General features: G+C 43.8%; 1 protein-coding gene and 2 long non-coding RNA genes across 4 annotated transcripts; 1 reads left to right on the forward strand and 2 right to left on the reverse strand.

Annotated features, from left to right (window-relative positions):
• Window positions 1-14,103: 14,103 nt before the first annotated feature.
• CACNG7 (calcium voltage-gated channel auxiliary subunit gamma 7) lies at window positions 14,104-159,395 on the reverse strand. 2 transcript variants are annotated; one of them, XM_069200666.1, is made up of 7 exons: window positions 159,259-159,395; window positions 148,155-148,374; window positions 83,225-83,468; window positions 77,814-77,900; window positions 75,179-75,319; window positions 44,982-45,127; window positions 14,104-24,943 (listed from the first exon to the last, which is right to left on the reverse strand). In XM_069200666.1, exons 3-7 carry the CDS (start codon window positions 83,418-83,420, stop codon window positions 24,686-24,688), a joined length of 828 nt encoding a protein of 275 aa, XP_069056767.1. In that variant the 5' UTR covers window positions 83,421-83,468; window positions 148,155-148,374; window positions 159,259-159,395; the 3' UTR covers window positions 14,104-24,685. The 2 variants fall into 2 exon arrangements, with proteins under 2 accessions (XP_069056767.1, XP_069056766.1); XM_069200665.1 differs by lacking the exon at window positions 148,155-148,374.
• Window positions 159,396-194,293: 34,898 nt separating this feature from the next.
• LOC138247390 (uncharacterized) lies at window positions 194,294-202,798 on the reverse strand. The gene is made up of 3 exons (XR_011194482.1): window positions 202,669-202,798; window positions 196,565-196,647; window positions 194,294-196,397 (listed from the first exon to the last, which is right to left on the reverse strand). It is a non-coding gene; the product is annotated as an uncharacterized lncRNA (long non-coding RNA).
• Window positions 202,799-202,930: 132 nt separating this feature from the next.
• On the forward strand, window positions 202,931-266,112 carry LOC138247392 (uncharacterized). Its single transcript, XR_011194483.1, has 3 exons — window positions 202,931-203,160; window positions 264,155-264,253; window positions 265,504-266,112. It is a non-coding gene; the product is annotated as an uncharacterized lncRNA (long non-coding RNA).
• Window positions 266,113-285,391: the final 19,279 nt, after the last annotated feature.

Raw genomic sequence — 285,391 nt, forward strand, 5'->3', positions numbered from 1 at the left:
ATGGTTGACAAATATAAAAAAAGAATTAAATCTTCCGATTTGCATCAAATTTGGCACAAAAGTTCATGTCCACACATCAGTGCATGTCATGCACATACTGACATTGGAACTAGACTGCGACATCATAAATATAAATCCAAAATGGCTACCAAACTCATGTAGAAAACTTTCAAATTCACATGTGTTATAAATTAGGTGTAAATATTCATACTTATTGGCATGTATCAACATTTGTTAATATGTATTATATATTAATATGTACCTTCCTTTTGTTTTCAGCTCTCAGTTCTGTAATGGCTGAAAATGAGTAGCATGTCGAAACAATACTTTATTGCAACACCGACAACCAGTGGTCAAGCTGTCCAGCATGATGATGTGGTTGCAAAAAATGTGTCCATCTGTGTTCTTTTTCAGGAAAGCACTTCAGAAAGACTTATTAGCCCAGAAAATGCTACATGCAAATGATATAAGTCTGGATACACTGTTTTACACTATAACCTGAAGAAATTTAAAGAATTTTAATGTGTACCTATGAATTTCTAACTAGTACGGCATAATGGTGGTTTTGGTATTGAGTAGACATTAATGACTAACAATATGGTGTGGCATAAATCGTGTTTTAACAAGGGCAACAATCTAAAGCTGCAATGTGATCAGAAAAGAAAATAGTGATGCAGATCTATATGGTATTCCAGTACAAACTGTTCTGAATAAAATTCATGGAAGAAAAGCATGGTTTTTTTGCAACATATCAGATACATTTGTAATTCATAAAGTGAAACAAATGATATGCGGCTAATGTTTGTCAGTGTGCTGAGTTAGTTCAAGATACAGCACTGATTGCAAAATTGGCTATGGGTGACATGCATGCACAGGATGCTGAATATCATTATCAATGTGTAGTTTGGACTCTATAACAGAGCATGCAGTGTACGAAAGAATAAAAACAGATCATCTAATGAGATCTCGATAGAAGGAATAGCTCTAGCTGAACTTGTATCTTATCTGAAAGATTCGTGAGTGGGAGATGTTAAAATAATTTTCACACTCTGTGACTTGGTAAACCTTTACACAAGCAGACTAAAGCAGCTCCATTCCACTTCAGGTAAGGTTAACTTGACAAGACTAAAAGAGAGAATTCCCCAGAAATTCAAGAGGTTTTAAGGCATGCAATAAAAGAAGGGATGCCCAGTTAGCTTTAGTAGATGATGTAGGGTCCGCATTAGTATTTGCCTATGACAAGTCAGATTCTGACACCGTAAATATTGCTAATATAGCAAACGTTGTTAGAAAGGACATGATGCAGAAATCTGGAAACTTCAAAGGAACATTTGGGGATGAAACCGATCCATTCAGGAATGCCTTCTTGTCCTTATTAAAATGTTACTTGATGGATCTGACATAAGAGATCAGTATTCCTGCGAAACAGCCACTACCAATATAGTGTTGTCTATTTCCACATTGCTGATGTTTAATATTGCAAAGAATTCTAGAGCAGACTCTTGTTCAGTTCTTAAACATAACAGCAATAAAGAAACTCCTCCCTCCATCTACATTGCTCCTTTCTATCCACAGTCAAATGACAAATCTAGAAAAAATCTAGACAAGCTTTATAAACTAGGTATTTGTATTTCATATGATAGTGTTTTGCAAATATCTGCTGACTGTGGCCACCAAAACTGAAGTTGCAAGTACTCACCAATGGAAATATTGATAACATAGACCACTACCCAAGTTCCATGACAGCTAAAGACTCCTTCCATGGATCAACAATAACTCATACAACAGCCAGAATGAGAGCTAGATTGAACTGATGATGGTATTGTGGTAATAAATCCTAACATGGTAAAGTCAGACAGATTTCCAATCTTCCAGTACTATATACAAATATCGAACAAGCTTCAATGAACAATACAGAGTATCATGTTCCATTACTGTATGTAGTAGTTGATCTCCAAAGTGATATAATTAGTGCTGCTAATACCTATGAATATAAATGGCTTGAAAGAGTGATGTGCAATATTGAGAGTGGAAATATTTATTTTGATGAAAGCATATCTCGGGTGGTATATTATGCATCATTGCTACCACCTATCAATAAACCACTGTCAACTATTGCACTGTTGCCACTGTTCACAGAAAGTGCTAATTTTAAATCCATGGTCTTGCAATGCATGAAAGTCATTAAAGAGTCTGTTCATTATCTCAATTCAGACAAACACCTTTTATTTCAATGGACCAACCTATCTTTGCCCTAGCAAAACAAATTTAATGGGATGTACTGCCTCTATAGGGTGAAGATAAATATGTTGTGATGATGGAGGGACTTCATATCTAAATGGCTTTTTTAAAGTACTTGAGAGACTGGCTTTGCAACAGTGGATGGACAAGTATGTTAATACGAGTTGACATCACTACCATGGGAAACACTGATGGTATACTGAAGGTTTCCCACCTAACCTTTACATGTCATGCTCATCAAATTACTGTTGCTGTTCTGTACATATATCAGAGAAAGGCTTATCAAAGTTGTCTTGAACCTAGACAATCCTATGAAGAAATAAAGGAGTTTCCTAACTGGATTAAGTGGAAATGGAATGACCACCAACACTTCCGATTTTGGGCAATTGCTATTGATGGAGAATTGGGCCACTGTCTTAAAATATGTCATCCGATGGACCTTTTTGGGTCGACTCAAGAGTTGTAGGGAGTTAGCATTGGTCAAACAATTTCCAATTAACAGGTTACATATTTGGCTACACAATGAGAACCATGAATCTGGAACAAGGTTGAGAGTTTTATTACAAGTTAGCAGTCAGGTTAATATAAATCAATCTCAAAAACATGCTGTAAAGGTACAAAATTACAACAGGATGACCAAATCTCCTGAAGAACGTTTGGCACATCAGCATAAAGCAAACCAAATGTTCAGTTAAAGCAAAACAGAAAATTAGGAATAAGATTTGGTGTTCAATGAACAGTCTTCGATTCTCTCTCCTAAACATGAGTAATATCTAAGGTCATCCAGCATAGGACTTCCATTTTTCAAAATTCTCGAGGCTAGGGAAAAATCTTAAGAAGTCAGGGAAATGCAAAAAAAGGAAGGTGTCAGTGTTTCAGAAGCTTGGTCAAGAGGCTTCTTGGAATCAGAAAAATAAGTGTCAGCCTAAGCCACACTCAAAAGGCGACAGAATGAAGGGAAAAGAATAGAGGTCTGTACCTCTCAAAGTCTGAAGGAAATCCGCTAACAACCTGTGTGAGCACTAGGTAATATCAGACAATTCCTTCTAAACAACACCCCTTATTCACAACATAAGGGGCTCCATTGTCCTTTCCATTTTCGCTTTGTAAGCTGCAACAACGTGGATTCTCCCAAAGCAGTCCTGAGAATTATACCATCCTTGAACACCTGCTGCATTGCTGAACAGGGTCTGTCAGTTCACAGTCTGTTTCTCCATTTTCTTCCATCAAGGTCCTTTTCTCAGGCTTTCTATTGCTGAGGCAGAGTTTCATCTATTCCTAAACTAACATTTCATGGGAACATTCCTGCAAAGACATGCAAGAAGAAATAGGAAAACAGCATTTCATGTTGAAAGAAATGAAGGCCTAGCCAGGTCAAGTTTATACATATAATCCAATGGTGCACATTTTAATGTGTGTCATTTGTGCACATGAAACTTCAAAATAAAAGGAGAATGTCAGTACATACGTTTAAATTAGATTCATACCACAGTTTTAGTAAATATTATGCAATTGTAATTTCAGGAGTATAAATGCAACTAGGAACTACGTTAAAATTCAAATGTGAAAACATTAGTGCACATTTACATGGATTCTTCAAAATTCTGATGTTAATATATTTCACAAATGTGAGGATGGTTTTATTCCATCTCTAAAGAGTACATTTTATTTAGTAAGGTTAAGGCACACAGAATATATACATTTTTACCTCTAAAGAGAATGCACTTATTATGGGGTTCAAGTGCAGCACTTTACATTAATAACATTAGAACACACAGAGTATGTAGTTCTAAGTGCACATATATATATTGCGTCTTGTGACGTGTAAGGATGAAGAGAAATTTACTCTGCTTCACTATGAATCTGAAGATACATGCTCATGAATTTGTTCGTTCAATTAGAGGGATTACCTTTCATTTGTATGTACAAGTACTTGATCAGATGGTTCCATGGATGTTTGCTCCAAATTATTTATTTTCCTGGTAGGTCGACCGAGTTCTGTTCACTATAGAAATGTTGCTAGATTCCTTGCACTAAAGTATATCCTCACTTGTCCATTGCATGAAATAAACAGTGCTCACCATTTCATGCTTGCAAGTGGCAATAGAACTATTGAAAACATCCCACCCACAGAAGACACTCTTCTTCAACTTGTTAAATAAACTTCCTACCAAGGGGACTATGTTTGGGGCAGATATTAGTGCCCATTTAAGAACTGACAACTTTAAATGATTGGGGCTGGAAGCAGATTGATGGAGTAATAGTACCACACTGGGCAGCTATTCCAGAGGCATCTAAGGCATGCAAATAACTTATTTGTTGTGGGTGCCAAAAGACATGCAGAAATCAATGCAAATTCTCAAAGGTGAGGCTCCTGTGCACAACCTTTGCTTTTGCAGTGGAAACTGTCATCAAGATTAAGACAGTATACAAATTTGAATCATCATTGTTTCATATTATAGAAATGTTATCAGGGATTAATATAGTCTTGTATTATTTGATTACAATGGAAACATTATCCACATGCTCAAAGTATATGTTGTAAGGATACAAATGATGCAAATTATAAGTTTACTTTTGCTCCAGTGTGTGCTACTTATTCCTGGCGTCCTTATTGGCGGCCATTTTGGATTTATTTTTATGAGTTCACAGTCTACATCCAATGTGCGCATGTGCATGACATCCAGTGACGTGTACACATTATCTTTTCTTTGTGACAAATTTGATGCAAATCGGAAGATTTAAAATGATTTATTGATATTTGTTAACCATCTTGGATTTCAATGAGATTACATGATGTCACAGGTAAAATCCACTTGGGGTCTTGCTCTTATATGATTACTATTTCAAAGACGAATGTCTGTACCAACATTCAGCTTTCAATCACAAGGTGAACGATTTTCATTAGAAAACAGGCTTATTAGCTGTACTATTCGGGAGATGGGCTATATGTAAAGTTTTCACCACAGTATGACGGCTGCAGGTAGTGTGGTATTTAGCACAATCAGACCTTGATTAATTTATGTGAAGTGTTGTTTTTGACAAGTGTTGCATAGAGCATACACTGTTGTTGTAGATACTTTTCACTACTCTGTGGTGTATTTGTCATGGGAATTTCACTGTCCACAAATAGCATGGTATAAACACTCTCCATAGAATAAACACTGTTTATAGTATCCACCTTTCTGCTGATATCAACTTAATTTCTCAATTTAGGTTCGGCGACTGGGAGGCGTTTGATACAGATCAAAGCTTTCTGCAGTAGGATATAGAATGAAGCACGCATACAAAGAGGCTGTACAGAGGACATAGAAAGAGGCTGTACAGAGGCTGTGCAGGTGTTACGTCTCACCTGGGGAGCCGTGCGGTTTTGAGGCATTCCCAGGTCTATCAGTAATGGTAAATCTGTTGATGCTCCAATATGTATTGGTGGATGACTGCACACACCAACGCTGTACCCATGGAACGCCTTCACATGGCAGAGTAATGCAATTCAGTGATTTGTGCTGCATTGCGTTACTCTGGATTTATTAAGCCAAGCAAGGCCAGGTAAACTGGCCTTGCCTGACTTGATAAATCTAACTTGAGTTGTGTCGCTTTTGCACCATGTTGCGTGGTGCAAGAGTGACACAACTCTTTGATAAATATGCCCTATATTATCAAGAGACTCCAGGGACTATGTCACAGTGACACATAAAAACTCAGTCTCACACAAAAAGGTACACATGGAAGCATACACATAGCATTAAACACACACGTCCAAAGAGGCAGAATCAGAAACAACTACTCAGTCACACACATAAGTATATAGCAGAGGGACACACGTGCATACTTATACTCGCACATCCAACTGCAGAAGCACAAACACACCAATCAGCAAACCCAGGTAAACTAAACACACACACAAAAACAGATACAAAGGCATACAAATGCACTGTCATGAAAACACCAGTATAATTAAGCACACAGACATTAAGTGACACAGGGCTATGTAGATACAGATCTACACAGGCTTGTAAGAACACATAAAGACTTGGCGCTCTCACACCCCACCTCCAGCAGCACTGGTTCTGTGGTGCAGGCACACAAGTGGCTGATCAGGCATTAAGGTAGAGGTGCTAAGGCTGAGTATGGGGTGAGTTTTGGCAAGACCCAAATCAGCCAGTACCTGGACTATCACATTTGCTGCCATGTTGTTGATAGCTTGCACCAGTGCAGCAGATACTGATTGAGCAGAACTGATTAACTAGTTCTCACCCAAACTGCCAGCCAACTAAAATGCATTTCACACTTTGGTTTGCCAGTACTATAATGACAGAAGCCAAACAAATAGGTGTACTAGCTTTCCAGTCCCTCACAACAAAGCAGTAATCAGTGAGTCAGATTCCCCCATCTTGCAGTACTCCGGAACTGGCCATAACTGGCCATAACTTTGGCTTCTTCAAGTCTACAGCACCCAAAAAAAGACAAGTGGCAAGCATGAAAAAGATGGCAAGTGCAGCCTCCCACTCTGGCGGGGAGTGACACATTTTCCCTTCCAATAGTCATCTTGAGTTTCCTTCATCATGCTTTTCAGTTAGCGATACTGTGTAGCAGTTCCTAGTGAAACTATAGAATTACTAGCTCAGTGATAATATTATTCCTGATACCTTGATAGTAAAAATTATTTGAAATTATTAGATCTACACCGCAAGGAAAAACTGACTTTTTAAAGGGCAGACACACAAAATCGAACCATTCATATTAACCATTAGTATTAGGAGTGGAGCTATTACATCCTCTGAAGAGCTATATGAAATAATAGTCCCACTCCCAATCTAAATAGACAGACTGGTGGACACTGAACTTTACCAAGTCAAGAATGTGTTTTATCTTTTGTAAAATGTTACTCTGTGGACATCTCTTGAACTTAAATCACTTCCCCAGTGGTGATGGATTATTGTCACTTTAAAAGCCCTTTGACCTTGCTCTTTATTGTTGAAATCTAAAGAACATAGGGGCATATTTACAAGAAAGTGGCGCAACAGCTCTGATGTGCCACTTTTCTTGAGTCACCCTGGGCCCACTAACATCACCATGGTAGTACTGTATTTACTATACAGTGCACCATGTGACACGTTAGGACAATAGCGTCAAACTTTTTGACACTATTGTGGTGCTTTCCGGGACTAGCGTAAAAAATGTTGCTGCTAATCCATCAAAGGTCAGGGAAGGCCATAGGGTATAATGGCAGTGTCACTTTAATGCCTGCCCTGAGCAGGAGTTAAAAATTATGGAACAAATGGCACAGTAAAATCTTGTATATTTCACTGCGCCATTTTTTGGGGTCTTCCCTGTGTGGGAACGACCCACTTGCATTCATAATGCCTGGCACAGGTATAATGGGTGCATGGGGTTACAAAGTGGCACAATGCATGCAGATGGGGGCCTCTTTAATACCCCCTTAGCGTAAAACAAATGATGCTACTGTGGCTCAAGATGGCACAAGGGGGTTGTAAATATGCCCCCTAGTTTGATATGATTGAATGTTTAAACTTTGTATTAGCTCTTCCTTTCTTAGAAGTGCCACTAAAGTTCTTTTGGGTCAAAAACAAGTTTAAACGATTGTGATGACTAGTGCATCCTGTACATTCAGCCTCATACTGGCACAGATAGACTGAGATGTTGATTTATAGCAGAGGTGTCTTACGTTTATATTTCTATACAAATGACACGCGCACATGAAAAAAGATTACGTAAACTAACTGAAATCAGAACCAGCACTTTCTATAGTGTATGGGCAGGAAGAAAGAAAGGCAAAAATAACCCAAATGATTCCAGGGCCCCAAATATTTGACGAGGTTATTCAAAAGTAGGAAACACAACTACTGCTGGAAAAAAGATCCAAGAAGAAGAATAACGCGTTTTGCTTTGGTGCAACACTTCCAGTGAAGTCAGAGAGCCCAAAGGAGCTAACTGCTAAGATGATTTTGATCATTTTTAAATACTTGGGCACATTTTTCTACAGGTATCTGAAGTAATATTGATCCATCACTTGCTTTAACCAATTATCATGTTGTTAATGACTACCATGGGATACCCTAACTTTGGTTTGGAACAGAAGTCTAGAAGTAATTCTGCTTTGTGTGGTGCATGCTTATTTAGTCAACTTTTAAGAACCTTTGCCATCAATTTACAGACCCCACACGGCAAACTATGAATACCAAAGCATCCTTGAGTCATGGTGCAAGGGTGCCTGCGTTGGCGCTAGGCAGCTGATTGAGCACCGGCACGGGGGTAAACACAGGGATGCTCTGTATGCTTGAAAATACTCTGCATTCCTGCATTTTGGAAATGACGGAGCTCGGCACTGCAATATTGCTTATGTTTGTTTTGCTGCACCTTCATGCTCGAGAGAGGGAAGCGCAAAGCATTATTGCCCAGTACTGCAGCTGACCAGATGAATATTATATGACCTGGATAATCTTTATTTTGAGAGACTTGTAGCCAACTAAATGCAGACTCTGTGAAACAAAGCAACAGGGGAGAAGTAATAAACAGTGCTCTATGGGAAAGAATTATAGACACCACTTCAGTGCTACATATACCTAATACAGAAGAACCTGAGTGTCAAACACGAAGGAAAACTTTGTGGGTACTGAACAGAGCTAATGCCGTGTTGGGAGCATAGCAGGCAGGAAAAAGAGGACTTCTCTGTAAATAAACATACCAGAAGGTTTGCAAATAGGAAGGACATTGACTGGTCAGTATAATAGAAGCTATGATGCCATGCATGCAAAAATTGGGTAAGAAGCTTACGGTGGTGCACCATGAGGGACCTCATCAAACAGTCAGTCAAACCGATATGAAGACAGCATACAAGTAATTAGGGAATAAAAATAGAAGAGGGACGAAAGATAATCAGGGCCTGATTAATACTTTTTTAGCGCTGCATTTGTGTCATTTTTTTATGCAAAAGCGGTGCAAATTTACAAAATATAATTTAATTTTGTAAGTTTGCGCTGCTTTTGTGTAAAAAAAATTACACAAATGTGGCACTAAAAAACTATAAATCAGGCCCTAAGTTGCTAGCATATTATAGTTAAGCAGTGGCCATACTGGAGGCAGCTGGTGATGAAGTGAAAGGTATAATAAGTGAAGAGGATGTAAAGAATACAATTTCCAAAACAGACCAATTGACAGAAAATCTGTTATCAGTTTAGTAATGTAGAAAAAATTATATTAAACAGAAACGCAGTATGCAAAAGATAACTACTAACAGTTAAATTGAACAGAAATATAATATGCAAAAAAAGGGAAATTTCCTAATATTCACATGGATCTTGCAGGTTAGTTTAATATGTCATGTATCACTGGTGCATGACCAGATTAGTTGGACAGAAGTAAAATATGCTAAAAACTGTTTTCTAATTTGCAAAAAATGACATTTTCTAGTATTTACATGGGTCTTGCAAGTAAAGAACCACAAGCCTAGTAGTCCATGTACCACCGGTGCTTAGTTAAACTAGTAGAGATTTTACATGTACACAGCATAACTAGCTGGGGAAAGTGCTCGCACTGAGACATGCATACGAGTAAACAGTATATAATTCCCTAAAGTGTTAAATGTTAACCAAAATTAGATCTCTTTTCAAGACTAAGGGCTAGATGTATCAAGCAAGTTTGCATTTACAAAACGATGCGAATTGAAAAATTCATTCGTTTGCGAATGCAAAAATGCCTTTTAAGATGTATGAAAGGCATTCGCTGTGCAATTTTAAGGAATCGCTAAAATAGCGATTCCTTAAAATTGCGACCCCATTTAGAGAATCAATAGGAAATCACAAATAGGGAATTCCTATTTGCGATTTACAAAGCACATGTATCAAGCATTTCCTAAGTGCGAATTGGGCATTTAGGAAATGCAATAACCTCCAAATCCAATTTGGTGGTAAGCATGTGCAAATTTTACAAATGCATTTTTAAAAATGACATGTAGCGCACACATGCGCCTGGGGCATGTGTGTGCTTCACATGTCCACAAATATTTTTTTGGGGTTCATCAGAGGGGGCCTTTGGCCCCATCACCCTGGGGTTTGCATTACCTAATTTGCGAATTCCTAACTGGAATTTGCTAATTGGGAAATGCAAAACCATTCGCACCTATGGGCCTATGGAGACGCATTCTCTAATTGCGATTCGGTAATAGCAATTGCGAATTTTAAGAAATCGCTATTACCGAATCGCAAATTTCGTACATCCCATTTTGCATTTCTTAAATAGCTATTTATTAAAATTCGCTATTTAAGAAATGCAAAACAGATCATTGATACATCTGGCCCATAGAGAGGTACACAGCATTGCAGATATAATGTATCAGTCTTACAGGAAATTCATATGAGAGAAGTCCAATCCTCGAGTTGGTTGAGGCCACTGTGGAGGCTGTATGTTTTACAGATGCTCTTCATTTACTCTTTGTTAAGAATTGCTGCGAGGTCACCTCCATGTTCTGGCATGTTTACAATATAAATTTCCTGCCTTTGAAAGTCATTTATGCTGTGGCTCAATGTTTTGAAATGTTTCACCAAAGGTGCGTGTGCCACTTTGCATCCCAGTTGACTTCTCTGGTGGTATATTCTAATTCTCACTTTCTGTGTTGTTTGCCCACTTAAACAAGGACAGAGGGGCAGAAAACCGAGTAGATTACATTTGCAGTGTTACAATTGGTGAAGTGTGGAAGAATCGTTTTACATTTTTATATGCAAATTCCTTTGTCTCAATTGTGAACTCACACACACACTTCAATTACTGCATTTTCTGTGGCCCAACAAAGGGGTCATACCCCACATCTCATGTAAAGTGTGAGTTGTGCTGGAATAGGGTAGACATGCTCTCACTAGATGGTTTTTGATGTTCTTATTTTTGCGGAATCCAAAAATGGGATGTTCGATGGTTAAATCACCTGCATTAAGATTATTCCAGTAGTGTAAAATGGCTTTTTTAACTTGGTTACAAATGGATGAAAATGTAGTCACACACACCATCTTGCCTGAATCGTCTCTTACTCTATGGATCAATAATGACTCCCTTGGGTTATACTATGATCTCCTAATGGATCTAGTAATCAGTTTGCATACCCTCTAGCTAGCAATTTTAGGGCATATTTATACTCCCTATGCGACGAATTTGCATCCTTTTTTTATGCAAATCCGGCGCAAAACTAACTCCATATTTATATTTTGACGTTAGGCCCATCTAACGTTAAACTATTGGCGTTTGCACCATTTTTCAGATTCGTGAACCTACCTTGCGTCAATGAGATGCAAGGTAGGTGTTCCCATCTACAAAATGGTGCTAACCCCGTAGCCCCATATTTATCCCCCATGCTAAAATGACGCACCGGTGGTAAGAGGGGCTAAATAACGATGCAAAGCCTGCTCTGCATCATTATTTAACGTTGGGTCAGACCAGGCGTTAGGGGACCTGTGGACCCATTTCCATGATTGAATACCATGGAATGGGTCCACAGGTACCCTCCTCAAGCCCCAGGAACACTGCCACCCACACCAGAGGGACACTGGAGGATGGGGGGACCCCATCCCAGGTAAGTGAGGTAAGTATAGGTAAGTGATTTTATAAAGTGCCATTGGGAGCCCAACTTGGGGCCCCCTGCATGTCACAGGGTGCAATGGCCATGCCCAGGGGGCCCTTGTCCCCTGTTCTGGCCATTGGGATGGTGGGCATGACTCCTGTCTTTCGTAAGACAGGAGTCATGTGGTATGGATGGTTTTGCATCAGAAAATGATGCTAGTCTGGTTAGAGGCATTTTTTTTGCCTCTAACCAGCCTATCGTATTTTTTTTTTTGCAAAACCCCCTTATCCCGTACTGCCACCCCCACTCGGTTAACGTCATTTGTTTTTTTACACTAGCCCACCCTTTGTGCCGGATTGCGCCATTCCATAAATTTGGAACCCGGCTGGCGTCCTGGAATGGAATGCAAACCGGCACTATACTGTTTGATGCAAAACTGCGTGAACACAGTATTCCGTCAAAAAGTATAAATATGGACCTTAGTTTTTAGCGTTTCTGCTTCCCTGACGAAATCTTGTTTGAAAAAACAGTTTCTTCTAATCCTGAGAAATTGGGAGTATGGAAGGGAGTCACAAAGTGTCCTAGGATGGAGACTGGAGTAGGCTAGAAGAGGGTTCCTTTCTGTCAGCCTCAGGTATAGTGTTGTGTATAATGTACCATTGTGTGTTCATCATTAAGTCTAGGAAAGGGATCTCCTCTCTGCTGTATTAAAAAGTGAATTTGAGGCCTTGACAATTACTGTTAAGCCAGGCCACAAATGGGGAGAGTGCAGCAGTACTCCCTCTCCAGATAAGGAAAATGTTGTCAATATATCTCTTCCAGGTTACTATATTGTGAAATGTATGAGTGTCTGCCAGAATGGTAGCAGTCTCCAAATTTTTCCATGAACAGTAAGCAAAGCTAGGGGCATAAACTGCGCCCATAGATGTTGCCTATGATCTGCTGGTAGAAAAGGCCATTGAATTGGAAGACATTGCTTGTGAGGGTCAAATGCAGAAGCTCAAGAATGATATCAGTAGGAACTGTGTGAGGCTGTGTACTCTTCTCAAGGGTTTGACGAATTACCTCTATCCCCTCTGCCTGAGGGATACTCATAATAGGGATTCTGTGTCCAATGTCCAGATAAGGCATGTAGTACAATCAAAAGTCATGTTTTCAGTTTGGTTTATCAAGTGCATGTGTCCCTAACATAACATTGTGTAGTAGGCACAAAGTCCTAGATGAAGAAAATCAATATATCGTCCGATGGGCTCCAAATTAGAATCGCACCTGGAGATGATTGGTCTTCTTGGTGGAGTTGTTGAATTTTGATGTATTTTAAGCAATGTATAACTTTTAGGTGTACTGGTTCTTTTGTGTAAAAAAAATAGGTGCTCATTCTTACTAATGAAGAATGTAGATACAGCTTATTTCTGCCCTTTACCGGTGGTGCAGGGTGGCGCCGAAAGGCACTTTCTGCACTGCCCTGGGCCACAGGCCTTGTAAATTAGGCCCTTTATCTTTATGTTTTCATTGCCAGTCAGACTACCTATTAAACTTTGTTTAGCTGCCTAAAACGTGATCAGCTAAATGAAACCCATCTCAGACCTCAGAACATGAGGACACTGTCAGGGGCTCAATCTAAGGATGTAAGATGCTGATAGATGCAATATAACAATATTCGTTGTCCTGGTCTTTTAAAGGTTAAACCTAGTCATGATGTTCAGTGTATGCAGAATGTTGCTTCTTATTTGATTATAGGTAACTGATATACTTAACCTCGCTCATGTTGATATGATTTTGGGTAACACCAGCATAGAAGTTCTGACTGAGATAGAGAGCCATCCAAAGATAGACACTAGGCATTTGAGAGAATGATGTGCATTGTACCCATCAGTTTCCGGTATGTAGGTGGCACAGAATTCTAAGCAGTATTGTTAAGTGTAAAGCCATTTCTCAGTAGGGCGAAATGGAGGAGGATGCCTTCTTGTATTGTTCTGTGTTGGAGTCAAGATATTAGTAACATACTCTGTTTTCATTTATGGTTTTCTGCACAAAAACGGTATTTCTTATGAGCTCTGCCTGCATTTTCTGACGGAAATCAATCTCATTTATGGCTTGCTGCACAAGAGACAATCACCATAGTAAATGTATGCTATGGTCTTGCACATGGAAAGGTATGATAGAGAAGTGTGTTTGCCATATGTATTGCCCCATCAGGATTTGCATCCCTTACCATAAACCTGTACATAGCTTGAATAAAAAGGTAAACTCAAAATGTCTCCAAAACAGGAAGAGCAGGCTTCTTTGAAATAAAGTTTATTGAAGATATTTATTTTTTATTTACATATAGTACAGAGTAAATAAGAGAGGCGATTAAACTAATCCAGAAAAAACAATATTTGCTGGATGCTTTGTCTCTTCATAAGATCATTTTAATGACTAATATAATACAGTATTTTATTATTTCTTGTCCTATAATTAAACTAACAGAAAGCCCATATGAATTCAGTAGGATTTCCTACCCACTGCCCCTCCCCATTACCCTGCGTTCCTGGGCTGAATCAGGGCTCGTTCAGTAGGTTGGCCCATCTATATGGGCATTCACAGATCACTCAAAGCAGCACTTGAGGATGTGAGTAATGTTTGCCTAGTTTGTAGTTCAAGTAGAATGGGGGATTCTGATGGCTCAGCTGCCAGAGGAGAGAGCCAAGGTAAAGCACAATAGTCTCTGATATTAGGAGAACTCTCAAATTATATTTAATTGATTTTATATAGAATCCGTATCTGAAGCCAAAGAAAGAGGCATGAAATAGGCAGAGATGTATCCTGAGGGAGGAGAGTGAAAATACAAAGATCGAGATTTCTATGTCATTCGTGGGAGTCATTCTTTGACTCAGTAGCAAGGGAATTTCCTGTTGTCGTCGGGGCAAGATGATTTACAGAACTGTGGTCTGTGAAATGACGAGAATGAAATGAAAAGGCAAAGGTACATATGATTCTCCTCATAGAGCAACAAAGGACATTCCTGTTGATCTTAGTGGTAAGGAAACTGCATATATCCTACTAAGTATTCAGGGCGTTTGGGCACCTTTCCTTATACACCAGTGTTGGTGGTTGACTTCATATAGGGGGCACTGTAAGATATTATGGTAGACTTCTAGACAGAATGGCAATTTTATCAGTTGAGCTCCGTTTGTCAGGGTTCAGATTCCACGGTCTATTGCTCAGTAGTACCAAATTTCACAAAATGCAGTACACGAAGGTAAAATTACCAGCTGCAAATAAGAGGATATTGGCTATCACTCACTAAATAAAAGAGTAACTTTTCAAATGTTGACACCTAGCAGGCAAAGGGGCTTGTGGGAAGTCAACAATCTAAATTAAAACCTCAAACAATGGGTATTTCATGTCACAGTCTTTTTAAAGGAAGCAGATGTCAGGACAAACCACCATATGATGTCACTGCCCATCAGAGAAGAACCCTATTTCACAAGATCCTTGAAAATGTTTTCTCTAACACACAAATTGCAAACCTTTACAAACTTTACAAGACTGTATTAAGATGTCACATGTTTTTAAAGGTGGGTTGGCTAACCTAAAAATCACGAGCTCTTCTAACAAGTGAATTCCTGTGAAAGGCTTTTAAGGTTGTGACAGATTTAGCAAAATCCTAGATGTGCCTGACGTTTACATGACAAGTTGTGTCTTTACTGGCCTTTCATAGCTGCAAGCCCAAAAGGAAAAATCTCTGTTGATATGCCAGCCCCATTCATTTTCTCTTTAATTTTTCTAATTCAAATTCCAGCAAAATTTTCATTCAACCATAAAATGACAGCCATAAGGCACTCCAGAACCGAGTATCCCTGAGGATTATTAAATGTCTCAGGTGGGCAGGTAGGCTTGTGATTTAAACTTCCTTTGAACAATTCTCATCTCTAGAAATTTTCGAAATAATTTACTGATTCCGAAGGCCAGATATTTTGTGATATGTACATAACACAATTCCTGTACCTAATTTGAGAGCAGATCTACAGCAGAAGACACACTGTCATCTGTAACATGTAATAAGCAAATTGAGAAAATTGTTCTCATAACCTGCAAAAACATCTCAAGAGTTTGGTGATCAACCTTTGAATTTACTATATAGTACTCAATTATTAGCGATCAACAACCAAAATATGATTGAGTCGTAGTGGCATGGTCAAATATGATATTTGTCAACCATTACCTCTCGGAATCAATTTCAGATAAATTCATTCTGTGCTAATTATCTATTACTTTGCAGACCAAGAGCCTCATCTACAAGGCCTGTGGCGTAGGGCGGTGCATCAAGTGCCTTGCTGTGCCGCTTTGCACCACCTGGAAAGGGCAGAAATGTGCAGTGTCTACAAGATATGGCGCATTTCTGTCCTCTCCCCCTGCCATGGTGCACAATGGGTTACCATGTGCCAATGCAGGCACCCATGCACCATGGTTCAAGGATGCCTGCGTAGTGGGGATGATTGTTTTTGTGCAGAAAGGGAGACCTCCCTGCACAAAAACAATCATAAGAGGAAATTTCTCCCCATTGCATCACTCTTACACAACCCCTGAGGTGGCTTAGGAATCTGACACATTCCCAGACTTGTAAACCTGAGAATGCGTCAAATTCCTTTAGTTTCCATGGGTCTTGTGTATGAACACCCCAAGCAACACCCATGGAACTCCCCTTTCACGCAGTGTTATGCGTGAATATTTACAAGGCCATAAAAAGCCATAAGGGTGGCTTTGCGTGGCCTTGTAAATATGGCCTGGCACAATGTGCTACTGGAGCGTAAAAAAAAATGATGCTCCAGTGATGCAGTGTGCCGCTAGGGCCTAGTAAATGAGGCCCCAAGTACCTGGACCTAATAGATTTCTAACACTTCATAATCCTTTCATTAATCCTTTAGCACAATATGCATATTTGAACTTCCTTGGTCTAAAGTGCATGGGTGGATATCCAACAGTCTCACTACATTGTCTAGGCAATAAATAAAGTTTTCAAAGGGAGAAAGCGAGAGAATACGCAAGTAAATATGTCTCCTGTTTTCATAATAGCATTTAGTGATCGCCGGAAACCTTCTGTTCTGTGGTTTGCTAGGCAAGTTAAATTTAAATACAATTTGTTTCAGTGAATTTCTGACCAAAATATGCAAGTCAACACATTTATCCCATTTCTGGCTAAACAAAATTACCAGAGAAAATGTCGGTAATGAATCAGAAAAAAAAAAGAAAAACGAACTCGCCATTTCAACAATGAATTACAACTGGAAAAGAAAAAAATAAATTTGCCACAAATAAACACACTGCCTAGTGTACTGACAAGAATCAGAATGCTACAAAAACACATTTCCAATGTGAAAAATAATCCGCTCCCCAAAAATAATGTATCCAAATTTTAGCAAATGGCTTTTCAAAAAGTCTAAAACAGGTGAATAAGTTTAGGAATTTTTAGACAATTCGCTATTGGCAGGCAATAAAACAAAGTATTTGCCATAATCATGTCCCCAGAATTCTTTGATAGCATCAAAACAGCAACATAGTCGCCCTTTATGTGTTCTAAATATTACTGTTGCATGCAGATGTCTCGCTCGTACGCCTTTAAATAACTCTTTTAAGTGCATTTATCACAGTGAAAATAAGTGCGGGATCTCTATTGTACTAGGTCATAAATTGTGCAAATTCAGCCAACAGAAATGGCAGCCCAAAAACCTTTCGACTGTGGTGTTGTTTTACCTCTGGAGTACCGGTACAACTGCTTTGCTGTCACGGCTAAACAACAGGACATATTGTCACCTGAATAAGAAGATACATATGTACCACTTTTCAGGCCTTTGCTTTATATGTGTATTGCTTAGCATGGCAAATTAAGGTATGTAATCCAGCTCAGTTTTACATATTTTATACGTTGTCTTGTCAGTCTTCAGTTGGTGGAGCAGTAACAATCATATGTAGCATATTTGTAAATTCCATTAGGCACATTTAAAAATCCCACTGCAGTTCTCCCTTAAAATATACAAATATTTCCTAATGGTAAGGAGTTGACCAAAACAAATGTCTTTTCGTGGTGTGCGTGGAAAGGGAAACACTCTCTTCACCTTAGACATTACTGCAAATTATCCAAGGTGAAAGAGCCAGGAAACACCACTGTGCCTCAAATCACAAAGTTTAAGATGACTGCAATATGCATAGTCTGCATAGATTCTGATCAGCTTCTGATCAGCTCCCGTTTGTGAACGGCTTTATCTCCAAAGTGAGAAGTCGTTTTAAGTCTTTGTTTTATCTGTTCAATCAGAGGGGAACTAATCTATCAGGAAATTGGATGCTTTCTCACTAGGTCGGTGTTTCTGAAAGACCACTAGGCCTTGGAAGAGCAAGACCCTTAGCATTATCCCAGTGTACTGGGCTTGCACTCATTTAGAGGGAGGATGCATCTGACAACCTGGCACAGTGGAAGCTACACCACGAAATTTGCCATACCTTGTGCCTACTCAGAAAGAGTTAGGAGCAACTGCCTTAGAAATCTTCCCTCCACTGTAAGAGACCATTTCCATTCCTTCTATTGCAGTGCAAACATTAAACATTCAGAGATAGGAACACATTTCTTCCTATTTTTATATGACAGCAGGAAGGACATCAACTTGCTGGAGTTGGCCATTCCACTAGACCTTTCCATTCCAGTGTCTCATCCTCATGTCAATTTGGATTCTTTAACTCAGATTGCAATAGGTGGTAGGATTACTAGTAATGCTCTAATTCATGAAGTATGACAGGTTAATTGAGTGAAGCCTATGCAAAACACTTTCTGTTGACGTTTGGCAAAGTGGATCCCTCCATTAACAGGTCCATTCATTCACAAAAAAATAAAGATGGAAATATGCCACCAGTTAGAGAGTGAGAGGGTTTCTGACATTTACAGATGGAGTTGAATGTATGCCTGGTAGTGTTGAAAGGGCTATTTTTAATTTGTCTGGCCCCACTCTCCTTTACTCTTTGTCAGGGATCTTCTTCAGCTACCAGCACCCCTCACTCCGCACTCTGTTGCACCATTCTGAAACAGTCAGCAATATCTTAAAACAATGGGATTCTTTGTATATTTTTTTTTCATTTTCCTTCTACGTTGATTCCAGTGAACCTCAAGCAAGCTTCTCAACTGGTCTTAATGGATTACATTCCAGAATACTTTATAATGTTGTGTGCCACATCTATACTTACTGTAAAAACTGGGACAGGCCAATTGCTGGCTTAATATTGCTAATATTTTACAGTTCTGTATATTTGAGGCAAGCATACCCTCCTCCCACCCCAACAATTTCACAATCTTTACGCGTCTTTACTGAACTGAACATTCTCATGTACCTAGCTGACACCAGCCAACTCAAGTAAACACCTGTCTCAAACTATCTATCACAGTCCTATATATACCCCATCTGGACTCTCAGCCCAGTGTGCATCTACAAACATTCCTGCATCATTAGTATATTTAATATTATTACTATATAAATAAAATAATTGTCTTCTTGGGCGATTAAATTCAGGTCTGTTAGCAGTTCCTATCATGTATGCAGCATGGCAATCCACTTAAGGTGCTACAGGTCTCTATGACCTAATACTATGAATTCTAAGACTTGATTCTACCTCTTCTTCTAAAGAAAAAGGGTGTTAGTTGTGCTTTTTGATCAGTCATAATGTATTGGACATTTTCCATCTATGAATGGAGGTACTTGCTTCTCCAAGGTCCCTTCTTGTTCCTCTAAATGCTTTTGGCTGTCAGACCCATGAAATTAGGAAACAGAACCCACTCCGACCATTGGCATTCATCAATGTTCTTTCATTGGGTAGAAAGATGATTTTGCTCTGTGGTGGGCTGCAGCATACAGTGATTACCCAAGCAAACAGTGCTCTGATCAGGTTCTGGAAACCACACCTGAGGGAGGTGTACGAGAAACTTAGGGGATGAGAAATCTGGGTGTTGATCAAACTAGAGTGCTGTCTTTGGCACTTTTAAGAAGAACATAGAACTTGTCTGCTTCTTGATGCTTTGACTTCGCCCTGTCTCATATGATGGTAACAAAATGTTTTAGGTTCCCATATTGTTAGTACTGAGCTCCCCAGAACTTTGGAATCCCCAGCAACTGATGAGCACCAGAGAGAGGACATGAAAGAGTTCAGCTGCCTGAGGAGAGGCTCCATGATTGACTTCGGCTCACTGGTCCTGAAGGCTCAGTCTGCTGTTGATGAGGTGTGATAACATCATGATGGATTCACAAATATGGATATCGGTGCAAAAGGCATTCAAAAATATGGAGCTGGTTCAAGACATGCCATGTGGTTGGGTAAATGTTTGTGTGTATGTTTAACATGCTTAAAGGGTAATGGGTCAGCAGTTCATGAACCCTCAACTTCTTATTTGACATGCCATTTCTAAAGTAAACAACTTCTCCACTCTTATTGGTTGTTCCAAGGCATTTATGTTGCTTGTTCCCTTTTGGAGCTATTCATTTGTTGTTTCAACGTTTTGGAGGTTATGGATATTCATGCCAGACAAATTATTCTTTTGACTTCAATCTTCCTTTCAACACTCTGTACTGTGCTTCTGGTACTTGCAATCTGAATGTAGTCCACCAAAATTACTATGATTAATGGTGCTGTTTGAGGTAGAAAGCCCTACCCGTACAGCTCTGTCTTGAAACATCCAATAGCACTGAACGGTGATTCTTCATGAAGTGACTAAATGTAGAGTACTTTGTGGATCAAGGTTTCTCACGTTACTGGCACATAGCATGCCACAAAAATAAATGAAGTCTTTCTTCACCTGGTCATGCACTTTCATGATCTTTGGGAGATCAGTCTTTTAGCAGCAGTCCTCATACCCTTTCAGAAAAACACAAGCATGGACCAAGATTTAACTTGCCAGTATTCAAGATAACAGGAGCGTTTCAGGTTTTAAAAAGTAGCCTAGAAATATTAAGATTTCAGCTTCTTTTCCAAAAGACAATACAACTACACCTAACATAAATCCGCAGAGTCTCTTTCAGATGGTCACGCCAGGATGCAATCAGAAAATAGTGTAACACTGTCTTTTTCTTGGCTTGCATGCCAATTTTGGAAAGTCACTTTAGGCCTTTTGAAGGAGAAAGCTTTCATCATTTTGTTAATGCCACAGGCAATGAGGTATCCTCTGTACCTCTCCTTTTCAGCTTTAGTGGAAGCAGCTCGATATACCTTATATAGATAGAAAGGCTGACATTTGCTGTAAGTACCAACAGAAATGTTGAGAAACAGGTAAAAACTAAAAGAAAAACATCTAGAGCTAACTTGATATTTCTATGAAAACACACCTGTTCTTGCTACATTTGACATGGTCTAGGAATATTTTGGAAGGTCATGTCTCTGGAATTAAATCAGTTGTCATGCTAGTTCTTCATGAAAATTCAAGGGCATATCTCATTGACCTTCATGGCCAAAAATACAGCTGAAGATATTTCTCCATTGTTTATCGTCAGTTATGAGGAATGTTAGAGATTGAGCATAGAGGAAGGTGAATAGGAATTGTGCCTATGTATGGGGGAGGAAGTAGATTTTAATGAAATGCTGACATTTTGCAGGTGTGACCAATAAGGCCTCAACACTTACTCAATACTGGGAGAAATCAGAGTTAAGAGTGTGGCATGGCATGAGCAGTTATCTAAGGCATGGTAGTATTAAAAGAATGTAGGTGTTACAAATCCAAGTGGAACTAATATTCACAAGTGCCCAGAATTAACACTGAAATGTTCCTCGTCACATGAACCATTCCACAACTTACAGCCTAAGGAATCCAACCTTCAAACGTGCTTGTGAGTGGTCGATTTGTGCCTAAATCTTAGCATCGTCAGCACACCAGCCAAACTATTCATGGGATCACCAGATGGAAATCAGAAATGTTCTTTCTGATATAATTGTATGGTGGGGCTTTTTTAGGATTGTGGTCAAGATGTTTGTTATGCTTTCTGTGCCGAGAGTTTCTGATGCTTGGGTCATAAAGGGTCTGGTACTATTGGTGTGATTGGTTAGGATGCTGAACAAGCATACAATTACAAGACATACCACTGGAAGAGGACTGGAGAGATGGTGCCCTGGCACTGATTGTATGTCACAATATTGAGTAACACAATATCAATCTGCAACAGTATTGCTAAGTTATACTTAGGGGAAGCTTAACTATTTCCAATTTCACCTCTTTATATCTTGAAGGTACATTCAGAACTCCACATGTGCATAGCTTGAAGACATATGCGTCTTCAAGGTATGTAGAGGTTGATTTATGAATACGCCATCTATATTTGTGTAGGTATATGCACCTTGACTATATAGTGGTAATTAATATCTACACTTGATAATATTGCAGGTTGGTATTCTGCACTGGGTACTGTGTAGAAGAGCATGACACCAGAATTAATTTCTGTTGCCCCAGGAGAACAGTTCAAAATACAAATGGACTACTTAGCTGTCCTTCGAGACATACAAGTTATTCATCAGACCTCCACCTCTCTCAGGGAGTTCAGGCTCTGGATTTCTACTGGATCCTTTTAAAGGTGAAAAGATGGTAGCCTATTAGATGATATTAGGGTTATCTATTGCAACATCAGTGGGACAATGCACTTTCTAGCATTGTCTTCTTTGTCTTTAGGTAGCCCCCCAACATCAACAGAGCAACCCATCCTCATCAACCACTTATAGACATCTCTATTTTCATCACACAAGGCCACCAATGGGTGTCATGTGAGTGCATGTATTGGGATCAATATTTTCTGTGCTTGGGTCTAAGTGAAAATATCACCACGTTTAATTTGCAAAATTAGGAAGCAATGGCACCAATTGGGATTAATGTTTTCTATGGAGAAATAGAGAGGTACTAGTTTGCATCTTTGATTAGTATGTTGAGGCTGTATTAGTCATCATTGCGTGATGTTTTTGTGTGTTCTAATTTATGAAGAATTTGGCCAATGATTATTCAGAAACATAATCATTGAGGGACTATCCTCCAGTTCACCTTAGTATTTCATATCTGAATACATCTACTACAGACTAGAGTCAGCTATGAATACGTGAGCATAGGCTCAGACACATCAGACTAAATGCTACAGAGCTCATTGTAACAATAAACCCTGGTGTTTTCCATCACACAACCAAGTGCAACCAGGGTTTCTAGTGAATCAGGTTGTAGGATTGTGGAACTGCCTTCCATAAACCTTCCAGTCTCTCGCTTGATTAGTATTTACTTAAAAGGGTGCAATGTTACAGAGCTACTACATGTGGGGAACCTGCTCTTCTTGACCAGGAAACCCTTAGTTGCACATTACAATGGATTTGTACAGTGAGTTAAGAAGAACGAATAGGAGAATATCAATTTTCCTAGAATTTTTAGTATTTCAGCTCTTTGATTCATGACAAGGAGTTACATGTGTATTGCAATGTGGCACCACTTTCACAGATCTACACTCAGCTGGGTGTCCACAATATGGCCTTACGTGTTCTCTCTTATTCTCTCTGTGTCAGGGCAGTCCTTAAGATGGCCTTATTAGTTTGAATAATATTGAAAATGAATACCTATGCAGACTGGTTTTGCTTCGAAATCTGAAGTTTCTGCAATGATTCAATAAGTTTGGAAGACCAGCAGGGCTGAGGCACACTCAGCTGTATGCCAAGCATTGCATGATCTGTGGTTCACACTTCTGAATGGCAACTGATCTTACTGAGACACTGGTCTGTCTGGGAATCCCCAATATATTTTTAAGCCAATTAAGTTCCAGTGTAGAAAGGAAAGATTGGAAAGGCAATTAAGGATATTTTGTTGTTCAGAATGCATGACTTCTTGGCTTGATCTTCTGAGAAGCACTCCATCATTAGCATGTTGGCAATTGACTTTTTTGTTGAACATGACATTCCAGTTTCAAACTCAAGCCTATGAGATGTGTGTGGATTAATTTTCCTTTTCAATTAAAGGAAGCATAAATTCTGTGGGTGAAAAAAATGTCTCCACTTCTTCTACAGGAAAAAAAAGAAGAAAACGCAGTATGTGCACAACACTGGAGGAGGTGCTTTCCCACACTCATAGATCGGGCATCTGGCATGATATGTTACGCCTTAGCTTCTGAAAGCAAGTGCAGTCACCAGCACAAGAGGATACGATCCATAAAATGCAAAGAGAAGTGAGATAGTAAGGGATGTGACAGTGTAACAATAGCAGTGTAACAATAAGAGAGTGAACACAAGAGAGAACGAGTTAGAGAGCAATGATGCATGAAAGAGACCTGGGAGGACAGGGGGGAGTAGGAGAGTAAAGAAGACACAAACAGAGTGGAGTTGAAACCAGGACAGTGAGACCAAGAGGAGAACGAGAGGTCAGGAATGTAAAAGAGGCACTAGGAGGGTTTCGGAGAATCCTGGAGGGCAGGGGAGAAATAAAATGACAGTGAACATGCTAATAGACTATTGGATCAACCAGGAGGTCAGAAGTGAATCAAACAAGGTAGGTGTGATTTTGAATGTACAGAAGATCACAGGAAGCAGGAAAGACAATTCATATTTAGAGTAGACATCAGTAGTCTTCAGAGACACAATCAACAGAAAACAAACGAAAGAGTGAGTGAGCAGAGGAAAACCAGCACCAAAAAATGAGGCAGGCAGAGGAACATAAAGATGATGAAGTTGGAGGCAGAGAATCAGAAGAGTGCTGAAGCATTCCAAATGTTGGGCTGTGAGTTCTTTGTGCATTAGCTCCAGGAACCTGCCTAGGTGGTTCTAGACTTTTAATGGAACAGTCATTAGCGCAGTTGTCTAGCCTTGGTTTTCAATCCTCCAGCTTGCTGTCTGATTAGCTTGCGCTTAGCAGGGAGAAGTGGACATGTGTATGTGATCTGGATACTTGATAGCTGGTGGATAGTTCTGGGTCATCTGGATGGACACATCACTGGAGATATCTGAGGGGCTGCGACCACGGTGCCAGACCTCAGGGTGGAGGAACTGACCAGAGTAGTCGGAGCAGTCACTTAGCCGCGGTCTGTAAAATGCCGGGTGCGGACGATACATCTCCTCCTCAGCATATCGCTTAGTAAAGAGGTACACTGACATCACTCCAGCGCCCTGAATGGATGAATAGATGGATGAGAAAAGAAAAAAAGGAAACATTGTTTTTTAGTAGAAAACAACTCGGTTTACATTTTTTAAAGTGGTACGTTTCATATAAGGGAACAGAACACTGACCGTAAATCATAATGATTGTAATTATTAGATAGTATGGAGCCACCGCTTCACATTTCAGATGCCACGGTGATCTTAATCTCAAACTAAAGATTTAGAGGTGCCAATAACTTTGCTTAGTTTTGCTCACTTAGCATGAAGTTCAACACTTCACTAGTTATATTCACTCTCGCGCATACACAGTAAATTTAATGTGTAATTATATTTAAAAAAATGAATCCGTGCATAATCTTATGTGACTGCACATGAACAGCACATGGGTATTAACGATCAGAATACAACGGGTTCAAAAGCACACTTTTTCTGCATTTTGAGTGCCCACCAAGCCAGACTCTAAGCTGAAAATGGAGACACACTCCCTGGGAGAGGGCAGTGTGATAAGGGTCACTCTGAGCTCTAATGGTAACGTTGAGTGTAAGTCTCAGGTCCGAGATACTGCGTTTGAGGAGGTGAACTTTAAGTGGCGGAGATGGGGTCTTTGTTATACCTGCAGTTAGCAGCCAGTCCAACAAATTCTACAAAGTATAACACAGCTACCATCACTCTACCAAACCTAAAGCACAACAAAAAGTTCACTTTAAAATAGCCAAATGGAAATCACTCTAATGCCTCAAGTACTTACACATTTGCGTATATGTCTAAAATAGCTTTCTAATATTACTATTACTATTAGAAATAATGATAATAGTCATTCCTTGCCACTATCGGCATCCTCATCGTCACATTATACTAACAGTAGTTTCAAAAACAGTAATAGTAAGATATTGACAAATAGATGAAATTATACCACCCTAAGAAGAGGAAAATACACATAATAATAACAATAATAATAATAATAATAATAATAATAACAATAATCACAATAATGTTTATTGAATAATAATAATGATATACTTTCCAGATACAAAAATGCAATAATAGAAGCATACTGTGGTAGTATTAGTTAAACATAATAATAACAATAAAATGCGAATGTTGTCTGGAGAACCTTCACAAACATAACTAAGTAATTACTGATAGCAAGGGGAATGGATGTGGTGTGTGTTTTCAGCAAACTTCAGTACATAAAAAAAATGTTTTGTGGGAAAAACTGTTTAAGACAAAAATATGATTCCTCTATTAAAATATATAAATGAAGGAAATTACAACGTAAACATATACGCTGGATCTTAACTCGACCCTAAAGCACTAGTCCTGTCCCTACATATGCCATGTCGTTTTAATCCTAGAATTTTTATAATGTGCTGCAGCCCCTGCGGGGGCAGTGGAGGGACATTCCCCAGGGACACATTCAGTATAACGCTGATGGATACCAGTGAGAAATAGGAGTCTCCAGGGGGCCCCATCACATTCAGCGTGGGAGGCAACATTTTGTATTATACCACTTCGCATCTGCATTGCCACATGTATCTAGGCTGCCTTTGTCTGTGGAACAGCAAAGCCTGGGGCGGCTTGAGATCAAATCCTAAGTAGTGTTGCAGCAGGGTGGGACTTCCACAGTTCAGATTGTTAGTGCAAACTCAAGTACAAGCTGTACTCAAGAGGATGGACCTTTAGTCCCAGACTGAGGGTTAATTTTGAATTTACAAACCATGAATGTTCTATTACCAGATTAGCAAAGTTACAAACTTCAACCATTAGAGCTTAAATGGCGAGCAGATGAATGTTTCCATTATTATATAATATGAACAAATTCCAAATTTAGCAAATACAAGGCAAAATACTAAGAATCGTCATAGAGCAAAATAGAGCCCATTGAGTTTCTCTTGAAGGGAAGATGACCTCATATGCTAACCTACACAAAATTGGGAATATTCATGAGCAAAGTCAGCATGAGGTGTCAGCAAGCGTAGCCTTTTGAAAGGCAGAATCAAATAAAGATTTAGGGATAGCCCGCCCGCCGTTTTACAAGTGTCAAAGGATATAATGGTCGTAATCAGGCCCTTAGTCAGATAAGTGAGAAGGATTTGCTCATGAGTCTAACTCATTGAGCCTGACCGGAGGAGTCTTTAGTCTCACCAGAGTGGAAAGGGGCATCTGAAACTAACAAGCTCAGTAAAGCGCAATTAAATCATACAATTGTTTCCAGTGAAGGACAACTCCCTATGGTTCCCCTGAAGAGAACCACCAGAATCGAACATTTCGCAAAAAGGCATTTTCAGTATTATTCCCAGAAATTGCACAAATGAAGTGTTCTACTGCATGACCTTCAAGAGAAAACTCATAGCAGGATGACACACTGTGGTCAGCCTATCCTCAGCCCAGGTGAACTGAATCATTATTCAATTCTCCATGAAACACATACAGATAAACAATTCTCCTGGAAACCAAAACATTTGTTACATTCTAATTAAGGTGAACTACTGCAGCTTGGCTTCTGAAACCAACGAAAGAGAAAAATGCACAGCAGCCAATAGACAGTTCATCTTAGTGTATATTATTCAAACTGAGGCCTACATTATCTTTGGTGAACTTTAATGTGAAAATCGCACTTTATGATAAATGCAAGTGTGCAAGGGTGTATGACTTGCTAAGAATGCTGTTACCCATATTTTTCTGGTTGTCATGTGGCACATGTCTTTAATTGGCAGTAAGACTCAGTGCATCATGTGTAAAGCAATAAGTGTTGGGCCCAAAGTTTCTCTCAGAAGCCCACAGCCTGTGCTGGTGAATGGCAGGATTGCAGAATACCAAGGCTATATGGGCCTGATTCGCACTTCAGGACTCTTTTTTTTCCAACTCCATAGATTTCCTGTTTTTCCATTACTTTATGTATTTATCTTCCTCCTCCTTTCCTCCTTTTGTGTTTTATCTTGCTTTGGTTCAAAGTCTGAGGAGGAAAACTAAATATCTGACTCCAAGACTAAGTGCCGGTGTGACCCACCTGCTCGCACCGGATAGAATTAAGCACTGGTGGCACTATAAAGCCACAAAAACTTGTACACATCAAATAAAGTTTGAAAGGCCAGTGAAATTATCCTACCTCTTTCTATGCAGCAGATTCAGCAACTATTAGTTGGTACGCTAAACCCTGTAGGTAGGGCCTTAATAGACCTGTGGACACTTCTGAAGGTTAGAGCAGCTCTTCAGCACTGGTCCAAAGGGAAGAGTTGGCAGTCTTCTAACAAGGCTCAAATCTGCAAGATTATTGATGCAGAACATAGATAATTGTACTTGGGACTTGGGTGATTGTGAAATGGGTGATGAGGAAAGGCCCACTACAAATACGAGAGGAGGAGAGTGTTATAAATGACAGGGATGACATGGACTTGGATTATGATGATGATAATGTCAGAAAACTGGAACAGGGAGAAATTGCTGAAGGACAAGAAGTGCTGTTGAGCAACTCTCATAGGATTAAGAAGTGGTGGGTTGACTTACAGGTCGGTGGTCTGACCTGAGTCCATGGAAAAACTGCATTTCAAGCAGACATGAGACATGACAACAAGATCAGGAGTTGCCAGAAGAATGGCAGAGTACTTGGGACAAAGTATAGAAGCATGGTTTGGGCTGTTGAGAGTGTGCGAGGAAAGAGTTCAATGGCGGCAAGCAAGTCTATAGTAGTGGGCGATAAGTGACACAGTAAGGTAGATGTGGAAACCAAGAATCAAAGTCTGTGACTACGGGATTGCAGGCAATCATGAAGATAAGGAAAATAAAAAAATGGAGGTAAGTGAGAGTGTGCTGGGCTCATAATAATAAGCAGTACAAGAGTCTGAAAAAAGCAATTGAAAAGAAAGATAACAAGCATTTTCAATGCAACGGATCTCGCAACGGGTGTTCGAGTTAGAGCTATTAGCGTTGTAAAGCAAAAAAACAAAAACAGCGCGGTCGCGCTATGTAAAATGCAGTGCGATCCCGGTGTGTGGAAAATAAACAGATAAAGTAGTCCGGACTCCAGGCTGAAAACATCGAGCCTCGTATGTTTCTGGTACTTTACCGGTGCTGCGTAGGTGGGCTAAACACCAGAAAAGGCATGACATATGCATGCCTTTCACAAATAAAAGCAAGCAGATTTTAAAAGGCAAGCCCACAAACCAATGAAAGTGACTGACGTGGCATGGGCGTGGTTTCAAGCCCAAAGAGAGATAACAGAATGGATGGAGCACTTTCTGCTCGCCCATAAAAACGAAGACCAGAGCTACTGTTTGCTGGGGATGACAGAATAAGGGGGTCATTCCGGAGGGCAGCGGAAGCACCGCCAACAGGCTGGTGGTGCTTCCTGGGCCGCGGTCAGAAAAGGGGAACCGGCGGTTTCCCGCCGGTTTTCCCCTGGCCCAGGGAATCCTCCATGGCGGCGCTGCTTGCAGCGCCGCCACGGGGATTCCGACCCCCTTCCCGCCAGCCTGTTTCTGGCGGTTGTCACCGCCAGAACCAGGATGGCGGGAAGGGGTGTCGTGGGGCCCCTGCACTGCCCATGCCACTGGCATGGGCAGTGCAGGGGCCCCCTCACAGGGCCCCATACAGATTTTCACTGTCTGCTTAGCAGACAGTGAAAATCGCGACGGGTGCCACTGCACCCGTCGCACCCCTGCAACTCCGCCGGCTCCATTGGGAGCCGGCTTCCTCGTTGCAGGGGCTTTCCCGCTAGGCCGGCGGGCGGCCTTTTGGCGGTCGCCCGCCGGCCCAGCGGGAAAGTTGGAATGGCCGCCGCGGTCTTTTGACCGCGGGGCGGTCATTCGGCGGTAACCGCATGGCGGGCGGCGACCGCCGCCCGCCGCGGTCAGAATGACCGCCTAAGTCTTTTAAAAAAAAAAAAAGTTGAACAACCAGGTTGAAATTGCTACAAAACACAACCTACAGCTATGATTCGCTTGTTGAACTCAGGCAACTAAGATCATGAGCAGGTTATCTCCCCCACTAACGACCTGCTTCTAAAGTAGTGCTCGAAAGTGGTTTTATGACACATAGGATCAAATGTTCAGTGCCCAAAATGTTAACACCATATTGCATTTCGGGAGCTGTAGTCAGGTGGAACGTTGTGCCCTCGGTGACATGTCGCAATCTGGCGGCACTGCTGTGGCTGAGTTCACATTCAAACTACTGACCCCTGAGAGATGTGAAAAGGCCATTCAAGTTTGTTCTTTTCTTCGCAGTCTGCCGCTTGTTATTTTGCGTGCCTCACAAACACCTCAGGACATCATTAGAAAGGTAGCTTTTCAGGCATCAAATCTAGTTTAAAACTACGAGTGGATGAGCAACTCACATGAGATGAGGCACCTCGCCCTTCTCACCTCCCACCTACACATATAATTGATTCTGATTTTTCAATGAAAAACACATATGATATCACACAGATTTTAAACATTTAGAAAATTACATGCAGTTTTTAAAATTGAACATTTCTTGCATTTGAAAAAATTCCATTTTTTTGTATCTCTTAACAGGGCCAAAATTTCTGCAATTGACATAAGTGAACAAATCGCGGGCTCCGATTAAAGTCTTAATTAACTGATTGTAATCGCCGAATACGTAGTTGCAGAATGAACAGTGAAAGGGCACCTGCATTAAAACTATAATCATGGAAGCAGCCCAGCCAGTAAACGCTTTCTTTAGTACAATATGCCAATGTGCACACAAAGAATGTGCTCCCATGGGTATAAACTTAAAAAAATGGAGACGGGGCAAGTTGTTGGAGTAGAGTCAGGTCACTATCATCAAATCGGAGGCGTACGAGGAAAGCCGAGGAACTGCAGTAAGGATGCACAATTTGCCTTTTTTCAACAAAATTTAATACACAATTCCTGGATTTCGGCTTATTTTTTAAGGATCTGTGCTGCCTCGTATATTTGTGCTGCAGAGTTCGATCATTAACAGGCAGCGGCATAGTTAGGTCTCCTGCACATCTTTGTCTACTCACCAGTACTGCCCCAGATGAGATTTATAGCTCTGCCCCTTTCTACCCTACAAACCCTTGTAAACCGAAGTCATGCTTTCTCAATCAGCATAGCCAGCGCTATCGACAGAGGTCTGTTTTAGCATTTATAACTAAAAGATTCACCCAGCTCAGGCCTGCTCCTGCTCCTGGAGCCAGGTCGTGCAGGGGGGAAACCTGCCGAGCCTCCCGCGATTAGATTACTTACTCCATGCTTACTGAAACATTTTTGGCCAACGACGATTTGGAAAAGCAGTGTCTCGTTAAGCAGACCCAGCTTCCTGTCAAGACTATGGCACAGAGAATGCTCGTGAACAAAGCACTCCGGCTTGGAAAATAGAAATGAACAAAAAGTTAAAATATTATGCAAAGCGCTCGACTTCTGCCAAGCGAGATCGTGCTGCGAAAACAGAGAAAAAGTAGTACATGAACTGGACAGAAAACAGCGAGCCTCGCATCTTTTCTGTACTTGGTCGATGCGCTCGAGGAGGGCTAACCACCGGAAAAGGCATGACGTATGCATGCCTTCTGCTAATGAAATCAAGCAGATTCTAACAGGCAAGCCCACGAACCAATGAAAGACAATGACGTGAGGTAGACGGGGCTCTGAGCCCTTTTTAATTCCTAAAGTGTCTCACTAGCGAAACGCATGCGCAAGCGCATGCGACGCAGGCTCGACCCTAAAAAAGGAGCTGTAAAAAAAGTGAGGAAATGGTGTCAGTACATGGGCACCACTTTGCCTTTGAGAACTCATCTATATGCAATGACAAAGGAAAACATGTGGAGTGGGGAATTTATGAATGATTATAAGCTACTACGTAGGCAGGTGCAGGGGAAAGGTTTAAGGAAAGACAAAGGTGCCCCGTAACGTTGAAACTTGGACTCCCACCGTCTTAATTTATGCTAGCATATACTGCCACTATGTGGCCATTTTTAAAGATATGATTACCATTAGAAAGGCAATGATGGGTGTCAGCAGGTTAGCTTGACTATAATGGAGGAGTATAGTGAGGAGTTTAGAGTAAAGGAGGCATCTAATGCAGAAATGTAATGGAGGCGATAGATAGTAAATTTTGGCTACAGTAAATAGATCCAACTAGATCTGCTACCACTATACCTACAGTCAGTGGATTGCTGATCTATTAATTGCATTTCTGGGGCATTGCAGTCATTTTGGGGTCATTGGGACAGACAAGAAGTTTTGGGAGGAGTTTTTTAAGGTTTCACAAGGGGATTCCTTTTCAGAAAATGGTATAAGACTGAATATGAATGTTCAAAATGTGAAGAGAAATATGAAAGGAGGTACATCCTTACCCATGCTTTGGACAAGTGGCAGCAGTGAGTCAAAGGCAGCACTAGAGAGAAAGTAGTCAGAAGCAGTTAGGGCACATACAGCATTTAAAATCCATTGTTTGTCACAATAGTTTGACTTTTATCTTGATAGGAAAGTGATGAATATTATGGAGCAGGAATTCAGGGGAATTTTATGCTGGGATACCCGGACTCAAATGTGAGGAAATGGGAAAAGAATTAACATTGGCCGTCATTACCTTGTGTGGCTCAAAAAAACTGGCAAAAAGTAGTAGGGGAGGAGTGGATCGCATTGGCCTTTTGAGATTGTCCCTCACCAGATTTAATAATATATCATTCAGGCATGGTTCCATAAGAAGGCAGTGGGAGAATACAGAGTGATACACCATTAATCCTGGTCAGAAGGTCAATCAGTGAATGACTCCATTGCTAAGGAAAACAATTCAGTTCACTAGGCTACCACTGAGGATGCATTAGGGCAATTAAGGAATGCGGGACTGGGCAAAACTAACTTGTTGTGTGTTAAGTCTGATTTTAGGATGCTTCTGGCATAGCCAATTAATTTTCACTGCTGCGTTTGGAATATTCAGGTGTTATTTATTCTGATATATGTTTGCCAATAGTATGTGCTATGTCCTCTTCACTATTTCAGTTCAGTATGGCCTTTTCTTTATTCACAAAAGACCATGGAGTTACACATTCTGTGGATTATTCTCTGAATGTTGGACTACAAGGACCTTTTGGCACCGAGAAGATGGAAAGGCCAAGCACAGTTTTAGGATTTTTGGGGTCTGAGTTTGATACGAATAACATGGCGGTCATATTGCAAGCCAACAAAGCAGAGGAGCTGTTAAAATAATAGATGAGGCACTTGAGGTCACAAAGATTGAGCTAAGGAAGGTACAGGCTCTCTTGAGCCATTTGAATTTCACTTGCTGCATGCGGTTAAGACAGGTAGCTATTTTGCAGGCAGTTAGGTTTTGTGATGTCTGCTGCTTTGTTGCCACATCACATAGTAAGGTTCATGGCAGAAGTCCCAGAAGATCTGAAGGTGTGGGAGGCTTTTTGAATTATGTTAATTGTGTGATTGCGTGGGCCCCTGATGACAAAATGCTTTAGCAGGTGTAGTAATTTTCTAATGGTCCTGATAATGGTTTTGGGATGGTAGGTGAAGTTCTGACAAATGACCTAAATGATATATGAGGGAACAGAGGAGTGTTACATTTTTTTGATGTTCTTTTCTCTTTCCTGAACCCTTATACTAAGGGGAAATCAACTGATAGTCAAACATGTTACCTTCAAGATGGATAATGAGACTGTAGTGGATGAATATTAGGAAAGTAAGGTATTAGAAGATGAGAAATTGGTTGGTAATGTTTATCCCAGGAAAACTGAATTCAAATACTATGCTAATAGTCAAACGTGCCAGGTGTGAAAAATAATATTGCAACTGCTTTTACTCATTCATAATGGCTGAATTTCCATAGGTTGGCACTGGGTGTGAACACGGATGGAAAGATGCCCATGGAGCTTTGGGTGCTAGGGACCTGAGGATTCAGGAGCTTTGTAGAGCTTCCTGACTGTGTCAAAAAGAAATAGTTACACTTGAGGTAGTTCTTGGGTAGAGGGGCTGAAGTAGGAGTGACTTCTTTGTCAAAGTTAAGAAAAAGTTGTGAAGGTGTGGAACGTTTTATTATGGTTTTGATATATGCCAATTTGCCTGCAGTGATCATCATAGGTATGTTAGCGATTACTGTCCCATATGGGAATATTGTTTTGCAGTGTGAGCCGTGTGAGAGGGAGAAGACCAAGAGAATTTTGATAGGTTGGTCAAAAGAAAGGAGAGTTGTGCGTGGATCACGGTACCCTATGGATGATATGTGGAGGAGTATTGTTGTGTTAGAAGCTATTAGCTATTCACATTTTGAGATTCTGTTGTTTCATTCATTCATGGTTTGGATATTGTTTAAGGTTTTTAGTTTTTATGAGTTATGGGTTTGGGAAGAAGGCAAAGTGTGATTTGGCTATAGGTAAAAAAAACTTTAGAGTTGATTTGTGTTAGGTTAAGACATTCAAACAATGCTCAGCTAGATAGGGTTACTCGTTCGTTTACAGTAAGTACTCCCCCCGCCCAGCCCTTCGCCCTGCCCCGCGCTACTCACCTCTTCTCCTGCTTCCCTCTTCATCTTTGATCTTCCTCTTTGCTCTCCATCTGTATTCTTCATCTGTGTTCTTCTTTCTTCCCTGCACCCCGTCCTGCGTTTTCTTTCTTCTGTCTTCATCTGTGTTCTTCTTCTGTGCTCGTCTTTCTTCCCTGCACCCCGTCCTGCGTGTTCTCTCTTCTTCTTTGTCCTTCTTCTGTGATCTTCATCTGTATTCTTCATCTGTGTTCTTCTTCTGTGCTCTCCTTCTGTGTATTTCATCTGTGTTTCTTCCCTCTCTTCTGCACCGCGACCTGCGTGTGCTTTCTTCTGTCTTCATCTGCATTCTTCTTCTTTGTACTTCATCTGTGTTTCTTCCTTCTCTTCTGCACCGCGACCTGCGTGTGCTTTCTTCTTCTTTGTCCTTCTTCTGTGTTCTTCATCTGTATTCTTCTTCTGTGTTCTTCTTTACCTTCTCCTTGGCTCTTCTCTCTTCTGCTCCTCGCTCCTCTTCTTCTTCACCTACTTCTGGGCTCTTCTCTCTTCTGTTCTTCTGCTCCTCTTCTTCTTTACCTTCTTCTTGGCTCTTCTCTCTTCTGTTCTTCTGCTCCTCGCTCCCCTTCTTCTTTACCTTCTTCCTGGCTCTTCTCTCCTCTCTCTTCTGCTCTTCTGCTCCTGACTCCTCTCTCTGACCTTCCTCACTCCCCTCCACCTCTGTAACCCCCCCTCCCCTATCTTCCTATCTTTTCTTCCTAACTCCCCGCCACCTTTAAACTCCCCCTCCCCTACATTTTCTCCCCTCTACCTGACCCCCCCACCCTCCGCTTTCCCGCCGCCACCACCTGCTCGCCCCGCCCCCCTGCTCCCATTCGTCGCCCCACTCCCACCCCCCATCCCCAGGTGACCCCTCCTCCCCCCCTCCTCCCTCTTATGGCAGCCGCTGCGCGACAGAGTTAGCGACCCTTGACTTAAGGGTAGGTCGCTCCCCCTGCCGCTGCAGCTCCACCAGCCCAGGCTCCTGAACCCTACAAGCAAGTCCTGCGAAACCACAGTAAGTACTCCCCCCGCCCAGCCCCTCACCCTGCCCCGCACTACTCACCTCTTCTCCTGCTTCCCTCTTCATCTTTGATCTTCCTCTTTGCTCTCCATCTGTATTCTTCATCTGTGTTCTTCTTTCTTCCCTGCACCCCGTCCTGCGTGTTCTTTCTTCTGTCTTCATCTGTGTTCTTCTTCTGTGCTCGTCTTTCTTCCCTGCACCCCGTCCTGCGTGTTCTCTCTTCTTCTTTATCCTTCTTCTGTGATCTTCATCTGTATTCTTCATCTGTGTTCTTCTTCTTTGCTCTCCTTCTGTGTATTTCATCTGTGTTTCTTCCCTCTCTTCTGCACCGCGACCTGCGTGTGCTTTCTTCTGTCTTCATCTGCATTCTTCTTCTTTGTACTTCATCTGTGTTTCTTTCTTCTCTTCTGCACCGCGACCTGCGTGTGCTTTCTTCTTCTTTGTCCTTCTTCTGTGTTCTTCATCTGTATTCTTCTTCTGTGTTCTTCTTTACCTTCTCCTTGGCTCTTCTCTCTTCTGCTCCTCGCTCCTCTTCTTCTTCACCTACTTCTGGGCTCTTCTCTCTTCTGTTCTTCTGCTCCTCTTCTTCTTTACCTTCTTCTTGGCTCTTCTCTCTTCTGTTCTTCTGCTCCTCGCTCCCCTTCTTCTTTACCTTCTTCCTGGCTCTTCTCTCCTCTCTCTTCTGCTCTTCTGCTCCTGACTCCTCTCTCTGACCTTCCTCACTCCCCTCCACCTCTGTAACCCCCTCCCCTATCTTCCTATCTTTTCTTCCTAACTCCCTGCCACCTTTAAACCCCCCCTCCCCTATCTTTTCTCCCCTCTACCTGACCCCCCCACCCTCCGCTTTCCTGCCGCCACCACCTGCTCGCCCCAGCCCCCCCTGCTCCCATTTGTCTCCCCACTCCCGCCCCCAGCTGACCCCTCCTCCCTCTTATGGCGGCCGCGCGCAGCGGGCGCGCGCTGACGCGCCTTAGCCCGTCTGCGCCCGTCCGCGCCTGGACCGCGCCAAGCACCACGACCCCTGGCCACCAGCACTCCCAAACCCTATGACCCCGTCACCCTCCACGCCCTCAACCCGGGGCGCTCCAGCACCTGCTTCCAAGCCAACCCGAAACTCACCCACGGACCCTTCGTATGTCACACCTGGAAACTCACCTTCCACCGCGAAAACACCACGCCCGCCAGCCCATGCGCCATCAACCACCTCAAATGCATCCTGATCAATGCACGCTGCGTGCACAAGCACGCCGTTGAACTATGGGACCTCCTGGACTCCACCGCACAGGATGTCGCCTTCATCACTGAGACCTGGATGAACGCCTCCTCGGCCCCCGACATCGCCATAGCCATCCCCGACGGCTACAAGATTTCAAGGAGAGACCGCACCAACCAAGTAGGTGGAGGAATTGCCATCGTCTTCAAGGACTCCATCAACGTCACCACCTCCACCGAAGACACCCCCCTCGCCGCCAAACACCTGCACTTCCAGATCCACACCGACCCCAGGACCACACTCAGAGGAACTCTCATCCACCAACCCCCTGGACCACGCGCCTTCTTCAGCGACTCCATCACTGACTTCATCTCCCCGCACGCCCTTGCCTCGCCGGACTACATCCTCCTCGGTGACCTCAACTTCCACCTGGAACAGAACAATGACCCCAAGACCACCGCCCTGCTCAACAACCTCGCCAACCTCGGCCTCAAGCAACTGGTGAACACCCCCACCCACATCGCCGGACACACACTAGACCCCATCTTCTCCGCCAGCAACCACATATCCTTCAGCCACTCCTCAGCTATACACTGGACCGACCACAGATGTGTCCACTTCACCTTCCGACGCGAGACTCGCCACCTCCGCACACAACCCATCCCACGTCAACAGTGGAACAAAATCCCTGAGGAACAGCTTCTCTCCACTCTCAACGACAACCAACCCACCTTCTCCTCCGACCCCAACGACGCAGCCCTCAGCCTCACGAATTGGATCACCAACTGTGCAGACAACCTCGCTCCCCTCAGACGCCTCCCAAGACAGACCAACACCAAAAAACCTCTCTGGTTCACCGACACCCTTAAGGAATCAAAGAAAACCTGCCGTATCCTCGAGAAAGCCTGGCGCAAGGACCACACTGCAGACAACATGACTGCCCTCTAGAACGCTACCCGCGAACACCACCAACTGATCCGCGCCGCCAAAAGAAATTTCTTCACAGAAAGACTGGACAAAAACAGCCACAACAGCAGAGAACTCTTCAACATTGTCAAAGAGCTCTACAACCCTAACGCCAATGCCAACGCCATCACGCCCTCACAAGACCTCTGCAACTCCCTCGCCACCTTCTTCCATCGTAAGATCACCGACCTACACAACAGCTTCGGACACCAGACCCAGCCAACCACCACAGAACCTACAACCTCAGCCATCACCCTCAACGCCTGGACTCACATCAACACGGAAGAGACCAAAGCCACCATGAACTCCATCCACTCCAGTGCCCCCTCGGACCCCTGCCCACACTTCATCTTCAACAAAGCCGACAACATCATCGCCCCGCACCTCAAGACCATCATCAACAGCTCGTTTTCGTCTGCTACCTTCCCTGAGAGCTGGAAACACGCTGAAGTCAACACCCTACTGAAAAACCTACGGCGGACCCAAGCGACCTGAAGAACTTCCGCCCCATCTAGCTCCTCCCATTCCCCGCCAAAGTCATAGAGAAGACCGTCAACAAGCAACTTACCAACTTCCTTGAAGACAACAGCCTACTCGACCCCTCTCAGTCCGGATTCCGAGCCAATCACAGCACAGAAACCGCCCTCATCTCAGTCACAGACGACATCAGAACCCTGATGGACAACGGAGAAACAGTCGCCCTCATCCTCCTCGACCTCTTGGCTGCCTTCGACACCGTCTGCCACCGAACCCTAATATCCCACCTCCGCTCCACCCGGATCCAAGGACAGGCCCTGGACTGGATCACCTCCTTCCTCTCCAACCGCTCCCAAAGAGTCTACCTCCCACCTTTTCGCTCAGACCCCACCGAGATCATCTGCGGCGTCCCACAAGGCTCCTCGCTCAGCCCGACACTCTTCAATGTCTACATGAGCCCCCTCGCCGACATCATGGGCAAGCACAGCATCATCATCACCTCCTACGCTGACGACACTCAACTGATACTTTCCCTCACCAAGGACCCCACCAGCGCCAAGACCAACCTGCAAGATGGAATGAAAGACGTTGCAGATTGGATGAAACTCAGCCGTCTGAAACTGAACTCAGACAAAACAGAAGTCCTCATCCTCGGAAACACCCCGACCGCCTGGGATGACTCCTGGTGGCCCATGGCCCTTGGCACTGCACCGACCCCCTCAGACCACGCACGCAACCTCGGTTTCATCTTGGACCCACTTCTCACCATGACCAAACAAGTCAACGCTGTATCATCCTCCTGCTTCCTCACCCTCCGCATGCTCCGAAAGATCTTCCGTTGGATCCCCGCCAACACCAGAAAGACCGTGACCCACGCCCTCGTCACGAACCGCCTGGACTACGGCAACACACTATATGCAGGAACCACCGCTAAACTCCAGAAACGTCTGCAACGAATTCAAAACGCCTCCGCCCGCCTCATCCTCAACATACCCCGCAACTGCCACATCTCCGCCCACCTGAGACACCTGCACTGGCTTCCCGTCAACAAGAGGATCACCTTCCGACTCCTCACCCACGCACACAAAGCCCTCCACAACAAGGGACCCGAACTCCTCAACCGCCGCCTCAGCTTCTACACTCCCACCCGTCCTCTTCGCTCCACCAACCTCGCTCTCGCCGCCGTCCCTCGCATCCGCCACACCACGGCGGGTGTGAGGTCCTTCTCCTACCTGGCGGCCAAGACATGGAACTCCCTCCCCACCATCCTCAGGACCACCCAGGACCACTCCGCTTTCCGGAGACTACTCAAGACCTGGCTCTTCGAGCAGCAGTAACCCCTTCCCCCTAGCGCCTTGAGACCCGCACGGGTGAGTAGCGCGCTTAATAAATATTTATGTAATGTAATGTGTTTAAATGTTTAGCTGATGATTTACTGTGTCCAGGGAAGGTATGGAGAATATTTTTGCAGCATTGGGAAGCTTTTCAGGGTAAGGGTTTTCGTCACATGGATGCGCATATTATTACAGCCTATTCCCAGCATATTGCCTATTCGGTTCAGATCATTTTGAGCACAGCACTGGGACAGTTAGGAGGTCTGGCAAAGCTGTTGGTACTCACTCCTTTGGAATATGGGCTGCAACAGAGGCCAAAAGGTTTGTTTATTCTGAGGGCGAGATAAGAAGCTTTGGTCATTTCTTGCGGTTGTTACACTAGACATAAAGTGTTCCTTTAAATAATAAGTTAATTGTGTTGTTGTTTCTGCTATTGTTAGGATATGTTACAACCATCGTCATACAGAACAGCAGAACGGATTGTGGACCTCTTGTTTATTCATGGGCTGTCAAGCAAGTGGATCAAGACAGTTCAGAATACTTCTAGGATTGGATGGTTGTCCTATTTCAGTTCAGTGGAGAGAGGTGAAGCCAATTGTTAAGTATAATAGCAGGGTTGTTTCTTAGCAGAGGGGTTCCTGACCCACTAGTTGCTCACCTAGGGCAAAGCAAACATGTGCAGTTACCACAAATATTACTGTTATGTGGACAGAGCTGGTTCAAAGGAGGGTGTAGAAAGGTCGAGCAAGCCGAGCGCAGTTGACAGAGCTCACAAAATATTAATATAGAAACGCAAGGCTTCTGTGTGTTGAACAGAATTGGTAGCATATGCACACGTTTATAGGGAAGATCACTTCTTATACGAGCCCAACAGGGTTCATTAGCCACTAATAGAAAACGAATATTATTTGCTGGAGTTGCAGGAGGAAATATCCAAGAAATTAGGAGAACGACTGTGAGGTTATTTGGAGACCATGTAACACATTTATTTTCTATTGATTACAGTAAGATCTTCAGGGGACAGCGAAATACATTTTCCTAATTTTCCTGGTTGGTAGCAGGAGGCTTTCCCTTAATTTGATGGCAGGGTTAGATTATTACTGAGTGGACGAATGCAGCTCTGGTAGGAGAAGGGGCATGGTGATTGGCGGACTGACAAGAAGGTTGGCAGGAAGGAAGTTTTTTAGGGGCAAGGATGGTGGGTGGGTAAAAGGCCGTGAGCTTCAGAGGACAGGAGGGTGGGTGGGGGTGAAGAGTTTCACATTGGGCTTTACTTGAACTGGGGGGTGTCTTTTGGTTTTCATGGTGATTTAGGTAAGTGAATGCTAAGTTCTGTGTTTTGTATTTGTGGGATGGGATGTTCACTTGTATGCTTGCATAAGCGGACTTGTCCTATTAAAGTGCCCTTTTACAGTCAGTCAATGGTGCTTTGGCAATTCCTGCAGTGTCACCTAAATGGAAAAAGGAAGATATAAACATGGCAGGAAGGAAAGAGATGTAGATGAGAAGAAGAAATGGGAAAACGTCATAAAAAAAGAGCTACGAAAGAGAAAAGAAAGAAAGTAGAGAGACAAGAAACAAGTGAAAAACAAATGAAAACTGAAGAAAATGAAAAAGAAATGAAAGGAGAGACAAGGGGCTGAATGTCACTGCACAAATTAAGGCAGAAAGGATCAAAAAAAGGAAAGGGAAAATACTGAAAGGAAACCACATATAAAAATAGACTCCAAGAAGGGGGTGCTTTGGTAATAAATAGGGCTGTTAGACAGCAATGAATGTTTAAAAACGAGGGTGAGACCAAGACATTTAGAGAGAAAACATATAAAGAAATAATAATAAAAGAAAAAGTATGAATGATAAGACCTGATTTATAGAGTAAAACATTTAAAACAGATTAAAAAAGAATGTTTGAAGCTCGCTGAGAGGAAACTATGGGGCTTATTTACAAGCCTCTTGTGTCACTGCTGCATCATGTTTTATTTTTTATGATATGAGTGCAGACCCATATCTACGAGGCCACGCAACGCTACTTTGCATACTTTTTCATGGCCTTGTAGATATGACGTAAGGCAATGCACAAGTCACTGCATTGCCTTACACTGCGTCAGGGGGGCATTCTATGGGCGTTGCGGTGGGTTTTTCCATGCAACACCCATGGGTTTTGACGCATTCACAGATTTATAAGGATCTGTAAACCTGGGAATATGTCAAAACTGTACACGTCCTCAGGTGAGGCGTAACAAGGAGAAATATCTTTATTTTTCCTTGTTTTTGCAGCACATAGAAAAAGAAAACCCCTCCATGGATTGTTTTTGTGCAGGAAGGGCCCCTTCCTGCACAAAAGCAATCCTGCCAGCAACGCAGACACCCTTTCACCATGGTGCAAGGATGCCTGCCTTGATGCTAAGCAGCAAATTGTGCGCCAGCCCAGACTCAAAGGACAGGAATGCACTGTTTCTCATAAATATGGTGCATTTCTGCTCTTTTGAAAAGGCGTAGGGCAGAGCAGCAAAGAGTTGCAACGCTGCTCTATGCCAATTCATTGTAAATATGCCCCAACGAATTTTAGACAAAAAGAAAAAAAAAGTTAACAATATGTGCATAAAGAGGAAATACCAGGAAGAAATAAAACACAATCAAAAGAATAAATGACACAGAATACTGCTATAATATATGTGATAAAGTACCCCCTGTTGTACATTATAAAAATATTGCAAGGCACCAAGGAGTTCCGTAATCATATAGAGAAACGAGGGCAATGGCCTAATTCCTATATAAGGTCATTAAGGAACTCCAAGAAGACTTTGCAATATCCTGATAATGTACAGGATGGGGTACTTTATTCCATATATCACACAATTTTTCTGTGTCCACCCATGAGATAAAAAATGACTGTGCAATGATGTAGAGTACTTTTGAGATGTAAAGTAGTCCATAATACCTTACTTTTCAAGCACTGAATAGGAGATGAAATGACACATCAAATAGCCAAGGACTTGAGATGAGAGAGTAATACTCCATTGGGCAAAGCAAAAGTCCACTCTGTGTGCATTTAATGAATGTGTAACAATAGATCTTACATACAGCTGTACTGTCAAGCCAGTTTGTAGTGGTTCTGCCACTCACGAATGGGATCCTTTAGAGCCCTGGACACTTGAGAAGAGGGTGAGGCGATGTCAGTCATCCTTGCTAGGGCCCTTTAGTCTTTTTAGTCTTTTTCTAGACGTGTTTGCGGCATATTAATTATACTGTGCGCAGCTCAACAATAAATGCCTACTCCTTTTTCCAAGCCAGTTTTAAAACAGATCGCAATATCATCTGTCAATTTCATTAGACCCAGAATGCCGAATAAACTAAAATTCCAGCGCTGTGACTGTCCTGAGTAGTGTACTTTCACTTGAAGATTCTCTGCAATGGTACTTCTAGATTTCGGCATATTTGCTGCATGCGGCAACACTGAAAGGCTCAATGGTCCTGCAAAATGCTGATGCAAGAACTATTTTCACACTCATTAAAGCACGTCTCCACCTGCAGGCCACAACGAGTACTACAACTTTGCACAGCAATTTACAAAGAAGTCCGAATTCATAGAACATATTGGTTTTTCAACCCAGGTGCAAGGAAGTCCAAAAAAGAATGCTCAGATTTCTGTTTGAAAAATGCAGAAACGTTTTTAGAAAATGTACAGGGTATGACATTTAAATGTGGTCCGGGTGAGAACGATTTAAAAGAGCCCATAATTATTAAAATAAAATATGAAAATGAAATTATTTTAAGGCATAGGTTTGTCTGTCGTTCTTACTTGTACTGAAAAAATGCATTTGTTTTTATTTAAATAGCTCATACTTTCGATTTCACAAGCGTGTGTTTCTATATAGGTCAGGTCCATCTCTCTACATGCCAGCGCCATTAAAAGTCCTTTAGGACCGGATCACAAGTCACACTATCTCCGCAGTCTGTGGCCCACGCACCATTTTACTAACACTGTTTCTTGAAAATCATTTTTTTCTTGGCCACATTGTGAAAATCCCGTCGATGCGGACATATTATTTACTCAGTAGGACTGACAAACTAGTGATCATTTCTATCTAGAACTGAAATGCCATATTAATAGCAGATAGTGTGGTATATAATTCGCAAATAACAAATATCAGGGGGTTTAAATCGGAGTATAAAAGGGGAACGCTGCATTAAATCAGTGTTGTTAGTCCACCTCTCTTCATGGCTGCGGGGAAAGAGCATTCGGAACCTCATTCCTCTCTAGAATTCGACAGTGAGCATCATCCTTTTCATAAAATGGGCACCCTTCATGCATTAGGGTTTAGTCAGCCTCTGGTCTTCCGTACCGCTAATTTCTCTTCATGTCAGATTAAATAGCATTTGCAACGCAAGACCACACGTGGGCGCTCTACTGCTATTTTATCCAAACGAAAACATACTTTCTTTATGCGTTTTATAAACTACATAGGTCAACGCGGAAACACAAGTTTAAAATTAAACCTTTTTAATCACCTAGTACCGTCCTACTGCATACGTTTTGAACAACTATTGTATTACTACTTTTGTCTAAACAGGAATCATCTGCCTGACATACCTGAAAAGTCAGCACTGTCCAGATAATTTAAAAACTGATTGACTTCTATGTTATGATGAGTAAATACTTAAACGTATTCCTTTAGTAAAACTAATTTTACACTTGCTATGCGTTCTTTTTTTTGAGAGAGTTACGAATCACCGAAAATCTGGATTTTATTTAGAGACCAACCATTATTATGAGAGGAACCACTGAAATTGCCTCTTATTCTAGCACCACTTCTATTTCCAGAAATACTACCAAAAAGGTGCTGATAAATACATAGCATTAATTGTGCAGTCGCCACCGACGCAAAACATGGTATACCAGTAAAAGACGGGATGAGTGATGGCCTAATTAAAAACAGGACTCGAGCCTCTTGGAAGCAATCACTGCTTCGTAGAGTCACAATATATCTTCACAACATTGTGAACTGGTGGCAGCAGGCGTCAACTTTAACTGTCAACCACGGCCTCACGTTTATCTACTCCGGTCACTCCCTGCTACAGTCTGCTCAAGTCCTCCTTTAGTTTCTACGGAACAGCGCGCAATACGGCTGCTGTATATGGCACTTGTTCTCCACAAGTTTGAGTCACACTACCTCTGTCTACCACCATTCATATAAATATTTATACATAACATGCCTAATATATATATTCCGATATCAGGTTGGATGGAATGTTCACAAAACGTGCTGTCATGAAGTAATATAGATGACCAACTTGTCCGTCCTCCTGCCCACTGTTCTTACTCTTTGCCGAACTTTGACGAGATAGACTCCTACCCAGGGTAATTGACATTACCGGTAAGTAATCAGACCACTACTGATGTTACTTTTATTGGCTATGTCTGCCTTAGGTCGCTGAATCTTGGTTTTGGTGGGAATATATTGACCACACACACACACATGCTGTATACATGAGTACATCACTTTTTGAACCATGAAACAAGAGTATCTAAGGAAGAAAACAAACCTCTTTCAGGAGGAAGGATGAGGCCGCAAACGCGAAGGACCAGCCATAGCGATAATGGAAGTACTGTTCGGAGCTGCTGGGCCTGTTCATCACCTCGTCGTTGATGCTGGAGATGTAGAGCACGAGGCCAACCACCAAGGAGAGACCTGGAAGCAGAAGGTAGAGGAAAATCCTCAGTTAGATAAACGACAGGAAGCTGATGGTGATACACTACAGGAATACAGGAGCGTGCACCCTTACTCAAGGGCAGGGTGAGAGGGGCACTGCCCCAAGACTCCCTCCTCAAAATGTGCTTACAGACTCAGTTCCAAACAGTTAATGAATTAGCGCCAAAAACATCACAAAAATGCTCATGTAAATGTTGTGGCTGTATTTTTTATTTGTGTCTAGTCCCTAGACTAAAAGCAAAGGGACTGGTTCACACATGTTTTCTAGGGCTCAAGCAGAAGGCGAGGGCAGGGTTCATAATAGCAAAATCTATGAGCTAAAATGTGTTCCATGTGTCCGTAGTGTACATCAGCCCTGCTAGCACTGCATATACACTACTTTCAAAGGTTGTATATCACAATATTGTTGTCTAAAACATAATCTGATGTAAATCTTGTGGGCCTCAATAACGTTTACAAAAATATCACACCACTGAGTGTATCTTTTTGTTATTAACTCAAAAATATATATTTTTTGTACATGATATTTAGGAGATAATACTTTTGTCAGGCGATATTTAGACAAAGATATTCTGGTACCATACCTTTACAAATTGATGTGCAAAAGAATGCATAAGTAGTAGAATCAGATAAACAACAAGGCCACACATAAAGTATATATTTAAGGTTTAATCACAAAATTCTTCCATGTGTGAGCTTGATTTACATATGCAAATACCATCATTCATAAGTACCAACCAGCTTTTGCAGTTTATAAATGGACTTACTCAACAGAGTTTTGTATGTTAAACCTATTTCAGTGGACGGGGAATATATTTTTCAAGGCAAGTATGCCTCAGAGGGTTGAATACCCAAAAGTGTAGACACTTCACAAACTCCTTCCTTCGTTAAAAAAATCAAAAATCACTCCTTACAAGTGCAGAAGCAAACAATCACTTTCCAGGGTGAGGCATGAAAAGGTACCTCACATAAATGGTTGAGGATATATTGAGTGCATGTTGTCCGTGTGGAGAGAGAAGATGGCTAGCAAGAAGATTTGGCAGTTCTACTAAATGGCTGCCAAGTCATCTGGTTATGTGAATGTCATACTTATAAGCACATAAAAAATGCAATGTGGAAAGTGCTGGTTCATTCACGAAGCTTAGGGCCTGATTACGACCTTGGCGGATGGGATAATCTGTCACAAACATGACAGATATCCTGCTCGCCGTTTTACAAGTTTCATAAGATATAATGGAACTTCTAATGCAGCGTACAGGATATCCAGCATGTTTGTGACGAAGTATCCCATCCGCCAAGGTCGTAATCAGGCCCTTAGTAAGGCAATAAACATGGGCACCATCACCAGGCTGTACAAAATTGTAAGGGAATGCTTGAAAAGTGCCCTTTTGTTATTAAATGAAGAATAACCCATTGGCATAATATTTTATCTGGAGTGCCAAACATCCTTGCGCCATAGCTGATGCATAATGCATGCAAGAGTTGCACCTACAGGTATTTAAATTACTAGAAAACTTGCTTAACGTACGTTACAACATTGTGCCCTGGGTTTCAGGAATTAGTGCCCTCATATGTACGTATATTTGACAAAGTTTTTTAAGATTCTTAAAAACAATTTTAAAGTGCTCATTCACATAGGGCTGCTCAATCACTGACAATAAATTAACAAATTCCATCTACTCTGGTCTATGTTGTGCAAGAAGATCTGCACTTTAGTTTGCCTTCTGAAAACAATTTCAGACTCAGTACCATAAATTTTACAAACATGGGGATGAATTCTCAAAAGCATTTACAATTAAAGGCCAACTCACAAAGCATACCTTAAAGAGTACTACAGGTGTACTATTTGATACACTCCATAATGCCATTATGGATATCCCCATAGTGCGCTAAATAATGAGCATGTGGTTGAAACACCCCATCATATCCTGAACATACATGACCTTTCTGTTTAACAAGATACTATTAGCCTATTATTTGCTACCAGAAATATGTGCTGTGAACCGATGCTATAAAATGTGCCCCGAAAATGAATGAAACGTCAGATATACAGTAAGTACCTTTCCACTTGAGTTCACCTTTTTATGTTTCCAGTGACTTGCTTCATAGCAAGGTCATGTTTAGTGTCAGTGTATTGGAGAGCTTGATGGGCAGATTTCCCAGAGCAATGGCTGTAAGTAGGGAAGGAATCACCGATGGTAGCATCAAGAGAGCTTGCACTGGAAATGTGGCTAACATCCAAAAATTCATAACTTGGTCGGTATTACTCAGTTTCTGCAATGCTCTTCTCTCATTCATCTAACTTCTAAATGGACACCAGCTTCAAGTTGGTATAAGTGGTGTGATAAGATAGCAAACGACACACACACACACACCCATGTTGTAAGAAGGTTTAGAGAAGGGAAAATGATATCTGTCTGAAAAGAAAGTAGAAACCAGTATTGCCTGATTATCTATTCTTTGGGTAATCTACAGGACTATGCAGGTTTGTGAATGTGAAGAAATCTAAAAAAATAGTTTTCAGTGGATTATACATAATACTATTGCAAAGCACAAATAAGTTAGAACTACTACACAAATAAATGGGGTATGCCTTTGCATGTAAGGACTCCTTTATTCTTCATGAATTTATCCCAAAATGTGCAGCTGTTCATAGTAACTAAGGATACGCAGAAACAACAACCTCTATTGCCGTGTTCCATTATGTCTCGACACCCCATGCTATGTTACGTTATGTTACCTCACACCACATTATTTCTATTTATGCTACATCACAGTATATTGCGCTTTGCTATGATATGTCATGTCATATTATGTTATGCTATGTCAAGCTATAGATGCTCATGTACGGTTAAATCTCTTATTAGTTATCAAAATACTGCTGGTCAGGGTAGACATATTTTGTTTCTTTTCAGGCAATAAAGTGCGGGACACAGCTATCATTTGTGCAGCTGGTGCCTGGAGTAATAGCCCAGGCAGTGAGTGCCCACTTCACCCCATTTATGCTTGTATTTCCCTCACCCAACACGGGGAGAGTGGTCCATTGTCCCTAATTCTTCCCACTGAACTCCTGTTTCAACTGAACCAGACCTTCTCTTGTCTTGTCCCAAGAACCTGGAACAATTTACATGAGGACCTGAGGATTATTAATAATCTACTATCATCCAGGAGAGACTTGAAAACTCACCTGTTCAGAATTTACCTGCAAGACTGTACTCATCTCCATGAGCATTTGACTATTAGCTATACAAGAACTCTACCTTATCCCTGCACACGTTACGTCCCTTCTCTGTGTTGAGTTTATAGTTACCTGTAAACGTCCTGCTGCTCAGGACGCTATGCCCGCCCGACTAAATACAAACAAGAAATAATAAAATAAATATATTTCACTCATGCCAGGCTTCTGAGTTAGTCTTCATTTTATTGATTAGTCATAGTCAATAACGTATTATGCTGAGTTTGGTAGCTCAGTGCACTCATTCAACCACTTAAAGGATGTGTATTTGATCCTGTGGGATATGTCTTAGCAGGAAATGTATAATCAACCTTCCATTTCCCCAGAAATCTATAATATGTGACCTTTTATTTCAGAGATAATAGACTTCTGTTAGAGTCCAGGTGCCATATTAGGAAAACTGCAATAAAATCCTAGTCTACGTACCAGCATAGTCTGGGACCACACAGCAGATTACAAGAAGGTGCTCTCTCTCGAGTGGACATGCAAACTGAGAATTAACTCCTGTAGTGGAGGAAATCAGCAGGGAAATAGGAAGCAACCTCCCTCAAACCACCTCTTGGTCTCTAACTGGTGGTAAAACAGCCTGTTTTTGGTACCCCTTGAAGTCTGAGCCTGCACCCCGCTGCAGTGGAGGCCACTGAACACGTCATCCCTTCTTGCAAATGGCCCATTAACTGGGAGCCACATACTAGGTTGCACATTGTTAATGGGCCTACCCTGTACCTCTTTGGCCAGGCCACTGCATTAGCATATATGTCAAGGGTGCAATTCCGCATTGATGCAAAAGCAGGCACCAACTGCTTTCATGCGCGCATAGGTACCACAGTCCCTGAAGAGTGAATGTTGAGGATGTACTAAACTCTCAGCTTTGCACTTTTTATGGAGACAACCTCAGAGCAAGCCTTTAGTTGTATTTCTTCCCTGTAGGTATCCTGGAAGCTGGACCAGTGAATGGATACTGCTTCTTTCCTACCTCACACCAGCCAGCCAGAAAAGCTTTCATGTACGTGTAAGGATGCTCCAGGAGAGAAAAGTTAGGCAGAAGACTAGTAATCTGCCCTCAGTATGAAGCTGGAGAGAATAAATACGCATCCTGATTGGAGAAACATGAAAAAGGAGCAAATCTTTCTTACTTTATGCCCAAAATAGGTTTAACTCTCCAGATTAGACTGCGAAGGGCTCCGGCTTTTAGGAAGTGCTCCAAGACACCGGTCTGATGATAAAGCCAAGAGCACTACGTTGGTGGCTGGATAGAGAGATGGGTGAGAGGCATCATCAGTAGTGCCCCTGCGCCTCTTGGCCAGCTAAAACCATTGAGCCCCAGGATACATTGGTAGCTGGCACAATACTTCCATCAGCTACTACAGTGAGCCAGACTTTAGGTCAGGCGAGACTGAATTTGCAAAGGGAGACCAGGAGTAGTGGAGATTGTATGACTGAGTAGGGTTGGAGAGATGAAGCAAAATATGATCTCTCTCACAGAAGCACAACAACAATGCGTGCCTTGTTTGAAACTAGAAGGGGACTGATGTCAACTCCACCCAACAGCTTTATCAACTTGCTTTTTACCTAAGACGTATTTCTGTTATTTATTAAATGAGTTATGCTGATTAATTATAGAATGGCTTTGGAATTATTTTCTTTTAGAACTAACTAGAACTTTGCAAAAACATTGTGGACACTGAGCATTTTTTGAGTCTCCTTGCATATATAAGTTTAAGGGGGGGCTAACATTTTGGTTAAAAATGCTTCTTTTTTAAAGTAAGATATTCGCTTAACGGGCATTTTAAAGAGTTGCAGTTTACTTGCAATATGCTGGTGGTTATCTTTTCTATGAAGAATTTTTTTTTTCATTAAACATCTTACTTAATTAAGCAAATTATGATATGTGTATCTACATATTTTTATGTGCAAACTGTCTGAATTCTCAATTACGGGGAAGTAAATGCAGGCGTGAGAATCGCGCAGTAATAAAATTGCCTAAATAACGTTGTTTTTAATTGTGGGTGAAGTTAACTGGTTAGCTTTGAGCATCAATTTTATTCTTCAGGGTTGGCTTTTTGTTGCTCTTTCTGCCCTCTTCGGTTCCCCTTAAAGCATGAAAAGGAAATTAATACTATTATGATTTGGAGTGATAAGAAATTAGGCAGGTGACGGGCAGAACCAAATCTTCTCAGTAATGGGAGGAGATATAGAGCTATCACTGTTGGTGAAGAATGTTCTCCATGAGTGGCTACAGGAAGGCACAGAGGATCTTGCATTGGGTTACTTTGGAGGCAAGAGAAGGAGCGTAAGCAATGGGTAGAAATTGCAACCCCAAGGGGAACTTCAAATGATAGTGATGTGCGGGAAGGAATAGCTGGGGTGATAGTTCTAGGACTTAGGTTCTTGCAGAACAAGTGAATATATCTGTGTGTTCTTACTACTCTGTGCATTCTGTGCAGCGCAGAAATTGATGGCATATTGGCCAGATGTGTGGTCTGGTCCAAGGGCCCCCTGCTTGTTGAGGAGAGAAGTGAGGTTTGAAGGGCCAGTCATAGACAAGGGATTTAGGATGAGTTAGGAGGTCCTGGTTTTGGCACAGCATAATTTCAAGAAACCTTCTGAGTGAAAAATTGCGGTCATGGATCAGAGTGAAAATGTACATCTGGAAGGTGGGAGATTGAGCTAAAAGTGGGGTAATTACAATGACAATGAGCTAAAACTGATGTAGAATGACTCTGGATTGAATGGATTGAGTTGTCAGTGGGGTAGTTCCTGGGATGTGGAAATTATATATGTCTACAATTGGTGAAGGTGCAGTGTCTCTTGCAAAGCACACATTTGTTTCTTTATATGGTCACTGTGTTACATACTTGGGACCCAGTAATTGGTACCAGTTTTTATTGTGTAAGTCGGGGTGCATATAGCGAGCAAGTGGGCAGCAGCCTCATTCAGCCCTTTGCGGACGTCTGCTCTATCCCGGACTCAGGATGCACTCGAGAGGGGAAACAATGAGGTACTAGTTAGTTGCAACATTTTATACAGTAAGTAAAGGAGAGTCATAGTAACAAGGGCCGTTAGACGTGTGGAGGAAGTTTATTAATTGGCAGAGCAGAAATGGGTATGGTAAGGACAGGTCCGAGTTGGAGGATCTCACACATGCATGTGTATAATAGGAAACATAACTCTGAGGTTGTAGAACTTTAACCAACTTTGGATTTAGGATGTCAAAACTTGCCCTATAAAATCTGCATTTGTGCTAACTTAAGAGCTGGTGTGGACTGCAGACTAATGTGTGACTCTGGTGCATCAATTCATAGGATTTTCATATGTTGCAGGACCAAAAACAGAAAAGGGCTAGAAAGCAAAAGATTTCTGATATCCCTACAGCATTCCTATGACTAAATAAATTGAATCAAAGTATGGAAGGACTCAGATTTGGCTCTCGTGTGCAACTAAGAGAAAACTTTTTAAGGGAAGCATTAATATGTGAGAGACTGCACTACAGAGACAGCATATACCAAGGGGTTAACTCCACGAATCAGTGGGTACTATTAACACAATTCTACAAACTTGAAGAGTTTGCAGTCTGGTAGCTGCCTGGATTTCTGAGTGATTGTCAATAAGGTCGAGAAAGGCAACTTTCTGTCCACCAAAACTATTTCTTCTTTTGACGGGTAACTTTAAAAGAAACTCTCTCTTCAATTTCACGTTTTGACGCTAGTAAAATGAACACATATGAGACTTCCTGCCATCAGATGCTTTGCAAACTATGGGTAACGCCCAAAAGTTTAAACTTCATCCAAACACTTACCAGCAGTCAGTAACCTTCATCCAAACACTTACCAGCAGTCAGTGCACTCGCTTTAGCAAATCTGTAAAATGGTACCCGCTGGAAAAAGCACAGTGATACTGACATACACAAACTGAGACTGCAGTAGCATTATAAACTACTGCACTGTAATAATCCCAAGAACAGAACCTGCAAACAGCACCTGCTATAATGTCCATAGGCTGGTCCTGCTAAAACTGACAGAGATGGGTGCAGTAACAGACTGAACAACCTGAAATGCTTCATGCTAGGTACGTGTGATGTGGCCATGGTATAGGTAATAGTAATATGATCAGGATTACAAAGAAAGGAAAGAAAATACAAATGTTAAATAGGGGCCTAAAATATCCATGCATGATCATTAAAATACGTAGGGACTATATTAGCCCACCAAAAATGTGAAATGTAGAATTGTAACCTGGCAAGCGTTAGCTGAATATCATGTTGATGAATGGCCAAGCTGATCATTAGTCAAATTATTTTTAAAAGACAGCAATTCGACGAAATGTTTCACGTGGTATTGTATTAAAACACATAACGATTTTACAAATTATAGCACATTATATCATTTGCTCAATGTATCGAATCTCAGGCTTGTATAGAATTCCAAAATCGTAACCTATAACATAATTCTTCTGGCCCGACCAAAAACGTAAAAAAAAAAAAATCAAATCATTGCTGTAGTCTGTCTTCTACAGCCGGTGCTACCTGTAATGTTAGGCAGACCCAAAGAGCGGAAGTAGGAGCTCCGGATTAGCAGGAGAAACACCACAGGCGAACCAGATTGTGGCAAGGGAAGAAAAACAAATCTCAACCACAGACACTGAAGATGATGCAGCAAAAGTTGTAGGGAGTAACTGAGACAAGATGAGAAAATGGATAAGGACTGGGAAAGGTGGGAGGGAACTGAGGACATCTACAAATTGTTCTCTAAAAAACAGAACATACACTCAAAGCTTCCACTCAGGAAAATCCCAGGGATTGTAAAGGAAGGGATGAGAATAAAAGATACTAGATTTTGAAGGCTCCTGTACCTAGGAGGAAGTAGCTCCTACAGACTGGAGACATTTGTAAGAGGAAATATATTTTTAAGAAAACATCATTAAAATCTGACCTGGCGAGATACAATGACTGACACAATTGTATACAAAATTCATTTGCCATTTATATAAATATAGTGAGATTCCTGCAGATGTTTCAAGTATTGAGACTTTTCTTTTAAATCATTGTGGCATTATTATTTGCTGTTAATCTATCTCGGATAAAGAATCCCTAACTTTGCATTAAAATGTTATTGAAAGTTGCAGTGAAGTTATATCCAGACGATCTTGGACAGCAGGCCAAAGTGCCCTTATACGTACACGAACTGCACAAGTGACTTACAACTTCCCATTTATTTAAAGCCGAGGTTATTTTAGTCTTTACATGGTTCCACTCTGCTTTGCCAGAAGCTTTCCTGCCTTCGATTATCTCGGAGTTCCTTTACCCATTCTACAATTTACTCTACCTTTTTAACATATTTATTAGGTAGCGCATACTTGCTGGCAAACTGTCTCATATCATGTGAGGCACCTTTAACCAGTTTTCTATTTTTAGTTAACTGCCCGTTGCATTTTTTTGTTAGTAGTTTTACATTTAACGACGTTAAATATGATTTGAAATTTTATAACAGCTATGAGAATAAAGGTGGTGTCCCTCCACACATTTCTAATCCCTCCAAATACTGTCAATATGTACAAAATTTAAAACGAGTGAGCATTGGCAGGTAGAGCTTAGAATCTCTTCTGTTTATCATGCTTCTCTATGGGGCAAAGCCTTAAGACAAAGTTGTCGCAAGACCACACTAACGTTTTAGTGTGTTGGTCTCAGCTTTAGGTTGAGATTTCAGGCTGTGCATCTGGGGAGGATGCACACCACTGACATTGAATGGGGCTTTATGAAGAGTCTGGGGAACAAAAGAAAATATGCCTTTTAATTAAAGAAGCACTAAATCTACAGCGCAATGCCCAATATAATTTTCTTCACCAAACAGTTTCTTAGGTTGAAGAAATTTCGCAATTGGAACAACCTTTAAATGTAGCATTTCTTCCAAACATTAGAATCATCCATCTCTGTTGGACTTTGCCCTAGCTTTGGGCACTTACACACATATGTTTAAAAACCTGGCTAGTGGGCGTCAAGATGGTGTTCACACTCCAAGAGTGCTCTGGACCCCTTCGTCATCCTCCACCATCGTCTGCAGTGCCCAGCCTCATTCACCTGAGCAAAGACATGACAGGAGCCCAGAGGAGCTCCTGCTGTTGATATGAGGCACTAAACAATACTGATGTGCCACAGGTGATGCCCATGGCTGAAGCTTGCGGAGGCCCTAAAATAGCATACTGAGCCTCTGTTTGGGCGGGCAAGCTGTGTAATTGACTGGAATACAGTGGAGAAGTAACCTCCCCCAACATCAGAGGATTCAAATATTGAGGATTGGAAATTGCCTGTTACTGCGCCACCACTCCGTAGATCAAGGTGAGCAACCTCGGTCTGGCCACAGTGCCAGGTGTGTGCTCCAGACCCAACTGGAGGACAACTGCATGGGTGGTAGGAGCAGAGCTGCCACCCCAAAATCATATGAACCCGAGAAGGGGGGGGACTGGCCTGAAAATTCACAGGGAGCCCTCTTCTCTACCTCATGCCAGGCCCAGACTTAATTCTATGTCAGGACCGGAGGCTCCGATTATGCTTTCTCTTTCTTTACTGACAAAAACAGCAGCCAATGAAATACAAGTAACAGAAAAAACTACAATACCCAGGACACCCAATATCCTGTCACATGGTCCAATCACCATCCATGTCCATGCTATAAGTCCTTTGACCTATGAAGTCACTTCCTCTTTCTTTGTTGCTTCGCAGCAGATAAGTACATGATTCTTTTCTCTCCCGTATTGAATTGTATTTAATTGTATTTATGATTGATTTATAAATGTATATATGTGTTTAAAAGCGTCGCGATTCAGCGCGCTTTATTTAATTAGTGTAAGCGCTCTCGCGCTTAATGATTTTGGCATTTTGCCGATTTTCAGCCCGTTTTTTGGTGGAGTGGGAGCGGGAGCTCGACTGCCCTCGGGCAGTCTTTTTTCAATTTTTAACGCGCTTATGCGCGCGCACGCATTATCGAGCCGATCTCTTTCCAATTTGGAGATCGATCGGCTCTTGTATGCTGCGTGTGTGTCAGTGACCCCTTTTACTAAATATTGCTCCCTGACGCCCAGTAGTTGGTTAAAAACTATCTGGGTTGTAAAATAAAGAATAGGCTTCTGCCTAGAGTGCTCTTCAGGACGCTCCCTCCACACTTTAATTAAGGGCTCCTTTTTCTGACCTGAACTTGGGGTTTTTGCACTCCCCCAATTAAACTCTTGAGTTTTAATAGTTTTTTTCCCTCCTCATTGTCTGACTATCCTTGAACCATGGCTCAATGGGATGAGCAAGAAACCAAGTACTATACTGAGGAGTTGAGTAATCAACTTGAGGTTGATCTGGTGGAAGCCCTTGATACCAGGGTCCAACAATCAGTTAATGATGCTCTCCTGAAAGCTCTAGGCCCTTTTTCTGGACAAATATTTGATCTCGCCCGAGCCCAGGGCTGGTCGCAAGGGCAACAAGAACCCAAAAAGGTTAAAGATAAAACTAGGAATCTGGAGCCAGGAGCAGAGGTCAGTGATATTCATGCTGATGCTTTCGAGAAACTGTGGAAAAAACGCAGTGGCGAACACAGTTACAGTGCGAAAAAAGGAACTCCCCTTACTTCCTCTTCCTCTGATAAGTCTTCTTCTTCGGATGACTCAGGTGAGTCTGACGATCCGGTACCAAGCAAGAAAAGTAAGAAAACACCCCTCCCCTTCAGGTCCTAGACTTTGATCCTACTGAAATTACTCATCCCAGATCCTCCAATTGGGTTCCACCTACCGAAGTAGCGCAATATGTGCAAGCCAATTTACGAAAAAGCTTCGATAAGGAAGTTAGATCACGCTTGAAGGCGGAATGCCCCAGACCTGATCTGGAAGGCAAGGTATCTGAAACTCCGGAGATAGACCCCACCATGGTCACTTTTATGAAAAAGTTTGCTAAAGATCCCAAAAAAGGCCTAGACCTCTCATGGCGCAGCTGCCAAGACAAACTATTGGACCTTTCAGGACCCTTGACTAAGATCCTAGAGCTGGCATACGTAGCCAAAGAATCTGGTTCTCCGGTAGACACAGATGTTCTTATTGGGTGGGCACAAAGAGCTGTGTGCCTTCTGGGTAACTCTAACTGTGACATTTCTGCTGAGCGATGGAAATCAGTGCTTATGAGAATCGACCCAAAATTATCAGATCTTGCATCTTCAGAAGCGGGACCTTCGGCCGAAGGACTGCTCTTTGGATCTTCATTCATTAAAGATCTAGCTTAGTTTTGCTCCACTTTTTCCTCTCTGGACAAAGCACAGATGTCACTTAAAAAGGTGTTCAAACGAGGCCTTTTTGGCAGGGCCGGTCGTTACGGGGGACGTATGTCCTGCCGCAGCTCCTTTTCCAGTCCCCAAAACTACTATCCAAGAGGCAGAGGTGGTTGGTACGGAGATCAAGACCCCACCTTCTACCCCACGCGACCCAGAGGGGGTCGGCCCCGTTTCCGTAGGGGCTATCGCAGAGGACAACAAGGAGCCATTCAAGACTCAAGTTTCACAGGTGAGCATCATTCACTTTTCTCAGGTTAGACTTGGGGGCAGAATTGCATCTTACTTAGCAAATTGGAAACGTATCTCAGGGGATCCATGGGTTCTCCAAACAGTAGAGGGATTTCGACTGGAGTTTGTCAGTACCCCCAAACAACTCTACCCCCCTGTACTAATGTGTTTTTCCCAAGCAAATCAAGATTTCATAGACAAAGAAGTGCAAGCTCTCTTAGACAAAGGAGCCGTGCACTTTGCTTCCCCGCACCCTCTCGGTTTCCTCAGCCCTATTTTTGTAGTAGACAAGAAGGGAGGAGGTCACCAATTAGTCTTAAATCTAAAAATTTCAACCAATGGATTCTGTACAGGCAGTTCAAGATGGAAGGTATCCACATGTTAAGAGACATTCTGCTAGAAGGAGATTGGATGGTACGTCTGGATCTAAAAGATGCCTATCTGTCGATTCCAATTTACCCTCCCCACAGAAGATTTCTTCAATTTCAGTGGAAGGGTCAATGCCTGGAGTTCCTGGCACTCCCATTCGGTCTATCGTCAGCCCCTTGGTGCTTCACGAAGCTATTGAGACCAGTGACAAAGTATCTCAGAACCCAGGGTGTCAGATTGATTATATATCTGGACGATATTCTGCTGATGGCTCAGTCCCCTCAAGTCCTAGTATCACACTTGGATTGGACCATCAGTCTCCTACAAGATTTAGGTTTCTTGATCAATGTACAGAAATCATTGTTGAATCCCTCACAGATAATAGAGTTTCTGGGCTTTCAGATAAATTCCACGTTATGTCAACTTCTCCTTCCATCTCAGAAGATACGCAACATCAAGAGGGAACTGAGATTGGTTTTAACCTGTCAGACAGTATCCTTGAGGAATATAGCCAGAATAGTGGGCTTACTAGCCTCCTCTATTCAGGCAATATTCCCTGCTCCCCTGCATTACCGGGCACTTCAAAGGCTCAAGATCAGACACTTACAACAGGGTCTGAGCTATTCAGAACAAATCCCATTGACGACCGAAGTAAGATCGGTGATTCAATGGTGGCTTCATCATATAGAAGCTTCGAATGGCAGAGCGATTTTCGGCTCTCGACCGGAAGTAGTGATAGAATCAGATGCCAGCAGATGGGGATGGGGAGCTCGTTGCAACTCCCTAGTGACGGGGGCCAGATGGTCAGATTGGGAACAATCCCTTCACATCAATTGTCTGGAACTTCTAGCGGGTTCATTTGCCATAAAGAGTTTTTCCCCGCAGAAAACAGATTGTTGCATACTATTACGGATGGACAACATATCAGCTGTGAGGTATGTCAACAAACTGGGAGGCACGAAGTCCAAAATCCTGGCGGAGATTGCCAAGGACTTTTGGCATTATTGCCTGTCTCAGCGCCTAGTAGTCATAGCGTAACACCTACCTGGGGACCAGAATATTGTAGCAGACTGGAACTCCAGGTACCTTTCAGACTCCAGCGATTGGAAGTTAGATCCTCGGATTTTTGCTCAGATAATCAGGGAATGGGGCAATTGCGAAGTGGACCTGTTTGCATCACGTCTCAATTGCCAAATTCAAAGATTTTACAGTTGGCGTCCAGACCCTTACGCATTAAAGACAGATGCATTTCTTAAGGACTGGTCTCAGTTTCGAGGTTATGCGTTTTCTCCTTTTCTTATGATTGCCAGAGTTCTGGCTCAAGTGCAGAGACAGAAAACAGAGATTGTACTGGTGACTCCGTTTTGGAGAGCACAGCCTTGGTTCCCCAGTGCTCTTCATTTAGCCTGTGCCTCTCCTCTTCTGGTTCTTCCTTGTCCGAATCTTCTTTTGAGTCCAGAGGGCCTTCAACATCCTCTGATCTTGTCAGGGAAGCTAACACTTCTAGCCTGGTTAATTTCAGGTCGAGATGGCATACCCCAGATGTTTCGCAACAAGCTGCGGACTTCATTAAACAAGCCTGGGCCAGTAGTACCCATAAGAGATATGATTCAGCCTGGCGCAGATGGTCTAGTTGGTGTGATGGAAGGGGTGCCAATCCAGTGGAAGCACATATTGGTTTGATTCTTAATTTTTTAGCAGAGTTAGCCAGCTCGGGTTTGGCCTATCGGACGGTCAATAATTTTAGATCTGCCATTTCTGCAGGTCATTCACAGTTTGAAGGTAAGGTCATTGGTGAACATCCATTTATTTGCAAGCTTTTGAGGGGTATACGCCTTTCTAAACCACCTCAGGCAAAATATACTGTTTTATGGGATGTTAATATTATATTAAAATTCCTTGATTCTTGGCCTGCCAACAGATATTTATCTTGCAAACAGCTTTCAGCTAAGTTAACCATGCTTTTGTGCCTTGTCTCTTGTAAAAGAGTATCGGACGTCAGAGCTTTGGATTTAGCAGGTAGAACTTTTTCACCAGAAGGAGTCTCCTTTTCAGTGACAAGAAGAACTAAGACGAATTGCAGGTCAGTATCATATCCGGTTTATACAGAAAATTCAAAATTATGTGTGGTTCAATGTTTGAAGGATTATGAAATTGTCACAGAAGAATTTCGACAGGATTCTAGAGGACAATTATTAATTGCTTTGCAAAAACCTTTTAAACCAGTTTCCTCAGCTACTTTAGCTAGATGGATGAGATGGTTGATGAGTGAAGCAGGTATTGATACCTCTATTTTTGGGGCCCATCCTGCTAGAGGGGCTATGGCTTCAAAATCATTTGCCTTAGGTTCTCGGTTAGAGGACATAATGAAAGCTGCGGATTGGTCTTCAGAAAATACTTTTCGTAAGTTTTATCATAAACCTGTTTTGGATGTAGCCAGTGTGGTGATGGAACAGCTTTAAACTAGCATAATCGGAGCCTCCGGTCCTGACATAGAATAAAAAAAATTCTAGCTATCGCGTCAAGAATTTCAATTCTATTAAGGACACGGAGGCGAGGATTATCCCTCCCTTATTATATTTATACAATATTTATTGTTATATAATTTCTATATCTGATGTGATATTGTCATTTAACCCTCCCATTATTTGCAATTAAAGTTTGAGTTAACGTATATTTTATGAGATATTACCTACATGTTTATTGTTGTAGCTTCTGATCAGAAGAACGCCTGAAAGTCGTAACTTCAAGGAAAGTTTGAGTTATATGTTCTACCGGTTGTTTTCCGGCATGGAGCATCCAGTTGCGGTTCTTCAGTATGGAGAAGAAGTTTGTGACTCCGGATTCGGGATGGCCTAAGAAGTTTGCGTTCTCATTGACATTATCTGTTTAAACAAAGAAAGAGGAAGTGACTTCATAGGTCAAAGGACTTATAGCATGGACATGGATGGTGATTGGACCATGTGACAGGATATTGGGTGTCCTGGGTATTGTAGTTTTTTCTGTTACTTGTATTTCATTGGCTGCTGTTTTTGTCAGTAAAGAAAGAGAAAGCATAATCCTCGCCTCCGTGTCCTTAATAGAATTGAAAATTCTTGACGCAATAGCTAGAATTTGTTTTATCCCCATGTCTACCCAGGGACTAGCTGACTGCTGCAGAGATGCGGCCCTTCCTGGACTACTGCAGCCTTCTTGGCCCTCCCCCTTGTAGAGCACAGTGGTCCCGTAATTATTCCTGCTGGACCTCAGGACTACCACCCATCTCAGCAGCGTGAATGTCACGGCCACCACCAACATGCCCCATGCAAATAACAGCTCCATGTTGCAATACTTATTGAAGCTTGGCCCTCCACAACAAGCAGGCACACACCTCTCTGAAGCAAGCAGACTGGGAGCATGCACTTTTGGTGGATGATCGGGCCCATTTCCTGCGGCCTGACCACGGCTTCCCCCTCTTCACCTTTCACTAGGGAGCAAGCTGCTATCCATCTGCGACGGCCAGCACCTCATGGTGAAGCTCTCTCCTTTTTAGTAACTCTCCAATGGTGCGGCACCCCACCTCAACTTCTACATATGCCCCTGGGACCCAGGATAACTGCAAAAGCTACACCTATTTGACTAGTTGGCACTAGAGACGCATTACCGGGAGCCACAGGGGGCATGGGGACACAATGGCTGTGCTTCAACTCCTCAGTCCACCCTGGATAATCTGGCTGCTTTAAGTCCCTCCTGAGGCACCTGGTGTCCCTCTCCTCTTTTTATATGCCTCATTTCTTTCCCACCCATCCAGTCTCTTGCCTGGGGTCGGTGACCAGTTCCTTACCTGGCTGCTCGTGCTGCTGCAGACAGTGGTAAACGGGCATCCTAACTACAGCAATGGGGAAAGACAAAGTCAGAAAAACCCACACCCCTCCCAGCCTTGCATTGATCAATTCACCTGTTCTCCGGCACCAGCCGGGAGCAGACCCCTTGACAAGGGAGAAACTGCCAGGGGGGACCTGGAAAAGATCCTTCAAGCGATACACACTTCACAGACTGCAGTCGAGGTGAAGATAGGGAAGGTGCTTGAAGACATGGTGCTTCTCCAACAAGACCTGTGCAGTGTCTCAGACCACATCACCGAACAGAAGGACCTCAAGGCAAAAGTAGCCTGCATCCTGACCCACATGAACAAACTTCATCACTGTGCCGAAGATGCAGAAAACCACTCCTGGTGTAACAAACTGTGCTTTGTAGGTTTCCCAGAAGATGTGGAGAGCTCACAACTCATTGAGATCCTGGAACAGTGGCCTAAAACCTTGATGCCCGCTGACAAACTGTCCCCCTGGTTTGCACTCGAGAGGGCTCATAGGGCACTGATGCGCAAGCCTCCCCCAGGCACCCAATGCCGACCCGTGATTGCAAGATTCATCAACTTCAAGGAAGAAGACAACATCCTGAGAGAGGCCTGGGCACTCCCAGACCTCATCATCAAAACCCCAGAATACTTATCTTCCCAGACTACACAAGGAAAGTCCAGGGAAAATGCCAGTCTTAAGAATCCATTAAGCAGAAACAGTGGAGCTTCAAACTATACTACATTCTCCTATTTCCTGCATGACTAAAAGTCATATACAATGGTAAATCCCTTTTTGTTTACACCCCGGAGCAGGCCTTGTAATGGCTCACAGAGGAGAAACAGTTCAATTTCACATCTCAACCCTCAATCCCAAACAATCGGCAATCACTGACACAAAAACGTCCACTGAACCGGTGCCAGAAAGGGGCCGCACACACTCTCAGTCTCAGTCTCACCAACAGAAAACCGGCATTACATCACCCTCCCTAAGCACTGGCTCCTTGACGTCACCATCGCCTAAGGGATCCATCCAGTCCCCGAACATTGAGAGTTACTTGCACTTATCGATTCAACCCGAGGAGCTGTTGAGCCAGACCCCCTCACCCATCTAACATTGTCATAGCTGGCTACATCAGATTCTGGGCAGAGATAATGTCCCTGTAATGTCACCACAAAATGTCTACTGATTCCCTGTGTTGTTGCCGGCACTGCATTGCATTGAAATGTTTATGGTTTAGTTCTGTAATTCGTTTCTGGTGTTTTTTTATTTCAGGTGGTCACATTGGTCTGATACTGCTGCACCAGGGGCTGGCCTGGTGTTTTCACGCATCCGCAATAGGTGCCCAGTACCTCACCACTCAAATTCAGTCTAAGGACCCTCCTTACCTGCACCCACTAACACCCCCTACTCTGCCATGATGCCGTCTTGGAACATCAACGGTATCCTAGACTAGATTAAGCACTTCGCAGTGCTTCACTTCGTTCAGTGCTCCTTGTATTCTAACCTACAAGAGACCAACTTGAGTGGTTCCAAGTGTCCTATGCTTGCTCACCAGGGCTATGATAGTGTCACCATGCAGGGTATGCCAGAGGTTCTCATGGGGTGGCGATACTGCCGCATTGCAATTTCCCCATGGTTGTGGCGCAGACTTGGTCTGATCTCCAGGGCCGTATGTTGCCCTGACGGGCAGGGTCGAGGTCCATCCAATTAACCTTCTGTGCTTATATGTCCCCAAAAGTCACCTTTGAATCCTTCCTGAACACTCTCCTTGATGTGGTACCACAAAATCCTCCTGGCCTTATATATAGCGGGCGGGTCCAATGCAGTCCTAGACCTGTCCATGGACTCCACAGGTTACCCTTCAGACATCCGCCAGAGTCATGCCAGATCACTCCACAAATGGGTCACCACCCTTGGTCTCAGTGATGCATGGAGAGTCTGGCATCCCAGACAGCCCACCAAATATGCCCGAATAGACATGCTCTTCATGTCAGCTCCAGATATCCTTTACGTGTCCCACATCCAGATCCTCCCACACAGGATATCTGATCATGGCCTAATTCTCTTGCGCATCTGCGATTCCTGTACCACCAGGAATCCCATGTGGTGAATTAACGTTTGACATCTCCAAGACAAACCCTTTGCCCGTGATGTGGAACAAGAGATTGTGCAATATTTTCAGGCTAAGGTTGGTACAGTGAAATCGGCCGGGGTTATCTGGGTGGCATGCAAGACTACTATCCGGTTACTGTCCGGGTCTATGCCAGGAGCAACCTCAGAAAGGTAGAAAGGCACCTGTGCGTTACATGACTCGAGGCCTTAGGTCTTCATCTGGAAACACAGCTCTCCCCCACCACTTATAGCACCACCACTAGACAAATAACACTGCTCCAGGAGGCGATCCAACGCCTCTCTCTTGAAGCAGCAAAACAGAGCTGGCGTGCCTCCACTGCGCAGATCTATGGTTGGGTGACAAGAATGGGATATTGATGTACTGGCTTGTGTCTCAGCCGCTAGCCAGCAGTGTCATACTTGAGATAGTTGATAGTGAGGGTCAGTCCCCCTGCTACTGCCCAAGTCTTTGCTGGCTACTACTCTTCACTACTTGGTCTCTCTGTGTCCACCAGCCAAATTGACAGCCCCTCTTATTGACGAGGTGCCACTCCCCCATCTCTTTCACCTTTACAAGGAGGCTGAACAAACTGGTTCCTTACTTACAGATCTCGATGAGAAAACGAATGCAGTTATACCAAAGACACTTCCCCCGCCAGTCTACTGCATAGTCTATGGATCTATATCCCTTATCAACATGGAAATAAATATTTTTTCCACCATCCTAGCTACTCATCTGTGCCATGTTCTCTGGTCCTTAATTCACCCAGAGCAATGCGGCTTTATGCCTACCACAAGTATGAGACATTGTCTAAGACGACTCAATGTGCCTTTGGCTCATCTCATCGTCATTTCTTGTCACCCCAGATAATGTTACTCCTCATAGACTTCAAAAAAGCTTTTGATAAAGTCGACTGGGGTTACCTGACCTGTGTGCAGTAGAGAGCAGAATTTGGACCCCAATTTCATGCCTTGGTCTGGGTTTTGTACTGCACTCGGCCACACAGGTTTGAAATGATGAGGTGGTCTCTACTGCATTCCCTATAAGGTGTGGGACCCAGCAGGGTTGTCCCTTGTCCACACTCTTTTTTGCCCTAGCCATCAAACCCCTGGCAAGGCTCCTGAAATGCGATGCTCAAATAAGAGGACGGGTGTGGCCCACCTGATGCGAAGACCACATTGAACTATATGAGGATGATGTCCTTTTATACCTTGCAGAGCCAGCCAGCAGTGGCCCTCGATGCCTGCAGCTCCTGGGACGTTTTGCAGAGGCCTGGGACCTTACCGTTAATTCAACCAAATTAGTGCTGGCCCCATTAAGTCCCTAAGACATAGACTTGCAAACCAAAATACAAATTTGCCACCTCAGTTTTCAATATCTTGGTATCTGAGTAGCCCTGGACCCCATGCTGACGCGGTCCCTCAGTGTTACACCCCTCACTTGCAAGATCAAAGAGGATCTCAAGAAATGGCGGTTACTCCTATTAAACATCATGGGGAGGATAGCGCTGTGTGAAATGATGATATTACCCCAACTTCTTTACCTTTTACAAAATTTTGCACAAATAATTTCCAGACACTGGTTCAGAGAAATGGATTCTGTGGCGATAAGATTTTTGAGGCATGGCTCGTGACTCCATTTAGCATTTGCGACCTGTCAACATACTCCTTTTAAATGCAGCCTTGCCATGTCAAACTTATACTTCTATTACTTGGCTTCACAATATCTAGTAGCTCACCACTGGTTCAATGAGGAGTGGGCCGACCAAGCCAATCAACTGGAGCTCCTACCCCGGGGTTTTGCCCCCATAATGGCAAGGCTTTATGGTGACCCAGTTACCAGTACACTACCCAAAGTGACCAGGATGGTATTTTGCGGTTGGAGGGCAGCACTTTGACCCTCTGGATGGTGGGCTAAACTCACCCAACAGACTCCCCCATGGCATGGCACTGGGCTGTGCGATGTAGCTACATTGGATGGGTTTGGTCGGTGAGACACAATCGGCATCACACTCCTAGGAGACATTTGGAAGGGCACACATATGTCTTCTTTTCAAGCTCTCCATAAGACATACTCCTTATCTAGAACGCAGTTTCACAAACACCTTCTCTAGAAGTACATTTCACCAGCTCTGTAGAGGCCAAGGCCGTGATGGGCGCACCCTGATCATCCATGCTCCAGACATGCTTACAACCCTCCGATCTCGTTGGGAGGGACGCTAGGACCGCTAGATGATGGCATTTGGAGAGATGCTCTGAAGGCCCCTAGTGTATTGACAATGTCATCACGGTCCTGACTTGTGGAGACATACTACTCAGACTGTACATTCCTCACTCCAGACACGTTATTCCAGTCTGGCCTTCTAAGAAGCCCAGCATGAAATCACTGCTCAAAGGTCCCAGCTGACTACTTACACATGACATGGTCCTGTCCTATCATAACACATTATTGGGATACGGTGGTAGCGGAAGTCTCCCATGTTCTAAATATTGCGATTGAAATATCCCAGCTACTGATCCTCCTGGGCATACTTGAGGGTGTTTGGGGTGCCTGGGTGGACCAGTCCTTCTAGGAGACAGCTCTGCTGGTTGCTAAGTGAGACACTGTAGCATACTGAAAGTCTCCAAACCCCCAAAGATGTTGCAGTGGAGACGCGGGTGGACATACATGGGTCTGTTCATGTGTCATTCACATTTTGCTTCCCCACACTACAGAGCCCAGCATGGGCCAATGGGTCAGCTTAATTTAGCCACTGGCTAACGTCACTTTGAGTGGCTGCATAAGGAGCACATCCACACAACATTTCACTTCAGTTCCTTTCTTTCTTTTTTCTTTCCTTTTTTCTCCCTTCTTTCACCTTTCTCCTTCTTTCTTTTTTCTTTCTTACACTCTTTCTTTCTTTCTTTCATTCATTCTTTCTTTCTTACTTACTCTTTCCTTCTTTCCTTCTCTCTCTCCTGCCTTCTACTTTCTTTCCTTTGTCTTTCGTTCTTTCTTTCTTTCTTTCTTTCCCATAGGCAAAAGTCTGGCTGTTATTGGCAGGCCGGATGGCTTTTTTGAATTTGTGCTAGCCCAGACCTTGTGATTTAACTAAAATGATATGTGTAACATAGATAGCTATAGGGGTTTTCAGCCAGATTTTATCCATTAGTCTTTGGTTCTGACATTCACATTGTACCTCCATTCACTCCAGCATGCATCACAGGGCAATGTGTCAGACAACTGAAGCCATTGGTTTACTTCACTATGAGTACTGCTTCCTGCCCTTTAACAAGGAGCGCATCAACACACAAAGTCATTCCCTTCAGTGTCAGAGTGCTATGGCAATGTGTGCTTTTTAAGACTAAAACCACATGTGTACCTTTAGCCAATGTGTTTTTTAAATGGACAAAGGCCCAGCAGCTCCTTGAATAATAAAATGCTTCAAAACCCATGACAAAACAAGAATTGCCAAAAAGTCATACCTATTGGCATTGCTTGTTGCATTTTGTTTCTTGTTGGATGATTGATGCTAATAAAGTCTGCTTTGACTTGTATTTTAGTTTAGATTTCATGGCCTGTTGTATAAAGTGGCTGGTCGCAGAGCAATTTTACTGCAGTCTAGTGATAAAGGTGTCTAGACAACAGCTTGGATTTTGTAGTTAGCCGTTTGTTTTTAGGCTGTAATGTCTCTCTGAGCTTTTAACCACGCCCACCACACGCCAATCAATTTAGTTGGTTTGTGGGCTTGCCTTTTAAAAATCGTTTGATTTTATTTGTAAAAGGCATGCATACGTCAACATACTAGGCCCCATGTTTTCAGCAGGGTTTCTGACCTACTTTTTCTTTTTATTTCCTACGCAGCGCAGTCTCGATGCACATGTGCTGATACGTTTGACTGCGAGCAAACTTCTGTTTCCTTTTGTGTGCTCCTTCACGCTCATGGCGTGGCACTTTAAATTGGGTCGCTTATGTTAAACTGTATTACTTTTCATTTTCATTTTCTGTGGCAATAAAAGTCCGGTTAGGACTTTACAGCGCTAATAGCTCTAAGTTGAGCAAATGCGAGACCCATTGCATTGCAAATGCTTGATCACTCTGTCCCTAGTCGGTCATTGCCACTCAGGTTTTCTCCTAAGTAAAGCTGATTTCCAGCAGCACTCTCCTTACCTTCTCGCCACACAAAGTCCCACCAAACAGTAAGCACTACAAGTTATCATTAACCAGCGCTATATAAACCTCCTAAATAAATACATAGTAAATGTTTAAGTGTGCATCTCCAGTTGGCTGTATTCAGAAGGCAAACATTGCAACCTTTACACACATTGGCACACCACACATGACTAAAGCATATTGTTGTAAAGCCCTTCCATATGTTGAGTACTGGTATGCAGCAAACCAACATAAACCGCAGTACTACTCACGTAAGTTCAGCATAAATATACCACAGTCTCATAAACACCAGCTTCATATCATAACTACCTAACGAGTTGCTGATGATTGAAAGAGAGCATTTTACTCTACCCGAGCAATAGATGGCCAGCCACCCAAGCAAGAAGAAAATGGAAAATTTCTCCCCAGCACACCCGCCCGGCCTACAAATCATACAAGAGTGTAATTTACATTCACACTAATCTACGCCAATTACTTTAAAATTAATTTTAAGTATTTACCAAAATCAACAAACTACAGAAACGACTGATCGCCTGCTCAGATGGAATGCAATGGCTTTTAGATTGAGAATGTGCTACATTTACATTATATTAGAACATTGGAAGTTGGCAGCTCCATTGAAAACAATGGAGTGCTGCGGGCTTTTACTGGCCGGTAAAAGCCCGCAGCGCGAACATTCCAATGGGCTTTGTTCACAGGAGCAGCTGTGAACAAAGCCTCACGGAGCCCGAGGGGATTCCAATCCCCTCGGGCTCCGTGAGCAATTTGTTTTTTTTAAGAGAACATTCTGCCCTGAGTGGCAGAATGTTCTAATAGCCTTAGAACCCGCCATAGCGGGCTCTACCGGCTATTAAAGGCCCTTTCCCTTGTTAAATGCCCTCGCCTTCGGCTCGGGCATTTAACTCGGGAGCGGTCTTTAATAGCCGGTAGAGCCCGCTACGGCGGGTTCTAAGGCTATAATGATATCACTATACAAATACAGGTAACAAACCATGAGATGCTATAACATAACATAACCACCTTGTGCTTGATAAAGCTAAATGACAGGGTGACTGATATCAAGGACAGCAGGTGCCTTGGTTTGTGTGTGTGTTTTTTGTGTACGGGAGGTGGGGCTTCTGCTTGGTCCAGCTGAGGATCTCCCCTTCCACACCACTATTATTATTTTTCGCCTCTTCATCCCTGTGAATATATCCTACCTCATGTCTTGGAAAGTCAGCACAGAATCAGGGACTCACAAAGTTGATAATGTTGCATTTCACCCACTTCATAATATTTTCAAAACATAGGCAAAGTAATCAAATTCATAATGCTGGTAAACTTTTAAACAAAAAAATGTCAGATAAAAACAGCCTAAACAATCATGTTTTGCAGGAGAAAAACACACAATATCTATTTTTTGGAAGAACCATTTTCACACACAAAAAACACCTTTGCTCAAATAAACCACGTCTTTGGAACATATGAAAGTGCCGTTTGTTTTCACACAATTCCTAAGTTTACTTGTTTGTAAATTTAAAAACTTTGGTGCAAAATGTTGTTTTACTTTAACGTAAGAAATTGGATTATTATTAGAGGTGGTTGACAACCCATCTCAAGGATTTATCATGACCATTGACAGGGTAACCTCTGAAAGCTACAAAATTAACCTGAGCTCAACCACCTGGTAGCTATGTCACAGAACGGGCAGGCTTAAATTGGGGCAATGTGTAAAGTATTTATGAGGTACCAATAAAGTGCTAGGGTCAAAATGCATACTGGAAATCCCAAACTATATTAAAATATAAAGTAAAATGTAATAATAATGAGCCTTTACTAATAGAGTTTTGTTATAACAGTGAAACTGTGCTTTTTGGGAGTTTGTTTAATAATAGAGAAATGCCTACTTTTCTCGATACCTTATCAACAGATAGATTCATTTCTGTTCTTGGTGTGTCCATGCTGGCTTAGCTCAGTTAGAAATGTGTTTCGCTGTCAATGCATTGGGTTAGAAGGGTGCTTACAGGGAGTGATATAACTACTATTGTTTAGAGGTGATGGAGTCTGAAATACCCTGAAGCCTGATAAGATGGCTCAGTGGAGGCATTGCTCCTTGTCGACATCACTCTGACACCTAAACAACAGCCACCTATTGGTAGACACTCAGTAAGTGTGTTAGACAACAGGTCTGCAGACAGATATGTACAGAACATAACCTAGGCCCTTGGGATGTTATACTTATTACAACTTAACAGCACAGAGTAAGCAAGGGAATATACTGAAAGAAGAGGGCACAATGCCTGCATTTGGAGTGATCATGGAGACCTCAAGTCCATGGAGAAGTGCTGTGACTTTAGTATCAAATGCTGGCACTACTTCTCATTATATATCAGTGCAATGCAGGGCAACCAAGGCAGTCTAAACCTCACACATGGCTGTGGAAAGGTAGCTTTAGTAGAAGAAGACCTGCATTTCCCTCAACAGACTTCCACTATTCATTTCTATCGCAAAGAGAAATATGCAGCACGTATAGCAAAGGCTTCTGAACCACGCGCAGTTTAGAACAAAATGATGCAGTAAGGCTTATCTAGTTTATATTTAACTGTTCAATTCCAACTCGAAAGTTCACCAGCCTGTAAACCATTTTTCCAGATTTAGGCCCATATTTATACTCTTGGGCCCATATTTATACTTTTTTAGCGCCGCATTTGCGTCATTTTTTGATGCAAAAGCGGTGCAAATTTACAAAATACAATTATTTTCTGCAAGTTTGTGCGTCAAAAAATGATGCAAAAGCGGTGATAAAAAAGTATAAATATGGGCCTTTTTTGACGCAAAAGAGGCGGAAACTTACAAAATACAATTATATTTTGTACTTTTGCACCGCTTTGGCGTCACAAAATGATGCAAATGCGAAGTATAAATATGGGCCTTAATGTCATTTAAGGCCTTTGAGTAAAATGTAGGCTCAGTGCTGCCTTTTTTCTTGTTTTCCTTGTAGTTTCTTCTCTTTTTCTCACACGTTATTTTATTTAAAGTCAAGGACTCCCGTTAATCTCGCTGTTTCAGCTGTAAGAACTGTGGGATGCTCAACTTCTCATGGTGCCATTGCTTAAATTGTTATTTCGTTGTTAATGGTTAAAATGTAAAACAATAAAAACAAATAAAAGCTTTTGCCATTATCTAGTTTAGTAAACACCACGTTGAAAAGTAATGTGTGACGTACATAAACAAGGACGGCCGTGGAATTCATATAAAATATTTTCTTGACACCGAATACAAGCCATCTGTCAGTGGAAGAGATGCAAAACCTAAAGGCAATGGCACATGTGGGTAAGGAAGGGTAATATGGGCATAGATCCCAGATTTCAAGAAAAAACGAAACTGGAGCTGCTCATCACGCACGAACCTGGGAAATTTGGCAGTGATGTGCATTTATGTTTTCATGAACACACACAATGGCTTGTTTAGGGGTTACTTGACAGCGCTGCGCCTGCAAGTCCCTCTATTTGGCATTTCTGCATGTCTGCAATGTCTCAAAGCTCCAAAGCAGCTGAAAGACGGTATAAAACATATAAATAAACAAAACACTTCTATCTAGTACACACAAGGCAAGATGAATGCTTGTGTTATACAGTCGCGGCTCACTGGGGTTACAGGGAGCGGGGTGGCGCACGGGGGGCAGCGGTGGGGGTTAAAGGAATTTTAATTAAAAATAAATAAATAAATAAACTTACCTCTGCGCCGCTCCTCTCTTCCGTCCTGCAGTGCAGGCACAGGCTCCTAGCTTGCCCTGCGGCCAATCCTGATGCGGCTCAGAGCAGCATCAGGGTTGGCTGGGAGCGCCTAGCAAGGGGGCTCCCGGGCCAACTGGGAGTCGCTGGGCTGGAGGCAGCCTACTGCGAATGTGTGTTTGGCCGGCCCGAGACAGCCAGTCAAACATACATGCGCAATGAGGGGAGTGCACAGTGCACTCCTTTCAATGTTCATCACCCCATGTTCCTAGTACATGCTATCCAAGGTGACCAGGACATATAAGGCAGTGTGTTCACTGCTTGTACTTGTGACTTCATGTGAGAAGGTACAAAATGGCTCCAAACCTGCCACTGCAGAGTGGAAGGATGGTGTGTTCACTGTCAGTTCAACTTTGCCATTCAAACCAATGGCAAAGCAAACCTGCCCCTTAACATTACACGTGAGTCTTCCCTAAGGAAGGCCTAGAGAGCCCTGTGGCAGGAAGCTGTGTTTTGTTAAGTGGGACATATATATCTCAATATGTCTCGACAGCAACACTTCCATATTGTCGTTTTGCAGTGGGAACAGTTGGTAGTCCCATTTTCTAACACAGGGCACCAGGTGGCATCCTGACCCGGCTAACGTTTGACTGAGACTACCAAACTGGCTCATGTGAGGTTTCAGATTGTTTATTACGTTAAATGGGATCTGCTGATCAGGCCAAAATTAAAGTCACTATTAATAATTAGCCACTTTTAGAAAAGTGATGACTCTGTGCTTTACTCTTCCAGTGGCCTCACAAAGGCACAGACACAGTTTTCTGACCACCTGGGAATGACTCACAGGCTCAAGGGCAAAGGCAGTGCCGCAGCAGCGAGGTATCACCTCCTACACCAGGATGTCCAATTAGGTGATTAGCCTGGAGGCGTGCTCAAAGGGGAAGCCGCCTTTGATGGGCTGCCTGGCCCACCATACCTGGGCAAGATTACTTTTGTCCTTGCAGACAGGACGGAGACAGGTTCAGAAGCGGGAAACACACCATTAAACCATTTCTACGGTGTGCATGTTGTCCTCAGGTAGCACACCGCTAGGGTGGGATAACTCGCTCTTCACAACTGAGGAAGTGGGCAAGAATGTGGCATTCTGGGATAACCAGATGCCCCACATCACATGAACTTTGTCACTAGATAGGCGGGGGCCCAGTAGCCCATTGGCTAGTGACCGCATGATCCCCTCAGGGCACTTTTTTGGGATAAATATAGCACCCTGGCACATTGACCCTCAGTACTCGATGGATCTGGAAAGAGGACAGAAGAAGACCACTCTGCACCCATTGGACCCGCAAAAAGAGAAGTTGTGATGCTGAAGCGTCTGCACCTGCTGCACTTTGGGCTAGTGGAGTTTGGACCCTGTCCTGTGTGCCTAGTTTGGGGAAACACTGATCCTCAGCACCATACTAAAGCAGAGGCTCCAAGGGCCAATTTGCTGGCCCCCACAACAGCATTGGGGACATTAAAGGTGCAGAAGCCAAAGTCACCTCTCTGGTAGCCACTGTAGAAGTCTTGTTGTTACTGGAAGCCAGGCACCCCAAGGACAATTCCGAGATAGCCAAAAGGTGCAACCATGTCTGCTGGACATGAGTGTTGGTTGTGACTGGATTCGTCACTCAAGAGGGACACCAGCTTCCACCAAAGATTTATACCATGACTGTTGTGTTGCAAAAGCACTGGATCTGCATCGGCAGCCCTTGGAACCCTGCAAAGAGGACTTTGTGGGACCCCGAACTCTGTGGCAAGAGTTGCCCCCACTCACCTGCGGACTGAGGACTCTACTGGACTTCATCCCTGTGGATCGCACATCATCCGGATCATCAGTGAGTATTTTTGAGCCGGTATCCCTCTGCATCAGGACCACTTCATTATCTCTATGGCAGTCATCCTATAAAGTTTGGATCTTGCTCTAAAAATGCTCTAGTGTCCAGGTAACTGTCCAAAGTATCCACTCCGGCCCCCAGGAACTCTGTCTCAGACTTAATCACCCAGCTCGAACCAAAGCTGCCAAACTAACTTTTCCAAAGTTTTCAAAAATTTCCAAAGTACTTTGTTGATCAATGCTCGTTTGCGGTTGATGCTAAAGTTATTTATTACTTTGAAAATCTATATCTCCGGAACTCTCAAGTGGATTTTGATGATCAAGGTCTCTCTCTAAACATACATAAAAATCGAATCTATTTTTCTAACCCAGTGTCTTGTTTTTTTTTTTGTGTCGTGTGACTTTCTTATTCTGTTGTTTGGTGTTGTTAAATGCTTTACACATTGTCCTTTTGCTAAGCCTTACTGCTCACAGCCACAGCTACCTGGGGTTGAGCTTAAGGTTAAGTAAACATACTTGACTGGACCCAAGATGATATTTGTTAGGGCTACCCAGCCATACCATACAGTACACCCAAAATCCTCATGTATTCCAATTCCAGCACTGACCAGAACCAAAAGGAATGTTAATTTCACACCAGCATGGTAATCACTGGCTTGCAGTTTGTTCTAACAACTGCTCAATTATTGCCATTTCAATTCTTTACTGGTAATCTCTGGGTTGTGGGCTAAGGCAGGACCTTGTTGTAGTCGCGCAATGACAGTGCCACCCCTGCACATTGATACATTCATAGCTTTTTCTTTCCCTCATAGAGTAGCTATTTCAGACCACAAAATGCAATCAAACCTCAATATGAATCTATTGTACGTCCTACAGTAAAAAAATTATAAATAGTAACCAGCCTGTGTCAGATCCTCACAAGGCAGGAAGTTTTCCTGGTCCATGTGTAACTAGGAAGGCCAGTCTTGTTTTTTTTTCCTTAGAATTCTGGGACTTGTAGTCCTGGTTTTATACTGGGCTAAGTAAGACTACAAGTTCTGGAATCCTAAGAAAAAAATGGGACTGGGATTAGTCAGTCACTAATTGATGTGGGAAACTTAGCAGCTATACACACATTGCAGGCAGCAGCAGGGTGTCACTGAACTGGAGGGGAGAGCAGGCTGAGAAGAGAGTTGTTGTCCATCTATATGCAAAGCATTAAGAAGAAACAATGAAGCAAGAAAGTGTGGAGGCAGTGATACACTCCAGAAAAGTACCGCGCAGCCAGTGGGAAGAGTCATAGAAAGAAATCAAGAGTTTATGATAGAATTCATCTCTCAATGGCTACAACAGTTAATAAAAGCCCTGACCCCAATATTTAGGACCCAGCCACAGCAAAGGCCTTTAAAAAAAGGAGGGCTTTCAACAACTGGTATAGCCTGAGGCGGAAGGGTGATAAGGTTGCTATTCCACCCATTGAGGGTGATATGTTCTACATTAAAAAGGGAAAAACAGAAAGACAAATATTGGAATGTTCGAGCAGAAGGCCTATACCAACCATAATTGGCCCTAACTCACTCCATTGACTACAGCATTACAGTGTTCCAACCTATGATGAAGATTAAGATACGTTTTTACATATGAAATAGCTCCTCATGCATTGCATCCCAAGCACTCCAATAGAAGGTCGCAATGAAACATAAAGCAGTCAACAGCAGGAGGTGAGATAGTTGTACTCCCACTGGTAGAGACAAAGCCTCGCTCTATACATATGTTGAAGCATTTTTAACAATAAGTCTTGCAGATATCTGTACTGTCAGGTCAGAGCTAAAAACTCTACCACCATAACCATTGCTGACTCCCTGTATCCAAATGACATATTCCCTGTCACTGATGAAAAAACTATAGATGCCATGGGTTCAAATTATGTGACATTTACAACCAGCAGGTATTCAGAAAGTGTAAATGGGTTCGTCAGGGTGCTAGCTACTTAAGACTGACACGCAGATGAATGATGAAAAAATAACTTTATAGGGTGGTCGTGATAGGAAATCAACTTGCTGTATTGACTCCAAGGGTTGTCTCAACGGCATAATTTGAAGAGTTTTAGAATTTTAGTTTAAATGTGTCTTTTAAAGAACCATGTGCAACCCCATCTCTCTGCTAATCGTATCATTTCAAATAGCCCCTTTCAACCTATCCACATCATTCACTTTCCATGCTCACCAGAGAGGATGAAGAAGATTCCAGACACAAAAGCGAGGATGGTCCTTTGAGGTCGAATGTGCCCGATGTTGCTGATGACAAAGGCTGTGAATACAAGGAAGAGGCTGACCATGGGGAACGGAGTAGCACTGCGGATCGTCTCTGCAATAAAGGAGAAAAAGAAAACCAAGAAAATGAGAAACAGACCTAGGACAGAGCTTCGAAAAAGATGGGAAGTGAGCCCACAGCCTAGAATACTGCAAACAATGTATTCAGAGGCACTGTGGTAATTACAGTGCCTCATAAGACTCACCATAGCTGAAACTTATCAGTCGCGACTCCTCCATTGGAGCGGAGGAGCGCTGCCCCACTTAAATGCCCCAGAGATGAAAGATAAAAGGGTTAATTTATGACCCTTTTATTTTTCATCATCCTGTCCTGAACGGGTGTCAGGATGAGCCGGGGCCTGCTGAGTGGCAGCAGGGAGGAGTGGTGGGCAGAGGGCTGCCTGTGCACTGTTTAAAGTGTGCACATATCTCTTTGGCCGACCATCTTGGGACGGCCAACCTGAAATGCGCAATTTAATCCTCTCAACCCAGCTGTGTTAAGACACTTGGTTTGAGAGCAAGTGCAGGCCTCCAGTGCGCTGGGGAGCGCCGAGAGATGCCGCTCCCTCCAATCAGGGTGCTGCTCACATGCTGGTCTACAGAATGTGAGCAGTGCTAGGACTGACAAGGGAGTTTGCTTTGGCCCGCACACCACACTTCAGAGATGTCCAGCAGGAGGATGACTTGGGATTCGGGAAGTGTATTTTTATTTGTGTTCTTCTTTTATTGTATTTGCACGCATGCAGGCACATCCACCCGTTTAGCCATGCCCCCCCTCCATAGATCCAGCCACCACTGGGTATTACCCATAGTGGAGCAGCCAGAGTTGTGTATCAGGATATTTGTCCTTATTTAGTGGAGAATAACACTTAAATATAGGAGTGCTGGAATTGTTGCTCACAGTGTTCCCTGTGTTCTTTTACCCCCCCCCCCCCCCTCCCCCCAAGAGCGCAGGTGCATCCCAAAGAGCTGATCAGATTAATAACTCAACTTAGAGCCAATCAAAAAAGTGTGGGAGGGGGCAAACTGCTTGACACACCAACACACAGTTCTCTCCGATGCACTCACCATTCACTGCCAGGGAGGCCCTCACCCCTTTCCAGAAGAGAGAATGGGACAAAAGCCGGAGTGTGTAAGTGACTTGGTGAGGCATTCTTGTAATATGTTGAAATATCAATTTATGAAAAGCACAATTCCTCTAGTTTTACCGTGGAATGATTGTTACAGAAACATTTAATTAATACACTTACTTGTAAGTCTTCGTCTACCCAACTTCCACCCCATCACTGTACCTAACCAATCAAATGTTCTTGTATATGTCTAAAGGAAAGTCCTACATACGTCCACGAAAGGAGAAAATATATCTGTGGCTCTTTTCAATTGGTAGAACATTGGGGGAGTGGGAGGTCGTAGATTTGGTGCATAATGTAAATATATCTTTTAAGCTCAAATTCTTTCATTGCAGCACTTCCATGCTTCTGGCAACACATCCAAGGGTCTATAAATTGTCTATATCTGTAATATTCTCCACATAGACAGGAAGGATTTTCATTGTCTGTACTCCCAAGGATTCTTTCATATGTTAGTAAAGAGAGACCTAATCGCAGAGGAGCAGAATGACTGAAATTCTGACCCATTCAAACACAGATTGTGCCATGTTTATCCCAGTGTTTTGAATGCCCTAAAAATTTTGAATATGTCTTGTGTGGCCACAAGGTCAATGCACCGTGACTGCTGTGCTTACCACCAAGTCTGCCAGCCTTGGATTAAAGTCTAGGTCAGCCAAAGTGTAGTAGCTTGTTCTAGACACTCTGACAGCCCCAACAAGTGTCTGCTCCCAGAGCCCATCGATCCAATAGAGAATGTGGAGATGCGTCTGACAATCAATTTCATGATGAAAAGAAGTTCATACAGTGGTGAAATGTCAGCACGGTACCACAGAGAAACAATCTGAAAACAAGTTGTTGTAGTTCAATCATTAGTGAATGCAGCCTCACTACGTGTATGAAGACTGCTTCCCTAAAAACCTGGACAAAGCTCCTTAAATTGCTAATGAGCTGTGCCCCCTGCCAAAGAGCCTTTTTGGCTTGAAAGTAATTGGGGCTTTAGACGAAATATAGCTTACTAAGAACACTATGACATAATGCAAAATCGTATATGAACATTTGTACTGACGATGATTTAAAATGGCTGGTTAAACATTTGATTCAATTTGCTCTTTTGCTCTTTTGAATAAAGATTCGCACTTTTCACCAATTAATGAACTATAACAACTTTTTTCAAACTGTTTCTAAGGGCCTGATTACAACTTTGGAGGAGGTGTTAATCCGTCCCAAAAGTGACGGTAAAGTGGCGGATATACCACCAGCCGTATTACGAGTCCATTATATCCTATGGAACTCATAATACGGCTGGTGGTATATCCGTCACATTTGGGACGGATTAACACCTCCTCCAAAGTTGTAATCAATGTAAACAATGTGTATCTCAACTGCAGCACCGTCCCTAGAATAATGATTACAAATGGAACCAATACTTTTCCAACTCACTGAGGATATTGGCTGTGTTCTCTGTCACAATATCTGTGTCCGGGCCGTGGAAGAACTCTGACGCCACGCATCTGCCTTTCTCTTTTCCTGTCAAAAGAACGTAAGAAAAGTGTGAAAAGTAGCACTATGTGTTAAAAAATATAAAAACCAAGGGGTTTATTTATGAGAGACATTCACCACCAGAGCGTCATCGATGGTGCAGACCTCTCAATCGTATCAAAGAGGTCACACAAATCTACTTTCAGTGGTTTTGAATGGCATCATAGATATGGAGTAAGATAAAGCAGCGCACATCACTGCGTTGCCTTACTCTGCGCCACGGAGGCATTGAATGGATGTTGCGGTGGGTTTTTCCATGCAACATTCATGGGTTTTGACACTGCCCGAGGTTTACTTAATCACGTAAACTTGGGGAAGCGCCAAAACTGAGGCGTAACAAGGAAAAATATTTGCATTTTTCCTTGCTTTTTCCTCTTTCCATGTCTGCTACATTTTGCCAAACACATATACAGAGGAAAACATCTCTCAGGACTGTTTTTGTTCAGGTAGGTGCCCGATCCTGCCCAAAAACAATCATGCATGCAAGGCAGACACCCTTGCATCATGGTGCTTGGGGGCTTGCATTGGTGTTAGGCAGCCAATTGTGCACCAGGGCAGGGGGAAAGGAAAGGAATGCACTGTATAACATAAATAAGGTGCATTCCTGCGCTTTCACATTGGCATGGGGCAGAACAGCAAGAAGACTTGCAGCGCTGCCATACGCCAGTCCCCCATAAATAAGACCCCAAACATTTACGTCACAGAAGACTATCAACCAAATAAGCTTTCTATACCCATCTGCATCATTATTGGGAGGGCTGGGCGCCTTGACCCACCAAAGAGCAATGTCTAGTCATGCAAATTGTCCCCGTTAAAAACAAATACATGTACATTTTCCTCATGCATAATTTCTGCAATTGTGCCCTTGTATATGCATGAGCAAAAGGCAAAATCGCAGAATTTGTAGTATCCCAACCTTCCACAGCAAAAAAAACCTTTCAGCCGAATGTTCAGTCGTGCTGACAAAATGCGAAGTATTTCTATGGAATATTCCGCTTGAGCAGTTTTTTTCAATTTTCCCTAGCCCAGGTCTCCTGGGGGTTTCTCCAGTGATCAACGTAGCAGTTTTTTGCAATTTTGCTTGTTTGGTGGTGATTTCGCCTCGTGTATTTTAAGTCTCCTTAACATTGATGTGTATGAAGAAACGAGGATTCTTTCCTTCCAGCGTCTCGGAGAGCGTCTGCACTTTTCTGACAAGCTCTGATGAGGGCGCAAAGCACCATCAAAGGTTTTCATGAATTCCCTTATGCAGGGATTTCTCTATCATTTTGGTCTATAAATAGATCCTGCTAACAGAATGTATTAATAACACAGGGAGCGCGAGGCTAGTGCTGACTTTGACTTCAGTCCTCGCCTTATCCCTCAACTTGCTGCATTGAAGAAATCCGCAAATATATCGTTATTTAAGAACTGGAGAAAACATCAAAAAGGAGTAAATGTATCACTTCCACATGTTTACTGGACAGTGGTCAAGTGGGAGGCTGAGCTCCAGAAGATTTTAACAGTAGGGGTGTGTGCAATTGAGGGTATGTGAAATTTTAGGAAAATAAAGTGAAATTACGCTTAATTATGCAAAATGCAAATCCGTCATTAAGTGCTATATTTTGCTACAAAATCCATCCTAGCTGAGATGTTTGGCCCACAAATGCACTTTGCATGAAAAAATTAGCATTAAAAACAGAAGCTACTCGTGATCTGGTTGTTTGCCTTGTCCCTGCGCTATAATTTTACCACAAAATGGTGGCATAATTACTCAGGGCCTGATTAAGAGTATGACAGTCTGACTGCCAGATTATGAAGGTGGTGGTCAGACCACCACAAGACCGCTGCAACCACCAGGATCTTGGATGCCCCGGAGGTGGGGAAAGCTGTGGTCAATCGCGGCGGTGCTAATGCTGGCACTGCCGCTCGGATCACGACCTGCCTTTCTGCCAAGCTTTTCATGGCAGGGCCCCCACCATAAAATGCTTTATGGAAAGGAAGGGAAGAGGGCCCTCTGGCAATTTTAAGCCCATTGGGTAGTGTGACTATGCCTGCACTGTCGGTGCACACTGTTGCCATGCACAACTGTTGCCAGGCACAACTTTGTGCATGGCAACAATGCATTCGAAGTGCATCTGGTGCTGCACAGAGGCGGCATGTGCTTCAGGCTTACTTTTTGATCCAAAGCATGTGACCGCAGTGACGTAGCTGCCGACACTACCTCCAGCCCAGCGGTAGTGTTGTAATAGGGCGGTTGGAAGGCTGCCGTCTTGGCAGTATCCTCCCGACTGCCATTTTGGCGGTCGGTTGGTCGAACTGCCAAACTCATAATGAGGGCCTCAGTGTGGCATTAAGGCATCATTTTGGGAATTTTGTGTGACAAGTACAAATCATTTCAAACTGTTGGTGTGAATGAATTGTGTAAGGAAAGCCACAAATGTTAAATAAATAATACTGGAAATAGTAGTAATAAATAGTAATACATTAGGCAAAATACAACCAGGTATGTTACTTCACATTACACACACACAAACACACTAACGGGGGCATCTGTGAATTTGGAAGTGGGAGAAAAAACTACAAATTAAGGGATTTTGAGGTATAATATGGGTAATTGTTTCTGCATTAGTTTCCATATTTATGCCTGATCTTTCACTTGGAGATATTGGCTGCATCCAACAACCAAAGTCTCAGTGTGAGACCCCTTTGACCTCTCGTTACACCAGATATATAGCTGTCCCAATTAGCTGGCAACTCCTGTTTCCGGGGGAATTATAAAACGCCTTAAGTGGTACCCATGAATATCACATTATATATTGAACCTCCCTAGATGCAGGTCAGTTGTAATGGTATGGATAAAAAGTGAGAGTGCTCTAGTCTGAAAAGCAAGGGTGGCACTGCCACTGTTAGGCAAGAAAGGCTAAGACCACAAAGGGTGACTCATTGAAAAGGAGCAAGGTAACGTTGTGTTATAGCATTGAGCATCACTTCTAAACTGATTATGTTTTCACATAACCAGGGCTATATTATAAATTTGGGACTAAGAAATATCCATTTGCTCCTAAGCCTGTCTGGTACTTTCAATGAAGAGTCACACTTAGGACTGGCAACTGCTCCTGTCCTCACGTGCCTTTGGCGAGCCTCAAACCAGAGCTCATTGATAATAACAATAAAAAAAACTATTGGAATAATTTTTATTGAAATAATATAACCACTATCCACCTCTCATAGGTCACAAGGGAAAGGGCAGGTGAATTTACTAATAGATACTTTTCACTATGAACATCACTTGCACTATCAGAGTCTTGGGTTTTTCGAGGAAGAACCCAGATTTCTGAAACACAGACAGCAACATAGAGTTTGGACATTGAGATAGGAATTTCTTCTTTGCAAAAGACGGTAAAGAGTGCATGGGTAGGTGCTTAATTTTAGCCAGTGATTGCCGGTGGGAGCCACTGGCACACATTTTTTGAGACTTTTTTCCCCTCATCGGATATTTACCGAGAGCAAGAGAAGGAAAAAACACACAAAGGGGAAAGAAGGAAGAAAAGAAAGATGGAAAACCCGCCACAAAGGGAGAAAACAGGAACCTGCACGAGTGAGCAAAAGGGGAAGGGAGTGGCTGGTGGTGGATTAAAGAGGCATGATGTGGATTCAAGGCAAAGCAGCCTCGGCATGCGTGAGCTGACATTTAACAGTACAGGCTGCAGGCTTCTGAGCAGAGCTTTGGGCACTCATTTGTTTTTACAAATCAAGCACTGACTTGAGAGGAAAGTGTAGTGTTCGAGTTTAAAAAATTGATATTGCTCAGCTTTATTGTGTGGTTGGAGAAGCCAAGGTAACCTCAGTGGGCTCTTGCTTGGCTCTGGGACGAACCAAAGAGGATTCAGTTGACTGTCCTCTCCCAAATTCACACTTTTGTGGGTGAAAAGAAAGACCAAAGCTGCTGCAACAGTATGATGATATAGAACGAAACTGCACTTTAAAATAAAGGTAAAACAAGAAAAATCTGGCCCCTAATCTAATTATCAGAAATCTAAAATGTCTACTCTTAATCCATGATAACCCACTTTAACAGTTAAGGTTCTCCTGCGCTGTGTCTAGTGGTACTAATCCACCCCAGCTAAGGGTTTGCAACTTTGTGAACCTGATCTATTGATAAGTGAACATTATGATGTCATTCATAGTGATTTTTTAGCAGAAAATGAATTTGTTCGGCTAAATTGCCTGCCTTCAACTTTTTAGAATGAGAGAGTAAAAATGTAAGGCATAGACTGAAAATGGCTGACATAGATGGAGTGGGGTGGGAGTGGGAGGAGTCTGCAAATACTGTTTTTTTTACTGTGCAGACTGTCAAATAATGATGACACATATTTCTATTTATTTTGTTTATGAAAAACTAATTTAAAAATTGCTGACATGGTCTGAAATAGTGTGCTTTATGTCTCCCAACTATGATCAAGAAATATCTGAAAGTCTGTCTTAAGTGTCACAGGGAAAAGAAGCCCATCCTCTTACCCTACTCACTCAACCTCTGCAGACAACTGAATGGCATCTGCATTAAAAATAACCAAGCTGGGCCAAAATTCGAAGTCGTGTGCGGACGAAGACCGCATCAAATAGTCTTATATTTAGACTTAAAGATATTGGTGTGGCCTTAAGGTCACAATAAACTCATATATGCAAGATAGTTTAACATAGTGATGAAACAGAGATTCCAGTTTGGATCATGCCCATATCTCACGTTTCCCTGATCCATACATAAGCACATCATCTAATCCTACATTTTTCTTTTGTATTCCGATTCATGCATTTTTTAGTTTTCCCAACAGAAATGCAGGGCAACATGTACTAAAGAGGAAAAAAGGACTGGATAAAGGACACACCTGAAAAGGATCAACACAAGGAAACCTTAGTGCAGTGAGAAAGGCATATCAACAATTGGTATTACAATCTCGCCAATCTAACAACCCAACAACTCAAGACACACCCACTCTGTAGAGGTAAGGCAATTGCTACGTATCATCACAAGATCATGATACCAATTTAGCTCATATAGTGGGTATGGCATAATATAGTGTGTTATGAAAATCTCACCAGTCTAACACTACACCACTATACAACAGCCTTATAAAACAAATTGTGATTGGACACACACTCTTTAGGGCTAAGGTAATTGCTTCCTGCCCACACACAATCGTAACACTGAACTAGCCCAAGAGTCCAGTGTAGGCAATCAGATTCACATCACAAATCACCAATATATTTAGAAGGCTGCCACTATCACAAAGCATTCCGCAAGCTTTCAAAATAGAGAATGTGTAATTTACCAGCAATAAAGCACACCCGCCACAGCCCTGCATGGAGTGCCATTTTCACTTCTGTGGTCTGGTTTTGAGGCAGTACAATACCCTCTTCGATGTAGAGCCAGTAGTCAGTGCTCACAGCTATGCCCACCAGGAGGAGGCCACAGGCTCCAAAGACGCTACTGAGCAGGGTCAGTGCTCGACTGCTGCAGTTACTCATCCTAGGAGGCAGGGGGAGCCGAGCAATGAAACCTCGGCACAGCTCTACCTGGAAGACAATAAGAAGAAAACAATATGTGAGTTCATCTGCATTCGGAATTAGTGGTGTACGTGAATAAATCAAGCTTTCTGTTGGGCGCACAACTACTGTTTCATGAGGGGAGTGACCTTTAGAAGATGGGTAGGTTTGGAGATTTTTGGACAAATCCATACCTATGAAAGCTATGATAGTGAGGGCAGAATGTGTCCTTCACAAGTACCATACATGTTAACATTTTCAAAGAAGAAAGAAGGATGCTATCAACCGACATGCCCTTGGGTCTCCAATAATCACTTTCTTAGACTCCTCTGTGATAAAGAATACTCTGCATCAACCCTTAGCTGAAGAAGTATCTCATCCTCCTTGAATATATCATTTTCCTATTGGATTTTATACACAAACTGTAATTTGTTTACTTATTTGCTTTTTAATAACATGTGCTCTACTGCTTTTGACATTTTACTACTGTTTACGACTGCATTAAGTTTAAACCTCATGAGATGTTTTAGTTTTTCTCCTCTTACCTTCTTTTCTCCTTCCCTCTTTCATATTTTTTCAAATAACTACAAATGTATTTACTGTACTATTTCCTTATTATTCAACTGTATTCATTATATTGTTCATTTATCACATAGTGGATCTATTATTTTGGATATCTCTCTTTTACTACTTAATAAACTTTACTTTTAAACTGAAAAGGAGAAAGTAGGAGATTTTTAAAAAAAAATTGGGAGAGTGTATTTTCCCCATTGACTTCTGTTGAGGCAGAGGCAATTTCAGGCAGGAGAGAACCAAAACAAAGCCTTTTTTGGCCTAAAAAAAAGTCTGAAGACTCCCACCTGAATCAGGTCTATCAGGTCTATGGCTATCCGTACATATGATGTACCTGTCTACCAGTAAAATCCTGACTCCCCTGTAGACCAACTCGTTTTAACTCCGGGAAAAATGGTGTGCATCAATCCTGGTACAATTTTGAAAGTGACTGAATTTTCCAAATCAAGGTGGAGTGTGTTTTGAGAAAAAAACAAATAGTGAAGAAATGTGGGCCTGAATCTAAAAGAATTTTAGAGACTTACTCTTGGTGTAACGCCGGCTTACTGACTTCCCTCCATTGTCTTCCCAGTCACAGCCAGATTTAAATTTAAAATCTGTTACCTCAAACATAGAGACATAATATGAAAACACCCTAGCTAGCAGATCTACCATCATCTCTAGTGCTTCAAGATGTTTCAGATGTCACAAAGCCTCTCTCATTGAATTCCCCAAAGTCAGACATTTTGAGCACAGTAGCAGTCCCTTTCTAGTCCTGCACTCCAGATTAGAACCCTGTACCTCGCAATCTGAGAACCTTCGCACTTGCTCTCCATATTAAGCATGCAGGTCTAGGCTCACTTTTTCAAGTATCTCGTATACTATGGTTATAAGGAATACCTGAGATTAACATTAAGTATACATTTGAATATAAAATTTTATGAAATTGTCAAACCCTCTCCGCATTTCAAAGTAGCTTGGTTATGATTTATTTCTGTTAAATTCCAGGAGTTTCAAGACTGAAGAGTAAATTGGGTCCTATATTTTTACATGTACAAAAATCACAGATTTTGCAGAGGTATTATGTCTTTAACCCCTTAGCTGCTGGGCCTTTCCCCCCCCAGTGCTGAGCCCTTTTTTGGCTATTTGGGGTAGTTCGCGCTTAGGGCCTCATAACTTTTTGTCCACATAAGCTAACCACGCCAAATTTGCGTCCTTTTTTTCCAACATCCTAGGGATTCTAATGGTACCCAGAGTTGGTGGTTTCCCCTGGAGGAGACCAAGAAAATAGCCAAAATACAGTGAAAATTTAGTTTTTTCCAAAAAAATGGGAAAAAAGGGCTGCCGAAGAAGGCTTGTGGTTTTTTCCCTGAAAATGCCATCAACAAAGGGTTTCTGGTGCTGAAATCACTATCTTCCCACCTTTCAGGAACGGGCAGACTTGAATCAGAAAACCAAATTTTTCAACACAAATTTGGCATTTTACTGGGACATACCCCATTTCTACTATATTTGGTGCTTTCAGCCTCCTTCCAGTTAGTGACAGGAATGGGTGTGAAACCAATGCTGGATCCCGGAATGCTAAACATTTCTGAAAACTAGACAAAATTCTGAATTCAGCAAGGGGTCATTTGTGTAGATCCTACAAGGTTTTCCTACAGAAAATAACAGCTGAAATAAAAAAATATTGAAATTGAGCTGAAAACAACAGCCATTTTTCTTTATGTTTTACTCTGTAACTTTTTCCTGCGATGTCAGATTTCTGAAAGCAATATACCATTTTGTCTGCTGGACTCTTCTGGTTGCGGGGATATAAAGGGCTTGTAGGTTCATCAAGAACCCTAGGTACCCAGAGCCAATAAATGAGCTGCACCCTGCAGTTGGTTTTCATTCTATACTGGGTATACAGCAATTAATTTGCTGAAATATGAAGAGTGAAAAAGAGGTATCAAGAAAACCTTTGCATTTCCAAAATGGGATCAAGATAAGGTTTTGAGGAGCAGTGGTTATTTGCACATCGCTGAATTCCGAGGTGCCCATACTAGCATGTGAATTGCAGGGCATTTCTCAAATAGACGTCTTTTTTACACACTCTCTTATATTTGGAAGGAAAAAATGTAGAGAAAGATAAGGGGCAATAACACTTGTTTTGCTATTCTGTGTTCCCCCAAGTCTCCCGATAAAAATGATACCTCACTTGTGTGGGTAGGCCTAGTGCCCGCGACAGGAAATGCCCCAAAACACAACATGGACACATCCTATTTTTTTTATAGAAAACACAGCTGTTTTTTCCAAAGTGCCTACCTGTAGATTTTGGCCTCTAGCTCAGCCGGCACATAGGGAAACCTACCAAACCTGTGCATTTCTGAAAACTAGAGACCTAGGGGAATCCAAGGAGGGGTGACTTGCGGGGCTCGGACCAGGTTCTGTTACCCAGAATCCTTTGCAAACCTCAAAAAGTGGCTAAAAAAACAAGTTTTCCTCACATTTCGGTGACAGAAAGTTCTGGAATCTGAGAGGAGCCACAAATTTCCTTCCACCTGGCGTTCCCCCAAGTCTCCCGATAAAAATGATACCTCACTTGTGTGGGTAGGCCTAGCGCCCGCGACAGGAAACGCCCCAAAGCGCAACGTGGACACATCAAAATTTTTGGAAGAAAACAGAGGTGTTTTTTGAGAAGTGCCTACCTGTAGATTTTGGCCTCTAGCTCAGCCGGCACCTAGGGAAACCTACCAAACCTGTGCATTTCTGAAAACTAGAGACCTAGGGCAATCCAAGGAGGGGTGACTCGCGGGGCTCGGACCAGGTTCTGTTACCCAGAATCCTTTGCAAACCTCAAAAAGTGGCTAAAAAAACAAGTTTTCCTCACATTTCGGTGACAGAAAGTTCTGGAATCTGAGAGGAGCCACAAATTTCCTTCCACCCGGCGTTCCCCCAAGTCTCCCGATAAAAATGATACCTCACTTGTGTGGGTAGGCCTAGCGCCCGCGACAGGAAACGCCCCAAAGCGCAACGTGGACACATCAAAATTTTTGGAAGAAAACAGAGGTGTTTTTTGAGAAGTGCCTACCTGTAGATTTTGGCCTCTAGCTCAGCCGGCACCTAGGGAAACCTACCAAACCTGTGCATTTCTGAAAACTAGAGAGCTAGGGCAATCCAAGGAGGGGTGACTCGCGGGGCTCGGACCAGGTTCTGTTACCCAGAATCCTTTGCAAACCTCAAAAAGTGGCTAAAAAAACAAGTTTTCCTCACATTTCGGTGACAGAAAGTTCTGGAATCTGAGAGGAGCCACAAATTTCCTTCCACCCGGCGTTCCCCCAAGTCTCCCGATAAAAATGATACCTCACTTGTGTGGGTAGGCCTAGCGCCCGCGACAGGAAACGCCCCAAAGCGCAACGTGGACACATCAAAATTTTTGGAAGAAAACAGAGGTGTTTTTTGAGAAGTGCCTACCTGTAGGTTTTGGCCTCTAGCTCAGCCGGCACCTAGGGAAACCTAACAAACCTGTGCATTTCTGAAAACTAGAGACCTAGGGCAATCCAAGGAGGGGTGACTTGCGGGGCTCGGACCAGGTTCTGTTACCCAGAATCCTTTGCAAATCTCAAAAAGAGGCTAAAAAAACAAGTTTTCCTCACATTTCGGTGACAGAAAGTTCTGGAATCTGAGAGGAGCCACAAATTTCCTTCCACCCGGCGTTCCCCCAAGTCTCCCGATAAAAATGATACCTCACTTGTGTGGGTAGGCCTAGCGCCCGCGACAGGAAACGCCCCAAAGCGCAACGTGGACACATCAAAATTTTTGGAAGAAAACAGAGGTGTTTTTTGAGAAGTGCCTACCTGTAGATTTTGGCCTCTAGCTCAGCCGGCACCTAGGGAAACCTACCAAACCTGTGCATTTCTGAAAGCTAGAGACCTAGGGGAATCCAAGGAGGGGTGACTTGCGGGGCTCGGACCAGGTTCTGTTACCCAGAATCCTTTGCAAACCTCAAAAAGTGGCCAAAAAAACAAGTTTTCCTCACATTTCGGTGACAGAAAGTTCTGGAATCTGAGAGGAGCCACAAATTTCCTTCCACCCGGCGTTCCCCTAAGTCTCCCGATAAAAATGATACCTCACTTGTGTGGGTAGGCCTAGCGCCCGCGACAGGAAATGCCCCAAAACAGAACGTGGACACATCAAATTTTTTCATAGAAAACAGTGCCTAACTGTGGATTTTGGCCTCTAGCTCAGCCGGCACCTGGGGAAACCTAGCAAACCAGCACATTTTTGAAAACTAGAAACCCAGGGGAATCCAAGATGAGGTGACTTGTTGGGCTCGGACCAGGTTCTGTTACCCAGAATCCTTTGCAAACCTCAAAATGTGGCTAAAATACCACGTTTTCCACACATTTCGGTGACAGAAAGTTCTGGAATCTGAGGGGAGCCACAAATTTCCTTCCACCCAGCGTTCCCCCAAGTCTCCCGATAAATATGATACCTCACTTGTGTGGTTAGGCCTGGTGCCTGCGACAGGAATAGATCACACAACGGTCAATGTTGGTCCTTACGTGAGGCAGCTGTTGACCCTGGGGTGATCCATTCCTGACACAGGCACTAGGTGTAGGCACTCAAGTGGGGTAGTGTTTTTATCAGGACAGGTGAGGAGTCACTGGGTGGTAGGAATGTTGTGGATCCCAGCATATTCCTGTAGTTTGTGTGACAGAAATGCGAGAAAAATAGAGTTTTTTTTCAACATTTCAGCTTTGCAGGGTATTCTGGGTAAGAAAACTTTGGGGAATCCACACAAGTCACACCTCTGTGGACTCCCCCGAATGTCTAGTTTCCAGAAATGTTTGGGTTTAGTGTGTTTCTCTATATGGCCGCCGAATCCAGGACCAAAAACACAGGTGCCTGCCTTACAAAACCAGTTTGTTTTGCCATAGACAATTTTGATGTCTCCACAATATGATTTGGGTGGTGGAATTTGGGGCTGAACTAAATTGGTGAGCTCCCAAGAGAGCACTCTCTCTCTGCTTGCCGCCGCATTCACCTGCTCTCTGGGTTGGCCTAACCCACTATTACCCAGTTGCACGAACAGCTTGCGAAGGGACAGCAGGACTGTCCTCATCACCTCCCTCATAATGTACTGGAAGAGGAGTTTTCGAATGGGACTCCTCTGACTGAAAAATCACTCCCAGAGTCTGCGCCATTGTCCTATCCCTCAGATGCTGTCTCAGTATCTGATGTCTCAGTCTCTGATCCTATGTCAGAGCGGTCCTCTATAACCCGAGTGCAGGCAGCAGTCATCCATCAAGATGCCATCTCTGCTATTGGCTAAACTGTTGCTCTAAAACACTAGCCTACGTAGACAGTCACAAAATCGATGGTGTGTGTGAGATACGTGCAACAGTAGAGGCCACCTTACCTGCGCTTCTTCCCTCAATCAGCACGTACTTTCAAGACACTCAAAAAACACCTTGTCACATACCATTCGTCACTGTCTTTAGCACCTCCTGCGCCCAGTCCAACAATCATTATTGGTGCTCCCACTCCCTCCTCCTCGGATTCCCTCATTACCACCCAGCAAAAGTGCCCTTCATCTCTCCATAGACTTTACTAATGTACTCAGCTATTTACATAAAATACAGATGTGCTCTTTGCAGTAGGCATATAAACCTTCTGCGCTTCTTTATGGCACTAAAACTGCCACTAGACAAGTCGGACCCTTTTCCCCCCAGGGAAACCACACACATATTGACAAAAGTGATGTATATATGACAGCCAACCACCTGAAACTCAACTCAAGCAAAACCGAAATAATCCTCTTTGGCCCTCACCAAAAAAACCTGGGACCCCCCATGGTGGCCCACCACGCTAGGCCCTGCACCCACCCCCGTCAACTACGCACGCAACCTCAGCATCATCCTAGACTCCTCCCTCTCTATGACCCAACAAATCAACGCTCTTACCTCCTCATGCTTCAACAAACTCCGTATACTGAAAAACGTTAAAATGGATCCCCACAGAGACCAGAAAAACTGTCACTCACGCACTCATCAGCAGCAGGCTTGATTACAGAAACGCCCTCTACGCCGGCACCACTCTAAAACTCAAGTGCAAACTACACGCATCCAGAACTCAGCAGCACGACTCATCCTCGACCTCCACCGACACAAACACATCTCTCCACACCTCAAATCCCTCCACTGGCTCCCCATTGACAAAAGGATCACCTTCAAGATCCTCATCCTCACACACAAATCACTCCACAACACAGGCCCTGCCTACCTCAACGAGAGTCACCTTCCACACCCCCACACGAAACGTCCGTTCAGATGACCTCTCTCTCGCCTCTGACCCCCGCATCAAACACACCACCACCGGGGGCAGATCCTTCTCCTACATTGCACCCAAAACATGGAACGCACTCACAACTCACATTCGCAAGACCCAAAACCTACTTCTTTTCAGGAAGGGCCTCAAAACCTGGCTTTTTGAACAGTGAACCTCCTAGCCCCTTTCCCTCCCCCCCGTCCCCCCCCCCAGCGCCTTGAGACCCTCACAGGTGAGTAGCGCGCTTTATAAATCTCTTTGATACAGATCTACCTATATATATATATATAAATATATATCTACATAGATATATCTATAGATATATCCATGTACCTAGATATATCTATCTACATAGATATATATATATAGATATATACATATATTTTTTTTTAGTTGTTGTATGGTTTCCTTGGGGGCCAAAATGGCCCCCAGGGAAACCCTACAACATCTAAAAAAAAAATTGCCCCCACAGGGGGTCACCCTGCCCACGGGCGACCCCCTGTCATTTCATTTTTTTTTTTTTTTTTTTTTTTTTTTTAAATCCCCTGGGGGGGGGGCGCGATCGCGCCCCCCCCCCCCCCCTCCCCAGGGGGCACCTACCTTTTTATTTTTTTAGGAAAATTATGCCGGGGGGGGGGCGGCCCGTTTTCCGGGGGGGGGCTGCCCCCCAAAAGTGAAATCCCTGGTGTCTAGTGGGGTTTCCTGGCCCCCGATCGCAGCTGTGCTGCGATCGGGGGCCAGGAAACCGTTTCAGAAGGCCTCATAAGAAAGGGGAGACTCTCCCCTTTCTTACGAGGCCTTCCCGAACGTGAAAAAGGCCGTTTTCCCCATGAAAGCAGGAAGCGGCCGCAAGGCTGCTTCCTGCTTTCATGGGGAAAACACCTTTGCAACGTCAGCGCGCCTCGCGGCGCGCTGACGTCACAAAGGGGCGGGTGGGGGGCGGGTGGGGGGCGGGGGGAGACACGGTAGCTTCCGTGTCTCCCGGGGGGGGAAAAAAATAAAAAATAAATCCTCGGGTGCGACGCACCCGAGGATTTATTAATGCCCTTCCTGGTGTCGGCCACTGGTCGTGACCCGCACCAGGGAGGGTGTGTGGGCGTCGGCCAGTGGCCGACGCCCGCATTTAAGAGGTTAAATAGGAATATCATCTTCCACAAAGGCAGTTAGCATCATCCGAAAAGATATGAACCATGTTTTTTGCTTAAAATGAATATTATTGTTCCACTTCACAAAGGTTGTCCTGTGACTTACTATTGAAGATCTCCTGACTTATTCCAGGAGTAAGCTAGGAATAGGTCAGGAGTCTTCCTGACAAATTCCTGGAAATCAAGAGTAATTTGAGAGTATAGCAAGGGTAAGTGACACCTACTCATAGCAAAATCTTTATCAAATCTGGCTCATAGTTACTTCAACACTGGCCAGCCGGGCATAGAGACGTAGCTTAAACACTGCACTGTTTATCTCATACGTTTAGGGTTGGCAGACAACCAAACTTTCAAATGTGTATCGTTTATATAGGGCGTTTAACGTAAACAGACACATTGTGATCACTACACCAATTGCACTTTACGCAGAGCGAATCCAAGTACTACCTGGAACCTCAAACCATATATCTAAGTAAGATTACTAAGTAGGATTGTTAGCATAACTTGAAGGATCTCTGTTGCCCTTATATCGCAACATAATTTAGGAAATGTATTCACTGATAGAATATTGCTGCTGGAAATAGCATACAAAGGAGACTGGCAGTAGAATGTTTACAGAGCATTGTGGTGAGGAAGAGTGACATGATACATTGACAAACACCACATACATAGCTCATATTCACAACTTAAATGGTAGGGAGACAATGGGCCTCATTTACGAGGCCCTAGTAGCACACTGCGCCACCAGAGCATCATTTTTTTACGCTTGAGTGGTGCAGTGTGCCAGCCCATATTTACAAGGCCATGAAAAGACACCTTGCATGGCTTTTCATGGCTTTGTAAATATGGACCCCTTTCAGGCATAACACTGCATGAAAGGGACGTTCAATGGGTGTTGCAGTGGGTGCCCCACAGCAGCACCCATGGAATCTGAAGGAATCTGGCACATTCCCAGATTTACAAGTCTGGGAATGTACAGATTCCCACGCCACATCAGGTGTGGGGTTAAAGTGGAGTAATGGGGAGAAGTAACAGTGTTTCTCCCCGTTTTTTCCTCTTTCTGTGTGTCCTACATTATGCAGCACACATTGAAAGAGAAGAGTGCCATTAATTAACGTTTATGTGCAGGAAGGTGTCCGTTCATGCACATAAGCAATCATTCCTGCAAGGCAGGCTCTCTTGCATTATGGTGCAAGGGTGCATGCATTGGTGTTAAGCAGCAATTTGTGAACAAGCGCAGTGGGAAGGACAGGAATGCACGGTATCTTATAGATTCTGCACATTTCTGCCCTTTTGTTTTAACGCAGAGCCATGCAGCAAAAAGGCTTGTAGCGCTGCCTTGTGCCAAAACTTAGAAAATTAGGCCTCAAGTGTTTTCCCTGTATTCATAATTTTTTTGTTTAAGTGCCAGTGCTATGATAGAGCAGTGTGGGCCCTATGGCTGGCACTAGATTGCCTATTGTCCTGCATAATTTAACTTGCATTGTGCCACGGGCGTAAGCACTTTGCTGATTTAATTCAGTGTAAACGTGAGTTCTCCATCTGTTTAGGTTTTGTGGCTGCATTCTGTTGGAATTGTTCAAGGAAGAACTCAAACGGGTCCTTTGTGATCCAGGCATTGGTTCCTGCTCGAATTGGCCCAAGTCCTCGCTCTTGTCAAACAGTTTATAATATGGGTATAAAAAATTAATTTGCTTTTCATAGTGGAGCAAACCCAATCTTGATGTGGGGCGAACCCAAAAAGTATTTTCTATTGATTTGAAGAGAAGTTAGGTTTTTAGTCTATTGAGTCGATACATGTTTCACTTTCTTGGGGCCCAGGAGCTTTCACATGGTATAACTATTATTCGTATACAGCATGAACCCCTCCCTATACCCAATGTCAATGAAAACATCCAGGGGAATCAACACACTACCGTCTGCTGGCTTTATGCATCAAACAATGGCACTAAGGGCCCCCCTGTATTGGTCCACTAGGGACCATCGGTTTTCTCAAATATCATGACTTTCACACCCTAGATGGATGCCAACCAGTTCTGTAGCGAAACTGGCAAAAATAAGAGAATGCTAAAACAACACCTTAAAATAGACTATAGGCTGCTGTCCCACAATCGTGCTCCCCCAACTTCAGCAAAATGTCAAACCCCCCTTCTTGTTGAATGACCATCAATTGAACCAAGATCCTCAAGTCTTTCATTATAATCCCAAGGTGGACTATCCTTAGAAGAGCTCAGTCACTAGACAACCACGTATTTTCCTATACCAAGAAACAAAGCAAGCTGGAAACTATGAGAGCCCATTATATAAGAATCTCCTTTTGTTTATCAGAGAGTGTGTAAGGTGCATGGGTAACTTTAGCTTGTGCTAAGCATGGTAAATGTTGCTGCTTGTATAAATCACTAAATAAGGTCAGTGAAGAATGGGGCAGGACTAGATCAGAGAGGTCTGACATTGCTTCTTTCTAGATGTTGGCCCAGTATATATTATTTTTGGCATGCAACATGCTCTTGTATGCTTTCAGCTCTTGCAAAGAACGTAAGTAAGCCATAGCCCACAACATCCATTTTCTGCTTCCTTTCCGTCAATAACTACATCACCATTGATCTCCTGCACCAAGTAAGGCTTTGAAGGATTCCACACCACTCTTCTGCCCGACTTCTTCTTCTCCCCAATTCTATCTCTGCTACTGCCAACACACTTGCCTTTTGCAGGTGGCAGGAATCTCCCCAACACAGGCCATCTATGCTAAACCCCTCAGATTTTACCTGACAAGACTTTGCAAACCTAAAATGGCTCTATATAGAACCTCACCCCATGTGTAAAATAGAGTGCTGCACCTACAAGCTTACCCAAAAAAACTGCTCTATTTATCTTGTTGGAAAGTTAACCACCTGTGGGAGATTTGCAAGGCAAGGAGAAAATTGAATCTGAGCCGCAATCTGACTAGGGATAAACCAAATGCTTCTCGTCCACCCATAAGAGCCTTTGGGAGCTTCAGAGAAACTTTGGATTTGAACCCCTGCTCAAAATTATATCTTTCTTTGGTCTAGCAGGAGTAGGTGGAATCGGTCTCATTTAAAGATTTTGTAGTTTCTTACACAACCTGCCAGCCTTCACTGCTTTTCTACGTCCGTCCTTCTTCATTGCACACATTTATGCAGTAGCAGGCAGCATTCCTGCTTTTTTAAACATATTAATAATCAAGGAAAATGGTGTCTAGCTACTGCTTTTATTACCAATTTCCAGGTTTGCTCTTTTGGCATCTTTTTTATCATTCAACAGCATCTCTGGCTGGCACATGTTGCCATATAGATTACAGGGTCTTCTCTGATTATCCCATTTTATGTGTCTATCTCTCACATACTCTCACCCATCACGCCACAAGGTGCTGTCCTATAACCCTATAGTCTACCACACCTCAGTGGTCATCTTGCATGACATGAAAGTAGGATCGGTAAGTGATTATATGCTGACTAGTACACAATGAGGATCAAGGCTTCCCCAGGCTGTGTTGCACTATTGTTAAACAACCGATATGTGGACTTTTATAAATCACAGACACAGACTTTTTTTCGGGCAAGACTCCAGGAGACCAGTCTCATTTGATTTATTATTTAGACTCCTCTGTTTTTCTATACTCTGCAGTATTCATTTTTCAGCCCTGGCAAAATACTACAGCATTGGGCCTGATTATTTTTTCCTTCAGTTCAATGAAAGCATAGACACAGAACAAATAATGTTCCATATTTATACTTTTTTTGGCACATTTGCATCATTTTTTGACGCAAAAGTGGCACAAACTTACAAAATCTAATTGTATTTTGTAAGTTTGTGCCGCTTTTGCATCAAAATAATACGCAAATGGGGCACAAAAAAAGTATAACTATGGGCCTTTGTTTTTCCATGTGCAACCTTCTTTCTGTCGGTGTGTCTCCAGATTCTCTAGATGTTTCTTGCTGCATGAAGTTTTGGTTCCCTTTTTTAAGGCATGTTTTTTTCTTCTCCATAACCTCTCTAGGGCCAGTTACATGCTTCTTACATTACCATGGAGCATTGGTGCTCACAGGATTCAACTTGGTTCCATACTCGTAAACCAGAGGCATAGCTTGGTCACTAAGATTCGGTTGTGGGGGGGTGAAAGCTTCAGATTTACCAACAATCACTCTGGCATAGAGTGTTAAACTACACTATTGACAAGCAGGGCGCACAAGAGGGACTTTAGGGAAAGGGGGAAGAATACGGGTTGTTAGGGGTACCAAGTGAAAGAAAATAAAATAACCAACATTTTTGAAGACTTTCAAAGCAGAAGAGGGTTAGAGTGTGTGTAAGCTTTTGTTTATTGAAAAAAGCCTTGTGAAATCCGACAGACACTTCACCATATCCAGCTTATAGCACCTGTACCCAACTATTTATCAGAAAAAAACATTTATTAGGGGGGGTGCAACACCCCGAATAACACCCATGCAGCTACGCCCCTGTCAGTAGCTAGCCTGACAATTGAATTACTCCATATGGAGACCTGTTAGTAACCTTACGTCTTAGCAGTTATTTGATCTTCATAAGATAGGTACTACTACAGACTTTCACCCTAGCTTGTCCTAATCACCTATGCCCTCGACTACAACCACTTTAGAATACTGAAGAATATTCCCTCCTTACAATTTATTTAATTTTCACTTTATACCTACACATGAGCATCACTGTCCTTTACAATACAGTATAAGGTTGCAGTGTCTCAAGGAGTGTCTCATCAAGTGTGCTTATCTGACTGTCATTATTTGAGCTATTTTTCAATCTTGTAAACATATTTTACTTTTTCTCATGAGTACTACTGTTGTTCCTCCTGTCATTGTCTTCCGTATATGTGATCTTCTTTTTCAGCCTTGAAAAAGTCATAGACTTGCTTGCCATTATTGGATGAAATAACTTCTACAACATCCAAAAAACTTGTTTTTTATGTATCCGTACAACCTTAAAAAGTTGCATCAATTCATTTGCACACACAATGGAGACCCAATATTAAATCTGGATACAAAATTGGATACACAACAATGGAGTTTTGCATTATAATTTATATATGAACTTCTTGAGGAACTATATTAACTATCAGTTTGTAATGTTTGCTATGTTTGGCTCCCAACTGTCCAGACACTGCTTTGTCTTACTTAACCTGCCACATACTGTTTCAGGCGATTGTACTACTGTATATCAAATTAACAATATAGACTTACAAGAATATCGAGAACATACTATTGGTGGACAAAATATCGAAAGGCAAGTGCATATAGGTAAGTATGGATTTGCTATTTCTAACTCCACTTCAATGTACTTTGAAGGTATATGTACCTCATAGGTACATATATATGTGGATTTAGGCATAAAAAATCTAGACTTACCTGTCAATATTATTTTTTCGATATTCTGTCCTCGATGTTTAGTGCCTCGATATTCTGATATTTAGCATGTACATTTTTTAGCGCATTCCGCCAGTACCATTATTTTGAGGCATATGTATTATTTCTATCATTTTTTCAACTCCATATGTATTAAGAAACAACTTTTATTAAAGTCAAACATTTCAAGAGACGTGCCTTTCAGATTGCCTACTATGGCGACGTATATAAGTACATAAAGGTGAATGTGCATGTGAATACAACACATGGATGTCATAGGATCAAAATTTAAAGCACCATTCCAGCTTTAAACAATCAGACACTAAACAAAACATTAATGAAACATCGAAAGTATAAGAAATGTGGGAAAGGATCAGTTGTGTTGTATAGATCAAGAAAGCACAAGAAGAACATTTATATAATAGTATTGACAAAGCGACAAACTCGGGCTCAGATTTCAGAGTTCAACTCTATCCTGCCACAGTTTTCTGGGACTATATGTAATTATGCGGAGCATTGTTGATAATATTCTTGCGCTGACAGTTGCCCTGCTACTTCTTTTACGAGGACAGTATGTTCAGGTAAGGGAAGCATAACTTATTTAAATGTCTTCCTTTGCCTATTCTCTGTTTGACAAAGAGTGAGATTATTGTTAGAATGTGTTTTTCCCTCTTTAAATTAGGAGGTTGAAACATCGTTTTGAAACTAATATTTTTCACACCATGTTTTGGAAATGTGGAAAGTTCCCAAACTTCACAGAGTAACAACGGTGGTCACATTCGCACCTGCTGATAAAATTATCTGCCAAAACAAGTTTTTTCAGCAGATTTAGTTTGCAAATAACTTTAAAAATAAAAGTAGGTTATGCTGGTTTTCTTTCCCCGAAAACCTACTTTTAGATGGCCTTTTCACCAACTGCACTGTCAAACTTTACCAATCTCAGGAAGTTGGAGAAGACTTCAAAAACATTCAAAGGTAGGAGGAGCCTACTTTGCAAATTGCGTACACTCATATATAAAACCGGCAGATTTTGGATCTCGACTCACAAAAGGTTTCACTCAATTTGCATTAGTGCAGATCTGAAAAGAGCCAAATTTTATGCGTGGACAAATTCACAACCCAAATTTGTATGTGCGTGAAAAGCGCTGGGTGCATGGAACATTCGTATGCACGTAGACGCCAGGCAAAACTTCGGTTTGGCGGTGTTCCATACATTGTGGCAGGTTCGAAATCTCTGAGGTCCCGACCAAGTGCATACTGAAACAGGGGTACGCAGTTAGCACAACACAGCAAAGAGACAGGAATGTTGTGTGTCTGCATTGGCCCTGTACTCCACTGCTCATGGAGTACAAGCCCCGATGAAAAAAGATTTAACGTTTTTGAATCTCACATCACAAATTATAATTATTAATGCAAGTCTAACGATTGATATTTACAGATTCTTTTATGGCCGTTAGGGGACTAAGAGGGAAGCCTGATACATCACCTGCATCCCTTTTAGGAGGTTTTTGACCTGCTGTAAGTATTGTGGGCTTTTAACCACACCCACCCCACGCCCACAACTTTCACTTGTTTGTGGGCTTGTCTTTCAAAAATCCTTTGTTATCATTGGTAAATACTTTACGTTTGTCTGTCATTGGGGTGGTTTTGTTACCGCCTTGCAGACTGCCCCTATTACATGGATAATTGTACAATTGCTGATATGTTTTAACTATGAGCAAACTTTTTTTTCTTTTTGTGTCTCTCCTTCGCGCTCCGGCCATGGAGCCTTGAATCAGCTCGCTTATGTCAACTGTTTTACTTTTCATTTTCAATATATGTGGCAAAAAAAGTCCAGTTAGGAATTTACAACGCTAATAGCTCTAATTCGAGCAAACGCAAGACCCATTGCATTGCAAATGCTTGTTCCATTTACTTATGGGAACTAGTGTTTAACACATCAGTGGGCATGTGTCCACTACTCTGTAAAGAATGAAGGGCCAGGCAAAAAATGACAACTCAGCATTCTGTACTCACTGCCGGTCTCTCCTCCTTCCTGCAGGTTTCGATCATGACTTAGGCTCTGTGGGCTTTTGAAACAGTAGCCACACATTTGCAAATTGACAAATGTTGCTTGCATATTCTTGTACACAGCTTTGTGAATGTGGGTCTCTGCCTCTAATCTTTATTGGGAACTCACAAAGTCATTTTAATTTGAAGTGCATCAATAATGGGCCACTGTTTAACCAATGGAAATAACAAAATAATAATTGTCAAAGTCAGTAGGTCTTAGAAGTTAAAACTATTGGGTATCAATCCTCTTTTGGGCTTAGATAGTCTCAGTGGATGTAGGCACATTCAAGGCAGTCATCTTGAAACTGGTTGTAAAACATTACAAATGCATTAAAAATACTGAAATGCTGGTGGATAGGACAAACACAGACATAGGAAGGAAGTACATCAAATCAGGAGCCTGGAAGCAAGATAGGTAAGAAAACACAGCCATCCAATCATGAGCAAAGGGTTAACCTGGCACACTATAAGTATACATAGTCTATTGGAGACAATAGGTTTCCCAATAGACAGTGAAAGCCATTGTACCCATCAACCAATGAGCTTTTCAAATGATGCATTTGGCACCATCAAGACTGAAACATATATACAGATTGCCCTTGGTCCCTTGATGTGTGTGCCCTACTTGCCCAGGTGTAGTGCTGTTAAGATATACCCTGCTTAGATAAGTTTATATATCAATGATCGGAGTTAATATTATAACTTATACACTCAATGGTGAACTCTTTTTGAACACAATGTATAAGTCAGACAATATTTGTGTAGATGATATGCTGACATACAACTAGAATGAAAGAGAATAAGGATGGGCATAAATCACGTAATTCAATGTAGCATATTCATGTGAAATTACATGGAAAGAGTTATTCTTCATGTAGCTCTATTTTCTTATCGCAAAAATGCTCCGGAGATCGAAAATGGATGTGAGAATGCACTTTGCACTAAGAAATAGTGCTAAATGCAACAGAACATGAATAGTGAGCATGAGAAGCTATTCATGATAGCTAAATGTTCACTTAGGATAGGATTTTTCCCAACCAGATTGACACAAGCAAGTAGTGGGAGAAACGTTCACGCAGACCCAGTACATCCAAACCTCAAAAAATCCAAAACAAACATACAAAACACTTACTGGCTAGTTTAAAGAGATTAGCTGACAAGCCTTCGGGCTGTGGTCAACAGAGCTCTGTAAAGAGAATAAGTCCTTCTGTTTGCTTAAAATTAGTAAACAGAACTAATCCATTAAGAGATTGGTGGAAGACTTGTAATCGACAACCCTTGAAAAAGTCGCTGAGTGGCTTGATTACATGTTTTTAGTGTTGAGCATCCCCGTAATTCTAAAATCTAACAATGGCTTGCCTTTCGAAAGCAAAAAATTCAGGGAGTTTTCTTGTTTGACTCAATGTCTAGTATCAAAAGGGCTACACCTCTTGGATCTTAAGCCAATGGTGGTGTTGAACAATTTATGGGAACCCTCAAGAGAGTAATTCGATCTAAACCAAGCCCTGTGCCCAGTCCTTCGTGCCTACTGATCAACTCCTCACTCCACAACTAGTGAGAGTCCTGTCACCTTGCTATTTGGGAGAGCCATCAGAGCCAAACTACCACAAGGGACATCGACTCATCAATGAATGTCGAAAAGGTTTGTGTCACAGATACTTCTCAAAAATGCAGAATGAAAATATATGCCGATCAGCACCGACACACCCAGGAAACAGACATTGAGAAAGAGGAATGGGTATCAGAAAACAGGTACTCCAGTTTCTGTCAACCCTTTGAGGGTAGTGTATGAAAAGGACACATAGTGAAAGCACATGGTTCCAGTAAATTTATCACACATGATTTGACACACTTTAAGCACCTACCTCAATGTTCACTAGCTCCTGATATCACAATTCGAGGTGGCCCCACCTGACTGTCCAGAGAGCACATCTGAGCCTATGTAATTGATGCATAATGACATGCGTCTCAACTACCTCATATCACTTGATCTGGCAGACCAGTGTGAGCACCTCAGCGACTCATCGAGGAAATATGATGCTAATGGTGTTTGTACTTTTTATTTACCAAAGGCGGAGATTTAGTGTCTTTGATATCATGTGCACTAGGACCCTCACAGTGCTAGGTGGACTCTAGTCAGAAATTACATAATCTGATGGGAGGTGGTAAGGTGTGGTTATGAAGGTTATGACACAATGGGTGCAGAGCACAATAGTATATTGAAGAATAAAGAAAGATATCTGCAACAGAACACCGTGTGTGGTATATTCATTTGCATGCTTCTGGGCTAGGGAGGACGCTACCGCAACAAGCATGTATTACCATTCACACTACACTTAAACTCTACAATTTATATTTCTAATTATTCCTGTCACAAATTTTGCCACTGGGATATTCCCGAGCAAGGAAGTAAACTATTTTCGAGATGACCGCTGAAGCTTCTTTTTGGCTCTGACATTAGTGAATATCTTTTGAGATTAAAAAAGTATATGTGTCATATATATATACATGTATAGGGGCTTTCTAGCCATCCCTCTTCATCCGGAGATAGGTCAGTTGTTTCTTCATTCACAGTTTTCTTCCGCCCACTAGAGCATACAGCATGGGTCAATGGCTTAGCCCATTTCAACCTTTTGTTAACTTCACTGTGAGAGACAGCATTCTGTCCTTTCACAAGGAGAACATACACTCCAAAGTAAATATATTCAATGCCAAGAACTTGTGAACCAATGTGACAGTTTCAGTGTTTCTTTTTTAACCAAAACTAAACATCATCTAGCATCCCACCATTATGATGGACATTTGGATTCAAGGTACCTTTTTTGTAATTATTCACTGGGCTCAGCGACGGAGATGCATATGAGAAACACTCTGGCGCCGCGAGCCACCATTCCTGTGAACACCTCACGATAGATGTGTTCCACATGGCTGTTGGGACAGAGCGCATTGCTAACCTTAGCCTTTATAAGGTTGCTTTGTAGCTGTCTTCATTGATTCAATTAGTGCACCTGTAAGGGAATTTGTGCTGCACTGAGCCATCCTGCCTATACCTGTGTCAGCACGGAGCATACTGCTTGTTTCGCAGTCTCTGCTCATCTTTAGGTCTGATGTTGGCCAAGTCCATGTGATTTTCCTAAAATGATATGTATAGCACACTTACTTATCAATATATGTATATATATATTTGTGTATGTATTATTTTGTTTTTGATGGGGTCCAGCAGTTCCACAACAATAACATTTACAAAAACAAGTCAAAAAGCTGGTAGCCAATGCCAGACACATTGGCATTGGCAATGCTTGTTGAGGTTGCAAAACCTGTAATCCACAAATTCATATACAAATGACTATTATAATGTTTATTAGTTAGAAAAATCTGACTTTTCAAAGGTCTTTTGCAACTCTTTCCAAATTTCAAATAGATGGGGGCATGAATCGGGATTCATCTTCTTATTCATGACTCAGACATCTACAGATCCGTGGTTTGTGACTGCAATTGTAATCACAACTGTCTCTGATAAGGACCATGTATTTGTTTATTGTAGGGTGCTACCTAAAGACTTTCACCTCATGATAAAGACCCTACAAAATGTTGCTGTTAGGAGGTCAAACGTCAACGTTACCACTTTCTGTTTTTTTCTGCCATTAATTGTACTCATTTGGAGCCTGAATACCTAAGTCTGTTCCCTTGACAATATCTTCTGTTATAGCCAACAAACATACATGCACATAGCACTTTTTCACTGTTCATAATCACCTGAACAACTTTAAAACATATTTTGAATAGGCTAAATTGTTTTCTGTATTTATGATAAAACAACATAATTTCTCTTAACTATTGTTGTATATTTATCTCTTTCCATTCGGTGCGACCAGGGTGTACAGTGTGGAGCTCCATGAATGTTTATTGTTGATTAAATGAGTCTGAAGACTCATAGTTTGAAAGATTCTATGACTCAGTTGAATGAGGGATCTTCCAGTGCCGGAGCCATGGACCCAAATGGTTGGCTTGCCTCAACTTGAACAAAACTGTTGTGGCTGCCATTACAGGACTTGGGGACTCAGATCCTTTGTTGATAAAAATGAAGGAAACATAAGGGACAAGGAGAACATCCCCAGAGCCCCTAGCACAGGTTGAAGGGCTGCAAAAGAACACTACCAGTGTTAAAATGTAAAGAAAATATTCCAATATCGTCATAGGGTACGCAAACCTGTGGTTGGATTTGCAGTTCCCAGTGCAGCCCCAGCAAGGTCTACAAACCCATGTCAAGGTTCCACGAAACCATGGCAAGGAATCTTGCATATTTGATGGACATTCTACATGGTGATAGACTGAATACTGGGTCTATGAATACTATGGTATGAACAAAAGATGTTCAAAATACATACACAAGTTTGTGAAACCCTGTGGCTAACCCTTGCTGTGAAAAGCTGCAGGTCAAACCCTGTGACCAATTACTACTGTGCACAGCTAGGGGTTGTGCCCAGGGGCCAGGTAGTTGGGCGTCCACAATAGATTGGGTGGATCGCTTGGCTGAGGCTCAGGCCTAATGCCAATCCTTGCTACACATGGCTGGGCATAGCAAGGATTGAGCACTGCTGCGAGCTGAGGACAGGGCCTTAACACAGACCTGGCTCTGCAGCTAACCCTGGGACATGGGCACAACCATTACATACACATTAAGTTGCTCATGCCCCATCAATAAAATCCTAAACTCAGGAGATTTGCCATTCATCTAAATTTGAATCATACTACAAATTGTGAATTACAAATAATGTATTAGCATCAGTGCTTTGATACTGATGATGTAGTTTGCTTGGTGAGGCTGACATCACTCCCTTCTACCCTTTGCAGCACAAGCCAGGGTAGAGGCCGGAGTCCTCTAAATAGAGAAGGTCATTAACTGTAGGGTGGTGCAAAATTTGCATAATTGGCTTTTGAATAAATACGTGCATTTTTTGGAAAAGTATGCAAAATTATACTTGATTATAAAAAATGCAAATCCATCACATGGCACTACATTTAGGCGCTCTATGTGTCCTGAGGTAAATTTTTGACACGAGGACCCATTTTTCATTTATCACAAAAAAACAAAACTTCACCCGGCCTAATTAAAGGGTCACCTTGGAGGGAGAATATGTACCTCGGTAAAACTCCCTGATTACCTTGTTGAAATACTTAATAGAATGGCTTCTACATACTCTGGAAATAACACTGCTGACAGTGCAGCAGGTATTTGGAATCAATGTATACCTAGTCAAGGATTCTTTATTGACACTGAAGGCGAAATTGTAATACTAGTGGTCTTCTCACTTTGTATGCCTTCTACACACACGCATTCTCGTATAGTTTCAATTATACTTCAATGTACAAATCTAACTCACATGAAAGACAAAACTTAGTACCATTTGTTCTTATCATTATTAGGGGTAGCGTAACTCACATGATTCGATGTGGTGTAATTGCACACAATAACATTAAGATTGTGCAAAATTAAACGAGGAGTGTAACCAAGCATTTAGAGCTTTCTTAGAAAAAAAAGCACACTTGAATCCAAAATGGACCCGAGGATGTATTTCATGGCAAATGAGTAATGCAAAATTTCCAAAAGAAGTTATTCAATGCCCAACTATCACAAGGGAGGGAAGGAGGAAAGAATGATGCGAAAGGAAGAAATGAAGGGAGAGAGAGTGGGAATAACGGATTAAAAAGAGGAATTAAAAGGAGATTAGAGAGCAAGAGAAGGTAGGGTGAAATGAAAGTTGAAAAGTCAGAATAACATTAAGGGGGAAATGGGAAGTGGAAAACACAGAGGACACAGAACTAGGAAAAAAGGAGAAAGGATTTGAGATGTTCAAAAACAGGGAAAATTGAGATGGCCAGAAATCGTATGGCAGAGGAAACGGTTCAGAGAGGTAACATGTGAAACAGCGTAAGAGAGGGTAAAAGGTACAGAGGGTGCAGAAAAGGAGAGGAGGGGATACCGGAACGCTGCAATAACAAAAGAGTTGACAAGGGGGAGATGGAAATGAGAAGTGGCTGAGATTAAAGAAAGGAAAGGGCAAGGAGAAAGAGGCACGGGGGAAAAGAGCCTGACAAGCAAATGCAGGCCCAGTGACTCATTCTTGCAAAGTCATTTTTCCTTGCAGGATAACTCTTTAATAGAAGAGCAAATGCAGAAGAAGAAAAAACGCTGAGGTGACAAAATGCTGTCTGCGAGCACCACATGGTGATCTGAAGCATAATGAGGCAGCCGGACAGTACTGCCTTTGCACAACCGCCCGCCATGCCTGGAGCACCCATGCAGCCCGTAGTCTCCACTGCTCACCACGCATGTTTCCCCTCTCCAACTCCACAGCCATTTCCTTCCTGACGCATACATGTTTCTGCTGGGTATTCAATGCTGCAGTTTTAGGTCCCAGTTTACCAGACAGCATGTCTGTCTGGTTTGCTAAATACATCTTGGAGACTTTCAGAAAGTTGACCTAGGAATGCCTTCTGGTCATTGATTATCATTGTCTTTGTGGTTTGTAACTCACACTTTCTGGCTTTCTATGTGCTGGCTTTATGTACCTTAGGTTCTCCAGGTTTAGTTCGCCCCTCCTGTTGCCTTAACCATGTTTACGGTATTTTTCTACGGACTCACTTTCTGTTAATAGGCCTTTAAATCTTGTTCTTATCTCATCACATTTGCTGTGCATTCAAAGATTGAGGTCAAATGTCAGGCGATGTCTTCCAAGGGCCCTTGTTTACTTTTCTTTCTCTGTCTTCAAAGTGAGAGGATTTATGTGACAATCTTGCTGGATTATGGGGGCAGGAAAGAGTGTTTTTTTCTAGCACACAACATCATTTAAATGAACTGTGTAAGTATTTTAGAATATATCAGAATTATGAATGCACAAATGAATCACATTTTTTGCTATTGCTGAAGTGTGTCGGAAACAAATATTTTAGTGTAATCAAAACAAATCATTAAACTAGATGGTGCAATTTCCACACATTTTCATCTGTGCACTGTATAGTTTTACTAGTAAAACTGTATGTCTGAACAAATGTAATGGTCATTTCAATTTATAATTCTTTATCGGTAATGGCAGTGTACTACCACACCATGAATACTCCACTGGATGTCATTCCACTCTACTCTGCACAACTCCTTACCACTGCACTCTACTCTGCACGACTCCACTTTACACTACACCACTGTACTCTTCGATACCCACTCTACACCACTCCACTCTAGGCCACACCAATGTACTCTGCATAAGTCCACTCTACACCACTGTACTCTATGCCACTCTGCAACACTGCACTCTACTCCACTGTGCTTGATGTCAATACACTCTATGTCAATGCACTTTACTCTTTAAAACTCAACTCTGTGCCCCTGCACTCTACACCAATCCAGGGTATGCCATTCTAATTGACTCTGCATCACTGCACTCCATGCCACTCCACTCTATACCACTTCACGCCATTACACTCAATGCCACTCTACACACTACCCTGCACCACTACACTCAACACCACTTCACTCTGAAACAATCTACTCTACTCCATTGCACTCCATGCCACTCTCCTCCACTCTGCACCACTTGACTCTTTGCCACTCCAATGTACTTTACACAACTACTTTCTGTCCCTGCACTCCATGCCACTTCATTTCACTCTGCTTCACTGTACTCTACACGAATACTTACTGCACCTTTCTACTCCACTGTACACTATTGCACTCTGACATGCTATTCTGCAACATTGCACTCTCCGCCTTGGAACTCTACGCCACTCTACTCTGCACTACTCCACTCAACGCCACTGCACTCTGTGCCACTTCACTCTATGACACTATACTCTACCCTGCACCATTCTATGCTACTCTACTCTGCATCACGCTACACCACTGCACTCTATGCCACTCAACTCCACTCTGCACTCTACACTACTGCACTCTGTCACTCAACTCTGTTCTGCACCACTGCCCTCTGCATCGCTCAACTCTTCACCACTCTGCACCACTCTATACCACTCCACCCTATTCCTCTGCATTATATGTCACTCTACTCTACTCCACCACTCTAATCTACGCCACTGCAGTCTACGGCGCTGCATTGCATGCCACTGAATTCAATGCCACTGCATTCAACGCCACTGCACTCTACGCCAATATACTCTACAACACTTTATGCCAATACCCTCTTGACCAGTCCACTCTACTCTATTCAATCCAATGTATGCCACGATGCCCGACTCCACACTTTGCCACTCCACTACACAAAACTGTCTGCCACTCTCTGCCACTCTACCTCACTCTTCTCCATTCCACTTCATGACACTCCACGCCACTCTCTTCTAGGCCACTAACTTTTAATCCTGCTGAACAGCAGCCACGTTATTGAACATGTCTAAAACACATTGGCAAAGTCAATAGGTCTTGCATACGCGAGACCTATTGGCTTTGCTAATGCTTGTTTTAACCCTCACTGCTTAAGCAGATTTTTTTCTTTAATTTTATGATAAACCTGAAGCACGTGGATGAATTGGATATTTTCAAAACAATGTGTTGTTTGCAAAACAATAGTGTGGTCCCAGGCCCAGGTCTCCTTGTGCTGCTGCATCGTTCTTGCTCCTGTCTTCTTCTTGCTTTTCTCCCATTTCTCGAGTGCCTGCTCCTTGCTTTTCCTTCATTCTCACTGCTTTCTCTTTGCTTTTCCCTCCATTTTTTATGTGGCCTGTCCTTGCTTTTCCCTCATTTTCGCAGTCATCTCCTTCATTTTCCTTCATTTGTCAGTGCTTTTTCCTTGTTTTTTTCCCCCCATTTCTGTTTGCCTTCTCCTTGCTTTTTGTGTATTCTCACTGCTTTCTTCTTGCTTTTTCCTCCATTTTTTGTGTGCCTTCTTCTTGCCCTCGTTCTCGCTGCTTTCGCCTTGCTTTTTCCCTTGTTTTTGTGTGGCTTCTCCTTGCTTTTCCCTTGTTCTCACTGCTTTCTCCTTGCTTCTCCCCCATTTTTGTGTGCCTTCTCCTTGCTTTTCCCTAGTTTCACTGCTTTCTCCTTGCTTTTCTCCCCAATTTTTGTGTGCCTTCTCTTTGCTTTTCCCTCGTTTTCACTGCTTTCTCCTTCCTTTTTCCCCATTTTTGTGTGCCTTCCAGTGGCATCTACCACTCAATGGGGGTAGCGGGCTGGGACATGGCGAGGGGTGGTAAAAAAAAAAAACATGTTTTTTTTAAATGCTTACCTTTGAGAGGAGTTTGGGAGTGGGAGCCTGGGCATGTTCTCCACTCGGCTGTGCAATACAGCTGGATAGAGAACATGCAAAGTGTGCATATCTGTTTAGCCGGCGCAACACGGCCTGCCAAACAGACGTGCACACTTTGTGCTGCAAAATCCCTCCTACAGCCCTCCTACATCCCCCTCCCGCCAGTCCAACCCCGCCCCTTACACCCAGGAAAAATAAAATAACAATAACATTGCATTGTTATCATTTTAGTTTTCCTTTCCACACAATCCAGTGGAGTGACTCTCCTCCACCTTACTGGAGGATCCGCCCCTGGTTCCTTCTCCTTTTTTTTCACATTCTCACTGCTTTTACCTTGCTTTTTCCCCCATTTTTGTGTTCCTTCTCCTTGCTTTTCCCTTGTTCTCATTGCTTTCTCTTTGCTTTTTCCTCTTTTTTTTGTGTCCCTTCTCCCTGCTTTTCCTTCGTTTTCTCTGCGTCCTCCGGGACCTGCAAGCGCCTGGATATCAGTGTCGTAACAAAGTCACCCAAAGCCCCTGTAGTATTGGGGGGGCGGAGCTCCAGAGGGCCCCCTCAGGACAGTACTCCGGCCTGAGAGCTCCTGCGTGAGTCCGAAGAAAGGGCTCCTCTATGAACTGTGCAGGGAGGCCTCCTCAAGTTTTGTTACGCCACTGCTGGATACCCCGTCGGGTGAATAGCTGCGCTTTACAAATCCTGACTGGCTATTTGGATGGGCTATAGGTTTGTATGCTCAAAACTGTGTTTGGACTGATTTCATACAATGTGTTTGAAACTTTTGTGTATTTTGGTAGTTTTACAGCATGAATCTAGCTGGATATTGACAAGCCATGATCGTTGTTGTGTGGGTTGCAGACAATACAAAACATCCATCCAGAAACGGGATCTTAGGGCCATATGTACGAACACATTTTCCCATAGACACAGAATGGGCAAAACTGCTTGCTACATCTGGCCTTTAGAACGGTAAAGTTTTCAGACAAGTAACGAGAGATAAGAAGCCATGACCTCGTGTTCAAAGTCAGAAACATAGCACTCGCACGGGATCCCTTATTTACTGTAATAATGCGTCACAGAATTGCAATGGTACAGAATGCTTTTGAATGAACTCAGATGCGGCAGGCTCCAACTTGCCAGAGAACGTCCTGACCCTAGCATGCGTCCGCGCCGCACAGTAAAGCCGAGCTTGCAAATAATATTCATGATTGCAGCTTCACCTAATTCATTGTGAAATGTTTCAACCGCTCAATACACAATTACAAAGAACTCAGCAGAACAATACGGCCATCTTTTTTACATAGCGCTTCGACCTTAGCTGCAGCCAATAGCAGACGGTACTATAAATAATACTCAATGTATCAACATGGGAAACTTGAACATGTGAGTAGGCCGTGCCAGGAGTCAAAGACGTGCATTGAAGGTAAATCTGTCAGCCTTCAGTTCGTTGCGCTTTGAACCAACATGACCTTTACGACATGTCCTGTCAGTTTTGGGTTTTGAGAAGGTCTGCTGGCTCCGGCTACAGATCATTAAATCTGAAACTTCGTACATATTCACTGCAGCACAGGCAGCGCAACCCACTGTGCGCTGTATGCTAGGGTGGCCACTGCACTTCCGTTCCCGGGCTCTGACGTGACAACCTCGCTGGCTGTTCTAGTGTTGGTGCTCTAGGGTTGGTTCTCTTCTATTCTGCTAGTTAGACTACAGCATCTCAAACCTGCGATTTGTGGGTGGAAATCCAAGGACGGAAACGGTGTCCATGACGCCATGGATCGAGGTCACTGACCTAACCTATTCCCAAAAATACACATTTCATTTCTTGACAAGGGGTTTCACAAAAGTCTGCACATTCATGCTGAGTGCGGACAAATGCAAGTCCAATAGCACATTGCTGTGCAACCCGGTAATGAACTGGGGACTGGGTCCCATTCTGGTGCAAGTGGGAACACTAAAGTGACACTGCGGGGCCAGGGCGTCACATCCATTAAATCAGCACATGCATTGAGAAGAATGGTTGACAAAGAGCATCGTGGTGTGAGGCATGGCTCAATGTATGCTGTCATGCACCTGTGCACCGAGAGGGACTGAGAGCAATGATGTACGTGGCTCCCTGCTCGGTTACACCACATAAAATACATACATGTAAAATGAGACAGAGAAGAGAGCTTGTGGTCTGAAATTTTAACCGGGCATGAGGTAGATGTCTACAGTGACACAAATGGCAACCTATCCTGCTGGAAGACAGGATACATGCCTGTGCAACGAGTCACTGATATCACATGATGTTCTGAAGCAAGAAATCAGGTACGTGATGGAAGCCTACAATGAGAGACATAGGGGGTCATTCTGACCCCGGCGGGCGGCGGTCGCCGCCAGCCTGGCGGGAACCGCCATTTGGCCGCTCCGCGGTCAAAAGACCGCTGGGGCCATTCATACCTTCCCGCTGGGCCGGCGGGCGCTAACATTGTTAGCACCCGCCGGCCCAGCAGGAAGGCGGCCTGCAACACTGAAGCAGGCTCCGAATGGAGCCGGCGGTGTTGCAGGTGTGCGACGGGTGCAGTTACACCCGTTGCGCTTTTCACTGTCTGCTAGGCAAACAGTGAAAAGCAGGCTGGGGCCCTGTTAGGGGGCCCCTGCACTGCCCATGCCAGTGGCATGGGCAGTGCAGGGGCCCCCAGGACACCCGTTCCCGCCAGCCTCTTCCTGGTGGTGTAAACCGCCAGAAACAGGCTGGCGGGAAGGGGGTCGGAATCCCCAGGGCAGCGCTGCTTGCAGCGTTGCCCTGGCGGATTCGCCCAGCTGGGGCAAAACTGGCGGGAAACCGCCGGCCCCGGTTTTCTGACCGCGGCTTTATTGCCGCGGTCGGAATGGGCTTTGAAGCACCGCCAGCCAGTTGGCGGTTCTTCCGTCGTTCTGCGCCCTGGCGGTCCAAGACCGCCAGGGTCAGAATGACCCCCTTAGTGCCATGTGCGGTTTAATGGGACAGGGCATATGTCTGTACAGTGAGAAACAGAGCAGACATGGTGCTGTGAAACCAGCCATGGTACAGATGTCTACAGTGAGAATAAGGCTAGTGATGTCCAGTTGCAATGGGCATGATACATAGAAGCCGACAAGACAAACTATAGACCATGTGTTACACTTGTGAGTAATTTACACATGTAACGTTACTATTACATTTTTGAGCAATTTTACTTAATTTGGCAATTCACAAAATTAGATTGTAAAGTTACTTAAGTTACTCAAAAGTGTAGACTTACACATTTAGTTGCCTTACTTAAAAGTGTAAGTTGCTTCTAAAAATAGTAGTAACTCTAGCATCATACATTGTCAAACCTGGTAATGCAAAGCCGTCCCATAGAAAATAATGGAGGCAGGGGTCTAAATGTAAACACCTTAGGAAATTATATTAATTTATATAACATTATTCAAAGTATCTAAACATATAAATCATTGTAATTCAATGGTTAAGAATATATAAAATAGTGAATATTTTGTTCACCCTTGAAATATTTAATAAAACCCTTCTTGCACTTTAAAATTAATGTAACAATAAATGATATTAAACTCTAATTAAATAATTAATATAAATATAATTAATATAATTAAATTACATTTAATTATTCACATGTATCATTTTTATTAATTATTAATGTATAGTAAGGTTTTTATTATTTTTTTACTTTAGTTGGGAATGTATTTTTTAATCTAAATTAGAGAAAACCATTGTAATTGGTACAGTAGGCTCTTTGTGCATACCCACATATCATCTAAACCAGCTGCCATTCATATTAGTCTTTGGACAGTGCATGGTCCAGGTCCTACGCCTAGCCACCTTCCTACCTAAATCATTTGTGCAAAGGCAAAATTAAAGGATTGGGGGGGGGAGTCAAGCAGATTTAGTTAATAATAAGTAATACGTTTGATCACCCTTGATGAATCTGTTTGAGATTTGGCATGCAGCACATTAATCGCCTTTCTAAACTTACAAGGCTTTTTGTATGACCTGGCCAAATGGTCTGGTTGACGGCTACACCCTGTACTCAGAAGCCATTTTGCATTTTAGGTCATGTGCAATTGGTTGTAGTGGGGTGTGAAGCAGGGCATAGTGTTTGGCTAAAGTCCAGGCCCTGTGTCCAGCAGCCACTGTGTATGGCAAAGCACTGTGAGCAGCTGGTGTGGGTAGTGCTAGGAATCAGATGGGATATGACAGATGGATCCAGATCCCAAGTACAGTCTCAAGGTGACAAGGTTCTCCCTTGAAATGGCAAGAAGGGATCCTCTCAAGCCCCAGCCTACAATATTATTGTGTAATACCATATTCAGGGCACAATTAGAGTTTGTATCACCACTAATTTGGATATAACTATCGTAGGAATGAACGTACCCATCTCTTGAGGTAAAATAAATATGACCGGCCCTGTGGCGATCCAGAAGACTCTCTTGGAACCTGAAAGAGACAACTTGCTGCCTACAGCAGTAACTAAAAGAGCCTCTGTAATCACTCCAAGCAACAAATCCAGGAGAGACAATCGATACTGTAGAACAAAAAATGAGACTGATAGAAAATAAAAAAGTATGGATATCAAACTGCCAGGGATAGGAGCTCTAAATCAAATGTTGACAGTCAACAATAAACCAGTGCTGACTCTTTTTTATCAAGCCCCATAAGTGCCTGCATGTGCACATTGGCTCTCACACATAGGGGCCTCTACACCATCGTATGCCCCAGCCACGACCAGCCTATTGTCATCACCATGAACGCTGGACCTGCTTATGAGGTGAAGCATCAACCAACACCTGATGTGAAAAAAGAAGTTGTGCTGGCGTAGGCATCTGCTTCACATGACCATAGGCCTTGCCCAGTGGAGTGGATGGATGGAGATACACACACGGCTTGGCTTTGGGTCAGGCAAGGCCTTGCACCCAGAGGTCACAGCACAGAGTCAAGGCCTAACAGCAACACCTTTGGGTGAGATGGGGACTGCATGTATGGCCCAGCAAAACGCCATTTCCTGCTCCCAGTGCTTTGGTAAGAAGAGGGCTAGATGCAGGACCTTAGACAGGGCCTGCTGGTTTGAGTGGGATGGAGATTGGTTATGGTTAAATACTCATCAGATTGGAACATAACTGAATAAAAAATCGAAATATCCTTAGAAACGTCAGTTGATGAGACATAATTGGTATGATTTTCCTCTGAAAACAACTGGAATTCACCAATACACTGTTCATGACCATATACATGAAGTCATTAATTATTTCAAAAATGCCAACGAATATCACCTCACCAGTTACATCAATTAAGTAATTTTGAGCAATGCAAGCATGACTCTACCATCTCACTGCTAGTGCCCAGGCAAACTTATTAGAGATGCCATCACAAATTACATAATTGATGACAGTAAAACTTTTTTTTGTGGTCTTGAGTATTCACCATTGTTCTGGCTGGAAATGGGTGCTCTGGAGCCAGAATGTACTTACTGCAAATAGTCAGAGATGATGCACATTGAGATAAGCAAAAGCAATTATTAAGGTTTGGGCTAAAGTGTGTTGAATGCTACTAGGTGTAACTATTAGCCCCGGGGACTTTAATAGCAAAGAGCTTTTGGTTAATTATTTTGTCTGCTTTCCACAGTTTCGGTTCTTTGTTTCTCTTCTGATTGAAAACAGTCCAAAAACTGCGTTTGGGTTCCCAAACCTTCTGTTTCAATGTAATATCTTTTAAAATAAAGACATTTTTCAAGATTCTATTCAAGGACATGGATTCGAAATTCGCTTGATTGTATGTTGCAGTCACAATAAATTTCCAGGCGTCGACATGCTATGGTTCCCTGATGATTTTAGTACCATGTAAGAATTAAATGCATGATGGGAAAAATAGCTACCTTTGCCCAATTGATTTGTATTCAGGTTTAGAGTCAATGAGAAGAGTGTACAAAATATTCTGGAACTAATCTCTCATGCTAAGTAAACGACCATTTGAAGTTCACCTATGACTTATTTGTTACACACATATCTCAAAAATAGTGAATGGATTTACACCAAGCCCTAAAATGTACCTCTTGTGGGTAAAGTATTAACTCCTCACTAGTTTAGCATTTGCAATTATTTGGCACAGCTGCTAGCCTTCACAAGCATTCTGGCCTGTGTAGTGTTTAACATTATGAGTCTAATATCAGACGCATAGTCAATGCGAACGTCTCAATTATTATTATTATTTTTTTTTGAAGTCCAAAATTGTTTAATAAATAGGGAAAACCTACTTATCCACATCCCATGCTTATTGGCAAACATCAGAGAAGAGAAGTCATGCTCTTTCAGGGCGAGAGTGCCAATGATTTTCCTTTAGTCAATCTCAGTTCAGTACCAGATAGCAAACGACCTGGGATTACATTCAACTTCCTTATATTCACGCCTTTTACTGTGTCAGCCGTAGTCACCTACTGCAATTGTCTGATATTTAACTGTATTATTAATATATAAACAACATGAAAAGACCATCAAATGGAAGGATTATTCTTGTGAGTAATGGCAAAAAGAATGAAATTCAGCTGAAAAATAAATTAGCATGTTTAAACTAAACTGCATCTAACCTATTTCCATGTAGAAAAACTGGGGCAACATTTGAGAGTGAAAACCATGCTCTGTTATTTTTACGCTTTTTTACTCTGTTTATTGTTTTTACAATACCATAGCATTACAGACCAGAACAACTATACAGTATTTTACAAAAGTATTCAACAGCATGAATATCAAACTGCCTATTTTTGTCTCACCACACCAGGCTGGCTAGACATCCGACTGTGTTACAAGGTTTTATGTCCAAATTCATATTTATGAACTGCTATGAACTGCTATGAATGAATGCAACAATCAAATATTAGAGTTAATAATACACCGTGATCCACAGGCCCTATAAATGTAACATTTTTCTTTTTCACCCAGTAGTAAGTGTATAGTTCCGTTGAGTGCAGAGAATGCTGTTTGTGTCAAAATATTATGGGTAGAGCAAATTTAGATTTGTGGACGGAGATTAGTTGTATGGACTTGTTTTCCTCTTACTAAACACACTCTGTTAGACATTTGAAACGCTCTCCTTTTGAGCAGAAAAGAAGTCATATATTAGCTCTCTGAGGTGGGGTCGTGCAACACTTCATATGTTATTTCACCAAAGCAACATACAGACAGAATGTACCCACCTTCAAATTGAAGGAATATTCTTCACTGAAGAAAAGGAAAAAACATGAATCATATTTTTGATATTTCCATCACGATTAAGCAAGTATTTGACGTACAAAAAACATGAAATGTGGCAAATCTGAACTGCAGCAACAAAAATGCCTTGAGGGAGGCTGGTGCAACATCTAAACAAGCCCACGCACGCAGGCACACACACACCCACACCCACACCCACGAAGTCAAAAAGCTGGAGGTTAGTGAAGAAATGCATTTTGTTGTGTTTAGACGCATTCTGTGTGGAATTTAGAGGTTTGTGAGGCTGCTCCCTACAAAATAGCTATAAGTTCATTACAACAGTCAAGTTTCATTTACCCTTCATAAAGAGGATTCTGATTAATCAAAGAGGAATGGTGAAGCTCTCTAGAGTACTATGAGGCTGTCAGAATCTAAATGCACTCTCTGCTTCAAGACTAATTTGTTAGAGGCAATGGGTCAAACAGAGTCCGGGCCTCCAATTGGATGCAATATAAAATTCATGTGAATTATGTTCAGGCATAGTTTTGCAAATGTCAAGGTTCACGCGGATCCATTTATTTGAGGAAAGTAAAATGGGGGTTTGAAAAATAATTTTTCATTTTAAGTCATACTGGATTTTTTCCACTCAGCGACAGAAAGTACTGAATAGAATTACACCAAACCTTTGAGCCAGAACTCAGAATAAGCCCTAATGTGATTTGGTGTAAATCTGTTCAGCAGTTTTGCAATCCTTGTGTTGCAGAAAGGCGTTGGGCAGGCTTTGGAGGATCACTCATATGAGCACCTTGACTGTTGGGTTCTAGATCTGTTGGCAAATTCTGGTGAATTTCTGTGTTTTTGATAATAAACTCCTTCCAAATTTCAACTATCAGAAGCCTTGAACGGTGGTAATTGGCTACATACACTTCACATGTCTCCTACCCAGAGTTAGTTACCTCCTGCTGCAGAAGGCCTCCTTCCATGCAGCAGGGGTTAGCCACAATGCCTGGCCTATGGCCGGACCACTTGCCCAAAGCCCACAGTGGTCCATCCACACTGTGTGCACAGAGTGGCTTGTTCTCCAGTCCTGGCCATCATTTAGACCATGTGTAGTCATTAGCCAAGCGGTTGGAACTCAACCATAGCAGCTTTCTGGTCATACCAGAACTTTTGCAGCTTCTGGCTGGCCTGAAGGTTTTTGCTAGCTTTCTCCATGTACTCAGCCATTCTTGAACATAGGCCAACCACATAGTCCGCAATATCATATATTGCTTGACTTCTTTGAGAGGCTTCTCCCAGCTTTCCCTAACAAGACTTAGCGGTCCCCTAACAGTGTGCCTTAACAAAAGTTCAAATGGAGAGAAATCTACCCCCTTGTGTGGCACTTTCATGTAGGCAAACAGAAGGCAAAAAAGCAGGACAACCCATCTCCCTTTGAGTTTTTCAGGGAGTCCTCCAATCATGCCTTTTAGGGCATGGTAAAATCTTTCAACCAGCCCAAATGTTTGGGGATGGTATGGGATGGTGAACTTATAGGTCACCCCACATTCCTTCCTCATGTGTTTTAAGTATCTAGACATGATGTTTGAACCCCTGTCTGATACTACCTCCTTAGGGAACCCTACCCTGGTAAAAATACCCAGGAGAGCTTTTGCTTCTTCAGGAGCAGTAATGGTTCTAAAGTGTATAGTCTCCGGATATCTAGTGACATGATCTACTACCACTAGTATATCTGTGTCCTGAAGCAGTGTGAGGGTCAAGGGGGACAAAAATGTCAACCCCTGCCCTTTCAAAGGGTACCCCAACCACAGGTAGTGGCATTAAAGGGGCATTAAGTGTTCACCTGCTTTGCCACTGGCTAGGTAGGTAGTGCAGGACTGGCAAACGTCCTTAACTTTTTGGGACATTTCTGGCCAATAAAAGCGGTTAACCTACTCCAAGTTTTATTTTGTCCCAGATGCCCAGCTAGGGGAATTTCATGGGCTAAAGTGACGAGAGATTCTCTGAACAGCTGGGGCACTACCAACCTCCTGGTTGCACCAGGCTTGAGGTCTTTGGCCTCAGTGCATAGGAGCCCCTCCTCTCAATAAACCCTGTGGGTACCACTGACATTTCCCAGCTCTTCCTGTGCAGCTTGCTGCCTCAGGCCGTTAACTGTGGGACAGGTCCACCGTCACTGGCACAGACCTTTCCTGGTGGTTCCCCCTGTCTCCAAGAGCTCTGGGCGGTAAGGCTCAAGCTCTGCAGGTTCAGTTCCTCCAAGATTGGTGCATCATCTTCCTGAGAAGTGGGGTCCTGATCTGGGATCTGTTTTTAAGTTGGTTCCCCAGTCTTCTTGCCTTTTCTCTTGGGAGGCTGGCCCACTATTTCTGGATCCAGCTCTCCTTTTACCTTCTGAAGTTTTCTCTGTGCCTAGTCTTGACACATGCCCATTCTGGGACCCCAAGCATTGCTGCAGGGGTCTTCAGTTCTACTTCAGCCCAGGGGGAATTTTCCAGGTCATTTCCAAGCAGGCAATCTACTGAAAAAGATGAGGATGCAACCACTTCTTTTTGCCCTACTACTCCCCCCCCAAATAAAAGGTTGCCATAGCCATGGGATGGAACTTTGTCTTATTGTCAGCATTGGTGACAGGATAAGACTTCAATACCAGGTACTGATTTGAGTGGACCAAGTACTGTGCTACCATGGTAACACTAGCCCCTTTGTACCTCATTGCTTCCACTTTCTCCCCATTAATCAAAGGGCACTGTCTGTATTTCTGCATATTCCTTGACCAAGCAGCACAGGATATTTCTACCCTAATGTTGCTTCTAGCGGATCACTGACATGGTCAGGCCACGCCTCTGACCCCATCTGGAGATTAGCAGCTGCATTTACTGCAGGTTGACTAGAGGCATTCTTTTTGTTTTTGCAGCTAAAGTCTCCAGTGTGATGCCCTTTAGTCGTGCAGTCATCACACTAAGCCTTGTTGGGATCAAAGTTATTTCCTTTGTACCCACCCCTAGACTGTGAGGAGTCTCTGGGCCCACCTTCTGTGCAGATTTTTGGGGGCCTTGAGAAATGTCTTTGTTATTTTTGCTTTGGCTCCCATCTTTCCCTTTGGGGGCTTTTTGGCCTCTTTCTTTTGGTCTCCCCCACCAGTGATAGTTTTGGTTAACCTTGTTTTGACCCAATGGTCTGCCTTCCTCCCTAATTCTTGAGTGGAAAGTGTACCTAGGTCTACCAGGTGTTGATGTAGCCTAGCATTGAAACAATTACTTAGTAGATGCTCTTTCATAAATAGGTTGTACAGTCCATCATAATCTTGTACCTTGTTCCCAGCTAACCAACCACCCAGGATTTTTACTGTATAGTCCACGCCAAGTTTGGCTCTGGGTTTTTCGAGCCTCCTTTACTTTATACAGTATTCTTCAGTTATAAATCCAAAGCTCTCAATCAGGGTACCCTTCATAAAGTCATAGGATTTAGAATCTGTCTCATTCAGTGTCAGGAGCCTATTCCTGCACTTACCTGAGAAGAACTCCCACAACAGTGTGCCCCAATGCCTTTTCTCAATTTCCCACCCAATACCGTCTCTTTCAAAGGCAGAAAACTATTTGACTATATCATCCCCTTCAATGAAAGGAGGGACAACTCCTTTTGGGAGTTTGATGTTGAAGGATTTCTCCCTCAATACGTGTATGCAGCCATCTGAGACATCTCTTAGGCCCAACTGTCTTCTCTTTTTCTTTATTTCCAAAAGCTGATTCTCTAAGGCCAGTCTTTTGGTCAGCCTGACAATGTCCATGTCTGCTTCTGTGTATGCACTAATGCTAGAGTGAGAGGAGCTACCCTCATCTCCTCTATCTATAGCTTTTTCATCCACCACAGATGCATCATCATCTATTTCATCTGGGAGATTATCTCTTTAGTGCTGGGCCACCAGAAACCTAAGTTTCACTGCTGTGGGGCTTTTCCCAGTACGAATTTGGTACAGTCTGCGGAGTTTCCTTAATTTGTCATAGCTGTGTGCCTCATAAGGTTCCAGGCCAAGCTTCTGGTTCTGGGTCTCTCCATCTATTGTTCTAATTTTTATGATAGCTTGGTGGAGCAGTTAGGTCAATCTTGGAGAACTGCAAAGCATTTGTAGTACTCACAGTATCAATCTTGCAACTCACACGCTCAAAGGAATAACTCATCAGCACTTCAGATTTTTTTATAACTTTGAGGACCAAGATCATCAGAATTGGTTAAGTACTTTTCGAGATGAGAATTTTTGAAGTTTAACAAAAATAGTATTTTTGTGTGTAATTACGCACCATAGGAATCAATGGAGGATAACCTTTAAAAATGGGAAACACCCAGAACAATGACTCCGAAACCACAAGTCGTGAAAAACGAAAGCGAAACAACGCTTTCATTTTCCACGACTTCCTGGTTTTGGTACCTTAACCACTCATGTCTGAACCATGTACATGCGTGGTTAAGGTTCAGAAGAAGGGAGTCGGGTCGACGCGGTGAAGGAGGAGGTAAGTTGGGGTGGGACTGGGGGCTGTTTTTTGGGTGGGTGGGGGGCTCGGATGATTAGGGTTTGGGGGAGAGGGGGATAGGGTTTAGGGTTAAGGGGTGGGTTGGGGGTTAGGGTGTTTAGGTTTTAGGGGCGGGGGTGGGGACTCGGGGTATTTTTAGTTTTTGGGGTGGGGGGCTGGGGATGATTAGGGTTTGGGGGGAGGGGGGTCAGGGTTTAGGTTTAAGGGGTGGGTTGGTGGTTGGTGTGTTTCGGTTTTAGGGATGGGGTGGGGACTCTGGCATTTTTAGTTTTTGGGGTGGGGTGGGGGCTGGGGGTGATTAGGGTTTGGGGGAGGGTGGGGTCAGGGCTTAGGTTTCAGGGGTGGGTTGGGGTGGTTTAGGTTTTAGGGGACGGGGTTGGGGTTCTGGTAATTTTGGGGGTGGGGGTTGGGGTAGTTGTGGGGATGGGGGGCTGTGGTAATTTTTGGGGGCGGGGGGCTAGTGGGGATGCATGCTGGAACCGTGCATGCGGATCGCTAATGCCTGTACCAGGAATGTGTTTACAATGGTAAAATCGTTGTAAACGCAATCGTGGTAAAGGCATTAGTGGTTAGAACAAGGTCGTTGTTCTGACCTCGTTGTTGAGCCACAGGTGCTTGAAGCACCTGTGGTTCTGACATATAACCTTTTAGAATACATATAAAATAACACAGTAGGTTTACCAAGTTCTTCTTTTGCATGTTGGTTAGGGTCATCAGTGGGCACGCTGTGCCAGTGGGAGAAGTTTGGGCAGCTCCCGGTTCCAGCAGGAGCAGTGGGAAAAGGTCTCTGGAGCTGGTGCAGGGCCACTGCGAGGGACCACTTGGAAAAGCACTGCACAGGTAAGCTTAAAGGTAAATCCTGGGGGGCCCCTCGGAGTGTTGATGTTGCAAGGGTTGGGAATCCCTTAGGGTGCAGCTGGTTCATCTGTGCAGGGCACAGGCTGGCCAAGTGCAGAGCGATCCGGTGATCCAAGAGCTGTGCGCAAGGATGTTCTCAGAAGCAGGAGGTTAGTTGGTTCAAGGGTCGACTGCAGGACAACGGGGGGCACTATGGTGAGGGGTCCAGGTCGTTTCTGAAATCCCTCAACTGGGGCTTCCTGCTGGTCCTTTTGCAGCCCCAGGTGGGCTGTTTTTTTACGGGATGTCCAAAGCGAGGTAACCAATACCCATGGTATTGGTGTGGTTCAGCCGCTGGAGTGCACAGTACCACCAAAACTTGGCACACTGGCAGGGCTTGTTCTCGCGGTCATTGGTGTAAAGTTTGGTTCAGTTGCGGCATCCGGTTCTGGAGTTAGCATCTGCGCAGTGAAGCATCCCTCAAAGGCTTGTTGGTTCCTTGTGGATTTAGAGTGGTACCTCCACTCTTGAGGGAGTTATCTGGCAATTTGTGAAGCCTGGAGGTCCTATGGGGCTCTTACACTATTTCCAGTTGTCCAGCAGCTCCTCGGCAGTGATTGTCAGGTCCTGGGTGCAGCAGGCGAGGTTTGGCGCCTTTTCTTTGATGTAGCAGGTCCACAGTTCTCGTGCTTTGGATCTTCTTGGTGCTGGTCTTCTTCTGTCCATCAAGTCTAGGAATGCCCACTAAATACTGTATTTAGTTGGTGTTTTAGGTGGAACCTGGTAGTGACCAATGGGTCATCTACCTTAAGGTGGCTCCACCCACTGAGTGACCACTTCCGGTGGGTAGAGGTCACTTCCCTACACCTGATTGGCTACTTTCCTTCCATCCAAGATGGAGGAAAATGAAATGGAGAGTCCACCTTGCATTCAACACCTCCGGGGTGGTGCATGCCAGGTAGGGCCACTCCTCCTGTCCTTTGTTTGAGTTTTTCACCAAATCTCCTGCCAAAAGTGGGGATTTATAATGGGGTGGTCATCTCCTGCTAGCAACAGGCCTCGAAGTTGAGTTTCAAGGCAAGCCCTTTGAAGCTCGCCAACAGGGCAGTACACATTCCTGAGGGAGGGGGTGTTAGTGCCTCCACTCAGAAAGGGCTTTGTTCTGCATCCCAGAGGGCAGAGGCCCTGACCCCAGGGGTGCAAATTTGGGTCTGGAGGTGGCAGGCAGGATATGACCTGCCAGCAAACAAGCCGGGGTAGATAGCTTTTGCTGGGGGCACCTCTAAGGTGACCCCTGGGTACATGTTATAATAAATCCAACACTGTTACCAGTTTGGATTTATCATTCTGAGTTGTATGATACCAAACAACCCAGGGTTCAGAGTGGCCATCATGTAGCTGTGAAACTCGTATTAACTAGTGTCTAGCACATGTATTAAAATGGCTGTTCTGTTCACTCACTACGTCCCAGGTTTGGCAAGGACACATTGGGGGCATATTGCTCATGCAGCTATGCCCTCATACTCAGTGTAGTCCACCCTGCCTCATGGCTGGAAGGCCTGCCAGAGGAGTGATTTACCTGTATTGCATGAAGTGTGTAGGGGACAGGGCACACAGGCAGTGTGCCATGTTGAGTTTGCAGTCAAGGGTTGCATTAGGACACTCAGCCTGCAATGGCAGTGCTGGGTGCACCTGAATGCGTGGCCCTAGAGGGTGGCATAATCAATGCTGCTGCCTTTGGGTCATATTCTTAGTACCTCCTGCCCTGTGTACCTGAGTACCATTTAATAGGGACTTATGGTGGTAGCTAATGGTGTCTCCAATTGTACCAATGCATCACAACAGTTTTGGGGAAGAGTTCTGGCCGGTGAACCTGGTTAGCTGCGGCCCTGGGCACTAACAACTTCTAGGTTATATCACATACAAGGCAAAAAGCTGGGGCTAACCATGTCAAAAAGAGGCCTTTTCTCACAACATTCATTTTAAAACAAGGGCGATCCTTTCGGGGAACTCCACATGGACTTGGAGGTCAGGGTAGGCTCACCCTCCCTTCTCATGCTCTTTTGGTTTTAGTTTTCCCAAATCAGTGGTCAGAGCACAGTATTGGGTAATGGCAGACTGATAACCAACTAAGTATGTGCAAATCTGAAATGGATGAAAAGAGAATAATGTCCCTACTCTAAAGTATTCTTTTATTATTTTAACTGTATTTGCAAATCCTCTGTGAATTCACAAATGTATGGAGGATCTGCAAAGTAATGGCTCAGATAATTTAAACATTTACCTATTTCAAGCTCACCTGATACATTTTCACAACATTAATCAATCAAAAACTAATGAAAACTTTATGCGACACCGAGAAAAGGCACTTAATTGAGTGAAATTCAAGTTTCTTGCCAAGTTAAACACAATTCCTTTCAGTTGTTTTTTCTGTCCTGAAGGGAAAGACACTCATGGAAGTTTAAATGGAAAATGTCACTTTTTGACCCTCCCTTTCTTGCCCCTTGTTGGAGGTTCAACGAATTTACCAAGACAAACTCAGATTAGAATCACTTTTTGGGAAATTTTCTGGAAGATTTGTCAGTGATAAATTTATTAGCAAATTAGAATATGGGTTGTCGTTAAACACTCTGGCCTAACCTTAACTACAGATTTGTTAACTATCTACTCTGAAATATTGCACACAGCCTACCGTGTTATATATTTTTGATTGTCATATAGCTTTCCATTTGTTTTAGTTCACATTTTTACAAAGCACCACTCAACGGGAATTTATGAACAGTGGGTTTATGGCAATCTCTTACACTGAGCCCATCTTGAAACCATGTAATCAAATGAGTATAAAACATTGTGAACAGTCTAAAACCAGTCTCAAGACAGAGATATAATAAATTAGCCTCTGCGGTGTATGGGAGAAAGGAAAAATGAATAGTGAAAATAATGCAAAGCTATCTAATAAGGAGAGACTATGACGTTTAGGATTTGTGGAACGAGAGAGAAGGAAAGAAGTGGTAAGTGTGACACAAAGTGAGAGAAAGGGGGGTCGAAGATCTGCCAGGTAAAACGACCACAGAATGATGATGAGAGAGAGACTTAGAGTAGAGATGTGATAAAAAAAAAAAAGTGGAAAAGATTATTGAGGATGAGAGAGAGAGATGGGAGTGGCACGGATTAGAGCACTAAATACATCGAGGGTCATGGTAGGAGATATGGCCTTAAGTAAATAGGCTATCTAAGCAAAGAAAGTTGTGGTTAGAAAAGAAAGTGTTTAATTCACAAGGAGGGAAAGTTCGGGGGCTCAAAAAAATAAAGGTGGAGGGATGTGACCTAGGGATTGACAGTAGAACAAGGAGAACGCAATAGGAGCAGGTAGTACAAGTTGTTAAATGGTGGATGCTGTAGTCATCAATATTTGACACATCTATAGGAATGCAGGAATTCTGAGAGCTGTTCCAACCTTTACAGAACTCAAAGACAGAGCCTATAAGCAAGCTTTTCTTATTTACTCTCATGAAACAAGTAATTATAGTGCCTACTAAAGTCGCCATTTTTACAGTGAGCAGTGGTTAAACAACAATGGCGGGATTCCACCCAGATATACTCTTTGTCAACATGAAGATCGGAAGTCATCAGACAGGTCAGCATCTTTGAAACGTGGCTGTATCCAAGCAGATCACAGGCTAAGTGTACCCCTAGTATAGCTAAAAACCTTCCAGTCACACTGGCCTTCCGGAGGGAGGCAGCCTTATGTTTAACTGACTCCTGAACCAATGCAAACTTTCCAAAGAACATCACTGTAAGCAAAACATACCCAGTTCACGTCGGTGGCCTCTGAATGAGGCTAGGAGCTCTATTTAACACATTCTGCATCTCTCATGGGCTACTCATTCCCAGCTTATTCTGTGTCCATTTTCACCTCTTCCGATCTGCAGGTCTAGACCCATGAGTTGTGAAGTTTTTGAAATATACCAAAAACACATCAGTCGGAGAAAAGTCTGTGCTTCAAGTAGTGGCATAGCTCACAGTGGGTAAACTTGGTATTGTGTACCCACACGTTATCCCCGCAGTGAAACCAACACCCAAGAGGGGTCCACTTGGCTTGAAAGAGACCGCATGAAGTCTGTGATGGAGAGTTAAGAACTTGTCAACGTGTAACCAAAGAACTGTGAATTCTAATGTGCGTGTATCGCATGTATGTATGCACAGGTATTTCTATGGGGCAGGAGTCAAGGGGCACTGTACACAGCAATAAGGAGCCATAGGTACGTCCCTGGGAGAGGGGAGGGACTCGGGAGATCGCACACAATAACAGAAGAGAGTAAGTGGGGGGGATTGATACCTGTTGTCAGACCAGAGGTCAAAGAAGCCATGACAGTTCTTATGATTTAGGTACGTGTTCTTTGAAATAGATGGGCCTTTAGATGCTTTCAAAATCAATGTATATTTGCCTGCCCTGGTTATTCCGACATTAGCACTTTGCACAGATGTGATCACCTTCACACATTTGTGCTGCAGAGTTTAAAATGGATGGATCCGGAGGCTTCCAGCACGGCGCTGCGGATACTGAGTCATCAATAACACCTTCTTATGACAAGTGAACAGAGGCTGGGTTTCGAAGCCATTATCCTGTTAAAGGAAAAGAGAACTTGTTAGAGGTAGAACAACCTATGGATGATTAGAACCTAATTAAAACCGAATGGGAAGGTCGTCAAGTGACAGAAGGCTCTGCAGTCCTCTAGGGCTCCTCCCGCCCCCTCGACACCAGTGGGTCTTCGGCTCTTCTGAAATCATTGGCTCGCGCCGTGCGGATTGACTGTGCTGACGCGGCGGTGGGAATTTATGCAGACAGCCAGGATGAGAGGTGTGACGGCTGGGGCATGGTGCGACTTCACGATGACACCCCACCCCCAACCGACTGCTAGGTGTCCCAACACTCCGAGCAGAGAAAGTAATATTTTTATCTGGAGTGTTAAACAAATCAAGCCGTTTTTATCAGTGATGTGACCGAGACAAGATAATGGTGCTTTGCAGATGATATTATCATATCCAGGCCCTGTTAATAGGATCCAGTAATGCTCTTGGTCCGCGATAAAGCCACGCCTACATCCTCGCTTCATCCGTTTAATAATAAAAAAATGATTGTCTTTCGCAACCGCTTCATTCTTCACCCCCCTTTCAACATTCCTTGCCTTTATTCCATACTCTGGGGTTTTGCATGCTATGCCATCTCTCCTCCAACTCCTTTTCTTACTGCCATTTTTTTTTCACTCACAATCCCTCATGCAGGCTAAATACGTTGCGCCGCTATTCATGCCGTACGATTTCTTTAGTGCCCACGCGCACAATTTATACATATGATCAGTGTCTGTGGGGAATGTACAGGTAGGCCCGAGAATGCATTAAAAACCTTTCAAGGATTCAGATGCCGAGGTAAGTGTTCTTTCCCTGATATCATAACCTGCAGGTGAGTTTGTGCCCAAGTATTTCTCCAGTATTAGGAGTCACACCTCCATTACCTTCCACTATGTTTCCTGACGGGATGGGTCAAGTGTCCACTGCCTCTGCTGATCACTTTCCAGGAAAAGGACGGCTTCAGCTATCACAATAGGCATTCCTCCTGCATCAGCCACCAGGGAACACCGGCAAGCACCATCAATTATTCATTTAATGTTACTTTCTCGCCCATTTGCAGTCTGATTAAATGCCTCTTATCCCAACTACTTCGAAATTAATCTTGTGCTGCCAATCAAGAATGCACTCCTTGGCATCTAGTGCCCCATTACTTCTTCCACCATTCAATTATCTTCTAGTAACAAGCTTTAAACATATCCCCCCTCCCCCTCCCAGCCCCCCTGCAAATCAGGCCTAAAACTGCCCCCCCCACCCCAAAAAAATGCAAAGTTCCTGTCACCCCAAAACAAAACCTGGTATTGTTAGATCGCAACTTGTACGCTACTCAGTGAACTGTAGTTCTTATGCCCAGCAAGCAACCATCCCAACTTTGACAGTTTGTTCCTATCCCCCATATATCCCATCTAAGTATCTGTGTCTTCATGTAGTCTCTGTCTTCTCACCACAGAATCAAGACACATCTTTTCATTCCCTGCACCTGTGTGGTCTTGATCCGTGGAGTAGAGTCGTCTTTTCGGCTCCTGTTGGTTCTCACACGTCCTTCTGGTCTCGATCCAGGGGTTGGGTTCTTCCTGCGGCATGGTGCTTCTCTAGTTAGTTTTACATTTTTTCCATATGACACGCCAGCCCTCCAACCAGTCCCACGTTTCTTCGGGCATCTCAAATTGCTAGGCCTTGCCATCCGCATTGACCTGAAGTCTCGCTAGGAACATCATCATGTATTTCAAATCCACCTTGCAAATGGCTTTCTTGACCTCTCTGAAGCTACGTCATTGGTGCTGGACATGGAAGATGAAGTCCAGAAAAAAATGTGTTGTCCCGTTTTCATATTGGATGGAGTCCTTTGCTCAGGCTGCTTGTATTATGGTGTCTAGGTCCCTAAAATTGAATACCCGTGCAATGATGGTCCGGGGCGGTGCTTCCAGCTTGGCCGGAGGGATTGGTGCCCTGTGCACCCTTCCCACCGTAAAAAAAATGGGAAAGGCTTTTTTGCACTAGGTATTTGGTGATGAGTTCCTCCACCAATAATTCAACACTGGGCCCTTCAGCCTTTTCAGGGACCCCACGATTCTAATGTTATTAAGGAACCCCCTTACTTCTTGGTCTTCAAGCCGCACTGCCATCTGGAAGTGTGCCTTCTCCAGTTTACAACCTTTTTCTTCCAGTAATTTCGTGGTGTTCTGAAGACCTCCCACAGTGAACTCAATTGAAGTAACCTTTTCAGAAAGTTTCTGGTAGTTTGCCCATAGCAGTGCGACGTCAATTGTTAGTGCATCCAGCTTTGGTTCTATGATCCCCTTCAGGTACTTTATTGCCGCCATGATTTCCTTGAGAGAGAGTTCCTCTTCCTGGGACAGGCCCTCAGACCCTCCTGTCCCACAGACCGCCCCTCTCCCAGCGATGAGGCTGGGAGTGCCACTGGGTACTGGTCCATTTTGTTTATCTGGTGCGGACACCCCTGCACAAGATGACCATGCCCAGGCCAGGCACCAGTCCACTGTGGTGCCTAATTTTCTTCCACCTTATGTGTCTCCAAAGTGTGGCAGGGCAACTTCACCCCGGGGCCTAGAGGAATCAACACCGGCAGCCCTCAACAGGAGGAGGGTGACACTTTGGGGCCGCTGGGGACTCACTCAACTGGTGCATGCCACCTGGCACCCCAGCTGCATGCATGAGGGCCCATGGGGTCAGTAGACAGCTCCTGTCATCAAAGTTTCGAGGCTGCAGAATGTGACAAGACCTCCCTGGAGCTCATGGGCTCAGCAGATGCTGCTCGTCATCTCCCCTCTCCATATGCCCTCTGCAGGGGCCTCATCATGTTAGGTCAAGAGAAGGATGGCCCACCTTCTTCACTTCTTGTAGGCCAGCAGATCAGCAATGGCACGTAGTCGGGTTCATCTTCTGGGATTTGGATTGTCATCCTGTGAAGACCACCAGGCAGCCCTATCCCTCAGACAGCAATGGTGATGTCCTTGAGCCAAGCCGGCAGCCACAATCTCCCAAGGGTCACCCACTCGTCACCACAAGATGTTGTGTGCCCAGGCCAGGGCCTCCTCGCTGGCAGCCAACACCTCCGTCTTCACCCCCACCACTCCTCACCACTCAGGGCTAGGAACTTCTAAGCACTGCAGGTCACGCAAGCCATGCCGTCCACCGCTCTTCTCACACAAATCAGATTGCGGCTGCTGTGTGGCTTTGAGGGGGTTTGGTGGTAAAATCACTGGTCAGATTTATGGCCCGGATGTGGGATGGCCTATGTCAGTGTGGCGGAGCTGTTTTAACTGCAGTCATTTTCCACTGTGTCAAGCCATGCCCCCTCATCGACAGCAGCCTTGACGATGACAGCAGACTCCTCATTGCAACCTTGCAGCTTCTCAAAACCTATGCATGGCCCAGACTGTGTGCTGCATCCTTGACCCCAGACTTTGCATCGCAAGCCCTCGGTGACTGATCTACAAAGATGATGCAGGATCGTGCACCGCAATCTCGCCCCACCTGGGAACTGATGCATTGCTTCGGCTGTGTGACACATCTTCCACACAAAGCTTCACAACGCTCTGCAAACCAAAATTTAATTTACTGTGTTCAGTGGGCCTAAGTGGGACCCTGTAGCCAGCCTGTGCTTCATCGGGTTCAGCCTGAAAATGTGGATTTGTCCTAGTCTGTTGCGACCAGATATCCACAGTTGGTGCTTTGTGCTTCTTGGCACTATTTTCTATACAAAATTTAAACCTGCATATCATCAGTTCTACTTATTGGATTTTAGTTGTTTTCATCTTTTTTCACTTATTGACAATTACTTTGTTTTTCTAAAGTTGTGTGAGACTAAACTGAAATGAGAATCTTTTGTGGTGTATTTTCACTTTGTTACTCTTTGAAGTGTTGCACAAGTTCTTTACATATTGTCACTGTGTTAAGCCTGACTGCTCTGTGCCAATCTACCTGAGGGTTAAGCACAGTATAAGTTAGGATTTGCTTGTGACTTCACCCTGAGAAGAACTGTGGTTGCTGCTTGACCACGGTTTACACCCCAGTCAACCAACAACACAATTTCTTACAATTAGGATGAGGGATAGAGGGAATCTGTGGGGCACTGCACAAGTGACTGTCATCTGCTTAAAATGGAACCTAAAAAGAACTAGAGTTATACTTATTTTGATTAGGAAAGAAAAAAAACAGTAGAGTCACTTCAAACAACCACTGCTGGAAAGTGGAGTAGGATGGAATATTCAGGATGTCAAAGACAGGAGAGTGAACAATAGAATTAAACCTTGCTCTTTACCACGTCATTAACAATCCGTCATAATCTTTAGCACAATTTGGAAAAGCAGGCTTATTAGAGTGTAGGTTTTGTTATGGATCACTGTATCTTCCGAAAACCATGCATACCTTACCCAACATCTCCTTTGAAGGCCAGCTATGACTGCATTAAAGATCACTGGAGCAAGAACTGTTTTTTTGTCCACCTTTCCTTGTCAGCTTACTTTTCTCACAATTGATTTGACCATAACCCTTGATCTGACCATGTTTTCTCTTCAACATCTAAACATTCTCTCTGCATTTTCTCCTCCACTGACATATTTAACACAAGGTGTTGATTTGCCAAGCTATCTTTCTGATCGTGTCTTTTAGCTCCTGTCCCATTTTCTTCTTTCTAGGTTGTCAAAATATATTCCTCAAAACACTGAATCCTCAAGGCATCCCATGCTTCTGTCAATCCATTGCTTCCTTTCGTTTGTTCAACCATTTGGTTCCATGATCCTACTCCAGACTGTCGATCTTACCCCCCTAACTCCCCCTTTTTCATCCAAGTCAAACCATGTTATCTATCTTTATTCCTTAATAAATCTCAACTACCCGACGACAACCCTGCTTGTTCCAAGACCATTGCAGTTGTAGCACCACTTCTGCCACCACTCACCCATATCTCAAACTTACTTGGCACATTCAGATTTAATATGGTTAGCTACAACAAAATGTCTACTCAGGTCATCATGAGCACAACATTCACTCAGCTTGCCTCCTGTTATCTTACTTTCCCTCACTTACATATGTCCCACAACGCAGTGCCATTGCTTACATTACCATCATCTGGCCTCTGTGGTGTATGTACAGACTTTTCTACACATGCTTGTAAAAATGCAGAGACAAATGCATGGATCTCTTTTCACATATTGATATGATCGTTTGGATCTCTATATTCACTACACTTCAGTTGTACCACAATACGTCATAAATATCACACCTCGATACAGGTGACAGAGAAAATTGATAATTTTGCTAGTTAACTCCTCAGGTTTCTGGCCCCTGCCGTAGTATATGATATTTCATTTTAGCCAATTTTATTTTTTTATTTTTATGTAGGTCTTGAGGGTATGAACATAGGTGACCTTGTAGACCTCAGGAAAAATGCATTATAAATACCACTGGTGCTCTGCCATGTCCTACGGAATACGTCTGGAACCTTAACTTTAAAACTGATTCCCCTCCTCATGCAATCATGAGAATGTTTTGAAAAATAGATCCAATTAAACCACATGAGTATGTGGCTTCTATTACAGTCATCTTTAACATGAGTCTTCTGTAAGAAAAAGCCCTGTACTCGAGTTTGTTGGTTTAGATGTCCCATAAATTTAAGTATCCAAAATGCACCTTTCTGCTTGCTTGACTGATTGGTTGAATTCAAAACGTGACCATATCTCACTCCACCATAGATCACTGCATTGCCTCTCGTTAGAGAAACTAATCATCTTTAAGACTACTTGCCTCACCTATAAGGGATTGTCTTCTGCAGTCTTCTAAGAGATACCCTCTAGTAGTATTACCCTAAAACTAAGGATTTGAGCATATTTTTTATTTAGATATGTGCATTTGGGTAAAATCGGAATATTCTGGTCTTTGGGTTGTAAACAGATATTCCCTATTTTCTCATGACCATGTATAGTTAATCGTTCTGTGTCCCTCGCCATCTTTAACTTCTTGCTTTAGGATGCCCTGTGCAGGACATGTTGGAGCTATACATGGCAGCTGCATAAACCAGACAGCAGTTCACTGTGGGCTCATTTCAAGATTAACATTCATGAGCATGGGGATGTATAATCCATCAAGACATGAGAGATTATCATAAAAAGACTTTACGACAGCCAATCAAATAGTACATTTACTCAACACAGTTATTTACACATAGTCAATGTACACAAAGGTAAAGTGCTCTGAACAGTGATCGCACAGTGTGGAAAAACGTAACTAGGTGGCATGTGTATACATAAAAAGGCACATGACTCTTAGTTTCAGAATATTAATTGCCATTGAGTGCCAACAAGTCTATGTATTGTCTGTAGTTGATTGCATTTTGCATTTCGATCTTTAAAGTTAATACAAGGTGGTCATGAGGGCTGGGTGGCAGTGAAGAGAACTATAGTAAGGGACAGAGCGTCCCCACTGAGTGCACTGGAAATGCATGGTGAGTACATTGCCCCAGAAGATGTACAAATCGCTCAAGCGGAGTGGGATGTAGGGTAATTGCACAGATTATTAAATGATTCTCTTTGTCTTTATCCAAAGGACATGGCAGGCTTGTATAATGTTTGAAGGACCTAGTCAGATGAAGGTAAACCACCCAGGGTAGCTACCCTCATGGAAAAAAGAATCCAATGAACAGATGAAAGTTAAGTGCCAATTTGGGTGTGTGATGCACAATATAGAAGCAATTTAAGTGTTCATTGTAATTTAATACATGGGCAGGAACAAAACCAATATTAATGGGAATTAAATGCATAATGGGACTGAATCATCAAACGCTACCCTGTCAACACCCATCAGCCATCTTCTATTGAAGGCCTCTGTGTGTCGGGAAAGGTAGCAGCTAGGGCACTGCTGTGGGCATCACCATTTAGGGGGGAGATGACAGTCACTGTGTGGGTGCATTGGGCAAACTGAGAATCTCTGGACGGGGGCTATAGAGCTGAGAGCAGAGGATAGGATGGATAGTTGACAATTGATGCCAGCCACCCTGTTGCTTGAATGTCCTCGATGGCCGAAGAGATAGTGTTCCACTGACACAAAGGCCTGTTGACACTGAATCATATATTACTAACTATAATTAGATAAGCACTTCTCATAGCTACTTATGTTTTTAAAAAGTGACGTGAAATTGTGAGTTGCACAACTTCATTGCTCTGTTTGATTCATATATATCTCATGGTAATTTCACATGTCAGCCACCCAAAGAAGGACAAATCTGAATTCCCTAGCCAATGAGGCCACTTGCCCACTTCCCATGACCTACGTTTGGACATAGTCACTTTTTGGTCCTCCAAAGTCACCAGCAGTGCAAGACAAGAGGTTGTAGCTGTCGAGGTTCTGTGGCATCAGATATGTATTTTTGATAGACCTGTGGTAGCCTCAAACGTCACTAGAAAAAGCTCTAAGCAAGCCAAACTGGTAAACACTAGTCTGCAAGGTTGCAGTTTGGTCTTAGAGAGGTCAAGAAATGACAATTTGTTATAATTCGCTGATGCTAGAAATATCATGTCTGGTCTCACCCACAGCTCCCAGGTCACCGCAGAAAGCTCCTAGAGCCCCTGTATTTCGTTATCCAGGTCATCCACAAGGTATATTGCAGTCTACTCCCAAGTGGAACGCCTCCTCAGAATTGTTTTGCCATTGGAAGTGCAAGAGGCCAGGTAAATAACTCTAGGAGAGCACTCTCAGTCCTGGGTTTAAGTGGAAAGTAAAAAAGCACCAACACTTCTTCATAGGGTGGCCTAGCAGGAAGCTTCCTTCTTCTAATGAGTTATCTATGTCCAGTAGTTTTCTGCTGATCTGATGGGTTGGTGCCATTTTAACCATTGGTGATATTCATGCTCCAGTCACTGCAGAATTCCCACAAAGAGACATTCCACTTTGGAGTCTTTGACCACTATGAGAACTCCAAGTCCTCATTCCAGTACTACTCTATTAGCATGGGAAACATTAATATTCGTTATCTAGCAACAGTTTTTCATTACTAGGAGTAGAGATGAATGTCTGAGAGGGTTCCGCTGGTGAAAGGCGTCTGCCATTTAACTAACCATGCCAATAAGCAGACCCTTTATTGGCAGCCGAACCTATCCACGCTCACAAGAGGCACATTCACGGTGAATTGACTAGTGATTGCCCCTCCTGCCGCATCATTCCTGCTCTCAAAAGCAGTTATGTGTTTTCACTGGCATAGGAGAGTTTCATGCCCAATCAATGCTTAATCACTGTAAGGAGAAAAGCCAGGCATACTGAAATAATTACCACTGGGGCATTCAGACAGCAGAAAGTATAGTTTTTAAAATTACATTTCCAATACAGTTATCAAAAATCTACTTCCATTATATAACTAGGTTATTGACAAACATAAAAAGGAAGATTCTAGTGCCTTTATTTTCAAATTTGTTGGAAAAGGCTTCAATCATAACTAGGGTATTCCACAGAAAAAAATGTCACTTTATAGAGTGAAAACATAATTTTAAGCTGCTCAATGTTCGGATATGCATGTCTTTAATATATAGCATGTCTCACTGTTATACATTGAGTACCCAGGCCAATGAGCTATAAGGCACATACTGAGGTGATTTATCTAATGTGCACAGAGGTGAAAAACATACCAGCCAATTGTCACAGAAAAGATATATGCAGCACACCACAACATGTCCTAATAGAATCTGACATTTTAATTAATACAAACAATTACTAAGCGATATCAGACCACCCAAATCTACACCTACCACATACAATAAAATACATCCATACACAACCAGTTAATAAACATCACAGAACTAAAAGGAAAGACATTTAGGCTTTGAAAGCACTAAAGTGCCGTTCAAGGACCAAAAATGCCTGTATGAATGCTGGTAACCTTCCACAAGACCAAAGCTTCCATTTATCCACCCATACTCGTACATTCATCTAGACAGCCACGTGTCCTCTTTCACTCGGCATCCTTTGATTGTGTTGGCCTATGTTTTATTGAGTAGTTTTAGTAGTGTCCATGTGCACCTGCATGTGTCTACATGTCTATATGTTTAATGATCACTGGGCATTCATTCCTTTATTTATGCACTGTGTGTTTGGGCATATGCGCAACTGTGGGTCTATAGACCTGGTGGTATATATGCACATGACACCCTGAAAATACGTATCAATGGGTACACTCAACTGTTGCTTGTAAACCTGCAAACGTTTAATATGTTTACATTGACACTTATGGACTAAATTATGTTGATTATAAAACCTACATTGCTTGCCTTGTTTCTGTAACACAGGATAAATCAAATGTCGAAATGTGTCACTGAACATAACATATCACATGCATACAATGTGGCACAACTTTTAAGAAGTGTTGGCTATGACTGAAACAAGTCCCACTCCATGATACAGCACCCAAACGGTGCATGACAGACTGACCTTGCCCGTGTCACACAACGCACCTCTAATACATATACGCAATCGTCTATCTTTGGACGCTCAAAATGCACTTTTCAACTAATAATTCCATAAAATAGCATATTTTCAATGGAACCTGTTTTTTAATTTCCTCAAGAAGACAGGCAAAGCTAAACCCTGACAATCTACTGCGTCAAATAGAGCTCCAAAGGCATTTAGCTGCCACATCAATGCTAAATCAACAATACTGTTTCCTCACTATTTCACCATACAACAAGAACCATTCCGATAATGTCAGCTGAAACATAGGCACCTCCTCGGACACACCCTTATAGCTATATTCTGGGCTAGCGATTCTCGGAGTCCGTGAGGTCTGTGTATGGAAGCCCCTTTCTCTTACAGCTGAAGTTCAACTGATAATCAAGCTCCATTCATAGCAAAGCTGCAACTTGAGTTCTCGATGCTCCATCCCGCACCTACCTACCTACCTACCTGTAATTATGAAATCTCCATAAATCAAAAAGCCAGAGCTCTAGGTCTTGAACCGCAAGCCCTCACACAGTTCCAGCTCTATTGTTGATGCCACCACTCCTCGCAAAGAAGAAGATCTAGTGCTGAAAGCTCCAGTCCCTACAAGTCTCCAACACTAGGAGCGCACCTTCAATTCCTCACAGAGCTGCAGCTCTAGAATTGACACCTCCACTTGGCAGAGACCAGCAGATTTAGAAGTGATACCTGAAGTCCCCACAGGAGCTACAGCTCTGGAAGTGATACATCCAATCCCATACAGAGCTGCAGCTCTAGAAGTGATGCCTCCACTCCCCACAGAGCTGGAGATCTAGAAATGATACCTCCACTCCCCATACAGCTACAGCTCTAGAAATGATACCTCCACTCCCCATAGAGCTACAGCTCTAGAAGTGATACATCCACTCCCCACAGAGTTACAGCTCTAGAAGTGATACTTCCACTCCTCACAGAGCTGCCGACCTAGAAATGAAACCTTGAGTTAGCACAGAGATGTAGCACTAGGCCTGGAAGCTCCATCCTTCACCTGGATGTTGGTCTGGAACTGGTGTCTCCACTCCTCACAGAGATGTAATTCGAAATCTAAATGCTCCAGACCTCACGAGGCTGCAGCTTTAGTTATGTGTGCATCATTACACACACACCTGTAATTGTACTTCTGAAAACTCTAGAACTCTATTACTCAAATGGCTGGGCATGTAGGTCTGGAAGTTCCATCGCTTTCAGAGCTGCAGCTCTAGAAGTGATGCCTCCAATCCACACAGAGGGGAATTTGGGGGTCTGAAAGCTACAGTCCTGCAGCAATAGGACTGAAACGTCCATTTCTCACAGAACTGCAGCTCTAGAAGTAGTACTTCCACTAATCAGTCAATTGCAGCCTTTGGAGTGGGACTTTACTCATCTTGTTCTGAAAGATCCATCCCTCCCAGAGTGACAGCTCTAGAAGTGGTCTCTACATTCCCCACAGAGATGCTCTTCTAGGTCTAAAAGCTCCAGTTCTCATGGAGGTTCAGTTCCAGCAGTGAAACTACAATTTCTCATAAAGCTTCAGCTCTAGAAGTAAAAAGTCTAGTCCTCACAGAAGTGTAACTCTAGGTACGGAAACTCGGACCTTCATAGGAATGCAGCTGTATAGCTTCAAGTTCTAGTCCTTAGAGATATGAGTCTCAAGTCCTACATGTCTAGTCCTTAGAGATCTAAGGCCCTGGGGTGGGAAATGTAATTCCTCAAACAGTTGTAGACCTATGCTTGACAGATCCTTTCTGCACAAACATGTGAGGCTTCATTTCTCACAGGCCTGAGACTCTAGGTCTGAAAACTCTGGGCCATAACAATCTGCAGCTCTAAGCCTGGAAGCTCCATTCTTCCCAAATCTGAGGTCCTACATCTGGAAGATCCACTCCCCTCAAAGCTGCCTTTCTATAATTGCCTTCTACATTCCCAGCAGAACAGATGGTCTAGGTTGGTAATCTTCATTTCTCCAAGATCAAGATCTATGGGTCTGGAAACTTCATACCTCAAAGATCTTAGGATTTACTTTTGGATGCTATACTCCACTTAGAATTCCAGCTCTAGTTCTGATTAGACACTAATCTTAGAGCTCAGGTTTTGTACCTGGAAGCAGCTTGCTTTCCAAAGCTCCAGCTCTGGGTGAAGAAGATACGTTCCTCACAGAGCTACAGAGCTAGTGCTCTGAGTATGGAAGCTCTATGCCTTGACAGCTGCACTTTCATGCTTCAAATGCCATTACATGCAGAGCTGAAAATCAATGACTCATAAATCCATTTGGCACACCAGTAAAACATCATGTATGTATCTGGTATTTTTAGATTCTTAGAGCACATACCTAGTAAAAGGGTAGCAGATAACTCTACATGGTCAAAGGCAAGCTTAAAATCAACAAATGATAGGAGGCAAGCTTAAAGTTATCAAATGATATGAGAGGCAGCATGGGTGTGGACAGTGAATGCATTGTGAAGTAGTGTTCTTTAAGGAGGTGAGTCTTTAACTTGCTCCTAAATAAAAGCAACGTTGAGGTGGTCCTGATGGATACTGGGATCTTGTTCCAGATCCTCGGTGCACAGGTAGAAAAGCTGCAAACCCCTTCCAGTGGATCTGAACTTAACCAAGGAAAAAGTAGTGTAGAAGATTTCAAAGACCCTCATCTCCCAACACTCTTTGTGATTGTGGCTCGAGAAATTTAAAGCAACAGCCAAAAGTGATAAAGTGATAGTTTTCAAAGACAACCTGGAGGTGGATCACTAGAATGACTCATCAGCCAACATGTTTACCCTTTTGATCATCAGATAATGATTCAGACTGTTTTGTAATGGATTGGATTGAAGTTGCATTTTCATAGAGCTTGATAGCACATTTATTGAATGCTAGCTTGCTTCTCCGTGGGAGTGGTGTGGATGAAAAAGTGTAAGTCTGTTATGTGGTTATATCTTTGTAGTGTGTGATCGTGTGCATGAAGACCCGAGTTGTGCTCTCCTGTCTTGTTCCTGCACCTATGCACCAGTGAGGGATAGGACTATGATGTAGACACTCCAAATTAGTACTGGCCATCTTGTTAGAGAGATGACCAACATTCACCTGATTAGATTACTCATTACCAACGTTTTCCACAATGGTTATATATCAGATCACAAAATGAATAAAATCACCGATCTGCAAATTTGATGTAAGTCTTGGGTGAAATTAAATTTGTTTGTTGCAAGCCTCTGAACATTTTACAGATTTGAGGGATCTTTAGAGGATGAGGTTGCAGGGTGTAAAATGTTCGATAAATTGAAATAATTGAGACATCGCCTACCATAGTCCATACAAACTGAAGCCCGACAGACAATAGAAATTTATATTTCAGAAAGTGTCTCTATTAAAGACGTGATTAATTTGTGAGAGTGACACGTGGTGGGCTCTGGTGTTCACTTGTAGGAACCAGAACTATTTCTCGTCATCAGATTTTGGCTCAGAGCAAGAAAGCAAAACGAAGCAGAAAGAAGGAGGGAGAAAAATGTAGGAAAACGAGGTCATCTTTGAGAGACAGTGATACCTGTAGTGAAAAATTTAGAATACAGTGTATATCTATAAGCAAAACAGGCAACCGTTAGTAAGCAAAACTTATAAAGATTTGCTTCTCAGAAGGACGTGAAAACACAGCACACACAAAACTTGTGCCCTAAGATGTAAGATCCAGTATGGAAAACAGGGGCATGGGTTTCAACCACATTGCCACCAACTCAAACAGAGTACATCTTATATTTTAAAGACATTTCCATATATCGTTCAATCCTTTTCAATTTCTGAAGTAGTGACTACTGGATAAAACGGCTGAATAATTATAAAAAATAAATGGGCCACATGGTAGGTACTAAGAGGAATCTTCCCCTATCCTTGTTCTGTCAGTAAGACTGTTTTAATTGCTGTTCATGCTTAATGCAGTGTAATCTGGAACAAGATGGACATAGTAATTCATTTGTGTATTCGAGGTGCCCATTTTACATCAAAAGGCATTCTTTTTGCAAAACGAGTTCAAATAAACCACATCGACTCATGTATGCATTGTTTTCTCCTATGTGGCAGTATGTGGACCTGTGTAGTAGACATTTTCATGCTGCTAAGCAAACCTTCTTCAGAATCCCGTGCATTCTTATCTATATTTGAGTGTGTAAAGGTACATGCTGATGGCAGTTACAAAACCCATGGGAACCCATAAAAAATAATCCATTTATGGTATTTTCAGGCCGCACATATTGTTATCAGTTCTGGAGTTCATAAGAGTTTTCATAGTAATTTAATATAAGGGACAATCTGCTCTTCAGTTTTCCGATGATATAATTCTCAATAAGATATATGAATGTGGTTTAAAGAAATTGATGAAGTATTGTTTTAATAATATTCCTCTTGTAATTTAAGAAAAGCTATTAGGTATTTTTATTAAATAATATTCCTCTACCAGTCTTAATGGATTTGGAAGGTGAGGTGGCTGCCAGAACATGGAACAGAACGTCAGTTGTTGCTTCTGCAACTGGACACAATGTTCCAGACCTGGCCCTAAGAACTGAACACAGAGTGCAGAGATGGAACTCAGAACCTGAGGCAATGTTTAAGAGCAGCCGCCAGAACTGGATACACCTTTCCAGGTCGCTTCCAGAACTATAAGAAATGCTCAACATGGACTCAAGACTAGAGCAGAACTAGGCACAATAATGTCCTCAGGGCTAGAGACGTCACTTGAGTGGCCACACACTGGTCTGCAGATGATCCGTGCTTAATTTGAGGCAGTGGTTTCTGGTGCTCGGCACCAGCACTTAATTGTCAACTCAGGCACTTGTTACAGTTCACCACATGGTGGGGCTGTTTGTCTAATTTCGAAATGAGCACAACAACAGTTGTTTGATAACTTAATATACATTAAAATGAGTAATACCCATCACCAAAGCCAGTCTTATAGCTTTGGGGGGCCTGGAATATTCTGAATTGTCACACTTATAGGAGTGTGATGGATAGTAGCTGTGTAGGTCATGTCGTTTGGCAGCGTTGGCAGGAGCAACTGCTGGTGCAGCTGCAGTGGCCTCCTGACATGGGCCCTGGCACATGTTTTTTTTTCAAACTAAGCACTGCAGATGAGGCCTCGTTAGGGATGCGTACTCTGTAGAGTGGTGGTGGACACATCTCTCTTGTCTACTGGTTAAAGCATTTCTTCTGCACAGCAACATTCCTCTTGCTTTGTTTTTAGCCTTGACACATTGTTTGCTGACTAAGAGAAGGAGGGTGAGAAAGAAGAGGAAAAGGCAGTGGCATTCATAAAAACTCTCTTAAAAAAAAGAAAAAAAAGTAAAAACTATGATATTAGTCAATTGTTGTTTCAAATGAAATGTGCTGGTCAGCTGAGGAGAGGTCACGGCAAGGTCCTTTTAACTTCCCCACTTTTCTAACAAAATGCTGCCTTTTAAGAAGAAAGGCCACATTTATTTTAAAATCTGTTTGTAAGCACACCTAGGCCCTCATTACGAACCTGGCGGTCTCATGACTCCCAGGTCCGCAGACGGCGGTCAGATCACTTATTACGACTGCGGCGGTCCTGCTGCAGTCGGACTGCCAGCACCTCCAGAATTAGTCATCCCGGCGGTCTTGCGGTCATGGCGGTCGTGGCGGTCCTAATCCACCAGGGAATCGCTGCAAGCAGGGCTGCCCTGAGAATTACGACTTGGCTCACTGCCAGCGATTTCCTGGCAGTAGCACTGCCATGAAAAGACTTGTGGAGAACGCGTGCAAGGGGCCCCAGGAAGGCCCTTGCACTGCCCATGCACTAGGCCAGCACCTTCGCAATGATCACTGTCTGCTTTGCAGACAGTAAACATTGCAAGGGTGCTGGTGCTGGTGCACCCTGCACTCTACAGCATTGCCGCCAGCTCGATTACGTGCCGGAGACAATGCTGTAGGATGTTTCCCGCTAGGCCGGCGAGCGGCGACTCAGGTTTCTGCCCGCCAACCTAGCGGGAAACTCGTAATGGGCCCAGTGGGGAGGTAGCCACATTGGTGGGAACCTCCAAGTAAGAATTTCGGCGGACAGCTTAAACCATCTCTCGAAATCGTAATGAGGCCCCTAGTCGTAGAAACTAAGTTTTATGTTTCAAAAAAGAACATGAGTCACACCAATGCTTTATGATTGATGCACCTTGTTTGTTTGCTGTTTCTAATTTATTTTTACTTCAGTGCAACAGCATCTGCGTTAAAATTATACAATGATGCAACATAACACCTGTTACAGTGATAAAATAATGATAACATTTACAATGCCACTGTGTTTAATTAATAGAAAAAAGCTTCCACACAAAACATTAAGGCGGTCATTCTGACCCTGGCGGTAAAAACCGCCAGGGCCTTGGTCCGCGGGAGCACCGCCAACAGGCTGGCGGTGCTCCTCTGGGCATTCTGACCGCGGCGGTACAGCCGCGGCCAGAAACGGAAAGTCGGCGGTGTACCGCCGGCTTTCCGCTGCCCAGGGGAATCCTCCATGGCGGCGCAGCTTGCTGCGCCGCCATGGGGATTCCGACCCCCATACCGCCATCCTGTTCCTGGCGGTTTCGGCCGCCAGGAACAGGATGGCGGTATGGGGTGTCGTGGGGCCCCTGGGGGCCCCTGCAGTGCCCATGCCAATGGCATGGGCACTGCAGGGGCCCCCGTAAGAGGGCCCCACTTAGAATTTCAGTGTCTGCTTAGCAGACACTGAAATTCGCGACGGGTGCTACTGCACCCGTCGCACCCCTTCCACTCCGCCGGCTCCATTCGGAGCCGGCTTCCTCGTGGAAGGGTGTTTCCCGCTGGGCTGGCGGGCAGCCTTTTGGCGGTCGCCCGCCAGCCCAGTGGGAAACCTAGAATGACCGCCGCGGTCTATTGACCGCGGTACGGTCTTCTGGCGGTTCCCGCTTGGCGGGCGGCTCCCGCCGCCCGCCAAGCTTGGAATGACCCCCTAAATGTAATTTCTAAAGCCGCTTGTATCTATGTGTTTTAATCTCAAAATATTAGCAGAATATTTAACAGGTAAATGGCCATTAAATGGAGGGAGGGAGAAAGGCAAACACATGAACAAACTGCATATGAGTTTTTTTGAACCCATGGGCACTGATTTAAAAGTACAGTAGGATGTCATTGTGGAGTAAGAATTTAGTTAAAAGTGGATGCTAATTACGTTAGAGATATTCCTCTACCTTCAGAAATATAGAGAAAATTGTGTACTGTAATTTTTATGTTGGAATGTTGATGTAGAAGTAAGAATTTGTCCTCACTATATTTAGGTTCCAGCTAACAGCTGCATCTGATTTCTCTTTCACATAATTGGTGTAGAAGAGCTAAAACAACCCCAAAAGAATGAAAACATGCACCTATCCTAATGTGTGGGGGGGTATGGCATACATTCAATTCCATTTTAGACATTTTGATAATTTCTAATGAAAAATAATTTCCAGATTCATAATTTAACCCTAATGTTTTATTTAAGATTCTCATTTAACCTCTTGACTGCTAGAACTTCGACAAGGGGTCAGTTGTGCAGATCCCTCCAAGTTTTTCAAATAGACTTTGGGACTAATTTAGAGTTTGGCGAACGGGTTAATCCATCACAAACATGACGGATATCCATCATGTTTGTAATGGAATAACCCCCTCCACCAACCTTTAAATCAGGCCCTAACTAGTGAAATAAAAAAATAATGAAAAGTAGCTTGAAGAAACATTAATTTGTGACAACTTTTTCATCTGCAACTTTTCACGATGGCTTATTTATAAAAGCAATATACTTGTATATCCGGCAGACCCTTCTCGTTGCAGTGATATGTACTGTTTGTAGGTTCTCCAAAAACTTGTGTTTCCCAGATCCAACAACTGAGCTGCACTGAGCTGACTAGCAATTAATTTGGTAAAAAATAAACAACTAAAATAGGTGAGAAGGAAAGCTATGTAATTCTGAAATGTACACAATAGACTGAGATTAGCAACAGTGGTTATTTGTACACATATGACTTTATAGTTACCCATACTATTATGCGATTCAGAGGGCATTGTGCTAAAAAGTGTGCTCACTGACTTACATTTGGAAGCCACAACTGCAGAGAAATCCAATTGATAATAACAAGTGTTCTACTATTCCATGTTCCCACATTTCTCCTGAGGAAAATGGAACCTCAGTTGTGTGGCTGGGCCTAGCAACTGCAACACAAAACAGCCAAAACCGTAACCTAGAGATATCACATTTCAACTGGCAAAATCAATGGGTTTTTTTTCCACAATGGTGGTAGCTTGGTGTTTTGGACCCAAACTAAGCCACCACCCAAGGAAACCTATAATACTCAGACATTTCTGAAAACTAGACACCTTGGGGAGTCCAGGTGATGTGGCTTTTGTGGTTCTCACAAGGTTTTGGTACCAAGAAGCCCTTCCAAACCTCAAGCTTTGGCTAAAAGCACATATTTTCCTAATATTTTTGTGAGGGAAAGTTTGTAGATGTGTGGGAATCTACAAGTTTACTACCATCCAGTGGGGTGGGTTTGGCATCCACAAGAAAGGGCACAAAGCGCGACATGGACACCGAAGTTTTCACTCAAAACTGACACTTGTTGCAATGTGGGTGGCTGCAGAATTTGGGTCATAACTCAGCTGGTACCCAAGGCAATCTGAAAAACCACCAGACATTTCTGAAAACCAACACCCAAGGCTGATCAGAGTGTTGTGACTTCCATGGATCGCATGAGAATTTCTTACTCAGAAGTCCATGCAAACTGCAAACCATAAAGTATGTGAAGGCAATTTCCAGAATGTGTGGGGTTCCGCAAATTTCCTTCTACCTAACATTCCCACAACTTTTCTGATAAGAATGGCACTCCATGTGTGTGGGTGAACATAGAGCCCACTATACGAAAAGGCTCAAAACGCACCATGGACACATCACATTTTTCTACTCAAACCCAACTCTTTTTTGAGGTATGGATGGCTGTGAATTTTGAGTCCTAGTTCAGCCAAAACTAACGACAACCTACCAAAGAAAGACATTTCTGTAAAGTATATACATGGGGAACACCAGGGTGGTGTAACTGATGTGGATGTTGCAAGGTTTTCCTACTCAGAAGACCATGCAAACCTCAAACTTTGGCTAAAAACATGCATGTTCCTTACATTTCTGTGAAGGAAAGTTCAAGAATCTGTGAGGATCCACAAACATCCTACCATCCAGCATTTGTACACATACTCTAATGAAAATGGCACTCCACTTGTGTGGGTGGACCTAGGCGCCACAATGGGAAAGGGTCCATCACATAACATGGAGACATCAAATTTTTCTACTAAAAAGCAACCTTTTTTGCAATTTGGGTAGCAGTAGATTTTGGCCCAAGCTCAGCCTGCACCAAGGGAAACCTACCAAGCCCAGACATTTCTAAAAAGTAGACACCTGGGAAAGTCCTGGGTGGTGTGCTTTTCGTGGATCTCATAAGAATTGCTTACTCACAAGCAGTGGAAACCTCAAACTGCTTAAAACATACACAGTTCCTTCACATTTCTGTGAAGAAAAGTTCAGAAATCTGTGGGTATCCACAAATTTTCTTTGATTCAGCATTTCCACATCTCTCGATAAAAATGGTACCCCACTTGTGTGAGTTGGCCTTATGCCCACAGCACGAAAGGTGCCAAAACGCATTTTGGTGACATCAGTAATAATAACTGCAGGAACTGTGCCTGGGGACGGTTGCCACCTAGGGAAATCTATCAAACCAGACATTTCTGAAAAGTAGACACCCACGGGGGAGTCAAGGTTGTGTACCTCATTTGGATCCAACAAAGTTTTCTTCCCTATAATGTCATCAAACTTTCCTGAAAATCATGCATATACTTGTATATCTGTGATGTAAACTTCCAGAATTCTCAGGGATCCACACAATTTCTACCACCCAGCAATTCCACACTTGTCTTCATAAAAATACTACCCCACGTGTGTGGCTCGGCCTAGTGCCTGTGACTGGAATAAATTAAACTAGGGTCAATGGGAGTCCTCAAGACAAGTGGCAGAATGCTGGATGGTAGGAACTTTGTGGATTCCTTTAGATTCTAAAAGTATACGTCTCAGAAATGCAAGGAAAATGCATGATTTAATGCAAAGTTTGTGATTTTCAGGCCACTATGGGTAGGTTTATTGTTGGATCGATGTGAGGCACACCACAATAAACTCCTTGGGGTGTTTAGTTTTCAGAAATTACCGTGTTTGGTAGGTTTCCCTTGGTGGCAGAGAAGCCTGGGACCATTTACTCTACTTTACCATATTGTTGCTGTCTGCACATTGTATTCTCAAGACTATCCTGACACAGGCGGTAGGCTGAGGCACACGATTGGGGTAGCATTTTCATTGGGGCAGGTGAGGGACCACAGAGTGGTCTGATTTATATGGAAACCTGCAGATTCCAGAACTTTATGTCACAGAAATAAAAGACAAATGTGCAATTTTAGGCATAGTTTGAGGTTTGAGGGCATTGTGGGTAAGAGAATATTGTGGAATATGCACAAGGCATACCACCTGAACTTCCCTTAATGTTTAGTTTTCAGAAATGTCTGGGTTAGGTAAGTTCACCAGGTGGCGGCCGGCCCGTACTGGAAACGTGCAGCTCTTGAACAGGGAAAGTGGAATGATATTGAGGTTTAGTCCCACTCTTGCGTGCCATTGAGATGGGAACGACTTAGGGGCATATTTATACTTTTTGTTGCAAAACTGCACTAACGCAGTTTTGCATCTAAATGTTTTGCACCGGCTTGTACCATTCCTGAGCGCCAGCCAGGCACAATATTTATGGAATGGTGCAAACCGGCGCAAAGGGTGGGCTAACGTAAAATAAAATGACGTTAGCCTGGAGGGGGTGGCGATTTGGGAGAAGGGGGGTTTGCACCAAAAATTGACATTAGGCAGGTTAGTGTAAAATAAATGACTCTAACCAGCCTAGCGTCATTTTCTGACACAAAACCATCCATACCACATGACTCTTGTCTTAGAAAAGACAGGAGTCATGCCCACCACCCCAATGGCAGCACAGGTGACCAGTGTCCCTTGGGCATGGCCATTGCACCCAGTGCCATGTAGGGGGGGCTCATTTTAGGCCCCCCAGTGGCACTTAAAAAAATAAAATAAAATACTTACCTGTACTTACCTATACTTACCTATACTTACCTGGGATGGGGTGATGGTGTCCCTCATCCTCTGCTGTCCCTCTGGTGTGGGTGGGGGTGTCCCTGGGGCCTGGGTAGGGCACCTGTGGGCTTTTTCCATGGTGTTCCACCATGGAAATAGGCCCACAGGTCCCCTACCGCCGGCCCTGACCCAGGCATTAAATAATGGTGCAAAGCAAGCTTTACACCATTATTTGACCCCTCCCCCACCTGCGTGATTTTATCACAGGGGTATAAATATGGCGCTACTGCCATAGAGTAATTTGTTGCACAGGAACGCCTACCTTGCATCTCATTGACGCAAGGTGGGTTTCCACGTCCAAAAAATGAGTTTAACTCCATAACTTTGGCACTAGACGGGTCTAGCACCAAAGTATAAATACGGAGTTAGTTTTGCACCAAATTTGCATTGAAATAATTGCGTATATTTGGTGCAAAACAAGTATAAATAGGCCCCTTAGTCACCAGGGGATCAGAAAAACCGTGAAGGCTTTAGGAGTGAAAGTGGGGCCTGGTGTCAGCATGGGCTAGACCCCACCCTATTATTTTAGAAAACAAAATATTCCTGATGTCCAGGTGGCTTTGTGGGTCACCCTCTTCCTTCATAGGCCAAACTGGGGCAACAAAGTCTTTCTGCCCCCTGGTTACAGCCTTTCGGCTCCCTGGGGGCAGAGAAGGGCTTTGCCCCTTTTTGGTTTGGGAATATGCCAGAGTGGGACACCCACACCCCTTTCTTTTGCCCCAAATGCAAAATCCTTAGTATCTAGGGGGCTTTCTACCCACCTCAGGAGGACAGATTGGGAGCAAGCCCCCAATCTGCCTCCGAGGTGGTGCAAAAAGAGTGAATTGTCGCATTTGGTGTAGGGGCATGGCCCTATAGCGGGATGGGTCCCTCCCTTTCTTTTTCCCTAAAAAGAAAGAGTAAACACTTTGGGGTCTAGTGGGCTTGCTACCTTCTGGAGGGAAGATTCTCAGTAAACACCCCAAATTGCCTCCCAGAGGGTGACAGAAAGACTGCACCATCCACTTTGGAATGGAGCATAGCCCCATGACAGGATATAGAGCGCCACCCCTTTTATAAAAAAATATATTTTCCCTGGTACCTAGTGTGCTTTCTTCACCCCCTACAGGGATACCTAGATGCAACCCCCTCCCCTCAAACTGCCTCCAAAGGAGGACAGAAAGACAGACTTCCCCTTTGAAGTTGGGGCATGATCCATTGACAGCGTGAGCCACCACACTCCTTTCCTGTTTTATGTAACGAACCTCCTATCTGCCCCTGGGGATCCAGAAAGACTGTTGTGCCTGGGGAAGGAAGGGGGCACTAGCTGATTGCCAGTGGGCTGCCCCCCCCTCAAAAACGAATCCCAGGTAGGTGTCTAGTGGGTTGATTCCTGCTTGAGGATCACCCTCCTGTGGTGATCCCCAAGCAGGGATCTAACAGGGAGGGATACCATTAGAAAGGGGCCATTTTCCCTTTCCAGTGACACCTCACCAAACTAAATTGGTGCTCAGGGAGCTGAGATATGCCGGCGAGCACCAATGCAGTGAAAGTAAAACAGGCAGATCAGCTCATTTTACTTTTACTTTTTCAGTAAAGGCATGAATGTGCCATGCGTGCTTATCTTTATTACCAACAAAAAAAAAAAAAAAAACAGCCTTGGGCTGCTTTCCCAAACAGCCCAACCTGAAAAGAAAAAAGGGATCCCTCTGATGCCAGTATGAGAGAGGTTCCCTGCCCTTGGGACTTAGACGTGACCTTCATGTCACGTTTGAGATCCCTGTGAACATGGAAGTCATGTCCATAGTGTCCAAGAGGTTACAAAAATGTTTCTCTATTCCACTAGATTAAAAACATATTACTCTATTCTAACTCACGGCTACATTGTGTTTTCCAAATAAACTTTTGAGTGGCCAATGATTTACATTCTGGGTTACAAATCGGCATTATAATTGTTATGGAACAGATATTTTACTCCAAACTCTAAAACGGGAGCAGATTAATCACTCTTGATGCACCAAGCATGATATGACACAGAGGAATAGAAGTAGGAGAATACAAAAGAAATAAAGAGGAGGAAGAATACAACAAGAGCTGTCAGGAACCAAAATACTACAGACTTCTGGAAGAGGGTACAGTAAAAAATCACAATATCATCACAATTACCTTGAATTCGGATCTTGAATGGTGTACAGACTACCAGAGGGACAGGACATGGAAATAGCCCCAGATATTTAAATTAAAAATATATCCTTCCAACTTAATCCTTTATCCATCTTGTGCTCAAAACTTCTGATTGCTGATGTTCAGTTCTATTTATGCTTGCAGACAGGGTGATCTTCTGAAATTCGGAGTCTGAGCAGTAACCTTTGAGTTATACTCAAAGCTGTACAAAAGGAATATAATGTGCAACACGTTATAACTATTTCCAGTCTGACAGTCACTCTCCATCATATCAGGCGATAATCGATAAATCTTAGTGAACTTATCTGAAGATGTGCTCTAAATTGTTCTCGATATTCTCCTACAGAACCTCAGAGACATCCCCACAACACGTGATGTAGTGTGATCAACCGGGATATATCTTTGTCATTTGCCAATGTAGCACGTTACGTTAACCTACTCTACTTGATAGATGATAAAATCAAATCAGGTTTCTTACACATTGGTCAACCCACAGATATTTAGAAACTCAAAACTGTTTCTGTGCAACCAATCAGTCTCTAAAGTGTTAGTGGATTAAATTAAAATTCAGCTAGCAAAAAAGTTTCATGATTTGTGTAATTCAGAAAATGTTACATAAAGTTAAAAAGTTTTAAACATCTTTTCTAATTATGCCTTAGTTGTGCAAAAATTACCCATTGGAAAATTGATTAAGAAGTCATTTTTGCCGCACACTACAAGAACATTTTGCTAAAGATGTAGCACTTTTTTGCAAACGTTAATTTGAAGGGTTTTCTCCCACAAAACCTTACATTCCAGATCTTATTTCTAAAAGAAATGCAGATTCTCACATAACTTCATGAAGTGTCAAGAGTAAAGTCTTGCAGATTTGTGCAACTCTAATTTTAAGAAACTGAACTCCTTTGAAATGATCATGGCTTAAACATGACTTCAATGCTTCATGACCTAAACATAATGCAACATGATTTCCCCAATGGCCAAAGATTAATGGCATTTCATTCACTAGATGTGGTCACTCATTCTGCACATCCCAGATACATATTTGACAATTGTAACACTTCTTTGGAGAAAAAAGACAGTACATACACTGTTTATCGTCACGTTCTGAAACCTTATACGTTGGATCTATAACCCATCTAAAAACATATAAAAGTGGGATCCAATCCACCCCACTTTGTTATAGTTTCAGGTTTTTCATAACTAAGGAACTGTCTGCTGTGTGAGCAGGACTGGTGCCTACATGGCAGCCAGTCTCCCAGAGGTGAGGGAACATAACCTGAAGTTGGCAGAACTTGCTGAAGGAGCTGAAAGTTTAGATGGGTACTTGAGGCCTGCCTGATTAGTGGGAGAAGCAGAGAGCTGGGCTCTGCAGGAGGAGAGGCTATCCAGGAGGAGACACCAGCTGTGTTCCTGACATTGGGAAACACAAAGAAGTTGTTTGCGGCCCACAGGAGTAAAGCTGGTGTTAACCCTATGTCATGAGGGGGCTCCTATTCTCCCATCAGAACATCCACAGTGGACCGTGTACAGCAATCAAGTTCAATCAGTAACCATGTGTTGTCTGGCACCCCAGCAATGCCCAAAGGCCTGGTGCTGTTGCCGCCTAAATCCAAGCAAATCATATGAGGAGCTGTCATTGCTGCCAAAGTGGAAGCTTGATCCTAGCCCAGATGATGCACTTGCCAGACGAGCAACCTGTGTGATCCCAGTGGGGAAGCAGCAACTGCCCACAAAGAGCACTTGTCGTATCCTGGTTAGGAGGCCATATCTGCCATGACAAGTTCCTGCCAAGCTGGTCTGCTATGCTGCTCACAAGCCAAGGTCACTTCTGGTGTGGAGTGACTACCTTGGTCTTGTGGCAGAGGAATCACCACTCAAAGCACCAGTCAGAAGAATGTCCAACAGCCCAACACAAGTGAAGCATAGTGAGCAGGTAACAGGTACTTACATGTGAAAGAGTGTGCTGGATTAGCTGACTGTGTTATGCAGTGGCAACATTGAACGTTACTTAAGTTACTTAATTCCATTTTCGGTATGCACTGTTGAACTGAACTACTTAATGCTTTGCGCAAGTAGAAACCCAGTGAACTGCACCTCTGCCTATGTCAGTGCTTTAGTAGAAGTTCCATTAACAATACAGAAGCACTATAGAGGGTGTAAACGCTTACCTAGGAATTGTAGTTGAAATCACAACCCTGTGGCTGAGCCCCATTGAACAATGTAGTGTTGTGTATTACAGGGTTATTAATCTTCATTCAAGCACTTGGCTGAACAATTCATCTTTTATGTCTCTTGTTTCACTTTTGAGTATTGAACACTACCCCTACCAGACTACCTCCCTACTTGCTATCCTGAGAGTTAAACACAGGAACGGTTACTTGGCCCAATTTGCAGAGCCATAGTAGAAGGTACTCCAGGGCACCAGTGGCAAACAATCTCAACCACCATGTTTGGGTCCCAGAAGCCCCTATTTTCTCTGTGGCCCCCAGAAGTGGGTCTGACACCATCTCTTCTACCTCTCATAGGAGTTTGCACTGTACACGGATGTGACTCTCTCTCTGTTATACTACTGCTCATTGCTGCTGCCACAGGTGCACTGTGACACAACTGAAGCACATTTGCAGCTCTCATACAAGGTACACCACCCAGCCACACACTTCTCCACCCATTCATTCATATTAGTTTTCAAAAATGTTTGCTAATGAGGCAAAAGTGTTACAATGTTCCCACACCACATCTTCAACCTGGCCAGCACCACTAACCCACCAGAACTATGTTGGACTATCAAGCATTCCATCGTAAACACCACCTTCCCATCCGACTGGAAAAACGCATAGATCAACCTGCTCCTAAAGAAACCCTCCACCGACCCAAGGGAGATGAAAAACTACAGACCCATCTCTCTGCTCCCCTTCCCAGCCAAGGTAGCAGAAAAGGCAATCAACATGCAACTGGTGGAGTTCCTCGAGTCAAACCACATCCTAGACCCCTTACAGTCTGGTTGCAGGAGCACCCACAGCACTGAGAGAGCCCTCCTCACAGCGGCCGACATCATCTGCGTCATACTAGACCATGGTGACATGGCCGCCCTCATACTACTTGACCTCTCTTCTGCGTTTGACACAGTCTCCCACTCCACCTTTTGCATCAGACTTTACGACGCCAGCATCCAAGGCAAAGCATTAGAATGGATTTGTTCCTTCCTGTCCGGAAGAACCCAGAGCGTTAGACTCCGATTGTACATTTCAGCGCCCAAAGAACCTGCTGCAGAGTTCCACAGGGATCCTCACTAAGCCTGACCCTCTTCAAAATCTACATGGCCCCATTCACCAAAATCATCAGACAGCACGGACTAAACATTGTCTCCGATGCCAACGATCCCCAAATGATTGTCTCCCTGACCGACGACCCATCAACAGCCAAGAGAAACTTCCACAATGGTATGAGTGCAGTCACTGGCCGAAGGTAAGCCAGCTGCCTCAGGCTCAACTCTGACAAGACAGAGATCCTTGTACTTGGCTCCACCCCTCCTCATGGAGCGACTCCTGGTGGCCAGCTACCCTAGGAAATACCTCCAACCCACTGATCTCGCACGCAACCTGGGCATCATCCTGGACTACACGCTTTCCATGAACCATCAAGTCAACACCCTCTCATCAGCCTGCTTCCACACCCTGCGCCTCCTTCGAAAGATTTTCAAGTAGACCCCTGCAGAGACTAGAAAGACGCTCACCCACACTCTGGTCAGCAGCAAACTGGACTACGGCAACGCACTCTATGGCGGCATCACAAAGACGTTACAAGCAAGGCTACAGAGAATCCAGATCGCAGCAGCCAGACTCATCCTGGACACCCCCCATCACAGCCACATCTCCGCCCATGTCAGAGACCTCCACTGGCTCCCGATTGACAAAAGCATCACCTTCAAGCTACTGACTCACACCTACAAGGCACGTCACAACATCGACCAGACTACCTCATTCACTGCCTGACCTTGTACACGTCCACCAGGCAACTCCAATGCTCCCATCTCACACTCGCCGCCATCCCCAGAATCAGGAAAAGCACGGCTGGAGGTAGATTCTTCTGCTACCTCGCAGCCTGGACAATGAATACTGTCCCACTCAACCTCAGTCATGGTCCTTCACTGAAGCAGTTCAGGAAGGAGCTCAAGACCTAGCAATTCGATTAACCAGCACGCCGACAACAGCACCTTGAGACCCCATGGGTGATAAGCAGCACTCTAAAAGCTTTGATTGATTGATTTGATTGATTCACAATGTTACAACAGTGGTAGTTGCAAATTATATAAATAATGGCCATGATACCACTCAGTCATATTACATAACACAACTTTTATTCCCACTATATAGTTTAGCACAACATAACATAAAATCTAGGAAGTCCTTCACCTGCATCCACCTATTAAACAGTCTACCTCAAGATACCAATTACGAATTGCCTAACCCACCCTTCTTATAGTTAGTAGAGGAGGAAAAGCACACAAATAACGGTTTGCACATGGTCACATTCAGTTGTGCCTTTGGTCTAAATCGGTTCAAGGTTCCGCTGCACAAATGCAAGCAGGCCTATGCAAATAGATGTTAATTTGTGTCTTGCAGTGTGGTTGGTGAATATGCAAGAGCATTCCTGATTCACAAAAAGATGTATCTATGTGCACACAGTGCACACAGGCAATTAAACTGCATATCATGTGCATGTACTATGTACTGAACATCAAGGCTAATGCAGATCATGAACATGGGGGAACCGGATTTCACTCCTGCACCCTCATCTGGGGAAAGAAATTGAATCTTAGACATTCCTCTGGCCAGGTATCGTAATGTCCAGGTTGAGTAATGGGCTCCCCCAGCCACCTTGGTGGATGACTGGAGGCTTAATTCTCCCGCCTGGATGCAGGGAAATGATGCATGATAATTAATTAAATATGATGCTTTGTTACCTTGGAAGGCCGGGCTTTTTCTTGTGGGAAACTTGTCACACATTCATAACTTTCGCCTGGAGACTCCAGAAGTAACTTTCACTTTATTAGAGGCAGGTGATATATCTACTTTCTAACAGGAGAAGCCTGAGATGATAGGGGATAATTAAAATAATGTATTATTCTGGTGTCTGTAGCGATATTAACTCATACATAGATCTTGCTTCTGCTTTAGGGAATTGGAATGTGTTTGACTCGCAATGTTTAGAACAATTCTCCATAGAGTTTTCACTATTTTTGATGGTTCATACAAACCCTTTTTCTGCAATAGATTTTCAAGAATGTCCTCTTTGTGTTTACCATTATTATTAAAACTCCATTGTAATATACACTTAAAACATAAGGGCCTGGATGTACGATGCATTTTTGAGGTCCAATTTGTTTACACAACAACAATTATTTTTGGGATGTACTAAGCCCGAATGGGGATTCAGTAACTTGTTACCAAATCACACTTGAAATTTTGCAATTCGGTATTTGGAAGGAGTATGTTGAGGGCATCCTTTTCTAAAAACCGAATCAGAATGGTATATATGAATGTTTTGTGACCAAAATGCAGTTGCAAAACATTTACAATGTACCACCAAATTCGAAGTGGTCCCAAAGGCACCCTTACCCCTTTCAGAATGGCTGGTTAAATATTTTTAGAGTAGGCCGGTTACATGGACCACTGCCTACTCTAAAAAATTAAACTTCTAATTATCTTTTTTTTCTTTTTAGAGCATCCCCTTCTCCTAATGGGTTGCAAATTGCACCCTACCTGGTTAATTTTCATGAAGTAGGTCTTTTTGCGACCCACTAGGAATCACTACGGAAACTCAAAAGACCTTCATACATTAGAAATAGTGATTCCCTAATTGCAATTCACAGGAAATCACAATTAGAAAATCGCTATTCATAACTTTTGTACATCTAGCCCATGATGCCTTAGTTTCCCCTTGAAGGAGGACTTCATACCCTTTTTAAATGGCTGACATCCACCTTCTAGCATGATGGGCCCACAACCTTGTGTGTTTAATATTTTGAGCCCTTGTTCACTTCCAGCAAAGTACCTTCAAAAGATATCAGAATACAAAGCTCTCTGTTGGCATCTTAATAACCTGGGACTATTGGTTCTGACTCTTAGAGGAAAGGAGGCGAAGGCATTTTGGTCTAGTGTCTTAATTACTTTCCTTCTATCATGAATGGCATGCAGTGGCCAAAGCGCTAATCCTGACCTGAGGCTGATACATCTCACTTCCCTATCCCAGCTCCCTCCATGTCCCATGATTCGGGTTTTAAACGGGTCAGTGTGTTGGCATGTATGTTTGCTAGACATAGGGGTCATATGACATCTGAGGCTGCTGGATGAATTGCCTCCAGTCCAACTATGAGTGGGTAGTAGCAGTGCCTTGGTGCAACTAACTCCCATTGCCCAATTCGAAATTGGAGCCTTAGAACAGAAATCAGTCCAGATTACTTTGTAAGACACAACTTTATGCTTGGAGTGCATCAAGGGATTGGTTTAACATAATCAGAGGTTCCTGATCACATAGATCTGGGGCGCAAGTGTAAAATATTATTTCCTTGCATACCTCCACTTCATGACTTGAGCTCATGGTCATTTGTGGACTTGTAAATTCCTCACAGACCTCAACTGCAGAAGCTCTAATTCCTTAAGAGCTTGGCTCCATGTCATCAAGAAATACACACTATAGAGCTGCTATTATCTAACCAGTAGACACATATCTCAAACTGATTCTGTTCCACGGCTGATGCTAAAGTCCCTAGAAAAGGTGTATATTTTTAAGACTTGACTCTCCATACATTACAAATATCATTCACCAAGGCAGCAAACTCTGTTTCTCGAGATGCAGTCACATGGCTGAAATTTCATTTCACAGTGCAAAAAGCAACAGTAGTAAAGTATAAGCAGAGGTGGGACAATGGGATCGTTTGCACAATTACCAGTGAAGAATGTCATCACTTTACATATAATGAAGAAAGAATGAGCATTAGCATTGCTCCCATCTACACTTCTCTGCAAGGCCATTAAGCCTTGGTTCCAGATGCTGATGAGGACGTGAGTATGAAGATGCACATGAACGCACTGACAAAAGTACTGCTCCTTCAAGTGAGACAGTCCCACTCAGTCGTCCAGTTCACCAACTTTGACCTTCAACCAATGATAGCAATCAAAACTGGATGATGCCAATGACAATTTGACGGGTTCACCAAAGAATCGATTTCATCAGCTTTGAAAGGGTTAAATATGTAGGCTTGTGTGTCGATTGACCAAGCGAATTGGAATGGTCTCAAATATCATGTCTGGTTGGCAGTTTGGAACAAGAAGAAATGCAAGGTCTTCAGTCTGGTCATGATGTACAAGCAGCCGCTATTAGGTGCCTTGGTGATCATTTTATAGTAGTCAAGGAGAACACTCCCGTTATCTGTCTTATACCTGCCAAAATACAGATGGGTGAAATACAGATGCTGTGAAGCCCAGGACGCAAAGCAAGTGTGAGCTAACCATCCAGAAGCATATGTTCAAAAAGACAGTGTTAGCTTACTTAACTAGAACTATGTTCAAGAAACTGACAGTGTTCTCATTCTCCAAAAATGAGGAACCTCCCGGCGTCCTCATTCTCAGAACCCAATGGCCTGAGACTTCTCCACTCACATCCTTTATGTCTACTGACTCGAATGGATTCCAGTCTCCAGGTTCTGTGGTCACAACACTACTGCTCTTAATATAGGCCTGTTCTAAGCATGTATTAAAGCTGATATATAATCCAGGCGTGAGAGTGATTTCTTTAATGGTGTTTGTATTATTGGGTTGGTGTAGAGCTGGGGAGAAGCATGCTCAAAACTGCTGACTTTGCACTACTTGAGCACTGCCATGATGATAGACACTGTCAACTTTACTTCTGATACTATCATCTTCCAGACAACTAACACGAGTCTGCGCCTTCTATCCCCATTACCAATCAGTAATTGTTTTCATCACTTCCTGTGTTAGACTCTAAATGAAGAGGCATGGCAATAGCTGAGTGAGCACGTTCAAACCCTGCACCTTCCTCACATGTTCATTCAAGGGAGTGATGAAATAGACAACATTAGCTGAAGGCAGCCGAAACCTTTTGGAAGAGGTAGCGCAAACTAAACTAATGCTAGTATTCCTAGGGGTTTCCTGACAACAAGCAGGCAGTGCTGCTACTTAAGTGGTACTGAGTCAACATCAAGGAGATAGTACAAGGTTGGTTTATTTCAGAGTCTAAAGAAGGCCTTCTAAGGTGGTAGCTTTGTAAGATAATGTTATTTTTCCCTTGAACAATTATGGGGGTAGATTCTCGTTAAGAGTTCAGAAACTCCTTTACTCCATGTACAGTTGTCATGAAACAGAACCGTCCACTCCACAGAAGTCCTTGCTTCTACTCAACAGCAGGAGTCCAAAAAGGAAAATACTCCTTCTAGGCCTCAGTTAAAGACAGTTTCAGCTGCCTGGTGGCAGAATTTTCGTTTACAATACATAACCTATACTAAGAGTGGGATTCGGGTCATCCACTTGCTTGTGACCGGGTAGCTTTTCTTGTTATTTGCCTCCTCTTTATTTGATGGCTTTCCTTCCTAGTCTTCGGTTTGTTTGGTGAGTTTGGTCTCACAGTATTCTGACTAAATGAGCTGCAACTTTCTACTGTTTACTTGTGGGAATTGTTTCTTAATTAATTTTCAGCACTCCGTGGGGATGCATGTGGTTCCTTGCTCTTTGCCTCTGTTTTTTCTGTCCCCTGAAATCTCTTTCCTTACTCTCTTGCTTCCCAACGCCCCCTACCCTGCTCCCATCTGCAATCAGCTAAAAGCATTAATAAAGAAAATAGTTCAACGAGCGGCGAAATGTAGGCATTGCCAATGCTTCTTTGATTGACCAACAGCTTCAAACATTGCATAAAGCTCGCCTGAACACCGGCCTTCTGAAAGGAACTAAAACACATATAATTTTACATCCTGGATCATAGTTTCAAGAGATGAATTAGTTATACTCTACAAATCTCCTAGTATCTTCTCCCTTATATTCAACAAGGGGCAAATAGTTGTGTTGCTTTGTTTTCTTTGTAAATAGGATGCAGTTAAATTATTGACATTTTTGTGAGGATAATTTATTTTGCACACCTGTATTTTGCTTTATAGGGACAGGATAGCAGGTGAACCTTCCACACCACATTACCCACCATCAGCAACTGAAGACATCGCAAACGTATAGAACCTATTGTCGATGTCTGATCCACACACCTACCCCACCTTTATCCATCACCAGCATTCCAAGATAGCAAAGTCACACCCTGTGCTCATAACATTCTTACCAACTTCCATGCCCAGCATTCCGAGGCATCGCAGAGACACTAAAGGTTGGGACCTCTTCTGGAATATCAGGTGCTTCATTTTATTTCGGATTTTCATGAACTACTCACTGCATGAAGTCGGTCACCTATGATGTCAAATGGTCCATGCATAAGGGGGCTTTTTGTTGGGGTGAACTTTGCAACCCATCAAAAAGTGCACCAACGGGGTCCAGTACATCTACTGATGCCTTGAAGAGGTCGCGATGCAATATAACTTGGCTTGCTTTCCTCATTTTGTAGCTAATCCCTCCTAAAGATATGACTGTGGTCCACATTCTCTGGATATCAGAAATTACATTGATTTAGCACATTCTTTTTCATCCTGTCCCATTTGTTTGGGAAGAACTGACACCTGGTAAAGAAATACAGGCACTGTGTCCACTAGTGCTGTCCAGCTAGAAATTGAAGCTCTCCAACAGCAACAATGGCCCTTGGCCGGAGGGTAAGATTTCTATTACCCACCGAAGGGGGCCTGAGGCAGATTGGACTTCTGGGCATAGAGGCAACGCTCCAATGGGCATCTTGGCTAAGAAACCAACAGTCTACTTTGTCCTAGTGATAATGGCCTGCTGGTCTGCCCTTCCCATAAGCCAGTCCCTGGTACCATCCCAGTCTAGGTGGGTTGTGCTCCATTGTTCAGCCACAGACTGTGACGCTTTAAGAGTGCAGTGCAGAGGTGGTGATGGGTAGGGAAACAGTTTCTTCTTCAGCTCAGCTTCTTGTAATAGAAAAGCTACAATTGATGAACTCTGTACTGAGATCACGCACTATCCCATTCATTGGGCTCGTAATAGGAAACTCAGGCATAAGCTGGTGATGGGACCACTGAATCCACCAGGAAGCAACCTCCTACCAAAACACTAGGAGCGAAAGTCCCTTCAAGTGATGCCCATGGGGTGTGGTCCGGGCTGGGGGTGATCTGGTGCCTATTTCCCCACCAATAACCTTTTTATCATGCACGACAAAGATGTGTTTCATTCACTCATTCACTTTTATGCATGTACTCTGCATCTACCGCTTGGCAGAAGTGGTCTGAAGTGGGGGAATTCAACAAGGAGGGGACCCCCCTGAACTGCCACTGTAGTGAGTCAACCACTAACTCTTCTCCATACATCTCTTAATCTCCTAGCTTACCTCAGCCATCCCTGCACCGCTGGAGTTCAAAGCTCCAGCCCCCCTGTGTCCCCACGAAGTGTGCGCGCTCACAGAAGTGTGCGCGCTCACAGAAGATGGATATGAGGCGGGCAGAACTGCAGAACGCATCTGCAACCTCCCGGCAAGTACAGTCTTCGGCCATCTCTGACGCCCAAGAGGACAAGTGTTTGCCAGATTCCCCCACAGCAAACCCACATACTTATTCCTTCACAGTACAGTAAAAACAAAACGCACAGCCTCCTCCTTTTCAGGTACAAGGCACTGCGGCTAAACCACATTCCCCCTACATGTCCCAAGCTCCAAACCTTTCAGCCAAAATGCCCCCTTTCCAGCAAGGCATGGAATCGACTTTTTTTTCTCCGATTGCTTTGCTGCAGTCATACCCCTTCCTCGCATGAGATGTACCCCCTCCTTTCTCGCTGAAGGATGAAACAGATAGGCAGTACCCCCGCTCCCAGCTCCCTCCCCTCCACCCCCCGGTTCCCTTTTCCAGCCCCCCAGCACCCCAAACATTCAGCACGCACAAGGTGCCGAGGCCCCCCGGACTCACCAGGTTGGGGAGGGCAGCTCATCCTCAGCAGGGGCAGCTGCAGGGGGGAGCTGCCTGCGACTACCAGGGGCGACCTGCCTTTTTCCTCCAGCTGACGGATTCGGTGAGTTTGCAGAGAGGGGAAAGCCGAGCGGAATCCTGGCTCACACACGCACACAGCCCTCCCTCCCGCATCCCTCTCCTCCATCCCCCCTCCTCCTCGCCCTCCCCGCCGTCCCCCAACATCAGCAGAGAAGTAAATCCCACACTTGGGAAGCCTGATGCCAGCTCTGAGATGCAGGCTCGGGTCTTAGCTCGAGACTGTGGAATAAAATGAATGTAAATGCATGCATAAATACATGCATATGTACGTGTAGGTATGCGTGAATACTCGCGCGTGTGGACATAATTATATTGCAGTGTGTGTGCGTGCTCATACACACCGACTTAAAGCCACATGGGTCGGTCTGTATGTGTGAGGTTGTGTACAATAAGTATACAAATATGCGTCATAGACACGCCTGAAGGGAAGTAGGCAGATAGGCAGGCTGATAGGTAGTGAGATAATGAAAGGAAGGTAGATTGGACTTAGGCAGAAAGGCAGTTATACCGGTAGGTGGATAGATACGGGCACAGGATGGCTGGTAGGTAGGCACATAATGATGGAAAGGTAGGTAGATGAGGACGTAAGCAACTAGTGCGACAGGCAGACAGGTGGGTAGATAGAAAGGGGGAGGCTGCTAGGTAGGTAGAGGTAGGTGTATATGCGTGCAGATAGGCAATCATTCAGGAGTCTATGGGAAGACAGGTAGGGAGGTCGACAACTAGGCATACCTGGGAGCGGACAGGTAGGTGAATATGAACATAGAGGCAGGAAGACAGGTAGAGAGGTATGGAGGCAAATAAGGAAAAAGACAGGTATGTTTGTAGCAAGGGAATCAGGGAGACAGAAGGTGGCCTACCGGGGAAACTGATGGAAAACGACAGACTGACAAAAATCTAAACATGTTTATTAACAACAAAATGCATGACGAAAAATAGCCAGTCAGCATCTACATGAGTTGGAAACTGTTTTTCACACTAGAAAGCTCTTCTGAGTAAATAACTTAACTGAAATTAAGTATTCACTAAAACAGAATAATTTTCCATCTTTTCACCTAGAACTCCATTTCAGCAGTGCAGGGGGGGCTATATAGTATGAGCCTAAACCTTAATTTTACCAGGCCAAATTTAAATTTCCTTTATGCTGCATAAAGTTGTAAGCCTGTTATGTGAAAATCCCCAAATTACTATATATACCACACTGCAATTTAGCGAGAGTGCAAAGGAACAATGAACGTAACCATAAGGCACGCGCCTGCTGTTTGCATCCGTAGTATGTTTTTACGCGAAGTACGTTGTCGCGTTCAAAACGGAAGCGACGCAGCATTTCATTCTCATTTCAGGGGCATGTTTTGTGTTTTAGTAATTACACAAAATTTCACATACTTATGCAAAATTAAATTATGCGAACTTCGTACACCACTACATTTTACTATACAACAGCTAAATACTTCTAGGAAGGATGGCGCCCACACCTACAGGGCTTGTTAACAAAAATAATATGTAAAGTTTATTTTTTAAAGGTCTTAAATGTATAAAAAGGTTTCTTTGTGAGAGCCTTGCAGTGGTGGCCAATCATCACCGACTTGTAAATATTTATAGACGCTAAATATTTATAGCTCAGCGCATATGCATGTGTCTGCAGTCGCGTAACAGTGTATTTTTTAATGTGTGGAAGAAATGTGCGCGTGTTTGAAAGCTTATGTAAATACAGTATGTATGCACGCATTTACACATACATCATTATATAGATATAAATCAATGTACTGGAATACACAGAAACCTGTGTTTGTGTGTGAGTGCCTGTATATATATATATATATATATATATATATATATATATATATATATTAAATATAGTTCTAAATTGTCGTCTCTATACTAAAGAAAGCCTTGACGTGTAAGTGGAAGAGACAGCGAGTTTTGTGTCCCAAGACAGAGTATTCAAGTGTAAATTCTCCATGGTCACTTCCTGATTTTTGGGCACCCTTCCACAGGGGGAGGGGAAGTGAGGTTCCGTGAAAAGGAAGGATAAAAAAAATGAGCGAAGCAAATGGGGAGCGTGGGGAGCGAAGGTTCGGAGAGAGACCCGGGAACAGGCTAAACTACAGCGAGCACGAAATAGATGGAGAAGTGCAGGGGACAGAAGGATAGACAGAGAGAGTGATAGATAGATAGATAGATAGATAGATAGATAGATAGATAGATAGATAGATAGATAGATAGATAGATAGATAGATAGGATTGATTTAGGAAGGGAGTGCCTGGGAACGAGGAGATAAAAAATGCACAGAAAGAGGAGAAAGAGGTACAGAGGCGACATAGAGTCAAAGTATGAAACACAGTGCTGAGAAGACACTGCGATAGAGGAATGCGGGTCTAACTGGAAGGCTGAGGGATAGTGACTGAGATAAGGAATGAGAAGGAAAAGGAATTAGATGAGGAGAAAAGATACAGAGGGGGGGAAGAAAGCGAGAGCTACCTAAAAGCATGGAAACAGGGCAAGAACGACCTAGAGATGTGGCAAGAAACCGAGCATAAAGAACGAGGTTGATCGAGAAAAGGAGAGGGTTGAAAAGGAAAGATGGAGGGAGAGGGGGAAGAGACGGAACGAGAAAAGGCTCCTGTGGCTTCGATCATTTTGTCTTCAACCTAATCTCTCTGAGCCGGAGAGCTATCTCTTTCCCCGCTCCATCTCCGCGGTTCTTTTTTAATCATCCACAGCAAAACAGGAGACAAGAAGGGTCTGAGAAAAGCAGCCGGTGAGGGGGGGGGGGCTCCCCAGCCACTCTCATTGTCCCCCCTTTGTGAGGCTTTTCAGGAGCCGCTATTCCTCCTCTGACTGGCCAAGAATTTACAATTCTCCTGCCTCCTCCCATCAGCACCAGCGTGATGTCAGAGGAAGCTCTCTTAAAGAGACGGCCCCGCGGAGCACCCCTCCCCCTCCGCCGCCTCCTCCGCCTCCTCTCTGCAGATATTCTCTGACTCCCCGCCGCCTCAGGTACAATAAGCGCAGTGGCAGGACACGGAGGCGGCGCTCGCTGCTTGGGCGGCAGAGGATCGCTAACCGCTGCGCCTACCTTGAGTCAAGAGCACGTTTACTCAGTGTAGGAGCTGGAGGCGCAATTGTGGCCCTCCTCGGCCCCCTTACGGATTGTCCAATGGATAGTAGCGGCGCCCACATTTTCGTACGGTTATCTGTGAATCACGCCATCAGTGACCAGGTAGAAAAAAAACACGAGGGGGATCTAACATGTAGTACAGAGAGAATAGCTACCAGCAGCCCTATGTCATGCGTTACACATGCAGGCTAGGCTGTCTTCTAGCAACATTTGACATTTTGCGATTTGTAGTTCCCATCCTCCCTTTCAAAGAATGGTCAATGTGGTCCAGCATGCAAGTGCTGTAGATGATATTCACGACGTCACTCCGCTTAGTAGCTGTGATGCTGACCCATGCATCCCATTGAAGTATTGTGAAAGCCAAGTCGTTTGTGATTTGGTTTTAAGAAATTTTCCTATCGGTTCTGAAACTTATCCAGCACACTAACTGCAGGCAGAAGTGACGTTATTACTGCTGTTGGCCACTTCTGCATTACACACATTAGTTACATTGGAGTCGCAGGAGGCAGGCACTGGTAATGAGGGGGGAGATAAGCAAAGGGTCCATGGTCTGCTTTCATGCAAAGGTGAGACGTAATTTTGAACAACCTTTCTGCTGCAAAAAAGTAATTATATTTAGGATTTTTTCTATAAACGAATGTCAGCTTTCACAGCTATCTGAAGCTTACCAATTCAGTAGCGAGAAAGCCCCTGCCAGAACTCTTTTTAAAAGGGCTATGGGGCACGCGGTGGCTACTAGGCCCAACTCTAGTGGTTGAGGCTGTTTACTCCTGATGTCCTGACCTTTTATGGATTCTGAGCAAGTGGACCAAGTATCTCTTCTGCACTTGACTCTCAGTGGTAGCTGTGGACAAGCATTCAAAGGCTAATTTGGGGTGAGGAGAGTGTAGATACAGGTAAGTGAACAAAACTCATAAATCAAACTGCACACAGTACGAACATTAAATCAATATCTAGTCCAATTCATGCTTTTAGAAGAAAAATAAGTATTTTATTTTTAACTCTACACATTCAAACAAATAGCAACATTCACAAGCAATAACACAATTACCTTGATGTCAGAGCTCTAGTAGTTGTCAAGCAAATCCCTGTCCCACCCTCTTGCCTATATAGGCCATATTCAAGAGTTCCCGTTTGACTTTTAGGAAATAGTAAAAAGTGTCTACTGTGCAGCAGCACCTTCAGTAGTGAATTCACCTGGGCCCACCGTCCCAGTTAAAGACTTACCCAGGAAGTGTCTGGCATTACAACAGGTGCCCTGAGCATGGAAATTCATGAATTCAGATCCTGCTCAGAGAAGTCAACCACAGAAGATGGACAGAATGCAGAACAAATCAAACATTCACCCCCAGTCCCAGATCTGGGTTTAATCCATCAGTTTTTTTGCTTGCCATGCCATTCCAGCTCAGACCCAGCCATATGCAAATTAGTCTTGACCCTGTTCCCAATGGGAACAGTCCAGCCCGAACTGCCAGGCCAGGTCCTCCCTGGACCAGAAACAAGCAGCCTGGTACCGGTTTCAGGGTATCACCCTTCATCAGCTAGGCTAGATTGAATCCAGTTGCGCAGTGAGCACAAGACCTACGCCTGGGCATACCCTTCCCACTTGGGGCGACAAATGCAAAAAGAACAGATGATGGACGGAATGCAGAGCAAATCAAACATTCACCCCAGTCACTAAGATCCGGGTTTAATACATTGTTTTTTTGCTCACCACACCACCCCAGTTTGGACCCAGCCATATGCAAATCAGTCTTGACCCTGTTCCTCATGGGAACAGTCGAGCCCGAACTGCCGAGCCAGGTCCTCCCTGGACCGGAAACAAGCATCCTAGGACCGGTTTCAGGGTATCACCCTTCATCATCTAGGCTAGCTTAAATCCAGTGGCGCAGTGATTCAGCAGCAATACACAAATCTGTTTGGGGAGACTCCTCTCCTCCTCATGTCTTCACCAGGCAAGTCTGGGCTTCCCAAAATGGAACCTAGGGTCCTCCATGTAATGTGCCATTGTAGGCACATTGGCATTTAGTTTACTTTGACCGCACACTTACCATGCAGAGGACTTTTCTGTCCCAAAAGGCGCTCCTCCCAGATCATAACACTCCAAACCACCTCCTAACCTGGATAAGTTGGGTGGTCAGATAACTAAAAGCAGCACAAAAGTCAACCAGCATTACAATGTCTTAATCAAACTCTTTGCTCCACTACAAAGTCTAACCTGTGCAAAGAAATAGACTATCTCAACAACATAGGATTCTCTCCCTTCATAGCCATCAACCATTTAAGTGTTTTGTGAACTGTTTGCATCACAAACCTAGTGCCAAACAAATATGGGCAGTACTTATGCAAGGCCCACACTATGACAGAGCCGTCCTTTTCAATAGCCACCCTGTTCTGCTCGCTGGCTAGTAATCTCCTACTAATAAAGGCTACTGGATGCTCTCTACCTTTGTCATTTAGTTGAGGTAACACCGCTCCCACTCCTTTGTCAAAGGCATTTGTCTGTACAATGAAAGGTGACTGAAAGCAGGTGCTTTCAGTACTGGTGCAGTGCACAGAGCATAGTGCATTCTTCAGTTCCTCCTAAATGCTTTTTGACGCTCTCTATTCAATTTTATCTTCATGAGCTGCTTCCTAGAGGTACAAGAAGTCAATGGGGTAACTATAATGCTATAGTTCACCACAAAGTTTTTGTAATATCCAGTGAGCCCGTAAAAGGCTCTCACTTCAGTCTGGGTAGTAGTACCCATACCAGTTCCTCACCAACTGGATTTTGGCATCCAACGGGCAAATCTTCCCATTCCCCACCTCATGCCCATGGTAGACTACAGAGGACTGTCCTAACTGACACTTAGCCCCATGTTTATACTTTTTTATTGCAGCATTTGTGTCATTTTTTGATGCAAAAGAGGCGCAAACTTACAAAATACAATTGTATTTTGTACATTTGCGCCGCTTTTATGTTAAAAAGTGGCACAAATGCGGTGCTAAAAAAGTATAAATATGGGCCTTAGTTGCCAGGATAGTCAATTTTGCCTCCTGTATCATTACCAACACAGGTTCAAGTTGCCTCAGGTGGTCCTTCCATGAATTGCTGAGCACAACAATATCATCCAAGAAAGCCAAACAGAACTCCTCCATCCTTTCAAGAGCATACTTCACAAGGTGCTGAAAAGTGTCAGGAGATTGTTTCAACCCAAAGAACATCACCTTAAACTGATACAATCCATCTGGCACAGAAAATGCAATCTTCTTCTTAGCATTTGGTGCCAAAGCTATCTGCCAACATCTGCTGTTCAGATCCAAGGTGCTCAAGTACTTCCCAGCACCTAACAGATCCACAGGCTTATCCGCTCTGGGGATTGGATGTGCATCGGTTTTGGTTACCTCATGGAGGGTTTAGTATTCCACACAAAATAGCAAGTCAGTGGATTCTTGCTTTAGTACTAAATCCGCAAGGCTATACCAAAGTCTATGAGATGTCTCAATGACTCCCAGGTTCAACATTTTGGCATCTTCTGCCTTAATGCATTCCTGAATCCTGTCAGGCATTCTTTATGTTCTGCCATTCACTAGTAGACTGTCACCTGTGTCTGTGTCATGCACACAGACAGGTGTCAACCCTGGAGTCAGCAGGAATAGGTTGGCAAACCATCCCAACACCTCTTTACACTCTCTCTGTTGCTAAAGCATTAACTGAGCGTGAGCCCCTTTCACATTGTCATCCTTCATGTCATTCTGCAGTAAGTCAGGAAGAGGCTCACTGTCTCCCTCAACGTCCTCTGCCATACCCATGACATTCACTGTGTAGTATCTCCAGTGGTAAGGCTTCAGCCTGTTCACATTGGACACCCTCTTGGGTTCCTTCCTTATGGTACCTGTGTCCACCAAGTAGTTTACCTAAGATGCATTCTGCACTACTTTGTATTGTCCTTAAAATGTCTCAGGCCTGTCATTGCAGAGCCTGTGTGCGCAGTTTCACTGCCACTTCGACCTGGCAGTTAAAACCTCTTGCCAAGACTTAAACTTCCCTTTTATTATATACATGTCACCTCTAAGGTAGGTCCTTGGTAGCCCATAGGACATGCTGCATGTAAGTAAAAGGCAGAACATGTATTTTTAAGTTTTACATGCCCTACATTGAGACCTACTCCTCTCATAGGCCAGCTTTGGGAATTCCTTTTTATATGTGTAAGCTGTAATTGTACTGTAATTCATAATCAGAAAGGAATAGCTACATCATGTTTCATATCATTGGAATGGTAATGATAAATTCTCTTTACTGGTAAAGTTGGATTTAGAATTACTATTATAGAAATGCCACTTTTAGGAAGTGGGCATTTCTCTGCTCTTACTGCTCTGTGTGCCTTACATCCTGTCTCCAATACATGTCTGTGCTGGGTGACAGCTACGTTTGTACATTCCCTCCAGATAGCCACAACACAGGGCACTCAACTGCATCTGAATTTATCTGCATACTGTTGGGTCTTCCTGGGCAGGAAGGATAGGAGTGGCTCACACTTAGACTTCGAAGGGTAGTGGCCTAACCATACACAAAAGACTGATTATCCCCCACAAATAGCCTGGCAGACAAGGCTAGATTGAAGGTTCAGAGAGTTCTTTTTAAGTCATCTCCTACATCAAAGGCACTCAGTATAAGTACTGGGTCTGTGACACCCTAAAATGAGATCACTACTGGACCTGAGAAGAACTCTGCTGGAGTAGAGACTGCTGTGCTGTAAGGATTGCCACAGTGCCTGGTTTAACTGTTCTATGAAACTGTTTCTCGTCTTTGCTGAACTGCCCTGCTTCCTATTGATCTCTGCCCTGCTGAGGACAAGGACCGGACCCATCTCACTTGAACCCAGAGTGACTCCAAGGGCTTGCTGGCTTGGCCCCTGTTCTTCTGCAGCCTCAGGGACATCAAAGACTTCCTGAATTTCTCCTGTTGTTGTTGAACTCTGCCATCTGTGAGTCCTACCCTTGCTGAGGTGCCCCATCCAATCCTGGGCCTCAGAAGTAGGGGTGTGCAGAGCTCACAGAGTCTCACCATGCAGAATTCCACAAAGTGATTAAAATACTCGCTCTGTGCAAAATTGCTTGGCGTGCCTATTTGATCTACGTTTTTCACATTCATGAGCGCAATTCGAGTTCTCGTGTTGCAAAATCGTGTGAACGGCACCATGCCATTCACATGGGCATTGCCATTTTGTTTTCTCTGTCTCTCTGTGCATGGTGCTGGGCCTAATTTTTATTAATCTCTAAATCTGAGTAGTCCCACTCTTTTCTAAATTATCCACCCCTCATTTTCCTTTATTTCATCAGTGTGTGAGTTTGTATATTTTACGTTTCTGTCATTTTTTTGGTGTGTTTTTTGTGACTTTTTGAATACTTTATTGTTTTGCTTTTCCCTTTGCTTCTTTGTATTTTTTCTTTCTTCCTTCTTTCTATTTCTTCTCCTTCCTTTTTTCCACCCAGCGCTGTTGCAGAGGGTGACAGATGTAGTGGCGGCAACGGTGTGGGTGCTAGCCGCTCATCTTGTGGACGTCGGAACCACAAAGGGGTGCAGCCCCACCCCATTTTCACCAAGTCAGAGGTGGCAGCACTTGTCTTTCATGTGAAGTACTCCCTCCCCTCTATGCTGGCAGCAGACAGCAGGCCAGGGAGCGGTTATGCCCTTTGGGAGCACTGGGGTCCAGGACACCAGCAGCAGTTAACGCACAGCTGGGTGGACATAATTGATCATGAACAGGACATGCTCGACCTACTGGGCGTCGAGGTGTTGGGGCTCGTGAGTAATAGTTATTTATTTATTTTTTGTGTTCCTCAATGCTAATCTTTTTCTAATAGTGCTCACTCCCAGAGGTAAGTTACATTTACGTTATGAATATTTATTATGTGAGCCAGGTTGAGCTAGCCAGGTGGTCAGTCAGCGCTTCCAAATTGTACTTATCGGCATGCGTTTGGGCTGATTATTTAGGAAGCCATGCAGACTCAGACTCCTCCTGTCACCAAAAATAAGTTAGTGGTAGTAGCAATAAGTAATAGCTGTGAGCTAGCATTCCTGTAGCTTATGCAGTCCCTCCCAATTGCAATCTCACATTGATGTGTGATATCATCATAGTATGCATCTATGCACTGAACAAAATGGCTGAGTTGCCCCAACAAAGGTGGTTGAGAAGCAAAGATCCTTTGCTGTAATATGTATGCATTGTTAGTTGTACGTAGTTGTAAATGTAGTTTAAGAAATTTGGAGTGGTGCTTAGTTGTAGGAATTAAGAAAGTGAAAGTAATAGGTCATCTCCAGTCATGTCAATACTAGACGATCTGATTTAGAAAAGTACAATATTACTGTGTTTGCCTCTGCCTGTCAAATTGTTTTGGGGGAGATTAGCTGTACCATTTCTTACATCAGCTCCCAAGTGGAAGAAGAGGGCAACATCTGAGGTGAGTCTAGTAGGAGGTGAGGGTGCCAATGCCCCCACTAGTGTGAAAGCTGGTGGATCTGCTGGCCCCAGTAAGTCTTCCCATTATGTTATTAATACTATTATTACTAATATTACTATTATTATTATTATTATTATTATAATTATTGTTATTATTATTATTATTTACTTAACTTTCACTCTCCTCATTTCAAATATTTTTTATTTTATTTTTACTGTACCTGTCTACCTTTTTTGTATTTATTTTCATTCTATCTGAGCTTCGTTAAATTCTTGTTATCCTTATATTTATCTATTTTGTATCTATTTTTCATGTTTCTATACCTGACATACTCCTATCTGTACTAGCTTTCTTATGCTTTATTACTAAGCTTAGCTTTCCCTTCTCCCATTATATAGCTTGCGGATTGGTACTTTAATACTAAGAGGGCAGATTTTTAGGACAGGCACTCTACGGACAAGATTGCATGCCCAAGTCAGATTTTCTATTCTAAGTGAACCATAGAAGAAGATAGAACTGTAGTGATCTATTGTGGTTGTACTTTGTTGAAATCTAAAATGTGTAACGTCTTTTACAGCGGCAGCTGGGACGGGCGTTTGTAAGTCATATTGCTCTTGCTCATTGACAATTACTAGAATACTCACTGCCAGGGCATTGCTTGTGACCCCCCTGGTTTAGCAGCTAAAGATGTGATTGAGTTCTTAATAGCGTCTTCTTTCTGCAAATCACCAAACGCTCATAATAAACGACTCTACAAATGATGGCTTGATGGAAAAGCAAACAAAATATGGATGGCTAAAAGAAAGAATGGGCAAAATGGTATATGAGTGAGAGGATGTGTGGGTGAAAGGAAAGGATGTGTAGGTGAGTGATAGGAGATGCATGGGAGGGTGAAGAGAAGGGTGAACGGGATGAAAGGATGCCTCAGTGGGTGAAGGGTGGGTGGGTAAAAGGATGCTTAGATGGGAATGGGTGGATGTTAATAAACGATGCATGGGTAAATGGATGGATACGTGAAATCAGGGTTTGAAAGGGTGGATACTCGATAAGTGAATTTATGGATAGACGGGTGGATATATGGATGGCTGGACTGAAATGGTGAAAGACTGGAAAAGAGAGTCTAAAGCATAAATAGTGAGTATGAAAGGGTGAATAGAATAGAGGAATGAAAAGATGAATGTATAATTGCTTGGATTAAGAAATAGAGGAACTCTTCTGGAGAGGGACAAGTTTGTTCACCTACTTCACTTGGTTTGCATGGTTATCAAAGCCTTGGCTTAAAGTGGGAGTATTTTCATGTTCTGTCTTCTCCCTTAACTCACTGTAGTTGTTAAGGAAGGCAGATATGTATCCTCCCACCCATTATTATACCTTCCTCCCCATTAGTCACCAATGCTCCTTTGACGTAACTGCAGCGTAGTTCAATTTGGCAGTACAATAGTATTGTCTGTGCAATGTGCATCTGCTTGAGTTAATGCAGCATTTACAAAGTTGTCAATGCAATGTAAACTAAAAACAAGGTGTGTTTCCCTTCCCTTCCCTCCCAGTGCCCACCTAGTCACCTCCTAGTACTTCAGCCCTATATTCTTTCTAAAGTTGTGTCCCAGCCTCCCCAAAAAATTGAAAAATCTGTTTTGGCATGTGCCACATTTTTGTAAAAGTGATTAATTTTTTATGGCTTCCATAATGGACTCATGTTACCCTTTTGACATACAAGTATAGTGAGGCATGTGTGGGTAACAAAATGGCCCTGTGACTCATCATCAGCCGCATCAATTTCCAATGGCCCTAGGGGACCAGCAAGTTACTGTGCCACTCTACTTTTTCAAAAACATTGCCTGCACAGAGCACTGTTTATAATTTGTCATTCTCCTTTTTCTTTTCTGTTATAGCTACTCCTGGTGGACATCCAGCTCACCATTAGGTAGCAGCCTGGTTTTGTCAGCAAAGGCTGGAGGCCACCTGCAATGAATATAGGTGGCTGGTGGCTCTTCAGGAGGAGGAGGACAAAGTCCAGGCAGCAGCTAACAAGCCCATATGTCCTAGCTCCTCCAACTGGCCACCAGCGCCTTCAGCCTCCTAGCGGCACTGTCAGCTCATCGCCAGCTAAAAGCAGCCTATCCCATCACTCTTGCCCCCCTTTATGCTTGAAACACAACTTCCAGTGCTGCATCCTGCAACGCTTTGCGCACCTGGACCGCCGGGTGGCACACATCGAGGTAACCCTGGTTGATCTCAGGACCCGCATGGAGAACACCCTCTTCTGACTCTTCTTTTACATTTTTATTTTGGTGGGAGGAATACTTGTTGTGGGTGAGAAGGATGGGAAAGGGAGTTGGGATTGTTTTTTTTTTACACTTTGGACTTTCGGGTGGACTTTTATTTATTTTGTAGTGGACTTTCGTTGGGCTTTTGGGGACAGGGCCATTTGTTTGGGGAGATGGGTGGGCCTGTTGTGTGTAGAAAGGGCGGGTTTTCTATTTGTAAAAAATAAAAGGGGATCATTTATTTTACTTCATTTATTTCTCAAATCTTTATTTTGATGTTTAGTTTGCAATGCTGTCTTTTACAGTAGCTTTTTTTTTTTAAATCTGCTAAAAATGTGTATGTCAGTTACTTATACCCTTGCTCTTCTGCCCTCTGTAACTATATTGACCACTGTGGGATGATTGCCATTGCCTATTTTGACTACAAAAACCTAGATACACACAAACAACAACTTCTTCAGTAGACTTTAATTTCTAAACTAAATGAGTTTACCTCAATTCATAGTGCTTTGCATACCTGAATAGAAGGAACGAGGGCTGATACCTCAGACTTCTTACTGCATGGTTTTCCCAAGGTGGCATCTTATCTTAAAGGGGGTAGTAGTAGTAGCAGGCCATTGTGCTAACAGGGAAGACACAAGGTACCACTCCCACCTATGCAAACTCCAACTGAAGGATTCATCAACGGGTTATCCATCACTGTCATCTAGTTTGAAAGAAAACAGAGAGTTAGTGGGTTATATATGAGATTATAACTTTAGGAAGAATGAGACCAGACTACCAAGATGACAGTATTTGACACACAACAAAGAATACCTGACATAATAACAAAAGCTAGCAATATCAACGTATTCTGAGCAATGGGGAGCTAGTATTTAATGAAAACTAAACTTAGGAAATAAAATCCCCAAATCAGAAGAAATGGGCTCAGAGACAGGAATGGTTGGACAAGGTTAACCCTTTATGTAACACACAACACAAGGTCTTAATGATGATGATAATGGGGCCGGTGTGGAATATTGCTAAGGTAATAGAAGGTCATTCAGTGAGTTGGTGTTGCTTTCACCACAACCGACCCAGCAAGTGTGTGATCCATTTTTGATGTAAAATTAAGTCACACCTCAATAAACCAGACAGTACAGCGGAAGCGGGTTAAGGGCTTGATGAATTGATGGGAAAGGGGATTTGGGGAAAGGTGTGACAAAGACCAACACTACCCAAAAGAAACAACAACAATATTCATTTGGGGTGCTGAGCAGCATACCATTATCAATCTGTTGTGGAAGGAGATGATGAAGGAATAAGTTTGACACAGTTCAGCTAAATGCATTGAAAAAAGTCCTTCAGTCCCAGAAGACCAAAAATAGTATATCTCTAAATTTTCTGTCTTCTAGGTTTGAAAAATACAAATTATGGAAGATTGAAATTAACCCACCAGTTCTGAAAAGTATTATTGTTAAAAAGAAAATGATACTCTATTGCCAAATTGTACAGTGCATCTCCATTCTTCTCAGAATGTCCATAACTCTTGGATGTCTGGCTGATCCTGTCCAGTATGTAAGCTAGAGTGTTGAGCTTTCACCAAGTTTTATTCATGCAGGAGAGGACTAGGAGAAGGCCTGCATATTAAAAAACAGTAACTGTATTATAGAATACAGGAGAAAGACAAAAGGAACCAAGGTAAGCTTCATAAAGACTCAGAGGCAGAGCAAGAACATAAAGAGTAGCTTCACATTTGAGCCAGCAATTCAGCAAATACACACTCAGCACCATTTTCCAAATCCGCAAATCAAAGCGCCTCTTACCTGTCCACAGAGCTAAGTGAGTACTCGGCCTCAGAGTTTTCACCATCATCATGGTTTCTCTTTGAAGTCAATAACTTTCTCCTTCTAGCTGTTGAGGTAGTCCCGCCCTGAGTCTTTCTATCCTTTTCCTCCTTCTCCTGCCTCTGACTAACTCCGTCCTAGTTCCAAACAGAGTGAGGTAGACCTGTGTAATGCACTTCTGTTGAAGAACAAATAGAGAAACAGAATTGGAGTATTTTGTGTAGATCTGTGTTTGGTAACTAAAGTGACTGGTCTGGTCTCTGAGGAATGAGAAAAAAGGACTGGACCCTGCCGGTAAATTTCGCTAAGTTTGAAAGGCCAATCACTTTCAGGAAAAAATGATCACCCATCAGCACCCAAACATTGTAACTCATCGAAATCAAGTTTACAAATTTGTTGAACTCCCTCCCTTACTGATAGCCACCACATACATTATCAATCATCATTCACAATCACTCAATTTATCACCAACCATTGGTGCAATAGTTAGTAGTTACATCTTCCAACCCAAGCATGGTGGTTGATACAAAATATTATCTTCTCTTTGATGGCAGCAACACATTGGAATTTGGCATAGGCTGTCATTTAATAAATGTTCTTCTGGGGCAGCCCTGCTAGATGATGTAAAAAAAAACCATAGACAATGGCATGTGAGGGAGACAGTCATTGTTTCCAATATTCTGAAGGGATTGTGGAGGCTTCTTCACTGCACCATATATGGCTTAAACTCTAATCCGGTCATATATGTGATTAAAAATGGTGTGGCAGCATAAATCGGACACAAACAATGTTCCACTAGCTATTTTGTTTGATTTATTTTTTGGAAAGAAGGAAAGAAAGAAAGGAAGAAAGAATGGAAGAAAGAAAGTCAACGAGAAACAATTAAAAAGTCCTATAGTGGCACTGGCATACTCAGTCCAGGCAGTAGAGTTTGTCCTCAAACTCAGGTGGTTCACCCAGAAGTTGGTCAGAAAACACACTTGAATCTGACCAATCATCCTCTTCCTCCTCCTGTGGTGTTTCAGAAACAGTGTAATCAGGTGGTATAAAATGCTGGTTAATTTTGATCATGGTTAATCTCACCACATTTTAAGGGTACAGGCTGGTCCTTCTCACTATAACAACTGCACCAGCAGACACGCTGGCTACAGGACAAGGCAGATATTTTATTGCCAGCCTACTGAGCTGTGGCCAATGGTGCATCTTCCCACTTCAGAACATCAATGGGATTCGATCCACATACACATCTTCTAAATCATTCAGATACTCCTGGAACTTCCTCTGAAGTGTCATTTGTGCTACCACTTGCTTGACCTCTATTGTCTTTACCTCTGCACTGGACTTAAGACCTGCCACGTGAAACCAAGCCAATGCGGAGGTTGGGTCTGATTCTTCTGATGCTGTTGCTGTCAGTATTCTTGTTCCTGGCATTGGTTGCTGTGAGACAAGGTCATCCTCTCTGGAAGGTGAAGGCTGCACTCCAGAATTGCAGGATTGGACTCCAAGTTCTTCCAATTCTCTGGTTTACTCAACAATCCATCTCTGGTATTTTGAAATATCCTCCACAGAAAAAGGAATGAAAGTGGGAACAATTTTATAGCATGGATCAATTAGGGTGGCACAGATGTACTCTTTGGATGAGATCATGTTGTTTTGCAGTCTTGCATTACAAGTCAAGTGATAGCTTAGGCTCTCAACAAAGGCATGCACTTCTGAGTTTTCGTTCAGACCTCCGAGTATGAATCTTTAATACACCTTCTTTAGCTGCTCCTATAGCAGATGCAACAATGGGATAGCGTGGCCCATCACACTGTCCTCCTTGCTAACTTCACGAATGAAAACCTCAAAAGAGAGCAGCATCTGTGTCAGGCATTTGACTAGGCCCTATTTGTCCTCATCCTTGGTCATAACTTTCCCAATTGCATCCCCTCTTCTTTGAATGACATAGTCATTGATCTTTCTGTACTGCTCAAACAGATATTGCAACATATAATTGGTTGCGTTCCAAATTGTTGCCACCTCCTGTATCAGGTCTTTAACTGGTACTCTGTTAGCATTCTGAATAATCTACAATGTCTTCAGAGTTTTAAAAAAATGGCTGAAATGAGTGCAGATTTGTCTCCATGTGGTCAGCATGTTGCTGACTATGTCTTATTTTTTTAGAAAGTCTTGCTCAACAACGTTGATGCAGTGCTCCAAACACGGGACCCTGAAACAGCCACCACCTGCATTCGCCTGACTATGTTACTGCCATTGTCTGTAGCAACAAATCCAATTCAGAGTCCTCTGGGTCAAAGCCAACCAGACACTTTGCTATTAAATTCATCCAAGATGTTTGCAGGTGTATGTGATTTCTCGATGGCGAACATGGCTACTGTTGCATGCGACCCAACGCTCTTAAAAATTTCTTCAGGGCCAAGAACTGTAGATAGCTTTTGCTTTACCTTTCCAAAAGAGATCCAGTGTGCAGTGATGCACATGTAATCAGTCATCTGACAACTAGTCAACATGTCTGCCGTCAGGTTGCCAGTGTGGACACACTTTGCTGCAAAGCATGTCCAACCAATAGCAGCACATCGTGATGCAGCACTGTAACAGCAACTCTAGCAAAATAGGGCCAACTTGGAACCTTCCATTTCGGCCAGATGGCTGCACAAATTCTAAGAATCGGATCTCCTTCCACAAAAGAAAATGAGAGAGTGTCCAGTGCTAATATTTTTGCCAGCTTCCTATTTTACAAACATGCCATTGGGTGGTTGCAGTCGTTGGACCATTCTGGCCTAAACATGCTCGTAATAGTAGCTTGGATTTTCTTCTTTTCTGGGGCTACTGGTGCAGGTGACTTTCAAGAAGTAGGTGGTGGTAGACTCAGTGTGTGTTGTGGTGCTGTCAACGAATGCCGTGAGGTCTCCATCTGACTCTGAGCCTTCCTGTGCCATTGTGAGGTTGCTGAGGTGGGTGATTCTGGCTTACTAATGGGGACAGGGCTGCTTTGCGTGAAGATGTCACTCTCTTCTTCCTCACCTTCCACTGTGATTTGACCAGATGTGCCTGACGTTTCCCAGCTCTCCTCACCTTCACCACCACAACAACATTCACCAATTTTTTTAAGGTGCTCCTCCCTCCGGATTGCATGATGGTTTTTCATATGGGCTGCCTCGCCTCCAGTACCATGATGTGAACCACGCTTACCTCGATGAACACATACGGGGCAAATGGAGCATATTGCAATGTGCCCCTCTTGTTTGCTAATTCTAAAAAAAAAAACTGGGGAGAAGTACATTCTTACTGGGCCACTGCCAATGCCTGAAGAAGCACTGGAGGTAGGTGGGTGTGTTGATTGCCTTTCTGCAATGCATACTTCTGCTGAGGTAAGGGTTGGTGCAGAGATCAGCTTGGGCCTTAAAATTATGGGAGCTAGTGGTGCTGCCTGTGCCACATCCATTGGAGTAGGTTGGATAGTAATGTCCGGCTCCTCTGTTCCAGCTTCCACAATGACTGGCTGATCGTCATCCTCCTCTTCATCAACATCCCCTTCCATGATCCTAAGGCTTTCTGGAGATTTTCTTTTCCCTTCTCTCTCTTTTCATCCCTAGGACTCTGCCGGGGTCCACTTCTTATCCCTATCATCGTCATCAGAAGTGGTGCTTGGAGAAGATGGTGGAGTAGGACCCTTCCTTTTTCTTGCTCAAGATCTGGGAGCCATTGATTCTAAAATAGAAGGTTCTTGCTTGTCAGGAGACTCAACCTCCTGTTCTGCTCCAACTTCAGGAAGATCTACTACTGCTGGCTGCGGCTGCTGTCCACTTTCATCTGTTTCCTGAAATGATTGGGTGCTACTTTGTGAAAGGGACAAATCCAATTCAACGTCACTCCTCGTTGGCATTGCCATGATTGCAGTGGCTGCCTCACTGACAGACATTGTCTTGGGTTTAGGTTGGGCTGGTGCTGCTGATGTGGGAGTGCTGCTCCCAGGTTACTCCCCAGGGGCTGGTGTGGCAGGCACACATCTCCTGAAAAGGGTTGTGGTCGACACACAAATGGTGGAAAGCTGCTCCTTCACACTGACCATTTTCTTGGAAGCAGCATTCTTTGGGGCCATCTTAATGCTCTCAGTTGGCAGTGGTACTAAGCTGCCCAAGCAGAAGAGATTGGAGGACTAAAAGCACTGCAAAGGCCTTCTCTGTGGCAATACTGTGGGTTATGTGAAGTCTATTCTCTTATGCACCTAAAAGCAACCAAGCAAGAAAAACTTGTAGTTAGTGAAACATGGCATTGTTGCAGGTTTTAATAGTACAAACAAAAGCATTATTCATGCAGTTGGTTTCTTATGTAATAAATACCAATTTAATCAAACATTCTAAAGTCAAGCCACACCACCACACCATAAAATGTATTTTCAAATCAGGCAGCACAACATGCACATATAGCTCTTTGCTTAATCTCCATCTATTTCAAATGAAACACCTGTGGTAGTCAGAGAGAGGTGCAGGGGTAAATGGAATAATCCTTAAAAAAACTATGGCGGCCAGGTGGACCAGGGGTAGTGGAAAAATCATTTAAAAAATAATTATGCTGCTGATTTGTCTGCAGTGCACTGCAGCTAGTGTGTCCTGGAGGAAATGGAATTATTATACACCTAAAGAAACTGAATACTGTAGGGCGGCTGTGCACCTTTGATGGATGGATGGGTGGATGGATGGATAGATGGATAGATGGATGGATGGATCGATGGATTTGGATGATGGATGGATCAAGGCAAAATGCAGAAGTAAATAAAATGACATAAACATTTTTTTAAAATCACAATTAAAGTTAAAAACAAATCATTGCAAAATTAAAATTAAAAATTAAAATACAAACTAAAATAAAAAATAATTAAAAAAATGAAAGAAAATATTATATAAAAATAAAATCAAAATAAATTAACAATAGCAGAAAATTAAAATAAAAAATTAAAATTGAATATAAAATAGAGAATTAATAATAAAACAAAATAAAATATTTTTTTTTATTACAAAATAAAATAGAAAATTAACAATTAAAATATAAACTTAAAATAAACAAATGATCAATAATTGCTGATGTTTGTATGCAAGCCTATGGCAAAGGCACACTGACTGCATGCACAAAATGGCTGTCAGCCACATGGTTAAACAACAACAAAGAGCAAGTAGGCATAGGGAACAAAGAACACATGCAAGCCTATGGCAAAGACATGCTGGCTGGATATACAAAATGGCTGCCAGCTACATGACCAAACAACAACAAGGAGCAAGGAGGCATGGCAAACAAAGAACACATACCAGCCTATGACAAACAGACACTGGCTGGAAACACAAAATGGCTGCCAGCCACATGCTCAAACAACAAGGAGCAAGGTGGCATGGGAAACAAATAACACATGCAAGCCTACGGCAAAGAGCAAACTTGCTGGATGCACAAACTGGCCATCAGCCACATGATCAAACAACAACAAGAAGCAAGGAGGCATGGAGAACAAAGAACACATGAAAGCCTATTGCAAAGACACACAGGCTGGATGTACACAACAGCTGCCAGCCACATGTTCAAACAAAGGACTCAAGCAAGCCTATGGCAAAGGGACACTGGCTTGATGCACAAGATTGCAGAAATTCACATGTTAAAACAACAACAACAAGGAGTAAGGTGACATGGGAAACAAGGAAAACATGCAAGCCTATGGCAAAGACAAAATGGCTGGATGCAGAAAACGGCCACCAGCCACATGATCAAACAAAAACAAGGAGCAAGGAAGCATGGGAAACAAAGAACACATGCAAGCCTATGACAAAGGGACACTGGATGGATACACAAAATGGTTGCCAGCCACACGCTCAAACAACAACAATGAGCAAGGAGGCATGGGGAACACAAAATGGCCACCAGCCACATGGTTAAACAATAACAACAAGGAGGCATGGAGAACAAAGAAAACATGCAAGCCTATGGACATACACTACACAAAATGGCCCCTGGTCAAATGGCATGGAGAACAAAGACAAATGGTGGACGATGACAGACACACACACACACACACACTGGCCATAAGGAGGTGTGGTGGGAACACTGAAGAAAACACCAATGTTAATTCAGGAATGTAAAACATAAAAATTAACTGAGCTATAGAATTTTCACAACAACACACATCCTCCTATGCCACTAAATATTACCCCATAACATATACACTTTTCAGAAAAAAATGAAATGCAAACAATAGCTAACATTTTTAATTTACTCCAATACCATTTCTGCCCTTTATTAATTTTTAAAAACATATACCACTGAAACATTTATTTCATACACCGATGACTACTAGTACTGGCTCCTATTGGCTGGATGGCTCTTTGGAAATCTAGGCCACATAGCAAAATAATATTGCACATGTTACAAACATGTAGAAAAGGTACACATCAGTAAAAATATTTCCTTTACAAAGGGTGAAAAATCAATGAAATGCAAAATAAATAATAACTAGGCCCATACTCAAACTCCAGGCCATCCACCACATAAGATTTTAGTAATTAAAGTACAACGAAATACTGGTGCATTACCAAGCAAACAAACAACACAATAGTTTTTTAACTTACTTGCATGATTTAACAAAAATGAAGTCCTTAAATCCAAGGGTATATCCAGCAGACAAAGAGAATGATCCTTCCACCTCAAAATCCAACTGAAAAGTAAACAGAAAATGGACAAAGCACTGAGAGCAACCTGCTGGACATGAACAGGAAGTTGGAGTCTCTGGAGCATTTCCTTCCTGTTTGAAAGAAAAGACTTCTCTTATTAAAAACATAGGGGGTTATTCTAACTTTGGAGGAGTGTTAATCCGTCCCAAAGTGACGGTAAAGTGACGGATATACCACCAGCCGTATTACGAGTTCCATAGGATATAATGGACTCGTAATACGGCTGGTGGTAAATCCGTCACTTTTCCGTCACTTTTGGGACGGATTAACACCTCCTCCAAAGTTGGAATAACCCCCATAATGTGAAGTGTCTCATTGGAGAAGAAAATCCACTCAAAAGCCTCTTTGACTAGATTTACGTGCATCTCGAAAATCTACTCCAGCTGCATTTGCAGTCGCGAGCAGGACTGTTTTGGCTGATGTCACAGCCAGAAGCAGTGAGAGTAAACGCAAAGTCTCACGCAAGCGGACACAAAGTCTTGCGCGTGCTTGCTACTGGCCCGAGAGTATTGTGGGGCGCGCTAGCGAGCACCAAAATTAAATCTCGCACCCACAAACAAACTCCGCTCTGTACCAGATTGTGTGGAATTCAAGAACTCTGTGCTACTCTGCATAGCGCAAAGTGCCTGTAACCCGCAAACTCCACCGGTGTAGTGGAGTTCTACACCTGGGCCTACGCAGAAGTGGGTTTTGTAGCTATTTTCTGCATCATCACCACTGCACTGGTCAGAAGAGGCACATCACCCCTTCAAAACCGATGCACAGGCTGTTCGATGACAGCAGATTCACAGCCTGCATGGACCGATGACGACACTCTGCGAGTATTGACAACAATGCATTACATTCATCTCTACAGAGCTCAACACAAGACTTGACTGTGTGGAAAATATCACTGCAATGTCTTTGCATTTGCTCCTTGATGTCAACACTTGCTCTATACAAGGTACTCTTCAGCTGGCCCTGCGTGGGTTTTGTAGCCAGCCTACCTTCCATCACGATAGGCCTGAACTTTGGATTCACACCAGTCCCTGGCAATCTCAAGTTACCTGTTGACTACTAGTGACTTCTAAGACCTATTTTGAGTTTAATCTTTAAAAACAATTATCTGGACATATACTGATTGGATTTTGTTCATTCTGGTCTTGTTTTACAAGGATAAAATTCTCTATTTTCCTAAACCTGTATGAAGTCTTTTTGTGGTGTTTTCATTGTGTTACTGTATGTGTTGCATAAATACTTTACACATTGACTCTCTAGATATGCCTGACTGCTCTTTGCCAAGCTACCAGAGGGTGCGCACAGGTTATCTTTAAGTGTGTATCTACCTTACCCTGACTAGAGTGGTGGTTCTTGCTTGTACAACACTAAAACGCAGTCTCTAACAGTCCCTCTCCAAGATGTCCATAGCTATTGGACTGAGGACAGCCGATCCCTCTCGCATAACTTCATCCACATGTAACATGCTTGCTATAACGGGTGTTGCTGGGTCAAGTCCTTTCTCTTGACAGTCTCCCTTGTAGTGTCTCACCGTGTGGTACTTAAAAAATAAATCACCACCTTGGACTTAGAAGGGCTTCCTTGCCTTCTCTTCTTATGATGCTCCTTGCCCGATACACCATTGACATTCCCATGTTTTCTTGGTCCCCTTCAAGTCCCATGAGAATTACTCTGTTCCTTACCAGTCTGTGAAAGAGTTCCTCTCCTCCTTTGGCTTAGAACAGTTGCGGCTCTAGCCCTTTGTGAACACAGTTAGCCAACCACTCATCAGCTAACACTGCAAGTTGTGTTATATCATTCTATGCCAGATCAGACAAGTATTGCTTAGTGGGGTTGAGCAGTCCTCCTTGAGTCTCTCCGTCACCATCAACTGGCTAAGGGATGGAAAATCCTTGGTCTGCATCCCTCTTACCCACTCATTCCAATCATGCAATACACCGAGAATCTAAGTCTCAAATGGAACACCATCCACTCTCTTGCAGTCGCAGAATTCATGCAAGTATTGAGCTGGATTCAGCTCAAACCACCTAATGAGAGCATCCGTCATTCACTCATAGACCACCTGGGCTGCCGTAGGCATCCTTCCAAACATGGTGGTCCCTTCCAATGGCATTAGCCACATTAAGGCAACTGCCTTAGACTCCTCATTTAAGGCCTGTGCTTTACAAGTGACATCAAAGCTCATAAACCATTAAAAAATAACCTGACCTTATACATTTACCTGCATTAGATCTTTGGAACCTTGGCCACAACCCGGCCTGAACCAGAAGTAGAGACACTTATCCCAGGTGTAATTGTCAGTGCTGCCATCCTAAGTTTCTCTCTCAAGGGCTATTGTTTCCCTCTTCAGCTTCCTTTCCTTTTCCCTCTGTTTCTCCTCCCAATCTCTGTGTTTCTCCTGTGCCTCCCACAATTTCTCTTCCTTGGACCATTCTTCCTGTCTCTCCTTCCTCCTTTCCCTTTTTCCCCGTGAGCTAGGTTTAGCCTCTCATTCTTAAACTCCCTGGCTTTTCATCTTCCTCAGCCTTAGCTTCCTGACGATCCAGCAGCAAGGACAGGGCCTCTGATAGACTCTACCCACCAAAGGGATTTACTCCTGGATTTGGGGAGAGTGATACCCTAGAAATATGAGGTGCTGCATACATCTGAAATAGTCTAGAAACTAAAGGTACTGAGTCTTTTGATGGAATGTTGGAAAATGCATTAGGGGACACACTTGGCATGTGTCTGGGATATATCTGTGCTAATGGGATCCTAGAGCCTGAATTCCCAGTGCTCTCTACCTGTTCTCCTCAGCGTTCTCCTGGTTCTCCGAGGTCAGGCAGGGCAGATTTTGCTTGGTGGTCTTGAACCACTGGTCACAGCCTAGCTCTGGCCCCAGGTGACCTTCCTTGGCAGATTAGAAGCATTAGTCTCTCTGGGCATACAGGGTTGCAGTTGTACCTCCGGACACAATGGAGACTCCTCCGGTGTAATTGCCCACACCACAGAAGCTTCTCCTGGTTGCCAAAAAAGGAGTTTAAGACTCCTGGCATGCTGGTCACACAATTACATCCATGATGCCCCCCTTCAGGCAAACGGGGGCACGTTATGAGGTGGTATGGGGTTGACACTCCTCTCTGATCCCTCGTTGTATGGCTCAGTCTACAACAGCCTACTCCTGGCATACAGGGGACACTAAACACAATCTTGCACATGGACTAGGACGTGATGGGTGCAAAGTCCAATCTTCACACCTCAGACAGGAAGTCCTCACAGTGCTCTCCTCTACCTCACAGAGCACACTGGTCTTGTCAAGATGGCCAACACTGGTGCTCCAGAGCAGGTGATCTTTGTTTTTCTTGGGTGATTTCCCCTCACCCAAAAGGGAGAGTAGCAGGCCCTGGTCACAGCCAGAAGTCTTGCAGAACTTTCCATCCTCACAAAGCCCACCTGGCTCATATGACAATTCCAACAAGTATCGTGGTGCTACATATGGTGGTGCAGTGCAAACGTGATCGAGTGCAAGATAGTGAATGACTATATACAGTGCAACCCACATTTAAATAAATAGAAAAAGGAAATTAAACAACCAACAGGACAAAAGAATGTGTATATGAAAGTCCAAAATCACGTAATGACACAAAGCTGGTAGTCCTTCCATTCAGTAAACATGTAGTTGATAACAAGTCAACATTTCGACCCTAGAAATAATATTTAAAGATGGTCTTCATCCTGACAAGTATTGCTACCTGGAAAAGAAAGGAACTGTTAGAAAAGTATAAAATGTATAGGAAAGTGGGAGAAAAGCAAAGTGGAAAAGTAGACGGCAGTTCACCTGGCGTGGCCAGAAGAGATGATTGGTGGAGTGCATAATAACATCATCTGTACAGAAAATTAAAATGGATGAGTCATGAGTCTCAAGGTGAGATAGAGCAACTTGACTCAGAAGGGACTGTCTAGATGGAATGTGTGAGAATCCTCAATAATTCCTAAAAAAAGCCCCAAAACAGATGCAAAACAAGCTGGACTACATCATCATATTTGTGAGGGAAGTACAATAAAACCAAATCTAGAATGCCAAATGAGTGTTTCTTTACAAAAAGTGCAAATACAGTGCGCACGAGTGTCACATACAAACGAGTGCCAAGCTTGTGGTGATAGTCATGCATCAAACATAACCTGGACAACTAGTGATGCGCATAATTCATGCCTAAAAATGCAAAAAAACACTGTACGCTACAGGGATGAAAATGTACTGCATCTCCAGATCTGTGTATCTGCGAATCAGGAGGGGCTAGGCAATAATACAACCACTCCAATATCTGTAGAACACATGTACAGCCAACTGTGCTTATGTTACAGAAAGCATGCATAACTCCACAATTGTCTATGCTATCTACAGAAGAAGATCAATTTCGCAATCACAAATAAATTAGGGTGCCAGTGGAAAGCAAAGCCACCATGTAGAAACAAACAATAAGACCATGAGGTAAAAACAGTAGTCAAAAATTGAGATGGGCAAATCATCCGGCTAGGAGTCAAGATGTACCTTAGCAACCCTATATCCCACTGCGAATGCAGGAAAAGCGGGTCCCACCACCCGTGTGGACCCAAGTGGAGTGGCTTAGAGTGGACTGGCATACAGTGGAGCAGCATGGAGTGGAGTGGTGTAAAGCAGAGTTGAGTAGAGTAGAGTTGCATAGTGTACAATGGTGTAGAGTTGCATAGATAGGAGTAGAGTGGTGTGGAGTGGGATACAGTGGAGTGGAATTGTGTGTATTGGCATAGAGGAGATTAGGCATTGATTAGACTGGCAGAGTAGAGTTACATAGAGTGGGGTGGGGTAGAGAGGCATGGAGTACAGTGGCATGGAGTAGAATGGTGCAGAGTTGGGTACAAACTAATAGTAGACTCTGCAACTTGAGAGTGTAAAGAGTATACTGTATTCTGTGTTTCCATATCTCCTTAGGAAATGCCCATTTGGGTTGTAGCGTATTATGTCACCAAACACCGAGTATTGGTGCCTTGGGGTCCTTGTGATTACTCATTTTTGCCAACATTTTACGCATTTGGGTTGTCCACACAGATCTATCTGATAGTAGAGATGGGTGAGCTAACAGATTGACAGGACAAGCCGTGCCAAATCCACCCAAGAGTGGATTATAAGAGCCCCTGCTCGAACTGATTCTTGAAAATATTTGTACTGTAACTCATGCAATGAAAATCCTGTTACAAAATGATGCCATGTCTTTGAAATGCATTTACTAAGTGGTAGGTTTTAACATGAACTGAGAAACATTCCTACCCCCTGTTCCCACCCTGATGGCATTGCTATTAGTTAACTAAGAAGCAAGTCATCATGTACGTTGCCTAGATTATTACTATAGATGCAGGAAGACTACAGTCTATTATATCATACACAAAAGGTTTTTGAACAGCACTCACCCTGAATGCATCTTTTTGAAAATAGTCTAAGTGATAATGAACTAAAAGGAGGCTTAGTGAACTACAGCATTTGCATAGGACCACACAACGTGGTAGAACAGGGAAGCTAGGATATACACCAGATCTTCCAGTTTCATAGAGTGCAATTCAGACATTAGGGGCCATATTTATGGCCTAGTTTTCATCAATCTTTCACCATGCAACGTGGTGCAAGAGCAACGCTAACCTTAAGAGAGATGTTTGAAGCCATGCAAGGCCACCTTGCATGGCCCTGCATGGCTTCATAAATCTTGAGTAAGGTAAAGCAGAGCAAATCACTTCCTTACATTACTCTGTGCCAGGGAGGTGTTTCCATGGGTGATGCGTGGGTGTAATCATGCAACATACATGGATTTTGATGCATTCCCAGATTTGCAGGAACCAGGAGAGGCATAACGAGGAGAAATATGTTTATTTCTCCTCGTTATTCCTCTTTCTATGTGTACTGCATCCTTCAGCATACATCGAAAGACAAAAAAGCCTCACTGGATTGTTTTTGTGCAGCTAGATTGCCCTTTCCTGCACAAAAATAACACTGTATGCAATGCAGGCACCCTTGCACCATTGTGCAAGAGTGTCTGCATTGGCGCTAGGCTGCCAAAAGGGCGCCAGCGCAGGGAGAAAGGAGAGGACTTACAGTATTGGATAAATATGGAGCGTTCCTTCCATTTACTTGTGATGCAGGGCAGCGCAGCAAGGTGACTTGCTGTGCTGCCCTGCGCCACAAAGCCCATAAACATGGGCCCTGATTGGCATTTCTTTCTGCTATCAAATGTTAATGCTTTGATCTTTATTCTTGGAGAATTAAATTAGAGAGTGGCTGATAGGCAGAATCCACATTTTATTTTTGGCAGTTTTACATAGTGCAAACCTTACCCAAGGACAAAAGAACTCTTCACAGCAGACACAGATTACATTATACTCTGGGATTTATAGGATGCTGAGCCAAGGCCGAGATTCAAACCTGGTTCTCTACATTAACAGTGCATCAGCTGTACCCTCTAGGCCATGTCCCCTCCTGTGAAAACTGCTCGTTTTGGGCAGGAAGTTCCAAGAGGTCCTAAGCCTCCGGTTTGAGCTTTCAGTGGCTCCAACACCTCTATCTGAGAGAAATATCACTTTCTTGCCATGGTACATGAAAAGAATGAAAACCATGTTGTATGCCATGGGGCAACGAAGGTTTTCCACAAATATGCACCCAGGCACAAAAAAAGGCTTGGTGGGATGAATAAGAATCATTGTATATAAAGTGGAAGATTTTTCTTCCATTTCTGGTGTTTGCCTACAGAGAGGAACCTTTAAACATGGAAGACTATCAATATACATGTCTTTTGAGGGTAACTTAGAACTCCAACTCATATGTGCCAGACATAAGGCAGTACTCGTATGTATATCATAAGGTAAAATCGAGTCTAAAGATAACCCTTCTCAAATAGCACGTCTACCTGTATCTGGTTTGTGTTCTGTTCCCAGGATACACCTCTTTTAAATAATCTGTCTGTGGTAAGTAAACTCGATCTATGCAGTGAGGTTCTTGAATAAAGCTTTAATTGTAGCAACACGACCTAGCGTCCAGCCATCGCCGAGAGAGGCGAGTAACTGCCTTCTCTCAAATGTCAGGACATGGACATTCTCACAACATCTCAAGTAAGCAAAACAAAACACATCCCCTTCCCTTCGTATTATTAATCATTAACAGTGGAAGAATACAAAACATAAAATATACAATAACTGATAAACAAAAAGAAAAAAGGCAAAACGGAAATAAATCTCTAACATAATCATCCAAATATGCTGGGAACTTATGTATCCTCACAGGATGTATCCGTGTGTCAGTTCTTTTCCCTGGTGCATCCTGAAGATCACCTCCTCTTGGCAAATCTTGGATGTTCTCACTAGTACCAGTGTTGACATTCTCTTTGTCCCTCTCATTACCCATGAGAAGAGCATCTGAGCATCCTTCCTCTGACCTCCTAGCGCACAGACCACCCTTCTGGTACAGTGCAATATTTCTAATATTCCACTTCTCCCCCCCCTTCCACTTCAACTTGGAACTTCCCAACCTTCCCAACCCGAACAGGCCCCCTCAATTTTGAGACACCACTCTTGATTCTACTTGATTTGATCTTGACCCAATCTCCCACATCCAGTTTAATCGTACTTGGTGAGCTCACCCTCTACTCCTCACCAGACGCAAACCACTCCTGAAGCCACAAGGGAACCAACTTTGATCCCACTGAATGCCCCCTCATCAACTGAAAAGGACACTTGTTGGTAACACTGTGAATCGTAGACCGATATGCCCACACCATATCAGAAACCGTCTTTCTCACACAGCAATGATTCATTAGGGCTAACTGTATAGTGCCCTTAACCAACATATTGATCCTTTCCACAATACCATTGCCCTGGGGATAATACAAAAAGTTCCTAGAATGTCTCACCCTACAATGTCTCAAAAACAAACACATCTCAGTGGAAGTCAACTGGGTACAATTGTCAGTAATAAGAACCGAAGGAAATCCTTCCTCAAGAAAAATCTCATCCAACACTTTTATGAAGGTGTTCGTGGTGATCTCCCAAATAAATTTCACAATAAGCCATCTGGAATGCACATCCGCCACAATCAGAGCAAATATCAACTGTAACGGAAGTTCTGAAAAAGGACCAATGAAGTCCAGACAAATGGTATGCCAAGGTTTACCTGGATCTTCAATATGTCCACCACTCCTTCCTACCCCCACCATCAACCTTTTTTTACTCTCCTTGCACAGACTGCACTTTTCCACCCAGTCCTTAACCTGTCCATCCAATCCCAGCCACCAAAATACTTCTTTTAACCTCCTACAGGTTAACCCTAGACCTAAATGACCTTCATGCGCTAAACTAAATACTTTGAACCCTAAGCCCTGAGGTGGGATAAAGCGATCCCTACGCATCAATACACTGTCTCCACAAATTGACAATTCATCTAAGACACCCAGATAAGGTCTTAGAGACATTGGCAAAGTACTTTCTCTCCTAGCTCCCTTACAAACCAATTTAAAAATCTGTTTAAGACAATCATCTGCATTCATCTCATTCACCCATTCTTCTTGTGTGAATGTACCCAAACCTCACTCAACAGCATCAAGAACTGATGCCACAGCATCCCCAGTGTCACTGTTCTTTACAGACTGAGCATCAGCTTTTTCCCAATCAAGAGACAACCTAGATAACCAGTCCGCTTGCACATTCTTCCAACCTTGGACTTATTCCACCTGAAAAAGATACTCTTGTAATCCGGCCGCAAGCTTAAGCAAACTTGCTGACTCTTTCCCTGCTCCACTAGAAGGCAACATTTTAAATAAAGGTTTGTGGTCACTTCGCAAAACAAACTCCAAACCCCAAAGATATGTCCTAAAATATTCAGTAAACCAAACAGCAGTCAAAGCCTCACGTTCAATCACTGAATAATTGTGCTCCGCTTGAGTAAGCGTCCTAGAGGCAAACTCAACTGTTCTCTCTTGACCCCCATGCATTTGAGACAACACAGCACCCAACCCAGTTCCACTTGCATCCACTGTCAATACAGAATGCAATTTAATGTCAAAAGCAGCCAGTATATCCGCATTGCAGATTTAATTTTTGATATTTACAAAACAATGTGATTGTTCACTTGACCAAGTAAATTTGTTCTCCTTCCTCAGCAGCTTTTGTAGGTCCTCAGTTTTATCAGCAAACTTGTCCACAAATTTGGAATAATACTCGATCAACCCAAGGAAAGATCTCAACTGGTCCTTATCACACAGTGCAGGTGCCAATCTAATAGCTTCCAACAAACTCTTCTTAGGTTTTTTCCTTTGAAATAGTATACCCCAAGTAATCGATTTCTTCCACCAAAATGTGCACTTTTCCTGATTAAAGGTCAAGCCTGCTTCTCCTAAGGCCTTCAGAACCTTCTTCAAAGTAAGATTATGTTCACAAACAGTTTCACCCAAAACTAAGACGTCATCCTGAAAGAACAACACATTCTTAATGTTGTCAAGAATATTTGTCATCATGCATTGAAATACACTCCCAGCGGATGCGAGACCAAAAGGCATGCGTGTAAACTGAAAAGTGCCTTCAGGTGTCACAAACGCTGTCAAATGTTTAGACTCAGGATGAAGTTTGATCGGATGGTAGGCATTCTTCAAATCCAGCTTTGAAAAATACCTTCCATTTTTAATTGATGTCAACAATTCACTAATATTAACCCCTTCGCTGCCAGGCCTTTTCCCCCTCCTGTGCCGAGCCTTTTTTTGGCTATTTGGAGCAGTTCGCGCTTAGGCCCTAATAACATTTTGTTCACATAAGCTACCCACGCCAAATTTGCGTCCTTTTTTTCCAACATCCTAGGGATTCTAGAGATACCCAAACTTTGTGGTTTCTCCAGAAGGAGGCCAAGAAATTAGCCAAAATACATTGAAAATTTCGTTTTTTTCAAAACAATTGGAAAAAGGGGCTGCAGAAGAAGGCTTGTGGTTTTTTCCCTAAAAAGGGCATCAACAAAGGGTTTGCGGTGCTAAAATCACCAGCTTCCCAGCTTTCAGGAACAGGCAGACTTGAATCAGAAAACCCAATTTTTCAACACAATTTTGGCATTTTACTGGGACATACCCCATTTTTACGATTTTTTGTGCTTTCAGCCTCCTTCCAGTCAGTGACAGAAATGGGCATGAAACCAACGCTGGATCCCAGAAACCGCAACATTTCTGAAAAGTAGACGAAATTCTGAATTTAGCAAGGGGTAATTTGTGTAGATCCTACAAGGGTTTCCTACAGAAAATAACAACTGAAAAAGAAAAATATTGAAATTAAGGTGAAAAAAACATCAATTTTTCTCTACGTTTTACTCTGTAACTTTTTCCTGCAATGTCAAATTTTCGAAAGCAATATACCATTACGTCTGCTGGACCCTTCTGGTTGCGGGGATATATAGGGCTTGTAGGTTCATCAAGAACTCTAGGTACCCAGAGCCAATAAATGACCTGCACCCTGCAGTGGGTTTTCATTCTATGCCGGGTATACAGCAATTCATTTGCTGAAATATAAAGAGTAAAAAATAGCTATCAAGAAAACCTTTGTATTTCCAAAATGGGCACAAGATAAGGTGTTGAGAAGCAGTGGTTATTTGCACATCTCTGAATTCCGAGGTGCTCATACAAGCATGTGAATTACAGGGCATTTCTCAAATAGACGTCTTTTTTACACACTGTCTTACATTTGGAAGGGAAAAATGTAGAGAAAGACAAGGGGCAATAACACTTGTTTTGCTATTCTATGTTCCCCCAAGTCTCCCGATAAAAATGATACCTCACTTGTGTGGGTAGGCCTAGCGCCCGCGACAGGATATGCCCCAAAACACAACGTGGACACATCACAGAAAACAGAGCTGTTTTTAGCAAAGTGCCTACCTGTAGATTTTGGCCTCTAGCTCAGCCGGCACCTAGGGAAACCTACCAAACCTGTGCATTTCTGAAAACTAGAGACCTAGGGGAATCCAAGATGGGGTGACTTGTGTGGCTCGGAACAGGTTCTGTTACCCAGAATCCTTTTCAAACCTCAAAATTTGGCTAAAAAAACACATGTTCCTCACATTTCTGTGGCAGAAAGTTCTGGAATCTGAGAGGAGCCACAAATTTCCTACCACCCAGCGTTCCCCCACGTCTCCCGATAAAAATGATACCTCACTTGTGTGGGTAGGCCTAGCGCCCGCAACAGGAAACGCCCCAAAGCGCAACGTGGACACATCCAAATTTTTGAAGGAAAACAGAGGTGTTTTTTGCAAAGTGCCTACCTGTAGATTTTGGCCTGTAGCTCAGCCGCCACCTAGGGAAACCTACCAAACTTGTGCATTTCTGAAAACTAGAAACCTATGGGAATCAAAGATGGGGTGACTTGTGTGGCTCGGACCATGTTCTGTTACCCAGAATCCTTTGCAAACCTCAAAATTTGGCTAAAAAAACACATGTTCCTCACATTTCTGTGGCAGAAAGTTCTGGAATCTGAGAGGAGCCACAAATTTCTTTCCACCCAGCGTTCCCCCACGTCTCCTGATAAAAATGATACCTCACTTGTGTGGGTAGGCTTAGCGCCCGCAACAGGAAACGCCCCAAAACGCAACGTGGACACATCCAAATTTTTGAAGGAAAACAGAGGTGTTTTTTGCAAAGTACCTACCTGTAGATTTTGGCCTGTAGCTCAGCCGCCACCTAGGGAAACCTACCAAACCTGTGCATTTCTGAAAACTAGAGACCTAGGGGAATCCAAGATGGGGTGATTTGTGTGGCTCGGACCAGGTTCTGTTACGAAGAATCCTTCGCAAACCTCAAAATGTGGCTAAAAAAACACATGTTCCTCACATTTCTGTGGCAGAAAGTTCTGGAATCTGAGAGGAGCCACAAATTTCCTTCCACCCAGCATTCCCCCACGTCTCCCGATAAAAATGATGCCTCACTTGTGTGGGTAGGCCTAGCGCCCGCGACAGGAAACGCCCCAAAGCGCAACGTGGACACATCCAAATTTTTGAAGGAAAACAGAGGTGTTTTTTGCAAAGTGCCTACCTGTAGATTTTGGCCTGTAGCTCAGCCGCCACCTAGGGAAACCTACCAAACCTGTGCATTTCTGAAAACTAGAGACCTAGGGGAATCCACGATGGGGTGATTTGTGTGGCTCGGACCAGGTTCTGTTACCCAAAATCCTTCGCAAACCTCAAAATTTGGCTAAAAAAACACATGTTCCTCACATTTCTGTGGCAGAAAGTTCTGGAATCTGAGAGGAGCCACAAATTTCCTTCCACCCAGCATTCCCCCACGTCTCCCGATAAAAATGATGCCTCACTTGTGTGGGTAGGCCTAGCGCCCGCGACAGGAAACGCCCCAAAGCGCAACGTGGACACATCCAAATTTTTGAAGGAAAACAGAGGTGTTTTTTGCAAAGTGCCTACCTGTAGATTTTGGCCTGTAGCTCAGCCGCCACCTAGGGAAACCTACCAAACCTGTGCATTTCTGAAAGCTAGAGACCTAGGGGAATCCAAGATAGGGTGACTTGTGTGGCTCGGACCAGGTTCTGTTACCCAGAATCCTTTGCAAACCTCAAAATTTGGCTAAAAAAACACATGTTCCTCACATTTCTGTGGCAGAAAGTTCTGGAATCTGAGAGGAGCCACAAATTTTCTTCCACCCAGCGTTCCCTCACGTCTCCTGATAAAAATGATACCTCACTTGTGTGCGTAGGCCTAGCGCGTGCGACAGGAAACGCCCCAAAGCGCAACGTGGACACATCCAAATTTTTGAAAGAAAACAGAGGTGTTTTTTGCAAAGTGCCTACCTGTAGATTTTGGCCTGTAGCTCAGCCGCCACCTAGGGAAACCTACCAAACCTGTGCATTTCTGAAAACTAGAGGCCTAGGGGAATCCAAGATGGGGTGACTTGTGTGGCTCGGACCAGGTTCTGTTACCCAGAATCCTTTGCAAACCTCAAAATTTGGCTAAAAAAAAACATGTTCCTCACATTTCTGTGGCAGAAAGTTCTGGAATCTGAGAGAAGCCACAAATTTCCTTCCACCCAGCGTTCCCCCACGTCTCCCGATAAAAATGATACCTCACTTGTGTGGGGAGGCCTAGCGCCCGCGACTGGAAACGTCCCAAAGCGCAACGTGGACACATCCAAATTTTTGAAGGAAAACAGAGGTGTTTTTTGCAAAGTGCCTACCTGTAGATTTTGGCCTGTAGCTCAGCCGCCACCTAGGGAAACCTACCCAACCTGTGCATTTCTAAAAACTAGAGACCTAGGGGAATCCAAGATGGGGTGACTTGTGTGGGTCGGACCAGGTTCTGTTACCCAGAATCCTTTGCAAACCTCAAATTTTGGCTAAAAAAAACGCATTTTCCAAACATTTCGGTGACAGACAGTTCTGGAATCTGAGTGGAGCCACAAATTTCCTTCCACCCAGCGTTCCCCCAAGTCTCCCGATAAAAATGATACCTCACTTGTGTGGGTGGGCCAGGTGCCTGCAACAGAATAAGGCCCAAAACTTGTAGAGATAGAGGGGATAGCACAGCGAGTTTATAAGGACATATTCTTTTATAGATCTTTAGACTGACTCTGCTTTGGGTACCCACGTAAGTGAGGTGTCATTTTACTTGGGAGACTGAGGGGAACACTGTGGAGTAGGAATTTTGTGCTGGAGTGGTGATCCTACGAGGAAAAGTCAGGAAAATATGCTTTTTTAAGCAAATTTTGAGGTTTACAGAGGAGTCTGGGTAAGAAAATGTTCGGGGATCCACGCAAGCCACACCTCCCTGGACTCCTTGGGGTGTCTAGTTTTAAAAAATGTCTGGGTTTGGTAGGTTTCCCTAGATGAAGGCCGCACACAGGACCAAAAACATAGGTGCCCTCTCCCCCCCAAACACAGGTAGTTTTGTAATATATCGTCTTGATGTGCCCACATACGTCCGTGATGTGCCAAACACTAAAAGTTTGAAAAGAAACACACTTAGGTTATGTGAAAAAGACCCCTCACCCACCAACCAAGTTGGTGGCATGCTTCATCATCGGGGTCCAACCTGAGGCACCTAGCGTGTCACAGGTGTGCTGCGACGCCTGATTACAGCGGAGCAGGTTTTGTCATTTTTACCACACATACTGGTTGGATTTGGCACGAGGGTGAGTGATGGTTCAGTGGATCAAATTTTACTAACAAGAGCTTTCACAAAAATGAAATGCACTTTTAGTAACTGAAAGGCAAAAAACTGAACCAATGACTCACAGCTCGTGAGCTGTAAAGCCGCGACAAGGCACCAACCGCTTTACAGTCCATTCACACAACTTTCATACATGACACACACAAGGCCATTCACACCGCCAGCCACGGGCCCAGCACATTACAACACTCACATCGACAGACAGCGCCACTCAAGGGCCCATCACTTACATACGCCCACATGCCTGATACAACAATCACACCAGCTGATGGAAGTGTGTGGACTGGTGTTTGGCTGGCAGTCTGTTGCAATAGCCAACAGCAAGTCAATATGTACACTCTCAGCCAAGCCCCACTCCACACACAATGGCATCATTTTTTTTTTTTTTAAACAGAGGAACCCCTAACTAAGAAGAAAGAATTACAAAACTACAAACACAAAAGCTCTAACTAAGAACATGACAGAAATGCTAACCATGAAACTAAACACATGAAACTACAAAACAGACATGAGTTTACACTCATGGTTGTTCCGAGAAATTCTTCTGGGTGTGGTAATTCTTAAAACAACCACCGACACACAGCCTAGGCTTTGAAGGACAATCTGGGCAGTACATTCGAGTCTCCCTCCGGATACCTCTTCGAAAACACACTCTACATTTCTTAGCTGGAAAGTCTTTTTTGGGTGTGGGAGGAATGGTCTCAGCAAAGTGGCGATCTTTCAATCTAGCCACATCCTCCACCACTGCTTCTCTAGGAACTCTGGCCTGTTCCACAACAATAAGGCTCTCTATCACTGACTCCTGAAATTTCACAAATGTCATCTTTGACTCTGGAGACCTATCCCTAAACACAATAAAAGCATTGAAGGTTGCTAAGTGGAAGAGGTGAAGTGCTAACTTCTTATACCAAACGTAAGAGTTACGAATAGCAGTATAAGGTTCCAACCTCTGGTCAACTCTATCTACACCTCCCATGTGCTTATTATAATCTAAAATGCACACAGGTTTGCGCACTTCAGCAACCTGGCCCCAAACAGTCCCAGGGGAAGTACTCTCATCATGGATGGTACTTAGCATGTAGACATCCCTCTTGTCTGAAAATTTCAAAGCTAGCAGCTCCTCGTTCCGCAAGGCACAGCACTGTCCCCTCTCAAGTTTTTTACAGACAAGCTCCCTTGGATAGCTTTTCAGGTTAGAACGGATTGTGCCACAAGCAACTGTGTCCACTCTAAACAATTCCTTGAACAACTGCACACCAGTGTAGAAGTTATCTACATACAAATGGTGACCTTTGTTGAACAGTCGTCTACCAAGATCCCACACAATTTTCTCAGTAACTCCAAAAGTGGGAGGACAACCAGGGGGGTCAATATTGGAATCCCTACCAGTGTACACACGGAAACTATACACATATCCTGTCCTACTTTCAGACAGCATATACAATTTAATTCCATATCGTGCCCTTTTGCTAGGAATGTACTGCCTAAAAACCAAACGACCCTTGAAGAGGACCAAAGGCTCGTCCACACTTAACTCTTTGCCTGGAACATAGACCTCCGAAAACTGATCTACAAAATGATCAAGGACAGGCCTAATCTTAAAAAGACGGTCAGAATCTGGGTGATCTTGTGGCAAGGCTAATGCATTGTCAACAAAATGCAGCATCCTAAGAAGAAGCAAATACCGATTACGACTCATGGTCGCTGGAAATATAGCTGATGCCATCAAGGGACGAGAAGACCAATAAGAAGCCAGTGACGGCTTCCTTATCAACCCCATCAAAAAAGTCAAACCCAAAAAACTTTTTTATCTCCTCCAAATTTGTGGGAATCCACTGGGCAGCTCTAGAGTGTGGCCTAAGTCTAGCAGCGTTGTCCCTCAAATGCTGCTCCGCATACAAATTAGTCTGCTCAACAATCTCTTCCAAAAACATATCATCCATGAATAACTCAAAGAAATTGATAGGCAAAAAGTTCTCTGTATTGGCGTTACACCCCGGTAGACCAGTAAAGGCAGGCAACTCTGGCTGCTCCATGTTTGGGGCAACCCAGACATCAGGTCTTATAACGGGAAACCTTCCAGCCCCAGGTTGCTGCACTATTGGCACATCAATGTCCTCCTTTAAAACAGGCCCTTCATCTGCACTAAGTGTGGCTTCATCATCAGAAGATTCCCCTCCAACAGAAACATCACTGCCAGAATCTCTGACTTCCTCCTCTGCCTCAGATGCAGAGTCCGTCTCATAGTCATGATCAGACTGTGACTCAAAAAGCATACCAACCACCTGCTGAGCGGTCATCATGCGGCTAGCCATGATCTCTCCTGCTAAAATTAACTGGACAAATTCACCACCAACAACCAGCACTGTGTAAGACAAGTAACAAAGTGTAGCTTTGTTAGTAAGAGTTATAAACTCAAAAACTATACCGCTCACTTGCCTGAAAAAGCTTGATTCACCAGCAACTACACAGCAATCACCAATGATATCCCACTAAAAATAAAGAAAGAAAGGCAAATTAGAAATAAGACAAAACAAATATCATTGTGCACAAACCTAAGGACAATTTCACACACAATCCTGCATTTAGTACACCCCCTACAAACATGTCATTCATGCATGGCAACAATACTCATTTGGAGTAAATTGTTTTTACTTACCTAAAACATGCAACTGTGCAAACTGCAGGTCAACCACCGCCAAAACCGCAAGGAGCCACAGCAAATAAAGCAAAAGCTTTGAACTAGAACAAAAAGGAGGAAAACATTTTTTATCACAAATGCAAAGACTTCTTCAGTTGACAAACACCCCACCATCAAACATTTAGAAATTGGTGCCTAAGTGGATTCTGCCATAGGGGCAGATGGGCCTACTAAAAAATAGGCCTGTCTGCCCCAAGGAAGCCAGAAAATACCTTTAGTAGTGTGTCCCCATGGAGAGCGACTCTTGCCAAAGGGGACAGCCCTCAAACAAAAAAAAACAAAAAAACACACACACAACACTATCCCTGGTGCCTAAGTGGCTTCTGCCCCCCTTGGGGGCAGGTGGGCCTAAGAAAATAGGCCCATCTGCCCCCAGGGGGTGCAGAAATGGCCAACAGGTCAATGCCCCCCTTGGGGGGGTGCCCCGTGACCAAGGGGACGCCCCCCCACAAAAATAAACAATAAAAAAAATCCCTGGCGTTCTAGTGGTTTCTGCCCCACTTGGGGGCAGATCAGCCTAAAAATAATAGGCTGATCTGTCTCCAAGGGGTGCAGAAATGGCCTGGGTACATGTGCCCCCAAAGTGGGGTGCGACCCTTGCCCAAGGCCCCCCCCATCCACTAACACACACACACACACTATCCCTGGTGTCTAAGTGGCTTCTGCCCCCCTTGGGGGCAGGTGGGCCTAAAAAAATAGGCCCATCTGCCCCCAGGGGGTGCAGAAATGGCCAACAGGTCAATGCCCCCCTTGGGGGGGGGCGCCCCGTGACCAAGGGGACGCCCCCCCACAAAAATAAACAAATAAAGAAAATCCCTGGCGTTCCAGTGGTTTCTGCCCCCCTTGGGGGCAGATCAGCCTAAAAATAATAGGCTGATCTGTCTCCAAGGGGTGCAGAAATGGCCTGGGTACATGTGCCCCCAAAGTGGGGGGTGACCCTTGCCCAAGGCCCCCCCCCATCCACTAACACACACACACACACACACACACACACACACACACTATCCCTGGTGTCTAAGTGGCTTCTGCCCCCCTTGGGTGCTGGTGGGCCTAAACAAATAGGCCCATCTGCCCCCAGGGGGTGCAGAAATGGCCAACAGGTCAATGCCCCCCTGGGGGGCGCCCCGTGACCAAGGGGACGCCCCCCCCCAAAAAAAAAAAAAAATCCCTGGCGTTCTAGTGGTTTCTGCCCCCCTTGGGGACAGATCAACCTAAAAATAATAGGCTGATCTGTCTCCAAGGGGTGCAGAAATGGCCTGGGTACATGTGCCCCCAAAGTGGGGGGCGACCCTTGCCCAAGGCCCCCCCCCATCCACTAACACACACACACACACACTATCCCTGGTGTCTAAGTGGCTTCTGCCCCCCTTGGGGGCAGGTGGGCCTAAAAGAATAGGCCCATCTGCCCCCAGGGGGTGCAGAAATGGCCAACAGGTCAATGCCCCCCTTGGGGGGGCGCCCCGTGACCAAGGGGACGCCCCCCCACAAAAATAAGCAAATAAAAAAAATCCCTGGCGTTCTAGTGGTTTCTGCCCCCCTTGGGGGCAGATCAGCCTAAAAATAATAGGCTGATCTGTCTTCAAGTGGTGCAGAAATGGCCTGGGTACATGTGCCCCCAAAGTGGGGGGTGACCGTTGCCCAAGGCCCCCCCCCCCCATCCACTAACACACACACACACACACACACACACTATCCCTGGTTTCTAAGTGGCTTCTGCCCCCCTTGGGGGCAGGTGGGCCTAAACAAATAGGCCCATCTGCCCCCAGGGGGTGCAGAAATGGCCAACAGGTCAATGCCCCCCTTGGGGGGGCGCCCCATGACCAAGGGGACGCCCCCCCACAAAAATAAACAAATAAAAAAAATCCCTGGCGTTCTAGTGGTTTCTGCCCCCCTTGGGGGCAGATCAACCTAAAAATAATAGGCTGATCTGTCTCCAAGGGGTGCAGAAATGGCCTGGGTACATGTGCCCCCAAAGTGGGGGGCGACCCTTGCCCAAGGCCCCCCCCATCCACTAACACACACACACACACACACTATTCCTGGTGTCTAAGTGGCTTCTGCCCCCCTTGGGGGCAGGTGGGCCTAAAAAAATAGGCCCATCTGCCCCCAGGGGGTGCAGAAATGGCCAACAGGTCAATGCCCCCCTTGGGGGGGTGCCCCGTGACCAAGGGGACGCCCCCCCACAAAAATAAACAAATAAAAAAAATCCCTGGTGTTCTAGTGGTTTCTGCCCCCCTTGGGGGCAGATCAGCCTAAAAATAATAGGCTGATCTGTCTCCAAGGGGTGCAGAAATGGCCTGGGTACATGTGCCCCCAAAGTGGGGGGCGACCCTTGCCCAAGGCCCCCCCCCCATCCACTAACACACACACACACACACCCTATCCCTGGTGTCTAAGTGGCTTCTGCCCCCCTTGGGGGCAGGTGGGCCTAAAATAATAGGCCCATCTGCCCCAGGGGGTGCAGAAATGGCCAACAGGTCAATGCCCCCCTTGGGGGGGCACCCCGTGACCAAGGGGACACCCCCCCACAAAAATAAACAAATAAAAAAAATCCCTGGCGTTCTAGTGGTTTCTGCCCCCCTGGGGGCAGATCAGCCTAAAAATAATAGGCTGATCTGTCTCCAAGGGGTGCAGAAATGGCCTGGGTACATGTGCCCCCAAAGTGGGGGGCGACCCTTGCCCAAGGCCCCCCCCCATCCACTAACACACACACACACACACACACACTATCCCTGGTGTCTAAGTGGCTTCTGCCCCCCTTGGGGGCAGGTGGGCCTAAAAAAATAGGCCCATCTGCCCCCAGGGGGTGCAGAAATGGCCAACAGGTCAATGCCCCCCTTGGGGGGGCGCCCCGTGACCAAGGGGACGCCCCTCCACAAAAATAAACAAATAAAAAAAATCCCTGGCGTTCTAGTGGTTTCTGCCCCCCTTGGTGGCAGATCAGCCTAAAAATAATAGGCTGATCTGTCTCCAAGGGGTGCAGAAATGGCCTGGGTACATGTGCCCCCAAAGTGGGGGGCGACCCTTGCCCAAGGCCCCCCCCCATCCACTAACACACACACACACTATCCCTGGTGTCTAAGTGGCTTCTGCCCCCCTTGGGGGCAGGTGGGCCTAAAAAAATAGGCCCATCTGCCCCCAGGGGGGGCAGAAATGGCCAACAGGTTAATGCCCCCCTTGGGGGGGGTGCCCTGTGCCCAAGGGGACACCCCCCCACAAAAATAAACACATAAAAAAAAATCCCTGCCGTTCTAGTGGTTTCTGCCCCCCTTGGGGCAGATCAGCCTAAAAATAATAGGCTGATCTGCCCTCAAGGGGGGCAGAAATGGCCCTAAAAGTCATGCCCCCCAAAGGGGAGCGACCCTTGCCCAAGGGGGCGTCCCCCACCCACTACACACACAATCCCTGGTGCCTAAGTGGCTTCTGCCCCCCTTGGGGGCAGATGGACCTAAAAAAAATAGGCCGATCTGCCCCCAAGGGGGGCAGAAAAGGCCAACAGTTCTCTGTCCCCTTGGGGGGGGCGCCCCTTGCCCAAGGGGGCACCCCCCACATAAATACACATAAAAATAAAAAACCCTGGTGATCTAGTGTTTTCTGCCCCCCTTGGGGGCAGATCTGGCTAAAAAGTAGGCCAATCTGCCCCCAAGGGGGGCAGAAATGACCGTAAATGATTTCCCCCTAAAGGGGAGCGACCCTTGCTCAAGGGGCCGCTCCCCGCGTGCCAGACAGAGTACATAAATACAGAAAAATAAAATCCCTGGTGTCTAGTGGGCATTCCTGCTGCCCGATCGCAATGCGATCGGGCAGCAGGAATGCTCAAAGAGACACCGGGGGAAAGGAAAAGCCTTTCTTTTCCCCCGGTGCCTCTTTAGCCCAAACCCCCCACCCACCGGGAAGAGGAACTCACCTCTTCTCTCAACGCCGCACAGGAAGCAAATGGCTTCCTGTGCGGCGATATCCCCATAATGACGTCAGCGCGCGATCGCGCGCTGACGTCATTATGGGGGGTGGGGGGGTTGGGGTGGAAGGGGAAGGGCTTCCCCTTCCATCCCTGACTTTGGGGGTTGGGGGGAAGCACACAGAGGGAGCGAGAGCGCTCCCTCTGGGCTGTGTGCCGAGGACGTAGTGGTTACGTCCTCGGCACAGCAGCACTGTGCCGAAGGACGTAACCACTACGTCCTCGGCACAGAAGGGGTTAAGGAGAGGATATGTGTCAACCACAATATTTTGATTTAAAGACCTTAAATCAACACATAACCTCACCCTACCATCAGATTTCCGCGTGATAACCACTGGAGAAATCCATGGAGACAGGTTCTATTATACCTTCAGATAACATATTACTAATCACATTCTTGACCTCATCCCTCACCACAAAGGGTATTTTGCACAGTTTATGCTGCCTTGACAAAGCATCATCTTTTAAAATGATTTTGTGTACATAGCCCTTCAAACATCCCAAATTTTTTTTTTTAAACATCTTTTGCCGCCTCCAAAACATCATGCAATTGCATATCCTCCACCACAATAATTTGATTGGGCGCCCTTGGACTAATAACAATATTGAGATCAAATTGATGCATCCAACCTAAGATAGGTGGGCCTGCCAAGGCTGCATAAACTTTCCCATGACACTCCTCCCTTCAAACTGTATTAATTTTAACATGTATCCCAACAAATGAATTTTCCCTCCTTGATATCCACCAGGAGAGATATCTTTTGGAAACAACTCCTCATCCTTCCAATGTTCTCTGAACACACTCTCAGGGATTATAGTATACTACAAACCAGAATCTATCATAAGATTAACCTGAAATTCACCTATAGTGAAGAGAGCAGTAGGCCTAGAAATTCTTTGCACACTACCGGACTCCACTAAACTCTCTTCATGATCCACGACTAAAATACTATCCTCACAAGGAATATTACAGCATCCTCCCACTACATTTATGCTTGACTTTGCATATTTGAAAGATTTACCATTTTCCTTTACACATACGAGCATAGTGCCCCTTGGGGCCACACTTACGACACTCTTTGTTGATGGCAAAACACTTCTTAGAATCGGCCAAATGGTATGCACTGCCACAACAAGAGCATTCTTTCCAATTTACTTTGGAAAAAACTTTTATTTTAAACTGTACCTACTTGTTGAGTCCCCAAACTGTCAGTAGTTAAAACCATAACATCCACGGACGTATCTCTTTTTTTCTAGTTCTTTTATACACCGTTGTAACTCTTCAATAACTTTTGCCATTTCAATCGCCTCTTGCAAAGTAGGGTCCTTAGTAGCCCATAACCTCTCCTGAACCTTCCTATCACGACACTGGACAATCAGTTGATCTCATATTAGCTCTTCAGTCATAGACCCAAACATACATTTGACTGATAATTCCCTCAACCTCGACACAAAGTCGTCAGTAAACTCATGGTGATCCTGTGGTTGAGTATAGAACTTATATCTAGCTAAAACTAAATTAGTCTCCTTGGCAAATCTATTCTCCAACCTTTTAATAGCCTCTCTGAATACATCATCCATTGGCTGACTTTTAGGACCCAAAACAGGAGGTAAGTATTTAAAAATGCGCTGACCTTCACAACCTAGAGTACTCAACAGGATAGCTTTCTTTCTCTGAGAAGAAAATGTTGACCATCTAAGGCAATAATATAATTATCTAGCATCTCTAGCCAATCTTCTCAGGGCAAAATAGGTATCCCTGGAAGAGGTAGGAATAAAGGTGGAGGAGATATATTGCTCTGAGTAGCCATTGCTAACATAAACTGCTTGTGCTATAACCAAGAACTGTTGAATTCCTTGAGACAGTACATTAATATTTCAGATAATCGAACACAATAACACATAGAAACAGGTGTGCAGATCACCATTGAAACAACTCAAACAAACCCTCCAGCAAACATTGCACCAGCAGTTTCCTCTGCACAAATATATATATAAAGAGGTGTGCAGATCACCGTAAGCAGGAAAAGATATGCAGATTTCCGCAGGACATCACAAGATGAATAAATTAAACAAGGAAAATAGGTACCGGTGTGCAGATCACCTTAAGTGGGAAAACTCTGCACAAACACTCCAAATGCAGGCACGACGTGAAGAGACACTCCTCTTCTTCCTCCTCCCCTTGCGCCTTCAATCAGAGGCAGCTCACATGAAGGGGAACGTCTGTTATGCCTAGACGCTCCTCCCCTTGCTCCTCCCCTTGCTCCTTTGACCGGAGACAGACACACGTGTATGGGTAAACGAGAGGAATGTCTGTTACGTTCCTCCCCTTCCTCCTTCCTCTACGCCCTGAGACACACTCTCAAGACCTCCAAGAGCACGTCAATTGCTGTGCGACACTTCCTCCTCCTCTTTCCACCGGAGGTCGAGCATGGTTGTTCAACACTCGTTCACGGAGGGCTTAACTCCAAAGCCCTATAGGATAAAGCCACACTGTCAGGGGCTGCCTGTGCAGAGCGCTTGCACGCCAACGTCGGGATAAAACCTGTCGGCTGACCTAGGTTGTGTTCTTGACTGCCTTCGTCGCCAAAATGTGGTAAGTAAACTCAATACACACAGTGAGGTTCTTGAATAAAGCTTTAATTGAAGCAACACGACCTAGCGTCCAGCCATCACCGAGAGAGGTGAGTAACTGCCTTCTCTCAAAGGTCAGGACATAGGCATTCGCAGAACATTGCAAGTAAGCAAAACATAACACTGTCCATGTTCTTTCACCAAGTTTGCACAAGTTTTTCACCCTACTTTTGACAATTAGCACAGATAATTGCCACTGGGTAAAATATGGTGGTAAGTGACTGGGCTAAAACCAGACTTGGCATAACTTTCGCTTGACTCCTACTAGACGCCACTATTAAAATTGAGTAAATTGCATAAGGGGCTGTTTTAAAACGTAGGTCAATAGGACACTATAAGGAAAGCTACTGGAAATTATGAGACAGGGAGGAACAAATTATGCAGCAGGAGTATCTACATTGTGTTGCAGAAAATGCAAATTATTCAGACTAATGGTCTCATTTTGTGGTAGTATTACTTCATTATTTTGACATTGTTACACCTGCTAACACCATGGGGCATATTTACAAGTAAGTGGTGCATCGGATATGATGTGCCACTTTTCTTGCACCCCATTAACATCACCATGTTAGCGCCATATTTACAATACGGTGCACCATGGAATACGTTAGCACAATAGCGTCAACATTTGTTGGCGCTATTGTGGCGCATTAGTCGACTAGCACCAAAACTTATGGAGCTAGTCCAGTAATGCATGGGGAGGCCTATTGGAAACAATGGAAGCGGCACTTTAACGCAGAAGGGAAAAATGGCACAGTGAAATCTCATAAATTTTACTGCACCATTTTTCTGGACTTCCTAACGAACGCACCCCTTGCATACATTATGCCTGGCGCAGGCAGAATGTGGTGCAAGGGGTTAAAAAGTGGCACAATGCTTGCATTGCACTACTTTGTAAATCTGGCCCAGGGAAAAGGCCTCCGTGACGCCGCCTTAGCGTAAAAATAATTATGCTATTACAGCGGAAGGAGGTGCTAGGGGCTTGTAAATATGTCCCTATGTACCAGTTTAACACTCAAGTATAGCAAAAGCAACTGAAAGGGGACCAGTCAACCTTTGCATTAGGCAACACATGTCGCTCCATTTATCGTAACTTTTCATCCAATTGAGCTAGAAACGATGTTTTTTTTTTTTTTTTTTAATCTGCAAATTATGCAGAAGATGATAGATTATTAAACAAATGTGGTACATGCACAATTATGCAAACAACACCTCGGCCACACAATCGCATAACTCCAGTGGCCCTCGCTCTAAGGAAGAGAGTGATATGTATTATTTATTCCCCAGTGGGAAATGAATTGATGACGTGCAATACGTAAACGATGACTAGTGTATTATCAGATCGCTCTAGTGCGGCCTCAGGATCTGCAAGAGAGGGAGAAGGAGCGGCTCACCGGATAAATGGGGTTGATGGTCCAGAGGAATGAACGCTCTGTTCTGCAACCATAAAGTCAGCCAGTTTCCCTTTGTGCTGAATCAACTGCTTCCTCCTACTGTATCTTCTAATTATCTCTCCTGTCTGACACCTCTTCCTGCTCTGTTTTTCTGCCTTTCTTCTCACTGCCCCTCGCTCGGGTGTCTCTGTCAGACTCATTATGCAGAGGGTGGCTGTGTGTGTCCTCTTTTCCAGCATCGCCGATGAACTAGGACCGGTTCTCCACTCAACGCTTACTCTTCGGTGGTTCGAGGTGTTTATATTGCACTTTGTGCCATCAGCAATGGCAATTTGACTGTGAGTTCCAGGCACAGGTGACTTGCAGAAGTCTTTCCCTTTGTCTTTCCCTCTCCGAGTTCCTGTTTCATTTGCCGCTGTGGGAGTGAGTTTGCCCTTTTGTTGCTCTTTGCTGTGCTTTTGCCTCAATGGACTTCTTTTATATTATTTTTGTGTACCTTAACTCACTTGTTCCTTTCCCGCTATGAAATTCTTTCTTTTGGCCTTTCTACTATGAGTTCCCTTCTTCTGACCTTACCACTGTGAATTCCTTTCCCTCTTGTCTTACTGCTATGATTTCTCTTCTTTTGGTCCTGCTGCTATACAATCACTTCCTTTTGGCCTCACCACCATAAAGTCCCTTCTTCTGGCCTTACCCCTATGAATTCCGCTCTTTTGGCCTTACCGCTATGAATTCGAGAGTTGCCTTCCTCTTTCCTGATCTTGCTGTGTTCCTTCTCTATTTCCATACCCTGATAAGGAAATAACTTCCTATTGTTTCTACTTTTGGACAGATAAATGTATTTCTCCTGTCCACGCTCGCTATGTCCCATTCTTGTTGCTGTAACCTCAGTTACCTCCGCTCACCCTGCCTTTATCCACAACTAGCGATTCCTTCCTATTGCTTATAACACATTCCACTTGAACTGATAATGCACACCTGTATTTTCTAAAATACTTTTACCTTTGTACATTTCCTGTTTTTTTCGCCCTAGCCTCCGTCAGTTCCAGTCCCTTCATCCCTGTGAGCTACCTTCCTCTTGTTTACAGACTGAGATCCCTTCCGATGGTTCTTGCCATAACACATTCCTATTCTTGTCCCTTCATCCTTCTTACTTGCAGTCCATGCCAATTACCTCTGAGAGTTAAATTTCATATTGCCATCATTTTAAGAGCTCGCTCTTCATTGCTGCTGCCTTCCTTGTAGTTTTTCTCTTTAAATTCCCATCCCTTAAATCTATGAGTTACCTTCTTTTTTGCCTTCACTATGCGAGTTTCTCCCTGCTGCCCTTTACTCGGTGGGGTATTTTCCTATAGCCTGCTTCTCTCTGGGTTGCATTACTATTGCTGATACACCTTTGATTGTACTTCCATTGGTACTTACATATGTACATTTTCTTCCTTATACCCTTGCATCTAGGGATAGAGATAATTCCTGTCACCTGCTGTTCCCTTTCTTATTGGCTACAATTCTGTACAAAAATATCCGAAATTCACTTGTAGAATCATCTCCTTTTCCCCATATGTATATGGGTTAACCGTCTATTGCCGTACAGGAGAATTAGGGAGAAATTGGAAACACAGGATACAGGGCTTGCCCTACAAGGCCATATAAGGCCCTTTTTTGTCATAAAATCTGCAGTTCTCATAATCACAGAATTTGCCACTGCACAAGGGCTGTTCACAATGTACAAAAGCAGTTTTAAGTGTCGGAAAAGTTTTTCCAAATCCTAAAAGGGCTTTTGTGACCTTTTCTGAATATTAATTAGCAGAGGACATTAAAAGGATGCCCCCCTCATATTTACGAGTCAGAGAGGAATGTGGCAGTGGTTTGTGACCTCAATTGTAGTCACACATTTTAATCAGTCTCTAACTACCAATTTGAGGGTGTAAATGATTCTCAAAGAGAAATCTTCCCCTTCGGGAATGTTCTGTTATCTATGCTTGTATAGTGCCCGTATCACTCCCAGAGAAGTATCCCAGTACTGATGCAGCTGTCTAAGGTAAAGACAGAAGATGCTACTTAGAAGAGCCAGAATTTCAGAAGTTTTTTAAACCTTCCAAAATTCAAGCAGGAGCGAATTTGAAGAGGTTGTCTGTTCCAATGAAAGGGGCCTAATATGATATATAAATATTGGGGTCAGTAGTGCGTAGTCCGCAGACCTCAAGTTTCTACACGGAAGGTACTATGAAAGCCTTGTATGTGGTTATGAAGGGTCATTCCCATGAACGTCAATTTACCAAACTGCCAGAGGTAGCGGTGATGACATCACACGCTATTTCACCTTTACTTTTACTAACACAAGTTTACACTCAAACACACATTTACACATACACACACCCAGTCTCACTTAAGCACACACTCCCCTCAAAGCATGGAAACAATTTATATTTAAAATCTTTTTTTACTTGCCAGGGAGGGTCATATTCAAGCAAATTGTAATGAATTTTTATTACACCAATAGTGAATCAGAAAATATAATAAATGAATCAGAAAATATAATTCGATGTTGGTGATTAACAGAAAACAAAGAAAGTGAACCTGTAGTTGTGTTCCAGTCACTGAGTTTGCCACCTCTGAGGCCCGAAGTCTCAAAGGAAGAGCCAGGGGCCGCAAGGGGAAAGCCAGGGCGGCCCCTAAATGACGTCCATGGTCATTCCCAAATAATGCTGTGTGTGTAAGACACAGATTTGAACAGATTGTGCTTCCTTAGGGGTTTGCCAATGCAGGGATCTTAAAGCAGGTTCAGAAGGGGAGCCAGGAGGGTGTTTACAGGCTGAGCGGGCTTCCGTAATTGTACCATCTGTAGTTTAGACAGGAAAGCCTCTTTCACCACTACAAGAAGTGTGTTGCCATAGTCCAGGTGACTCGTTATGAGTCCCTTGACCATTGTTTTTCTGGAACTAACTGGGAGGCAGGGGGAAAACCACAAGTCTCCAATTCACTACAATTTCAACATCATAATCAATAAACATCATCAAATATTCTTTGGAGTCAATAATCTTTACACATCATGACACACCACACCTTTATGTAAAAGGTAGAAAGTTTATTTCCCTATATTAACAATGCTAATGTCACGTAAATTAGTCTCATAACCAAGTGGTAAACATACATAAACAACACAGGTTGACCAAATCTTCTAAAAAATCTAAATTTAGCTAACGCATTGACCACTAAACATTCAAGAGTCACAGTACAAATCAATAGCAAGAAAAACAGGACAATAGAAATAGCATTTATCTAGATTCAGCAAATGAGCAACATCAATTTTATTATTAATTAGTTAGCTTTCTCTGGGTCTCCCTAACTAACCTCTGATTAGAATAGCATGTTTGGACTTCATGGTCCCGACATGCACCCAAATATGGATCTATCAAAATTAGCGGTTGGTACCTAGAAACAAAGAACAAACGTACAACAAGAACAATAGCATTTTGTTATACCTCTACTCAATATGAAGCAGCAAGCTGTAATTATCTTTGTCAGCTGGACATCTGTTCGGTCAGCATCAGCAACGGGCAGTAAAAGGGTTTAGACACCGGGGTCTCTAAACTACCTGAACCATTTAAGAAACAATGTCTAAGGGATCAGCATTCAGCATCAGAATTTTAAGCAATAAAGTTAAAGGTAGAAATAAATCATCAGGAACTATTCAGCTCCCCAAACAGAATAGAATAAGCCTCTCTACAGGGTAAATCAAAGTAGGAAAAGGCACACTCCCTCTCTGTGCAGTTGGGCTAAATTAGAATGTCCTAAAGAACCTCCCACATTACCAATGGTCAGGAAATCGTACGTTTACAATTAGTCCAATAAAGATGAATCCCCAAATCCAAGATATAACAAAACTGTCTTTCACATGTCAAAGATTGGCTCCTCTTCTCCTGTTCCCATCGTCCGGCTTGTCAGGTAACCTTTTGTATCCATCGTACTCAAGTTGGTGCATCCATTGTTAGCTCCTGGGAACATCGCTGTCTCACACATACAACTATACAGTGTAACAATTTCTACTACAAGACGTTCTAGCAGGCAGTTCTCAAGAGAAAGTTAAAGACATCTGCTTGGTCAACACAGTGCAAACAATACATGAATTAATTTTTCCGGCTTGCATTCACAACATTTTATTAAACAGTGCAGTTTAATATGAGGTTGTGCAGATTAGGCCAAAACCTCACTAACTTAAAGCCTATAATTATTAAAGCAAAATACATAGTGTAAAATCATTATTTGACATACTGCCACAATTTTCTAAATGCAGGCGCTTCAAATAATATTTTTATTCATTTAATAAGGACATGTATTTAATGGTTTGGTTTAATGCCGACCACTCAAGTGGGCACATTTTCCAAGTTGCATATTATTTTCTACATTAGTCAATTTCGATACAAATTCTTAATCCAAAATACATAAATTAATTAGTAATACATTCAGCTTCCACAGTACCACAAATGGAAGTCACCTGTTCCGTCATTGTGAGCTTGTTGTCAACCCAATTTGTTTTTTACCATTCCCTTTGGACAAGGGATGTACCAAGCTCTTTCAGCCACCAGTCCTCTGCTCACAATTCCTGCGCTTTTCCATGCAGGAGGGTTTCAGTCTCTTGTCTGTTGAGTTGTAAGCAGCTCATATTCATCCAGGTTTACCACTTCAATAAAACTGGCTTTGGAGGCTCCTGGGTCTTGCCCTATTAAAATCACAAGTTGGGTGTCATCCGCATAGGATATTATTTCATACCTGCAGGATTTCACAATCTTCGCAAGTGGGACCACATAAATATTTAAAAGGGAGGGGGGAAAGGGAAGACCCTTGAGGTACCACCTGGTTATTTGTGACTGTCCTGGGTTTGAAAGGATGGATAGCAACAACATGGGTTCTTTCTGAACCATGCCAGGGTTTCTACATGCACACTTATATCATATAGTCTCTGAATGAGGATGGGATGAAAGATCTTATCTAAGGCAGCCAACAGGTCTACTAATACCAGCATCGCTGGGCAGCCTTCATCCAACATAATCCTAATGGAGTTGTTAAGTGCCATAAGTGCCATCTGTATGCTGTTCCAAAGCCTAACTGCGAAGAATCCAATATGTGGATGTTCTTAAAGTACTTAGAGAGTTGTTTATTTTCTTATTTCCCACAAACCTTCCTGAAAAAAGGGAGAAGTGAAATCGGCTGATAGCTGCTCAGGTCACAACCTTGAGTAAGGGAATAGGCAGAGCTCCAGAGAATCACTGCCTGCTCCCCCCAATTTCTGCCCAAATCAGAATTTCTTTTTAAAGCTGCACATTTCCTTTAATGGACACCAATTCTTTTTTTAGGTTTGAGCGCGCGCAATCGCTCTGGCCTCTGTTGTAATCTTTATGTGGGCTTTTAACCACGCCCATGTCACGCCCGTCATTTTCATTGGTTCGTGGGCTTGCCTTTTAAAATTCACTTGATTTCATATGTGAAAGGCATGCATATGTCATGCCTTTTCCAGTGTTTAGCCCTCCTCGAGCGCACTGACTAACTACTAAAAACATACGAGGCTCCATGTCTTCAACATGGCTTCTGGACTACTTTTTATTTTTATTTTATTACTTACTCAGCCCGATCTCGCTGGGTTTTACACAGCGTGATCGCACTCATATAAAATTTCCCCGTCCCCATCCACACCCTCGCCAACCCTCCCCTTGAGATTTGCGGCGGCCACCGCTGCACAAATACATTGCCAGGAGTCCTCTAGTTTGGAATGTAGTTGTATTGGTGCTGCGGCATTGCAGCTACAGCACATTGTCAACCACTTCATAAAAAAAAATACATTTGGCAGCTTCCAAAGTAGCTACAGGGATCTGCGGCGTAACACTATTTAGGAACAATGTTTATGGCTGATGTATGGGCGTGGCTCCACAGGACATCAGCGACCACTCCCTACCGCCAGCTGCAATTATCATTTGTACTGAACAACGCAGGTTCTTTTAGGCAGTAGGTTTACTAATGCAGACAAAATGCTAATTGAAAGTCAGCTTTATACGGGATTGGACAGGAGCAGCTGCCAGCAGCAGCTATGTAACTAGTGCACAGCTCAGGGCGAGGTTGCAGTACCAGCCAGACCTGCCCAGCCTATCATCAGTGTCCGCAGCGGACAGTGTTAAGTATTTTTATTCCATAGCAAAGGTGTACACAAGTTGTAAACAAATCACAAGAAATGCATAAAATCAGTTCTAAAACAAGCAGCCAATCGTGTATTAAATACAACAAGTTAGATCCTACAATTATATGGTGATAAAAGGCTCAGCCTAAAAACGTCGCTGGTTGGCTGATAAAACCACAATTCAGTCATTGAAAACCAATATTTAATGGCATGAATAATTTTTCTTATGTCGGCTTTGGCGAATTTGGTCTTTAGCTATTTATTCTGTATATCAAAAAGGCATGACATGAAGGAATTCAGTGTGAAATCAAGTCATCCTTGTACCCAAACAAACACAGACATTTAGACTTTGAAAACTGAAGGTTACAAAAAAACTGGATTACTGGGACACATAATAGACAGAACCTTAGGAACTTTTTTTTTTTTTTTAACAAGCAGGCTCCATAGAAGACACTGGAATTAATTTCAGCACGGCACTTAGAGTACACCACATGGTTAGATTACAGCACTGTTGTGCAGTGCTTAATTTGTAAATAAAAACGTGCCGGTGCCTAAAGCCCTCCACTTAAACATGCTGCTGCTGCAATTAAATGTGCGAGCACAGGATACTAAGGCAGCGTAATCCTGAAGCCATCTTGGACCTCTTCAGTCCATTTACAGCGACTCCCAGCCCCTTCAGCTCACTCCTGCAGCTTTCTGCTTTCTCCCATAGTAACGCTTTTTCATTTTTCTCTTCCTCTATCTTTCCCATATGTGTCTTTTGCTCCCAGTAAATGCTTGAGGCAGAAGAATAAGTGCCAGCCCTCAAAAATAAGTGCTGGTGTTCCGTACCGGAAACATTAAGCACAGATTAAGCACTGCTGTTGTGACTTGGAAATATGCACATGAGTAACACTTAAAAAAAATGCAGCTCTTACTCAATGCAATGTGTGGTGGTGTGTTCAGTGGCATAAGAGAGGGAAGAACATGTTCAAAGAAGGATTGCAGGCCTTACAGAGCCGAGACTTAACCCCTTTCCCGCCAGGGACGTAATGGTTACGTCCCGTGGTGCAGTGCTCAGGCGTTACGGACGTAACCATTACGTTCTGGTACCAGTCCTCGGTCGGTCGGGGATGGCAGAGAGAAATCAAAGGAAAGGAAAGACCTTTCCTTTCATGCCTTTCTGAGCATTTCTGCAGCCCAATCGCATAGTGATCGGGCTGCAGAAATGTCCACTAGACACCAGGGATTTTTTGTGTTTACATGTAAACAATGAAGGGGAGCAACTCCTGGGGGGCAATTTTAAGGCCTTTTCTGCCCCCACACACCGGGGGGCAGATCAACCTATTTTAATTAGGCTGATCTGCCCCCGGGGGAGGCAGAAGCCAAAAGACACCAGGGATCATTTTTAAAAACAATTTTTTAGACGTGGAGCGCAACCCCTTAGGCAAGGGTCGCTCACCTGGAGTGCAAATTGTTTTTAGGCCATTTCTGCCCCCCTTGGGGGCAGATCAGCCTATTTTTATTAGACCAATCTGCCCTCAAGGGGGCAGAAACCACTAGACACCAGGATTTTTTTTTTCATGACAATTTCATGTAAGGGGAGCGAACCCTTAAGCAAGGGTCGCTCCCCTGAGGGCAAAGTTATTTTAGGCCATTTCTGACCCCTTTGGGGGCAGATCAGCCTATTTTAATTAAGCCCATCTGCCCCCAAGGGGAACCACTAGGCACCAGGGATTTTTTGTTGTTGATTTTTTAACTTTTTTACAGATGAGGAGCAACCCCTTAGGCAAGGGTTGGGCCCCTGGGGGCCATTTTATTTTAGGCCATTTTTGCTCACCCTGGGGGCAGATCGGCCTGTTTTTCTTAGGCCAATCTGTCCCCAAGGGTGGCAGAAACCACTAGACACCAGGGATTTTTTAGGCAAGAGTCCCTTCCATGGGGGGAACATTTATTTTAGGCCATTTTAGATCAGCCTATTTTAACCTATTTTAATTAGGCTGATCCCCCCCCCCGGGGGGCAGAAACCACTTAGGCACCAGGGATTGGTATGTGTGTTCTGTTTTTGGGGGGGCAGCCCCCGGGGCAAGTGTCGCTTCCCATGGGGGCACATTACTGTTGGCTATTTCTGCCCCACTTGGGGGCAGATCGGCCTATTTTTGTAGGGTCCATCAGACACCAGGGAAGAATGTTTTTCAAAAAAAGAGGTCGGGTATGGCCATATCTCCACCCCAAATAAATGGGGATAAAGTTGTTCTGCCTAACTTTGGGCAGATGGGGCAATTACCCCATATCCACTCCCCTGGGGGCAGAAAGCCTACTAGATGCCAGGGAATAAAAAAAAAAAAATAGTGGGGTAGTGGCTACAACCGAGTATGGGTATGGTTATGCCCCCACAACAACTGAAGGGGGCACCAGTCTTTCAGCTCTCCCCCTGCACACTAAAAGATCTTATCCCAAAGGCAAGCAAGAGGACATTTGATTATTTTGGGTTTTGGTTTTACATTTGGGCCATAAGAGCTTGTCTAACTCTAAAAATCATCCCACTTGGAATGGTGAGGGATGCACTTTTTGGGCTTTGAGACGCTGCCATATAGAAAAATCTATGAGACCTAGGCACATCTGAAAACTAAACATCTGGGTGAGTGCAGGCTGGTGTGCTTCACTTGCACCCCACACCACTTTCTTACCCACAATGCCCTGCAAACCTCCAACTTTGCTTCAAATCACACATTTTCCGATATCTGCAGGACTCCACAAAATTCCTACCACCCAGCATACGGATAACAATTCTGCCCCACTTGTCAGCCTAAAACCGTTTTTTCCAAATTGCCCTTTCGGACCCCCTCAATTTTGATATGGTTTTGGCTCTTGCCTGTCCACAAGCACTTGACTCACCTACACAAGTGAGGTATAATTTTTATTGGGAGACTGAGGGGAACGTTGGGTGGTAGGAAATTTATGCCGGTGCGGTGATCCCACACAGAAATGTGAAGAAAAAGTGATCTGCTTTAGCTAAATTTGAAGTTTGCTCAGGGTTCTGGGTAATAGAACACTGGGGTATCCACGCAAGCCACACCTCCCTGGACTCCCTCGGGAGTCTAGTTTTCAGAAATGTCTGGGTTTGATAGGTTTCCCTACATGGCTGCTGAGCCCAGGACCAAAAACGCTTGTGCCCCCACGGCAAAAACAGGTAGTTTTGTATTTCATAATTTTGATGTGTCCACGTAGTTTTGGGGCATTTCCTGCTACAGGTACTAGGCCTACCCACACAAGTGAGATACCATTTTTATCGGGAGAGGTGGGGGAATGCTGGGTAAAAGGAAGTTTGTGGCTTCCCTCAGATTCCAGAACTTTGCAGCACCGAAATGTGAGGAAAAAGTATTTTGTTGTCTAAATTTTGAGGTTTGCTAAGGATTCTGGGTAACAGAACCTGGTGAGAGCACCAGAATTTACCCCAACCTGGGTTCCCCTGGGGTGTCTAGTTTAAAAGAATGCACAGGTTTGGTAGGTTTACCTAGGTTCCGGTTAAGCTAGAGACCAAAATCCACAGCTAGGCACTTTCCAAAAAACATGTCAGTTGTAAATGTAAAAATTTGATGTGTCCATGTTGCGTTTTAGGGGTGTTTCCTGTTGTGGGCACTAGGCCTAACAACACAAGTGAGGTACCTTTTTATCAGGAGACTTGGGGGAATGCTAAGGCGAAGGAAATTTGTGTCTCCTCTTGGATTCCAGAACGTTCTATCACCGAAATATGAGGAAAAAGTGTTTTTTTTGCCAAATTGTGAGGTTTGCAAAGGATTCGAGGTAACAGAGCCTGCTGAGAGCCCCACAAGTCACCCCATTCTGAATTCCCTTAGGTGTCTAGTTTAAAAAAATTTATAGGTTTGCTAGATTTCACTAGGTTCCGGCTGAGTTAGAGACCAAAATCCACAGGTAGGCGCTTTGCAAAAGACAGATCAGTTTTCTTTGGGAAACTATGATGCATCCATGTTATGTTTTGGGGCATTTCCTGTTGCAGGCACTAGGCCTACCTACACAAGTGAGGTACCGTTTGTATCGGGAGACTTGGGGGAATGCTGGGTGGAAGGAAACTTGTGGCTCCTCTCAAATTCCTGAACTTTCTATCACCGAAATTTGAGGGAAAAGTGTTTTTTTGCCAAATTTTGAGGTTTGCAAAGGATTCTGGGTAACTGAACCTGGGGAGAGCCACAGAAGTCACCCCATCCTGGATTCCTCCAGGTTTCTGTTTTTCAAAAATGCATAGGTTTGGCAGGTTTCCCTAGGTGCCGGCTGAGCTAGAGGCCAAAATCCACAGCTAGGCACTTTCCTAAAACACGTCAGATTTTAATCTAAAAATGGGCTGTGTCCATGTTGCGTTTCCTGTTGCGGGCATTAGTTCTACCCACACAAGTGAGGTACCATTTTTATGGTGAAACTTGTGGGAACACATAATGGAAGAACAAGTGTTATTGCCCCTTGTCTTTCTCTACATTTTTTCCTTCCAAATGTAAGACAGTATGTAAAAAAGACATCTATTTGAGAAATGCCCTGTAATTCACATGCACGTATGGGGCCCCTGGAATTCAGAGATATTCAAATAACCACTGCTTATCAACACCTTATCTCATGCCCATTTTGGAAATACAAAAGTTTCCTTGATACCTATTTTTCAATCTTTATATTTCACCAAATGAATTGCTGTATCCCTGGTATACTATGGAAACCCATTGCAAGGTGCAGCTCCTTTATTGGCTCTGGGTACCTAGGGTTCTTGATGAACCTACAAGCCCTATATATACCCGCAACCAGAAGAGTCCAGCAGATGTAAGAGTATTTTGCTTTCAAGAATCTGCCTTAGCTGAATAGAAAAAAACGTCGACAGAAATGGCTCTTTTTTACCTCAATTTCAATATTTTTTTTATTTTAGCTGTTACTTTCTATAGGAAAACCTTGAAGGATCTACATAAATGACCCCTTGCTAAATTTAGAATTTTTCACACCCATTTCTGTGACTAACTAGAAGGAGGCTGAAAGCACAAAAAATAGTAAACATTGGGTATGTCCAAGTAAAATGCCAAAATTGTGTTGAAACATGTGATTTTCTGATTCAAGTCTGCCTGTTCCTGAAAGCTGTGAAGATGATTTCAGCACTGCAAACCATTTGTTGATGCTGTTTTCAGGGGGGAAAAAACACAGCCCTTTTTCCCATTTTTTTTTTTAAACTAAAATTTAGCTGTATTTTGGCTAATTTCTTGGTCTCCTCAATGGAACCCACAAACTCTGAGTACCTCTAGAATTCCTAGGATGTTTGAAAAAAAGGATGCAAATTTGGCATTGGTAGCTTATGTGGACAAAAAGTTATGAAGGCCTAAGAGTGGACTACCCCAAATAGCCAAAAACAAGGCTTGGCACTGGAGGGGGAAAAGGCCTGGCAGCAAAGGGGTGAAGAAATTACACGTGGAACTTGACATAGGACTACTTTATTTTTATTTATTATTGGATTTTTTTTTGAATCACCAATTTGAATGAAAGAATGAATAATAGCTTGGCAAGCTCTTATTTGTCCTTGCATTGTTCTGGCCACCAACATGAGCATTCAACATTCGGCAGATGGTGGCCGGCCAAACCACACGCCATGCAGGTTTGTGTAGAAACAAATCATTGCCACCCTGCATCTACGGGGAAGAGAGGGTGGTTACTGCCCCAAAACTGGTTCTAATGTGGTGCATATTTGACTCTGAACTGCAAGACCAACTGACCTCGCATAGATGAACAAAACAAACAAAAACTCCTATATTTTTGTGCACACCAGTGGCACAGAGAACGTGCAACAAGTTGTTGGAACTACATTAAATGACCAAAAACAACAATTCACCCAACGTATCCCCTCTCCCTCAGCCAGCCATGTGAAAAATCTGTGCAGAAAATTCTTGCCACCCAACAAGTAGCACATATTGTTTATGGACAAGTAAAAGAAGTCATTATAATTCATAAATTCACTAGAGATATAGGCCCTGCCCCTACAGCACAAACCATTTGGCTGCCTGTACACAGTACCTCCGTTACGCATCTGTAAAAGAGCATTGTCTGCATCTAAAGTGTGACTGGTATGCATGTTCATAAACTGTTACAATGAGCCAATATGGTTAATTAAAGCAAAGTCTTTATTATGGTGAGTGATCATGAAATGCAATGGGCTTGCATTACTAACCTCGTTTCCAGTATAAAAGTGTATACATACACTTGCTACAATTAATAATTTAAGACTATTTATAGTGCTGTCTGAATGTTCCCCAAAACAGGCAAATATATGTCAAAGCTTGAAAGCAAGATTGGTGATTGCTAGAAAATGTACACACACACAATGCAACTTAAAAAATCTTGGCTAAAATATTGTGTAATTTTAGGTGCCATTTCTTTGAAGTAAAACATGTTTGATGCATGTCTATATTTACAAAAAAAAGATTAAGATTAATGAGGTAAAACCAAAGTGGAAACTATTGAAGGTTGCCAAAGCACTCCAAAGTTTTAACATTGTTTTAAACTTCTTGTGACTTTTAGATGTGCTGGATGTAGAGGGAAATCAATTGGGGACCCAGGCTAAGTCACTGAAGTGCATCCTTGTTTTTTAGAGTTGAGCGTGCAAGTACTCTAGCCTGTTGTAATCTCTCTGTGGACTTTTAACCACTCCCACTCTTGCAATTCATCCTTTGTTGTGTATGTCTTAAATGCTTCATTTTTATTGGTGCATTTTGTGAAATTTCCCTTCTTTGTAAACTGAGTTCCCTCCCCAGGCAATTGAACTAAGTGAACATTTCTGTAGTCCATCACACTACGTCACGCTTCTTCCTGTTACAGCATGTGAAGGCCCCTCCTCCGGTTTCAGTTTGCCTTTCATCCCATCCGCGATCCTTTCTAGACATTACCCATTCACTCAGGGAGCCAACAACTCTCACGCTCATGGCGGCCTTGGCGCTTTGAAGTGACTTCCTTTTGTCAACTGATTTACTTTTCATTTTCAATTTATTTGGCAAGAAAAATCCAGTTAAGACTTTACAATTCTAATAGCTCTAACTGGAGCAAACGCGAGACCCATTGCTTTGCAAATGCTTGTTTAAAACTGTTGCTCGTTTGGGAATGTAAAAAAAGTCTGCTGCTCTGCTGTCCCTTGCTGGCTTTCATCCCTGAATTTTCAGCCAATCACAAGGTGTTCCAGATAATGACCTGGCTAATTAATATTCATTAGACAGCTTGTTTTGTGACCCATGTGATATAACATATTGGTACATAGTTCGCGCTGCACATTGCATTACCATTCACAAACCAGTTGGTGTGTCAATTGCACATCCTGGTTCGCAAATGAAACTAGTAAATCAGGCACATAATGAGGGGCAATTTTTTTAAAAGCTTGTTATGTTACAGCAAAAACACAAAGGCCCATATTTATACTTTTTTAGCGCCACATCTGCATAATTTTTTGACCCAAAAGGGGCGCAAAGTTACAAAATACAATTGTATTGTGGAACTTTGCGCCACTTTTGCGTCAAAAAGCGGCGCAAATGCGGCACTAAAAAAGTATAAATATGGGCCAAAATGCATACTTAGCTAGTGCATCAGGCCCATAATGAGGAGCAATTTTTAAAAATGTTGTAAAGTTACAGCAAACACAGAATGCATACTTAGGGCCAGATTTAATAGAAAATGACGGTGTGTGGTGCTGCGCCAAATTTGGCAGTGTCAAGCACCATCATTTTCAAAACACAGGGATGCTCCATATTTATTGGAATACAGCACACCCCTGTGTTTCCCCCTGCACCAGCGCTTAAATTGCTGCCATGCGCCAACGCAGCCACCCTTGCACCATAGTGGAAGAATGGCTGAATTGAAGGGGAGATTGCTTTTGTGCATTAAGGAACTCCTTCCTGCACAAAAACAATCTTATATGGTGATTTGCTATTTCTATGTGTGCTGCAGGATGCAGAACACATGGAAAGAGCAAAAAACAAGGAGAAATGAAAGCAACAATAAAATACAAATTCATGATTGCAAGAGTTCAATCAACATAGTTTTTAGTATATCAACATTGTCTATTATGATACTGAGATATGATTACAGCACAGTTCCAAGACAAATGGCAGCGTACTAGGAACCCACTTTCAGAATATCACAAGGGTGTCTGTCTTAGTAACAAAACATCATTACATGTGTAAAAACGGAGTTGAAAAGGAAACGTAGGTGAGGGGTTGATGTTTCAGTCTCAAATTGAGATGATCCATGAGACCATCTTCAGGGCGAAGATGATTGTGTGAAAACATGAAGACCTCATAGCACTCGTGAGGATCATGTCAGAACAGAGGAATATTCAGACTGAAGGAATTTTTGAATGTGAAGTCCATGCAGTTGCTGTAATGATTTTATGACTTATCAATTGGCCTGGATACATTATAACTTGGGAGTATTGGCACATCTCGAATCGAGGCTTCCGCGTTAGTTGGGTTTGGTACATTTACCCAGCCTCACTAACGTAAACATTTTCACATCTGTATTCAATAAGGCAATTGGCTTATATCGATGCCAATCATCAGGATTCTTCCCTGGTTTTAAGATGAGAGTATGTCTAAGTTCTCCATAGTAAGTGTGCAATTTTTCTTTTGGGGATGGATGCTCCTTTCCCTTTGATGGGTTTATTATTCAGTGTTATTTTGATGGCATCCAGGGCTGTAGTGTCCATACTGTAACTTAACTTCTATTCTTAGTTGATTGGTGTATATATGATTTGGCTGTGAGTCCACATGCATCTCCTTTCTTCTATCATTGTGTATTGTTTAGTCTTATCCATTTTTAATGTCTGTCTCATGGATTGTTCAATTGAATTAGTTGGAGACCATCTTCAATATATTTTACTATCCATTGTTTGCCCTTCCTTTGGAACTGGAGGCCTGTTGGTAATGTCTTCCTATATATGATATGTTTTTGAGAGTTTATGGGTAAGGGGTACAATCTCACTTATCCTTTGCACTGTTGTTGGTGATAGATCCTATTATAACAACACCTTCCTGTTAGAAATTGGGTTTCTAGTTGGCAGAGGTGTGCACCTTGTCCAAGCAAGAACCACTATCCTAAATCAGGGTAAGTTAGAAACACACTACAAGTTAACCTGAGCTCACTCTCTGGTAGCTTGGCACAGAGCAGTCCGGCTTAACTTAAGAGGCAATGTGTAAAGTATTTGTGCAGCACTTAAAACAGTAAAACAGTGAAAAAAACACTCATAAATAAACCACACCAGCTAAGAAAAATAGATCTTAACTTAATGAACAAAACTAGACCAAAATTACAAAAGTCCAATAAGTAGAAGTGAAGATATAAATGTTTAATGTTTAAAGAATATCTGCAAATAAAGATGCATAATAATAGTTTGTGACGCAAAACTGCGCTAACGCAGTTTTGCATCAACCTTAGTGCCTGCTAGCCTCATTCCATAGTGGCAGCCGTGCACCATATCTATGGAAATGACGCAATGTTGGCTCTAAGGAATGGCTAGTGTCAAAGAAAAATACGCTAGCCTGGGGGATGGCGGTAGGGACAAAGGCACTAGTGGGTTAGAAATGATGCTAGGCTGGTTGGCGGGAATAAATATGCCGCTAACCAGCCTAGTGTCATTTTCAGATGCACTAGCACCGAAATCTAACTTCTGTCTCAATGACAGGAGTCATGCACCCCACCCCAGTGGCCAGCAGAGGGGAACAGTTACCCCTGGGCAAGGCCATAAGACCCAGTGCCAGGCATGGGGCCCATGTCAGGGGCCCACAATGGCACACCAAAATAAAAATAATACTTACCTATACTTACCCAGGAGGGGGTCCCCATCCTGTGGTGTCCCTCTGGTGTGGGTCTGGGTGTTGCTGGGGCTTGGAGTGGGCATTTGTGGGCCCATTCCATAGTGTTTGGCCATGGGAATGGGTCCACAGATACCATAACATCTGGTCTGACCCAGGCGTTAAATGATGGCACTAAGCAGGGTTAGCAGCATTATTTGGGTCCGCCTTCTCCGTGCGCATCGTTTCGGTGCTGGAGGATAGATATGGCATTAGGGGGTTAGCATCATGTTGTGTACGGGAACACCTACCTTGCATCTAATTAGCGCAAGGAAGTTTGCTGCATCCCCAACATGATACTAACTCCAATATTTTGATGCTAGACGGGTCTAGCGCCAAAATAGAAATATGGAGTTAGGTCAGCGATGTTTAAGCATCAAAATAAATGACGCTAAAATGGCGCAGCCCAAGTATAAATATGCACCATAATGCTTAGAACTTAAATATCCAACCACATTAGACTGGGGTAAATCTAAACGTTCAGGCTGACCGCAATGGAGTGCAGGCTGGCTACAGAGACCAACCTTGTACCACTGAAAGAGTATCTTGTGTGGAGGGTTGAGTCAATAGCGGCGAAGATCCGATGCGAGGAGCAGAGGGGATGATGCAAAGGAGATGTGTCTTCATTGAATTGTGCAGTCATCGATGCAATGTCCTCGATCAGCAGTGTGTCATCGTCGAGCCACACAGCTGGAGATGCAAAGGTGATGCACCAGGACCGAGGGTGATGTACTGGTTCAGAGCCCCGCAGTTGGTGCTGCAATATGTTTGCTCTCAGTAGCAGCAGTGATGCATTGGCATTGAGGAGAGATGCAGCTTTCTGATCAGCACAGTGATGGCATTGCATGGACTTCTGTAGAGTCAGATGCAGAACCCACTTCCAAAGGCCCGAGACTGGATTTGAACCACTTGGCCGGGTAGAACTCACAGTTCCCATCATCCAGAAGCTGTAGCAGAGTTGACTGAAGTCTTTGATGCCCTGAGATTTCAAAACAGGAGGCAATCCAGCAAGCCCTTGGAGTCACTTTGGTTCTGGGGATATAGAGATGCAGTTCCACTCTTTCTCATTCCCAGGCAAGCATGGCAGCAGGCAGCAGGGCCAGCACAATGATGCAGGAGTCCAGCAAAGGCCAGTAGAGTCCAGCAGAGTGACAGTCCCTTCAGCAGCACAACAGTCTTTCTTCCTGGCAGAATGTCCTCCGGTCCAGAAGTGTACTTATTTGGTAGGGTCAGAAGTCCAGTTCTTATACCCAGTGGTGCCTTTGAAGTAGGGGAGGCATTTGAAGTTCACAAAGTCCCTATCCTTCTTGCCCTGGCTCCAGGAACACTGCAGGGGGTTATGTAGCCCTTTGAGGGGGTTCAGGACACAGGCTATTCAGGTGTAGGTGTCAGTTCCTCCCTCCCTTCCTGTCCAAGATGGTCCATTAACATGCAGATGGCCGCTTAGTCACACATAAGCTCCCTTTGTGTGTGGCTTTCTGGAGGGAATGCCCAAGAGCCTAGCTGTCACCCATCCAGGTGTGTAGTCAGAGACAGACAGAAGTCACTAGATGATTTAAGGTTAGAAAATGTCAACTTTTTAAAAGTGGCATTTCCAGAATTACAATTTATAATTTGATCTCACCATTAAGTTGCGATTTTAAATTGCGATTCCAGAGACCCCAAACCTGAGGGTCCCATCTCTTCCCAATTGGAAATTACAATTATAAAATGTAATGAGGCAATCCCAATGATAACCTATAGTAATGTTAACCTGTGGGAGAGATTGGCCTTGCAGTAGTAAAAAAGGAATTTAAGAGTTTTTCACTATCTGGACATGAAAAATGTAAAAGTACATGTCCAACCTTTTAAATACACTGTGCCTTGTCCTTGGGGCTGTCCAGGGCCCACCACAAAGGTGACATATATATTGAAAATGATGTTTTGGGTCTGGCAAGAGGGTTAACGTGCCAAGACGACATGGCAGTTTAAGACTGCACACACAGGCTCTGCAATGGCAGGCCTGAGTCATGTTGTAAGGGCTACTGGAGTGGGTGGCACAATCGGTGCTGCAGGCCCACCAGTAGCATTTAATTTACAGGCCTTGGGCAACTGCAGTGTCATTTACTATGGACTTATAGGTAAATTAAACATGCCAATTGTGGATAAGCTAATGTTATCATGTTTTAGGGAAAGAACACATGCACTTTAGCACTGGTCAGCAGTGGTAAAGTGCCCAGAGTCCTAAAGCCAACAAAAACTAATTCAGCAAAAAGGGGAGGAGAAAGGTAAAACAGTTTGGGGATTATCCCACAGAAAGGACCAGGTCCAACGCTTACTGTCTCTGAAGTATCAGGATTTAATTGTATAAAAACAAAGTAGAAAGAGATAGTTGTGGTAGAGGTGCTGAGTTGAAATGGAAAAGGAGGTGCAGTGAGAGATGTGTGTGAGAGAGAGGAGGTAGTGATAGCTGGAGAAAATTAGGGAGAGTAAAAAAGAGGTAGTGAGAAACTAGTATTGCACTTATAGAAGTGAGGTAATGGGACTAGTGCAAGAGCGAGTAATCAATCAATCATTCAAGGAATTTGTAAAGCGCACTACTCACTTGTGAGGTTCTCAAGGCGCTGAGGGGAGGGGAAAGGGGGGCTGCTACTGCTCAAACAGACAAGTCTTGAGAAGTCTCCTGAAGGTAAGGAGGTCCTTGTTCTGACGCAGGTGGGTGGGAAGAGTGTTCCATGCCTTGGCGATGAGGTGCGAGAATGATCTGCCACCGGTTGTAGTTCTGCGGATGCATGGGACGGTTGCGAGGGCGAGGTCGGCGGAGCAGAGCTGCTGGGTCGGGATGTAGAAGGAGAGCCGCATGTTGAGGTATTCTGGTCCGGTGTTGTGCGGTGCTTTGTGAGCGTGGGTGAGGAGTTTGAAGGTGATTCTCTTGTTGATGGGGTGCCACTGCAGGCCTCTCAGATGGCCTGTGATGTGGCAGTGGCGGGGGATGTCCAGGATGAAAGGTAAAGGTGGAGCAGTAAGGTAGGTGATAAATGGTAGGGTAAATTGAGATGCTAGGTAGTACAAGAGAGAGGATTGGGTAGAGGGAAATAAGGTAATGAGAAAATGATGAAGTGGGAAGAGAAATATAACAAATAAGATACATTAGCGGGAGAGAGTCATGAGCTAAGGTGTAGAGAAATGGCGAGAGGGATAAAGATGTGAGGTAAAACATCTTTGTTTGCATTATAAATTAATAAATCCCACCTCACTCCCCGAATTATGGATCATTTCTACCACAAATCCAAATACTTCAAATGCAAGAAAATATTGTGATCTGCTTGTGAAGAGTTTCAGGTTCCACCATTTCCAGAAGTCTAGCGCTGGGGCTTCTGGGACTGGGCAATGGAGAAGGATTTTGGCGACAAGCATTGGAAAATGTCTTGCCTATGCAAGAGCTATTGGCTTTGTCAATGTCTTTTAGCCATGTTGTAAAGCAGAATGGCTAAAAGTTATTAAAAAAGCACTTTGACATGGAATTGGGAAGCTAAAAAAAGCTATATGATGCACCCAGCGCTAGCTACCTAATACCATCTTTTTTTCCTATGACGGACAACACAGACAATGGGCAACATGGACAACAGGAGCGTGAGGGTGTGAGGGAAGGGGCATCATAGACAACAGGACGGTGGGGCAGGAGGAAAGAAGCAACAGAAAATCGGTCAGTGGGCAGTGGAAGGGAAGAAGCAACAAGGGCAATGGGAGTTTGGGGGTGAGAGGAAAGAAGCAACATGGTCAGTGGGAGTGTGGCGGAGTGGGGAAAAAAAGCAACATAGTCAAGAGAGGGTGGGAGGATGAGTTGACTGCACCAGCAGTGGAAAGAACCTAATTATGATGATGCAATCAGTGCTTGGTCCGTGGTCCAGCCCAAAGAAGAGAAGGTGAAGCCAGCATGCGCTGCCCAATCAGGAGTCAGCAAATGAGAGTGACAATGAAGTCCTCAAATGTTGAGCAATGGGTGGCCTCCAAGCCCCTTCTAGTAGACAATATCTCTGGCAAGCGAGAGCGCATTTGCTAGTAGTACATGTGCTGTCCCATGCGAGACCTAAACAGGGTGTCAGTTGTTCCCGGGCCTGATTGGCTGCAGAAATATTCCTGCTGCAGTGCCTCTTTTTTCAACTTTCTTTTGCAATTAGTAGATCTAGCGAACTTTTCTTTCAGAAACTACACATTGTGAGTCTTTAGGGCTCTGAGATGTGCACAGCCCTAAGGGTTTCACAATGTGATAATGTGTAGGTGACAGGGTACAACTGTGTAGTAATATTATGTCAAGGTATCAAATGTAGTGACATTTAAAGAGTATGTCAACTAAGAGCCCCCTTCTGACCTCTCAAACCCTGTTATGCACCCACACCTAAAGATCATTCTGCACCAAGGAAAGAGCCCTTTCCCTTACAGCTTAAATCATGTACAGAATTTCTGAGAACAGCTAATGTTAGAAATCACAAGAAACGTCAAGTGCTTCTGTTTTACCCACTGATGCGCAGCACCTCGTGCCGGAAACTGGAAAATCTCAACACAGCATGAAAGAAAAAATGTAAAATGTGTTTCTCCTCTTACCACGTGAAAGCTAGAAATACCAGAGCCCTTTCTGGTTGAGAGCATTTCACTTTAGTCGACATTTCCCCTTGCAGCAGTGCTTTTCAGTTTTCGGCATGTATCGGTATACCTAAAAAGCTGCTTGTGCTATGAATATATTATGTTTATGGCTATCATGCTTGTTTATTTTATCTACAGTAATCCATATTTATTTTGGCCCATATTTACTATAGTGTTGCCTTTGCGCCATGCAAGGGGGCACAAGGGTGACGCAACAGTAAAAGCATATTTATGATGCCACGCAAGGCCACCTTGGCTTAATAAATCCGGAGTACTTCAATGCAGCAGAAATCACTGCTTTGCATTACTCTGCCCCAGGGAGGCATTTAATGGGTGGAGCACGGTTGTTACCATGTATCCACTCATGGATTTTGGTGCATTCCCAGATTTCCCATTAGTGGCGGACCTTGGAAAGCATCAAAATGCTACGCCTCCCCAGGGGAGGCATGACAAAGATAAATATTTGTATTTACCCTCGTATTTTCCTCTTGGAAAGAAAAAAAATGCCTCTGAGTATTGCTTTTGTGCAGGAAGGTGTCCCTTCCTGAACAAAAGCAATCCTACTTCAACGCAGGCACCCTTGCACTATGATGCATACAGCACAGCAAGGCGGCTTGCTGTGTTCTATTGAGTAAAAGTATGATAAATATGCCCCTTTGTGTTTAGTATAAATAAACTGCAGTGAGTATATTGCTACATGTGTTTAACCAACAGATGCACGTTCACGTTTCAGTATCCAAAGGGTTTTAGCCATTTACAACGCATTACAATACTCTGAAAACATTTGCACTGTAGAACAACGTAAACGGCTGTACATCCGCGTTTATTTAAGCTTCATTAGAATTGTTTTGACTCCTGTGCCTGTCAATCTGCAGAGCTACTGGTGTAGGCACTCTTGATTGACAGTTGGGAGAGTCATCCAAAAGAAGACCTATTCACACTATTTTTCTGTCTTAAAAAATAAATGCAGACACGAAAATAGATGTTTTTCTGTCTGTACTTATCTGAAAAATCAGTAACAACAGAGAACTGTGAGCCGTAGTTATAAATATACTAGCCTGCACTAAAAGGATGGTTCCGGACAGAGGGTACGAAGACCCGCTGACAATGCAGCAATTTTCAATAACTCAAGGTTCAACCACCTTCTGCATTACTGGCAATGGTCACCTGACGTTGAACCTCGGAGAAAACAAAGTGCAACAACAATACAGCTTCAGGTGAAAATGTGACTCATGAACACAGCTTTTAAGTATTTCTTATGAGTTGTTCTTAGTTGGTGCTCTTGATATGGGAGCCATTACAACCCAACATGTGGCACCTTGGCATTCTAGATGGCAATAACCAAGTGTATCCCAGCGACGATTGCTGATATTAGACTTGAAGTAAAATGTCTGTCTCCCCCTGTAGGTCAGAGATTGTTTGTGGAAATTCAAGATTTTATTGCCAACAAACAGCCAGTTCAGTGTCAAGAGAGACATTCTAGAACCCTAAATGGACGTGAGTGTCATCTGGCAACATTTAACATTGTACGCAGCGGTTATCTGTGCCAGCTGAATCAGGTGCTATTGAAATGAAGAGATTATGGCACAAAGCCCTGGAGGACCTCACATAGCCCACAATGTGTGAGCAATCTATAGTGTTCCAACTGGATCATGCTTCAATGTTAATATCCAGTCTTGGGCTCTCCCTTGCACCCCCAATTCTTAATTGAACTGAGTGCAGAGCAGCAGTGGTTCCCAACCTGTGGTCCGGGGACCCCTGGAGGTCCGCGAAGCCTTCTCAGGGGGTCCGTGACTGCTTAGAAGATAAAAAAATATTAATAAATATTGACAAATTATGGCCCAAGCTCCCAGTAATGACTCAGTGGGGGGTCCCCGGATTCCAATGATGACTCAGTGGGGGTCCCTGGGCTCCATTAATGATAAAGTGGGGATCCACAGAAGTCAAAAGGTTGGGAACCACTGGTCTACAATATCAAATTACAAATCTAGCACAGTTAAAGCTGTGGTCCTGGCCTATAGTGCATAGTCATATCAGTAATTCTCTAATATCTGGCACTGCTGTTCATGTGTCCTCCAAGGGCAAAATATGGCTTGAGATTATTAAAACCACAGATTGTCTTTCAGATTCTCTAGGAGCTGTTACTTTAGTCAAGAAAGGTAGTGAAAATATTTGCCTATAACCTAAGTTGTTCTCCTCTGAGCAACAATTTTGCACTCTTTAAATCATTTCAATAAAATGTTTGCTGAAAGAAATAATTTATCAGACAAGTGATATGACTTGTCAAATAAGCAACAATATATTTCACAAGAGACACCGATAAAATATCCTGTTTTGGTACAGACTGATGCAGTTCAGTAGACGTTGCACAACTTAAAAAGGTGACACACTCAAATCGACGAAATTCAGAGGCAGCACACACCTGGGTGTGTACAGGCAGACATCGGTAGAGGAAAAAGGCATTATGTGCAGAAGACATATAACTGTAATGATTGGACCTGTGATTTTTCTTGTTTTACCTATTTGTGGTGTGTGGTTGAAAAAAAATGTAACATGCACACTTACCTAGCTCAAAGATGTGAATGGGCTGTTCAGCCAACTCTAGTTGAGACTTTGGGCTTTATTTAGAGTTTGGTGGACATGAAACACCATCGCATATCTGATGGAATAGTCTGTCTGCGAAACTGACAGTCTTCCCGGGCTGGGAGGACCGTCAACTTTCCTTTAACAGATCCCCCATTGGCTCAGTTGATAGAGCGTCCCTCTGATATCCTGACAGAGTAGGGCCATCTGAGGAAGGGCACTAAATGGCCCTCCCATTTTGGGACATACAATGTAATCTCTTTTTTCTGTTGCATAGGTAGTCTAACACTGACGTGTGTGAATGGCACTTGGTCCTGTTTCCCACTGACAGGTCTGCTGTTTTGAAAGATTTGGCACGTGTTTGGGATCATACATATGTTGGTCCTTGCTTTGATTATTGTTCTTAGCACTGCACAGTGAGAATGGGTCGGAGACAATCTCCGACTTCAGCTGCAGTCTGTATCCCGTTCTATGTCTCTTTCACATATCTCTTCTCATCTTGACAGTTCTTTTCATATGTCCATGGTGCTTATTTGTGCCCTCATGACAATCACCTTTTGGTGTCACCTGTCCCATGACCTGTGAGCTTTCCACAAATAAGTTTTTTAAAGGATGACTGAAGAGCTGATCAAGGAAGTCAATCACATAGCTGCAATGTCTTCCTCCTCAAAAAATATTATCGTCAAGATTCATTGGCCTCCATGTTGTGAGTGTGGATCTGGGTTGAAATGCTGCAAAGCTGGAAATTGGCAAGGGTTTGTGAGGACTTTCTATTTATGCTTTTTTGAGTATAATCGCTTCTTGGTTTTAGGTAGGGCTAACTTCCTATTTACCCCATTCATTATATTTCACATTGTTCGCTTGCATTACATAATACTTCGTCTAGAATGTTCATATTGAGGCCCTGATTTACAAACATTTAACGCAGCACCGCAAGGGAGGTTGCTGCGTTGTTTGAAAGGAAGACAGTAGAACTGCACCACATTCACAAAGATATGGCGCAATTCAGTTCTCTCCTTGCGCTGGTGCAAATTGGGCTAACTAATGCCAATTCATGCACCCTTGCACAATATTACCTTAAGGTCAGGATAGTTTCTGTGCAAGAAGGGGTACTTTCCTGCACAAAAACTATCTTTAAAGGTATGAGGCATTAAGGCTTTTTCCTCTTTGCATGTGTGCTGCACCATGCAGCACACATTCAAAGAGGAAATTGCAAGAAGAACTAAAGATATTCCACCGTATTATGCCAGTCTCAGGTAGTCACATCATTTTGGTGCAAACCCCTGTCTACAACTCATTGTAAATACTGGTTTGCATCAAAATACATGGGTGGATACCCAGGAACGTCCATGCACCACCCATGTAACGCCTACCTTACACAAGGTAACACAAGGCAATGCTATGATGTTCTAGTCTTTACCTCTGTATATCTCTCATTCACTCTTTTTCTCTCTTTCACATTCACTCTTAACCCTCTTCTTCACTCACACTCCTTTTAAGTCTAACACACAAATTTATTTAACAAAATACCCTTCCTGTCACACACCACTCTTTCTCTTTCACACCCCCTCTTACGCGCATCCCGTGTCTCCCAAGATTTGTGCTAATGCAGTTGATCAATACCGGTTTCTATTTTGGAAGCCTGAAAACAGCGCAAGGGGTGAAACTTGAGAAGGTGGGACATGCAGAAAATTACTATTTCAGCCCACACAGCAAAAGAAGCCCTGCACACAGCGACGGTCAAGGTGAGAACTATTTATAGCGTGCGGGGGCGTATCTGGGAGTGGTAAAGGAAGGAAAAGCGAGTGAGTGAGTTAACGTGGGAGGGAGGTTTATGATATAGACAAGAAGGCGCAGGAGCGGAGGGAAGAGAGAAAAAAGCAACAACGATGGAAACTTATTAGGACAAGGTTAGAGGAATAAAAAACATAACAATAGCTGTACACACACAGTTGACGACGTCGCCTTTGGCAAACTGCTCCAGGTGCGGATTTTGCTGATACGATAGCCATCACGATTATAGATAGAGCAGTATCTCTATAGCATAATTTGTTAGCTTGGAAGTTTTAACAAGCATTGGCAAAACCAATAAGTTGCGCTTATTAATGAGCTATTCGCTTTGCCAATCTGCTTTAGCCATGTTGTTCACCAGCGTGGCTGCTGTTCAGCATGGCTAAAAGTTTGTAGTGTAGAGAAAAATGGCATGGAGTGTCAGTGAGTGGAATGGCAAAGAGTGTTGTGTATTGGAGTGGAATAGTGAGAAGTCAAGTACAGTCGCATATACTGGAGTGGCATGGAGTAGAGTGACTGGTGTAGAGTGCATTGGCGTAGAGTGTTACAGAGTATAGTGGCATACAGTGCAGTGGCATTGAGTGCAGTGGCAATAAATACAGAGGCGTTCAATACTGAATTGTAGAGTTGAGTGATGCAGACGGCAGTGGCACAGAGTAGAGTTGAGTGGCATAGAGTGTAGTGGCATAGAGTGCAGAGTAGGGTTGAGTGGAATAGAGAGCAGAGTAAAGTGCCACAGAGTGCAGTGGCATAGAGTGGAGTAGTGCAGAGTAGAGTGGCGTAGATTTGAGTGGTGGAGAGTGCATTGTTGCAGAATAGAGTGTCAGAGTGCAGTGGTGTAGAGTGGAGTAGAGTGATTTAGAGAGCAGTGGCATAGAGTACCGTGATGCAGAGTAGGGTGCAGGGGCATAGAGTGCAGTGACAGACTGTAGTTGTGTAAAGTGCATTGACTAGAGTGCAGTGCTTAAGAGTAGAGTGGCGTAGATGGCAGTGTCATAAAGTAGATTGTTTAAGAGTAGAGTGAAGTGGCATAGAGTGGAGTGGTGCAGGGTAGAGTGCCGTTGCATAGGGTGACAGAGTGTAATGGTGTAAAGTGGTGAAGAGTGCAGTTGCATACACTGAAGTGGTGCATAGTAGATTAGAGTGGCATACAGTGGATTGACATAGAGTGTAGAGACATAGAGTTGAGAGTTAATGAGTAAAGTGCATTGGCGCAGAGTGCATTGGCATAAAGTGCAGTGAGGAAGAATTCAGTGTTGCAGAGTAACATAGAGTAAAAGGAAATGAAGCCAGCAAATGGAAAGCCAGAAAGTGTGAGTTACTAACTACAAAGCCAATGGTAATCCCCAAGATGTCTTTAGCAAACCAGACCACTGCGTTGTCTGGTAGGCTGTGACCTAAAAACCACTGTGCTGTGCCTTTTGTTTACTTCATCACTGAAAAAAACATAACCAATTGCCAGTCAGCCTCAGGTCACAGTTTGCAGTGGTGTAGTAAGGTAAAACATGCTGTGTATAGCAATGTAACCCACAAAAATGAAACACCTGCTGCACTAATTTTAGTTGCAGATTATGCATGCCACTGTGTCTGGCAAAAGAGTATTTGGTCAAATAATGGAATAGTTGTCAACATGCTCTAAGTCATGGGAGTGATTTTCAACCAACCCTGATCTTAATACAAAAAGCACAGGGAAAGCTGGGGATGGCTTATAATTTATTTTCTTACGATAAGTGTAGGACTACAAGTCCCAGCATGCTTGCCAGTTGAGGGATAGTCAGTGAAACCCATGCTAACAGAATGAGAACGTTCAGTGGCTCACCAGTGGTTCTCACCAGTATTCACTGTTGTGCAAAGGTCCACAACAGTCTCAGAGTACACTCTGTGGGGTGGTTGCTCACAGAGACCAGGCACAAAGGACATACCTCCTCCCTTACATCACGTCCACCCCCTCTCATGCAGACAATTCTATTGCTACTAGGATTGTATCAGTGTTTGTTGGCAGGGTGCCATGTTTGCAGTGTGTTGTTGTTATTAGATGGGGCAGAAAAAAAATCCTGAATGCACTCATTTGTTAAGTAAAGGTACATCACCTGTGTCCTGTTATCATAAATATACAACAGCCCACTTACTGCTTAACTGACCTGTCACCCCAAAAGTGGAAGAAAGTAAATTGAATTGAATGAAGAGTAGTCATCTTTGGCATTCGGTAACACCAGCATTAAGAAGCACCAGTGGTAGGCTCCTAAAAATCTTTAGGATCCTGAACTGATTTATTTATGTTTACAAGTTAAACTCTGGTTGCTGTCATACCAGAGGCTGGTGCTGTTGTCGCTGTGGTGATCACAGCTTTCGCCACTTCAGAGGTGCATGGTGTAGTATTACATGTGGTCACTACTACGGTCCCTGCTGTTGGTACTTCTGTGGTTGCTGCTGTGATTGCTGCTTTGACTGCAGCTGTTGTTGTTACTGTGATAACTGTTGCTATGTTCGTCATGGCTGTTGTGTTAGCTGTTATGGCTGAGACAGTGCACCAAGAACTGCTGCAATCCTTCTCAATGTCGCCTTGTTGTTGCTCCACTTTGTATGTGTTACATAGATTGCGTTCGTTCCTCAAATTCATATAAGCAATGACACAGTTAGGGCCTTATTTATACTTTTTGGTGCAAAACTGCACTAACGCACCTTTGCACCAAAAAGTTTTGCACCGGCTTGCACCATTTTTTAGCACCAGCTGGGCACCATATTTATGGAATGGTGCAAGCCGGTGCAAAGGGTAGGCTAGCGTAAAAAAAACATGACGTTAGGCAGGTTAGAGTCAAAATAAATTACTATAACCAGATTAGTGTTATTTTTTTACGCTAAGGGGCATATTTATACTCTGTTTGTACTGAATTAGCTTCATTTTTTTTAACTCTAATTTGGTGCAAAACTAACTCCATATTTATACTTTGGTGCTAGACCCATCTTGCGCCAAATTTATGGAGTTAAATCATTTTTTGGAAGTGGAAACCTAAATTGCCTTAATGAGATGCAAGGTAGGCGTTCCCGTGCAAAAAATGACTCTATGGCCTTAACGCCATATTTATACTCTCATGCAAAATTGGTGCAAGGGAGGGAGGAGGGGTAAAAAAAATGGTGCAAAGCTTGTTTTGCCCCATTTTTTAAAGCCTGGGTCAGGGCAGGCGTTAGGGGACCTGTGGGCCTATTTCCATGGTGGAACACCATGGAATAAGCCCACAGGTGCCCTCCCCAGGCCCCAGGGGCACCCCCACCCACACCAGAGGGACTGCGGAGGATGGGGGACCCCATCCCAGGTAAGTACAGGTAAGATTGCATTTAATTTTTTTAAGTGCCATAGGGGGCCCTGAAAAGGGCCCCCATACGTGGCACAGGATGCAATGGCCATGCCCAGGGGACCCTTGTCCTCTGTGCCGACCATTGGGGTGGTGGGCATGACTCCTGCCTTTTCTAAGGCAGGAGTCATGTGGCATGGTAGGTTTAGCACCATAAAATGACGCTAATCTGGTTAGAGTAATTTTTCTTTTACTCTAACCTGCCTAAAGTCATCTTTTGGTGCTAAACTCTCTTCTTCTATACCGCCAGCCACACCCGACTAAAGTCATTTATTTATACTCTCGCCTACCCTCTGCACCGGCTTGCACCATTCCATAAATATGGTGCCCGGCTGGTGCACAGAAATGGTGCAAGCCGGTGCTAAATGTTTTGGTGCAAAACTGAGTTAGTACAGTTTTGCAGCAAAAAGTATAAATAAGGGCCAATATTTTGTAAGTTTGCGCCACTTTTGCGACAAAAAATGATGTTAATGTGGCACAAAAAAGTATAAATCAGGGCCTTGGTGCTAGACGGGTCTAGCACCAAAGTGTAAATATGGAGTTAGTTTTGCACTGAATTAGAGTAAAAAATTATGCTAATTTGGTGCAAACAGAGTATAAATATGCCCAGAGTATAAATATGCCTCTAAATATGGCGTTAAGGCCATAGAGTCATTTTTTGCATGGGAACACCTACCTTGCATCTCATTAAGGCAAGGTAGGTGTCCACTTCCAAAAAATGACTTAAACTTCATAAATTTGGAGCTAGACGGGTCTAGCACCAAAGTATAAATATGGAGTTAGTTCTGCACCGAATTAGAGTTAAAAAAAAGATTACGCTAATTCGGTGCAAACAGAGTATAAATATGCCCCTTAATGTCTCCACCATATCAATCCATGGTTCTGACAATTGATATGCTTTATGTGTGCTACAGTGAGTTTCAAACTCATTATTTCCTATTATTCCGAATGAAATTTCTAGCTTTAAACATGCCTAGGCATATTAGCTTCTGGGGAGGAGATTGTTTGGGGTGTGACATCCCCTGAATAAATGCAATCTTGGCAAGCTAGTTCTGGGGACCCTGAGTCGGGTCAGCTATCTCTGTGTCAGTTTTTCTCATCCTGAACCAGGAATGAAAAATCCCAACACCATGACATTTGATGTACAGAAGTGAGAGAAACAGAGATACCCATCCGGGGGCCGAATTTCAAAATATGAAATCAGATTACCTCAAATCAATCCGGGTTTCCCTGCTTATTCAAATTGTGTGATCCTAGGCAACTATCTATTTCATAGAGCCTTCTTTTTTATTATTACAATTCAGCAAACTTTTAAATACTTGAGTTCACTGTGTATGCTGTATAAGCCCTTCTTATGTTTAATTTATTAGTCTATAATGTTGCTTCATCTGTTAAAAGAATCAGGGCCACATTTAGGGTGTACATAACTGCTGACCTGGCTCTTACTTCACTATTGGCATTGTCATTGGTGGAGAGAGCTGTGAATGGTTCTACAAACAATCACTTTAAATAAATGTCTATCTAACAGAAACGGATGTTGAAGAAATACACTTTTTTTGAATTTAGAAGATATTGTATTGTATTTTTACATTGTGATTGTTGCATTGTATACATGAGTTCGAAATTGAGTTGTTGGTTGACTGGGGTGTGAGACCTGGTTAGGCAGCAGCCACGATCCTAGTCAGGATAAGACACAAGCATACTTAAAATGAACACGTACTCAACTCCCCCAGTAGCTTGGCACAGAGCAGTCAGGCTTAACTTAGAGGCAATGTGTAAAGTATTTGTGCAACACAAATACACAGTGCCTTGAGACCCTTATGGGTGAGTAGTGCACTTTATAAATTCTGATTGATTCATTCATTCATTGAAACACACAGTAAAAACACCACACAAAAAATCCCACACCAAGTGAGAAAAATAGAACTTAATTTAATGAATACCATGAATAAAACAAGACCAAAATGACAAACATCCAATAGAACCAGAGTTATGAATTTTAAAAGAATAAACTCTAAAATAGAGTGTAAACACAGAAAGCACCAACCTAGGCCATCTGGTTGTACTGGACCCGATCAAAGTAAAAAATTCAGGCCGATTGCGATGGAGCATGGGCCAGAATCAGTCCCATATTAATCCCGAAGAAATTTTACCTTCTCATAATTTTGTGCCAAGAGTCCAGTTCGCATGGGAGAAGGTTGCATGGAGCACGGAGAATGTTGTAGGTGGTGATCGGCATGTGACAAAGATTAGGCCAGGTTTCACAGATAGGCAGGCTGGAGTTTGGCTGTGGCAGTCCTCCGAAGTTGTTTGATCTTTGCTGTATGAAGATACAGGCTAGCGCACTGAATTTTGTTTCAAAACCATGGATGGTTGCTTGGGAACATACCAGCAATGGAATGCTCGTTTGACATGATGTAAGTCCAGCGCAAAATCTTTGTGAATCTGGGCAGCTTGGTATCTAATCCTTAATAATTGCTCTGATTTTCTCCAATGTATCGACTATTCAGGTTTTGCCCCCGCCCCCCTCTCCTCTTACCATTCACTTGGTCAGATCATTTACTGATTCTATCAAATTTACACAGGGCCCTTGGTGCAACTCTTCCCCTTCTGCAATCAAAACCTATAGGCTTCTGGGGTAAGACTGATGCTGACTATCTCATATAAGTATTATTTTTCTCACAACCATCCCTCAATGGCAGTTAAACTGTTAGGGTTTGTGCACAGCAAAGAGCATGTCCCCTCTCACTGCACTAGTGGGTTCTGTAATAGCTCCCTTTTAAACTTACTATTGAAAGCCTTTCTTGTTATCTCACCTTCCCCCCCCCCCCTAGGCTTCTGTGTATGTTGTTTAATGTGCTGTTTTGTTTACACATTGGGCCTTGCTTTTACCAAGGCTTCTTTAAAACACTCCTCTCTAGGCCATGTGTTAATTTAACTCATTTGCATAATAACTGAAACTCTGCACACCTTTCAAGAACATGTGCAGCATGTGGGGACCACACCCAGCTCTTCAAACCACACCCAGCTCTGCACACCTTTCAAGAACATGTGCAGCATGTGAGGACCACACCCAGCCCTGTCTATAAAAGGCAGCCCCCGAGCCTCACCCAGTGCTTGTGCTCGTCTACCTCCCGCTTACCTGAGGACAGATCCCTCGGCGCTGGCACTCCTGCTCTCTACAGACTTTCATTGGCTTCAATGGGCGCAGCTGCTGGCTCTTCCTTCTTCCGGTTTCCGGTTCCTCCTTGCCTCAGCCTCTCTCCTACAAGCAACCTGCAAAAGAGAAAGAAGACAAGGTTAGACTGATCAGTATCTCTTGCCAGCAACAAGTAAGTGCAAAACTTTTATTACCTGAAAGAACGTTGACAACAATTTCTGGATTCGTGTATAGACAATTTGAAACAAGATACCTTCCACGAACATTGTGATTCAAACTCTTTGTTACAAGAATACTTTGCGGAACTTTGTGAAGCAAACATTTTTTTATGGAACTTTTAAGAATCGAACCGTGGAAACCATTAACAGCAAGGCAAACAGTAAATCAAGGACTTGCACAAATTACATGCTGTATTTTGACGTAAAAGTACAGTATTTGTTTTATAAAAGATTCTGGAAATATGGGAAAAGTGAGTCTGCTATTGGCAATTTAGGCTTTAGTTATATTAAGATGAATGTTTGATATTGGTAATTCTGATAACGGTATTTGTTTAATGTTTTAGAAGCTTTAGAGTAATAGAAAGCACATCCCAGAGCAGTAACACATTCCAAACCTGGAAACTAGAGACCAGGATCCAAGAGGTACTTTTAGAAGAAAATTTCTAATAAATAAAGGGATAGTCAGGAACCCAGTTAGGAATAGGATGTACTTATCTGTTCTTTGTTTATGTTTCATTAGGCACCAGTTTCTACAGAAGTCAGAGAGGGCCGCAGATTTGTGCAGCACTTCAACAGTGGAAACGCAAGAACGCTGTTGTCTCTTTATTTTATTTTATCCACTTCCCCCCTTCCCTTGAGCTTCTGTTCTTAGTGCACTGTTTTAAAAACTAGTGTGCTGGAACAAGCAGTTTCAGGGTGGGGTCGGATTGTCTTCAACCTCCATCAGAACTGAACAAGGACTCAGGTGAGCTGGGCTTTGACAGAAGCACAAGCCTTAAATAAAAAAATAAAAAAATTCAGTTCTGGTGGACGATGAATATCGGGGAAGAAATAGAGGGCATTGACGTCACGGATATGGCGCAGGCCCTAAATGAGGGCTTGGCTCATAATGAATCAGTGTCTGGCATCTTGCAACATATGCAAGAGGAAATAGAGAGATTAAAGATGGAGAATACCTCTTTAAAACAGGATTTAAGCAGATATAAATTTAGGGTATCTCAGTGGAACACAGCTTTTACGCCTTTGTTTAAAACCTCCTCAGAGACAGGGGCGCCATCAAAACATACAACTTTGCCTCCCCCAGTTGAGGTCACTGTTAATGTTCCTAATGCTGTGCCCTTAGCAGCACCTGAACGTTTTCATGGAGATAGTAACAAATTCCATGTTTTTATCAATCAATGTCAATTACACTTCGTTTGTAAGCCACAACAGTTCCCTACTGATGCTACGAAAGTGGCATTCGTCTTGTCTTATTTGGGTGGCACAGCAGCCAATTGGTCAATTCCTTTCGTGGAGAGAGATGATCCCATCCTCCATAATTGGAATCAATTTAAATGTACCATGACCAGCCTTTTTGCAAAACACACTTTCATGCAGGCAAGTGATAATGAGCTTTTAAATCTTAAACAAGGTAACAAGGATTTATTGACCTATCTCACTAGTTTTAATCGTTTACTCACAGAGACACACTGGCCAGAAGAAAAGCGTGTCTCCCTTTTCTATAAAGGTTTGAGAGACGAGTTAAAAGTCGCGCTGGCTCATATCGTTGATTTGCCAGAAGACTATTCGGACTTTGTAGATTTAGTTGTGAAATTAGAACATAGACTAGGAGAAAGAAAGGGAGATAAATACAAACTGGAATCACGGTTAACTTTTATTAGACACGACAAGAAAGACCCAGATAATAAACTCCCTGAACCTGAGCCTATGCAAATAGGGACACTCAGAGGTTCACTCACATCAGAGGAAAAAGAAAGAAGGAGAAAACTTCAATTATGTTTATATTGTGGAAGGGCAGGTCACTTTGCCAGAGAATGTCCAGTAAAGCCTAAAAATCCACGAAAGGGTGCTGTTTCCTCCACCTCCTCAACTGAATCGGGAAACGATTAAGCTCGACAAGGGGAGAGGTTACTTGTTCGAGAAAACATCTTAATCAAACCTCTAATGCTGCAGCCTTCATGGTACCGCACATAGCTAGACATTTCATAATTCAGGTTGTTTTAATTGTTACTACCCAAGTGAGGCATTCTCTCCCTGTCCTACTGGACTCAGGCGCGATAGGAAATTTTGTGGATAATAAGTTAGCTGAAAACTTAGGACTTCCTATGTGCCTAAAGCCTTGTCCAGAACCAGTATGTGCAGTGGATGGGTCAGAATTGACCTCTTGATTAATCACAAAACAAACAAGTCCACTTGTTATGGTCTGTCAGAACGGGCACACAGAGGTGATTAGCTTTGATCTGATAGATACTCCTAATTTTGGTTTGATTCTCGGGGTACCCTGGTTAACAACTCATAACCCAAAAATTGATTGGGTGAATAGAAATGTTACTTTGAATTCCTCTTTCTGTAGAACCAATTGCTATCAAGAAGCAGGTACAGAACAGAGCACAGTATTACACTGTGCTAGTGTTATACAAGATGAACCAAGTCTCCCTCCTGAATATTCTGACTTTAAAGACGTCTTTGATCCAGTAAAGGCTAGTGTGCTGCCCCCACATAGGTCTTATGACTGTCGTATAGATCTTATCCCAGGGGCCCCTTTACCTAATAACAGAGTATATGCTTTGACTGACGAAGAAACCAAATACTTAAGAACCTACCTAGATGACCTACTACAGTCCGGGTTCATCCGTCATTCCACATCTCCGGTGTCATCTCCACTCTTTTTTATCCCGAAGCCGGATAAATCCCTGCGCGCGTGTATCGATTATAGAGGACTAAATAAGGCTACTATAAAGAATAAATATCCTCTTCCTCTAATACCTGTGTTGTTGGATCAATTAAGACATTCTACTGTATACACTAAACTAGATCTGCGGGGAGCTTACCACCTGGTCCAAGTAAAAGAGGGGGATGAGTGGAAGACAGCTTTCAAGACAAAGTTTGGTTTATTTGAGTACACAGTAATGCCCTTTGGGTTATGTAATGCCCCTGCGGCCTTTCAGTTCTTTATAAATGAGGTCCTACACGAATTCCTGGACATTTGTGTCATAGTATACATAGACGACATCCTCATTTACTCTAAGAACTCAGAAGAACATACCCAACATGTTCATGCAGTATTATCAAAGTTAAAAGAAAATAATCTTTTTGCTAAGTTAGAAAAGTGTACTTTTAATGTCAGCAAGGTGGACTTTTTAGGATACTGCCTGTCACCTCAAGGAATAACTATGGATGTAAAGAAAATCAGTGCTATTGCTGATTGGCCAGAACCATCCTCTGTAAAAGATATACAGAAATTTCTGGGTTTCGCCAATTTTTATAGGAGGTTTATTGCACATTTTGCAGACATTGCGGCCCCAATAACTACCTTGTTGCGGAAAGGGCAACGATTTCTTTGGACTGATGAGGCGGCACACGCCTTTCAACTCCTAAAACAAAAGTTCACTTCAGCCCCAATTCTGAAACATCCTGATCCTGACTTGCCTTTTATTGTTGAAGCGGATGCTTCACAAGTAGCTTTAGGAGGCGTTCTCTCTCAACGAGATGCAGTAGATGGCCAGTTACATCCTATAGCCTTCTATTCCAAAAAGTTATTACCAGCTGAACAAAATTACACTGTGGCTGAAAGGGAACTACTAGCTATCAAAGTAGCCTTTTCAGAATGGAGGCACCATTTAATGGCAGCCAAGTACCCAGTTACAATCTTTTCTGACCATAGGAACCTACAGTTTTTTGGATCACTTAAAGCACTAACACCACGTCAGATGCGCTGGTTAATTTTTTTTAGCACATTTGACTTTGTAATAACCTATAGACCAGGTGCACAACAAATTCAATCTGATGTGTTCTCTAGATACGGACATACTTCAGACATGAAACAAGATAAAATAGGAGAACCCATTATTCCTCCCCAAAAGTTTTTGGCACCAGTACAACAAAAGGATTTCATCACAGATCTATATAATGCACACATGCAAATAGCACCTCAGGATTGGTTAAAGGATTCCCATAACACAATACAACGAGGTTTATTGTATCACGACAACATGCTGTTAGTGCCCACCTCTGAATTACAAACACAGGTGATAATTTGGCATCACGCCTCACCGTTGGCAGGTCATCCTGGTTGGGTAAAAACCCTGGAAAATGTGCAAAAACACTTTTGGTGGGACACTATAAGAAAGGACATTAAGCAATTTGTCACTACCTGTCCAATTTGTGCAAGACATAAATCTTCTCATAAGGCCCCTGACGGTTTGTTAATACCAATGCCAACACCCAAGCAACCTTGGCACACTGTGAGCGTAGACTTTATTGTAGGTTTACCACCTGTAAAATCTTTCACAACAGTGTTGGTTATAGTGGATATTTATCTAAAATGGCACATTTTGTACCATTACGGAAATTACCCAAGGCGGCAGAATTTGCCGATATTTTTATAAGGGAAATTGTGCGTTTACATGGTTTGCCAAGCAAAGTGGTGTCAGACCGAGGGAGCCAGTTCAACTCTAAATTTTGGAAAAAATTATGTAAAAAACTGAAAATAGATGTGGCATTATCCACTGCTTTCCACCCAGAGACAGATCGACAGACTGAACGACTGAACCAAACCTTACTTCAAACGCTACGTTGTTTATTGGCTGATTATTCTAGTGAATGGTTGGAAGCTCTCCCTGTAGCGGAGTTTGTTTATAATAATACTGAGCATTCAGCTCTACTTTGCTCACCATTCTATTTCTTGCAGGGGTATCATCCAAGAGCTATACCCATTTTGTTAGAAGATTCTCTGTTACCTACAGTAACGGATAGACTAACAAGGTTAGGTGACATACAAGACAAAGCCAGGAAACATTTATTAAAGTACAAGGAAAGCATGAAAAGACAAGCAGACAAACACAGATCTGAGGCCCCAATGTATAAAATCGGTGACAAGGTATGGCTCTCCACAAAGAACCTAAACATAGAGGGATCCCGAAAGCTGCAACCACGTTTCATTGGACCCTTTAGTATAACTGCCATAGTAAACCCGGTAACAGTAAAATTAGATTTACCAAAAGAATATCCAGTACATACAATTTAGGCTTTAGTTATATTAAGATGAATGTTTGATATTGGTAATTCTGATAACGGTATTTGTTTAATGTTTTAGAAGCTTTAGAGTAATAGAAAGCACATCCCAGAGCAGTAACACATTCCAAACCTGGAAACTAGAGACCAGGATCCAAGAGGTACTTTTAGAAGAAAATTTCTAATAAATAAAGGGATAGTCAGGAACCCAGTTAGGAATAGGATGTACTTATCTGTTCTTTGTTTATGTTTCATTAGGCACCAGTTTCTACAGAAGTCAGAGAGGGCCGCAGATTTGTGCAGCACTTCAACAGTGGAAACGCAAGAACGCTGTTGTCTCTTTATTTTATTTTATCCACTTCCCCCCTTCCCTTGAGCTTCTGTTCTTAGTGCACTGTTTTAAAAACTAGTGTGCTGGAACAAGCAGTTTCAGGGTGGGGTCGGATTGTCTTCAACCTCCATCAGAACTGAACAAGGACTCAGGTGAGCTGGGCTTTGACATAAACTCAAGATGCTATTTGCCCGTCCCAAAATCAATCCTTCATCGGCCCCATGGAATTTCCCCCACACTTTCTAGTGCAAAAGTGCTAACGTAAAAAACTACAAATAAAAATGGAGAAGGAGCTACTTTCCTTCAGATAAAGACACTTACAAATAAGCTATTAAAACTCACCACAAATTGATAAGAAAGGCACAGACCTAATTGTCTCCCAAAAACTCAATGTCTTCGCAAATGCCTCAGAGATATTTTTTAAATTATTAAATTGTTCCTCGCACAATTCCTGTGCAACCCAGCCATCACACCTTCATCTGTCCTACGTAAGAATCTCTAACTATTCTTTCATAATTAAATAGCTATAATTCACCAAGATTTGGCTAACACATCTGACATTTCCATTCCAATAGAGACATCTTTTTCCTCCACTTTACTGCTCACCAATCTCCCAGTTCAACATCTCCTCTTTAGCAGATTCAGAGCATACGTTTTTTAACTGTAAATCAGGCTTTTGGTGGATCTTTGTCCTTCCTGCTTCCTGAGTATGGCCAGTCAGGTTATCAATTCTTTGTTGAACCCTCTGTTCAACCAGTCTCTTACAGCAGTCATATCCCTCTAAGCTGGAAGCACAGCTCAGTAGACCCGCTGCTGAAGAAACCATCTGCAGACCCAACCACCTTGACTGATTTCAGGCCAATATTACTTCTTTCCCCAGCCTCAAGGATGCTGGAAAAATAGTCAACAGTCACATATTTTACTGTCTCAAACACAATGACCTCCGTCATACATCTCAATCAAGATTTCAACTAAACACACTACTGAAGAGGCCAATCTCAGACAATGACTCACCGAGCTTTATATAAAATTGGTCCGAAATACATCATAGGCATGTTTATTTCCAATGTCCACTGTGCTAAAAAAGGTGGCTGATAATTTTTTCTGCTGGTGGTCAGACTATGGAACACTCTCAAGCTGCCCACCATCCCTGCTTAAGCCTACTTAAGAAAATAATTGAAAACCAGGCTATTCAAGGCTAATTGTACTTCTACTCTAGTCCTCTTCTGCTATCTCAGCACTGTTATGCCCTCAATAGAACAGCTGTTGCACTCTACAAATATCCTCATTCATTCATTTGTTCATTATGGGATATCAGATACTCCTATGACTTTCACTGGGTCACTGCCCAAGTCCATAAACCATTGAGCTACTTCACAAGGATGCCATATTGAAGCAGTGGAATACAGTAATAAAAGGGTTTCTGGAAGAGAACACATTTCCTCCAGTTAACTACACTGTTTTATTGTCCTATAAAACAACCAAAGATGATCTAGGTGTGTGCATTCTGGGTCTGTGCTGGTCTCTTACAGCACACATCAGCAAACACATGGATGTGTGACATTCATGTTTGTGAATGTCAATATTGTGCATACAGAGAAACTACCACAGAAATAATTCCTAAAAGCAGGTTTTTCAAGTACATTTCTTACACTGGAAAACGAAAAGAAGAGACTCATTGCTACCTGCTGAGATTCAGAGAAAATGCAAGAGTTCCATTCTTTCACTGAGGTCCTTATGTTGTCTAATTTTTTGATCCATTTAGCCATTTTTGCAATAGTTCTTTCCTCAAATTTAACGCAGGTATGTTCTCCACTGTTTCGTGTGGATGTTGCACTCATTGTACTCATTGAGGCAAAGCTTTATTTTGTGTTCAATCTAGCCAGCATATGCTAGTCTGCAATGGGCATACCAACACAATTTGGTGCATTATAGGGGGCTCACTGTTGAAAATTTGGGTTATTGGTTGAGGGGGGTGAAACCGTACCAAGCAATAGCCACATTTTCTGTCAGAGTGAAGTCACAAGCAAACCCCAAATTAACCTATGCTTAAACGTCTGGTAGATTGGAACAAATCAGTCAGCCTTAACTTAAAGGCAATGTATAAATTATTTATGCAGCACTTCAAACAGTAATGAGCAAAAACACACTGATTTAGAAAAACACAGTGAAATTTATTAAACAAAAATTCAATCAGTATTACCAGATTCATGCAATTTTGAAGACCAAGTAAAAATAGTGCCTAAAAGCACAATGCGACAACTGTGCTTAGCTGGTCTCACTGGACCGTGGCAAAGTCACAAGTTCTTGCTGACTTCGATCAAGAGCGGGCTAGATACAGGGAGCCGGTTAGACCAGCTGTGCAAAGTACCTTAAATCCTGGTTGAGGAGCATTGTAAGATCACACATCGAGAATGTGTTGTGCAGCGGCGGGTCTGGGGAGCTGCTAGCTTGTACTGCGAGGTTATGCATCATCATCAAGGATGCCGTAGAGGAGGGGCTTGTGATGCAAAGTCCTACATTAAAGTTGCACCACTCACCAGCAGTTCCAAAGAAGATGTGAGGCTGTGATGCAGAGTCCTGCATTGTCATTGAGAATGGTGTTTATGAGAGGCTTGCCATGTGAAGGCCTGCGTCATGCAGCAGAGATTCTGAGGAGACTGAGGGCTGTGGTGCGAAGTGCTGCATCAGGAATGCATCGCACAGCAACAATGTTGAAGAAGAGCTGCAGGGAGATGTGTCAGGTTGCATTGGTTCTGCCCACAGGAGCACAGCTGGGCTGCCAGGGCACCTTTAGGCCCACTTCCAAGAGTCCAGGACTAGGGTAGCACTAGAGTGGCACCACAGTTGGCAGAGTTCAGGTGCTGGGCTTAAGGTTGTTTGAGCCTGTTCTGTCCCTGAGGCTCTGATCAGGAGGACATCAATCTGGCTCTTGGAGTCACTCTGTTGGGCCTGGGTTCGAGTTGCAGGGCCAGTCCTTCACTCAGGTAACAGGGCAGCAGGGCAGTAAGGCAAGAGAGTAGCTGTCCTTCTTGCAGAGCAGCACAGTAATCCATCTGAGTCTTTTGAGAGGTGCAAGTGTGGTAGGTGACAGCTTCCTCCCCTCATCAAATCAGATATGGCCCATCCTGTCAGCACATATGGCCCTTTCTTTCACTGTCTGGGAGCAATATAAAAAGAACAACTGCCAGCTATAAATAGTCATATTACCTGGTAAATAGGCTGCAGGCACCAAGTGGGTGGAACCAGTAATTTACAACCTTCTAAAATTGACATTTTCAGAACTGTGACATTACTCAACTTGACCATTAAAGAGGGTTTTGAATTACAGTAATTTAGACAGCAAACTCTACAGTCCTGCCTGCTCCCAATTGAAAGTTAACACTTATTAAATGTAATACATTAATTCCATGTTATTCTATGTGGGAGGTAGGCTTGCAGTTGTGAAAAGCAAATGTAAGAGGTTTTCACTACCAGGACATGTAAAAGTTCAAATTACAAGTCCTACTTTTTAAATACAATGTATCCTGCCCTCTGTGCTGTTTAGGGCCTTCCCTATGGGCATCTTATATCCAATAAAAAGGAAGGTTTAGGCCTTGAAAAGTTTATGTTGCCAGGTCGGAATGGCAGTTTACACACAGAAGAGCACACACAGGCCTGAGACATGTGTAAAGTGCTACACAAGTGGGTTGCACAATCAGTTCTGCAGGCGCACTCAAAACATTTAACTTACAGGCCCTTGGTTTTTGTAGTACCACTTTCCTATGGACTTACAAGTAAATTAAACCCAATTTCATTATGTTTAAAGGACAGAACTCAAGCTTATTAGCGCTGGCTAGTAGTGGTAAAGTACATAGGGCCAGATGTAGCAAAAGTAGATTTTGCGACTCGGAAATTGCGACTCAGAGCGACTCGCAATTTCCGAGTCGCAAAACCATATGCAGAATGGTGTCTCAGACACCTTCTGCGAGTCGCTATGGGGTCGCAAAGACCCACCGCATTTTGCGACCTCATAGCGAGTACCTACACTCACAGAGATGGTGGCCTGCTGAAGACAGCAGACCTCCATGTCTGTGACTGCTTTTTAAATAAAGCAGTGTTTTTTTATTTATTTTGCAGCCCGTTTTCCTTAAAGGAAAACGAGTTGCAAAAGAAAAAAAATTACGAAACTATTTGGTTTCGGTTTTTCAGAGCAGGCAGTGGTCCGTTGGACCACTGCCTGCTCTGAAAAACCCTTTTTGGCAACATTCACAAAGGGGAAGGGGTCCCATGGGGACCCATTCCCTTTTGCGAATGGGTTACCACCAATGTGACACTGGTGGTAACTGCGAATTGCTTTGCGACCGAGTTCGCGGTCACAAAGCAATTTAGCATAGCGATGCGAGTCGCAAATAGGAAGGGAACACCCCTTCCTATTTGGAAGTCGCATTCACAATTTGCGAGTCGGTACCGACTCGCAAATTGTGAATGTGCATCGCAAACAGCATTTTGCATGGCGCAAACTGCGATTTTCGCAGTTTGCACAATGCAAAATGCTTTCTACATCTGGCCCATAGAGTCTTAAAAGCCAACAAAAAGGGGTGCAGAAAACAGGAGGTTGAAGGCAAAATGTTTGGGGATGGCCTATAGAAAGGGCCAAGTTAAACACTGATTTTCTAATCTATTTTTTCTTATTACTGTGGGGAAGAGTAACTTCTTTAAATGGGATTATTCTGCTACAATTAGAGCAGTTGTGACAAAGAAAACTGTCATACTTGCCATTATTAACTTTTCTCTTGTTAGTATGTTTGTGATGTTTACTGTGCACTTTTATGCAAGCGATGGCTGTTCCTTGTGAATGTTTTTGAAATGAGGTTTAATTTGTAGCAATAGCTAGTGTTGTAGTAGGACTTCTGTGCACTTTGGCTATTCATTGAACATTTATATATAAAATCAGGTCTGTTATTAGTTTTTGTATTAACTGTGTTTCCAATAGCTTAGTGCCATTCTTTCTTTGGCCTTTTTCACAATCTCTATAGGGTATTTCCTTTTTTGTTTCATATCTCTCTGGCTTAGACAGATATGTCCTTAAAATAATATATATATATTTTACTTATTGGCGGTCGCCACAAGGTAGTCATAGTTAGGACCCAGTTTCTAAATAAATTGGCAATTCTTTGGCGGGCTTGACGAATCTTCACAAAATATTTTTTTTAAATGTGATAATCATGTCAGCTGCTGTCAGGAAAGTTCTGAGGTGATCCATTCCAGGGGGCAGAGAAAAAAGGGGGTCGCAAAACACGTTTTCCCCATTCACTTTTCCATAGGGATTTTGAACAGCGATAGTGATGGAACTTTTGGACAGAATTATACTAAATTGGGCAGAAAGGTAGGTCCTGGTCCAGAAGGAAATCCTTTTTCATTTTGATGTAGTTCCGTTAAGTAATTTGTGGGAAATTTTTTATATCTTGGGACGTGAAGGATTCGCAAACCCTCCCAATCTTGTGCTGAGATCTGATTGGCTGACAACATTTCAACAAGGAAGCCGTTGAAGTGTTGTCAGCCATGTTGGGACTCGGCTTCAGTCGAGTCCCAGGAAAAAAGTAAAAAATAAAGAAAATAGGCTAGGGTACGAACACCCTGACCCCTTAGCTTTGGTGGGGTCCCAAGGGACCCCATGCAAGGCTGAAGCCATTTTTTTAAATTTATGCACGGATGCACAGTGGATCCACAGAGTCAATGAAAATGTTTAAAAACCAGACGCATGGGCTCCTGGGTGGGCCAAGTCACATGGGCAATAATTTTTTGAGTGCGGGGGCCTCCTGGCCCCCCACTTGCTGCCCCAGGGATCACAATCTCCCTTGGGTGAAATTATTTATTGGCATGGGGGAGGCCCGTCGTCCCCTCCCTCAGCCCTGGGAACCACAACCTCCATGGGGCTTCGATTACTTATTAAGCAGGGGTGACCAGGGGATCACCACCACCCCAGGGCTATATAAAATAAATAGCCGAGGTGCCTGGACCCTCCCCCCACCCAGGAGACCACCACCTCCCCAGGTTTTCACTAGTATCTAGTGCAGGGGCTGTGTGGTGCCCAGCTGCCCCATGGAGCACCACCTCCCTTGGGCTTAGATAAAAAAATTGTGAAGGGGTCCATTTCGGACCCCCTTAGTCCCAAGGATCACTACCTCCCTGGGGCTATGTTTGTTGGAGGGGGGCTGTGCGGCCTCCCTCATGGAGTCACAGGTGGCCCTGGGGACCCCCACCTCCCTGGGCTGGCTCCTGCTATGTCCCAGAGTGCCCACCGCCAGGACATAGCTGTTTGCTGTGGCTTGGCTGCATGTTTGTTGCTGCAGCCAAGTCACAGCAAACACTTCAGTTTTTGACAGCTGGACCTGTCAAACAGGTCCCCTCTGTCAAAAACAGAAGCTTTCATTTCTGTCCCTTACATGCATGCAGGGAACAGAGATTAAATGCCTCAGCAAGCATGGGGCTGCTGTTAAAGCATATCCATGCTTGCTGAAGTAATGACACCACAAGGAAAGCCTTAAGGCTTCCCCAGGGGTCCCAGACAACATGTATAGGACAATGTGCAAAATTAAATTAAAAAAAATAAATAAATATATAGGGGCCATGGGGGTGCCCTTGAGGGCTCCCCCACAGCCCCTGAAAGCCCTTAAAGGGCTACAAAAATGATTTCAAAAACAAATGAATAGGTCAGTATGAAGGTCACAGACCTTCATACTGAGCGTTGGGGGTTCAAGTCCAGCCAGGCTCTTTCCCTCTTTTTTTTATTTTTTTTTACAACAAATCTTCAAGGTTCATACTGAAAGGTAACATTACTCTTTTAAAATTAGAAATACATTTTTCTTTTTAAGTTGTCCAGATATATCTTATTCTATGTATCTCATATATCAAAGACCAAAAAACTCTCACTCTCTTTCTCTTGCTCTCTCTATATGTCTTTCAATCTTTCTCCCACTCACACATCCACTCAGCCACTTACGCACCCACTCACAGATCCCCTCAGACAGTTACGTACCCACTCACAGACCTACTCAGACACTTAAACACCCACTCACAGCACCAGTCAGACTCTCACACATCCATTCACAGACCCGCTCAGACAGCTACGCACCCACTCACAGACCCACTCAGGTTGTCACACACCCACTCACAGACCCACTGACACCCTCATGCACCCACTCACAGACCTGCGCACACACTGACGCACCCACTAAAATACTGATCAAGACACCCTCACACCCAGACAGGCAATGTGACAGTCACTTTCCCCTCTTGATACATCCTCTCACACCTATTCTCACACCCAAAGAGGCCGTGCACAGTATTGGGTTGGGTGGTTGTGGGGGGTGTTGGCCACTGGGTCTGGCTCCAGGCCAGGTCTTGCAGACAACCTTCCCTGTGCACGGGTGAACGCCGTGCATAGCGCAAGGTTGGGTGCTTAAAGAGGGTTGGTCTCAAGGCCTGGTCAGAGGCCAGGCTCTGTGGCCAAGCACTGCATCGCAAGGCCGAAGGCCATGTGCAGGGGTGGTTGGATTAATATATAGGAATGAAAATTACTATACATTTTTTTTTTAAACTGAAATTCACTGAAAAACCAAAGGTCATGGGGCATTATAGTTAGGAAATAGAATTAAAAAAAAACATAGAAATTCAATTAAAGAAACAAAGGTTATAAGGACGTTATAGTTAGGCTCACATTTTAAACGTACAAACCCATAGAAATTCACCAGTTGTAGTTAGAGTTACCTCAAGTAACTATAACTCGTGCCCTAAGGTAACTATAACTCACGCCCCTGTCATGCACAGTTTTTTGTCTAAAATGTTACTGAAAATATTACATTGATATTATTAATGATGTTATCAAAGATGTAATGAGTGCTGTAATTTGTGGAATATTTAGCGGTGCATGGCAAGGGCGCTGAAGCTGAGTTCCAACATGGCTGCCAACACTTCCTTGTTGAAGTGTTGGCAGCCAATCAGATCTCAGGACAAGATCGGGAGAGTTAGCGGAGCCTTTGCATACATATGTATGAACAAATTTGGATTTTCTTCATTTCTCAAAAACTACCGAATGGATTTACACCACATAACAAAAAGGTCTCTTTCTGGACCAAGAGCTACCTTTCTGCCAAACTTGGTATAATTCCGTCCTGTGGTTTGGGTGCTATTTCTTTTTCAAAATCCCTATGGAAATAGGCATAGGGGATAATTTGTGTTGGGACCTCCTTTTTTCTTGACCCCGCTTGACAGATCACCCCAAACCTTTCCAGACAGATGTTGAAGTGAGCGTTGCATTCTCTTTGAAATTTTTGTGATGATTCATCATACCGCGCCAAAGACATTAGCAAAATGAAAACTAAAAACATTTTTTTCCATAGAAATAGGTCCTAACTATAACTACCTAGTGCCAACTGCCACAACATTGGCAATAAATGCCGCTTACCGCCGTGCAGAAGACGGCCAATAAACCGCCGCGGCCGCGGAATTCCTCCACAGCTATTATGACCCACAGCTCGGAATCTGCCAAAATTTAGACACCCACACAAGTGCGCCACACCAAAGGTCAGTGAAAAACTGGCCATAACAAAACCGACACTGTCACGCCAACAGGAATACGCCCACACTATCACGACCCATGAATCCATGGGGCGGTCATTCATCCGCGGTATTCCATTGGCGGTACACACCGCTGCGCTCAAAATACACACACATTTACAAAACACTACCACATTGGACAAATCGAAATACACAAACCTGAGAAACATACACACACCACTCCCACACATCCAATAGAATATAAAACACACACCCACATCACCCACAAACCCTTACGACCACAATTGAGACTGAAGGCCAGAGAGAGACACCACCATCTACAAACTAGCATCCACAGGCACTCAACACCATCACTCACACAACATACACGCACAAAACACCACACAACCCCAAACATCACAACACACACCACCCCACACATCACCCACACCACCCCATGGCACCGCAAAGACACCCCAGTTTCTCTGAGGAGGAGCTCAGGGTCATGGTGGAGGAAATCATCCGGGTAGAGCCACAGCTATTCAGATCACAGGTGCAGCACACCACCATAGCTCGGAAGATGGAGCTATGGCGCAGAATCGTGGACAGGGTCAACACAGTGGGACAGCACCCAAGAACACGGGATGACATCAGGAAGAGGTGGAACTACCTACGGGGGAAGGTGCGTTCCGTGGTCTCAAGACACCACATTGCAGTTCAGAGGACTGGTGGCGGACCCCCACCTCCTCCCCCACAACTAACAACATGGGAGGAGCAGGTCTTGGCTATACTGCATCCTGAGGGCCTCGCAGGAGTAGCTGGAGGAATGGACACTGGTAAGTAAAATCTTAACTATTACATCCCCCACCCTACCTGCATGCTATCACATACCCCCGCCCTCACCCCCATCACTCCAACTCCTCACATATGTCCCACTATCACAACCCACTCATCCCAACACCAAGCCCTGCATGCAACACCAAAGCATGGACACCCATCACCAATGCATGGCCACTGCACATACCCACACACACCCCTAAACAATTATCACACAAGGTCCCACACAAGAATGCAAGCACTGGGTTACAGGGTCACCCACCCATTGCACACCATGGCACACACAGATGCAATAATCATGCCTTTACACCCCTGAAGGACCCCTACCCAACGTCACCAGACAGGAGGTTCCAGACATGTCCACTCCACCCATAGAAGAGGCCCACAGTGATGACAGCAGCTCTGTCCAACTGGATCTAGATGACCACCCCGGCCCATCTGGGACCTCGTGACAGTCGGTTCCCCTCACACTGGCACAAGCCACAACAGAGCCTCCCCCCTCTGGAAACACCAGCACAGCACCCACCCAGAGGGCCCATACCTCTGTCCCCAGGACACGTCAAGCAGCAGTGTGTCCACCACTACAGGGAACCCAGGCAAACCCACCACCCCAACAACACCAGGGACCTGGGGGCAGTGGTAGTGAGCACACGGTTCAGGAGATAGAGGCCCACGAACACAGGGGAACTGGGCGGGCTGCTGTGAGACAGGGGGAGGACAGGCCCAGGGAACCCACTCTCCACGAGGCCCTCTCCAACATCCTGGGAGCCTACCACCATTCACAGGAGACGATAGCAACGGTACTGGCCAAGTTTCAGGAGACCCAGCGGCTGCAGGAGGAACAGTATTTGTGGTTCAGGGAGGAACTCAAATCCATCAACACCACCCTGGGCACCATTGTTGGGGTGCTGAAGGAACTCGTCAACACCAGGAGGGACACTGTGGCACAACAAGGGGCCCCTGACACTAGCCAGGACGATGAACTGCCCACCACCTCCGCCGGCGCCAGTGGACAGGAGGCACCGCCACAGGATCACGACACCAGCACCTCACCCCCTGCAGATGGAGAACCACCACACAAGCGGTCCATGAGATCCAGGACAAAGGCAGAGAACAATGCCAAGACCCCTGCCAAGAAATAGGACCACCCTGATTGTCATTATTCTGTCCCACTTTGTCACCCTGTCCATCCATCAACTGCCCCAGCTCCACTTCCCATACCCCTTTGGACAATGCACCTGTGAGACTAATAGACTGAACTCTGCCATGGACATTCCTCCACCATCACACCTGACCATTTTACAACACCCTCCAATATTTAGCACTTAAATAAACACCGTTAAAGCACAAAACAATCTGGAGTCAGTCTGTGCTTTCGAAAATGTGTTAAAATGCTATATCCATTGTACTGTCAACATACCTGTGTCACACAGCTCTAGTCCATGCGGAAACAAAGCAGATGTCACACAGTGGGACCCACATCTGTGAAACTGAAAGGGAAAGGGACAACTCAGAGTCCATACACTGGGTGAAAGTGACAGACAGATGAGAGGTCGAACAATCATCTCAGATGTAGCAGGCAGTGATGTCTTCTTACCTGTGTCTCACTGGAAGTATTGATGAATCACTGTGGTTCTGTTGTCGATGTCCTCTTCTTCTGCTTCCTCTTCTTCACTGTCCACAGGCTCCACAGCTGCCACAACACCTCCATCTGGACCATCCTCCTGCAGAAAAGGCACCTGTCGTCGCAAAGCCAAGTTATGAAGCATACAGCAGGCCACGATGATCTGGCACACCTTTTTTGGTGAGTAGAATAGGGAACCACCTGTCATGTGGAGACACCTGAACCTGGCCTTCAGGAGGCCGAAGGTCCTCTCTATAACCCTCCTAGTTTGCCCATGGGCCTCATTGTAGCGTTCCTCTGCCCTTGTCATGGTATTCCTCACTGGGGTCAGTAGCCATGACAGGTTGGGGTAGCCAGAGTCACCTGCAAATGTCGAGGGAAATCTGTTAGACACACACTAACTCCTAGGGACATCCCAGACCCAGACAACTAGTCACACTGTATAGGCTCCATGTCCTCACCTAATAGCCACACACGGTGCCTTTGGAGTTGCCCCATCACATAAGGGATGCTGCTATTCCTCAAAATGTAAGCGTCATGCACTGAGCCAGGAAACTTGGCATTCACATGGGAGATGTACTGGTCGGCCAAACACACCATCTGCACATTCATTGAATGGTAACTCTTCCGGTTTCTGTACACCTGTTCACTCCTGTGGGGGGTACCAAGGCCACACGTGTCCCATCAATGGCACCTATGATGTTGTAGATATGTCCCAGGGCATAGAGGTCCCCTTTCACTGTTGGCAAATCCTCCACCTGAGGAAAAACGATGTAGCTGCACATGTGTTTCAGCAGGGCAGACAACACTCTGGACAACACGTTGAAGAACATAGGCTGGGACATCTCTGATGCTATGGCCACTGTAGTTTGAAAAGACCCACTTGCCAGGAAATGGAGAACTGACAGCACCTGCAATAGAGGGGGGATTCCTGTGCGATGGCGGATAGCTGACATCAGGTCTGGCTCCAACTGGGCACACAGTTCCAGGATTGTGGCACGATCAAGTCTGTAGGTTACAATTACATGTCGCTCCTCCATTGTCGACAGGTCCACCAGCGGTCTGTACACCGGAGGATGCCGCCACCTCCTCACCTGCCCCAGTGGACGTGCTGTATGGAGGAGAACAGCGAGCAGAAAGTCACCCAAAACTGAGGTACGTAAACACAACTTTATTCCTCATTTTTTTCAAACCGCTATGTGCCTGTATTAGTGTGAATGCAAGGCCTAGATATGTGTGACGCATTTAAAATTAATGCCATGTGGCACCCTGAAATGGCGTCTGCCTGATCTGGCGTTGTACACCGTCGCGGTAGGCGCTCGAAGACCGCGGCGCAATCCTGCATTGGTTAACATTGGACCCTATGGGTCTGAGGAGCCAATGAGGATGTACGCCGGCGGTGACGGTTCGCACAGCCGCCGACGCCACCGCCATTTTCTCTCTGTTCACTCACTTGATACCTGATCTTCGACAGGAGAGGACCTACACTGCAAGCGCTGCTGTGACCTCAGTCTGGAAGAGACAATGGCTCAGGTGTCTGGGGAATGGGCCCCTGCCTTCAGCACGAAGGAGTTGGAGAACTAGTGGATGGGGTCCTCCCCCAGTACACGCTACTCTACGGTCCTCCAGACAAACAGGTAAGTACACTGTGAGCATGCCGAATGGGCAAAGCCTGTGTGGAGTGGTGCGGATGGAAGATAAGTGGGGGGGGGGGAGATTGAGGAGTGCATGAAACGACGGTGAGTGCATGTGCGTCATGGCAAGGGTAGTGATGCGGGCCAATGACTGTGACAGTGCAGACGGTTATATCTTCTCCTTTTCCCCTGTACTATTCCTGTAGGTCAGCGCCCACCAGAAGAAGGATATTTGGTGTGCCATCGCCAAGGAAGTCCGGGCCCTGGGGGTCCACCACAGACAGAGCACCCACTGCCGGAAAAGATGGGAGGACATTCGCCGCTGGAGCAACAAGACGGCGGAGACCCACCTGGGGATGGCCACCCAACGTGGGAGGGGTGCCCGTCGCACCATGACCCCCCCGATGTTCCAGTTCCTGGTGGTGGCGTATCCGGAGTTGGATGGGTGCTTGAGGGCATCACAGCAGCCACAAGGGGGTGAGTACACTCTCTTTCAGCTGATTCTGTGCGCAGTGGAGGTGTCTGGGTGGGGGAGGTGGGCTGTGAGTTCCCCTAGGCCAATGCGAGTTTAGTAGGCAAGGTCCCATCGTAAAGCAGGCCATGTGGCACACCACCCCACCTGTGTTCAGAGCCAACTACACCTAGTCAGGCTTCTGTGACTTCCATGTGTGCAGCAATCGGGCATAGGCCTTGTACTTCATGTCCCTGTGATTAATTAGGGAACTCAAAGTGCACGGCGTACGGCAGGGGGCTGTAGTGTCCGCCAACTGTAGCGGTATTGCATGCACTCAACATGTCTTTTTTCTGTCACCCCGCCCTTTTTGTGGTCTCCCTGTTCTTGTGTGCATTAGCATCATCAGGCGGAGGAGCAGTGGCACCGGAGCAGGAGGGTGCTGCATCCCACATGGTCCTGGAGGGTGACACAATGGAGTCTAAAGCCACCAGTGGGACGGAGGGCGAGGGGAGCTATGTGGCGGGAACAGAAGCTGAGACCAGTGACACGGACATCTCCTCTGATGGGAGCTCCGTTGCGGTGCGTTGCGGTGGTGGGCCCCTCTGTGCCCACCGCATCTACAGGTACAGCCGCCACGCCCCTACCAGCACTGCCCTCCCAGCAGCCCCTCAGCGTGTGCCCCGTGGCCGCTCACCCAGGAGGGTGGGCATCTCCTTCACCCCAGGCACCTCAGCCCCTGCCCCAGTCAGCCCTGCTGCCCTCAGTGAGGAGGCCATTGACCTCCTCAGGTCCCTCACTGTTGGGCAGTCTACCATTTTGAATGTCATCCAGGGTGTAGAGAGGCAGTTGCAACAGACCAATGCATACCTGGAGGACATTCATTCTGGTCAGGCAGCCCAACAGCGAGCTTTTCAGACTCTGGCCTCAGCACTGTTGGCAGCCATTGTCCCTGTGTCCAGCCTCCCCCCTCCAACTTCCTCTACCAAGACTCAAACCCCTGTACCTCAGCCTATCCCAAGCACAACATCAGACCAGCATGCACACACCTCAACACACAAGGGAAGCTCTGGCAAACATAAGCACCACACATCCTACAGGCACTCACACAAGCATCATACCCATGCACACATACCAACATCCACTGCCTCCACTGTGTCCCCCTCCTCCACGTCTCCCTCCTCCCTCCCTGTCTCGTCTCCACTCACACCTGCATGCACTACATCTTCAGCCACTACATCCATCACCAGCACACCCATCACCACACCCCGCTCACATGCACTCACCACCCCCACTACCATTCACACATCCCCTGTGTCCTCTCCCAGCCAACAGCCATCCACCTCACGACAGCCTCCAGCCCATGCACCTTCACCCAAAGTCAGCAAACGTACACCTCCTACAACCACTACCTCTTCCTCCACTCTCAAACCCCCTCCATCTACCCATACCAGTGTGTCCCAAAAACTTTTCCTGTCCAACCTTGACCTCTTCCCCTCACCTCCCCCACCCCATCAGTCCCCTAGGGCCCGCCTTTCCAGCACCTCAGCCACAACATTATCGGGAACAGTGGTGCCAGCAGTAACCGGCTTCTGGAGTGCGCCAAGCAGCAGGGCAGCCAGTGTTCCAAGGAGCCAGACCACGGACAGTCCCCCACCTCAAAAGCATAAAAAGTTGTCCAGTACCCGGCGGGAGAAAGGCAAAACATCTACCAACAAGGGCTCTCCCAGGAGTACAGTTGGGAGTGGGAAGACAGCTGCGCCACCATCCAAAGTGGGGAAGGGGCACAGAAAGACAGGCAAGTCACCGAAAACCTGCACTGCGGACAAGACCACCACAAGCACCGCTGCCAAGGACACCACCAGCACCGCTGCCAAGGACACCACCGCCACAAGCACCGCTGCCAAGGACACCGCCGCCACCAGCACCGCTGCCAAGGACACCGCCGCAACCAGCACCGCTGCCAAGGACACCGCCGCAACCAGCACCGCTGCCAAGGACACCGCCGCCACAAGCACCACTTCACAGGACATCACCGCCACCAGCACCGCTGCCAAGGACACCGCCACCACAAGCACCACTTCACAGGACACCGCCGCCACAAGCACCGCTTCACAGGACACCGCCGCCACCAGCACCGCAGGACAATGAGCGCCAAAATCTCTGACGCTACTGGGGCCGCCACGAGCAGGATGAAGCACTCTGGGCACCAAGCCCCCTCCAGAACCACTGGAGTATCACATCCACTACTTCAGTCCTTGGCAGGATGAAGCAATCTGGGCACCAAGCACCCTCCAGAACCAGTGGAGACTGTAATCCACTTGAGAAACTGTGGCTTTGCACTCCCCAGGATAAAGCAGTGGGCAAACCACCCACTTGAGAGACTTGAGAGACTGTGGCTTTGCACTCCCCGGGATAAAGCAGTGGGCAAACCACCCACTTGAGAGACTTGAGAGACTGTGGCTTTGCACTCCCCAGGATAAAGCAGTGGGCAAACCACCCACTTGAGAGACTTGAGAGACTGTGGCTTTGCACTCCCCAGGATAAAGCAGTGGGTAAACCACCCACTGGAGAGACTTGTGAGACTGTGGCTTTGCACTCCCCAGGATAAAGCAGTGGGCAAACCACCCACTGGAGGTACTTGTTAGACTGTGGCATTGCAATCCCCAGGATAAAGCAGTGGGCAAACCACCCACTTGAGAGACTTGTGAGACTGTGGCTTTGCACTCCCCAGGATAAAGTAGTAGGCAAACCTCCCACTGGAGAGACTTGTGAGACTGTGGCTTTGCACTCCCCAGGATAAAGCAGTGGGCAAACCACCCACTTGAGAGACTGTGGCTTTGCACTCCCCAGGATAAATCAGTGGGCAACCCACCCACTGTAGAGATTTGAGAGACTGTGGCTTTGCACTCCCCAGGATACATCAATGGGCATGGAGCCCCCTCGTGGATCTAGAGTCGTGCACTCATCTGGCTGAGGTGCCCCCCCTTCCCTTCCCCCTGAGGTGCCTGTTGTATTTTGATATCTGATGCCCCAGCAGTGTTCTCTCCGTTTTGATCAGGTATCGTGTGTGGGCCTCGCCCATGCATTTTTGGCCCAGTGGTACACAGACTTTAATGGTAGAATACCTTGGACTTGTAGTCTTGGTTTATATATTTGTTTATAGTGTATAAATATATATGTTTGAGTACTGGATTTTAATAGATTACAAACGTTCAAATCATTTCCTTTTGTCTTTGTATTTCTTCAGGGGTCTGGGGGGTGTAACTTTAATGTATCATGATGTATTAGTGTGTGTGTGTTTTCGTGGGTGAGGGTGGGGGTGTTGCGTGTTGTGTGTGTGTGTCACTCTTTTGTCCCTCCCCCCTCCCCTGTGTCGTAGGTGCAGTACTCACCGTGGTCTTCGCCACCGGCGTTCGTGCTCCTGGTAGAGGAGCAGGAAGACAAAGGCAGGGAGTATCTGGAGTTCCGGTTCCATGGCATCCTGGTTCATCGTGGGGTGTGTACAGGTGAGCGTTTTCCCTTCCAAGTCCTGTTTCCACTGTGTTTTTGTTCGCAGTGAATCTGCCCCGGAAAAGGTGGCGGATTGGACTGTTGTAATACTGTGGGCAGTACATTGTCTTCCGCCTGTCTGTTGGCGGTTACCGGCGCAGTGTTTGTTTGTACTGCCATGGCGATCAGAGTGTTAAAGTGGCTGTCTATGTTGGTGGTTTCCGCCACGGTCGTGATTCCTTTTTTTTTACCGCCGGCCTGTTGGAGGTTTTACCGTCGCTTTAACACCGACCACCAGGGTGGTAATGACCACCAATATGTATAAAAAAATACATATAATAAGTCTTTAAAATATGGAAGTACGGACGATGTTTCTGAAGAGAACATTAATGAAAGCTATTGTAATGGAAAAAGTTATTCTATTCTCTCGGTTTACTATAAATAGCAATACTGATTGTCTCAATCTCAACCACTACCAGCACATCCTGGTTTGTTATTCTCTATTCTCTCAGGTTATATTTGAATGTGATACTCCTGTTTTCCTGTTGTCTCGCCACATGATTAATATATCATAAATGAACCTATATTATGTAATGGGCTCTTTGGTCCATATTTCATTATTGAGGATGTGCTAGCCCTCTAATTTAATTGTGAAGAGGTTTGCATAGCTGGGAGCTGCACGGTTTTGCAAGGAAGTTCTATTTAGTTGGTTGTAGACATATACTTTTCATTCCTTGAGGACTGCCCATTCTACCATCTCCTAACCCAAGTCATGATTGATAGATGTGTAGAGTGATTTATTTAATCAATGTAGAGCCAAATTTTTCACAGATTTGTGGATTGTGTGTTTCTAATTTATTAGATAAATCAGTGGTGTTTTTGATATAATCCAGTATTTTTTGTACTAGCGGTTGATGAAGGTAGTCAGTGTAGTTGCCTATGGGTTTAAGGTGGTATCCAGTCCTGGATACAATTGATCTGAATGGAGGATTATTCCATCTTTACATGTTTAGGCAACATATATATCTTGGGCTGTTTCGGGTTTTCTTGAGTAAAACACTCCTTTTCTGCATTTGAAACTGTGAGGCAACACTTTTTCCATTTTGTACCCAGCGCAGCACCAGGAGATCCTGAGGGCTATTTGTGCTCTTTATCAATTAAATGATATAATAATCATAACAATGATGATGGTGATAATACCCTTAATCACCTCTGCCATGGACAAAATACTAGTTAGAATGATTTCCAAACCTTTAGAAGGACTTTGTCAAGACGAGGTCTGGACGGAGTTCACAGAGTTCTGTTACGCGGAACTGGGCAAAGTGCTAGCGGCGGAGTTTGGGTAAGTCCTCTGTTTGCACTGATTTTCAGTGTGGGAGCTTCTCCCATACTCTAAAATCAGTGTGAATGGAATCATGTGGAGTGCCAGAGGGTCCTAACTTCTTTCTGCCGCTGCAGTAAATTTTCTACTTGAGCGGCAGCTTCCTCAACGTGAGCGGCAGCTTTCTCATCGTGAGCAGTTGTGGCCTGCCACAACCACTCGTGTTCAGAAATCTTGTGCGCGCTCACCAACTTAGTGATGTCTGTCGCTTAGTGAGAGAGAGAGAAAAAACTATGCTCCGCGGTACTTCAGGGAGTTTTCTGAACTTTGCGCAGAGCAAAGAGGAAGAGGAATTCTTTGCCCACCCCTAATCAAGACCAATATAGGCATTGTAGTACAGTATGTGGTTGTTCATCACCACCAGTGATCCACATTTTTCTGACAGTTTGAATGCCAAATGCAAATCCTTTGCCAATATCTTAGTCACTCCATTGTGTTATCCTTTGTTCCAAAATATTTTTCATAACTTCTCAACGCTGTTTCTTTTTTTCAATCATCCCTTTTGACCTATGGATTTTTTGATTGAAGCAGGGCTTGTGGCTAGAAACTTAATAATTTCTGATGTATTCGGCATCAGTATGCTGTTTTCAGTCCTTTGCTACTGTGTCTTCTCAGCATGTGCTGTTTGTCGTATTTGTGTATTTTTCTTCTAATGTGGATGTCTCCCTGGAATACTTTCTGATTTGTTTCTTTTTAGCATATACTTCTTCCCAGCTGTACACCTATCCCAGCTCATATTCAATGGTGTCTCTATTGAACTTTCTTATTTTTTTAAATTTCTTTGGTGTGTATTGTCACTTGCGGATTATTGTCACCCAGAACTCTGCCCAATTAGTCCCTTCTGATTTTTCTTTGATTTCTTCTTTAATTGTTCTATTTCCTTGTGTATTTCCATTAGAACCTTTGATAACTCCTCTACAATTAACAAAGTCAAATCAAGTGAGCACTCATTTAAGACAGAATTCCAGTGTTCAACAAATTTGCTATTGCATTTACATAATGCTGCCTTCTGGAATTTTCTTAAGCAATGTAGTATCCTTTTTACTTTATGGTACTCTATCAAATTAGTAATATGTAATCACATGCTAACTTCCTTTCTTATCAGATAATAAAGTTGCTTTATCTTATTTGTAGTGGTTTCAGAAGATATTGCTTGTTCCTTTGTTTCTTTAAGCATACATTTCCTCCTCTGTGGTGAGGCTAGATTTTGTGCTTGATTCTCGTCTCTTTTAAAAACAATCTAGGGTAACACACCCATCCGTGAACCCTCATTTCCCGTTATACACTACCTATCCCTCAAACCTAAAACCCCTTACTAACTCAATACACTACCCATCACAGAACCCTAAAAAAAACCTCACTAACCCTTTACAACCCATCTCAGAAACCTCAATGCCCCTCAGTCACCCAAAACCCCATCCCTCCCTGAAACTTAAAATCTTTCACTCTCCTCATGACCTGTATACATTACCCATCCCAGAACCCTAAAAGCCCCTTACTACCCCATACACTACCCACCCCTTAATACTTAAAATCCCCTACTTCCTATTTACAGTGTCTAGTAACTAGCACCCAAACTTTTAAAAAAAACAAAAAACTACTATCTCTATTCTCCACCCTTCTCAAAATACTTAAATTTTCCTATTAACTATTTAGAACCTGATTTAGAGTTTGGCGGAAAAGGTTACTCCGTCACAAACATGATGGCTATCCCGTCTGCCGTATTACCATTTCATTAAAACCTATGGACATTGTACTAGGGCAGATGGGATATCCATCACGTTTGGCAATTAATGTTTTAAAATTAATTGAATGCAATTACTTATAATTTTTAATATTAAATAGTTCACATATTATTAAAACTAAAGTATACTCCATCTACTTTTTTTTAAACCATACTACAGTTAAAAATATAGGTTAAAAATATGGATGTATTGAAAAAGTATTGTGAATTACTTAACATTATTACACATTTCTAATATACATACATTTAAACATATATGTATATATATAGATACACCGTTATATATTACTTACTGGCAGTCGCAGTAAGTATTTATAGTTATGACCTAGTTTACATAGGAAAATCGTTTTTTGTTGTGCCAATATCTTTGTGCCATTTGCTGGATCTTCCTGAAATTTTCAATACTAATGCAATAGTCGATTCAGCAGCTGCCTTGAAAGTTTTGGGGTGATCTGTCAAGTGGGGGCTGAGAAAAAGAGATCGAAAATGCATTTTCCTCAAGCATTTTCTCATAGGGACTTTAAACATGACTACAGCCTAAACTGTTGGATGAAATTTCACCAAATGTGGCAGAAAGCTAGCTCTTGGTTCAGAATTGGTTGTGATTTTGTGCAAATTTATTTAGTAGTTTTTGGGATATTAAACAAAAAAGAAATGTCTGTGATTGTCTGCCAGCAATTCAACCAGAAAGTGATGGCAGCCATCTTAGGACCGATGTACTTGATAGCACCCCGTTGAAATGCATTGTAATAAATGGCAGGTTTTGAGGGTCACAAAAAGGAGAATGTATAAAGGGTGATAAAAGATGTTAGTTACAACATAACTCATCTGTTGCGTAGGTGATTTTACCCTGTGAATAAGCCATCTGCTGGGACTTCATGAATCATGTTTGAGAGAAAGCTGTTTTCAAGTGGTTTTCTCATTGAGGTTATGGAAGATGCTCCAGAAGCTAAAATGAGAGAATATTATCTGTAAGTTCACACTTTCACAGCAAATGAGAATAAAGTCCGACATTCTCAGTAAAACATGTACTTCCAACAGGAGCAGCCTGTCAGTTGATTCTGTTGTGTTCTATTGCAGCTTCCCAGAGTGTTCTAAAAAACAACTAGAGCACAAACAGTCTTACTTATGACAAAAGTGTGGCACACCTGAAATCATCCTCATAGAATCAAACTGGCAAAACTTAAAACATTTATTTAAAAAGGAGCATAATGAGGGGGTACATTTTGTCAAAGAAATTAGGCCAGATGTACAAAACTTTTTGCATGGCGCAAACAGCGAATTTCGCTGTTTGCGACATGCAAAAAGCACATCGCGATGCCCATTCCCGAGTCGCAAACTCGGAATTTCGTACATCTGGCCCATTATGATTAGTTCTGTAGAAAGAAAAATTAGGACTTGTTTTAAGTGAGTTCTCAAATATCTTCCTGTTGTACTTCCCAAAGAAGCAGCCTGTCAGTTGATTCCCTTGTCTTCTACTGCAGTCGCCCAGAGTGTTCTAAAGAACAACTAGAGCAATAAAAGTACTAATTATGACAAAAGTGTGACACACATGAAGCCATCTTGATTTAATCAAATGGGTAAAACATAAAATAGTTAATTTAGAAAGGAACACAATGATGGGTTTTATTTTGTCATAGAAGTTATGGTTGGGGCTGTAGAAAGAAAAATTAGGACACGTTTTAAGTGAGTTCTCAAATATCTTCCTATTCCATTTAATTAAAAAATTTTGACATGCAGACTGAAACAAGCACTGTCAACACCAGCAACAGACTGCCAGGTAACTCCCTGGAGATCAGCAGTTTGCTACAGTGTTCTAATGAGCATCTAGAGTGCTAACATTCTGAAGTTATGGCAAAAGTTTGGCACATATGACCACCATTTTGATGGAATTGAAGTGGAAAACTGAAAGCATTTGCTACTGAGGATGCTGCAGTGAATGAGGTGATTAGGAGCTTCATAACAAATAACTCTCCCAAGAAGGCCATCAGGCAAAAGAAATCCAAATATAGCACAAATATCACCTAAATGTATCCCAAGTATAGCCCAATGACAGAAGTGTGCAAAACTCTTAGGGTCACATTTACAAGGCCCTAGTGCCACCGGAGCATCACTTTTTGTGGCATAATGCCACTCTGACAGAGTTTTCTAAATCAGAGGGGCATGTAATGGGTGTTGCTCTGGGTGTTCCACTGCAACACCCATTGCTTTTGACGCTGCCGCACTTTTACAAGAAGTCTCAAATCTGTGGTAGCGCCAAAAATTAAGCTTTGTTAATTCTTCTTATCCCTGCATTTAGCTATTCTTCATGTTTTTGTACCTGACTTCCTCCTGTCTGTACTAGTTTTCTTCTGCTTTGGTACTAAGCTTAGCTTTCCCTTCTCCCCTTATATCTCTTGTGGACTGGTACTTAAGAGGACAAATTGTTAGGACATGTACTCTACCGACAAGATTGCATGCCCAAGTCAGCTTTTCTATGCATGTTTGTGAAGGTTGTCTTTGCCTTGCTCATGCCCATTGCATTTGCCAACCAAAATCTCACCATAGATCCTCCTGGATTGATCAAAATATTCCACCCCTTTATTGCTGTTCAGTGACTTAGCTTTGCCCCTCCATTACAAAACATTTGCGATTGATTTGCCTACCTGGCTTGTTTAACATAATTAACCTAAAGTGAATGATAGAAGAAGATAAAACTGTAGTGATCTAGTGCGGTTGTATTTTTTTGAATTCTAAAATGTGTAAAAAAAAATCCAGCTACACCAACCACCAGTGCAGGGGCCAGCAGCAGCACCAGTGCTCCAGACATGGCAGCGGTTGGAGGTGGAAAACCGGTGGCAGCAGGGACGGGAGTTGGTAAGTCATATTGGTCTTGCTCACTGACAATTACTAGTATACTCACAGTAAGGGAGTTGCTTGTGAAACCCCTCGTTTAGCAGCTACAGCAGGAGTTGAGTTCTTAATGGCCTCTTCTCTCTGCAAATCAGTAGACAAAAGCTCATAATGAATGGTCGGCTAAGAGAAAGAATGGGTGAAATGGTATATGAGTGAAAGGATGTGTGTGTGAAAGGAAGGGATGTGTAGGTGATTGGAGATGCATGGGTGGGTGAAAGGATTGATAAAAGGGGTGGAAGGGTGACCCAGTGGTTGAAGGGTCGATAGATAAAAGGATACTCGGGAGGGGATGGGTGGATGGTAACAAACAATGCATGGGTAAATGGATGGATAGGTGAAAGGGTGGTTGAAAGGGTGGATACTGGATAGATGAGTATGGATGGACAGGTACATATATGGATGGCTGGATTGGAATAATGAAAGACTGGATGAGTGAGTGTATAGTTTAAATGGTGGGTATCAAAGGGTGAATAGATGAATAAAAAGATGAATGGATAATTGGTTGTATCAAGAAATAAGGGAGCTCGCCTGGAGAGTTATGTGTCTGCTCACCTACTTCACTTGGTTTGCATGGTTATCAAAGCTTTGGTTCAAAGTGGGGGTATTTTAATTTTCTGTCTACTCCCTTAACTCACTGTAGTTGTTAAGCAAGGCTGAAATGCATCCTCCCACCAATCATCATACCTCCCTCCCCATTAGTCGCCCATGCTGATATAACTTAATTGCAGCGTGGTTCAATTCCGCAGTACAGTCATGTTGTCTGTACAATGTCCATCTGCCTCAGTTAATGCAGCATTTACAAAGTTGTCAATGCATTGTAAACTTCAAACGATGCATGACTCCCTTCGAGTGCCCACTCTGTCACCTCCTAGTACCTCAGTCCTTTATTCTTTCTAAAGTTCTGTCTCAGCCACCCACAAAAAAATTGAAAAATCACTTTTGGCATGTACCACATTTATGTATATGTGATTAATATTTCATAGCTTCCATAACAGATTCATGCCAGTTCAAATGTTATCCTTTTGTCATTTGTCATTACAGTAAGCTGGTATGGGTAAAATAATGGCCACATGACTCATAATGAGCCACATCAAATTCTAGTAGCCTTAGGGGACCAGCAATTTACTGCTTTGCCACTCTGTTTTTTAAAAATCGTTTTGCACAGAGTACTGTTTATAATTTGACATTTTCCTTTTTCTTTCCTGCTATAGCTATTCCTGGGGGACATGATACTCACCAGGAGATAGCAGCTCAGCTGTGGCAGCAGAGGTTGGAGGGCATCCGCAATGAATATCTGTGGCTGGTGGCTCTTCAGGAAGACAAGGTCAAGGCAACAGCCAACATGCTGGCCAGTTCTAGCTCCTCCAACTAGCAACCAGAGCCTCCAGCTTCCCAGCAGCACTGTCAGTGCACCGCAAGCTGGCATCAGCCCGTCTCTGTCCCACCATTGCTGCCCCTCACTCTCAGACCACAATTTCCAACAATGCATCATGCAACACTTCACATGCCTGAACTGCCAGATGACACACATTGAGGCAACCCTGGCTAACCTCCGGACCCACATGGAGACTTCTTTTTTAAAAATAATTATTTTGGTAGGAGGGACACTTGTTGTAGGTGGAGAGGGTGGGAAAGGAAGTTGGGACTGGGGTTCATTTACACTTTGGACTTTTTCTTTGGACTTTTGTTTTGTTATGGACTTTCGTTGGACTTGTGAGGACAGGGCCATTTGTTTGAGGAGAGAGGTGGACCTGTTGTGGGTGGAAGAGGTGGGTTTTCTATTTGTAAAAAAATAAAATGGGATAATTCATTTCACTTCATTTATGCTTCAAATCAATATTTTAGTGTTTTAGTTTGCACTGCTTTCTTTTTGTGTATCCTGTTTTTTAAATCTGCTACCAAAGTGTATGTCACTTACTTATACCCATGCTGCACTGCCCTCTGCAACTATATTCACCACAAAGGGGGGTGATTGTCATTGCCTATTTTGCCTACAAAAACCTAGATACACACAAACAACATCATCTTCAGTAGAAGTTAATTACTAACTAAATGAGTTCACTTCAATCCATAGTTCTTTTCTTACAAGAATAGATGAAGTGAGGGCTAATACCTCAGACTTCTTACTGCAGGGGCTTCCCAAGGTGGCATCTTATTTTAAGGGGTCACAGTAGTAGTAGCAGGTTAGCGCTAACAGGGAAGACACAAGATGTCACTTCTACCTATGCGAACTCCAACTGCAGAATTAATCAAAGGGTTATCCATCACTGTCAACTAGATTGAAAGAAATCTGATGATAGTACTTGACACACAACAAAGAAGACCTGATATTATAATAAAAACTATCTATATCAATTTCTTCTGAGCAACGGGGAGCTAGCATTTAATGAAAACTAAAATTAGGAAATTAAAACCTACAATCAGGAGAAATGGGCTCAGGGTCAAGAGTGGTTGAACAAGGTTATTAAGCGTTTTTGCAACACACAACACAAGGCCTGAATGGTGATGCTGACGGGGCAGGTGTGAAACATGGGTCAGGTAGTAGAAGTTCATGCAGTGAGTTGGTGTCACTTTCACCATACCCACCCCAGAAGTGTGTGACCCATTTATGGTGTAAAATTAATTCAGACCTCAATAAATCACACAACCCGGGGAAGAAAGTTATGGTCTTGTTGAATGGATGGGAAAGGGGATTTGGGGCAAGATGAGACAAAGACAAACACTACACAAAATAAACAACAGCAATATTCATTGGAGCACTGAGCAGCACACCATCATCAACCTGCTGTGGAAGGAAATGATGAAGGGATTGGTATGACACAGTCCAGTCAAACGCATTGCAAACAGCCCGTCAGTCCCAGAGAGACACATGATAGTATATCTCTAAATGATCTATCAACTAGGTTTGAAAAAAACAAATTATAGAGGATTGAAGTTAACCCACCCAGTTCTAAAAATTATGAATATCTGTCACTCTTGGGTGCCTTGCTGAACTTGTCCGGTAGGTAAGCTGTAGTGCTGAGCTTTCACCAAGTTTTGTTCTTGCAGTAAAGGACTAGGAGAAGGCCGGAGTGTTGAAAACCAGCAACTGTATTATAGAGTAAAGGTGAAGGACAAAGGGAAGCAAGGTAAGCTTCATAGGAGTCAGGAGGGTACTGAGAAGAGTCATAGGCAGAGCAAAACATAAAGAGGAGTTTCATGTTTGAGCCAGCAATTAACACACACTGAGCAGCATTTTCCAGATTAACACACCTCTCTACAGCCCACAGAGCTTCATGAGAACTAGGCCTCAGAATTACTGCATCATCATGGTTTCTCTTTGAAGTCAATGACTTTCTCCTTCTAGCTGTTGAGGTAGAACCGCCCTGAATCTTTCCATTCTCCTTCCCCTGAGTAACTTCATCCCAGTCCCAAACTAAGCGAGGTAGATCTCTGTAGTGCAATGCTATTGAATCACAAATAGAGAAACTGAATTGGAGTATTCTGTGTATATTTCTGTTTGGTAACTAAAGTTACTGGTCTGGTCTCTGAAGAACCAGAAAAAAAGAGTGAACTCTGCAGGTAAATTTCGCTAGGTTCAAAGGTCAAACACTTTGAGGAAGAATGATCACCTCTCAGACCTTGATCATTGAAAATCATCAAAACCAAGTTTACAAGTTTGCTGAACTCCCTCCCTCACTGTCTGCCACCACATACATCATCAATCCTTACTCACAATCACTCAATATATCACCACTCTTTGGTGCAATAGTTAGAAGTTATCTCTTCCAATCCAAGCACGGTGGTAGATACAAAAGTTTATCTCTCTTTGATGGTAGCAATACATTGGAATTTGGCATTGACACTGGCAGTCTTTTATTCAGTGATGTTTTGGGGCAGCACTGCACGGTGATGCAAAAAAAGGCTAGGTAATGACATATGAGGGGGGCAGGCATTGTCTCCAATGTCCTGAAGGGAGTGTGGAGGCTTCTTCACTACACAGAGGCCCAACCCCAATCCGGACATATATGCGACAAAAAAATGGTGTGGCAGCATAAACCTCACACAAACATAATGTTCCACTAGCTATTTTTTGCAAAGAACAAAAGAAAGAAGTTCAATGAGAAATAATTAAAATGTTCTATGGTGGCACTGGCATACTCAGTTTGGGAAGTAGAGTTCATCCTCAAAAGGTGGTTACACAGAAGTTGGTGATCTAACATACTTGATTCTGAGCAATCCTCCTCATCCTCCTCCCCCTCCTCCTCATCCTCCTTCGGTGCTTTGGGACCAGTGTAATCAGGCGGTATGAAATGTTGGTTCATTTTGATCATGGTCAATCTCTCCACATTTTGAGGTGAGAGACTGGGCCTTCTCACTGTGAGAACTGTGCCAGCTGCGCTGAACACACACTCGGCAGACACACTGGCTACAGGGCAAGTCAAATACTTTATTGCCAGCCTAGTGCATCTTCCGTTACCAATACACCAATGGGTTTTCAAACACACACACCTCTTTTGAGCCATCCGGATACTTCTGGAACATTCTCTGAATTGTCATTGGTGCTGCCACTTACTTATCCTCTTTTGACTTTGCCTGTGCTCTGGACTTAAGACCTGCCACTTGAAACCACACCAATGCAGAGGTTGGGTCAGATTCTTCAGTTGCTGGTGTTCTTGTTGCTAGTGTTGGCTGCTGTGGGACACGGCTGCCCACTCTGGAAGTTAAAGGCGGCATCCCATAACTGTGGAGTGGGACTCTCAGTTCCAGCCATTTTTCTTCCAGTTCTCCATCTTGCTCAACAACCCACCTCTTGTATTTTGAAACTTGCCCTTCAGATAAAGGAATGAAAGTGGGAAGAATTTTTTGTAAAGTGGATCAGTAGGGTAGCACAGATATACTCTTTGCACAAGATAATGTCATTTTGCAGCCTTGCATTATAAGTGAAGCGATAGCTTAGGCTGTCAACCAAAGCATATGCTTATGGGTTTTCATTGGCACCTCCGAGTGTGAACCTTTCAGACACCTTCTTTAGCTGCTCCAGTAACAAATGCAGCAGCAGGCTAGCTTGGCCCATCATACTGTTCTCCTTACTATCTTCCCGCATGAAAACCTCAAAAGGGAGCAGCATCTGTGTCAGGCATTTGACTAGGCCCCATTTGTCTACATCCATGACCATATCTTTCCCAATTACATCATTTTTCTCTTTGAATGACAGTCATTGATCTGTCTGTTCTGCTCAAACAGATGTTGCAACATATAATAGGCGGAGTTCCAACGTTTTTGTACCTCCTATATCAGGGCTTTAACTGCTACTCTAGAAGCACACTGACTAATACACAACTGCTTCTGGGATTTAAAAGAGTGGCTGAACTGAGTAAAGATTAATTTGCAGTTGGTCAGTATGTTGCGATATTTCTTGAGAATCTCTTGAACAATCAGGTTGATGCAGTGCACTAAATACAGGAACCTGAAATAGTCACCATCTGACATTACCTTGACTATGTTACTGCCATTGTCCGTGGCAAGAAATCCAATTCGGCGACCTCTGAGTCGTAGCCATTCAGACATGTTGCTATTAAATTTGTCCAAGATGTTTGCGGTTGTGTGTGATTTCTCCATGGTGAATTTGGCACTGTTGCATGCTGTCGAGTGCTCTGCAAAATTTCTTCCAACCCAAGAACTGTAGTTAGCTTTTGCTTTACTCTTGCAAAAAAGATCCAGTGTGAAGTGATGCACTTGTAATCAGTCGCCTGACAGCTGGTCCACACGTCTGTTGTCAGGTGGATAATGTGGACAACCCTTTGCTGCAAAGCTAGTCCAACCAATTGCTGTACATTGTGATACAGGGCTGGAACAGCAACTCTTGCAAAATTCGTCCGACTTTGAACCTTCCATTTAAGACAAATGGGTGCCACAAACTCTAAGAATCCTGCTCATTCCACAAAAGAAGAGAAGAGATCCAGTGCTAACATTTTTCTTAGCTTCCCATTGTACAAATGGGCCATTGGGTGGTTGAGGTTGTAGGGCCTCTCCTACCTAAACATGGAAAAAATAGTAGCCTAGACATTCTTCTTTTCTGGGGCCACTGACGCAGATGGCTTTTGAGAAGTAGGTGGTGGTAGACACAATATGCGTTGTGGTGCAGTCACCTTATGCCGTGGTGTTTCCATCTGACTCAGAATCTTCCTATCCCATTGTGAAGTCACTGAGATGGGTGATTCTGGTGCACTGGGCTGCGTTTTTGTGAGGAAGTCACCCTCTTCTTCCTTATCTTCCACTGTGATTAGACCAATTGCAGCTGATGTTTCCTGGCTCTCCTCATCTTCAACACCACAACCACATTCAGCAATATTTTTAAGGTGCACCTCCCATCGCATTGCATGATGTTTTTTCATATGAGTCATCAGGCTTCCAGTATCATAGTTTGAACCAAGCTTACCTTGACAAAAAGTCCTAAATGAGGGAGAAGTACTTTCTTATTGTGCCATTGCATGAAAAAGAACTGGAGGTAGATGGGTGTATCGATTGCCTCTCTGCAGTGCATACTTCTACTGAGGTAGGGCTTGGTGCAGGTCCGAGCTAGGGCCTTACAAATATGGGAGCTGGCAGTGCTACCTGTGCCACATCCCTCAGAGCAGGTTTGATAGTAATGCCAGACACCTCTGTGCCAGCTTCCACAATGATCATCGTCGGCATCCTCATCATCATCCCCTTCCATGATTCTAAGGCTTTCTGAAACTTTTATTTTCCCTTGCCTCTCCTGGTATCTCCCGGTCTCTGCCAGGGTCCACTCCATGTCTCTATCATCTTCATCAGAAGTGATGCTTGGAGAAGATGGTGGGATAGTACCCTTCCTTATTTTTGCTAGAGATCTGGGAGCCATTGAGTTGAATAGAGGATGTTGCTGCTTAGCCAGTAGCTCAACCTCTTGTTCTGCTCCAACATTGGGAAGATCCACTAGTGCTGGCTGCGGCTGCTGTCCCCTTTGCTCTGTTTCCTAAAAAATGGGGTACTACTTTGCAAAAGGGACAAATCAAGTTCAGTGTCACTGCTCGCTGGCGTCCCCTGATTACAGTGGCTGCCTCACTGATAGACACGTCTTGGGCTTAGGTTGAGGTAGTGCTGTTGATGTGGGATGCTGGTCCCTGCTTCCTCCCCGGGGGCTGCTGTGGCTGGCACACATCTTGCAAAAAGGTTGCGGTCGGCACACCACTAGTAGAAAGCTGCTTCTTCTCGCTTTGGGTCCATATTAAGGCTCATAGTTGTAGTGGTACCAACCTGCACAAGCAGAAGAGATTGGAGAACTGAAATCAGGGTATAGGCCTTCTCTTTGGCAATACTGTGGGTGATGTGACGTCTCTGCTCTTGTGCACCAAAAAGCAACCAAGCAAGAAAAACATGTAATTAGTGAAACGTGGCATTGTTGAAATAGTACAAACAAATGCAATATTAGTGTGGTTGGTTCATTATAAAATAAATACCAATTTAATCAAACATTGTAAAGTCAACACACACTACCACATTATGCAATTTAATTTCAAATCAGGCAAAACAACAGGGAGCTATAGCTCTTTGCTTTATCTCCATCTGTAGAAGACACCTGTGGTAGTCAGAGAGAGGTGCATGGGTAAATGGAATAATCCTTAAAAAACCTATGTTGGCAAGGTAGTCCAGGGGAAATGGAATAATCATTTAAAAAATGAATTAAGCAGATGATGGGTCTGCAGTGTACTGCAGCCAGGTTGTCCAGATGGAAATGAAAATATTATACACCTAAATAAACCGAATGCTGTAGCACGGTTGTGCACCTATAGTTGATGGAGGAATGGATGGATGGATCAAGGTAAAATGCAGAATTAAATAAATTGAAAGAATAAAAAAATAAAACATTTAAAAAACATTGAATATAAACATTTTAGAAATTCAAATGAAAATAAAACAACAAGAAATTAAATCAAAAATAAAATAAAAATTAATATACAAAATGAAAAAAATGAAACATATATATAAAAAATTAAATGAAACAAATGATCAATAATTGCTGATGTTTTATGGGAGGACAAGAAGAAAGAAACCTATTATGAGGAAAGAACAAAGGAGGCATAAAATAAAAAATGCAAAAAAGGATGGAAATAATATGAGCAATGTTCATCAGAATCATATTCTTAGTATACATATACTATAATGATCCCTAAGCATATCAATATTAAACTGGTATCACATCAATTAATTGCAAAGGCACACTGGCAAGATGCACAATATGGCCACCAGCCATATGGCCAGGCAACAACAACAATGAGTAAGTAGGCATGGGGGACATAGAACACATGCAAGCCTATAGCGAAGGCACACTGGCTGGATGCACAAAATGGCTGAGAGCCACACGGTCAAACAACAGGAAGGAGGCATAGTAAACAAATAACACATACAAGCCTAATGCAAAGGCACACTGGCTGGATGCACAAAATGACTGCCAGCCACATGGTCAAACAACAACAAGGAGAACATAGGTATGGAGAACACATGCAAGCCTATGGTGAAGGCACACTGGCTGGATGCACAAAATTGCTGCCAGCTACATGATCAAACAACAACAACAGGGAGCAAGGAGAACAAGGTACACATTCAAGCCTTTGACGAAGGCACACTAGCTGGATGCACAAAATGGCAACCAGCCACAAGGTCAAACAATAACAACAGTGAGCAAGGAGGCACGGGAACAAAGAACACATGCAAGCCTATGGCAAAGGCACACTGGCTGGATGCACAAAATGGCTGCCAGCCACATGGTCAAATAACAACTGTGAAAAAGGAGGCATTGAGAACAAATAATACATGCAAGCCTATGGATGGACATAGACTACATAAAATGGCCCCTGACCACATGGCATGGAGAACAAAGTCAAATGGTGGACAGTGACAAATACACAGACACATACACAAACTGGCCAGAAAAAGGATGCATGGTATTAACACTGAAGAGAAGACTAATGCTAATTCAGCAATGCAAAATGCGAAAATTAACTGAGCTATGAAAATTTCATAACATACATCCTTCTCCCATGCCATCCAATATTACCCCTTAACTTATATACTTTTTGCAAACAGAAAAAGAAATGCAAACAATAGCCGACATTTTTAAATAAATACTTTGCCATCCCTGCCCTAAATTAAGTTTTAAAAACTTGAAACATGTGTTTAATGTACTGATGACTACTATTAGTGGGCCTACTGGCTAGATGGCCCTTTGGAAGTCTAGACCACATAGTCAAATAAATGAATATTGCAAATGTAACAAACATGGAGGAAAGGTACTGAGCTGTGCAACAATTTTCCATCACAAAAGATCAAAAATCAATGAAATGCAAAATAAAAAACTAGAATAACAAGGTCCCTACTTACACTCTAGGCCACCCACCACTGTAGCATCCAAATTCTGTGCCCCATATATATATATTCACACAAAACAACAGCCGAGGCACCAATCCACAGTGAAATTCATGTGTTTAATCAACCTCAGAGCAACAGATTTAAATCCTAACGTGTTTTGGCATATAGGTGGTCATTACAACCCTGGCGGACGGTGTAAAAGGAGCGGTAATACCGCAAACAGGCCGACGGACAAAAAAAGGGAATTATGACCCTGGCGGAAACCGCCAATAAAGACAGCCACTTTAACACACCGCCCGCCACGGCGGTACAGACAAGCAGCGCGGCGGTTATCGCCAACAGACAGGCGGAAGACAATGTACCGCCCACACCATTACAACCCGCCAATCCGCCACCTTTTCCGGGGCGGATTCACTGTGGTTAAAAACACGGCGGAACCGGTGAGTACTGCATCTATGACACGGGGAGGGGGGAGGCAAAAGTTAGGGGGACACCCACCAAACACCCCCACCCTCGCATATTAAAACATACACACCAATGCAGTCAAAAATAACACATTAACAACCCACAATCCCCCAGGAAGAATGCAAAGACAAAGCGAATTTCAGTCAAACATTGTAATGTGCCAATATACATGTCATACAAAAATATACTGATATATATCTCTAAATCACTCATAATTATATATACAATACAAGAAGTAGTGCAGATATGTACACAACAATGTCCGTGCACCAACAGTCCAAAAATGCATGGGCGAGGCCCACAATAGATACCTGACCAAAATCCGAGAGAACACTGACGGGGCATCAGATAGAAACACTACAGGCACCTCAGCCACATGAATGCGGAGCCAGATCCACGACGGATCTCCATGCCCATTGATGTATCCTGGGGAGTGCAAAGCCACAGTCTCACAAGTCTTTACAGTGGGTGGTTTGCCCACTGTGTCATCCTGGGGAGTGCAAAGCCACAGTCTCTCAAGTCTTTACAGTGGGTGGGTTGCCCACTGTTACATCCTGGGGAGTGCAAAGCCACAGTCTCTTAAGTCTTTACAGTGGGTGGTTTGCCCACTGTGCCATCCTGGGGAGTGCAAAGCCACAGTCTCTCAAGTCTTAACAGTGGGTGGGTTGCCCACTGTTACATCCTGGGGAGTGCAAAGCCACAGTCTCTCAAGTCTTTACAGTGGGTGGTTTGCCCACTGTGCCATCCTGGGGAGTGCAGAGCCACAGTCTCTCAAGTAGATGCAGGTCTCCACTGGTTCTGGATGGGGACTGGTGCCCAGACTGGATGAGTCTCCCCGTGAAAGTTCCTGTCCTGTCACTGTCCCAGCTGCACATGGGATAAGGATGCCTGATGTGGCGGTCCATTCATTCCTACACGGTCTTTGCCCTGTTCAGCGGTGCTTTGCCATGGCGGTCTTTGCCCTGTTCAGCGGTGCTTTGCCATGGCGGTTGAGGACTGTTCAGCGGTGCTTTGACATGGCAGTCTTTGCCCTGTTCAGCGGTGCTTTGACATGGCGGTTCAGATACTGACATTGGTGTGTGGCATGACGATCTCCACACTGGACATTGGTGTGTGGCATGACGATCTCAACACTGGACATTGGTGTGTGGCATGACGTTCCATCATTGCTCAGCGGGGCTGTGGCATCTTGTCCCCTCCTGGGCTGTGACTCCGGTGGTGGTCTCCTGACCAGTAACGATACTTGGGCCCTCCTGGGCTGTGACTCCGGCGGTGGTCTCCTGACCAGTGACGATACTTGGGCCCTCCTGGGCTGTGACTCCGGCGGTGGTCTCCGGACCAGTGACGATACTTGGGCCCTCCTGGGCTGTGACTCCGGCGGTGGTCTCCGGACCAGTGACGATACTTGGGCCCTCCTGGGCTGTGACTCCGGCGGTGGTCTCCGGACCAGTGACGATACTTGGGCCCTCCTGGGCTGTGACTCTGGCGGTTGTGTCTGGACTGCCGGAAATGATGCCGCACTTCTCCGCCGTGACACTCACAACAGGCTGGGGAGACTTCCTCTGGACCTTCCCACCTTTTTTGGAGTTACAGCTGACTCACCAATCGCCTTCGATCTCATTTCACTTGTTGTCCCACCAGGAGTCTTGACACGGTCCCGTCGTCCACTCTCCAATTTCAGAGCCTTTACAGGGGGTGGGCTACCAGTGCCTTGGCTCCGGGTCCTACTGCCTGCCCTGGTGGACGGTGCACTCCAAAAACCTGGAACACGCACCACTGGTACTGGAGGCTTTTTGGCTGAGGCGCTATGACAGGACTGATGAATTGGAGGGGCGGGGTGGGGGCAAAAAGGTCAATTTGACATAGGGACAGTTTCTGACGGACACTGGGATGGGTAGCTGGAGGGGGTCTGGGAGTGCAGGAAGAGGAGGTGGTTGTAGGAGGTGTCACTTTAGCTGTTTTGGGTGCAGGTGCAGGTACTGGAGGCTGTCGTGAGGTGGATGGATGTTGGGTGAGTGATTGCCAGCGTTTGGGTACTTTGGGAGGGGGTGTCACAGACACACTGGGAGAGGACACAGGGGACGTGTAAATGGCAGTGGAGGTGGTGAGTGCAGGTGAGCGGCTTGTGATGCTGGGTGCCCTGGGGCGAGTCCTAGTGCCTGTAGATGTGGTGCATGCAGGTGTGTGTGTAGACGAGACTGGGAGGGAGGAGGGAGAAGAGGAGGAGGGGGACACAGTGGAGACAGTGGATGTTGCTGTGTCTGTATGGGTGTGATGCTTGTGTGAGTGCCTGTGGTGTGTGTGGTGCCTATGTTTGCTTGAGCTACTTGTGTGTGTTGACTTGTGTGCATGCTGGTCTGTAGGTGTGCTTGGGATGGGCTTGGCTACAGGGGATTGGGTCTGGGTGGAGGAAGTTGGAGGGGGGAGGCTAGACACAGGGACAATGGCTGCCATCAGTGCTGAGGCCAGAGATTGCAGGGTTCGCTGAAGGGCAGCCTGACCAGAATGAATGCCCTCCAGGAATGCATTACCGTGTTGCAACTCTCGTTCTACACCCTGGATGGCATTCACAATGGTAGACTGCCCAACAGTGAGTGACCTGAGGAGGTCAATGGCCTCCTCACTGAGGGCAGCAGGGGTGACTGGGGCAGGGCCTGAGGTGCCTGGGGCGAAGGTGATGCCCACCCTCCTGGGTGAGCGGGCACGGGCGTATGCTGAGGGGCTGCTGGGAGGGCGGTGCTGGTAGGGGAGGTGGCGGCTGTACCTGTAGAAGTGGGGCGCACAGATGGTGCCGCCACCACAGGGGAGCTCCCATCGGTGGACGAGTCCGTGTCGCTGGTTGGTGATCCGGTAGCCGACGTGAAGCTCCCCTCGCCCTCCGTCCCACTGGTGCATTCAGAGTCTGTGGTGTGGCCCTCCATGGCCATGTGGGATGCAGCTCCCTCGTGCTCCGGTGCCACTGTACCTCTGCCTGATGATGCTGATGTACAAAAGAACAGGGAGAGCACAAAAAGGGGGGGGAGACAGAAGAAAGAGAGTTTTAGTGCATGGCATACCGCTACCGTTGGCGGACAAGACAGACGCAGCAGCCCCATGCATAACGCCGTGCTCCTGGCCTCTGCACATGCAATTTCTGGGATATGGCCTACATGGCAATGGTGGAAATCTGCGCACATGGATGCCACAGGGACAACTATACCTCAACTTGCCACTCTTTTGAGGTGGGGTAGAGTGCCACATGGCCTACATTACGGAGGGGCCTTGCCTACCTAAATCGCCCTAGCCTAGGGACACCCACAGACAACTCCACTGCACGCAAAGTCCGCAGAATGTGGTTGTACTCACCCCCTTGTGTCTCCTGTGATGTCCTTAAGCGCCCATCCAACTCCGGGTAGGCCACCGCCAGGATCCGGAACATCAGAGGGGTCATGGTGCGACGGGCACCCCTTCCACGTTGAGAGGCCATCCCCAGCTGAGCCTCCGCCGTCTTCTTGCTGCAGCGGCGAATGTCCTCCCATCTCTTCCGGCAGTGGGTGCCCCGTCTCTGGTGGGCCCCCAGGGTCCGGACCTCCTTGGTGATGGCACGCCAAATGTCCCTCTTCTGGTGGGCGCTGACCTACATGACATGCACAAGGGAAGAGGAACAGTCATTACCAACTGCACCATCAATGTGAGTGGCCCCCTCCCTACTCTGACCATGTGGCCCATTTATTCCCATGCTTTACTGTAGTATGAACTCTGCCCCCTTCCCTCTTCCACCCAGCCCTGTCCACCCAGGCCTAGCCCATACAACGTGCTCCCTGTGTACTAACCTGTTGGTCTGGAGGACCATAGAGTAGCGTGTACTGGGGGAGGACCCCATCCACAAGTTTCTCCAACTCCTGTGCAGTGAAGGCAGGGGCCCTTTCCCCAGACGCAGCAGCCATCGTCGCTTCCAGACCGAGGTCACAGCAGCACTAGCAGTGTAGGTCCTCTCCTGTCGAAGGTCAGGTATCTAGTGATTGAACAGATAGAAAATGGCGGTGACGTCCGCGGCGGTGACGTCCGCGGCGGGGCGCATCATCCCCGCCGGCGCACCTGTTCATTGGCTCCTGGGACCCATAGGGTCCAATGTTAACCAATGCAGCATTGCGCCACGGTCTACGACCACCTACCGCGACGGTGTGCAACGCCAGCACAGTTACCCCACAATCCCATTGTCCCAGTTTAGAGGTCAGGCAGCCGCCATTTCAGGGGCCCACATGGCTTCATTTACTACTGCGTCACACATAGCTAGGCCTATACTCAACACACATACAGGAAGGGTTTATTGTTTGGTGTAGTCTTGTGTGTGACTGTGGGTACATACCTGGAGGAGTAGTGACTGTTTCTTCGCTGTTGTCCTTCTTAGGCACCGTCAGCTGGGACATATGAGAAGATGGCGGAATCCTCCGGTGTACCGACCGCTGTTGGACCTGTTGACAATGGAAGAGAGACATTTAATCATCACCTACAGGTTTGACCGTGCCACAATCCAGGAACTATGTACCCAGTTGGAGCCAGACCTGATGTCACCAATCCGCCATCCGACTGGAATCCCCCCTGACGTGCAGGTGCTGTCAGTGCTCCATTTCCTTGCAAGTGGGTCTTTTCAGACAACAGTGGCCATGGCATCAGGGATGTCCCAGCCTATGTTTTCCAACGTCTTGTCCAGAGTGTTGTCTGCCCTGCTGAAACACGTAAGGAGATACATCGTTTTCCCTGAGGTGGAGGATTTGCCTACAGTGAAAGGTGACTTCTATGCCCTTGGACATATCCCCAACATCATAGGTGCCATTGATGGGACCCATGTAGCTCTGGTCCCCCCGCAGGAGTGAACAGGTGTACAGGAACCGGAAGAGTTATCATTCGATGAATGTCCAGATGGTATGTTTGGCAGACCAGTACATCTCCCAGGTAAATGCTATGTTCCCTGGCTCAGTGCATGACGCCTACATCCTGCAGAATAGCAGCATTCCTGATATGATGGCTCAACTCCAGAGGCACTGTGTATGGCTATTGGGGGACTCTGGTTACCCCAACCTTTCGTGGCTATTGACCCCAGTGAGGAATCCCAGGACCAGGGCAGAGGAACGCTACAATGAGGCCCATGGGCGGACTAGGAGGGTTCTCGAACGCACCTTCGGCCTCCTTAAGGCCAGGTTCAGGTGCCTCCATATGACAGGTGGGTCCCTATTCTACTCACCGAAGAAGGTGTGCGACATCATCATCGCCTGCTCCATGCTCCATAATTTGGCATTGCGACGTCAGGTGCCTTTTCTGCAGGAGGATGATCCAGATGACGGTGTTGTAGCAGCTGTGGAGCCTGTGGAGCCTGTGGGCAGTGATGAGGATGAAGCTGAGGAAGAAGAAAACGACAACAGGGAGTCTGTCATACAGCAATATTTCCAGTGAAACACAGGTGAGTACATTTTCAGGTTTAACATTACATTAACTTTCACACGTCTACCTCTATCCTGTACCGACATTTCACTCACTATTTGTTAACTGAGTTGTCCCCTTCCATTTTAGTTTCACAAATGTGGTAACCTATGTGTCAACTGCTTGCATCCCTGAAGGGCTTGTGATGTGTGACATCCGTATGTTAGCCTTCCAATGGGTAACCCATTATGACACTGTAATTGATAATACAAAATTACAGATCATAGACTGACTCCAGTTTTTTTAGTGTTTCAAGGGTGTTTATTTAAGTGCTCAAAAAATGAAGGGGGGTTGTAAAATGGTGATGGGTGATGGTGGAGGAATGTCCATGGCAGAGTCCAGTCTATTAGTCTCACAGGTACATTGCACATCTGCCCATTGGAAGTGGAGCTGGGGCAGTTCCGATTTGGACAGGGTAACAAAGTTGGACAGTGGGGGGACAATCAGGGTCGTCTTATTTCCTGGCGGGGTCTTGTCATCTTGCTCTGTCCTGTTCCTGGATCGCAGGGACCGCTTGCGTGGTGGTTGTCCGTCTGCAGGGGATGGGGTGCTGGTGTGGTGGTCCTGTGGCGGGGCGTCCTGTCCACTAGCGCCGGCGGAGGTGGTGGGCAGTTCATCGTCGTGGTTAGTGTCAGGGGCCCCTTGGAGTGCCACGGTGTCCCTCAAGGTCTTTTGAATGTCCGTCAGCACCCCGAGCTCCTACCTGAACCCCAAATATTGCTCCTCCTGCAGACGCAGGGTCTCTTGCAACTTGTCCAGGACCGTCGCCATCGTTTCCTGGGAGTGGTGGTATGCTCCCATGATGAAGGAGAGGGCCTCGTGGAGAGTTGGTTCCCTTGGCCTGTCCTCCCTCTGTCGCACAGCAGCCCTCCCAGTTCCCCTATGTTCCTGTGCCTCCGTCCCCTGGACCGTGTGCCCACTACCACTGCCCCCAGGTCCCTGTTGTTGTTGGGGTGGTGGTTTAGCCTGGGTGCCCTGTAGTGGTGGACACACCGCTGATTGACCTGTCCTGGGTAGGGAGGTTTGGGCCCACTGGGTGGGTGCTGTGCTGGTGTTACCAGAGGGTGGAAGGTCAGTGTTGGGCTGTGGCTGGGCAAGGGGAACCGACTGTCCTGAGGCCCACGATGGTCCGGGCTGGTCATCAAGATCCAGTAGGGCAGAGCTGCTATCGTCACTGTGGGCCTCTTCTGGGGGTGGAGTGGTGTTGTCTGGGCCCTCTGGTGTGGTGACGTTCCTTCGAGTTCCTGCGGGGGTATAAGTACATGATTATTGCATGTGTGTGTTTCATAGTGTGCAATGGTTGGGTGTGCGTGAACCCCAGTGCAGGCATTCCTGTGTGGGGGCTTGTGTGGTGATGGTTGGGGGGGTGTTCGGGGTATGTGCAGTGGGCATGCTTTAGTGATGGGTGTCCATGCTTAGTTGTGTCATGCAGGTCTTGGGGATGGGATGTGTAGTTTGTGTTATTAGTACATTAGTGAGGAGTTTGGGTGATAGGGGAGGGTGTGAGGGTGGGGGTGTGTGATAGCATGCAGGTAGGGTGGGGGATGTGATAGTTAAGATTTGACTTACCTGTGTCCGTTCCTCCAACGACTCCTCCGAGGCCCTCAGGATGGAAGATGGTCAAGACTTGCTCCGCCCATGTTGTCAGTTGTGGGGCAGGAAGAGGGGGTCCGCCGCCAGTCCGCTGTACCGCGATGTGGTGCCTGGAGACCGTTGAACGCACCTTCCCCCGTAGGTCGTTCCACCTCTTCCTGATGTCCTCCCTATTTCTTGGGTACTGTCCCACTGCGTTCACCCTGTCCACTATTCTTTGCCATAGCTCCATCTTCCTGGCTATTGATGTGTGCTGTACCTGTGAGCCAAATAGCTGTGGCTGTACCCGGATGATTTCCTCCACCATGACCCTGAGCTCCTCCTCGGAGAAGCGGGGTGTCTTTGGCGTGCCATGGAGTGGTGTGGGTGATGTGTGGGGTGGTGTATGTGGTGATGAGTGTGGTGAGTGTAGTGGTATGTGGTGTTTTGTGCTTGGATGTTGTGTGGGTGATGGTGTTGTGTGCCTCTGTGTGATGGGGTTGTCTATTCTGTGCTCTCTCTCTCGCCTTCTCTCAGAATTTCTGGTTGTAGGGGTTTGTGGGTGATGTGGGTGTGTGTTTTATATTGTATTGGATGTGTGGGTGTGGTGTTTGTATGTGTATCAGGTGTGTGTATTTGTAATTGTCCAATGTGGCGGTGTTTTGTATATGTGTGTGTATTTTGAGCGCGGCGGTGTGTACCGCCAATGGAATACCGCGGTTGAAAGACCGCCGCGTGGATTCGTGGGTCGTAACGGCATAAGCGTGTTTCTGTTGGCGTGGAGGTGGATGATTTGTTTCCGCATGTTTATCGCTGACCTTTGGTGTGGCGGTATTGTGTGGGTGTCTGAATTTCGGCGGATTCCGTGATGTGTGTCATAATAGCTGTGGCGGTCTACCGCCGCCGCAGCGGTGTATTGGCAGTCTTCTGCACGGCGGTAAGCGCCTTATACCACCAATGTTGTAATGACCCCCATAGTGCCTTGCTCACAGGAAAATACAAGCAGGTGTGATCTTCAGCCAGTCCTTATCAATCATCAATCACATGACTAGGTAGTCAAAAATACAAGTCCCATAATGCACTGTTTGAGTATTCTATCGCTACTTCAGCGTTTAAGCATTTGAGCGATGCAGTGCAAACATATTTTCCAATGTGCATTATGGATGAATCAATGTCCTTATTCTCATGTTTATATATATATATATATATATATATATATATATAATAATAATACACTTTTTCTAAGAATGCCTGTGGCTGCCCCAGTCAACAATCCATTCACCAGGGCAGGCCCAGGAGACAGCACAAGCCAGTACGAGCTATTTGCTTTTTAAAAAAAAGATTTACTTTAATTTCAAAACTGCAAACAAACTGGCCTACGCATTTCGGCAAAAAGCCTTTGACTGGGCAATCACGTGATGCTGTGCAAAATACCTATTTAAAGCAACATTCTCCTTATGCCCACACCTTTTTTTGAAAAAAGATATACACACAGACCGGAAAAAATACCATTCATTATTATAAGTACAATCCTTGGAATCAAGCTGTGTTTTTAACATCAAATAAAAATAATATATTTGTAATATATTTCATCAAATATTTACCAATCATCACATTTATATTCTCTTACTGGTGTATATTTAGAAATTCAAAAGAGTAAAGTACTTTTTGATATATGTTTTAAAATTCAACTCAGTAAAATACTAGAGACTATTTCCTTCTTCCTAAATTACCAAAGACTCAAATTATAGTAAAGTACTCATACCTGCCAAAGTCCAATGTCAAATTTACGCTTAAGTTAAAGTGCTTCATGTGCAATAATTTATATATAAAGTGCTAAATGTGCTAAATACAGTACTAAATGACATTATATAGCTGTTAATGACCTACCCTCCAAAGCTACAAAACATCACCCAACCCCCATCCTTTTCCAAGGTCCTCTATTGATGTCACAAAGATATTGATACACATCAATCAAATCCTATTTATTGTATTATAATGATCCCCACCTAGATGATACAGGACTTCACACTATTTAGTTTATGGTCTGAAAGAATACTTCTAACTCAGAGGGTCTTGATACAAACGTTCAGCCTCAACCCATTAGTCAAGTACTCATTTCATTATCCACACTGGACATATCAAACTACAAAGTACCATATATCATATCATATATCCCACTCAGTAGGTATGACCTAGTTACCATAGGAAAAGCAGTTTTTTTTACCTGCCTATATCTTTGGAGTCGCTTGACGAATCTTCACAACATTTTCCGAAAATATTCAACAGTCACATGAGCTGCTGTCTGGAAATTTTTGAGGTGATATGTCAAGCGGGGGCAAGATAAAGGGGGGTGAAATTTAGAGATTTTACTATATTAATTCCCATAGGAGAAATTGATCAGTGATAGTGCAAAAAACCACTGGACAGAATTTCACAAATTTGGCAGGAAGGTAGCTCCTGGTCCAGAAAGAGCCCTTTTTGTCATTTGGTGTAAATCTATTCAGTAGTTTTTGAGAACTTTAAGAAAATCCAAATTTGTATATGTAGGGATGCGAAGAATTCACAACCCCTCCTGATCTTGTGCAGCAATCTGATTGGCTGATAATACTTCAACAACAGAAGTGTTGTCAGAAAAAAATATTAAAAAATACAAAAGGGGCCAGGGTATGACAACCTGACCCCTTTGCTCTGGTGCTGCGGTTTCAAAGGCCGCCCAAGGGCTAAAAAGCATTTTTTAAATTTAACAGTCGAATCTGTCATGGATCCGCAGATCCACCATAAAATAATTTTAAAAAACTAAGTGCAGTCTCCCACACTTTTTAATTATATTATATAACCCCCGGGTGGGCCAAGTCCCGGGGGCATCTTTTTAGAAATGCAGGGAGCCCCCTCCCACTGCCCCAGAGACCGCCATCTCCCAGGGCTTATATTGCTTATGCGGTGGGGCCACTTGTCCCTCCATGCTCTTGGGACTGCAACCTCCCCAGGGCTGTTATTATATGTGGGGGGGCTGCCCGGCCCCCTCCCGCTGCCCCGGGGACCACCACCTCCCAAGGGCATTTAAGAAATGATATGCGGGAGGCCTGTGGTCCCCCCCTCCCACCCTGGTGACTACCACCCCCGGGCAACATTTTTTAAAAAGGGGGGCCACCCCCGGGGCTTATATATATATATATATATATATATATATATATATATATATATATATATATATATATGTGCGGCAGGACCCGTGGTTTTCCCTTGCCCGGGACCACCACCCCCTGAGCCAAACAGAAAATAATTGAAAGGGGGTTTGTTTCAGACCCCCAGGCCCTGGGGACTACCACCTCCCGGGGCAATCTTCACATTGGAGGGGGGCTGTGCGGCCCCCCCTTCTCGAAGCCTCTGATGGCCCTGGGGACTGCTACCCCCCAGGACGGGCTCCTGCTATGTCTTGGGGGTGTTAACCCCCGGGACATACCATTTTGCTGTGGTTTGCCTGCAGCGCAGCAGCCAAGGCAAACCACAGCAAAAACTCTGCTGTTTGACAGGGGGACCTGTAAAGCAGGTCCCGCTGTCAAACAGCAGAGCTTTATCTCTGTCTCCTGCCCATTTTTTCAAAAAAATATTTATTAAAAAGAATTAAGTAAACAAATAGGGACCATGGGGGAGGCCCCCGAGGTCCCAGAAAGCCCATAAAGGGCTTTAAAATTATAATGAAAAAACACATTCCCCATAGCTCTTTGTGAATGTCGCAGACCTACAAACTGAGCTTTTGGGGGGTTTGAGTCCAGCTGGACTCATTTTTTTTAATACAAATATTATTTTAATCATAAATTATTTTAATACATTTTTTTTATTTTAAATTGAACACAAATATATCATTCTAACTATATGAGCTATCAAAGCTAAAAAAAAACCTGTCTTTCCATCTCACTTTCTTTCTTTCTTTCTCTCCTTCAATCAATTTATCCCACTCAGACACTTACACACCAACTCAGACTCACTTAGACACTCACAGAACCAGTCACACCCTTATGCACCCACTCACAAACCTGCGCACACACTGAAGCACCCACTAAAACACTGATGTATGCACTCTCACAACCAGACAGGCAATCTGACAGCCACTCTCACCCTAGATAGTAGATACAACCTCTCATATTTATTCTCACCGCCAGAGAGGCAGTGGCCAACTCCCGCCACGCACGTCCAAAGGCCTGTATACAACATGGAGCTCAGTGG

This window comes from Pleurodeles waltl, chromosome 7 (assembly GCF_031143425.1).
Source record: "Pleurodeles waltl isolate 20211129_DDA chromosome 7, aPleWal1.hap1.20221129, whole genome shotgun sequence".
Lineage (NCBI taxonomy): Eukaryota > Metazoa > Chordata > Amphibia > Caudata > Salamandridae > Pleurodeles > Pleurodeles waltl.

Coding starts and splice junctions, on each gene's coding strand:
- CACNG7 (XM_069200665.1), bottom strand. CDS start 83,420: ATGAGTAACTGCAGCAGTCGAGCACTGACCCTGCTCAGTAGCGTCTTT. Junction 75,320..77,813: donor GAACACAGCCAATATCCTCA/GTGAGTTGGAAA, acceptor CCTTTATTGCAG/AGACGATCCGCAGTGCTACT. Junction 45,128..75,178: donor AATCTTCTTCATCCTCTCTG/GTGAGCATGGAA, acceptor TTCTGCTTCCAG/GTCTCTCCTTGGTGGTTGGC.